The sequence below is a fragment of the Lissotriton helveticus genome, chromosome 1_1 (genome assembly GCF_964261635.1).
Source record: "Lissotriton helveticus chromosome 1_1, aLisHel1.1, whole genome shotgun sequence".
NCBI classification, from domain to species: domain Eukaryota; kingdom Metazoa; phylum Chordata; class Amphibia; order Caudata; family Salamandridae; genus Lissotriton; species Lissotriton helveticus.
Window position 1 is genome coordinate 190,273,160 of NC_136057.1, and position 288,358 is coordinate 190,561,517.

A 288,358-nucleotide genomic window follows, 5' to 3' on the forward strand; every position below is an offset into this window, starting at 1 on the left:
AAATAGTGGCCCAAACGTTTTTGAAACTGCCCCCAGCCGAGCAACGTCTGGTGGGTACGTATATGATCCAGCACCTCATTACATTGTATGAGGATCAGCATTCTGATCCAGGTCCTTTACATGATGTACTGAACGAGTTACTCCTAAACAGATGGAAAGGTCTAGGTACTGATTTAATTAGTGTTATTTTAGAACAGCGCCACAAATACAGAACGTTCCTGAATCCACATTTCGTTCCTGTTTCACCCCCAGTAAGAAAATCATTCTACATAGACAGACAGAATCCGTTGCGAGAAGTACATCCAGTTAGGGGAGAGGGGGGTGATCTAGAACGAGTATTTGTTTACACCCCTATCACGAAAATAGAACTTCTAGAAATGAAAAAGTTAATACCCTGTCACGATAAAGATCCAGCAGGGTTCCACCGTGAATTAAAGGACATGCTCTGTATGGGAGAATACACGTATCCTGATATCATTAAAATGTTAAAGGTCCTGTTGCCTGCGGGCATATATGAAAAACTCAAAGAAAAAGAATGGGAGGTGGGAGAGAAAAAGATAGATTGGACCGCATTAGAGACTGAGGATAACACACGAGTTCCAGGTACCGGTCTTGGGGATAAAGCTAAAGCATTGCCCGAATTGTTAATACAAGTCTTGCCAAGATTACTAGCCACGAAAAAGGAAGACTGGAATGCCATCTCAGCCTGTAAACAGAAACAAGACGAAGACACTAGTGATTTTTATTCTAGATTTGAGAAATGTTTCATTATTAATAGTGGTCTGAAAACAAGTAGTGAATCGTATCCACATCTTTTTGTTACCAAACTAGTTGAGAATTCTTTACCACAAATTAAAAATCGAGTACTGAAAGTCGAAAGTACCTGGCAAGCTAATACTCCGTCACAAATGCTCCAGATGCTCCAGTATCACCAGAACAGAATCAGGGAGGAGCAGGAACATGAAAGGAGACGTATGAAAGACACGAAAATGAAAGTACTGGTTGCACAGTCTGTTCCACAAGACAGTCAGAAGAGGGGTCCGAATCAAGCTAGTCATTCTACAGCTCCCGTTAAAGGGACATGCAATTACTGTAAACAGCCAGGTCATTATATAAACAAATGTGCAGTTCTGAAACACAACATAGCTACGGGTAAAACGAAAGAGAGACCACGTCCTCCTAGACAAGAACAAGTTCCGCAGAATGCCCAGCCGCCGCAGAACGCACAACAGACAGTTACAGTACCGCAGCCCTATAGCTGCCACGCAACACGTTACACAACAGATGTACCAGTATGCACAGTCAGAATATCCAGATTATCAGCAGTATTCATGAAACAGCCTAGAGAGGGAGGTTGGCTTGCCTCTCATCGAGATTCCTGTAGATCAAGAGGGTCCCTATGTACACAGTCAAGTATTAGGGAAAGACAGAAAGTTTCTGATTGATACAGGGGCAAGTAGGACTACCATCAGTCATGACGAGGTTCCAGGGGCTCCACTCTCAGGCTCTAGAAATGTTTCCCTTGGATTTTCAGGAAAGCCTATTGTTAATGAAATATCGAAACCAGTTTCCCTAGAAGTAGGTCCATTATCCCGAACTACAGACTTGTTACTTACGAAATCATGTCCAGAAAATTTACTAGGCATTAGGACCCTGAAAGAATTAGGAGCAGTTATATGCTGTTCCCCAGAAGGAGTGAGATTGTTTTTGCGAGATTTTAAAGGTCATTATGTATTACGTGATTTTGATCCAAGATTATTGAATGTACCACAGCATTTATGGGCGCAAGGTCCAACTGATGTAGGTTGTATGCACATCACACCCCATCGTGTCACTCTGAAGAAAGGTGTTGTATTACCACGAATCCGACAGTACAAATTGCCACCTGAGGCTGTAGCAGCCTTATCAAAAATTATTGACGAACTCATTGCTCAAGGAGTAGTTGTAGAAACTGACTCCAATGTATGTAATTCTCCTATCATTCCAATCCTAAAACGTACTGATCCCAATGCACCCCCAGTTTATCGATTAGTGATTGACCTTCGAGAACTTAATAAATGTATCATACCCCAGTACCCAGTGGTTCCAGATATTTCTTCCCTATTGACTGCCATTGATTCCGAAGCTACGTTCTTTACTGTTATTGATCTCAAGAACGCATTCTTTAGTGTCCCCATTCATCCAGACAGCCAGTTTCTTTTCGGATTCTGTTTAAATGGAAGAAGCTATAAATTCACACGAGCTCCTCAAGGTTTCACAGAAAGTCCTAGTATTTACAGTCAAGCACTTAAAAGACAACTAGACAATATTCACATGCCAACTGACACTGCCCTGCTCCAGTATGTCGATGATCTATTGATCACAGCCCGTTCTGAACGTGACTGCGAACGTGCGTCACTTACAGTTTTGTATTTCCTGGCCGAGATGGGGCACAAGGTGTCCCCTTCGAAACTGCAATTCTGTGTCCAGCAAGTGGTCTACCTTGGACACTTACTGTCCAAGAGGGGTAGGCAGTTGACACCAGACCGTATCCAGTTAATAGCACATCTTCCACAGCCCAAGACACAGAAGGAGGTACGAGCTTTTATAGGCCTCACTTCTTATTGCAGACAATGGATTCCTCAGTACGCATATCTAGCCAAGCCACTGATACAGTTAACGACACAGGAGGCAGCCACATCGACTGTCCTCCCTTGGACCCAGGAACATACACTTGTTTTCAATGAGTTAAAGAAAGCTTTATGCCAAGCACCTGTTTTAACGACACCAAACTACAGTAAGCCTTTTACACTTTTTGTCACTGAACGTGATGGTACAGCATTATCTGTTCTCACACAAGATCAAGCAGGACAATACAAGCCCTGTGCTTATTTTTCTAGCACATTAGATCCGGTGGCCCAGGCTCTGCCTGCGTGCCTCAAGTCAGTTGCAGCCACAGCTCTAGCTATCAGACAAAGTGATTCCATAGTGTTAGGACACTCCCTGACAGTACAAGTTCCACACTCCGTGGAAGTTCTTTTAAACCGAACACAGACTCAGCACTTGACAATTGCACGTTTAACAGGTTATGAACTGACATTGTTTCAGCCACACATAGAAATCAGACGCTGCAACATTTTAAATCCCGCTACACTGTTACCCTCAGTTACTTCAAATCCTGCCACGCATGACTGTGTGGAAGTTGTTAACACCATGACAAAGCCAAGACAAGACTTGACAGACATTGCATTACCTGATCCCGACCTGACACTTTATGTGGATGGTTCATGTATGAGGACAAGTACAGGAGAACTAATAGCTGCGTATGCAGTGACTACTGAAACTGAAGTTATAGAAACACATCGTATTGACACCCTGTCTGCTCAAGCAGCATAGCTCGTCGCTCTGACCCAAGCCTGCATACGAGCCAAGAACCTGAAAGTAAACATATACACAGATTCACGTTATGCATTCGGAGTCGTACACGACTTTGGAGTACTCTGGCAAGAAAGAGGTTTTATGACTTCTCATGGAACCAAGATTCAGCATGGCCCCCTCATTCAAGCTCTGTTAGATGCAATACATTTACCGACAGCTATCGCTATCATGAAGTGCAAGGCACATACGAAAGTCACTGACATCTTTTCCCAGGGTAACGACCTGGCAGATCGAACAGCCAAGCTTACAGCTCAGACTCCAGACCTTCCAGTTAACACGACACAGACAGACATTTCAGTTCAGACTACTTGTATGACAGTTAAGGACCCTACACAAGACGTACTAGATATACAGACACATGCTACCCCAGATGAAATCAAGAAATGGTCCGAACAAGGAGGGGTCCAGACAGATCAGGGATGGTTGACGAAGGGAAAAGCCACATGGTTTCTCCCCGACTCTATGGTTCAAGTCATTATTAACACCGCACATAGTCCAGCACACTTAGGAGAAAAAGCCATGTTAGACAGTATTCAGAACCTTTGGTTTAACAAGCATTTACGAGCAGCAGCCAAGCAGAAAGTGCGTACCTGTATGATATGTTGTCAGTTCAATCCAGGTAAAGGTGTCCCGGTGGAACAAGGTGGATTCCATCCTCCTGACCACCCCTTTGAAGTCCTCCAGATGGATTATATTCAGATGGATCGATGTCGAGGTTTCAAGTATGTCCTCGTAGTTGTATGCGCTTTGTCCAGATGGACAGAAGCCTATCCAGTTCCAGATTACACTGCCGCGACCACTGCCAGGCAGTTGGTTCGTGAGTTTTTCCCCCGCTATGGTTTACCTAGGGTCGTGTATTCAGATAACGGCCAGCCATTCTCATCCGAACTCATGAAACAAGTATCCTTTCTGTTAGGTTACCAGTGGAAGTTCCACTGTGTACGACATCCCGAAGCAGCTGGTCTCGTAGAGAGACATAATCAGACCCTGAAAATCCGCATTGCCAAGGTATGCGCAGAGAAAGGCGTAGATTGGATGGTAGCACTGCCAGTCGCCCTTTTTTACATGAGAATGGTCGCTCACTCCCGTTCAGGTCTCTCACCTTTCGAGGTAGTTTTCGGTCGTCCCCCAAACATGTGGGGTACACCTAGACCACGTACAATTACAGATGTTGACAGTAATATGCTGACAGATTACCTGGCTTCCTTGATGTCTGCACTACTCTCTTGTCGTTCACAGGTCGCCGCTGCTTTTCCAGACAACACCCAAGTGAAACCGCACGAGGTCATACCAGGCGACCTCGTTCTGATTCGAAATTTTGATCGTTCAAGTCCGCTGGAGCCCCGATGGAAAGAACCAAAACTCGTTCTGCTAACAACAAGGACTGCAATCAAGGTCGAAGGTCGTAAGGGGTGGTTGCACTCCAGTCATGTGAAGCGATTTCATGGACTCCGTACAAAAACTTTTTTCAAGGACTGCCCCGTTCTCAAGGACTGCCCAGATACTGACTCTAAACTTCCCCTGTTAGAAAAAACTCCGCAGCAGGAGTATAAAGAAAAATTACGGTCTAGTAAGTCAGCCAGTTTAATTGTCTAAGTCCCTCTCGGGTGAAACGGTTAGACAGGTCCCTGACATGTATGAGATAGACCCACATAGTGAGAGAGTTAGTCGAAACTCTAAGAGAATACGTTATTGTAAGAATCTTCGGAGTCGATGCATTGTTACTCTATTATTTATGTTATTTCTGAGTCTTATGGTTACCTGCATAAGTTATGCTTTACATTTATGTTTTCCTATTAATTCACATGTACATTTGTCTTCTAATGTTACAGTAGAGCACACGTTTAGTGAACTGCCTCCTCACGAGTTATCCTATCGTCTTGCCATGCGCAATAATACCTTTATCCGAATGTTACACTATTCACACCAGACTAGCAATGCCACAAATTGTTGGGTGTGTGGTCGACTCCCCCCTTTTCAGACACCGAAGGGAGTTCTGCCACTCTTTCCCTATCCGTTTTCACACAATGGTTCGTGTGGAGCATGGTCCACGTTAACGTCATCTTCAAATGATATGTCCCTTCTGAATAGAACATGTTTCCCAGACAAGGAAGGTCTTTCCCATAGAACAGGGTTAGATCTAGAAAATGAAGTATATGATCTAGGTAATTATTCCTCAAATTTCATGGTTTTGAATGTTCAGTCCGAGACTACTCCAGATTTGCCTGCTATTTCAGTTCTACCAGTGAAAGGCGAATTATGTGTCAGAAAGAATGGTTCAGTACATGTAGGACATAGTGATTGTACTACTGTGGTCGAGTATAGTGACAGTGGGAAATCTACTTTCAAAGCCTCACGTCATTCGTATTTTGTATGTGGTCAGACCGCATATGTACGTCTGCCCATAGATTGGGATGGAACATGTTACATTGCCTTCCTACTGCCACCAGTTTTTCTAGCCCCATCCGATTATCACAGAAATACACATCTAGTACACGTTAGACATAGAAGGGAGGTCGAGGCCCCAATTGTCGATCAAACTGAAACTGCCTTAGAACAGTATCAAGACTTCAATAAAGGTTTCTTTTTCTTCATAGGTCCTGTCCAGAATAGTAAGTTAATACGTAGGCTAACCAGAACCCTTGAAGCAGTAGTGAATGAGACTACTTCCGCTCTAGGTAACTTAACTGAAGAACAATCTGCTATGAGATTTGTCGTGCTCCAAAATCGTCTCGTCCTTGACGTCATACTGGCCGATAGGGGCGGAGCTTGTAGAGTCATCGGATCTAGTTGCTGCATTTTCATTCCTAATAACGCACCGTCTGTTTATTCAGCTATAACCAGACTTCATAAAATTGCCCATCAGTTACACCAGAATCCAGGCACCTGGACATGGTCCGGTTTGCTCTGGAGTATAATATCTGCCTGGGGATGGAAAGTATTGTCATTCCTGGGTATAGCAGTAATGATCATATTCAGTTGCTGCCTATGTTTACAATGTGGCCCTGCGATTTGCGGCTTGTGCGCTACATCTTGTATTCCTAGTCCTAAGTCCCGTTCCAAGACAATTCGAGACGAGCAAATGATGCTATATGAAATGATAGATGGTATCATGAATATTGATGTTTCCTGATGGAAACGTAGGGCACAAGGAGGGAATGAGGAAAATTGAATTTTGCCTTGTCATGTGTGCCTACGTGTTCCCCATCCTATGTTCTATGTGCATGACCGATATGCATATATCCCCCTATGATCGATTAAAAACGCAATTATAGTTGTGTCCAACGATAGTATGTTAGTTATCCAGTCCCTGTGAAAGCAACGAGTATTAGGCCTATGTTGCCAACGTTTTACATTATGCACGTTAATTTATCGAATTGTCCCCGTTTCTAGGCCTCAAAGGGCCCGAACACCAGATTCAAGCTCCAGTCACCTGAAACCACTCTGAGGAGCGATGCAGCCCCCACCTGCATCCCTGACCCTTCGCTTACTTCCTGCCGCGCAGCGCGGTGCCCGGCCTGGCTCTGCCTGCCTGTCTGCCAAGAATATGTTATGCCTCTAGTTATCAGTTCAGCTCTCCGTCTTCACATTCCTAAGCTAACGAACCGCATAAACATCTCCAGTTATAGTCTAGTCTTTCTGTCTCCATGCAAGAGAATTACTGTATTAATATTCATAGAAGATTCATAGCACACGCAATACATGAAAAATATATGCATGCACCAGTCTTAGTGTCAAGTAGCCTTTGCTCTGATAACTTTTAGATTCTATCAACATGTACTCCAAACACAAGATACCAGATATGCTATAGGTACATGTCGTCCTGACATCGCAGACTTTAGTCTCCTCTTCTAGTGCAGAAGTCAGAGCCCCCAGTTCTCCCAGTTACACGTCATGGCCCGTTTGCGCGCACCACTAGGTTAAAGGTTCCAGCTGCCCAGGTAGCCCCCTCCATGTATCCACCCATTTATGACACTTCTGTGACGTTCTCATCACATGTCTACGTGCACACCCTGTGCACGCCTTCTTTTTACGCCCATGTGTTCTTATCTTACGTTTGTCACTTGTTACGCCTACTGTATGTAATGCAATTGTAATGTTTTACTATATATACCTTGTACTGTCAATGAGACGTTGCAGCTGCCAGTCCATGCCATTCTATTTCAGGCTGTTCCGATCCTGTCCCTTCCCTTGTGCCTGATTAAAGCCTGTTAGACTCAGATTCCACGGATCCTGCCTCTTATTTATTGAGCTATCTGTTTTCATTAATGTATTCAAAAATAGTACCGGTAATTAATTATTTATTTACCACACACTGCTAATCTCATCCCATAATGCTTTGCAGAGCCTTTGGTTGGGATTGTTTTTTTCCCAATAACTGTGCTTGGGGTGGTCCGAAGAGGATGGGACCACCACCGAATCCTTCCATAAGATGTGCCTTTTGTTTTCAAGGCATCTGCTTGGATGTATGACATTACAACGCATGCTTTTACATCGCATGCTTTTACAATGCGGTTTTTACAACGCATACCATTACAACGCATAGTGCTTTTAGGCGCTGGATAGTGAATTGTTTAATTTACTATTCCAACTCCAGTCCCCGTGGATAGTAGGGAAGGTGTTGGATAGTACATTAAACACATTCCCTATCCTAGAGCGCCCCCCAGCGCAATGCGTTGTAATGGTTTGCGTTGTAAAAGTTGCGTCGTAAAGGCACTGCGTGGTAAAAGTTGCGTTGTAAAGGTTGTTTCCCCATCTGCTTGGTACTCTCCCTAGGTTAGGGGGGACCCCAAAATCATCACCACTATCATTGCCTAATGTTTTCACTGAAAAAGTTCACTTTTGTGGATTGGTTATATGCTTTATAGCATGTAAAATTGCTTTATCAAAGCAACTGAGGATGCTAAGTGCAGTTTGCAAAGTGAGAATTAGTACCAACTACATAAGTGTAGTACTACACCCAGGGTTAAATTTAATGATTTTCTCAAGCTCAAAGTCAGTGTTTCTAAGATAACTTTCCCTGACAAAGAGTTCTCCATCATTACAACAATGCTCTCTCTCATTAGGTCAGGCCACCAGTACTCCAAAGTCTTTAACATCCTAAAATCAAAAAACACATCCATCACGGGAGCAGTCTTAAAAAAACTGGGATAGCCATGGGTCCATTCCCACCGACAATTGGTTAAAACAAAGTACTGGCTCTTCCATAGGACATTTTGGACACTGGCTCAACTCTATAAAATGGCTCTTAGAGATGATCCAACTTGTTGAAATTGTCATGCAGCTATCCATGACATTAGCAATCTACTCTTTCTCTGCATGATGATCTCTCTTTTCTGGGACAGCGCTTTTGACTTTATTCACTCTCTATGCGGGATTCGATTTAAAAAATACTTTCCCTAATTCAGGGTTTTCTAGACCCCCAGATCCACAGACAGAACGATGGACTTCTTGTAGACATACTACTGACCTCGGCATGTAAATCGATATTGGCCAACTGGAAGAACATGGCTGCTACCTACTTGGCTGAACTGGATTCGTTTTCTAAGAGGAGAAGATAATATCTCTCTCCAGACCTCTCCCTGGAAACGACAGATTAACAAGGTCTTGCAGTCCCTGCACAGCTATTTCGCCATAACAAAACCCGCCTCTGATCCTGCCAAGACGCCCTTTGGACATGAGTTTGCACTTTATAAATTTAATTTACATTCTTTTCCCTCCTTCCTAAATTGTGTTATGATGCTGAGCTCGCGTTTTTGCTTATCTCATGCTCCTATAAAACCCTTATACCATTACTGGTTCCAAAGTATGTTGCTTACTTACTTATTTCCCATGTAACTGGCTACTCCAGCTTCTCGATGTTGCCTCTGTTTGCTCTTATATTGTTTCTAAAAGTATCTCCCAAAAAATCTTGGAATTTATAAAAATAACTGACATTATAATCTAACCATAAATGTAACCTTTGGTTTTCGGCTCAGTGATCATTCAAGCACTCATACTGCTAGATTCATGAAAGACCCGTTTTGCGAGTCTTTCATAGCGATTCATAAGGAATCGCTATTAAGGACTTGCAAAACGGGATTCATGTAGGAATCGCAAAATAAATTGCGATTCCTACATCTTCCTTATTTGCGATTAGCAAATTGCTAATCGCAAATAAGGAATAACTCCCTAAAGGACCGTAGGAATGAATGGGGAGTTATTCCTTATGTGCGATTAGCAATTTGCTAATCGCAAATAAGGATGCGATTTTAAGGGTGCCAGGGGTGTCCAAAGGAAACCCTATAGCACCCCTGAAATGCAAATTTACACAGGTGTTGCGCACATGTGTGTGTGTGTGTAACATGCAACTGAGAAAAATGCTTTGTTCTACTTTTTTCGCTATTTACCACGAAGTCAGACTTCGTGGTAAATAGCGGTCAGAAATTGCGAATTCGCAATTTAAAATTGGTTAATGAATTGCATTTAAGGAATCTCAAATAGAGATTCCTTAAATGCAATTCCTCGCAAATATGCGATTTCGCTAATAGCGATTTTTGCATTTGGGATGATGAATCCCAAATGCAAAAATTGCGTTCGCAAAGGGCCAGATTCTGAGAATCTGACCCTTTGCGAGCACAATTAGCTTTCATGAATTTATATGATAGTCTACATTAGTTCGAGGTACAGCACTCCAGTCACTGTTAATATTCAAATTCTGCTTATTTACACCTCCACTCTAGCCAACATGTGTTTTTTTGTTTTCTTCATTGGGGCTAGAAAACCATGCAGCATGTACAAAAGTTACTAACAAAATCTACCAACAAATAGCAGGGTAGCCATAACCAAAAATAGTAACTGATACAACCTTGCCAAAAGACCCTCCCAGGGAGTATTTATCAGTTAATTCATGGTAATTAAGTTCCAAAGCAGCTACTAACTGTACCCATGTGTTCATTAGTCAGGTAACAGAAACATAAGTAGAAATTAAAAAGACCAGAAATATGTCGCAACAAACAGGGTATTTCTCATCAAGAACTAAAAAGACCCCCCCAAAAGTGCACAACACTTAGAGCCATGGGCATGGAGAACACTTCAAGACATCCAGCATACCTGTCGAAAACGACCTCCTTATAAAACATCCACGTAGCTCAATCCTAATGCATTATATATATACATATATATATATATATATATATATATATATATATATATATATATATATATATATATATATATATATATAAAAATTTATAATATATACTCTCCTAAAACAAATATTATGTAACCCCATGTTTAAAAATAAAACAGAACAAACCAATCCAATTATAAAAATACATTAACACAACTGAGATTCCTTAAAATGAATAATTCTGTAAATTAAAACAAACTGCATATCCATCGTACTGATGAACCACCCTCCTCGTAATACCTCATTTGTGAGGCGCCCTTGATTGGATATGCCATTTTTAGGGTCAAGCTTTGATCGACTTGTTGTGTCTCTTCTGTGGGGTTTTGCAAACCCACTGATTGCCATTGGGGTTTTGCAAACCCGCCGATTGCCATTCGTTGCTTTGTGTGGCATTCAGAAATGCTGGCTTCTTATTGGTGCATTTTTCGTAAAAGTCCCTCTTTTGTGTATGTAGTTCTCTTTCCTGTGATTTCTCTCAGAGACCATTTTGGTCGGCCATCCCCCAGTACTGTGTGTGATGGCCTCATTTCCCTCCTCCCATCTGGCTATTGCAGGTCAGACACTTTTATATTTTTTCGTAGTTTTATATTGCGCAAACTGGACCTGAATTTCACCAGTTACGTTACACAAGGACACATTCATTATCTGGTAGGCACAGTGAGATTAAGGGGCAGATTCCGATTCGGGAAAAAAAGCATCCATCCAAATCCTATCCGGAGCCCTCTCCGTACGAATCGTACACGTCCGTCCGAATCGCGTAGTGCGATCCGTATTTCCTCAATCCGTCCGAATCGTCGCAAACCATATGAATTGCAAGGCTGAAACCGTACGACACAGACCCTCACAGTGAACCGAACGATTAGTAAACATCCCGTACGACCCGATGAGTACGATCCGGACTGGGGTATGAGGACGCGATTCGTACGGTCCACGTCAGGTAAGGGCGATTCGTACGGACAACCACACAATCACATACACACCGTACGGTGCGTACCCCTGCGATCATGGGCTGTACGCACTGTACCCCATGATCGCAGGGTGTACGCACCGTACACCCTGCGATCATGGGGTACGGTGCGTACACTTCATGTTCGTGGGGTACAGTGCGTACACCCCATGATTGCAGACATGGCGTGTACGCACCGTACCCGTGGGCAGGCCGTTCCGTACCTGTTTCAAGGCGTACTCTGCATCTCCGGATGTTTTGGACTCCCGTAAAAAAAGCGTTGTACGGTGCGTACCCAACACGAATCGTACTTGCTGGGTCAGAAAAAAACTGCTTCGAACCATGCGGATGTCGCGTACAGCGGGTTCCGAGGGTGAATCATACGGAGATTAGAGTCGTACGGTCTTTGTACGATTCGTACGGAGTCCTGCTCCTGGTACGAATCGTACATCATTGTACGTACGGGGGAGGCTGCAGGGTACGATTCGTACTGGGAAAATGCTCCGTACGTCTATTCGGAGTGGTTTTTCCTGAATCGGAATCGGCCCCCAAGTGTTTTGCCCGGAATCACCAGACAATCACTTGTGTTATGGGGCTCGGTCACCGCAGATCTGCAGTGCAGTGCTGCTCCCATGCACAGCTGGTTTCTCATGTTCGTGCCGTGCTAAAAACATTTCTGTATTACGGATGAGACCAAGATATTGCTTTTGATTGTTGCTGTTCGCACAACGGTAGCAACCGTATTCATGTTTGCCCTCTTCAGTAGTGGGTGCACTGTACAACTCAGCACAGTCCACCAGAGCTTTCGTAAAGCCGGTTTGACTTCTGTTCTGGCTGGATACCGTCCTGCGGAATTGGTTTCTCCCAGGACCCTGTCAGTGGCTGTACTCTTTATAGCACACAAACCTACTTTGACACTGGTATGGACGGCTTTTGAGAAAGGGTCCAAGGAGGCTGCACAAGCCAGGCACACTGAGGGGAAGGTCGAGCCCCTCCCCCTACGTATCCCCAACCTGAGAGGCACTGGGACTGTAGAAATGATCAGTGTGCAATAAAATGCAATATTAAACATGCAAATATTCTAGGCTGTTGTCTTTGGGGACTGTTCTTCGGGCTGCAACCAGGAAAAGCTGGATTGCTGGATGGAAAGCAGCAGTCTGAACAGGGAGCTGGTCACAGTTCTGCAGATACCAGAATAATCCTGCGTGTAGGGGGATGCTAGCTCGACGCACGGTCATCACATGCACCTGCTGCTGCTGGCTTTCGTGGTCGTCAGCAATTCAAATGGAATTTCTCAACGTTTATTTAACTTACAATAGTTTTGAGCTCTTTAGCAGTGCCCGATGACACAAAGGCACAGACATGGGAAAAAATGAAAGGAACTTTGTGGATATTTCTGTCACCCTCTCTGCAGCTGGAAGAAAATGATGTCGCACATGTACTGGTGTGGGCGGAAATAAAATGAACTATGTTGATTTTTCTGTCACTCAGTGTAACTCAAACAAAAAGATGAAGCCTTTTGTTCATAAACCGTAATAGTGAAGTAGAAAAGAAGTTAGGCGAAAACTCACTGCAAAATGGTTCTCTCTTCCAACTACAAACTGTTTTACCGGTAATCTAGAGTTACTTTAATTTGGAGGTCGTTGCCTGTTAACTACATGCCCGCTTTCGTTTTCAGAGTTGTGGGTCTCACTATTTTAAATTGGAGGCTTTTAACTACACACCTGTGTACTGCAGCTCTTTCTCACTCTTCCCTCTCCTCCCCTCCCCTGCATGAAGGCACTTGCAATGTCACCATCTCACCACCACTGGATTTAAAGCATAGAGAAAGAAATTTGACTCAATGCTGTCTGTATTCATGCAGCGAGCACTTCATTTTTGTTTATTTACATTATTTACGTTAATGCACAAATCATCACCACAGCCAACTTAGGGCTGGACTGTTCCCATGAGGCACAGGGTCAAAGCTGATTTGCATATGGCCATGTCTGAACTGGGGTGGTGTTGAGTGCAAAAAAACGATGGATTTAGGCCCAGATCTCTGTACTGGGGTGAATGTATGACATTGTTCTGCATTCTGTCCATCTACTGTTGTTTTTGCATTTGTCACCCCGAGTGGGACGGGTATGCTCAGATGTGAGTCCCGTGCTCTCCACACCACTGGAGTCAAGCTATCCTGGCTGAAGACGGCTGATAGCCAGAAACCGGTTCTAGGATGCTTGATTCTGGTCCAGGGAAGACATGGCTTGGCAGTTCGGGCTGGACTGTTGCCATGAGGCACAGGGTCAAGGCTGATTTGCATATGGCCATGTCTGAACTGGGGTGGTGTGGAGTGCAAAAAAACGATGGATTTAGGCCCAGATCTCTGTACTGGGGTGAATGTATGACATTGTTCTGCATTCTGTCCATCAACAGTTGTTTTTGCATTTGTCACCCCGAGTGGGACGGGTATGCTCAGACGTGAGTCCCGTGCTCTCCACGCCACTGGAGTCAAGCTATCCTGGCTGAAGACGGATGATGGCCTGAAACCGGTCCTAGGATGCTTGATTCTGGTCCAGGGAAGACATGGCTTGGCAGTTCGGGCTGAACTGTTCCCATAAGGCACAGGGTCAAGGCTGATTTGCATATGGCCATGTCTGAACTGGGGTGGTGTGGAGTGCAAAAAAACGATGGATTTAGGCCCAGATCTCTGTACTGGGGTGAATGTATGACATTGTTCTGCATTCTGTCCATCAACTGTTGTTTTTGCATTTGCTACACTGTTATGGCACTGGATTTCTACACAGCAGCTATTAATAATATCGTGAGCTTAAAACAGAAATCTTAATGAGGAGCAGCACCATGATGCTACACACCAATAAGTACATATTCCCAGTGACACTGCTCAGGCTCCAATAAATAATTACAATCAGGGCTGGCTTTTTTGATGGGCAAGCTGGGGACGGACCTAGGGTGCCACCCATGAAGGGTGTGCATGCAGCAGTATTCTTCTGACTGGGCTCCAGTTATTCTTTATTAACTGCTTTTCTCTTTTTTTTCATTTTAATGTGCTACAAGCACCATGTTTAGCACCTATTAACTTCTGCAATAACCTATGTAATCGTCCACCCAGTCAACCCTTACCTCCCTCCCAACATGAAGTACTCGAGCCGCTTGTTTGGAGTATTGAGATTAATGAGCTGTAGAGCACAGCACAGAGGTACACCACTTTTATACCCCGATGAACTTTTTTGCAATTTTTATTTAGCACAAACTAGCTTAGATACGTTACGTGATTTGCCCAGATTCAGAAGGCTTTGAGCTGAAGCCGGGCCTTGTTTTTAAATGTCCTGTTAACTAACACTCACCCCACCCTGTTTTCACTGTCTGTGATTGTATGTAACATCCTATGTAGAGGTCTGTGATGCACCCATTGATTTACCACAAACTTTGATGTCTTTAATGGCTAATGTAATAGATAATGTTCTGCATGGCTAAACAATTATAAGGTCCCAAAAGCGAGACCTATTGGCTATGCTAGTGCTTGTTGGAATGTGCGTTTTAAGACCATCCGAGTCTGCGACTAGTGTTCTGTTGCCATCTCAGCTGGTTTTAGATGGAAACCCAATCTGTCAAAACCCAGGCCTTTCCTTCACACAAAATGCTAGTTTGTGTGAAATGTATTCACTCATGGAGACTTGAGGGAGCTGTTCTGTTAGTGGCCAGCAGAGGGCGCTCCTCACCCACTAAGGAAATCCGCTGAGTACATGGTAGGAAATGGAGAAGAGCTTCCTCTTCCTGGTCAGCAGTGGCAGAGACAGCACCAGTGATATTGATGTTGACATCATTTCCGTCCTCTCTTTCTGTGTCCAGCCTGCTACAGAGGAAGAACCCTCTGTCTGTCTGTGCCTTTACCTTCAATTTCAGACCCTCACAGGCGCCCCTGAGGCCCAGATCTTCACCTGCCTCACTCCAGCTCCAGGAGGAGGAGAGAGCCTGGGAATTTCTGCACAGGTTTCTGCTCAGGTAGGACTCGGAGATTGGCAGCACCTTCTGCTGTGTTTGCAGAAATAGACTTTATAATCCTGGAGTAAATTTCTGCCAGGAGCCGGCTGAGCTGGTCTCTTCTATCCGGAGACCTCTGGGGGGCAGTCCAATCGGCCCTGGGGATGTTTGTGTTCATCATTTGTGTTAACAAGTATTGGCATAGCCAATAGGTCTCGCTTTTTGGGCCGAATACGTATTTAGTTATGCAGCAGAATATCCTTGGTGCAACAACACCAACTGTTGCATGGCTAAACACCCTATAAGGTCCCAAATGCGAGACCTATTGGCTATGCCAATGCTTGTTGCTTACTGGGGCCTAGAATTCCTTCCACTTATTGTGGGATTCGGAACTAGACCTACCGAATCTGCAGAAACCTGAAATCGTATTGCTTTCTCTTGTAGTACTGGGCAGAATGCTGCTTATTTACCAAAATAGTTTGGCCACACGTTTTCTTTTGTCAACATAACAACACAGCTATCAAATCACTTGTTTGGAATTATCTGCCTAACCCTCTATAATAATGGGCGGGGAGAGGGGGGTGGCAGAGGCACACAAAACTTCAATTACCAATATCAGAGGGCAGGCCACAAGCACTGGAAGCAGGAGTTTTACTATTTGGTGTGCCACTACAATCAATGGCCTGGTGTTTCATGTACGATGGTGGAAAATTCAATTTAAGCATAACTATTTTCAAAAGAGCATAAATATGATTACGCCTACAGGCTAATGCATAGGGTATTGTTCCCCATAGCCATGAATGCACCTTGCTAATCAATATGAACCAGGCCGGGTAGTATGGCATTTGGAGATTAAATAATACATGGAACACATTTCAACTGCACATTTCACAACAAACATTTATTTCATCATGAAAGTTCTTGGTTGGTTGGCCAGACACTTTAGAGACTTTGGATTGTGAGGGTTGAAGTGTCAGAAACAGTAAAGCCAGATAGTGAAAGGAGAAAGCAGTGTTGCTTGCTATAGTCCTCTTTACCGAGGGGAGGTAGAACATATTGGTACGGATCTTACATTTTAAATCAGGTGGGCCTTGTTACTTAATGTTCAGAACAGACTACCTTAGACAGCAGGTGTGGCTAAAGCTCTGGAACAGGAACACAGCCGTTGGACAGAAAATCTGCTTTTTTGTTTTTTGTTGAAAAGTCCAGTTACTGCTCAACACTTATTGAGGCCGTATGAAGAAGTGGGTAAAACTTGACAATAGTCATTTTTACCATGTGTTCAACAACAATGTGTAGTTACTACTCTTTCCTTACGTAAACAATCGCTGTTTCTCCTAAATTCCGTTTTACCAAGATTTAGTAATACTAAATTGATCCTTTACATTGGATGTTAATGTGCAGAGGTATTTCTCCGGTAGACTATTTAAAGGCATTCAAGGACTGAAGAACATGTTCTCGGGGTGTGTCTAACAGCACCATAACAGTTGAAGCTGTTAGCAAAATGAGGATAAGGAAGGCGTGGGTGAACAGATGCTAGCAGTACAGACAGAACAGACTAATAGAACAGTCTCTAGATCTAGTAAGTAGCAATCCACAGCAAACGGCAATTGTGGGGACAGGGGCTGTGTGGGGTAAGATGGACAGGAATGGATGAAACTTGAGGCGTGGTAACCCTTAAGAGAAAGGACATTTGGGAGGATGGAATTGGTTTAAACGTAGTTAGCTGGGAGATATTATAGAGCTCAGGTCTTTGCAGTTCAAGTCTTGCAATGTCATTGTATTCCACCTCTTCCAGTCCTGCACTGAAAATATGCAACTGAAGTACAACAAAAATCCAACCAGATTGAAACATCTCACAACCGACAGGCGTTTTTTGAGCTCTGGATGCAGTTGTGGCAATGGAGACTGGTATGCTCGTTATCTTGGGGTGAGGACGAATTCCAGGAGGAAGAAATTCGTTTGCAATTAGTGGCCTGTACCAGAGGCACGAGTGGAGTCAGTTAAACAGAGAATTTTACCATAAGGGAAAAAAAAAACTGGAACGGCAATGGGTTACATAACGTAAAAGTGGATTTAATAGTTGCTTAGTTGGATGGCGGGAGGCAGAAATTTGGTAAATGACAGAAGTACCTCTAAAGTGTTTTATTTTTTAAGAAATTCACTTGATAAGCTTACAGGTTTATTAGTGGGGTGCACCGCAGGGGTCCAGCCATGGGCACAATCAGAGCAGAATGTAACCACTGCCGTCTGCTCCACTGGGGAGCAAAGCCATGAAATCACACCAGTTGTCGGGTATACCAGCTTCTATACAAATTGAATCACTCCTCCAGCGATTCCTACCTCCAGTACAAGGACCTGGGAGGGTTGCAACACATCCATCTACACATCAAGTAGTGGGGACTTTGGGATGGCTGCATCAAGGGAAGGACTACTACCAAGCTTTGTCACTTTTACACACAAAGTAAGGGGTTGCAGGACATCCCCTCTGTAACGGTAAACAAGGTATCAGAACGGAACATTAAGCCACAAGGGTGGACTCTACAATGGCCCAGTGTTTACGGGTGTAGCAAAGATCAGATTCTGCCCATGAATATTAGTAGCAAATACTGCAAGGACAAATTAAGGTGGTGTGGCAGCCAGTATTAATGGAGCAGATACCACCGTTTTTAGACACCATTCACCTTGGTTGAGCAGACGCTGCACTTCATTCGTATAAAAATGCGCTAGCCAGCTAGTTGCGAATCATCCCCATGCTTAAATGAGTTAACAGTGACATCTCAAATTCAGGAGGCATTGTAGTCAAAGCAACATTTCATTTGTTTGCACATAGTCAAGATGCATGTCACTTCGCGTCAGTGTAGTCTTTATGATTTTCTTGTTCAAAGACCAAGATAATGGACAAGGCAAGCTTTAGGTACATGACAAGGTACATGACAAGCAGAGCCACATGCATTTTGGCAAGGGAGAGATGGCTGTACCTGCAAGGTATTAAATGGGGGCGGGGACATTATGGCAGGTTTGTTGGCTAAGCCTAACAGTTCCATAATGAATGTTTGCTTCCTTGGTATGGTTATACTTACAGGAGTAGTCAATCAAATCAAACATAGCTTTATTCGGTTTCAAATTAAGAATCCATAAAAGCACAAGAAGATAAAATACGGTTTTCACAAAACATTACATTTCACATATAAACACAATCCACGACAATTTAAAATGAGATATAGGACCGAAGAAAAGATATTTGAAATGTTAAAAATTATTAAAAATCAATCAATTCATTGACAGTCTAAATCTCATCCAAATTTCATCATACCTTTTAAAAACATTGATACGGTATAAAATGTTATCTCGTCCTCTAGCATTTGCACTCTTAATAAGGCCGGTCTACATTGTCTCATTCCCCAGTTCTTAAGTAAGGCAAATAAATACTTTCTCCTAATAGAGGTATAAAATTTACAAAACAAGATACAATGAATCATTGATTGGTGGGATACGTCGTCGCAGGGGCACAAGATCAAAGACTTGGACCAAGTGTTAACTTCAGGGAAGGTCAACAATCTGAAAAAACTCCCTACTCTGAAGGGAGTTAATAACATCCTAGTGTAGCTGTTTTGTGTACACACTAAGGGGCATATTATCAAGGGGGTTTATCTCCGCTTTTTTGGCTTTAAAAGCCAAGAAAGCGGAGATAAAATCATCTCCCTATTACCTAGCTGTCGCTAACACCAGTTAGCGACAGCTAGTAGGAGATAGCGACCATCTTGGGCCCCACTTTGCATGTCAGAGGAATTTATCACTAATGACATGCAAAGTGGGCGTGCCAAGATGTTAGCGACTGGAAACAGTCGCTAACATCGCTATCTCCTATTACCAACTTTTGGAGATATTTGCGCTAAGCGCGAATATCTCCAAAAGCTAACACCTGCCCTGAGCAGTTCTTAGCCATGTTATCCAATGGGAGGTGGATAACATGGCTAAGAGCATTAGCTCGGTAATGCCTGAATATCGCTGACTTTTCAGCGATATTCATGCATTGCGGCCGATTTTTATCGCATTTGCGATAAACCTTGGTAATACCAAGGTTTATCTGCGATAAAAATCGCCGCAGGTCGGCGATACATTTTTGTCTCTAACCAAGCAATAGCGATAATCATCGCTATTGCTTGGTAATATGCCCCTAAGTATTGCTGTAGGCCCTGGCCATGTAACATTAATTGATTTTGCATTACCGAGCTCTTCTTGCCCTCCAACTGCCACCTTTTATTTTCTAAAAAAGATAGGCAGATTTCCTTCAACTTTTTCCTTGTAATTGCTGTTAAAGTAGTTGGGTTTTCAAAGAATTCGGCATGGCCAATATCTTTGAGGAACCGTTTTACATACAGCAACCACTCCATTTTTAGGCTCCCCTGAAGTTTTCAAACAATCCTGAATGATATCCCTGTTCAAATCTGTCTCCTGAGAAACCCAGACCTCAATTGATGTGTACATTGCTGTGCAACTCTTTTGTGACACGCAACGTGCGTGTCACACAAATTCACCAAACCCAGACCTTATGCCATAACAATATTGTGCTCACTTTTATAAGATCAGATACATAAACTAGGCCCAACTCGTTGTGACAAACATAAGTAGAAATTGACTTCGGTGCGGCTAGTAAATAGCGGGCAAAAGCATTTTCAGATCGCTGAATCTCACTTAGGTCCGCAATCCCCCAAATACCTGAGCCATATATCACGGTGGACACACACTTGGATCTGTAGATATCAAGTAAAATATTTACTGGTCGTCCCCGGAGCTTTATCGCAAAATTACGCACAGCGCCAAAGGCGCGGGAGAAGGCTAATTTCCTCATATTAGCAGCTGCAGTCCAAGTTCCACTCCTGTGAAAGTTTATACCTAGATAGGAAAATGTTTTTGTAGTTTCAATCTTTGTGTCTGACAGGTAGATTTTACATTGACCCTTACTCTTTTTGGAACAGCACATGTTAAAAGTTTTACTAATGTTGATTTTTAAGCCTCTTTCATTCATGTAGTTTGCGAACGACATAAGGGATCTCTGGAGACCCACTTGGGTCCTTGCCATAATGACAGTGTCGTCCGCAAACAACAAGATTGGGGCTAAATTTCCTCCAATTTGTGGATAATCTTGTTTGTCTTGCAACAGGTGGGATGCTATACTATTAATATATAAGTTAAATAAAAAAGGCGCCAATATACATCCCTGGCGGACTCCTTTTTTTATGGGAAATTTAGTAGTACACTCTCCTTTGCTGCCATACCAGACTTTGCACCGGCCCCCCTATACAGTTCTTTGATAAAATTAAGAAGCTCGTGTCAATTCCCAGATGTAAAAGTGTGTCCCATAAAATTTCGTGACTTAAGCAGTCAAAGGCTGAACTTAAGTCAACGAATGTTAAGAACAACTTATACTCTTTTGCGACCACATATTTACCAATAATAATAGCTAAATGTAATCCTTGTTCTACTGTGCCCAATCCTGCCTTAAAACCATATTGAAATTTCGATAAAACCCCTGTGTCTTCCGCCCATTGTTGTAATCTGTTTAAAAAGACCCTGCTCGCCACTTTCATGAAAGAATCTAAAAGAGAAATTGGCCTGTAACATTTAGGGTCGTTACGGTCACCCTTCTTGAAAATGGGAACCACAATAGCTTCCTGCCATGTGGAAGGGAACCCAGTTTTATTTGCACAGTTTAGCACATTGGTCAAGAGAGGGTTGATATTGGATTTATAAATATCAACAGGGACCCCGTCTGGCCCTGGGGCCTTGCCCCCAGAGCTCTCAGATATAGATAATTCCACCTCGGATAATTCGAAGTTAATATCCAGTGGGAATAGTCCCACCGGGATATTTTCCCTTTCGCCATGTATTTCAATATCCAAATTCCTGGATAAATTATCCTTCTCATATAATCCGGAAAAATAGGTAACCCAGGTAGCTTCCTCTATTGCTAGTTCTATCTTATCCGATTTTCCGGCAAGAAAAAAAGGGGCATTCACTGCCTTTCAGAATCCTACATTATCCTTTTGGAGGCCAGTTGGATGAAGAGTATCCCATGCCTCCTGCTTTATATCCTTCTTTCTCTTTTTTTATTACGGTGTAATAAGTAGTTCTCGCATTTTTAATCTCCGTGATACATTTGGGGTCTCTTTTGAGCGCCAGTTTTAGAGCTGCATGTGCTTTGCTATATTCTGGGTTAAACCATCCCTCCGCCTTCTCCCTTTGCTCTTACCTCGGTGGCCCCTCCAGGGATTTATTAATTTCCTGTGTGATGTTACAAAACGCCGAGGTAACTGAAGCCCAGTTACTCGTTTCCGAGAGGCAGGCCATGAAATCAGAGAACTTGTTTTTTTATTAAATTCTGAAGGAAAGAGGCGGGCTCTATTTTATTCCATTTTATTGTGTAGCCATTTCTCCTCGCTAAATTTATCCTAAAACAGTACAAATTATTGATTATTCCATGTTTACTGTTATTTTGTGTTTTAATAATTAAGGAGAAGCTATTGGGATAATGATCACTAATTACGGTTTCACCCGTTTTAAAATCAGTTAAATTGAATGAAATACTATTTGAGGCCTGGACGAAATCAATCAGGGAGTTGCATCCCCTTCCATTAAATGTAGGTCTGAAATCGACCTGTGGTGTACATAGGTCATTTGCAAATCCTAGGACAAACAACAAGTTATTTAAAAGGTTCCCAATTGATGTATGGGCAAAATGGGTACAGGGTTCACCTTTAATATTAACTAAACCACGTATGTCGGAATGGCCATTTGGGCATAAAGAACAATTAAAATCACCCACCCACACAACACGATTCCCCGAGAAGGATTCTACATCAGATTTCTGAATCGTATGTAAGAGGCTTTTAAATACATTAACTATTTCACACTTTGGTATATTGTTATAGAAATTTATCAAACTAATGATCTCGTTTCCATCTGCTCTAATCTCTAACATCTGGTAGTAACTTGAGCCAGAAATGAATTTTTCAACCGTAACTTTAGAGGTGTTCGAAATATAAACACCGAGGCCCACTTTGTTCCTGCCCCTTATCGATAACTCAGCAGCAGTATGGAATGTTCGGTACCCATTGATATGAATTTCCTCCCTCTCCCAAGTCTCCTTAAGGCAGATAATGGAGAATTTTGTGACAATCGATAAGAATGCTGGGTCATTTAGTTTGTTAGATAGTCCAGCCACATTCCAAGATAGAAAAGTTATAAGCTCTCCCGGTTCAACTGCCTTGTGAGCTACGCAAACATCCTCCGGCAGTATGTGCTGTGTGTTAGATGAGGTTAATGAATTGTACTCCATAATGTCAATACCACCCGTCCCCGTTTCTGCATCTGGCATATTGCTACCTGTTTGAGTGTCTATGCCTGTAGTTCCCTGGGTGTACATGGTAGGTTGATTTACCTGGTCACTAGTCGTTCCTTTCTCGCCCCTCACCTCCTCCCTGCCTTGTGCATTGTCTGTACTTATTATTAGTCAGTCCACCATTTCTAGGGCACTAAATCTATTTTCTAAGGACAGTTGGTTCAGCGTGTTTAATGGTCCATGTTGATAATTTCCGTCCCTACCCTTAGTTACAAGTGTCCAAACCCCTCCCTCATCTAACTGATTCGGTGGAGGATAGAAAAACGTCAATGGTCGTGACTCTATCGATGACCCAAAGTTGTAATTTTGATCATTCCAGGAACATATGTAATCCACCGTACGGGGGTCCCTGAAGTTAACCAGTACACAATCCCCATTAGTAGTTTTTGGCACAAATCCCAGCCAGGGTATTCTACGCACCATTATAATTTCACTCCTTACGTGGGAGGGTAGCGGTCTATTTGTGTTAAGCCAGTGTGCCACTTTGTTTTTTAAGCAAATAAATGACTCTTGACTATTGTGTTTTAATACTGGCACTGCTGTTAATCCTGGATACTGTTTTATCCTCGTGCACTCAATTTAACCACTGTTTTTATTGAGATTTACAAAAGTCGGGTTGGCGCCACATCTGTCGTATGGAGTCTGGCCGTGCCTTCAATATCAAACATGTGGTGTGGTAGAGGATAACCTCCCCACTGAAGATGCGCGCTCTGTTTCTATTGAAACTCCTGGTTTCTTCACATTCTTAAGTGCATAGATCAAAATAACGTATTTGAACTTCTTTTCACATGAATCAAATGTCCATTTCTTGATCAAATGTCAAATGTACTCATAATTCATTTCTTATGTTGCACATCTTTATATTCCAATCTTTCATAATCACCCAATGCATTTCGGGTCTGTCAAGGGAGACCCTTCGTCAGGGGTCTATATAAATGAAATGATACAGGACCAAAATTAGAAACTCCACATTCTAATATGTTGCACATAATACGGTGAATCCGATAACCTAAGTGGAAAATATTCAAAAACTAATCGTAAAAAGGAGCAAAAGTGAAGTGATAGGTTTAAAGGCGAAAGTGCGATAATAGATTTGAGAACGTGAAACAAGTAAACACCCAAACTCCCACCATGATTAAAGTGGTAAAACTGGTATTGTGACTGTCATCAGGTTAACGATAGCTCGGTGTGCGGCATGAGTGTTCAAAAGTTCGGTCGGTCAGAGTGCCGTGATCAAGTTTACACTGGAGAACGCATTATGTGAGACCATACAAACGAAAAAATAATGATAAATGAAGCCAAACTTACGGAAAGACCGTGCTAGCCGCGTCTCCGCGTTTCAAGTGCTGTTAGGCATCGCGGAAGTAACGTGGTGTTTTTTAACCAATACGATTACACGTGTAGACGTGAGTGTTGCATCATGTGATCTGAGGATGTAGGCTTCCCGGAAATGTTTGCCGAAAAATGCGAGAAACGTGAATAAAGTTAGAATCGTGTAGGAACAGCGATATTGAAAGAAAATAAAAGAAATCATGAACCTAAAGATACCATAAAACAATATAAAGTGGAATGTATATGACGTTTCAAACTGAAAATGTGGTTGTGTTTTCACAATGTTAGTGAGAAAAATTCGACAATATACATGAGTATAACAAGCAAAAGTAAATCAGGGGAGAGAGAAATAACGATCTGCCAATGTTCCAAAATCTTAGTTTACCGAAAACACGAATGTTCAATGCGATCATTCATCCCCACCGGTTGTAGGGAATTTAGTTTCTTAATCCAAAAGAATTCAGGTCTTAGTCTTTGTTTTGACGGGTCCATATCTCGGAGTTGTGGCATCACCTCTAGTATTGTGATTCTTAATTGGGCAATTTGATGTCGAGCTTCTTGCCAGTGTTGGGCGAGGGTAGATTTCATGTTCATTAACCGTATATTGCTTTTGTGTTCCGTTATACGGACTTTGATTTTTCGTTCAGTTTGGCCCACATAAATCTTACCACATGGGCATTTGATGGCATATATACAATTGGTGGTGTCACAAGTACTCGTGTGTTTTAATTCCAAAGTAGTTCCTTTTGTGGGATGAGGAAATTGATTTCCCACTATCACATTGTTGCAATGATTGCAGTTGTGGCATTTAGACATGCCTTTGTAAATGGTTTTGTCAATGATAGATGTTTTCAAAATTTCTTTCAAATTTTTCGATCTTTGGAATGCAAAGGTGATCTTGTCATCCTATAAATCTTTCAGATCTGGTTCCATATGTATCAAGGACCAGTGTCTTTTGAGAATGTTTTTGATGTAAGATGATGAAGTTGAATATTTCAGGACACATACTGTTTTGTTCTTGGGAATTTTCTTCTGTTCCTTCAATAAGTCTTCCCTGGGTGTCGCTACAAATTTTTTGAGAGACTCATTGAGGATAACTTGCGGATATCCTCGTTGACGGTATTTGTTGGTTTGTTCAATGAATGCTTTTTGTAAATCCTCCTCATTCTGGGTGATTCGCTTAAGTCTTATACATTGTCAAGTAGGTAGGTGTTTTTTCAATTGATCAGGATGGAAACTTTGGAACAATAAGCTTGCATTTCTGTCAGTCTTTTTCGTATATACTTTAGTGCTCAGTACATTATTGTCCTGTAACATGACTCTGACATCCCAAAAAACGATGGTTTCTTTGTCAATAACATGAGTAAACTTTATTCTGTTGTTACACACATTGATATTCGCTATGTTCTCTTCCAATTTTGATCTCTCTCCTCTCCATATCACAAATATGTCGTCTATATATCTTTTGAAGGCAATAATGCCCTCTGTCCACATTGGATTGTTCAAAATGTGATCAGTCTCAAATTTTGACATGTATATGTTGGCGTATGAGGGAGCTCCCCCAAAACCCATTGATGTACCATTGCATTGGTTGAAATATTTCCCTTGCCACTCAAAATAGCTGTAGTACAATGCGAAATGCATGAGTTCCATGATAAATATTTTCTTAGACTCTTCCATGTCGTTGTTTAGTAAACTCCATTCAAGCGCTTCAATTTCCTCATTGTGGGGAATAGACGTATACAGTGTGATTAAGTCAATAGTACAAAACCAATATGTTTCATCCGCGCTTAATTTAATAGACTTGAGTAGATTCAAAAAAGCCGTGGTATCTTTGATGTATGTCGTGCTGATTTGTACAATAGGTTAAAGAAACTTGTCCATGAATTTTCCGATCGGTTCAGAGATGGAGCCACAAGCCGATACTATGGGTCTAAATGGTGGTGTGATGGGATCCTTATGGATTTTTGGCAACATGTACAGTTCCATTCGTCTTGGATACTTACGTTCAAAGAAATTCTTAGTTTTCTCATTAATCCAGTTCATTTCGAATGCAAGCTCAACAATCTTTTGTAATATACATTGATATTCAAATGTGGGGTCAGTATCAAGGGGTAAATAGATGCTTTCATCGGAAATATGGTTGTTCACGCTTCTTACATAGAAATCAGTGTCCATTACAATGAGCGCACCTCCTTTATCTGCGTTTTGGCATGTTAAATTGGATTCTGTACTCAGATTTTTTAATGTGTTCCATTCTTTCTTTGATAAATTGTATTTCTTGGGTTTAGAGTAAGTCATACTTTGTACTTCTGATAGAACTGATCTCTCAAAAGCTTCAATCGTTTTATTTGAGAACGGTGCACAGAAATTACTTTTGGGTCTGAAATCTGAATTCCAGGCGTCGGAGTCTTGTGTTGTTTCCATGTCTTTGAAGAAAAATCTTAGTTTGAGATTTCTGAAAAACTTAAACAATGCTATTTCGGTTTCTGCCAAATTCGTCCGATATGTTGGCACGAAAGTGGTACCTTTATTGAGAACATTAATTTGAGATTTAGTGAGCTTTTTCGAAGAGATGTTAATGACTAAGTGGCTTTCAACATTTGGCTCCTTGTCCTTTTTGCTATTTTGTCCTCTGTTTCTTTTACCCCTTCTTGTTCTTCTGTTTGGGGCGGGGCATTTGCCGCTGGACTGGTCTCCAAAAAAGCCGGTTGTTGTGTAGACGGGTTTGGTATTTGTTTTGTGGTGGGTTGTACTGTTGTTTTTTGCACTGTTGTTTTTTGCACTGGTATTCTTGATTGAGCGATTTAGGATTCAGAAACCACACTTTCTTGTGAGGATGTAGTGCTCGATTTTTGAGGTTGCGGTTTCAATTCCCACTTCCTTTGATTGTATATCTCAGCCCAAGTATACACCTCCTCTAATTTATAGTCGAGTGTGTCTCTGCGGTATTTTCGAATTTTTTGTTCGTTGACCTCCTTAGCGTACCGTTCTATTTTGTTGTTAATGTCTTCTAATGTTTGTTGTAAATCCGGGATTTTGTTGATTTGGGCTTGCAAGGTTTGGATTTCTTCTTCCAATTCCAACAACACTTTAGAAAGCTCCTCAACAATTAGTAGAATCAAATCTAATGAACATTTATTTAACACTTGATACCATTTGTCTACAAATTTCTTGTTGTTGCAAAGCATTGGCTTCAGGGCTATTCTTAATCCCCTTGGGATCCTCTGGTTCTTGTGGTAGTGAATCAACGTGGTTGCGTATAACCTTTGATTTATCTCCTTTTTGCTAATATATTCTAATTGTCTCAAAAGCTGTGCAGTCGTGATTTTATGTGGAGAAAATGTTCTGGTCTCCTGTATCATCCCATAAATTTATTGTGCTGCTTCAGGCGTAAATCCTAATGTTTCTGCTTTGTTCGTTGTCAAAAGAGTTATGTCGTCAAGTTGCATTTTGAAGAGGTGGTGCTTACGAGGATGAGGTGGACTAAACACACAAAACTGGATACTGTTTTATCCTCGTGCACTCAATTTAACCACTGTTTTTATTGAGATTTACAAAAGTCGGGTTGGCGCCACATCTGTCGTACGGAGTCTGGCCGTGCCTTCAATATCAAACATGTGGTGTGGTAGAGGATAACCTCCCCACTGAAGATGCGCGCTCTGTTTCTATTGAAGGGAGGTTATCCTCTACCACACCACGTGTTTGACTCCTGTTAATACTACCACGTATGAACTTGATTGTGGTGGTAGGTTGATACTACGGGCCCTCCTCAATGCCTCCTCGGTTGCCTGCCCCTCGCTATCTTTCTGTTTTTGTACGGGTGGTATAGGTCCTTGTCCTAAAGTATTGGGTGATTCTAATGATCTTATTTCTACCTGAGCATTCGTAGGTTTTAAACAAGTTCGCTCGGTAGTGAGTAGAGGTTGATGAGTTACCTGCACCTCTGATACCGGGTTTGGCTGGGTTGTAACCAAACAGCCATTATTTGGGGACCCGTTGACTCTAGTACTTCTCAAAGCTGTTTCCAAGTTAAAAAGCTGTTTTTCAATACTAAGTAGCCTTTTTTTCCAAAGGGAGCTAGGCTGGATCTAAAAAGTGCTTCCAGCTTGTTGCATAAGGAATCTTCATCTGCCTCTGTTCTGTGGAAAGTGTTCGAGGTGTTAACACTGTTACCATCAGCTGATGCCGAGCCTTGGTTCGGGGCAACCAGAGGTGGTGAAGCATGTACACCTGGTAACTTTCGTAGTTCATTTCCCTTTTGTTTAGATGATAAGCCATGAATACTCTGGCCCTTTGGGAGTTTCGATTTTTTACCCCCTATAGCAGCAATCAGTGGCTGCTTTCTCTTGGGTATGGCACCTTCCTGCAGCTCACGTTGCAGTCTGGTATGCGGTCTTTTTGGAGAGATTTCCACTGCAGGTGCCTGTGTTGATTCTATGTCTACTAGGGATTGTGTAATGGGTACTGGTAGAGAGCAAAAAGAGGCCTGAGAGCTTGACGGGCTATGTATTAATGCCTCAGCGTCTATGGAATTTACTCGTCTAATGCATTCGGGTGTGCGAGGATTCGCAAGATGGCCCATGGACGATCGTTTAGCCATGGCCAAATCCTGCGAGACTCGCCGTTCCATTAGGGTGATTCCCTCATCTATGACAGAGTTAGTCCTTATAATGAAACTATCTAATGTTCCAAGTAGTAACGACCCAGCAGCAGCCCTACTTCTGCTTTCCCGCGCAGACATTTAAACGCTTACAATACACTACAAAGTGCAATGACACAGTAATTAAAATATTTGTAAAAACAGTACGCACTGAATACCAGAGTTTTAATCGGTCTTTAACGGGCTACAACGGGCCCGCCGCGCGTACCGCGCAGCGGAAGTGCGAGTCAGTTTTATACAGTCAGGCAAGGGGCGGGGAGAGGACCGCAGCTGGACGGTGTTGCTGGGCTGCTGGTCCTCACAGTCCCAGATCCGTCGATCCACACTGCAAGGCACAAATCCAGGTAGAAGCAGGAGCCCGGTTTAAAAGGTCCGATTTAAGTGTCAGCCAGCAACCTCTGCGAGCGGCTCCCGCGAAAAGTTAAATACTCTCCACAGTAATTAGGCAAGGGGCGGGAAGAGGACCGCAGCTGGACGGTGTTGCTGGGCTGCTGGTCCTCGCAGTCCCAGACCCGTCGATCCACACTGCAAGGCACAAATCCAGGTAGAAGCAGGACCCCGGTTTAAAAGGTCCGATTTAAGTGTCAGCCAGCAACCACTGCAAGCGGCCCCCACGAAGCGGGGGCCACGAGAGGTTAAATACTCTCCACAGTAATTAGGCAAGGGCGGGAAGAGGACCACAGCTGGACGGTGTTGCTGGGCTGCTGGTCCTCGCAGTCCCAGACCCGTCGATCCACACTGCAAGGCACAAATCCAGGTAGAAGCAGGAGCCCGGTTTAAATGGTCCGATTTAAGTGTCAGCCAGCAACCTCTGCGAGCGGCTCACACGAAGCGGGGGCCGCGAGAGGTTAAATACTCTCCACAGTAATTAGGCAAGGGGCGGGAAGAGGACCGCAGCTGGACGGTGTTGCTGGGCTGCTGGTCCTCGCAGTCCCAGACCTGTCGATCCACACTGCAAGGCACAAATCCAGGTAGAAGCAGGAGCCCGGTTTAAAAGGTCCGATCTAAGTGTCAGCCAGCAACCTCTGCGAGCGGCACCCCAGGAGTAGTCTCATGGTGTCGATTATTTAATTGAGCCGAAAATGCTTGCACAAAGTGCCGGTTCTGAGTGCTTATTTGTTGGCCTATAACGGTTACGCCTCAAAGGAAAACGGTTTAGTATGGGAGCAAAGCATGTATATTAAGTACATTACATAACTAGTCTAGCACACGGATATTCATACAATCTTGGGTGGTGCAAGATTTGTTAAAAGCTACACCACCTGTGTGTACACCATAGCCACTGGGTCTGCTCAAACGTAGTTTTCCAAAAAGTGCTTAAACTTCAGCATGTTGATTAGATCTGTAATTAAATAAGTTGTACTAAGATAGGAAAAAGCACACTGACAAACTTCTTTAATTTTTTATTATGACAAAAGACAGATGGTACACTTACATGTGTGTTCAAAGCCCCAACTTACACCACAACGAAGCTTTGATCACTCATGGTTTTAAAAAAAAATGTATTTCAGAATTAGTGTGCTATTCACTTCAGCTGCGGTCGGGAAAGGTTTGGGCAGGTTCCAGTGGGCTAAGAAAACAAGTAAAGGAAAACGGTATGCTGCACTGCTAAAAAAAGAAATTGAATTTTGAAAAATCCCAGTTGGGAGAGCCGCGCGACCGCCATCTTTTAAGATTAGGAGAGGGGTGCTGCGCTACTTAAAATAATCGAATATTAAAAAATGTAGTTTGGCGAGCCACGCAAAAAAAAAAAAGAAAGGTGTGACCTTCATTGTTAAAGATGCTGGGTCGTGTGCAGCATCACCGTGCAGTTAAACTGCAGGGTGGGTTGCAGAAGCGGGATAAGCTCAAATAATTTTTTTTTAAAACAAGCTGCGAGACTCGCTCTGTGGTGAGGGACGGGCATTGAAGCGCCGCGAAAGTGAAAGTGCATCGCAATCGCGATGCACTTAATGACCCGTGACAGGAGGAAAGACAGATGGCGGCTGCGCGTGCACGCAAGCTTGAGGCCACCAAAATGCCTCCAAATCGTAAGTAAGGGATCAAGGAATGGGATGAGGAGGCAACGTTTGGATTACTTGCCGATAATATTTATGAATTCGATCCCTCATTCTTTGTCCCAATGTTTACGGCCCCTTTTGGGAGAAAAGTGTTTCCAAAGCTTATACCAACCTGGTATGTCAAAGATAGCAGGCATCTTTAAAATAGAAATGTACCCTGAGACGCCTTTTGAAAATGTACCTTTACCTCACCATTTTGTAACTGTGCAGTACCGTTAAATAATTTTGGTTGGTCTTCTCTTAGACACGGCAACTCAAGGAATTTTCCAATTATTACTAGATACTGGCGCTGTTTGACCTTTTATTCTGTTTTATATATCGTTTTAAATCGCCACTTTGTCACTAGCACAATTATGTTCTCTGTTGATTATGAACTCTGAGTCACTCATATGCTATATGCCTTTCCACCAACATAGGGTCTCCACCCATTACAAGGTGCGCTTCACTCACCCTGTCACTAAACTTTATATGCAGCACACGATATACACCGCCACCAAGTCACTATCAGTAGTTATAGTTCAGCATAATCTAACTTATGCATACATTGTGTCCTTCCCAGCCCTGAAGAGTAACAACCCCCACACGGTGTGACGAAACACGTGTCGGCTATTTGTTTTCGTATGTACTGATCAATACTGAACCATTAAATATATGTACACTCAACGAGATTGGACTCCGGCCTCATATATAGAACTCTTGCCTAATATTATTGGGCTCTCACTTGAGAACCAAAATTGAATATACACGTGTGCACAGGACATTGTTGTTATTTGTTTGATAGAGAACACGTTCTCTATCTTAGCAGGTGCTGTTTTCTGCTGGGTTTGTTCCCCTGACCTGTTTGCACCGTACCTACTCCATCTACAAAGACCACCCACATATCAGGCACCCGCTGAGCGCCATTTCTTCCTGAGTCTCATCCAAACCCTTTCTTCCCTTTTGTAGCTTTAAAAGAGAAAGGGGGTGCTGCTTATATTAAGCAAATGGATGTGCTTGTAAGGGGTGCCGGGAGTGAAGCAGGGCTTCACAATTGCAAATAGAAAGTAATGGGACGAGGAATGTGAAATCAGAGTAATCATACCAGTAAGTAATCCTATCATTTTCCGATGTGTAGAAATAAATTTTAGGAAGGAATGTGTATTTAGAAGGGTTAAATATACTCTTGATTTCAGTGAAATGGGTTGGCCATATGCATCTATGAGAACTCCAGCACCCACTGCCACCGTTATGATGTAAAGTTAAATTTGCAGTATCTTCTGGCACACGGGCTGCGCGGCATTGATGCTGCTGAACGGCGTGGCACACTACCTCAGCGGAGAAGTAGCGGTTAAATTACCCATAGGCTAACATGAAGCCTCAGTCTGCACAATATCTTTTAGTGCGTGAACATAACGCGGGTTGTTAGTAAATCATAAGGGTTTTATAATCCCTCCTAGTCAACAGGTGACTGCTAGTCAAGAACGGCGCGTATATGAAGGCATGTGCCTTATTTCCCTTGCTTCAGTGCCCTCCTGTGCTCTGCATGCTTGGGGGAAGTAAACTACTGAGAGCTGAAGCAAACACTCCTCCTGTTGAAGAAAGAATGCCAAAAATTCCAAACTATGATTTTGTTTAAAGCAACGCTTTCTTTGTGCATGACAAATAGAAGCCATGGAATATGTTTTCTAGCATTAAAACGTTCCTTGCTTTAACGAAAGTCGATTTAATGACTGCATTTCCATTTGGTATTGTGTATATACTTGTGTAAAGCATAAACTAAGGATGGCCGGGTCCATGCCATATTTTCAGGGTTGCTACTTAGTCTGCATACATGGAATCTAAATAGATCTCGCTGACATATATTAGTGATTATGCTGAATGCCTGGCATGGATCTGGTCCTCTGGTGCCTCTGGTACATAAAGATGTGGAGAAGATGTGGAGAAGCGTGACTCAGTGGTTAGAGGCGGCAGACCCGGAAGCTGAGATCGACAGTGGACCAGGGTTCGATTCCCCGCCTCGGCGGGTCTCGGGCTAAAAAAAAAATTCCACAGACTCGACAATTCTCGCTCCGGTGCATAGTCGACTCACGGGGTCACACTCTGCGACTCTGGGCAATAGCTTGCTTAATCTTCACTACGGCCCCTCGCGGCGGGATGCCTGTCTTTCACCCTGTGGATACCCTGCCGGGGTATCTCACAGGGGAATACCAGGACGGGTTCCCTAAGCAAGCGCTTAGATACCGTGTCGGTGATTTGCGCTATATAAATATAAATACATGTACATACAGATGTCAGCAAGGGAAAATAAATGTGACCGCTTTCTCTGTTAGTTTTTGAGAGCTTGAAATGCAGACAGTACTAATGGACTGCCCAGTGAAACATTTCTGTAAATTCAGTGACTGTGAAAACAAGACGCCCTGCAGCGAGATGCGCTCTGTGGTGAGAGGGGGAGCAGGAGGTGAGCCTGCTAATGCTGCACGTGGCAAAGGAAAGCCAGGGCGCTGAACGCAAGGGCTAGGCCGTGTGGCAGCACTTTTAAAAGCCCTAACTAAAAGTCTCGCAGCCAGCGCATGCGCTGGCTCAGGCGAGACCTAAAAAGGGGATCTATACACACTGCAATGCATCTTTTTGCACTGTGAGTAATATGTGCACATGGCACTGCATCTTACTACACTCTTTCTGATCTGTGCACACAGCACTGTGCGGAATCTATGCATGCTGCTCTGCATATTACTGTACTGTAAAGAATCTGTGCATGCTTCACTGATTTTTACTACACTAGCCACGCTCACTGCTCTGCATCGTACTGCACTATGAGAAATCTGTGCGCACTGCTTTGCTTTTTACCGCACTTTTAGCAATCTGTGCACACTGCATCATATTACAATATGAGGGTTCTGTGCACGCTGCATTGATTTTTACTGAACTATGAGGAATCTGTGCACACTGCACTGCTTCTTACTGCAATATGAGGGGTCTTTGCACTGCTTTGTACTGCACTATGAGGAGTCTGTGGACACTGCACTGCTGTTTACTGCACTGTAAGACATCTGTGCATACTGTACTGCATCATATTACAATATAAGGGACCTTTGTACACTGCACTGAATCTTACTATACAAATAAATCTGTAGTCTCTGCACTGCTTTACACGACACTATGGAAACTCTTTACACACTGCATCTTATTACACTTGGTAATCTGTTCACACTATGCATTGTTTCTGTGTGATGGCAATATATGGGCTGCACTGCTTTTTGCTGCACTGACAAATCTGTGCACACTGCACTGCTGTTTACTGCACTCTGTGTACACACTCCATTACGTTTACTAGACTGTGATAAAGCATTGCATGCTGCTGTTTGGTGCCCTATGAGAAGTATGTGCATACTGCTCTACTGTTTACTACAGATTGAGAAATAAGGGCACGCTGCACTGCATTTTACGACACTAGGAGAAATCAATGTACACTTCAGTGCTGTTTACTGCACTCTGGAATCTATACACACTATGCTGCTGTTTAGTATGAGAAATATGTGCACAGTTGATTGTGCATTCTGAATTGCTGTTTAATATACTGTGTTTTTTCTGCACAATAAGAAATGTATGCATAGCTCATTGCCTTTCTGCTACAGTTCGAACACTATTAGCGCCCTGCACTGCTTTTTACTGTACTACGAGAAATCGACACACACTGTACTTTTAACTATATCATGAGAAATATGTGATCTGTATTGCTTTTTACTGCACTGAGAGGTATTTACAGCTTAACCAGGACATCTGTACACACTGCACTGCTTTTTACCACACTAAGAAATCTGTGCACTCTGTACTGCTTTTTAATACACTACAAGGGACATACACAAAATATACTTTATTGACTGCACTCCTTTTTACCATATTATGATGAATCTGTGCACATTGCACTGCTTTATACTGCACTGTGAGACATCTGTTCATGCTGACTGCTTTAACCTGTACCATGAGGGTATTTACAGTGCCCTTATTTCTTATAATCCAATAAGGGAGGACTTTCAAAAGAAGTAATGTGTGCATGCTGCATTCATTTATACTACACTATTAGAGATGTTTATAGAAAAGGGAATCTGTACACAGTGCACTGCTTTATACTCACTTTATATGTGTACTAGCAGCCCGTCCCGACGTTGTCCGGGTATGAATTGCTGCCGGCCAGTAGTATATTGTTTTGTAGGATATCGTTTTGATAGCATTTCTTATCTGTGACAAGCCTGTGAAACGCTCCGATTCACAGTGCACTGCTGATGCACTTAAGAGTGCGCGTTCAGTAGTGTGTGAACTCGAGTTTCCCTACTTAATTTTTTCTTGCAATATTATATAGCGCGAACTCGACAACATGGCATGAGCACAATTTACATTACAGAAGAACACATTCATTTGTGGTAGGCACGGGGAGACAAAGTGATATGCCTGGAATCACAGGATGTTGAGCTGAAGCCGAGATTTGAACGTAGCTACCCAGCTCTAAAGTTCGCAATTCTAGAACTAGTGGCGGGAGGTGTGTCTAAAAGTGTATGTCGGTGCTGGCCATCAATGAGAGAGACCTGTTCCTTTTTTCAAATGGGTGGTGAAAAAATATGAGTATGTTGCTGGAGATGTGGGCCGCCATGCCACCAATGTATTTACCGGGGGAGGGTAAAAACCCATTACTCCGCAACTTTCTTTCCGCATACCATCACTCCGTATACTTTCATTATGAAAGTACCATGACTCCGCAATGCCGTTTATAACGCATGGCATTACATTTTATATGCTTTTACCACGCATACATTTACAACGAAATTCGTTGTAAATACATGAATGGTAAAAGCCTGTTTTTTTTAATGTTTGGATAAGGTAAGTATGGGTATAGGGTATATGTTTTGGGGTACTGAGGTATATGTTTTGGGGTGTTTGGGTATTTTAAGGGTTCAGATATAGTTTTGGGTTATGGGGTACAGGGGTAGTTTTAGGATTTAGGGATAGGTATGGGTTTTGGGGTACAGGGGTATTTTTAGGGTTCCACGCTAGGTTTGGGTTTTGGGGTATAGGGGTGTTTTTTAGGGTTCAGGGGTAGGTTTGGGTTTTGGGGTACAGGTGTATTTTAATGGTTCAGGGCTAGGTTTGGGTTTGGGGCTACAGGGGTATTTTTAGGGTTCAGTGCTAGGTTTGGGTTTTGGGGTACAGGGGTATTTTAGGGTTCAGGGGTAGGTTTGGGTTTTGGGGTACAGGGTTATTTTTAGAGTTCAGGGCTAGGTTTGGGTTTGGGGTACAGGGTTATTTTAAGGGTTCAGGGCTAGGTTTGGGTTTTGGGGTACAGGGGTATTAGGGTTCAGGAGTAGGTTTGGGTTTTGGGGTACAGGGGTATTTTTAGGGTTTAGGGGTAGGTTTGGGTTTTGGGGTACAGGGTATATTTATAGGGTTAAGATGGGTTAGTGTTTACGGGTGTTGGGGTATTTTAAGGTGTAAGGGTAGGTTATGATTATGGGGTGCAGGGGTATTTAAAGGGAGCAGGGTGGGATTAGCACACGATATGAGACATGTCATGAAGGGCGGAACGTACCACACGCCCCCAGCGTTTGTCACGCCCCCTGCACACGCCCACAGCACAAAGCAGACACGCCCACAAGGGACTACTTTGCTGGCACGGTTCCTTTACCTTTTAAATGTATATGGTGGGCGTCTGCATAGCCTATGTCCTTCTGCTGCAACTGCCCTTTCCAACTCTGTATTGGGTGTTGTGATTGGTGCTGTGGTTCCTGAGATTACCTGCCTCAAAGGTTTGGGCTCTCTCTTTATTATATTAGTATGGATCTTGCAAAAGAGAAAGTAAGTGCTGTAGATTAGTCCAAATGAATCTTAGAACGGCGTGTCATCAGGAGCTCTCGTAACTCCAGCTTGGGCTGGCCTCAGCTGCATCTGTGTTTTAGAAGGTCAAGACGAAAATGTTCAAGAACATCTCAAATGTAGCAATATTTCAGGGTGACATGTTGTTATTTGTTGATACGAAAGACGTGCATGACAAATATGTTGAAAGAGTGTTGTCCACCTTGGAATCCAGTGGAGTTACTATCAGGGAAGACAAATGTATCTTTGGAGTAAATTAAGTTGAGTACCTATGCCATGTGTTGACATCTGATGGGGTTAAACCCAAACTCAGCTTTCTTGATGCCATTGTAAATGCATCACATCTGACTGATAAGGAGCAACCCTGGTCTTTTTAAAAAAAATTGTGAATTCCATGCAAAGTTTATTTTAAAAAAATTGGCGACCTGACTGAATGCTTTAAGGCAACAGTTAAAAACAAATGTAGAAATGTAATGGTCTGCAATATGTCAACAAAGTATTGCCTTCATCAAACAAAGTATTATCTCTGCTCTGCTCACAGTCATGTGTGGAAGGATGCAAAAATGTTGTGACTGTGGATATTTGTGAATATGGCATGGGGCCCTGTTTTGACACATATGAAGAATGACAAGAAAGTTACTATAGGGTTTGCTGCCAGAAGGACGAAAGAATTTGAAACAAGATATTCTGTAATAGAAAAAGAAATGCTGACATGTTTGGGGTGTTGACAAGTTTAAATATGGCTGGGAAGAAAAGTTTGTTTAAGGACAGATCACTGACCACTTTGTCTGGAACAAAATTAAGAACGCCATGGCCAGATTATCTATCAAATTATTGGAGTTATATTTAAGGGTGAAACACGTTGCAGGAAGAAAGGACGTTAGAACAGACTTTCTGTCTCAGTTACCAGTTGATAGAAATTTGTGTGAAGTGGATGTACAGGAAGAACTTGAGGAATGTATCATTGCCAAAGCTGAATATGTGGTCATGTGCTCCGATATGATGGAATTGTGTGATTGGTTGAGGTAAGGTGCTGAATTGATCAAGGTCATGAATTTTGTGGAATTTGGGTGGCCAAGGGAAAAAACTTTGGATACATCTTTGCAATCTTATTGGAAAGTGGCGGATGAGTTATCTTTGGAAGGAGGATTGTTGGTTAGAGGTGATAAATTGATTCTACAAGGAAGTTTCCCCCCAAAGGATTTTGGAGACAGCTCATGTAGGCCAACTGTGTATAAGTGCCACTAAGCATAGGATAAGAAAATATTTCTTGTGGCCTGGAGTGGATGTAGAGGTAGAAGGATTAGAGTGAAATTTTGCACAATGCTATTTGTTTAGAGTTTTTTATAGCGCTACCTAGACCCGAAGGTAACAGAGCGCTTTACAAGTAGTGCGCATAGGATAATTCGAGATGCATTTGAGGTAACGTATAGGTCAAATGCAGTCAACAGGAGGTATATGCAAAACATTGTTAAAATAGTGAGAACCAACAAGTACATAACAATACAGCAAAAAGGTCATAATAAACAATACAGCAAAAAGGTAATGATTTAATACCTAAGTAGAGACTGACTTGGTCAGGAGACTACAAAGAGAGAGTCTATAGAGTTGGGCAACGTCTTTGAGAAATGTAGATTACTGAGCTCCATATCCTGGGGGCACACACCTGGGTGAATTTCTTATTCAGCTTAGGGGGTATGAGTGAGCTGGAACTTCTCAGTGCCTGGGGTCTACCTGCTCTGGAAAGTTTGGTTTCTTTGGTTGAAGAGCTTTGTGGGTGATGCAGGCGGTCTTGAAGATGCATCTTCCTTCATTTGGAAGCTAGTTGAGACTCTTAAGGGCAGGTGAGATATGATCAAACCGCTTTATTCCTCTGAGGAGTCTGGCCGTATCATTGAGAGTGGCTTTCAGGGGTGCAAGGTAGAGTTGTATGTCATCAGCATATAGGTGATATTTTACCTCTGCTTGTTTCAGAAGAATTGTGAGAGATTTACTAGAGCAGGAGAAAGGTTTGAACCTTGAGGAATTCCTTGTGGTGCTAGAACAGGCTTTGAGTGACAACTGTTGATTTGTATTTGTTGAGAACAATGTTGCAGGTAAGATGTGAACCATTTTAACACTGTGCCGTTGATGCCAGTGCAACTCTTGAGGGTCTCGAATAAAGCTGGATGGTTTACTGTATCAAAAGCCGCTGATAGGTCGAGTAGGATAAGGAGGCATGAGTCTCCTTCATCTATGGATTTGTGAATGTCATCAGAAATATTGAGCAAAGCAGTTTCAGGGCTGCAGCCTCGCCTGAAGCACGATTATAATGTGTCGTGAAGGTTGAATTCAGTTGTATCAGGACACATTTCTATTTGTTTTTGCTAGGAAGGGAAGGATAGTAATCAGACTATGGTTATTGAAGTCTGTTTTTTTAAGGATGGATGTGACTTGTCCTATTGGAGGGAATCAGGAACGCTGCCAGAAGAGAGGCATTGATGATTTTGGTCACGAAAGGAGAGAGGATATTGTTGAGGTTCTGTACTTAAGTGGAGGGGAGAGGGTCAGTAGAGTTGGATATGGGCTTCCAGTTTGCGATTATTTTGATCTTCTGTCATCAGTTTGAAATTTCTCCTTTTAGCATTGTTTTTTATTTGGAGGAGATCGATGTAGGAGTAGGATGGGTGATAATCATGAGTCTGGAATAAGCAATCGTTTGACTATTTCTACACAGCGTTGGTTATTGGCTATTGTTTCGTGTACGGGGGTAAGGGTGATTTATTGATTAATTATATTGAAGAGCTCCCTTGGTCTGCTCTCCGCACAGTCATGTTAGTTGCAAAAGAAATTTGGCTTTGTCCTTAAAGATGTGTTTTTTGTAGGAGAGACGCTCAGACCTGAGGATTGTGAGGTGTGCCAGTGAGGGGTTCTGTCTCCATAATCTATCGGTCAGCCTTGGGTGTCTTGGGTGTCTTCTCTCATTGTTAAGGTCTGAGTTTAACCAAGATCTGGATTGGACTATTCTAGACTCTTTAGTTTGAGTTATAGAGGTTGGTGAGGTCATCATCTGAGTGATGGTGAGATTGAGAGTGTAAATGAGCCCTGATCCTGGATTCTAGATCCGTTAGTGGGATTTGCTTTAAGTTCCTTGTCCTGTACATGAGTTTATTGTCTGATGCTCAGCATGGACATGGGTTTGCCTTGAGATAGAACAGTATTAGGTGGTCGATTAGTCGATGGGTATGATATATTGAAGGGAGACAAGATCGAATCCGATAATTATTGCATCTAGTATAGGCCCTTTATTCTGGGTCAGTTTGTTGCAGAGTTGTTTTAGGTCGTTTCATTCAAGAAGGTTTATGAGATTACTGACAGTGATGTCTTCTGTGTCATCCCAGTGCCGAGTGAACTCACCTAGGAGCACATCTTTGATGTCAGTAAGGGAGAACTTTGTAATTATGCCAGTTAGTTCTTTATTGAAGAATAAGCGATCACCATGGGGGTGATAGATAGTGTGAAGTATGATAGGGCGGTGCCTTTTATCGTGAGTTCAACTCCAAGATATTAGAAGTTTGAGTAGTCCATGGAGTCTAGTGTGTTGAGTCTAATCTCATTTTGTTGATGATCGCTGGCCCACCCCCTATTCATTTAGGTCTGTCTCGTCTTATGATGGAATAGCCAGCGAGAATAAGCAAGTCCAGCATGGGGTTGAGTGTTTGTTAAGCCAGGTTTCCGGTAAGAAAGCGTGCCATCGGCGGGATGTTAAAATAAGAAACATACAGGAAATCAAGTTTGGGTTGGTAAGTGTACTGTGTAGTGTGTGAATCGTGGTCTATTGAGCAGGTGTTCTGGGAGGTATATTAACTCGAGGGATTCTATTTGTGCTCATGATTACTGGGATTGAGGATGGAGATTTGTGTTGTATGATTTGCAGTGAGATTCCACTTCAAGTGGGGATAGGGGATTGAGAGTTCGGTAGGGTCTGTGAGACAGGCGGTTCAGGGGCATGGAGGTCATGCAGAAGTGGCGGCTGACATAAGAAGATATTTTAAGTGGAGTTAATTTCTCTATATTCGGATTGGGGTTGCATATTAATTTGGCCTGATTTGCAAGATCGCTTTTTACATGAAAGAGGTCTTTAGCTAGAGAATCACATATTTTTTCAATTTGGTTGACAAATTGGGGAAGTGTGTCGGGAAGGGATTCTGTTCTGTTTGGGGGAGGACAGGCGGTAGGTCTCATGTCTAGAGAGGGCGGGTGGAGTTTACTTGAGAGGAGGGCAGTGTCATTGAAGCTGGAACTGGGGAGGGAAGGTTTGGGTTGGGAGGGTTCCATATTGGGAGTAGAGTTTCTGAGTAAGGTGGGTTCAGTGGTGAGAGAGCTAGGCTTGGGATTGGTGCTATTGTGATCAGTTAGTGTATGGAAGAGCACTGTGTTGTTGTGGCTGTGCTTTAGTGTTGGCATAGCGGTGGGCATACATGTACTGTCTTGCATAGTGAGTGTGACCGGAGGTGCAGTAGAGATGCATGGTGCATCATTGGAGTTCTGGGGGTCAAAACAATTTGGATATAGTGAGGCGAGAAGAGACGCGAAGTGTTGGTCAAAATAGATTGATGATGGTCGGTTGCTTGAAATACAGTGTTAACCGTCCTGAAGATGGATATGTGGATCTCCCCTCTGAAACTCTGGGAAGGAACAGTGGTGAGTTTAGTGCCAAAGGGAATTTTTACTGTTTTTGTAACTTGTAGGTGGAGGAGGAAGATGTATTTCCATTTTGCAGGGGGGGTTGGAGTAGAAAATGAAGTCTGTCTTTTAATGGCCGCTGTTTGTGCCATAGTAGGAATCACCAATTAGTTGTTCTGGATGTTGTTTACGGAGGTTGTGTTTAAACATTTTTCCAGCATTACTTGAGAGATTTATTGGCTCCAGCAGGTGTGGGCCCCATTTCTCAAGTGTGGTGACGTGGGGTCTGGGGATATTCTGTGGAAAAGTCAGAGTGGGCAGCCTAAGCGCAGTCCGATGTTGGTTCACTAGACTGTAGATTCTGACCAGGAATTCGTACGCATTTCCATTAACCTGTCGGATTAAATATGGAAGGGATCAGCAGTGTCTATATGAATGCTTGCCACATAGGTGTAATCCGTTTAGTAAAAGGGGTGAATAGCAGGGTGTAATGAGTTGGATTTATCTTTGGGAATTCCACTGATTGCCCCTTGATTTGCCCTAATTTGGTAATACCCCTCTTCGTGTAGAGGGGCAGCCCTCAGGAGAATGTTGGATGGTTGGAGGGAAGATGCCTTAGGGGCATTGTTGGTTCCCATGACAGGATGTGGCACTTTCCATAATGGAGAGGGGATCCCCGAGTGAGCAGGCATTTTCAAGATTTAGAGCTCTGCTCGCTGGTAGGAGAACGGGTGGTGCAGCCAGTGGAAAATAACTGATTGTGGAAGAGGGGTAGAAGTGTCAAAAGTGTAGTTCAGTACTGAGAACTGTTGCTACGCATGTTCCTGATTGGTACTAGAAGAGTCTGCAATGTTAGTGTAGGCATAATTTGATTTTTGATGGGAATGGATTAGAACGATACCATTCCAAGATTGTCGCTCCTTTGTGGAGTCTTATGGTTAAGGATAGAGTCCTACATTTGTTTTAGATTTGTAAAGCGCATTATACCCAAGGGTGTCAAAGTGCTAGCTGATGAATAGCCACTACTGAAGAGAGGACCATAACTAGCATAACGGAGGGGAGAAAAGGCAGGTCTTTTGTTGCTTGTGGAAGGCGGTGTGGAAGGGAAGACTAGCAATATGGTGGGAAGCTTAGTCCAAAGCTTGGCGGCAGCCTCCCAAAAGGATCGTTCACCCGACTTGGCTTGACAAAATCCAATCTTGTTACAAAAGTCCCACGAATATAAATTTTAATCTTTACCAAATATTCACAAAAATAGAAATCCTCCGCCAGGAAGACCGATAGTCTGTGGTATCGGTTCCATTTTGGAAGCATTATGACAATTCACAGATTGGTTCCAATCACAGATAGTCAATCATTGAGAAACTGACCCGGGCCACAACACTGCCAAAAGACTCCTGGAGAAGGAGCAAAGAACAATGATGGGTGTACAGGTTACAGATGAATATAATGATACCAATTAAACCTGTATTTCTCATGATCTTGTCACACGTAATACACATGAGTGTCTACCAATGTCACAATACTTTTTTATTTTTTAAAGTGTCTTCCATAAAATGAATGAAATGGGGGCTCAAATTAGGCTGGTAGCGCACATATATCGTGTATAATCCCCCGTTTTATCGTAAACGATCTTGCATGCCTCTTGTGACAGATACATTTGAAACTTCTTCCAAAACGTCCTCCCATTACATTATACCAAGTTTAAAACCTACCTTTGAAACGTCTACCTATCCTATGGCGCTAAAAACAGAGAGTTAGGAGTGTCTCCCTAATCTAGTGCATGGTGTAGGGCTCCATATCCCATAATGCTCAGCCATGGCCGATTGACAACACATCTTGATGAAAGTCTGCAAGCCCGTATGTTAAGCGGCGCCGTGACGTGTGCCGCGCCCAAGAGTGCTGGGTACACAGTCATGACACCAACTACAGGATGAAGCATGGCAACATTAACTAATCCCAGCTGTGCTCAATATCTTTAAAATTGGGTCGCCCCCACATAATCTTTCACTGATAATAGCAGTGAGTCATGAATGCAAGTGTATCCACCTGTATAATTTACAAAGTCACGTTACTGGGACATCTCTTCTCTAGTATTTCCCTGAAAAATGCCTAGGACCTATATAGGCCAATAGAGTAAGGCAGACACATGTTGGTGCTTTAACCTTAAGGTCATAGGACCACAAAATCCTGGTTGCCCCTTCCCATAGCTTTTAATCTTCTCCACTCTCCCACTATTAAAGGATACCTTGGGTGACCGTCCTGACTCTGGCAGTAGCGGTCGCTCCCCAGGCTCCCCTGGCCATCTGGTATCGTAGCGCTTAGCTGCTTTGCTTCCATCTGCCATCTTCATCTATCAGCGCTCTGTGCCTCATTGTAAACGTAGCGCCTGTTGCATTTTAAGCGCATTTCCCTCTATCAGCGCTCTGTCCCTCTTTTTAACGCAGCGCCTGTTGCATATGTAGCGCACATTAGAATTCGTGCCTGTATCATTGTTGTTGCTTTGCTGACATATCACTATAGCGCTTGAGCAAAAGTACGCTTTGTTTGCTGTGAATATCCTTGCCTGCTTACACAGACAGACTCGCCCCGCTCCCACGTTTGTTTTTGCGGACATTTTTTTTTTTTTTTAAAAACCTTTATTGAAAGACACGTATAATTACAAGCGCAGGCCTACAACCACGGGGGCCGGCTGCAAAATCAGGAGATTCAAAAAGGAGCAACATCAATGTGTACGATAGAAGGAATACAGGATAGACGTGGAATAAAGTTGTTACACAGTCAGCGCCAGGATAAGAAAGGTTTCATTTTACGTTTTATAGAGGAGGCAGCAACCATATCTACCAGGGCGTCATGCAACATATACAGAAAAAAAGGGGGGGGCGGGAGGGAAACAGCCCCCCACGCAATCAGATAACCACAGTAGGGCGAGGCCCAGAGACATCCCACGCCCATCAAAGGTTCAAAAATAAAGGACAAATCTCAGCAAACAAATAAAGTGGACGCCACATGTACAGCCCTCCCGCCCCGAAAAAGGAGAAAGTGCAGACATTTACGAAACAAAGGAGTTAAAACAAAGGGACATAGCCCACCCCCTAGAAAAAGGCAAAAAGGGACCATAGAATAAAACAAACTAAAATAACAAACACCCCCCCCACCCTACATCACTGTAATGGCTACGGCCTACCCCACTAAACAGCGTGCCTGTCGCCCAGAGTCACCCGAAATATAGAAGAAAGAGAGAGGGAATAATAACGAAGAAAGAGAAAGGAGAAAGGTCGAGGTCGAAAAGGATATTGAGAAAAGCCTACACAAGGATGGAGACAGGAACTGTCCAAAATAACGAGGCCCGGAGATGCCATTTAAAAAAGTCCCACAGGCACCCAGGCACGATCACCCCTGTCCACTTCTATGAAGAGTCGAGCTGCCAGACCCCGCACGGCCAAAAAACAGCATGATACAGTGGGTCCATACCAGTCAGGGCAGGCCAGTGGGATCTCCGCAAAACACCGTCCCGGCCAACAAGAAGCAACCAGGAGAACTCGGCAGCAGTCAGAATGCAAAAGTACCTCAAAGATCCACGTGGCCAAGCACAATATCTGGGCTGTCCAGCACGAAGCAAAGAAATCAGGATGTAGGAAACACTGCAGCATCGGCACCGGGTCCACTTGATCCCATAGAATCGAACACCCAGCCGGAGATCCCAGCACAGCAGCTGGAGAAGTTTCAACCATTACAACTCGGGGAGACGACTCCGCGTCACAAAATGGCGGAGCAACCATGGCGGCGATCCGCAACTCCAAGTCTCGGCATTTCAAGGACAGGTCGATCCGCAGAGCAGCCAGGGCAAACAAGACAGCACTCCGAGTAGGGGCCGCCCGAATCAAACGGGGTTTGGAGCGAGCAGATGCAGCAACTTCCCTGTCTCCAGGAGAAAGACACTCCGAGGGGCCATCCGCCATCTTGAGCACATCGCCCGCCGCCATCGTCGCAGCCGCCTCCAAGTCCACCAGGAGCACCGGCGGCCCCAGGGCACACAGCCGATCCGCGGCGGATGGCGCTCGGCGGAGAAAGGAGAGTCACCAGAATAACGGGCGTGCTCCCCACAACACTCGGGGGGAGCCCAGCACCGGATCCCAGGCGGGACAAGCAACAGGAGTGGGCTTCTCACTTGAGGGGTGCCGGACAGCGCGGCTTCTCTTCTTCGGGCCGGCAGGCAATCGGGCATACGGGGTGGCCCACCATCGGGGGTGGGTCCGCTCCGGGGCTTCCGGCCCGCGGCTCTCAGGCTCCCACCATCGGGTCTCTCCACCGGTTCCGGACCGCCAGCACTCCGAACATCTCCGGGCAGGCCCAGCACTCGAGGCCCCGGCGTCAGGGCCGGGAAGGCCAGCAAGGTGACAAGGGCAGAACGCAGAAATCCCTGCACGCCAGAGCCCCGGAAAAGAATGGTAAGTGAAGGCTCTTCCTTGGTAACCGAATTCGGAACACCCCGAACAGGATTAAATACAGGATAGGTGGCGGGGAGGAAGGGATCTCGGAGTGAGGCGGTTATGCGACTGTTCCGATCGCCATCTTGGCTCCTCCCCTGCGGACATTTTGTTGACTGTGCCTCCAGGCCTGTAGCTCTGCCCCGCTCCCGCCTCCCAGCTGGCCCTCCCTCGCCCCTCCCCTTCCACTATCCACATATGACTGATGCCCATGCGCGCAGCGGTCATGCGCAGCGGTCGCGCCGAAGGTGCGCCAAAGGTAAGCCCATCTACGCCCGTCCGCGCCTGGACCGCGCCCAGTGCCAGACCCCCTAGTTCCCGCAAAGCGCACCCCTCCAGCATAACGTATGACGCCGCCACCCTCCTAGCCCTTAACCCCGGACGCACACCTCAATGCTGCGTAGCTGCCCCAGGTCACACCCATGGTCCCTTCGCCTGCCACTCCTGCAAATTTACCAGCATCAAGACCCATACCACATCCACTAACTCCAAACACAGCTCCGACCCTAACCACCTGAAGTGCATCCTGCTGAACGCCCGCTCAGCCCACAGACACGCCACCGAAATCTGGGATCTACTCGACACTACATCACCGGACGTCGCCTTCCACACTGAAACATGGATGAATGCATCATCATCACCCGACATCGCCATAGCCATCCCGGACAACTACAAGGTTATCCGAAAAGACTGCACCATCCAAACAGGAGGAGGCATCGCCATCGTCCATAAGAACACCATCAAAATCACGACCAGCTCCGACGTTCACCTCACAACCGCCGAACACCTCCATTTCCAGATCCACACCGACCCTAAGACCACACTTAGAGGCACCCTCATCTACAGACCACCAGGAACCCGCACACAATTTAACTAAGACATCACCGACTTCATCAGCCCACATGCCCTCACCTCTGAAAACTATATTCTACTAGGAGACCTCAACTTCCACCTGGAAAAGAAAAACGACTTCAACACCACCACCCTTCTGGACAACCTAGCCAATCTTGGTCTCAAACAACTTGTTGACACCCCCACCCATATAGCCGGACACACGGTCGACCCTATCTTCACCTCCAGTAAGCACATCTCCTTCGATCACACCACAGCTCTCCACTGGACGGACCACAGTTGCGTTCACTTCAGCTACAAAACCAACTCAACCCACAACCCCCCACAACCTATTCCCCGAAGAAAATGGAACAAAATAACCACCGAACAACTCCTCACATCGCTCAACCTTAACCCACCCGCCCCCTCATCGGACCCAAACGAAGCGGCCATAAAATTCAAACAATGGATCACGCACAGCGGTGACGAATTAGCACCCTTGAAAAACCATCACAACGCACAAGGCAGCAAAAAGGCCCCTTGGTTCAACGATGACCTTAAGAAATCCAAGAAGCTATGCCGCACTCTCGAGAAAACATGGAGTAAAAACCCAACCACCGACAATATGACCACCTTCAAGGCAGCCACCCGCAAACACCACCAGCAGATTCGATCCACCAAGAAATCAGCATTCAAGAATCGACTCGACAACAACGCCCACAACAGCAAGGAACTATTCAACATCGTCAAAGAATTCTCCAACCCCACCGCAGCCTCAAACGACATCACTCCCTCCCAAGACCTCTGCAATTCGTTATCCTCCTTCTTCTGTAACAAAATTGCCGACATTCATAACAGCTTCGGAAACAGTCCCAACGAACAATCCTCTCCACCCCCCCTCAGAACCTAAACCGCCCTCCAACAACCTCAACGCCTGGAACGCAATCACCACTGAAGACACCATCCGCCTAATGAACTCCATCCACTCTGGCTCGCCAACCGACCCCTGTCCCCACCACATCTTCATCAAAGCAGACCCCATCATCGCACCCCATCTCCGTGATGTCATCAACTGCTCCTTCAACTCTGCCACCTTCCCAGAAAGCTGGAAACACGCCGAAGTCAGCGCCCTCCTGAAAAAACCCACAGCAGACCCTTCTGAACTTAAAAACTACCGCCCCATATCCCTCCTCCCTTTCCCTGCCAAAGTCATTGAGAAGGCCGTCAATAGCCAGCTCGCCGCCTTCCTTGAATCCAACAACTCCCTCGATCCCTCTCAATCCGGCTTTCGAGCCAAACACAGCACCGAAACAGCCCTCATCGCAGCTACAGACGATATCCGAACACTACTGGACAACGGAGAAACAGTGGCCCTCATCCTACTCGACCTCTCTGCCGCCTTCGACACAGTCTGTCATAGCACCCTCATACAACGCCTCAGCAACATCGGCATACAAGGGAAAGCCTTGGACTGGATCATCTCGTTCCTAACTGGGAGAACTCAGAGAGTCCGACTTCTCCCATTCAAATCAGAGGCCACCGAAGTCATCTGTGGTGTACCACAAGGATCATCACTCAGTCCCACCCTCTTCAACGTTTACATGAGTCCACTCGCATCCATCGCGTGTTAACACAACCTTAACATCATCTCCTACGCTGTCGACACCCAGCTGATCCTTTCCCTCACCAAAGACCCTAACACCGCCAAAACCAATCTTCACGAAGGCATGAAAGAAGTAGCCGAATGGATGAAAAACAGCCGCCTAAAACTTAACTCAGACAAAACCGAGGTGCTCATCCTAGGATCATCCCTCTCTGCCTGGGACGACTCATGGTGGCCTTCGGCTCTGGGCACAGCACCCATACCCACAGACCACGCACGTAACCTTGGCTTCATCCTGGACTCCTCACTCTCGATGACCAGACAACTCAACGCCGTCTCGTCCTCCTGCTTCAACGTACTTGGTATGCTCAAAAAAACATTCCGCTGGATCCCCTCCGAAACAAGAAAGACTGTCACCCACGCACTGGTCACGAGTCGACTAGACTACGGAAACACCCTCTACGCCGGAATCACAGCCAAATTACAGAAAAAACTCCAACGCATCCAAAACGCATCAGCAAGACTCATCTTGGACATCCCTCGCTAAGACCACATTACCGGCCACCTGAAAGACCTCCACTGGCTCCCCGTCAACAAGAGAATAACGTTCCGTCTCCTCACCCACGAACACAAGGCCCTCTACAAACTAGGACCCGAATGCCTCAACACTCGACTGTCCTTCTACACACCTTCCCGCCAACTAAGATCTTCCAATCAAGCCCTCGCCGCAGTGCCGCGTATCCAAAGATCCACCATGGGAGGGAGATCCTTCTCCTACTTGGCGGCCAAGACCTGGAACTCACTTCCCACTCACCTCCGCCTTACACAGAACCATATCTCCTTCAGAAAAGAACTTAAAACCTGGCTATTCGATAAATAATCAACCCCCTCCCCAAGCGCCTTGAGACCCTCTGGGTGAGTAGTGCGCTATAAAAAATTCTTGAACTTGGGTGTGAGTTGGGGATTTTTATTAAATGTAAAACTCCCATACAAAAAAATCAAGACTTGTCTACAGGAACATGGTTGAACCCACTCTGACCTTTAGGAGTCAGGGTGAACTCGATGATGAAGCATGCCACTACTAGAGTGAGTGAGGGTTATATATAAAAATACGTTTTCTCTTCTTCCCACCTCTTAACTGCGGTGCACGGGGGATGTGAGCTATCTAAAGTTTCATCAGTTACAGACTTAAAATCTCCTACAAGTAACACAGGGTAACCGTGTATTCCGGTGAGTAGAGGCGTTGGGGATGATAGGAATGATTGTTTGGTCCGCATTGGGGGCATAAATGTTCACAAAGGCTATATCTTTGCCATCCAATTTGCCAACAGTGACCTTCTTTATCTATGATCTCTATCTGCAAGAGAAACGGGGTCCCATGAAGGACCCAAACCGGCATCCCCTGCCCCTAGCAAATGGTGAGTACGAGGTGATTTTCACCCAGCTTCGCTTCTGCAGCTCTAGACCCTCGTCTTTTGTTAAGTGAATCTCACAAATTCAGTTTTATTTAGGGTATCTGTGAGGGATGATGCAGATATATCATCTGTGGTCCTCGTGGCCCCACCCATAGGTGTTGTTCCAAGAGTACCCAACTGGTGCGGTCCAGATCTGTGGCAAAACAATATAGTTGTTGTGAGAGCTGATGCTCTATATGATAGATTTCCATTTTTGGGAGTCTCAGTTTGCCTGAAGTAGCAGCTTGTAGTTTGGACATGGCCAGGCTGGTGCCTCACCTTGCCAGAAGTATGCTTAAATGGCTGCGTCTATTGGGCATAGTTCTGATGCCAGCCGGGACCAGTATAGCCAGCATGCCGAAAATGTAGTTAAACTGTGGAGTTACCACCATGTTCTTAGTTTGGACCTGTCCCCAAAGCGATAATTGATGCTTGATCCATTTAGTGAACTCCCTGTCCATTTGATCGGTCTGTACAGTCATATTGTCTTTGATCATTGCTGGAAAATCGGTAATAATCAATACTGCTGGTGCAGCTTAGTTATTGGCTCTGAGTACCTCAGGTTCTTGGTGAACCTACAAGTCCTATCTCCACAACCAGAAGAGTGCAACAGATGTAACGGTATATTGCTTTAAAAAATCTGTTGTACTTAGAAGTTACAGGTTGAAACGCACAATGGCTGTTTTTTTTAACTCAATTGCAATGATATTTTATTTGAACTGTTACTTCCTATAGGAACACCTTGAAGGATTCACACAAATGACCTCTTGCTGAATTCAAAATGTTATCTACTTTACAGAAATGTACAGCTTTCTGAAATCCATTAATGGTTTCAAACCCACTTCTACCACTAAGTGGAAGGAGGTTTAAAGCACAAAAATAGGTTATGTCCCACTAAAATGCCAAAACTGTGTACAAAGGTGGGTGGTTCTTCTAAGCTCCCCCCTGTCTGTTTTTAATCGTTGCATTGTATTATTCTGGATACGTGTAGGGGCTGCTACTGGCGGGGGGTAAGGGAGACCGGGGGCCTGTTTGATATTTCCTCCTCCACTCTTTCTTCTTCCTTCTTTTATGTCTAGTTCCGGGGCGACAGGCACACTGCTAGTGGGGATGGGCCGTAGCCATTGTAGGGGTGCAGGGTGGGGGGATTGGGGAGGGGTTTGTTATTTTGCCTTAGTTTAGTTGTATGGTCTTTTTTTCTTTCCCTTTTTCTTTTACGAGAGACGGGTTGTTTATCCTGTATTGATTTTCTTATGTATCGGGGTGTCTGACTTGGTCTTCATTATCCTGAACTATGGGTGGATGAGCCCTTCTGGCTGCTACTTCGCTGTATTGTTGATCGTACTTCTCCTTATTGATGTACCGAACTAGGTTGACATTGCATACTCCTTGGAATTGAATTTCCCGCATTGATTTATTCACTCTCCTATCGCAATATTGTATTCTATGTATGACACCCGATATATGTAAGTCTCTCTTGTTTTCTTCAATAAAACCCTTAAAAAAAAAAAAAAAAAGACTGTGTACAAAATCTTCATTTTCTGACAAAGGCCTGCCTGTTCCAAAAAGCTGGGAAGATGGTGACTTTAGCCCCGCAAGCCCTTATTGATACCATTTGCAGGGAAAAAAACAGACACATTCTTCGTCAGCACTTTTTTCCCATTATTCCCCCAAAAACCCAAATTTGGCTGTATTTTGGCTAATTTCTGGATCCCCTCTAGGGGAATCTCCAAACCATGAGTACCTTTATAATCCCTAGGATGTCGGAAGAAAAGTACGCAAAATTGGCTTGGATGCCTTATGTGGAGAACACTTTATGGGGCCTTAAGCGTGAACTATGCCAAATAGGCAAAAAAGGCTTAGGACAGTGGCCGAAATGGCCTAGCAGCAAAGGAGTTAATCCTTCCATGCATGCAGCACGTCCTCTTCTCTGATAATGTGCATTGAAAACCAAGTACATAGCAGGGATGTGGAATTCCTATAGCCCAACCACCAGGATATATTGCTTGGGGTCAAAGTCAACAAGTTTTCATGTGTATTTTGTCCTTGGGACAAGTAGACCCAACCCTCTACTGCACAAACCCTTTGGCTGCCAGCTTGCAGTACCATATTATGGATCAGGGAAAGGTATTGCCTGCAGTTAAGGTATTATTTGTGTCCATATGTTAATGCTGTTCAAACTTGTATTTATGGTTCATTAATGCAAAGCCTTTATTAATAGTGTCAGTAAATGTTGTAAGCTCAGACTGCACTACTGATATTGGTTCTAGTAGAAAAATGTGTGCACTCGTTTTCAATGTTTAGCAATATAAGCCTATGTATAATGCTCCCAGAATGCTCGCTGATTAGATGCAAATATTTGCAGAAGCTTGAAAGCAAGATTGAATTGATGACTCTTTGCTTTCAAGATAAAATGTTCTAAAAAAATGGTAAAACAATTAGTTGAACTACTGTTAAATTTTATGTACCATTTCTTTGCAGCATCATTTAGTAAAATGTGTTGATGTATGCTAATATTTCCCAAAAATATTCATAATGGAAAATCAGTGTAACCAGTTTTAATAAGATTATGGAAACATAAAAATAAAAAAGCGTTAGTGAAGGCAGTAGGTCTGAAATTGTTGTTCAACCTTTTGGTTTTGTCAGCGCATGACTTGTTTTGGCATGTTTTTGTAAAACCTAATTGTTGTGGGTGCTGCATGGTCCTCAACATTATAACAAACATTGGAAAAAGCAAACATTGTTTCGGTCTCAAAAAGCACACATTGCCACAGTAGTTCAAGTCACAGAACAAAACAACTGTGTGTCGATATGCTCCTGGTGAAAAAACAGAATGCTGTTACTCACAGTAAGGCTAACCGATAGACAGAGAGAGAGAGAGAGAGAGACAGAATTTTAATAAACACAAAAGGTCATGGTTAATGCCAAAGCAAATTAGGGGCCTAAATATTAAATACAGTCTCAAAAGTGCAGCCATGTCCTTCCATTAAGTGCAGATATGCAGCTTTCATGAATTCAAACGACTTTACATAAGTAGGCCAAGAAATAGTACTCCTTTCAAATATCTATGAAACTGCATTGCAGCATGAGCAAATATGCAGGTGTAGATTCGCTCATGCGAAAATCTGAGTGTTTGCAAGTTTGCTTTCCCTCCAACCACTTTTTTCCCAACCTTGGAAGAAGTTTTATGTCATTGTCAGGAGTAAATTAACAACCAATCTAAGTATGGGAAAAGATTAGAGAAGAGTTCGTGAAAACCCTTAAAACATCCAAGTTAGTAGGTTTGCACAGACTCAAAAGGGCATTCCAACCCTGGAATTGTTGCTTACTATTACCTTCAACCCCTGCATGTAGATCTGTGGAAACGTGGCAACATAAGGGAATTGCTAGTATTCAAACCCTACTCTGGAATGAGCTCTGGCATAATCAGAGAGGCTTGTTCTGAGCTCTTATATAATGAGATTGCTGCCATAGTTGGAAATGGGATCCCTGGCTGGCCAGGGCTTTCGCCAAAGTCAGTCAGAGACCACCACCCCCAAGTCAGGGCAAGGGAGTTACACGCCAAGATAACCCCTACTCACCCTCTAGGTAACGTGGCGCGAGCAGCAAGGCTAAACTTGGAGGCGATGTAAGTTAAGTATTTGCGCACGCACCCCAGCAACAACAACCAAAGGCCCACCACAAAGGAAACTCCACACAAGGTTATATAAAAATAGCCTTTGTATTACACCAAAACACATTAGATAAAACACACACTTTACAATGTGCCAGAGGCACGGGCAGAATTTACAAGGGGATATTTACAAGACAGGGCCACCTGGACCACTGTCAGGAATCGGAAGTAACACTTTCAGAAATAATACTTTTGCATGTAAAATCACTGTAGCACAAAATAGCACACAGCCAGTAATCACTGGTAACCAGGATCTCACTAGCACCACCTGTACTAGGGAGAAAACAACCACCTATGTATCACAATACCTGTAGGGGTGTAAGAACATACACATGATGCAATGCATGACATTCATTCAGAGGTGTAAAGGCACATGACGCATAAACAATACATTCAGAGGTGCATAGAAAGTACAATTGCGCCAAACTCACGTAAGTCACCACCTGTGACTGTCCCTAGGCCCTCTGGCCTTGTTGGGGCTAGGACGCCCTGTGTCCAGTGTCAGGGTCCTAAACGTAGCAGTTGCCCACAAAGTGCTGGGCAACTGGTGCAATCGAGGTTTGAGATTCCAGGGCTCAAGAACAACAAGGGGGCCAATGTGGGAACCTCGCTGGGCTCTCAGAACACTGGTGGGGCGAACACGATGTGGGAGCCTCACAGGCTCTGCAGCAACAAAATGTCCCCCTGAGCCTCTCTGGGCTCCTTAACACTGAACCGCCTTGAGCCTCTCAGGGCTCGTGAAATAATTGCCCCCGAGCCTCCCCGGGCTCAAAGCAACAATGGCCCTCCCAGAGCCCCTCAGGGCTCTTGACCACAGAAATGGGGGCACTCAGGGTTAAAGAAATGCCCTGTCGTTGGAGCCTCGCTGGGCTCGGAACACAGGCAGCACTGCCCCCGGATGTAGCCTCTCAGGCTCTGGTGAGATGCCCCTGCGATCTAGGGGCCCCGCTCTGGGGAACACTGTGTTGAGGGGGGGGCCCTTGGGCTTCTAAACACCCTGGACCTCGCACTGGGGGGGGGGATGCGGGCACCGGCAATGTGCCCCGACGCCTCCCCCTCCTCTCGAACCCTCACGCCTCCCACTCACCGGGTGCTGCAGCTCTCGCTCCTCGGCTTCCTCGGGACGGGCGGGGCTCTCCTCTTCTCACGGGAGCCTCGCTCCCTGCAGCACTTCTCCCCGGGGCTCTCCCTTCACATGGGAGCCCCGGCAGGCAGCAGCTTCCGCCTGCCTCTCTGTCCTGCCCCCGGCCTGCCTGACTTCCGGGTCGCGGCTGCGGGGGCGGGACTTCCGTTGGGCCGCGCTCACTGATTGGTCGACCGGCCAACCACTTCTGGGTCGCACTTGGCAGCGGCCCGGCAACGTTTTAAAAACACTCCGGGCTGCGGCGGTGAATCTCAAGGGGCAATGCCGGGTGGGCACCGGCCTTAATTACCATAAAGCGCGGTGGGCACGCGCTCGAAAGGCGGCAATGTCCCCGGCAGAGTGGGCACCTGCCAGGGGGCTTAAGACTCGTCACGCAGCGGGGCCAACGCCGGGTGGGCTCCGGCTTCCAAAAGTAAAGCGCCCCTCAGCGCTAAATGCAAAATAAAGCGCTCTTAGCGCTAGGAGGGAAAAGGAAAGCGCTCCCAGCGCTATCAATCCAATTCAGCACCCCCAGGCGCTATAGGACAACAAAGTCCAGCATAGGTCCTTCAGCAAGGCAGGGGGGGGGGCAAGGCTGGGCCCAAAGCCAGCTCACTGGGTCTCCAGGCAGGGAGACAGTCCAAGTGGCGGTCCTCTGGCCCAGCGACAGCAGCAGCCCCCTCAGGATCCTGGAAGAGAACAACTTCAGTGGGGACACAGCCCCATTTTTATACAGTACATTCCTTTGTCTGAAGGTGCAGAGTGGGGGCGGAACCAGTCGCAGCTGGTTCTTGAGTACTCTGTTTACCTCAACCACCCTCTCTATTCACTGGCAGGGCTTGGGTCATTAGACGCACCACAGGGGGGCGGAGCCAGCATTGTGTGGGGAAAACCCAGCCCATCCAGGACACAGGTACACTCCTCCCACACATCACTCAAGCTAATCTCCCACTCACCACCGGGCAGACCCATCCAGACTTCCTGGAGCCTGGCATGCCAGCCAGCTGCAGCCAATCACACGCCGGCACCCTCACAGCACACGTACAGCCATGTTCAGAAATGGCGCTTCCCTACTAGACACATACATGCTGCATACACCATCTCGCAGCATTCACTCTCACGAGTTCACACATACCAGACTCAAGCCTGTACACCCCACGCATCAGGAACTACCAGGGACACATACATTCCCCATGCATTCCTATGGGCGGGCAGGCACGCACTTTCCACTGGGACACAGTGAAAGTGCGCAGAACCCATAAATCACCATCACCAGGTCACCATTTTAAAGGCAAAAAGTCTAGGGGTGAACCTGCCCTGAGGGCCCACGTCCAACACAACCCCCTTCCAGCCAAAACGCAGGGTAGAACAATCACCACCGTGATGGACTTCCCTGCTTGGGGCGATAGAACACGGACGCGGGCCCGCAACTGCAGGGACACCCTCCTGTTCTACGCCACGGTGAACCCATGGGATTCCTTCTCAACACACTGTCTGGACCAATTGGGCTACCCCACTGGTACTCCCAAGTTGTCCACGGCCAGGACCAGGCCCTGGGCCACCCAGGTGCCACTGGTCCATGCCTATTCGCAGAGTGGGGGGTAGTAACCCCTGGCCCATAGGGGCCATTCTCCACTCTTCCTGTCTGCAAGACAGGACTAGACTGCCACTGGTTCTCCAGCCTAGGGCCTACAACCTCAGGCGGACCAGGAGTCTCAGGGAAGGCTCTCCTCCCCTTACCTCTTCTTCTAGGGTTCCTCCTCCTCCGGCGAGGGGTACACCTAGAACGCCATTCCAACCCAGGGCTTATCCACTCAGGTTGCACCGGGGTCAGAGGTGGGCTCTCCCACCCTCTGCACCCCCTTCCAGAGGTCTGCCCTCTCCCACCTGGAGAAGTTCCTCTGGAAGAAGAACCGGTCAGGACACTGGTTACAGTCATCCTACCCTTCAGGTCAGGCTGATCCTGAACCTGGCCTTCCAACCTCTGGTCTAAAACCTTTGGTGGAACAATTGCCTGGCACTCCAGGACTTCTGGGGATTCACACACAATCCCCCTGAGGCTAACAAATGACACATCTGTTGTGTGACTGTCTGTCTGGCGCAGATCTCCCGCCCTCTGTCCACCTGACAGTGCGTGACGATCCCCCAGACCAGAAGTGGCGCCACCCGGGTCCCTCCAAGAAGATCTAGCCCAACTGGCTAGTCCCTGGTCCACTGGTGCATCCACTGGGGAACTCATCCCCCAATCACTCCTCACGCTGGACTCCTGTACCCTCCCTACCGGAGCGGTACTGCCAGCCTCTAGAACCACAGGAGCTCTGGTTACAGACGCTCCAGGTCCTCTACTCACTAGGAGATCTTCCTCAAGTGGACTAACAGGACAGCCTAGGTCCCCAACCTGGTGTTCCCTACAGAAACCATCCAAGTCCTGAGGCAGGGCTTCGGGCGTCTGGGGAACCTCGGTCTCCCCCTCACTCCTGCTCCACTGAGCCAGGCAGTGAGCCCCTACACCCTCCTCGCTATCCTGGGACCTAGCTGGGCTACACTGAGCCTCTTCCCCCACGCTGGGCTGGAAGATCCCTGAACCACTACTTTCGGAATCCCTCACCAATGATTCTGCAGAACTGAGGTAACGGGTTTTTAGGAACCCGCTGGTGTCAGGGGATAACACCCGAAGACCTCTGAGTTCCCTTGTTCCGGACCACAGAAACACGTAGTCTTCTAGTCGCAGTCAAAGATCAAGTTTTATTGGTAGCTACCAAGTAACACGTGTCCCAGAAGTACACCACACAGAGAGTAGGTTCTTGGGAGACTGTTCGTTTTTACAGAACCAGCCGTCTCCTTATATATCAAATATATGGCTTCAAGCAAGAATTCTTGAGTTTATGGTATGGCAACACACATATTTCTACAACAATACAAAGAGCGAAGTCATGTAAGCAAGCCCATATTTTAGATGTCCAGTTTGCTGATAGATTACCCAGTTGGACCGGGAACTCCCATCAGATATAGATGAACCACTAATAAAGGAAGGTACAACCCAGCCATAAAAAGGGCCATAAACAAGATACGGGGACAGGTGCGTGTTTGAAGGAAACATGGGCTGTATGTAGTGAATGGTTCGTGGAATGTTATGCGTAGATGCTATCGTATTCGGCCACTGGGCGAGGAGCTGCCTAAACAGGTTTGGCCGAAGACAGTGGAGTCAGTTGGGACAGGTCAGGGGAAAGTCACGAAAGGTGGACGTGTCTATTTGGATCAAGCTCGACCTTTAATTGACTTATCATGAGGGCAAGATGCAAGATGGATGCCGTTCACAAAATGGAGTTTAAGGGATGGGACGGAAACTGTGATTTAGGGGTGGTGGCAACCCTCGATTGTAACGCAAATACATAGGAATGATGTCCTAATCATTATCGGTTCGTAGACACCAAAATCGTCTTGGTACGTTGAGATTTTGTGACACGGGTATTGGACCTCGATATCGGGAAAACCACAGGGTCCGGATTTTGGGAACCACAGACCCTCCTTTTGCCCTCATATAAGGCAATAACTCATGCTAATCTGAGTCCAAATCGGTATGAAGAAATTCGTGGAGATGTTGCTGGAGCATCATTCTGTTACTCAGCTCGTCCTGTGACACAGGCTTCCGTACACACGAGGTAGCACAGAGGCCACATAGTGCAGGAGCACACTGTATACACAAGCAAAACATGAACAGAAGTGCCAAGATCATCCCAATGAAAATCAAAGTTTTCCATCCCCAGGCAGTGATCAGTTCCCAGAACCACCCCAGCAGGGACCAATCCCCTTTCTCAATGTGAAGGGAACCAGATATTTTGTGTAGTTTGGAGATGGCCTGGTATACTGTCGGTGCGTTATCAGGGATGAAAATGCAGCAACTGGATTGGATGACTCTACACACACCACCACGATCGGCGAGTATAATGTCTAAGGCAATTCGGTTCTGAAGGGTCATAAGTCGATCCGACTGAAGCTCTGTTGTCAAATTGCCAAGTGCTCCGGCCGTTGTAGTCACGGCGGATTCAACTACCCTCGCTAACTGGCGAATATTCCTGCTGTTCACCATAGGCCCCCAAAATGGCAGAAAACCCTTTGCGAAGTCAGCGAATTCCTGACCCGCGGTGTCGTCTTTACTCACAACACCTCTAGCTATCCTTGTCCGATGGTAATCTGCTCGGGCCGTGTAGGTAGGAGGCAGCAGAAATGAAATAAAACATGAACCTGAGAAATCAGGGGGCAACCACGTGTAGGCTTGGTCGTGGCAAACGAAATACGTGCCTTTAGCTGCCAAGAGTATCGGGGAAGTTCGGGAAGCAAATACGTATGTTTCCGTGCAAATGCTCTTTCCTAACTGTGATGTGGGGTTCCTACCAATACCCTGTAAGCATAAGTGACCTCGGTGGGGAACTATCCAAACTGGGCGAGATTTCTGTGCTGCCTGGCTCTTGACCAGGTAAACCCCATGTTTGGTCACGTTCCAACGGGAGTAGGGACTCAGTTCATCTTTGGGCATTGTCAGATAGGTGTCGATATCCCTACTCATGTTCCTTATCCCTGCGATTAGCGCCTTGTTACTGGAATCGCTCGCAGCGGAACGGGTCGGGTATGGTTCTAGGGCGAATAAGAACAGGGTCTGGAAAGCCCACAGAGAACCATAGTAGCTAAAGGGCAAAATGAAGTATGGGATCCCCTTATCGGTTGTGTGTGGCATAAGTCCGCATATCCAACAGTTTGACGTGTTCCTTATGGACTGGTGTTGGTGTAGAAGCTGGATGAAAGAGTTGTTTACAAATTCGAGTCTTCGGGCAGACTCGTGTTCAGGTAAAGGGTGAAAGTAGTGTGGAGAAATAGTGGGAGGAGGTGGTGTCTGGGTGTCATTCGAAAAGGTAACTTTAAATACGAACAAAGCATAACCAATAAAAAACACAAGTATGCTACATAACATTAAAACACATAATATCAGGAATGTTCTTCTGGACAGTATCGTGCATAACTGTTTTTCAAAGTTCGTGAATCTGACAGGTCTCTCTACCCTTGGAAACTCCATCCTCTAGTTGCTGCCCGCGGTGGTTGATTGATTCTCCCAGGGAGCGCGCTCTGCTCAGTCCGGGGTAACTCCCGTGGACCAATCAGAACCGTGGACCTAGAACTTCCCAGTTGCACTCCCCAAACTTCAACCGCGACCCTAGCAGCAGAACCGGATGGCGGTTCGAAAAATCAAAAATTAGCTAGTTCCCTTGGGACGAGAGAGCTGAAAATTCAAAAATAGTTCTTAGGGGGAAAAGGAAATTACATTAGATCACACTTTTATTAGTTCTTTTGTTTAGACCGCAGGTCGTATCGTCGTTTCCCAGGTACGGTGTGATCTTCAAACAGCGTTTCAGGTTCAGTAGTGTCCAATTGCATAGATGGTGACACAAGTCCTTGCAAAATATGATCACTCTCCTTTTCGGTACTAGTTTCTTTCAAACGGGCATCGCTGAAAGGGATGAAGCGAGGTACGGATTCTGTCTCAGAGTCAGCAAGTCCTTTGTTGACCCACCGGTCGTATGGAAGGGGTAGAGGGACCCGTTTGCAGTGGGTCCCATGTACCCAGTTCTTCTTGCCTTCAACCCGAACAGCAGATCTTGTTGAAAGTAGTACCAGGTGCGGTCCGGTCCACCTCGGTTGTCCGTTGTTGGTGCGCTGAAAATTCCGCAACAAAACCCACAAACCGGGTTCGATGAGGTGACCTGGATCGTCAGAGGCTGGTGGAGAAGAACTGTGAACCTGTTGGTGTAAAACACACAATTTAGTTGTCAATTCGCACAAATAGTCAAGCAGTACGGGGTGCTCTATCTCGCTCAGTTTCTTGGGTCTTGGCACGCCCCAGACGTTGGCTGGGTGGCCAAACACGATTTCATGGGGGCTAAGTCCTAACCTGGAGTGGACAGTCGTCCTGGTTGACAAAAGTGCTAAAGGCAAGGCATCAGGCCATTTAAGACCTGTACTGGCTTGGATTTTGGCTAGTTTGAGTTTTAGAGTGCCATTGTAGCATTCTACTAATCCAGCTGATTGGGGGTGATTTGCAGCGTGGAATTTTTGGTGTATGCCTAGACACTCACACACTTTCTTCATCACGCATCCTACGAATTCACTTCCGTTATCACTCCAGACAATTCTAGGCATACCGAATCTAGGGAAGAACTCTTTGACAAGGGCTTTGGCAGTCGATAAGGCGGTGTTGTCCTTAAGGGGGTACGCTTCCACCCACCTTGAAAAGGCGCAAACAACAACGAGAACGTATTTCAGGTTGTTGCACCTCTCCATGTGGATGAAATCTAGCTGCAAAACCTCGAACGGATACGTTGGAGGCGCAAAATGACCAGCTGGAGTTGGCGTTCCCTTACCGGGATTGTACTTCAAACATACCATACACTTTCTGACCACGTTTTCTGCGTACTTTGGGATATTGCTATTCTGCCATACTGGGGCCAATAGTTTACATATTCCTCTCGAATTGATGTGTGCCATTCCGTGAGCCATCGTTACCACTGCAAGTACGTATGCATTAGGTAGTAACCATCGCTGGTGTTCCGATAGTTCGACCCAACAACCATTCGCATCCAATCTACCTGTGCTTTCTCTCCATTCATTCATCTCGTTCTCAGTGGCCTCGGCTTGTATTGATTTTACGCTTTCAATGGTGTCCTCACACATTCCTACATCAGCAGTCCATCTAGCGGGACCCATGACATACATCCGACTCATTGTGTTCCTTGCAGTTCCTTTCGCAACCTCATCTGCAAATGCATTTCCGCGGCCAACATAATCCTGAATCTTTCTGTGTGCACTACATTTTATAATGGCGACTTGTAGGGGCAAGGTGAGTGACTCAAGGAGCTCATTGACTAGCTGGCCATGTTGTATCTTTGCACCATGGGACGTAAGGAACCCTCGGTCACGCCATAATCTCCCAAAACTGTGAGCTGTGAGCCACACCAAAGTCGTATTGGCTGTCAGTGTTCACATTCACTCGCTTTCCTTTCGCCAGCACACATGCTCTAGTAAGCGCTATCAACTCTGCAGCTTGTGCAGAACTGTGGGGAATGCGTGCAGTCTCTACAATGGTGTGTAACGTCGTTACGGCATATGCTGTAGTCGTATCACCTTTCGGCAACTTGAAACATGAACCATCAACCCATAGAGTATCATTGCATTCGGGAAGGGGAGTGTCCTGTAAGTCTACACTCCCTTTTGTCTCTTCCTCTGTCCTGAAACAGCAGTCATGCTTGTCAATCTTGTCTGTCTCTGTCGGGATGGGTAATAACGTAGCGGGATTGAGTGTATCACACCTCTTTATATGGATGTGACTTGCTAGCAGGGTAAGTTCGTAACTGGATAGTCGAGCGCTAGTAAGGTGTTGTGTCTTTGTCCTATTTAGTAAAATGTCTACTGCATGCGGAACCATAACGATCCAAGTGTTATTCATGACTAATCCAGCAGACTGTCGAATGCAGACAGCTGCTGCGGCTGTTGCTCTTAGACAACTTGGCAGTGCCTTAGCCACTGGATCCAGAGTTGCCGAAAAATACGCGCATGGGCGCTGTTTGTCCCCAAAGAGTTGCATTAAGACTGATAATGCACAACCTTCTTTTTCGTGGACATACAATGTAAAAGGCTTACTGTAGTTGGGGTTTCCCAACACAGGAGCCGAACACAATGCATCGCGCAACTCGCGGAAACTCGTCTGACAATCTTCAGACCAAGGCATAGGTTTAGGCGTGTCTTTGCGGAGTAGTGACAGTAAAGGTTTGGCTAGTAGTGAGAAATTCGGTATCCATTGTCTACAGTATGATGTAATGCCCAAAAAAGCTCGGACACCTCTCTGTGTCCTTGGGGCACTTAGTTTTGAGATCGCCTGTATTCTTTCTGGTGTCAGTCTCCTTCCCTCCTTCGATAAGATGTGACCTAGGTAGGTTACTTCTTGTCGACAAAATTGCAGTTTTGAAAGGGAGACTTTGTGCTTCATGTCACATAGGTGACGTAATAGCGACAACGTAGCTTCCTTGCAAATCTCTTCAGTGTCTGCAGCGATTAGTAGATCGTCTACGTACTGAATCAATGTTGACCCATCTGGCAGTACAATTGTGTCTAGTTGTGTTTTCAGAGCCTGACTGAATATTGATGGACTTTCGCAGTAGCCTTGAGGAGCGCATTTGAAGCGGAAGCTTCGTCCTCCTAAATTGAAGCCGAAAAGGTCTCTACTCTCTTCGGCAATCGGGATGCTGAAGAAAGCGTTCTTCAGGTCAATCACCGAGAACCAAGCTGCTGAAGCTGGAACCATTGTCAATAAAGCAGTAATGTCGGGGACGACTGGAAACTGCGGTATAACTACCTTATTTACTTCTCGGAGGTCAATCACAAACCTATACACAGGGGGCTGTGAAGGATCAGTACGTTTCAAGACCGGTAAAACTGGACTGTTACAAATGTTTCCTGTTGTTTCCTCGATAACATCTTTATCGATCAAATCATAAACGATCGTTAGCAATGCCTGTTCGCAGTCGTTAGAAATTTTGTATTGGGGAATACGTGGCAATCTGACGTTTGCTTTCAAAGTTATGACATACGGTGCTATCTCTAAACGACCTACATCGTTGGAACCATTAGCCCATAGTAAATCTGGAAGTGATGACAATTCGGTTGGGATACCGTCTTTTGACAAGTACATTGCAGAAATGACTTTTCTCCCTAAAGTAAGCTGTACTCCCGAGGGAGAACAGTACAAAGTCGCGTACAACCTCTTTAGCAAATCCAATCCTAACAAATTTTCACCACAACCTGTTGTAAGAATGAGGGGTGCTTCTAATTCACGGGGGCCAACAGAAAGGGAAACTGGACTAGAGATCGGGTTTCTAACAGGGGCGCCAGAGAAGCCTACTGAGACATTCATTTCGCCAGACAAAGGTGCGCCAGGAAGTTTTGAGTGCATAATAGAACTTTTTGTAGCACCAGTATCCAGCAGAAATGGCTCTGACACTCCTGAGGTAATTACCTCGACATAAGGTCCATCCTGATCTACTGGAACTGAAACAACTCCCTCTCTTTGTCCATGGCTGTCCTAGCGATCGTTACCCTCATTGTCGTGTTCGGTGTAATAGTCGTCAGCATAGTACTGAGCTGACTTGGACGATGAATTACCCTGTTGATCAAAGCTATTCATGGATTTCTGAGGTGGAAAAGAAGTTATATTCTGAGTGAAATTTCCACGGCCTCTACCTCTAGAGGCATGCTGAACACCTCTTCCCTTTACACCTTGTGCACCGTTTAAACGTCGTGCAAGAGCCGGACAATTATTCCTAAAATGACCCTCTTCTTTGCAATACGCACATTGATTCGGGCCATACGTAGGACGCTGATGGGAACGCTCGTTTCCTTGCGCGTCTCTAGAGTACTGCTGATTCTGTTGATAATTAGACTGGCTAGCCATACGAGACTGATAGGCCTGTTGGAGAAGAACTTTAGTTTTCAAATCTTTCGTCTTTTTGTCTGCCTTGTCTAACTCGTCTTTACGCCTATTTTCATAGTACTGGGCTGTTGCTAGAATCTGCGCTGACGTAGAGACAGCCCAAGCACTTTCTGAGTCTTTTAGTTTAGCACACAATTCAGGAAGCAAATTGTGTACAAACTTGTCTACAAACAGTCTTTGGCCACCCTCGGTAGCCATATCCTGACCACTATGGTCAGTGAAGGTTTCCTCAAATCTCGTGAAGAAGTCAGACACATTCTCGTCTTTCTTCTGTTTGCACGCGGATAGCTTGTCCCAGTTTACACGTACTTCAGGCATAATTGTCTTCATGTATGCAATAATTCTCCCAGGAAGTTCAGCTATTAACGGCTCAGGCTTGAAACCACCGATTTGTCTAGCATCTGTAGTCGCAATGTTTGCCCATGAGTCACCTAATTCTTGGTCATGATCCGTATGACGTATCTTACTCCATAAAGGATGTGGAACAATGTTCCCAAACAACATGTCTATATCCGCTAAATTCATTATACATGAGCTTGCAGTTTGGGACAACTCCTTATAATACCCAGTCGGGTTTTTACGGGGATCGGGTAGTGTCTGCTTGAGTGCTAGAACTTCTGATCTTTTCCAGGGGACATGTACCCATACACGCTGGAAATGAGGCAGAACCGGTGGAACTGCGTTTGCATCACCTTCCCTCCAAATCGGAGGAACCTCTCTCATAGGGTACTGTCTCGCTCTTTTCCAACTAGATGTACCACTGTCAGAGGATGACCCAGAATTACCACCTGTACTTCGATGTGATAATAATATCTCTACTGCTCTTTCAACGTCGGGACCAACTATCATACCCTCCCCAAATTTAAATCGTAACCTACACAACTCCTGCAGGTTGCTCTTCTGACCATTATCTTCCAAATCCTCACACAGGAAAACACACATCTGCTCAAAGACGTATCTTTGCGTTGGTTCATCCCATTGACGGAAAACGTTCATGACAGACTCTACATCATATCTCGCTGTATCCATAGCCCAATTTCGTGCTAACTTATTCAATGTTTCCCTTTCTTGATAATCAGGCATTTGGCTTCGTAATTGTCTCCGTTCCGTGTTAGGGGTCGTTTTAGGCGACCGAAAAAGTGGTGAAGGAAAGTTAGTAACAATGCTGGCCATTTTATGCCAGACGGAAGGTGAAAGTGGAGTAATAGCTGGCAGTAGAACAGAGTCACGCAAAGCAGAAACAGAAATGTTCGTAGAACGAGTATCAGAGAGACTAGAAGGTGCGCTAGGCGAAATTTTAGAAGGAACGGTAGGAGAAATAGATGTGATCGGTGAGCCTTGAGGAGGCTGTGCCAAAGAAACAGGAGCCAGCTGAAGAGTAGCCGGTGAGTGCGGTAAAGGAGCCTGTATTACAGCTACCAAAGGTGCAACGAAAGGTTGCGGAGGTGCTGTGGCATTTTGTGCATAGGGTGGCGGAGAATTTAATAGGTGGGACATTAATGGATCTTTCTCGGATCCTTCCTTTTGACCTTGTCCCTTATTTGGCAACATCGGGTAACATTTATCTATCGCTAGTTTCTTGCTCCTAAGCATCTGTTCGCTCTCCTGCTCTTCCTCGTTATCTCTGTATGCAACGGCAGCTTGCACCATTGACATACCTCTTTTATTCTTTTTTGCTAATCTTATTTCTTTCTGTTTGGCTTCCTTGCGCCATAAGCGGAAAGAGTCAAACATCGCCGGCCGGGCTTTCTTCTTGAACAATTTGACCTCTAAGTTATCTAATATTTCTTGGTCGAAACTACCATATTGGGGCCATTTTAAAACACCATCCTTGCGGGTGTATTTTATCCATACTTCGGTATATGTGATAGGACCTACGCCGTGCTTCACATAGAGTTCATACGTTGGAGTTCCAATTGGAGGAACCGGACAAGAATCTTCCAATTGGGAGTCCTTACTACAACCAAGACAAAACAAGTTTCCAAGTTTGCTAAAACTAGGCATCTTCGCTCACTAGTCTAGCTTCAAACTTCAAAGGATTATCTGTTACGATATTTCTAGTGAATACACGAGTCCTTCGGCTTTGGGGCTTGCAAGTTCCAAATCAAGTCGTATCTCAAGGATACCAAAAACTAAGAACAAACTAAGGACTAGGAGACGCTCCACTTATACTTAACTGAAGTATTTGAAGATCAATGACGTCGCTAGAAGACTCGTCTATCGTTTCGCTCTACCAAGGATCACTGGGTCCAAAACAAGGCGATAGTCAGGGCAGCAGTCCTTCGTAGCCGTCGGGACGCGGGGAACCTCGCAGCAAAGACCTTCGGAACCACGTCGACATACAGGGGTCGCTGAAGTGGCTGGCCGTCCTCCGGAATTTTCACACGAAGCTCCTCACGAACATCTGGCTTGGACCGTCACCGCTTGATATCGCCCCGAGTTGGGCGCCAACTGAGGTAACGGGTTTTTAGGAACCCGCTGGTGTCAGGGGATAACACCCAAAGACCTCTGAGTTCCCTTGTTCCGGACCACAGAAACACGTAGTCTTCTAGTCGCAGTCAAAGATCAAGTTTTATTGGTAGCTACCAAGTAACACGTGTCCCAGAAGTACACCACACAGAGAGTAGGTTCTTGGGAGACTGTTCGTTTTTACAGAACCAGCCGTCTCCTTATATATCAAATATATGGCTTCAAGCAAGAATTCTTGAGTTTATGGTATGGCAACACACATATTTCTACAACAATACAAAGAGCGAAGTCATGTAAGCAAGCCCATATTTTAGATGTCCAGTTTGCTGATAGATTACCCAGTTGGACCGGGAACTCCCATCAGATATAGATGAACCACTAATAATGGAAGGTACAACCCAGCCATAAAAAGGGCCATAAACAAGATACGGGGACAGGTGCGTGTTTGAAGGAAACATGGGCTGTATGTAGTGAATGGTTCGTGGAATGTTATGCGTAGATGCTATCGTATTCGGCCACTGGGCGAGGAGCTGCCTAAACAGGTTTGGCCGAAGACAGTGGAGTCAGTTGGGACAGGTCAGGGGAAAGTCATGAAAGGTGGACGTGTCTATTTGGATCAAGCTCGACCTTTAATTGACTTATCATGAGGGCAAGATGGATGCCGTTCACAAAATGGAGTTTAAGGGATGGGACGGAAACTGTGATTTAGGGGTGTTGGCAACCCTCGATTGTAACGCAAATACATAGGAATGATGTCCTAATCATTATCGGTTCGTAGACACCAAAATCGTCTTGGTACGTTGAGATTTTGTGACACGGGTATTGGACCTCGATATCGGGAAAACCACAGGGTCCGGATTTTGGGAACCACAGAACCTCTGGCCCTTTCCCAGCGGTCTGCTTCCTCCGCCAGCTCATCAGGATCAGCGCATTCCAAACTCAACAGGTGCCGGCGCAACTCTAGACAACAAACACCAAGGAACTGCTCTCTGAGAACCATGTCGAACAATATGTCCCAATCACATTTCGTGGGCTCCCGTACCCAATCACACAGGGCTACACAACAGTCATCCACAAAATCTTCCCAAGACTGATGAGACGGTTTCCTAAGGTTCCTAAACCTCAACCTATTCTCCTCCTCTGGGGAAACAGGAACCATACTCTGGGAACTGGGACTTTCTACACTGTGATTTAAATAGCTGCCATCACTGGACCCAACCCTCCCTGGGGGATCCAGACACTCAACACTGCGCGCAGGGGATAGTCTACCCTCCAGAGCTACTTTGCCTCTGGTGGCGGCCCTCTCAGCCTCCTTTATCCTTCCCTGCGCTAAGACCCTCTCGGTCTCTAGCTGTTGCTTCTTAACCTCCAGCTGTTGCTTTCTAACGCCCAACTGTGCCATAGCCTGGGCATGCTCCAACCTGAGCTTTTCTAAAGCCAGCTGGCGCTCCCTTTCTCTCCTCCTATCTTCCAGCTCCTCTGGGGACAGGTAAAGGGATGAGGCGCTGCCTCCTACGCTGGACCCAGCAAGGGACTCCCTATCTATGGGGTCCTCACTATCTGCTGGCGTCCCTGTGCTGTCATCTTCTTCCTCCTCTTCTGAATCTTCAGGGTTCCCCACAGACCCACCACCCTCATGGCGTGAAGCCCGGGCCCTTTCCTCACTGCGCTTAAAATCCCACTGACCCTTTTGCCACAGGATCAGGCTGCTCCTAAGTTCGGACTGAGTGTCTAACTCATCCACCCCTATGTCTCTCTCTTCACAGAACCTTACCAACTCTTCCATTCTGTATCTAAACAGATCACAGACATCAAAAGCAGGCTCCATTCTGGCGGACGTTCTAGTGAAAAGATCACACAGGGAACCTAGGGGTCTGAGCTAACACAGGAGTACACAATTCACAAGGTATTCAGCAAGCTCTCTACCCCAGGGAACTCACACTCACTTGCCTAGTGCCACACACCATTCATCCACACACAACCCCCCCCTCGGACTAGTAAGGCAGTTTCTACCACCCCTGACTTCTCAACCTGACCACAAGTGACACAGGTACCAGACTCTGGGCGCGGGGCGGGGGAACAAATGTACTGACACAATTGCACAATGATACCTTCAGGAGAAGAAAATATGAAACTTCCAAAAAAAACAATCCCCTAAAATGTGGTCATCTAAAATGCAGAGTTTTGTGGTGCAGCCAGCCGCTACTAAGGTACAAGGCAAACACAAATCCTTATCCCACCGCTGCCACCAATGTTGGAAATGGGATCCCTGGCTGGCCAGGGCTTTCGCCAAAGTCAGTCAGAGACCACCACCCCCAAGTCAGGGCAAGGGAGTTACACGCCAAGATAACCCCTACTCACCCTCTAGGTAACGTGGCGCGAGCAGCAAGGCTAAACTTGGAGGCGATGTAAGTTAAGTATTTGCGCACGCACCCCAGCAACAACAACCAAAGGCCCACCACAAAGGAAACTCCACACAAGGTTATATAAAAATAGCCTTTGTATTACACCAAAACACATTAGATAAAACACACACTTTACAATGTGCCAGAGGCACGGGCAGAATTTACAAGGGGATATTTACAAGACAGGGCCACCTGGACCACTGTCAGGAATCAGAAGTAACACTTTCAGAAATAATACTTTTGCATGTAAAATCACTGTAGCACAAAATAGCACACAACCAGTAATCACTGGTAACCAGGATCTCACTAGCACCACCTGTACTAGGGAGAAAACAACCACCTATGTATCACAATACCTGTAGGGGTGTAAGAACATACACATGATGCAATGCATGACATTCATTCAGAGGTGTAAAGGCACATGACGCATAAACAATACATTAAGAGGTGCATAGAAAGTACAATTGCGCCAAACTCACGTAAGTCACCACCTGTGACTGTCCCTAGGCCCTCTGGCCTTGTTGGGGCTAGGACGCCCTGTGTCCAGTGTCAGGGTCCTAAACGTAGCAGTTGCCCACAAAGTGCTGGGCAACTGGTGCAATCGAGGTTTGAGCCTTCCAGGGCTCAAGAACAACAAGGGGGCCAATGTGGGAACCACGCTGGGCTCTCAGAACACTGGTGGGGCGAACACGATGTGGGAGCCTCACAGGCTCTGCAGCAACAAAATGTCCCCCTGAGCCTCTCTGGGCTCCTTAACACTGGGGCGCCTTGAGCCTCTCAGGGCTCGTGAAATAATTGCCCCCGAGCCTCCCCGGGCTCAAAGCAACAATGGCCCTCCCAGAGCCCCTCAGGGCTCTTGACCACAGAAATGGGGGCACTCAGGGTTAAAGAAATGCCCTGTCGTTGGAGCCTCGCTGGGCTCGGAACACAGGCAGCACTGCCCCCGGATGGAGCCTCTCAGGCTCTGGTGAGATGCCCCTGCGATCTAGGGGCCCCGCTCTGGGGAACACTGTGTTGAGGGGGGGGCCCTTGGGCTTCTAAACACCCTGGACCTCGCACTGGGGGGGGGGATGCGGGCACCGGCAATGTGCCCCGACGCCTCCCCCTCCTCTCGAACCCTCACGCCTCCCACTCACCGGGTGCTGCAGCTCTCGCTCCTCGGCTTCCTCGGGACGGGCGGGGCTCTCCTCTTCTCACGGGAGCCTCGCTCCCTGCAGCACTTCTCCCCGGGGCTCTCCCTTCACATGGGAGCCCCGTCAGGCAGCAGCTTCCGCCTGCCTCTCTGTCCTGCCCCCGGCCAACCACTTCCGGGTCGCACTTGGCAGCGGCCCGGCAACGTTTTAAAAACACTCCGGGCTGCGGCTGTGAATCTCGAGGGGCAATGCCGGGTGGGCACCGGCCTTAATTACCATAAAGCGCGGTGGGCACGCGCTCGAAAGGCGGCAATGTCCCCGGCAGAGTGGGCACCTGCCAGGGGGCTTAAGACTCGTCACGCAGCGGGGCCAACGCCGGGTGGGCTCCGGCTTCCAAAAGTAAAGCGCCCCTCAGCGCTAAATGCAAAATAAAGCGCTCTTAGCGCTAGGAGGGAAAAGGAAAGCGCTCTCAGCGCTATCAATCCAATTCAGCACCCCCAGGCGCTATAGGACAACAAAGTCCAGCAAAGGTCCTTCAGCAAGGCAGGGGGGGGGGCAAGGCTGGGCCCAGAGCCAGCTCACTGGCTCTCCAGACAGGGAGACAGTCCAAGTGGCGGTCCTCTGGCCCAGCGACAGCAGCAGCCCCCTCAGGATCCTGGAAGAGAACAACTTCAGTGGGGACACAGCCCCATTTTTATACAGTACATTCCTTTGTCTGAAGGTGCAGAGTGGGGGCGGAACCAGTCGCAGCTGGTTCTTGAGTACTCTGTTTACCTCAACCACCCTCTCTATTCACTGGCAGGGCTTGGGTCATTAGACGCACCACAGGGGGGCGGAGCCAGCATTGTGTGGGGAAAACCCAGCCCATCCAGGACACAGGTACACTCCTCCCACACATCACTCATGCTAATCTCCCACTCACCACCGGGCAGACCCATCCAGACTTCCTGGAGCCTGGCATGCCAGCCAGCTCCAGCCAATCACACGCCGGCACCCTCACAGCACACGTACAGCCATGTCCAGAAATGGCGCTTCCCTACTAGACACATACATGCTGCATACACCATCTTGCAGCATTCACTCTCACGAGTTCACACATACCAGACTCAAGCCTGTACACCCCACGCATCAGGAACTACCAGGGACACATACATTCCCCATGCATTCCTATGGGCGGGCAGGCCTAGCTCAGCACATGCACTCACAGTGCGCACGCACTTTCCACTGGGACACAGTGAAAGTGCGCAGAACCCATAAATCACCATCACCAGGTCACCATTTTAAAGGCAAAAAGTCTAGGGGTGAACCTGCCCTAAGGGCCCAAGTCCAACAATGACTCTTTGCTTTCAAGATAAAATGTTCTAAAAAAATGGTAAAACAATTAGTTGAACTACTGTTAAATTTGATGTACCATTTCTTTGCAGCATCATTTAGTAAAATGTGTTGATGTATGCTAATATTTCCCAAAAATATTCATAATGGAAAATCAGTGTAACCAGTTTTAATAAGATTATGGAAACATAAAAATAAAAAAGCATTAGTGAAGGCAGTAGGTCTGAAATTGTTGTTCAACCTTTTGGTTTTGTCAGCGCATGACTTCTTTTGGCATGTTTTTGTAAAACCTAATTGGTGTGGGTGCTGCATGGTCCTCAACATTATAACAAACATTGGAAAAAGCAAACATTGTTTCGGTCTCAAAAAGCACACATTGCCACAGTAGTTCAAGTCACAGTACAAAACAACTAACCGATAGACAGAGAGAGAGAGAGTGATAGAATTTTAATAAACACAAAAGGTCATGGTTAACGCCAAAGCAAATTAGGGGCCTAATTATTAAATACAGTCTCAAAAGTGCAGCCATGTCCTTCCATTAAGTGCAGATATGCAGCTTTCATGAATTCAAACGACTTTACATAAGTAGGCCAAGAAATAGTACTCCTTTCAAATATCTATGAAACTGCATTGCAGCATGAGCAAATATGCAGGTGTAGATTCGCTCATGCGAAAATCTGAGTGTTTGCAAGTTTGCTTTCCCTCCAACCACTTTTTTCCCAACCTTGGAAGAAGTTTTATGTCATTGTCAGGAGTAAATTAACAACCAATCTAAGTATGGGAAAAGATTAGAGAAGAGTTCATGAAAACCCTTAAAACATCCAAGTTAGTAGGTTTGCACAGACTCAAAAGGGCATTCCAACCCTGGAATTGTTGCTTACTATTACCTTCAACCCCTGCATGTAGATCTGTGGAAACGTGGCAACATAAGGGAATTGCTAGTATTCAAACCCTACTCTGGAATGAGCTCTGGCATCATCAGAGAGGCTTGTTCTGAGCTCTTATATAATGAGATTGCTGCCATAATTTGTTGCTGCATTACTTGGCACAAAAGGATCAAGTGGCTATTGTTACAGGGCAAGTAGATTTACAAACCAACTTGCCCCATGGACAAGTAGGTATTTTATTAAAATCCACACCCCTGACATAAGCTTTTCTGTTTTCAGTTTCTATGAGTTCTAAATTGTTTTTTTTCTTTCAGTGTGATACAAAAAAATGTAAAAACATTTAAACATTTTTTACTTTGTTTTATCTCTGTAAACATTCATGAGGCTTGTGTTTATCTAAAGAATGTTTTGTTTGTTTCCTTCTCTTGTTTGTCCCCATTTCCAGTTCTAATATCCATTTATCTTCTCCTAACTTTCTTTTTGAATTTGTTCTTTCAGGCAACGTTTCATTGTTTTGCTCACCTGTCTCATTGCCCATCAATCTCTTTGCAACAGTCACATGCAGAATGGAGGTAAGTTTGCATCTCATTATTTAAGGGTGAAGGGTTAATGTTTGGCTTTTAACACCCCTTCCTGTTCCTCTATTATTCAGACAAACAGTAAAGATTGGCTGAAATGGGGTGCTCAGTGTGTGTTGCAGGAAGTTAGCTTCATATTACCCAGTTCTTTATCTAACTGTACTGCTGGACTGTAGATGTATTATTCCTGCCTGATCTTGGCTTGCACCAGCACCACCTGGTCATAGAAGAGAAGCTGCTAAGGAATTAACACACATACTGTTATTTACAGACTCTTTAGTCACAATACACTAACAAACCTTTATCCTGATGCATCGCCTATCTCTCGTTGACTCTGTGCCTGCCTTTGGCTTGATAGAGAGCAGCACTGTTTTTCTGGCTAGGTTTGTGATATTTATATACCACATGCATAGCACCTTTTTAAAGGAAGAACCCTTTAGTGGAAGCAAACGGTGTTGCTGTATGGAGCAGTTGAGATAGCAAAGAACCTTGGTGGCCTGCAGCAAGCTTTGGATCATTTTCCGGTGCTTTTCACACTGTGAATTAATTTTATTTAACATTGTTGAGCTGTGCCTATGGAATTTTTTTGTGTTTTTAAAAAGCAGTGATAATCATGTTGGCCTTTGTTTATTTGAAAGCTGTGTAGGGACTGTGTACTTGCCTAATGTGTGAGAGTCGCAGAAGGCACTTTATCTCTGTATTATGTGCAGGGAGCACTGTTCTGGTGCATTTTCCATCTTGCGGAAAGAATGAGCACACCTCTGTATGTTTCCCTTAAATGTGGCCACAGTGGTTTGTAAAGGTGATATTGCAAAGCGTGAGAAGGAGAAGAGTCCTATGAAAGTCATGGGAATTACGTGTTTGGGAAATCTTACTCACAGGCTTGGGCTGGAAAAAGAATGTTGACAGCGGGACATTTCGAGTGAGGTGCAGGTGAATTAATATAAGAACCAGTCCTACCTTGATGGTTGAAAGCGTGGAGAGCAGTCAAGGTGTAGGAAATATGCACAGAGCCATTTAACTTAAGAGATGATTTTAAGAGAGTGTTTCAGGTGCTGAGCATGGTTCAGGATTGAAAGGGTCCTAACAGGCTTGGGTTTGGTGCACCATTGGTGCACTCACTAATCAGATGCACCACAGCTTACAACTATTAGGCCACAAGGCTAGTGTGCTATCTCAACAAGCACTAAAGTTAGAGGTGGGACAACTAAACAATACTTTAACCCAACTCAGACTCTTGATCCAGCCGGGGAGCTCCCATCCTGGTGGATAATACTGTCAAACTAAAAATAGCGAAAACATATTTGACAAAAGTAAAACGATAAAGAAGGTATAATCAATAAAGCTCTACAGAATATTGTGGGAGTAGTCAACGAAGCCAGGTATCTCGGTGAATAATAATAGTTAATGCATGGCACAACATTCTAATGTGCACCCTGTTGTCTTAAGTCATCATGATTCATCTCTTTCTCCAAGATCAATTGTTGGTTTAACAAAATATGGACCACATGCATCTGCCTACATCTGTAACTAGTATATGAGTGGTATGTGAGCGCCCATTTTTAGGTCGAGCCTAGCACAGATCGCATGCGCTGCTCTAGGAGATGACATTTTGGAACCGGTCTGCACTTTTCTAACACTCGTGCGTGTGGCGGCATCCACTTTGCGGGAGCGAGCAGCGTTGCGCAGGGGTCATCTGTTTCCAATTAGCGTGTCCGCGTGTGCTTGTTTACCTTTGCCTGTCTTGCGGTCGCTTTCACTTTCTTGCCTGTCTTGCGGTTGCTTTCACTTTCGTGCCATGCCCTCCCTTTGCACTGCGTTTAATCAATGGAGTGTAGTCTCACAGAGAAACTGGACAGGACCTAGGTCATAGGTCTTGATTTTTATACAATGAGTAGTAATATTCATAAAAGGCATGGTTTACGTCTATCTGGGATGGGAGGATTACTCGTGCAATCTCCCAAATGTAAGTAAATCGTGGGCATGTGTTCTCGGCTCTAAGCAGTCTAGCAAGCAGTCTGCTGGGTGTATGCGCTTCAGCTTGTGTGTAATGCATATTTAGTGTAATCTGGGCAACGTAAACTCTTCTGCAATATTGTCTTTTCTATATTGTGTCAAGTTGTGCAATTTATTATGAGAAGTGTCTGCAAATCTCAGATTCTGCTAAAAGAAACAGCAGCAGCAATAACTCATAATTCCAGTGACCCTGAATATAAGTCAAACTACCACCCACAGCCAATCATCCACGCTTCAGAAAGGGCACCCACAATCCTGTTCGAATCGCTTCCCAGCCTCCTGGGGGTTATGAAGCACTGCATACATTTTACAATACATTTCAATATAATACAAAGAATCACAGGCCGTACATAACATGAGAAAAATCAAAATACAAATGCTATCATACTTAAAGGCTTAAAGGCCTTTTCTTGGAAAATGGGACCTGTTGAAGGCACTCTTGTGTACTAGAACTACCTGTCAGCGAACATATTTCAGTGGCTATATTTTCATCTTTTTGCACTTTTGGGTCTTTCTCATCACCTAACTGGATTTGGCTTTGGAGTGACTCAGTGTGACCAGCCCTACCACAAAGCATGCAACAAGGCAGTGCTAAATGCTGAGAGAGTAGGGGAAAGTTCAACTTTTGAGGGGTGCGTTGATCGCATGTAAGAGCCAATAGGTCTCACCTTTGGGTCCTTATAAGTGTTTAGCCATGCAACAGTTGATGAAATGAAAAGAAAATTTGTAAAGCGCTAACTGCCACTACTAACAGAGTCTCCTGGCGCTATCAGACCACAAGTCGGGAGGGAGGCAAGAGTCTAAGGGCCAGATGTAGGTAGGCATTTACCGGTCGGTAACGGCCGAATTCGGCCGTTACCGACCGGTAAATGCAATTTGAGATGTAGGGCCCTGTATTTTACAGACTCGGTAAATTTACCGATAGGTAAATTTACCGATTATGTAAAATACCGAGTCGGTATTTTTAAGGAATAGGGAAAATTGATATGTAGGTGGGACTCTTCTGAGTCCCACAAGCATTAAAAAATCAGTATTTTACCATCAAATACTATTTGATGGTAAAATACCGATTCTGGTGTGCATGCACATGTGTGCATGCACACCTATGCCATATGACAGGCAGACCTGCCCTTAGGGCAGGTATGCCTGCCACATGGCACCCGAGCCTCTTTTGGGGGTGCCAGAGGGTGTCAAAGTGACACCCCCTGCACCCTTGTGTCAATCTGTATTTACCGCATCGGTAAATACCGACCGGTAAATGCCCAATCATTCCTATGGGCTTCAAAGCCCATAGGAATGCATGGGCATTTACCGGTCGGTATTTACCGCATCGGTAAATACCGATTGTTTCCGAATCGGTAAATGCACATCTGCATTTACCTACATCTCGGTACTTTTATTTTACCACTTCTTAAATACCGAGTCGGTATGATGCGGTATTTAAGAGGTGGTAAAATAAAATTTACCTACATCTGGCCCTAAATGAGGTTTAGGCAACAGGCCAGTGGCAGATCGAAGATCCACGTCTTTAGCTGTTATGTTGTTGCACCAAGGATATTGTGCTGGATAACTAAACACTTATAAGGTCCCAAAGGCGAGACCTATTAGCTATGCCAATGCTTGTTTTACTAAATTGCTGTATGAACACTAGTAAATTACCACCCTTGCTCAAATGAATAAGATATGACATGTTCAACAGAACTATTATTTAAATATTTGTGTATGGATGCATGAACAAGAAATGGATTTCTTCAGACGCACCTCTAGCAAGAGAAAAACATGATAAACCTCATAATCTCTACGCTGTACAAACAACCTTGATTATTGTTTGTAGCCTCTACTTCGCATACAATATAGAAGTATACCTTACAATTGTTGTTTATATCCTGATTGAAATTCACCATACATAGAAACTATTCCATTCAAGGTGGTAACCAACACCCCTTTAAGTTCGATACCAATGTCCATGTATGTGGTTTACTCATTACTTTAGTACCACTGTACTCCCTGCTCTATTTTTTGATAATCAAATTTGTTGAGTTTATACGAATATAAAGAACAAACAGCACAGCATGATTCTCGGTTCCATACAAATGGCCACATAGCAGCATAAACCTTCACAAGACAATTAACGGTTAGTGGTGCCCAATGCAGCTCGTGAGCATCTTAGGTGCGGGGAACAGAAGCGATCAGTCCAGTATACCCAGCCATTTACCCCATATCTGCCGGTGTTTAGCCGGACAGCCTCGGGCTTAATATAATCGAAGTTCTTGTGCCGCGCACCAGTCCACCCCCTGCGCCATGCAGCAATTTTAGGTGGAGCAGGATTTTTCCAGACCATCGCTATATCACGCTTGTCTACTACTAGGGCAGTACCTACGAAATCCACCCTTGATCCTTCTAGACCGTCTGTGACACTCAGAAGTATATGTAGTGGGTTGTGTGGAACCACCCATCGCAGCACCTCCGTGAGCTCCGCCTCCAGTGCCGTCCAGTAAGAGGTTATGTGCGGACAGGACCATACCATGTGAAAGAAATCTGTGCTGTTGTGCCCGCATCGCGCACAGGAGGGATACTCTGTAAGACCTGCTCTGTGGAAACGGACAGGAGTAATGTAGGAAGCGTGAAGGTAGGATAGTTGAATCAGGCAGAGCCTGACGGAGATCGTAATGCTTCTGGGAGCCATTAGGGCGTCACGCTAGTACTCATTGTCTATTGGTGCCAAACCACGCCACCCATCTGGCCCTCAGGGAGTCAAGGGATGCTGGACTATTATTCGTTAGTGAACGGTAAATCCTTGATATCCCCCCCCGCCCCCCACAGGATTATTTATTTATTTTATTTAATCATGGTGATTTGGGCCTCGAGGGGATAGTGTTCTGGGAGGGAGGTGCCTGAAGATAGGTGCGCATCTAGGGCATGGCAGAGCTGCAAATACCTATAAAATTGGGATTGGTGGAGCGTGTGCCGCTGTTGCAGATCTGCAACTGACCCAGACGTCTCCCTGCAGGTTGATACCTATGTGGTCCCAATTGTGAAAGCCTGTCAGGCCACCCACATCTGGCAACCATGTGCCATGCCATAGGGGTGTTTGTTGCGTCAGTTTGCCCTTCCAATTGGTGAGCCGTAGTGCGGCGTGCCATGCCAGTAGGACTGTACGGGTGACTGTGGGGAGGCCCTGGGTGACGAGCGAGCCCTACATCATGGCTTGAATTCGTGGGAAGTCCAATGCGTAGAGTTCCGTCCTATAAGCATGATCAGACCACCCCCGTTAAACCAGTCATTCAAGACCAACAGGCAGGTAGCAAGATAATATAGATGCAGGTTGGTGAGCCCCAATCTGCCATCATAGGGCGGGATCTGACAGCGGGAAAATGCCATACGCGGTTGACGGCCATTCCAAAGGAATCCTGCATTAATGCTATCCAAGCCTCGAAACCAACTGCGCAGAAACTGGAGTGGTGTGTTTTGGATTACGTAAAGGAACCAGGGGAGGATCATCATTTTAGAAAGCGCTATCCTCCCTAGGGGGGCAATGTTAAGTGCCCAGGCCAATTCCGGGAGGAGGGCTATCCATATTCCTAAGTAGTTAAAGGATTGCCGTCTAATAGGAATGGCGAATTGCCAGTCGAAGCACTCCCGCGAGAGATGTAATGGGATTAGAGTCGATTAGGCTGGGTTGAGATATAACCCTGAAGCCTGTTGAAAGGACTAAAGGATCGGCAAACATCGGGGACCAGACCGGGCAGGGTCTGCAAGATATAGCAGTACATCCGCATAAAGTGCGATTTTGTCCTCGTGTGATCCCGCCCAGTTCCAGCCCAAGACCCGTGGTTCTTAGCAGATGAGGTGTGTAAGGGGCTCCATCGCCAACGAAAGAGGAGGGGGGAGAGTAGGAAACCCTGACGCGTCCCCCGTCCGATTGGAAAGGAATTTGAAAGGGTTTCATTGACCAGCATTCGAGCCCTTGCTGGAGTTGAGAATACGAATCATGTGATGAAATTTAAGGCCCAAGCCCATGGCCAATAAAACATCCTCCAGGTAGCCCTAGTCCATAGAATCAAAAGCTTTTTGGAAATCCATCAGGAGGAGCGCTAGGTATGGGGTTATCCGTCGGAGGTCGGCGAGTGCCAAGTGCAAACGTCTCAGGCAGTGTCTGGTGCCACGCATTGGCATAAAACCGCACTGGTCGGGTGGACCAGTTTCTCGAGGTGTGGCTTCAGACGCTGTGCTAGGATTGTGGCGTATATCTTGACCTCTATATTGATGAGGGAGATGGGTCGGTAGTCCGAGCAGGAAGATGATGGTGGTTGTGTTTTGGGGATTAGAACAATTGTGGCCATGTCGGTTTCGGGGGAAGGAGCCCTTCTCCAGAGCTTCATCGTCGAGGGCAACAAGATGAGGGACCAGCGTATCACAGGAGACTGAGTAATATTCCAGTGGAAAACCATCAGGTCCGGGAGTTTTCCCGGCCGCCACTAGTGATAGGGCACTGTGTACCACTCCTCGCGCGTGATCGGTGTCTCCAGACCATCACAGGTAGCCATATTGAGCCGAGGTAGTTGGATGCGTCCCAGGGCAATCCGCTCCCTCAACTGAAGAGACTGGTTTCTGGGTGGCATACAGTGTGGAATAGTATTCTGCGAATGTTAGACCCAGCGCTTGAGGAGAGCAATGAATGGTGCCATCCGGAATGATGCGGTTTGCTAGAAGGAATGACACCAGGTGGTGTAACATTTTCCCATTTTTGTCTCACCAACCGTACACCCGGGCAACTGAAGAGCGCCACAGTAGCTTCGCTAAGTCCAAGGACCGCTGTTTCAGCTCATCTCTGATCAAGGACAATTGACGCTGTTGAGCGGCATCTGCCAAATCCGCCATTGCCCTTTCAAGCTGGCAGGCTTGCGCTTCAAGGAAAGTGATTCTGTTTTCCCGTGCCTCTGTTTGATGTTTGAGACGGCCCTTAGCAAGACCTCGAATCATGGCCTTGCCGGCTTCCCATAGGGTGCCGGGGAGGAGACTGAGCCATGGTTTGTGAGGAAGTATTGTTTAACATCTTCATGGAGTGCTTCGCAGAAGTCTTGGTCTTGAAGGAACCAAGCATTCATCCGCCACATTGGGCACATGGCCATTGCAGGGTCACCGAGGGTTTAGAAGACCGATGAATGGTCTGAGATGCCTTGGGGAAGGATTTGTATGTCTTTAACTCGATGGTAGTCTGGCGCAGGCATAAAAATCATATCGATACGAGAGTGGGTAGGTGCCATGTGCAGCTGAGGTATGTGTGTATTGGGATGCCCATGGATTCCAAACGCGCCACCCGTCACAGACCCCTATGGTTTCAGACCAAGTCGCCAGTCTTTTGGTGTGCGCCGTGCGTGTTGCTGATGGGGCTCCGGAGACATCTTGTGCGGAGTGCAGGACGGCTTTGAAGTCGGCGCCCACCACTGTCATACCATGGGGCTGGCAGGAGAGCATGGAGGGTTTGTGTGTGGGTGGCAGCAGGGATGTAAACGAAGAGAGCGTTGAGGAATTTGTCTCCCAGTGTGCCCGAAAGAGCTACAAAGAGGCCATTGGGTCGTGAATTACCTGGACTGGTACAAAGGGCAAGGTGCGATTCTGGAGAATGGCAACTCCACTTGCTCCCCTTGAGAAGCCAGAGTGCTAGACTCTATCATAGCCATACCGGGCCATGAAGCGGCACTTGTTACCCATCAGATGGGTCTCTTGGAGCATCAAAATGTCTGGGCTAGTCTTTGGGCCTGTTTCAAGACTGCGGACTGCTTAATCTTGTCCAGCAGGCCATTTACATTCCATGATAGGACACTGAGTGAATTCCTGTGGGGTATCATCGTGTCAGAAGAGATAGAGTGAGCAAAGCGTGGGTCGTGTAGCTGCCGCTCAGTGGAACACCAGGAGGTGGCAGTGCTTGAGGTGCGGGTCTTGTCTGGCGAACTGTTTGTCATGGGCGATATGATGGCATGTAGGATCAGAGGTGCTGCGAATCTAAGTGTGAAGAACGTGTAAAAACCTGGGGTAATGGCCCGAACCTTCTCCCCCCCACCCTATACTTCAGGAAAGGAAGCATCTGTCGTCTCGAACCTATAAATGGAAAAAAAGAGAAAAGTGAAACGTGGTTGACCCCTCTGTTTGGATAACCAAGACTAACATCAGCAGGAATCTGAATAAAGTACATGCCGCCGTGCACAAGTGACCTTGCAGTGCTGCGGCTGTATGCTGCCGCCACGTCTCGCGCCTTAGATGGGAATGATCAGGCTCTTGGAAAGGTCAGAGTCGGCGGAGTGCACAGTCAGGATCTTGGCGGAGGAACTCCCTGTAGGCGACTGGTCTCGGGATATGGCTTCCACCGAATGGTGGGATTGTGATGGCGGAGACTGAAATTTGGATTTCGAGGACCTTATTTCTGGGGAGGCCGATCTGACCCTGTTCGTCCCGCGACCCCTGCGGGACTGAGCAAGTTGGTTCCTCGGGGCAGAGTTGTAAGTGGCACTGGCTGGGTCCCTGTGGTCATGGATGTGGTGTTGTGGGGGCGCTCCTCTGTCAACCAGGTCCAGGCAGCTTCGGGGTTGTCGAAAAAGAACATTTTGCCGTTGAAGATTACACGTACACGTTCAGGGAAGAGGAGCCTGTATTGCAAATTGAGGGAGCGGAGCTTCTGTTTACCTCCGCATATGAGCGCCTTTGGGATTGGACTACTCTGGTGTAGTCTGGAAAGATCATGACCGGATGGTTTTGGCATGATACTGACTTCCGGATCCGAGCTTGTTGCATGATTGAGTGCCTTTCCCTGAAGTTCAGGATCCTCACGATAATGTGCCGGTGTGGGGCACCCAGTGTGGGCCTCGGAGCCAGGGAGCGATGTGCCTGCTCAACAGCTAACCCCGTAGAGAGTGTGCCAGCGGTATCCAGGAGTTGATCCATTCTTCGATAAAGGATTCCATTGGGCCGTGTTCAATTCCTTCTGGGAAGCTCACCAGGCGCAGATTATTGCGTCTGGAATGATTTTGGGCATCTTCTGCCCTCTGTGCAGTTATTTAGTGTGGGCTTGTAGACGGACCATCTGGTCTTTGAGGATATGCACGTCGTCCTCAACTGAGGAGATACAGGACTCCGCCTCGGTGAGACTGGACGTTGCGTTGCGGAGGTCTTGCTGGATCAGGGCCATTTCCACACGGACCTGATCTTGTGCTCAACAGAGGCTTGCGAAGTAGAGATGGCCTGCAGGATTTTTCTGGGGTCCCCAGTTGCCGGGGGTTGACCCTCCGTGCCCTCGGAGCGGGACCCCTGCTTGGTGCCCCTATATTGGTCCATAGTGGGCTGATTAGCTGGCGTCCGCGGTCTCTCACCATGGTTGATGGGATGTGGACAGATGGGCAAACAGCTCAAGCACGAACAGGCAACCTCTGCGAGGTGAGCGCACTAAACGGCATATGGGGGCGCTATGAAAGTTGTGAACTGCGAGTATATGGCCGCCCCACGTGTGCACCGATGAGGCTGTAGTGATGGGGATGAATTGGCAGTTCCATTGACCTGGGGTCCCTGCGACGTCCAGGGCAATGGGGATAGATTGCGACAAAGGCGCGATAGTCCAACTGTGGATACCCAGTGCGAGTTCCTTAAAGATGTCAATGGTACCCGTGGCGGCTCAGACTGCACCCATGGTCATCATTTACTCAGGCAGCTGCTCCAAAATGCTGAGCCACACCCCGCTCGGGGCCCGCACCATCCCCCTCCCGGGGCCAGAGGCAAACTACCCAGCCAGTTGGTTACGGGTCATGTTACGGTCGGGCCTGCGTGACGCCACGCCCACAGCCTCGTGGACGGAACTCCAGCCGAGATGGGCCAGGAAAATCCACGGGCCGAATGGACCAGAGCCAAGGATGTTTGGGGTCCCCCAACCCAGTGCCACGTCACAGCAGGGGCAACTCAGAACCAGTAAGGGTCATGGGTGCTGTGCCAAGTCATGCAGGGGGAGACTCCAGGCCGGATGAAGCTGGGTCACGGGGCTCCGGGCATACAGGGATGCGGCCTGCAGGTCCGCGTCAATGTCACCCCAGCCTCCAGGGCATGCAAAGAACAGCAGCTTGGCCCAGGGACCAAAGTGAAAATATGGCCACCACAGCAGAGCACAAGGAATGCGAGATGGTAGCGGTGATCCAGGCCCGGTCCAGCTCAGCCCCCGCAACGAGGCAGGCAGCGCCGCAAGGCAGGCCCGCCTGTAGAGTCTTGGGAGGAATGCAAGGCCTCCTACTCGGCGCCCCCGCCGCACAAACCTGCAGCCGTTTCACCCCCGGCTGGCTTAAAGATATGCTGGTATCCATGGTGGAGCGTTCAATGCCTCACTAGCCCTGAGGCCCCCCGGCGTGACGAATCCGGTACCCCAGATGCCGCCGGGTGGGGGCTGGTCACTGTTAGACCTGGCACCATTGGCGTGGGTCTCCCTTCCTTGTTTCGCTGTTGCCTCCTCTGTTTTTGCTGGTATTAGATGCTCTGGGCGCTGTGCCACTGCCATTCAGTGCCACAGCGCGAATGCTCCCTGTGTAAATGTAACTGTGAATTGGTATATCCCTGATTGGCTTATTTGGGTTATCTGTTAGTCCCTAGTAGTGTGGCCTGTGTGTGCCCAGGGCTGGTAACCCAAATGCTGCTGGTGGGCCTGCAGCGCTGGTTTGCGCCACCCACAGAAGCAGCTTGTAAATGGTACCTCAGACCTGCCACTGCAGTGTCTGTTTGCAGTCCAGAACTGCCATCTTGGCTGTGAAGTTCCCACACTTCCCAGCCCCTGAACCTTCCATTGGCATCATGTCAGTCACCCCTAGGGTAGGTGCATTGTGTGTGTAAGGCAGGACATGGCTTGATATATGTAGCATGTCCTGGTATTAAATTACCCTCCACTTTGTTTTTCACTGCTACAAGGCTACCTGTTCTCCATAGGTTAGAATGGGCAGTCTGGCTATTACATCTTATAATCCTAACTGACTGAGGGAACATGGTAGAAATTCATGTTTAGTATGCCTGAGCTCAGAACAATAAAATACATCTTTTAGCAAAGTTGGTTTTAATATTCTGTGTTTGAAAATATCACTTTTAGAAAGTAGGTCTTTTCTTGCCTAAGCCTTCCAGTGTGCTCTGCTGTTATGTGTATTGACTGTCTGGGTTTAGAGGGGCAAGGCAGGCTGAGTCAGACCTTAGTTGAATAGAGAGATCTGCATTGATTACTGGGGAGGGGTAGCTCCTTTTTTTTTTTGAAACCATAAAGACAAAAATTAAGCAATAACCTAAGAAGAACAGAAAAACAATACACTAAAGGACAAATCATATCAAAAAGTTTGCGAGAGTCATAGAGCGACTCGATCTGCACAGTAACAGGTACAGGCTCAGAATGCCGTATCAAGGAGTACGACGACCCCACAGCGTGCCACAGGTCAATGTGTACAGATCACCATTCAAGAGGAGCGGAGCTCCACAGTGGACAAGCATCACGCTCAGGAGCACACCGGATCACCACGCCAACGCTCAACACTCCGAACCACAGCAGGTCGTTGGGCAGGGCTTGCGTGAGATGCGCTATTAGCAAGGTGAAGTCGGCCACGCAGCCAGCGCTGTGCCCGCCCTAACCCACCCCCGTTGGTACAATGGAATGAAGTGATTGGGATTGAGTCTTCTGGGTAAGCTTCGCAACATAGCTCCGATATGGCCCCCAAATGTCTGTCGGGCGGGAGGCAGTCGGAAGCAGTTCCGAATATTCCACACTATTTGCATTGCTGTAGGCCACACTCCTAAGCCATGTGCCGCCGGTCGGAACGCGTCGTGCGCACCAGAGCAGCGCTATTTCCCTTTTAGCCAAAAGGAAGAAAATGGACGCCAGTCTACGGAGAGGGCGTGGGAAATTTACAACGTAGCCAAGCAACGCAATTTCGGGGGTGGGATATAGCGTCATGCCCAGTATGTCACCCAGAACCCGGTGAACCTCCAGCCAATATGTATGCAGCCGCGGGCACGTCCAGGACAAATGGGAGAGGTCACCATATGGGGCGACGCATTTGGGGCAGCAGTGCGGCCTTCTAATGTCAATTTTGTGAGCAAGTGCAGGAGTGTGATACATCCTCCTTAGGAACTTGAAATGTATAAGTTTGTGCCTGCTGTTCATGGACACGTCTCTTGTGATAGCGCAACACGCCTCCCACTGATCGTCTGTAATCTGAATGCCCAAGTCGCCCTCCCATGCGGTGCGCACCGCAGTGTCCGAGGAAGGAATTGTAGAGCTTCGATACCACGTGAGTACCCGCTTGGTTCTTTATTATAAATGTGAGTGCGGGGTTGTCGTCAGGAGGTAATGGAAATGTGGGGAATTCAGCACGAAGCATGGAACGGATTCTAGTCAGAGTGAAAGCGCCCATGAATGTACGGTCAGTGAACCGGGTGTCCTCCGTCAGGGAGAAAGTATGTCCGTCCGGAAAAAGATCACCAATTGTGTGTAGTTGGTATTTGGACAATGTGTGGCAAACCACCGACTCACTCATCATCCTTAAGCTACTCTCTAAAAGGCTTCCATCTTGTCTAACAATAATTTATTCTTACAAGTTAACATTGTAGAGGTATTCTTGGCTTCAACACACTGTTTCTCTAATTTCTCACACTCACTTTGCAGCTGCACATACTACTGATGCATAATTCTATAAGCATTTAAGAGAATCCAACCCCTCCTTCCTAATGTAGAGAGTTCTTCTCCTTTCTTCACAGGCACTTTTTGCAAACACTCGACCACTTGGGCTGGTTCAGCGTCAGCCAAACAGGCACTCCAATTCTCACTCAATCCAGCACAATTAGCCCACTTGTAGGCAAGCACCCCATATGGGGCTATTTCCCATCTGGGAATCTCAATTGGTATCTGGGAGTCCGCCTTTGATTTTCGATAAAACATATTCCTTCCCCTTAAATCCAACCTTTCGATTCCTGTGAGCACTGACACCAAAATGTTGTGAATCTGATTTTCACAAAAAGGACAGATCCTAACCACATCCCTCCCCTGGACCAAGGCAAAACACAGCACTTCCCCAAGGCGAGGTAATAATACCAATCCAAACGTATGGAATATAACACATATACATTTATTAATACACTACTTCGACAACGGCAGGCCGAATGCAATAGTCATGGGAGACTACCAAGTAACAAATGGATAATTGGAATAAACGATCAAAAATAGGATGCAATATATATGTGCAGCAATGCTCCCTGTGTAAATGTAACTGTGAATTGGTATATCCCTGATTGGCTTATTTGGGTTACCTGTTAGTCCCTAGTAGTGTGGCCGGTGTGTGCCCAGGGCTGGAAACCCAAATGCTGCTGGTGGGCCTGCAGCGCTGGTTTGCGCCACCCACAGAAGCAGCTTGTAAATGGTACCTCAGACCTGCCACTGCAGTGTCTGTTTGCAGGCCACACAGGCCACACTACTAGGGACTAACAGGTTACTTGGTAGTCTCCCATGACTAATGCATTCGGCCTGCCGTTGTCGCAGCGATATGTGCAGCAATAAATGGAAAAGGAATAAGAAATGAGTGGCAAGAATAGAAAGAAATAAGAAAAGGTTTGGCTTACCAACTGTTTCAGCACTATCCTGCCAGCCCAAGCTGAGGGGAGTCTGGTTCTGCAGCCTCGACAGAGGTTCAGTGGGGACACAAATTCCTTCGCCGTCCACAGCAATGCGTCTACTCTGTGGTGAACTTCCGTCTTGCCCACGGAGGCCCCTCGCTTTAATACCATTTCTAATGTGAAACGAAGCTTCTAGAAACCTACGCCCCCTTCTCATTGGAAAGCCGGGCTGGCTCGTACCAGCACGCGTCAAGGTTAAGACAGTGACTGGCCAAGCCTCTGTATTTTGGCTTCAAGGCAGAGTTTGTACATTCCATAGATAATATCCAGTTCGCTCTGGTCAGCGAGGTGCGAAAAACAAGTGAGGAGCAAAACATGCCCTCCCCACCTTGTGAAGCACAGAAAATGGCGACAGTCGAGAAAATAGAGTCAGTTCTGCAAGCGCTGTCATGCACAAAAAGAAGCTTAAAGCAGAGCAAAATTAGTAAGCAAGGAGACATAAGATTATGTCAAAGCCAATAGCAAGCACTGCCGTGAAGCAAGACAAAGTTAAAGAACAAGATTGACATGAGATCATGTCAAAGTCAGCGGTAAGAGCTTATATCAAAAGGTACTATTCTACATAGTTGCTCTCACTAGGTATATATATATATATATATATATATATATATATATGTAGAAACGCTCCAAAGAGTGCCACAAACTGCAGCACCCTCGCAGAGAAAAACGGACTCAAACTCAGGTAGCAAGTGCAGTGTCTTTTATTTTATTGTAATTCTTTCATGTGCAGCGGGAGTGCCCTGGACCGGACGCGTTTCGGCGACCCTGTCGCCTTGTTCACCGGAATACAAAGTGTTTGCCATTGCACACTAAACTTTTTTATTCTCCTTCCTCCTCCTTTCAAAAGCCGGGACCTTCTTGCCGAGGTGCAACCACGGGTCAGAGGTTGCCCATTGTTTTACTGCGTCCTCGTACACAACGTACCAGGCACTCCACGCAGCGAAATTCCGCAAAGAAGTCCTGGAGTCTGATTTCGTAAATAAAGGATTTATTTACATATTGGAAGTCATAACAAACACCCTACGCCTTTCGGCGTTGCCGCCTTGTTCAAGGGTAAGTTACTACTTTCAACCAGTTACATTTAAAGTGACTACGTGCACGTGATCACAATCCAACAATCAAAGATGGACTACAAACTAAAGATCCACAAAGTGCAGCGATGGCGGCCATCTTAAACTCTCTACATTCACATTAAATCAATACAGAGTCAAGTAGCCCATATGAGTTTGTTATGCTATATGCATTTGTCAAACAACGTGATCAGACAAAATATTCATTCTAAAGTGGACACAGTACATAAAAGAAAATAATGAAATTAATTCAATCATCACTAAATAACGGGATGATTCAAACATAAGCTTTTCTATCTGTAATGAGTATGTTTTTTTTTAACATTTCTCCTTTTGTTGGACCTTGGCCGAGGAAACACATATGCAGCGTACACGCAGGGATGAGAGGCTACAGGAGGACTTGCTTGCTTGGTGTATGATGTGCGCTGTGAGGTCACTCTGCAGTGACTCGGATGCAACCAGTGCTGAATTGTTCACCCCCGGGGAGTCGGGGTCTGAGGGGGAGGAGGCTGGGGGCGGGGAGGGAGGGATGGGGTTGGTGTAATGCCCTGCTGGCTACGCACGATGTTCCATACTATACGTATTTGGGATTTGCTCTGCATCCCGATGTTGATTCTTGTGATTATTATGATGTCTGCACCTGCTGGGGCCGTACTGGGGCAACGAACTGTGTACCCATGTATTTCCTCTCTACCTATGCCATTTTTGGGGGGAACTGTGTTATTATTCTTTGTTGAAAAATAAAGGTTTTTAAAAAAACATTTCTCCTTTTGTAGAGACTCATCTTTAAGGTTTATAAAATTTGTAAAGGAGAAAAATTTCTCGCTTATACATAGTATTCAGTAGCGTATTGGTCGTGTTTCAATAAAGTTGTAAATAATTGAAACCACACATACTCGTTATCACAGAAACAGCTTGTCCGCCCAAGCAAAAGATAAAGTTCAACCCCAAGTGGGTATATAAAAAAATAAACACACAGCAGTTTCAAAACTCAATTCGAGTGCATGATAATTCCATAGCAAGTGCTCCATGAGTCAACAAAAATGGTCCAAGTCAAAATTCATATTGTTACAGGCAGATCCAAATTCATTCGTTCAATACCATTAAAGGGTTGTGTTACGCAGTACTATCCAAGTGGGTATGTAAGATCTACATCCTTTTCTTCATATTCCATGGTGTATTGGAGCACAATTTTCATATCTGCATAAAGGGCAAAAAAAACTTTGTCAGAATTCTCATCATAGTAGCCTGCCAGCACTGATTATTTATGTACAATAAAATAAAAGTGACTGTGACATTAAAAGTAAGATACTGACTCAGGAAGAAGTTCTTAAAAGAAAGTTCCAACTTATATTGCCAACTGCCTCCATGTTACACACTACCATCCTCACGAGTTGCCAACCCTTAATATACAATTTCTTTTAACAATCCAGAATAGGAACGCTACAGTTATCCCAAATACCATGCCATTTCTTCTTCTGAATTTAAACCCCCAGGGATTTTGGTATCTAGATCAAGAATACATTGGGATTCAAGCTGTCTAAGTTTGCCTATCCTATTACCTCCTCTTATACAGGGCGGTATTCTGTCAATGACAAAAAAGCGTAGAACATCCCGATTGCTTTTGTGAAGCTCCTCGAAATGTCTATCTATAGGTGACAATTTGTCTTTCTTCTGGATTGCCCTCATGTGCTCAAGAACACGTTTCTTGGCAGCATGCATAGTCCTGCCCACATATTTTTTTGCACATGGACAAACCAGAATGTACACACAATGATCGGACAGACATGTAAGATGTTTGTCTATGGGTTTCTCAACATTTTCCACTGGATAATACACTTTTTTCGCATTGCAGCTGTACTTGCATGCCTTGCAAGACATGCAAGTGAAAAAACCTTTAATTTCACGGGCTGTATCTTTTCTTCTGACCACATTGTATACATATAGCATAAAAAACTCATATGGGCTACTTGACTCTGTATTGATTTAATGTGAATGTAGAGAGTTTAAGATGGCCGCCATCGCTGCACTTTGTTGATCTTTAGTTTGTAGTCCATCTTTGATTGTGAGATTGTAATCATGTGCACGTAGTCACTTTAAATGTAACTGGTTGAAAGTGGTAACTTACCCGTGAGCAAGACGGCAACGACTAAACGCGTAGGGTTTTTGTTATGACTTCGAATATGTAAATAAATCCTTTATTTACGAAATCAGACTCCAGGACTTCTTTGCGGAATTTCGCTGCGTGGAGTGCATGGTACGTTGTGTATGAGGGATTATATATATATATATATACTAGCAGCCCGTCCCGACGTTGTCCGGGTATGAATTGCTGCCGGCCAGTAGTATATTGTTTCGTAGGATTTCGTTTTAGTAGCATTTCTTATCTGTGACAGGCCTGTGAAACGCTCTGAATCACAGTGCACTGCTGATGCACTTAAGAGTGCGCGTTTAGTAGTGTGTGATCTCGAGTTTCCCTACTTTATTTTCCTTGCAATATTATATAGCGCGAACTCGACAACATGGCATGAGCACAATTTACATTACAGAAGAACACATTCATTTGAGGTAGGCATGGGGAGACAAAGCGATTTGCCTCGAATCACAGGATGTTGAGCTGATGCCGAGATTCGAACGTAGCTCCCCATCTCTAAAGTTAGCAATTCTAGAACTTGTGGTGGGAGGTGTGTCTAAAAGTGTATGTCGGTGCTGGGCATCAATGAGAGAGACCTGTGCATTTTTCCAATCGGTGGTGAAAAAATATGAGTATGTTGCTGGAGATGTGGGCCGCCGTGCCACCAATGTACTTACGGGGGTGGGTAAACACCCATTATTCCGCAACTTTCTTTCCGCATACCATCACTCCGCATACTTTCATTACGAAAGTACCATGACTCCGCAATGCCATTATAACGCATGGCAATACATTTTATATGCTTTTACCACGCATACATTTATAACGAAATTCGTTGTAAATGCATGAATGGTAAAAGCATGTTTTGTTTTTTAATGTTTGGATAAGGCAATTATGGGTATAGGGGTATGTGTTTTGGGGTACTGAGGTATATGTTTTGGGGTGTTTGGGTATTTTAAGGGTTCAGATATAGTTTTGGGTTATGGGTACAGGGGTATTTTTAGGGTTCAGGTCTAGGTTTGGGTTTTGGGGTATAGGGATATTTTTAGGGGTCAGGGGTAGGTTTGGGTTTTGGGGTACAGGGGTATTTTTAGGGTTCAGGGCTAGGTTTGGGTTTTGGGATACCGGGTATTTTAGGGTTCTGGGCTAGGTTTGGGTTTTGTGGTACAGGGGTATTTTTAGGGTTCAGGGGTAGATTTGGGTTTTGGGGTACAGGGGTATTTTAAGGGTTATGGGCTAGGTTTGGGTTTTGGGGTACAGGGGTATTTTAGGGTTATGGGGTAGGTTTGGGTTTTGGGGTACTGGGGTATTTTTAGGGTTCAGGGGTAGGTTTGGGTTTTGAGGTACAGGGTATATTATATGGGTTAAGATGGGTTAGTGTTTAAGGGTGTTGGGGTATTTTATAGAGTAAGGGTGGGTTATGATTATGGGGTGCAGGGGTATTTAATGTAGGGGTGGGCGGAATTGGCGCGAACTTAGTACAATAAATCGGCAATATTTCGTTTCGTCAGATTTCCAATTATTAAAACAGAAACCTCATATATTCAAGGTAAAATAACAAGTATTTCTACATGCTAAAATGCATATAGTCATTTCACAAAAGTGAAATTAGCTTCCAGCAAGCAGTGAGAGAGGTGATGATTTTGAGATCAAGCCCCTGCAAAGCATTATGGGATGAGATTAGCAGTGGGAAGTGAATATTATAGTATCCAAATAATTCTACAAAGAGCTGCAGTTCACCTCGTCGTCCCCAGTTGTCCCCGATGAGGCAAATGCAATAGCATTTAAAATATTATACATCAAGCTGCAGTTCACCTTGTCGTCCCTAGATGTCCCTGATGAGGCAAATGCAATAGCATTTAAAATATTATACATCAAGCTGCAGTTCACCTCGTCGTCCCAAGATGTCCCTGATGAGTAAAATTCAAAAACATTGAAACCCTTTAATGAATGCTAAAAATTATGCTAATCTTATCCCATATTGCTTTGCAGGGCCTTTTAGTTGTATTTTTGCCCATAACTGTGCTTGGGGTGGTTCTAAGAGAATGGGACCTCCACTGAATTACTATTTAAAGGGATCAGGAATGTATAGAACCTGGGAAGAAAAAACAACACTCGTGACGGAATGCCCCCAGCGATTGTCACGCCCCCAGCAAACACCCACAGCACAATGCAGACATGCCCACAAGGGACTACTTTGCTGGCACGGTTCTTTTACCTTTTAAATGTATATGGTGGGCGTCTACATAGCCTATGTCCTTCTGCTGCAACTGCCCTTTCCAAGGCTGTATTGGGTGTTGTGATTGGTGCTGTGGTTCCTGAGAATACCCTCCTCAAAGGTATGGGCTCTCTCTTTATTATATGAGTATATATATATATATATATATATATATATATATATATATATATATATATATATATATATATATATATATATATATATATATATATATATATATATATATATATATATTCACTGAAAAAACCATAGGTTATAGACCATATATAGTTAGGAATTAGCATTTACAAAACCTTGAAAATTCACTGAAAAAACCATAGGTTATACACCATATATAGTTAGGAATTAGCATTTAAAAAACCTTATTTTACTCACACAAAACCAATGAAATTCCATATATAGTTAGTTGTACTAACTATATATCACGCACCCGCAATCCACTGCTGATCATGTCACATATTACATCATTCATGACATGGTCAGTGACATCACTGATGACATCTCAAATGACATCACTGATGACATCACTGATGACATCTCAAATGACATCACTGATGACATCACTGATGACAACATCCAGTGACTGTATGTTTCTGTAAAGTTAAAATATGTCTTACATATTGAAGAATGAGTGGATGTAGAAGTGTCTGAACAAAGGATTTAGTAGGTGCATGACTGACTGTATGAGTGAGTGATTAAATGTGTCTCACTGAGTGCATGGGTTAGTGACTAAACTGTCTTAATTTGTGCATCATTATGTCTGTTGTTATGTAAACTGCTGCATGTGTTGATCAGTAGCTATATGATTAACTATATGGGTTATTGATTGGTTGCCCAAGTATTTGTATGGGAGACTGAGAGTGTGTATGGGTGGCTGGGAGGTGTATGACTCTCTGCATAGATGTATGGGTTCAAAAGTGCATGTGGAAACAGCTGTATGGGCGGTTGACTGTGTGCATGACTGTATTGGTGAGTGAATAGATATCTCAGTGCTACATGTCAAAGTAAGTACATATGTAAAATACAGTACATGTGAGAGTTGACATATATAAATAACTGTGCATAAGAGCCAGTGAATGTGTGAGTGGCTGTATGGATCATTGTGAACTTGTATCCAGGATTGTATAAGTGAGTAAATATGTTTTAGTATATGTTTGAATAAGTAAGGTGTGTTTAACTGTATAGTTAAGGAAATGGAGGTGTGATTGATTGTTTGCATGACTGACTAGGTGTGTGTGTAACTTCATGGATGAGTGACAATCTGTGAGTCTGTGTTTACACTGAGTGTATCTAAGGTTATATTAGAGTCTGAAGAGGTTCATCGTATTATCACATGAATGATGTCATCAGTGATGTGATCAGTAATGTCAAATGAGATGTCATCAGTGATGTCATCAGTGATGTCATTTGAGATGTCATCAGTGATGTCATCAGTGATGTCATTTGAGATGTCATCAGTGATGTCATCAGTGATGTCACTGACCATGTCATGAATGATGTAATATGTGACATGATCAGCAGTGGATTGCGGGTGCGTGATATATAGTTAGTACAACTAACTATATATGGAATTTCATTGGTTTTGTGTGAGTAAAATAAGGTTTTTTAAATGCTAATTCCTAACTATATATGGTGTATAACCTATGGTTTTTTCAGTGAATTTTCAAGGTTTTGTAAATGCTAATTCCTAACTATATATGGTCTATAACCTATGGTTTTTTCAGTGAATTTCATTGGTTTTTTAAAAGCTAATATCTATAGCTGTAAAATTTATTCTTCTTTAAATCCAAAAATATATTTTATATGTTTATTAATAATTTTTTGTAAATATTTTTTTTGTTTCGCTCCCGGTCCGCGAACCGGGAAGCTTCCCGTTAGCTCAATTTGATTCCGCGATCCGGTCCGCGAACCGGTAAGAAATCAACATAGTGACGGTATCGCGTTGCCGCGTAATGCGTCTTATGACGTACTGCGTTAGCGCACCCGGAAGTGCCCCGGGGCGCGGACCGAGGCGCGAAACGCAGCTCCCCGGAAGCGATCCGCGGCGCGAAAGCGCGACGTATCGCGTTGCCGCGAAATGCGTCTTGTGACGTATCGCGTTAGCGCACCCGGAAGTGTCCCGGGGCGCGGACCGAGGCGCGAAGCGGAGCGACCCGGAAGCTAACCGGGGAGCGTTCCGCAGCGCGTAACATGAGCGTGAGAGGTCATGTGACTTGTTAATAAAACTTTTCATTGGTTCATTTCACTTTTAGTTTCATAATTATGGAAGGCTAGGTCAGGTGACCTAAAAATAACACTTTTCATTGGTTGAGAAGTATTGTTTTTTCCAAATGATGAAAACCCCTCCTTCTTTCCTCACTCTGACTTTCATCATTGTGAGAGGAAGACCTATTTTGCTTGTTGGAAGACCTATTTTGCTTGTGTGAAAATGGCTTCATTGGTTGCTTCAGCTGGTGCACCCCCACCACCACCACCACCTCCTCATGGGAAGAGAGGACCACCTCCCCAGGTCCTTACCAACACTGAGGAGGAAGAGGAAGAAATGGATGAGGAGGGAGAAGAACCACAATTTTTAGAAGAGTTGCCCCGGGTTTCCAGAAAGAAAGCCAGTTTCATCTGGCAGTTTTTTTCAATGCCTCGTGGGCAAAAAAAAGTCAACGCAAGGTATGTCACCTGCCTGATATGCAAGGAACAATTGTCCAGAGGGACGGACAAAAAATATAGCTTTGGAAATCACACAATGCACAGGCACATGACAAGGAAACATCCCCTAAATTACAGCCGGGCGGAATTAAGGGATATGCACGACAATCCAAGACCAACTCCTGTGGCCAGACCAACAATACCGGTTTCTCTAACACCAGAAGAGGCATGGGAAACTGTGCCAATATTCAAGAACATTTTGGGCACATGATTCACTTATGTATGCACTGTCGTGCATTATTAGCTTGTGGCAACATGAGCATCAATGCACTCAATGCATTAAAAAAAAAATATATATATAAAACAACAAAAATATTTAAAAAAAAGTTCTTTTCAGAACTACCTTCCCTTTCCAAAAAAATTGCTAGAATGTTTAGCACTCTGGCAAGCTCTATTTCTTTTGGTTCGCTTCCGGGTTAGCTTCCCGGTACGCGGACCGGGAGCTAACCAAAAAAAAAAAAAAAAAAAAAAAGTGTAAGTATAAGGAAAGGAAACAGAGAGTGATGTTAAAAGAAAGACAGCTATAGGGAGTAAAGAAGAGATACTGTTTAATAGATCTATTTACCGAAGAAAAGACAGAAGAGGGTATAATTGTGAAAAACAAAATACATAACGAAGTGAAAGAAAAAAAAAGAGAGTATAACATTAACAAAGAAGAGTTTCTTGGAGAATGTGAGTGAATGTTCAAAATAAGATTAAAACATGAGGAATAACAGAGAGAAAAAATAGAAAACAGAAAACAAAAAATAACAGAAAAAGATTAATTGAAACAGCAAAGAAATGTAATTAACATAGAGCCATATCATCAACATAGGCAATAAAAGTTTTGCAGCTTTTATTGGCAAAAATGTGTCGCTAAAGCTGCTTTTGTGGCAGAAAACTGCCACTAAAACCACTTTTGCACCAGTTTTCTGCCAATAAAAAGAGCAATAATTTTATTGGCTGTGTTCATAATATTCCCCTTAGTGTGCTTCAACTACACAGAGAAAGCATTATGAACAAGTAGTGATAGACTGATCAGTCAAAGACACTAAGAGTAATAGAGACGCAGTGAGTGAACAAGAGTGAGGAACTATGAGAAGAGAGGGACTGAGAAAAAGAGTGGAAGGAGTTGAGTAAGTAGGTAATAGAGAAAGGAATGAGGGAAGTAGCAAAGGCAGGAAACTGAGGGTTAAAGAAATGAAGCAGTGGAACTAATAGTAGTTAAATGTGATATAAATGTAACGAAAACAGTACAAAATATTTACCTTATAATTGTCGTTAAATTACTCACTTTTTGTTTTTATACTTTCAATCTGTGAAAGAGAGAACAAACATTTGAAAAATATTAAAACATGTATTTAAAAATTAGAAAAGACAAGGGAAAAGAATGAAGGACAAACAGTTTTTCAAAAACTTTGACACTTACAGAAGCTTCTGCTTCTCCAGGCCCCCTACACAGTCCTAAAGATATACATTTTAAACTAACAGTATCTTGATGCAGATGAAGTGAGGCCTATCTTAAAACATGGTGCATCTTTTGCATTGCTGTTGTTTCAGAAAAGTGTCGCAAGACACTAACATTTTAAATAATTGCTTCAGGATGCCAATAAGATGTCTACTATCCAGAGGTTTGTTTCAGGTGAGGCCTACTCAGGGTTGCAGATGAAATTTCGAGTTGTTGAAGAGAATAGAGGACATAATACATGTGAAGGTCTACCAATGAAGTGAGTCATGTCCACTGCACTCTTCAACAAAGTCCAAACCTCCTATGTTTCCCTGGATAGACCTAAACTTGATCTGCACAATCTGATTCGTAATGATAGGAAACACAGGTGATGTAATTGAAATACATGCAATTTATTTTGCTCATTTCACAATCACATCACTTGTGTTTCCTTTGCTTAGGTATCTCATTGTGCAGATGTAGTCTAGCATATGAAAGAATACGCAGAAGTGCAGCACTGCATGCAACAACTTTGACACTTACAGAAGCCTCACCTTCTCCATGCCTCCTACACAGTTCTACATATACATCATAAATGCAAACAGTACAGAATTAATTATACATATTAAATGGTTTATTTTTGCTGTTCTCAGAATGTATCAAAATTCACTAAAAACAGTGACTTGAAGGTATTCATCATGTAACAGCGGGGAAAAAAACCCACAATCAAAATGATTGTGTTTAAAAAACCCATACAACATCAGAAATCAAAATTCAGAACTCCTTAAAGTTAACTCACTTTCCATGACGTCCAAGGATGTCCTATGAACAGCTTACACTCTTTTGTGCTGTTATTACTTTCAGCCCGCCACTTTCTGAAAGAAAATCTCCATCGTTTTTAAAAACACGTTACATGCAATAAATGACTTCTTGCTCTCTACCACAATTTTCCACAAGGCCAAATCTGGTCAGAGCCATTTATAACTCTTGGATTTCTTGTAAGCCAATCCCGTCATTTGGCATTTCCGCAACTTTCAGAATTAAAATGTTGAAGATCATTTTCACAATCCTGGAATAGTAATATCTTCCCCTTCTTGCTCAGTCATGTTCTACATTTCCTATGACACTGATACTGCTTACTATGAAGCAGACTTACACTACCTCTATGACTACTACAATTATTTAATTCTCTACATCACTTTTAATCACAAAGCAATGTAAAACAGTAGACAGCATTGCAGACTTACATTCCCTCTACTCCATGTTTTGATTGGCTGCTTCAATTAGCTTATAAAAAGAAACAGTTTTTCTGAACTCATTCAAAGTGCACGTATTTCTCCATGATGTCCAGTCCTATGGTTAGAAGTTATGTCTCTGAACTACACTTATCCTCAAGGCCAAATTGTGTAGGAGCCATTAGAACTTCTTGAAATTCCACAGAGCACATCCCGAGATTATTTCCCTAAAATTTTGGTTTTAAAAACACCAGGTAAGAGTTTTTAAGGTCATACGGCAATTTTTTTTTGAAAATTAAAACAGAATCATTGCAGAATGACCAGCCATTTCTAGACTTTAAATAAGCTGTGTAATGTCCTGATGTTATTGAAGGGCCGTCATGATATATAATTGCTGCAGTTACAAAAGTCCTTCCTGATATTGACAACTGCGAAGCTACAAAATTTTTAATTAAAGTTGTCAATTTTGTTCCATCAGGCCTACATCGTTGGAACATTAAAATGACATACTGGCCATATGTTCGTATAAATAATGTGGACATCATTTCAGATTTACATTGGCTACACTCCATGTTGTGATCAGCTGCTTTTACTAGCTTATTAAAGGAGACTGATTTACTGTCTGGCAAAGTTAAATATATAAATCTTTCTGAGTCTACACTAGTAGTACTTGATACCATACAGTTCTCGCAGTCATGCTGCCATTGATAAGAAAGCCCAAACAGCTGATCTACATCTACACCTTCAGCATGTAATACATCAAGCATATACATTAAAAACTCCTGACAATCTTGCTGAATATTTTGAGAGAATTGTGTTTGGCCTGAACATCTGTCTAACAGATTTCGAATTTCAGACACACTTTCTATGTTAATTCTATCAGTGCTACATTTCTCTAACACAGAATTTAACAAACTGCAAAATCTTTGATCAGAATTGACCACAATCTCTTCTTTTACATTTTTTAGAGAAAACAAAACATTAACCACTACATTAGCATAGCAGTTGACACCAGAACTGTTTTCAAACTGAAAACCAACAACATCTTCAACAGAATCCTTTTTGTTTCTGCTTGTAATATTAGGTTCATTGACTTTTTGTCTTTTTGCTACAACCTCCCCAGTATTGTTCTCATTCCTTCGTTTCCGGCCTACCACACGTTTCTCAAACAAAGGATACTGAGGCAAATGTGGCGCATACTCTCTTCTTAACCTATTGTATTCCTTAACACAATCTAGATCCGCACAAATGTTTGTGACATCACACTCAATCAAGTACAATCCCGATAAAGTTCTAACTCGTGACAATGCCACATATGCCATACCCTCCTTGAACACAGAACTGCCAATATTCACCAATGCACTGTCTACACTTAAACCTTGCGATTTATGGATTGTCACCGCATATGCCAAGCAAACAGGAAACTGCTTACGGCGAACATATAAGTCTTTTACAAGCAAAAATCTAGCAGAACAACGAGCAATTAGCTGTACTTCCTCAATGCCATCAAATTTAATTTTTAAAAATTCAATTCCATCTCTATTTCTGTATTTCACAAAATCAACAACATTACCCATTGATCCATTTACCAGACCTCTTTCAACATGTAAATTCCTTCTTAAAATTATACGGCAGTTCAAGCACACATTCAGAGTCTTTTCAAAACCTGCAGTTTTAGATATACTCTTCTCTAATGAATCCAATTTTGTTTTCAGATTCTCAGACAAAATAATTGTTGATCCCATATGCTCTACTCTATCAATAGCTTCCAGTTTCACAATCTCTTGCTTTTCTAAATGCAACATTTTGTTGTTAAATTTGGCACATTCTGCAAGAGTTGGCATCAAACATATTCCAGATTTCTTCTCAGTAATTTTCTGAAAAATATTCTCAGGCACAACATCTTGTTCTGGATATAAATTTGACAGTAATCGTGCATGTAAAGCTTCTTTCCCATGCTCGGTCACTTTTCCAATTCTAACATCTTGTAGAATAGTCTTGTAAACTTCATCCTTCGCCTGACGCATATTTTCATGCAGTTCAGCATAATTGAAGTTTAACCATATATTGACGTTGCCAATGCTGCCTAGGCACTTCCTGGTATCTTCATGCGTGAGCATTTTGAACACAGGTTGCCCTTTCACTGGTGTCAGCTGCAGAAGATCTCCGAAAACAATGATGTGTTTGCCACCAAATAACACATCATACTCTGTTTTGAGAACTTCTTGCATCCTCAAATGCACAAAGGCAAGCATGACATTGGAAACCATGCTTACTTCGTCAATGATAAGAAGTTTCATTTTCCTCAAGATTCTTGAAACTTCAAAACAAGCATCTCCAGATAGCTTGTGATATTGTAATTTGTTGTCATGCTCCACTGGCAGCATCAGTAAATGATGTAAAGTAATCCCTTTAATATTATGTGCTGCCAGTCCAGTTGGAGCAGTGACAACACAAGACAGCGATGACTCTGTCCTTTCCTGCAAATAGCATGAAATTGCTTTAATGAGGAAACTTTTTCCAGTTCCCGCTTCTCCACTCACGTACAGTCGGACAGGCTTCAACGACGTACATGAGCACTCTTTCTTATCATGACTTAATCCATGATCAATTTGCATGGTAACTTCGTCATATATTTTCCTCTGCTCAACGTTGAGTTGTCTTTCCAACTCTTCTAAGTTAACCGCATCCTCTTGAGCATGTGCCATGGCTCTTTCCACTTCATTCATAGCAGTGGCAGCTTCATTTTCGATAACAGGTCCTCCTAGTGGATCCTGACTCAATGAAGCAGAACTCTGACTGTCCTGAGAACTGTCTCTGGCAATCTCGGCTGCAATCGTTGCTTCCTGCTCAATTTCCGCATTCAACATTTCTACATATTTGGGAAAAGCAGGACATTCTATGGTCTCCTTGGCGGCATTGAAAGAGTCTTCGTAACAGAGGAAATCTCCAAGCAGTTCCTCTTCTGCACGCCAAGGCTTGAAAAGTTGCAAAAGTGCTAAATAGAAAAACTCCTTTTTTTCAGGAGATTCGCCACTCAATTTTCGATGGTTTACCAAGTGGCATTTTCTTTGCTTGACCAGACATCCCTCACTTCCTATTACAGCATACACTCCTTTCTCAGTATCTTCTTTGATGTTCCTCTTGAATATGTAATTTTGCAGAACCTCATACAGACAAACATTCTCGAGGTGACTGCTTCGATTTGGATAATATGTATCCAACATGTTTGTCTTCAAAATGTCGGTACTGTTTGGCTCCTTTTCCGCCAAATACTCAATTTCCCGCACAGGTTTGAGAACTCGATTACGCGTTGCTGCAAGACCAAGACTCGCCCAAACGATACTCCTGGACTTGGCATAGAGACTTGCTGAAGACAACCGGTCAGAACATTCGTACGCTCCGATTTCTCGATGCGACAACATCTTCAGACTGAAACTGTACAACTTCTTGCTGAGGCTCTTTTCATGGGAAATGTCCTCCCACATATCCTTCAATTCTGTCTTCTCTTTTTTGGTGATGTAAGACGTCACATACCGAGCCACAGCCATACAGTTATCAGCCACAAACTGTATATCCATGTTAGCATTCCACATGGACAAAATCACCGGGTTGTAGTCGTTGATGTACTTGGACTCTTCGTTCCTCTTCAAATTGTATGTGTTTTTAGGTGATTTCTTCATGACATTGTGTCGCAGCGAAGACATCAAACTGTTTACTCTTCCTTTAGAAATCACCGGTCGTGGAAAGCCAAAACGACATTTAGTGTAGAACTTGTCCTTGTTTCGGAATTTACGACGGCAGTACTTTCCACATCGATGGCTTTGGAAACGCAGAACTTTTTCTCTTAGGCTTTTCTTCTCCTTTGCGTTTGGAACAGCACACGTAGAATACTGTTGGATGAAACTCATCACTGAGTCTTCTGGATCCGTTCCAAATTTAGGTGCATCCTTGATCCACAGCAACATATGTATATGAGGAGCACCTCTTGCTTGGTACTCCTTTCTCCAGAAGAAATCCAACACCTCTCCAAGAGGTGGATTCTTCTTATTCATGATGAAAGACATCATAGCTTCAAATCTATGATTGAAGTACCTACATACATTGACTGGATCCAAAGAGCACAGTTCTCCGGGTGTCTTGAATTCGATGTTATCTACGTTAGCATTTGCCTCTCGTAGAAATTCAAGTAAGTCTTCCCAGCCATACTCGGCACAGCTCAGAGTGAGGAACCATGTGGGAGTACCTAAGTTCCTCAGCATACATTTTAAATCACCATGACGACGGTACCAGTACTCATTAGTACCACGCTGACACGCCATGAGATTAATTAGGTGAGAATCCAAAATACTGTCTTGGACATTGACTTTATCCATAAAGTCACTTGCCGAGATGTTTTGCATGTGTATACCACTTTTCAAGATGTGGTTCACTGCATATGACAGTCCAGACAGATCGCTTTCAAACAGGAGATGAAACAAATAAGGAATGCATTGTCGAAACCTAGCATCTCCTGCATACAATCGCAAAGTCCGGTATTCAGAAGCAGGAATTTGATGAGGTCGCTCATCATATCTTCCTCCCTGACCTGTTGGAAAAAGCTGTGGGAAACACCGAGCTTCCAAACTTTCCTCCCAAACACTAATGGGACTCCCTTTGGCTTGTTTCATTTGAAACAACTCAATAGCATTCCCCATGACTTCCTTGGAATGCAAAGGATGAACACTATAATGTTCATATATTTCTTCACTAGTAGAGGGTTCTACTTTCTCAATTTGACCAGCACACAAATCGCTATCCTCTTCCTCACTTACTTCCTCTTCTGCAACATATACATTCTTATAGTATTTATTATTTTTTTTCAAATACAATGTTGCCTTTTTAACTTTCCTAACATCTACTAAATCTTGCCATATTTTCTTATTCTTTGTCGGAACCCCATTAACTAAGATAACCAGAGGTTCCTCTTCCACTTTTTCTACTCCAATTGTGTTAATGTTTTTCTTCAAATCTAGAGGCAAATAAACAACTCTTCCCTTTAATCCTCTCTGTAAATCTGATGGAGGCAATTTCCCTGTCTTTGGCTCCATTCTTACAATAGCCTGAAAGGGATGGATACTTTGAATCAAAATAGATTCATAAGTATTTAAATCCTTCAATTCAGAAGGAATCTCAACCAATTCCAGATTATTATGAACTGCTCTAGCAGGCATCTGGTTTTGATTTAATTTGCAACAACAATAAGTACACACACGTTGATCCAATCCCAAATCAAAACAATTTTCTACCATCAAGTATGTTGCAAAATCCTTCCATTCACTATTATTTTCCCTTTCACTTTTTGCATATAAATCCACTAACTTAGTCTGATTCTTATAATAAGTGCGTCGACAACACACACAAGTGAAATTAGGCCTCTCACTTGATTTCACCTCAAATGTCGCAATTTCCCTCTGGAAATTATCTGTACTGGAAACCTGTACACTATCTTCCACATGACCCTCTTCTTCTTGCTCAATTTCAACATTCTCCTCTTTACTTCCAAAGTAACAAAACTCAATTTCTTCACATATATTCTTCACATCTATTTCAGAACCATGCAAAAGAGCAGCGCATAATTGTTTAAGCATAATTGCTGGACTCTTAGCATAATACAACATTCTAACTAATTTCCTCACTTTGTTATGATGCACTGCTAGCATCCTGAAATGATGAAAAACACTCTGGCATACTCTCCTGGAAAGACAAGCCAGTGAATGACCATGCAAACCTGTCACTTCTCTTACTCTGCAAGGATCTAATTCTTGCAACAACCTTATTTTCTGCTTCAAACTTTTCTTATTAAATGACCGTACAAAATCACAAAGCAAATTGATGGAATCCTGTCGCACACTGCAAATACTACTACACTTCCAGGTGTACACAGGACCCTTAGCACGTCTTCCTAAAACCTCATTACCTAACACCTCTTCTGCCTCTGTTGTCACAAGTTTTTCTTTTTCAACTGGACAACCATCTTTCACTTCATAAGCACGACCACTGGTGTCAACTGCATGCACCAAATCATTATCCTGGAAATAACTCTCCTCATTAAAAAATGCCTCACAGCTTGAACTATGCATCCATTCTCCAGAAAAAACTTCACAAAAATTACTACGATTAACTATTCTCTTCCATCTACTATTTCTTTTGAAATCATAAATTGCCTTGTTTAGCTTCCTAATTCTATTGATTATCAAAATAAATAACTTACGTTTAATTTCAAATGCCTGATCAATAACTTTCTCAACTTTTTTTTTCTCTTATAAAAAACCAGTTTCTGTTGACGTTTCTTAATATTTTTTAACAAATTGCCAATTATCCTGTTGCGGAACATTCGTTTACGAATCTCCCTAAACTGTTGTTTCCTTCTACTATCATGCACAGAGTTATCTCTTGCTCTAACAGTAACATTTTTCATTGGCCTTTCCTTTCCATTTGATTTCCTTCTCGTTTTATGGACTGAAACATTTTCTGTAGTAATATTTTTTTTACTACACATATTTCTTATGAATTGTTTTGTGCTCTTACCCGGTGCTTTCTTCGTGACTTGACAAATCTTTTTGTTAGAGGACTGCTGCTTATTTTTTTTCACCTGCTGTCTTTGACGTTTTGCAGCCTTTCTCTGTCTTTCTATTGTAGGCATGGTGAAATCTTGAAATGATCTGCAGTTGAATCTGTGGTAAAATATAAAAAAAAATGTTATTAACCATTATTACCAAACAGTAAAACAATAACAGTGATCAAAAACTTAACACACTACTTGACATTTTAAATAGAAGATTTTTTAGTCCTTGCAAATTTACAATACAGAAATACCAGAAAAGAAATGACATTTATATTTATGTTACCTATGCTATTTTATATGTGAATCTGATCTAATTTTATGAGCATATTTTAATATTTTATTGAAGACACTACACATAACCTGCTTTTGCAGGTGTCTTTATTTTTAAATTAAACGGTTTACCTTTTTACTTTTTATTAATTATAAATTTTAAAAATAAATGTTTATATTTCCATAGGCTCAAGCAGGTCAGCTTCCCATCCTATGTCATATAATTCGGACAAATCTGCATCCTCATCACGCTCTTCTTCATCCTCAGGATTTAAATCATCCAAGGGATCAACATCCACTGATGTTTCAATTACAAGTTCAATGATGAGGTAAAAATCAACTGATTGCAGATTGTCGCTCATGTTGAGGTTGTCTTTATCTTTAAAGAAAGATAACAACAATGAGATGTTGCAGAGTAAGAGACAAATCTCAGAGATTATAATAGTAAAATTGTTTAACAAGAGTAAAATTTTGCAGCTATTATTTAGCCATGTCCAGCGATGCTGAGCAGGTGAAGCCTATGTCTAATTTTTCACTGAACAGGACTCATCTCTTCTTAACCTTGGATAAGCCTCACCGACTCTGTGTCCCCAGCACATACTTAAATGTAAAGGGGCAGATTTATGTTAAATGGCACATCCCCAGGCATGCACCAGTTAACGTGCACCACTGCTCTGCCACCCATGGTGTGCCGCATTTACAATCAGATAGGAGAAACCTGCGTCAAAACCCTGCGCCTGCTTGAAGCAGGCATAGGTCTTGACGCAACATTGTGGAGATGGTGCACCCTTGAGCGTTGCTGGAGCTGCATCGCACTTGCGATACAACTCCAGCAATGCGCCACCTTAACGGCACAGATGCGTCACGCATCTGTGCCGTTTTTGCCCCATGCTGCGCCACATTGTAAATGCAGCACACCATGGGTGGCGGAACAGCGGCGCAGGATGACTGGCACATCCCTGGTGATGCGCCAGTCATCATAAATCTATCCCTAAGCTTCTTATCTTGTTAGAGATGAACTGCCATATGTATCATCAAAATATTTTGCATTTCCTAAATAGCGAATTTTAAGGAATAAATAGCGATTCTTTACCATTCCTAATTTGCGATGAGCAAATTGCTAATTGCAAGTTACCCATTCATTTCCATGGGCTAGGAGGCTCATAGGAATGAAGGTTTAATTTGCGATTAGCAATTTGCTCATCACAAATTAGGAATTTTTCCAAGGGTGCAGGGGTGTCTCAAGAACACCCTGCTGCACCCCTGAAAAAGAAATTTGGGGGCATATGGCACACATACATGCCCTAAGGGCATGTGTTGGCGTCATATGGGACCTTTTGTTTTTTTTTAAAAAAGCTTTTTGAAAAGAATTCACAAATTACCACCAATTTACCACAATAGTTTACAAATCCTTAATGTCATTTTTTACATATTTTTTGTTTGATACATTGCATTTAAGTAGTCTCAAAAAAATGTGCAAATCCTTCAGTGCAATTGCAAAATAAGGAATAGCAAATTTTGCTACTCCTTATTTTGCATCAAACTTGTTTGATACATACCATTTGTCTAATTAACATTCGCAAAGGCCGAAATTCGTAGAATTTTGATCTTTGCGAATGCTAATTAGCTTGATACATATGGCCCCAAGTGAGGCCTGTCTTGCGACATGGTGCATCTTTTGCATCACTGCTGCATCGGTTTCATGTGGTACGTTTTTTTTACACCATGACATATCTGCCTAAATGCATCAATTTGTAATGTTGTCGCCTCATAGCAAATCTTTTGCACCGCCACTGCATCATAAAAGTGACGCACAGTGGCACAAAAGAGGCATATACCTATCATAAATCTGTCCCTAGCATTTTAAATGATTAATCCAGGATGACGATAAAGTGTGGCCTATCCAGAGGTTTGTTTAAGGTGAGGCCTACTCAGGATTGCAGATGAAAGTTACGCTTGATGAAGAATACAGAGGAGATAATACATGTAAAGCTCTACCAATGAAGTAAGTGATGTCAACTTCATTGCGCCAGTCATCATAAATGTATCCTAAGCTTCTTATCTTCTTAGACATCAACCGCCATATGTATCATATAACTATTTTGCATTTCCAGTCAATTGCCTTATAAAGAAGCATACACCATTATGTCCTTGTCATAAATTTAAAAACAATTCCTTTTCCCCAAAAACGATTTTCAAATCATAATTTCAAAACACTGCACATGGGAAAATGACTTAAAATGTCCTTAAGACACATAAAAGTGTTTTTTGATTGCCTTTCCAGCATGGTTGGGTCACTTTTAACATGGCTATGTAACACAAACATTTAAAATCTAAATTTACCATGCACAGGTGGGAGCATATTTACAAGCAATTTGCGCCACAGAGAAAAGTCTTACATTAAAATGGGAAAAATAACATCAGGGACAGTCAATTGCGTTATAAAGAAGCATACACCATTATGTCCTTGTCATAAATTTAAACACAATTCCTTTACCTCAAAAACGATTTTCAAATCATAATTTCAAAACACTGCACATGGGAAAATTACTTAAAATGTCCTTAAGACACATAAAAGCGTTTTTTGATTGCCTTTCCTGCATGGTTGGGTCACTTTTAACATGGCTATGTAACACAGACATTCAAAATCTAAATTTTCCATGCACAGGTGGGAGCATCTTTACAAGCAATTTGCGCCACATAATTCATAATTTTCTCCTTAAAGCACACTATTCTCTATCTAAATTAAAGAAATATTTTCTCACCTTAGCAAATACTTTGAGTTTGAAAACAGTCTCAGAAACACACCAATTTGTCTTCAGCAGAGCAAAAGGTATGCACTCCAGAGTCTGCAGCTATCAAAAGCACAGAAATGCTGTAATTCTTCACACATATCTCTCATGTCACCCAATCAAAAGTCTTCCCTCACTTTTTTTCAAATGAAAACCCATCCCCCCTCTGCCCTTTCTGCCTTATCTGCATGGCAACCACCTCTTGGAAGACCTCTGTTGTTTGCAAGTTCACACAACAATGTTGCAATTGAACTCTGAACTCTCAGTGCACCTGCATATCCAGTGCATTCTTTCATTTAATGATTTTTTATTGACCACTCAAAATACATCTTTCAAAGAACACATCCGTGCACCCTAACTTTCTGTTTTCAGCAATCAAAATCCACTAATCACTGTTACTGCTTCATAAACACAGAAACTCCACAGTTTTTTTTCATTTTACACTCTCATTTTTTCAACTGCCATTTCATTGCCACACTTCATCTGACTGCAGGAGAACCTTCTCTCACCATGTTTTCTGTCTGGATTGTTGGACATAGTTATATTCACTGGGCTCAAAGGTACGTTGAAAACAGGAATTTACCTAACCTCAATTTACAAGATGTGGAAATTAAGTGGTTTGGCCACAGAGGATTAAAATGTCACCAATTGATACCATTGGTGAAAACCTTTATGCATTTGCCCAAACCTGACCTGTTAATTGTGCACTGTGGAGGTAATGACTTGGGCACTTTGACTGGTGTAGGTCTGGAAATGCTTTTAAAAGACACCTTTGAGCAATTAATGGCACTTTTTCCTCAGACTGCCTTGGTATATTCAAATATATGCCAAAGACAGAAATGGAGGTGGTCAAACCAATTTTGTCCACAAATTGAGAAGTCGAGGAAGCATGTAAACAAATCTGTTTCAGCTTACATGAGAGACCATGGAATGGGCTCCCTGTACAACAATAACTTGCGATACTACATGCAAGATATCTACAGAGGAGATGGAGTTCACTTCTCAGATGAGGGCAACAGAATTTTCACTCTGAATTTAAGAATGTGCATTGGTACCTACTTATAAGTACCTAAATGTACCATAAATCCAAAAGCTCTTCTCAGAGCTACCCTACATCTAATCACTCACAATTATTATTTTACTCTAACATTTTTCACTAATTTTCAACAAAGTACGCTCCCTGGGGCGCTACCCGGTACGCGAACCGGGAGCTAACCTTGCGAAATTTTTAAAAAAAATGTTTTTTTTTCGCACATATAAGCCTCCTCAGCCACCCTCACAAAACCTAGGGGGTCAAGATAACTCTACCGTGCCCCCTTCTACCCATTCTGAACATTATTTGCCCTCCATCTTGTATCTTAATTCGACCGAAACACAAAATGGTGGACTCCCGGAACGCTTAAGGTCCGCGAACCGAGGCGCTCAACGGTTCGCGTACCGGGTCGCTCCCTGGGAAGCGCACCATCAAAAAAGGTGGGAAAGTAGTTCTTAGAAAAGCCACTGGAGACAATTTCACCAAATATAGATTAGCTCATACTATATACCAATCCCTACCATTTTCACAAATTTGATTGGAATTCCATTTAGCCATTTACCCTGTAGACCTCTCTAAATACCCTGAGGTAAATTACTTCTCAAAACACATCTGAAGTGTTGGAATTGACAACCAATTAAAATGTTACTTTCATTTTCTACTTTTTTTACCTGACATTTGATTGGTTATGTACCTGAATATATATAAAGAAAGAGAGAGAAACACAGCCATTTTGACTACTACTTCCTGAATTACATTGCAAGATCATTTTCACTCACAACTTAAACTTGTTTTTAGAAGGTGAGATATTATTTTATAAATTTGAAAACATTTTCAGATATTTATATACTATCCCTCTGTAAGAGTTAGACATTGAGAAAGGCTTCTTTATTATAATTATGGATTGATTTAGGTTTCTGTGGTATAATTATGAATTTACTTAGGCTTCTTCACAGGCACTTTTTAATAGTACTACTTCACGCCTGAAACCATACAGTGCCCATAGATTACTTCTCTGTTATAAACTCACAAGTACCTGTCTGAACTTAAACCCAACAGTGCCCTATCACTACTGATATATTTATTTTTTATGCAAATTACAGCAATAAAATGGAAGGTGAGCAGAATGTTTCCTTCGAAATTGTTCTGGACAGCAACAATGAGCAAGTTATGGAACCCATTGATGACTTAGAATTCATGGATGAGTCACGGGATTATGAATTACTTCAATGTGTAGAATCTGTCGATCATTTACTCCATTATGATGACGGTCAAATGTGGGAACTTATGTTCACTCAACAAGAGGACATATCGGACAGTCAAATGCTAGACGTTCTATTAAATTTTGAAAAACAATCTGAAAAATAAAATTATATGTAATATTAAAAAATTGTTTGAGTCTTTAATCATTTTTATTTGTAATTCATAAACTAGTTAAATGTTAGAAATGTTATTAAATTTTGAAACACAATCACAATAATAAATAATTGCTTAAAAAATAAAAAAAATTAAAAATAATCAACAAAACCAACAATCAATTAACATACAGTATTTGAAAAGTCTATCATTCATTTTTCATTATAGTACGCTGCCCAGAACGCTTCCCGGTTCGCGGACCGGGCGCTACCCACGCAAAAAAACAAAAAAAAAAATTTTTTTTTTTTGCCCCACGGGGCCCTTTTAAAGCCTCCACATTAAACCTAGGGGGTCAGGGAGGATCTACTATGCCCCCTTATGGTTATTTCCCCCTTTGTTTTGGCCTCCTCTTGTCTCTCGATCCTACCGAGAGACAAGATGGCGGCCGCTCCGGACTGTTTAGAATGTTGACAGACGCCGGAGAGCCAATCAGCTTCGCTACGCGAAGTTCTGGTACGCGTCCCGGTCCGCGAACCGGGGAGCTGCCCGGTCCGCTGTTACAGATATATATCTTTTTTTAAACGTTAAATTCTCAAAATCCACTGGAGCACATATATTGAGACCTACAAAAGGCACATCGGGCTACCAGTCCCTACAATTTTGCCAATTTTCGTGCAAATCCATTCAGCCGTTCGGGCTAAAAGTGAGGCCAACCGCCCTATGGAAAACTCAATGTTAAAAACACGTTTTGGGACCCCCCTTTTTTCTCGGCCCCCCCTGGACGAACACCCCCCAAATTTTCAGGGGCTGCTCAGAAACAAAATGTTCAATGTTCCAGAAAATTTCATCCAATTCCGTCCACAAACGCCAAAGTTATTAGACATAGAATTTTCAAAAATCCCATAGGGAAAAAATCCTAACTATATATACCTACTGGCGCCCGCCAGTAGGTAATATATATATATATATATATAAAACGAAGGATCCCTCTGGCAGCGGTTTAAGCAGGCGCAGACCTCCTCTCCAGATGTTTAGATGTTAAATCACCAGACAAGCCATCACACTAATCAAAGTGCCAGCAGTGCATATTTATTTTGCAAAAAGTGTCAGAGCAAGTCCCTCCCTATAGATATATATATATATACCAACAATCACCATCTTAAACTGACTTTAGTGTGTTATTTTATTCTAGCCTTAATGTAGAACGATGTATATATTATATATACATATATATATATATAGCCGCTCCACTCGCACCAGCCTGTCGCACTCAAAGGCGGGTGCCTGCCAGTCGGGGGTGCACCCGACTCAAATATCCGCTCCAGCAATCCCTCCCCGCAATCCACGGGAACCAGGAGGCAGCACTCCAAAGGCAGGTTACACAAATAAGTTTATTTCTCTCACAAAGCGCTTTCGGCACTCGGCCTTCGTCAGTGATGAGACGCAGACCATCTACATCAGCGTGTACTTAAACACCCGCGTTGCTCGGGTAATCAACATAGAGATAGGACTATCATACCAAATCAAAAAAGTGGCGGTCGCCATCTTAGAATGGTATATATCGCAATGTGTAAACAATACCACAGTGTATCTCAAATTAAACAAAGTACACAATGCGAGAAATGCAAATCATGAAATCACGCCCTGTATGGGCTAGTGCATCACCTGTCAATCGATAGTGGGTGCAATGTATAATGTTAATAAAAACGGGAAATCAAAATTAGACCCCAAACGCCATAAGGTTGCAATATTAACCCAGACTATAGTCCCATATTCTTCTCTTTGTTATAAAGCCCTGGATGAGCATCAGTTTATCATCATATTTACAACATAACGCTTTTTTCTTGTTCTTGAACATGCCTTCCTCGGCCTTGCGTCTCTCAGTTTCACAAAACATCTGTGAAATAAAGGGAGTCGCCCGCAGCAAGCACAAACTTCCTCGATGTCCCATGAAGAAGAGGAAACTCGAAACGTGTCGGAAACAGGGGGAAGCTGCATTACTACCTGCTTGTGCTGCATGCCCATACCTGAAATAAAGGCTGGTAACCTCGCGAAGGCTCGTGTGCGTTTCTGAGTGAGCTACCATGTGGATTACAATATTGCGGCGGACGCTCATCCGCCAGAAGCTGCACTATCCCAGAATCACAAGGGAGCCACAGGCACGCATACATCGTACCGAATGTGGAGCCAACATGCAGGATTGAGGACATGTTATCGAGCAGGGGTCCACCCAGGACTCAAACCGCAGGAATACATGTGCAATTTTCGCTTTGCGGACATTTCGGCACTACAACTCCCACAAGCCCCAGTATTGCCTCATTTAGGGCGGGACTCTGTGAAATAAAGGGAGTCGCCCGCAGCAAGCACAAACTTCCTCGATGTCCCATGAAGAAGAGGAAACTCGAAACGCGTCGGAAACAGGGGGAAGCTGCATTACTACCTGCTTGTGCTACATGCCCATACCTGAAATAAAGGCTGGTAACCTCGTGAAGGCTTGTGTGCGTTTCTGAGTGAGCTACCATGTGGATTACAATATTGCGGCGGACGCTCATCCGCCAGAAGCTGCACCATCCCAGAATCACAAGGGAGCCACAGGTACGCATACATCGTACCGAATGTGGAGCCAACATGCAGGATTGAGGACATGTTATCGAGCAGGGGTCCACCCAGGACTCAAACCGCAGGAATACATGTGCAATTTTTGCTTTGCGGACATTTCGGCACTACAACTCCCACAAGCCCCAGTATTGCCTCATTTAGGGTGGGACTCTGTGAAATAAAGGGAGTCGCCCCGCAGCAAGCACAAACTTCCTCGATGTCCCATGAAGAAGAGGAAACTCGAAACGCGTCGGAAACAGGGGGAAGCTGCATTACTACCTGCTTGTGCTACATGCCCATACCTGAAATAAAGGCTGGTAACCTTGTGGAGGCTCCTGCGCATTTCTGAGTGAGTTACCATGTGGATTACAATATATATATATATATATATATATATATATATATATTACCTACTGGCGGTCGCCAGTAGGTATATATAGTTAGGATTTTTTCTCTATGGGATTTTTGAAAATTCTATGTCTAATAACTTTGGCGTTTGTGGACGGAATTGGCTGAAATTTTCAGGAAAATTGAACATTTTGTTTCTGAGCAGCCCCTGAAAATTTGGGGGGGGTTCGTCAAGGGGGGCCGAGAAAAAAGGGGGGTCCCAAAACGTGTTTTTAACATTGAGTTTTCCATAGGGCGGTTGGCCTCACTTTTAGCCCGAACGGCTGAATGGATTTGCACGAAACTTGGCAAAATTGTAGGGACTGGTAGCCCGATGTGCCTTTGCTAGGTCTCAATATATGTGCTCCAGTGGATTTTGAGAAATTAACGTTCAAAAAAAGATACATATCTGTAACAGCGGACCGGGCAGCGCTCCAGTTCGCGTACTTTTCGCGTTACGGAGCTTTGTGAAGCGAAGCTGATTGGTTCTCCGGCGTCTGTAAACATTCCAAACAGTCCGTAGCGGCCGCCATCTTGTCTCTCGGTAGGATCGAGAGACAAGAGGAGGCCAAAGCGAAGGGGCAAATGACCATAAGGGGGCATAGTAGATCCTCCCTGACCCCCTAGGTTTGATGTGGAGGTTTTAAAAGGGCCCCGCGGGGCAAATAAAAATAATAATAATCGAACGGCTGAATGGATTTGCACGAAACTTGGCAAAATATTAGGGACTGGTAGCCCGATGTGCCTTTGCTAGGTCTCAATATATGTGCTCCAGTGGATTTTGAGAAATTAACGTTCAAAAAAAGATATATATCTGTAACAGCGCTCCGCTTCGTGTACTTTTCGCGTTACGGAGCTTTGCGAAGCTGATTGGTTCTCCGGCGTCTGTAAACATTCCAAACAGTCCGTAGCGGCCGCCATCTTGTCTCTCGGTAGGATCGAGAGACAAGAGGAGGCCAAAGCGAAGGGGCAAATGACCATAAGGGGGCATAGTAGATCCTTCTTGACCTCTTAGGTTTGATGTGGGGGTTTTAAAAGGGCCCCGCGGGGCCAAAAAAAAAATATAATAATAATCGAACGGCTGAATGGATTTGCACGAAACTTGGCAAAATTGTAGGGACTAGTAGCCCGATGTGCCTTTGCTAGGTCTCAATATATGTGCTTCAGTGGATTTTGAGAAATTAACGTTCAAAAAAAGATATATATCTGTAACAGCGCTCCGCTTCGCGGAGATAAAATTATCTCTGTATTACCTAGCTGTTGCTAACACCAGTTAGCGACCGCTAGTAGGAGATAGCGACCATCTTGGGCTCCACTTTGCATGTCAGTGATATTTATCACTAATGACATGCATAGTGGGCATGCCAAGATGTTAGCGACTGGAAACAGTCGCTAACATCGCTATCTCCTATTACCAACTTTTGGAGATATTCGCGCTAAGCGCGAATATCTCCAAAAAGTAACACCTGCCCTGAGCAGTTCTTAGCCATGTTATCCAATGGGAGGTGGATAACATGGCTAAGAGCATTAGCTCGGTAATGCATGAATATCGCTGACTTTTCAGCGATATTAATGCATTGCGGTCGTTTTTTATCGCATTTGCGATAAATCTTGATAATAGCAAGGTTTATCTGCGATAATTTTTGACGATGCTTAGCGGTAAAAAATTCGTTGCTAAGCATCGTTAGGGATAAATATCGCTTAACTTTGGTAATATGCCCCAACGTATGTTAACGTTCGATTCGAAGGAAATCAGGAAGTGTTGAAAAACATTGTCTGCGCCATCTTGCCTTTTTTCAAATGCCACACTTTTGTCGTGCACGGCAGTCATTTTAGATGCCTTGACCAGACCCACTCTCTGCACGCTGTCGATCCTTAGCATGGCTCCCCACCCTCGCAAGCATCTCCCCCAGGCACTGGTCACCCCCGCTCTCTGTCTTATGCATGGGTAATAAACCTCCCCCCATCTGCGCTGCTCTTCCCTGAGAATCACACCCTGTGCCCGCCCGACACCTCCCTTTCGCCCTATTCACTACCGCACCCTCTGACACTCCTTTTCCTCTGTGTCCGATTGTCCAGGCCGGTCCTAGGCTATCAGCTAGCCCTGCAGATGTAGTTTATGGCCCCAGCTGTAAAGAATCACCCCTCTTCAAAGGAGTTATAGTAGATCAAGGCCCACACTCGATGAGATCCGTCACAGCACACGCGTTCCTACTATCTGAAAACCATCCTGTATTGTGATTGGGGAGGGGACCGAGCCTGAAGCGGAAGATTCCAGGGATGACTCTTTGTACATCAAAGTTTTTACAATTATGTGTCACATTAAAAATATATAGCACTCCAACAAAGTAGTAGGATTATAAAACTTTAATAACTTATAAATATATACAACAAAACAAAAACAGTAAAAACATTTAAACATTTTTAGGGAAAAAGAAGGAAGTAGCGGTCTGTTGTGCGAATAGTTCCAAGGCAGCAGAACGATGGCACCAAGGTGATGTCCAGTAAGTTGCCGCCCTCCGAATAACGGCGTGGGGCGCCCGGGGGGGGGGGGAGGCGGCGTGAATGGGCCTCTCCAGGTGGAGTCTCGTCTGCTGTAGTGGGGCGCCCCTTTACCGTTTCAGTTGCCATTCCGTCCGCTTTTGGTACACTGTGTCAAAAGCCGCAATTCAGTTGAGTTGCGCCCACTCTTGCGGTGCAGCGATAGGCGGCTGTCACAGGACTCTCAAAATGGCGGCAGGCTCTTTCCTTTTTGGGCCTGGTCCACTGAAATGGCCCTGGGACACCTTGGAAATCGGACGCTTGTCTGCTTGGTCTTGGACCCCATTCTCGAAAGCGTCCCCTCCGCCTTGAGGATTCAACAAAAGTTTTGGGGGCCCCCGACTCCTGCAGGCTCCTGGTGGGGAGCGGCTGCCATGATTGCTCGCGGAATGACCACGACGGAGCCACGAGATGGTGGTGCTTTCATGCTGACGCCAGCTTCAGTCTGAAACATCCAGAAACAAGGTGGGGCTTTCATCGTTTGGGAAAAAGTTTTCATCCAATGAAAAGTGTTATTTTTAGGTCATATGATCAAGCCTTCCATCATTAGGAAACCAAAAGTAAAATGAACCAATGAAAAGTTTTATAAACAAGTCACATGACCTGTTATGCGGCATAGGGTATAATATGCGGAGAAAATACGTTGGCACGTGAGGCGGCGTCAGTAGCGGGCCGATGTGCGAATAGGCCGAAGGCAACACAACGCGCCAAGATCCGGATGGCACCGAGGTGGTGTCCAGCAAGTTGCAGCACTGGTGTGGCCATCCTACAATGCTGAAAGTCGGCGTGGGGCGCCCCGTTGGCCTGTGAGTTCGCGTCAGTAGCGGACCGATGTGCGAATAGGCCGAAGGCAGCACAACGCGCCAAGATCCGGATGGCACCGAGGTGGTGTCTAGTAAGTTGCCGCACTGGTGTGGCCATCCTACAATGTTGAAAGTCGGCGTGGGGCGCCCCGTTGGCCTGTGAGATGGCGTCAGTAGCGGACCGATGTGCGAATGGGACCAAAGGCAGCGCAACAATATTTTCCGAATAGAAGACACCACTGGGCGCTGAGATGCCAAGATCCGGATGGCACCGAGGTGGTGTCTAGCAAGTTGCCGCACTGGTGTGGCCATCCTACAATGTTGAAAGTCGGCGTGGGGCGCCCCGTTGGCCTGTGAGATGGCGTCAGTAGCGGACCGATGTGCGAATGGGGCCAAAGGCAGCGCAACAATATTTTCCGAATAGAAGACACCACTGGGCGCTGAGATGCCAAGATCCGGATGGCACCGAGGTGGTGTCTAGCAAGTTGCCTCACTGGTGTGGCCATCCTACAATGGTAAAAGTCGGCGTGGGGCGCCCCGTTGGCCTGTGAGATGGTGTCAGTAGCGGACCGATGTGCGAATGGGGCCAAAGGCAGCGCAACAATATTTTCTGAATAGAAGACACCACTAGGCGCTGAGATGCCAAGATCCGGATGGCACCGAGGTGGTGTCTAGCAAGTTGCTGTACTGGTGTGGCCATCCTACAATGTTGAAAGTCGGCGTGGGGTGCCCCGTTAGCCTGTGAGATGGCGTCAGTAGCGGACAGATGTGCGAATGGGGCCAAAGGCAGCGCAACAATATTTTCTGAATAGAAGACACCACAAGGCGCTGAGATGCCAAGATCCGGATGGCACCGAGGTGGTGTCTAGCAAGTTGCCGTACTGGTGTGGCCATCCTACAATGCTGAAAGTAGGCGTGGGGCGCCCCGTTGGCCTGTGAGGTGGCGTCAGTAGCGGACCGATGTGCGAATGGGGCCAAAGGCAGCGCAACAATATTTTCTGAATAGAAGACACCACAAGGCGCTGAGATTCGGTTACCACCGAGGTGATGTCTAGCAAGTTGCCGCACTGGTGTGGCCATCCTACAATACTGCTCCGAATAACGGCGTGGGGTGCCTGAAGGGGGGGGAGGCGGCGTGAACCTAGGTGGAGGCTCGTCTGCTGTAGTGGGTCGCCCCTTTACCGTTTCAGTTGCCATTTAGCTGAGTTTCGGCCGCTCTTGATGCTACAGCGACAGGCGGCTGCAACAGGACTCTCAAAATGGCGGCCTGTTCTTTGGATTTGGGCCTGGTCCACTAAAATGGCCCTGGGACACCTTAGAACTCGGACGCTCGAATTTTTTTTCCTTTCCTCTACATACAAAAAAAGGTAAATGCCCGGTACGTTACACGCTTCATCTGCCACGATGTACTCTCCAGCGGAACCGAAAAAAAATATAGTTATGGTAACTATACCATGCATCGTCATATGGAGAGGTGGCACCAATTAATTATAGTGCTGCATAAAAGAGAGATTTGGAGGAGAACCGCCGACCTGCCAGTACATTCATCAAAGAAGTGGCACTGACAGCATCAGAGGCAAGGGAAACGGTCCCAAATATTTAGAAGAACTTTGGAAAGATTAAAATGACATGTTTAGATTGTGGCAAATTAATGTCATGTGGAGAGATGAGTGTTACTCTAATAAATACGGCATATGAACATCATCATAGTCGATGGTTGGTAGAGACATTTTGACTATATCCTGGACCTGCCCGTCCTCGCCCAAAATGGCGCCGGAATAAATGGGACTCGTAACTCCTTGTTGTGTACTGGTTGCACAACCTTGATATCACGAGATACGTATGCAGTTTTGAAGCACATGGCGGGCGGGGACGAGAATAGATTGAATATTTCGACATCTCTATTGATATTAAGTTCTGATGTGTTATTGATTACTGTACTATTGAAAGTTCGAATTAACGTCACCCATGGTACTTGCCCGCAAATGTATATCTAGATAATTTTATTGTAACTGGCCCTGTCGTATTTTAATTATAAAATGTACGTCCACCGATTCCACAACTGTTAGACACCTTAGTTCTTGCAACCTAATGGCCCGCCCGTTACGTTCCTCTACAGTGTAAATGTGTACTCATGATATACGATTACAGTTTGCTCCGTGGCCGGCCCACGTGGTTATAGGCTCGTATTTGTATAATGAAATTTTCACAATAAAGGTTTATAAAAGAAAACATGGTAGTAGTATATACATTGGTAAAGTTTTTAATAATAGTCACTGTTTTAGAATCAGTAAAAGGCAAGTGAAATAAAGCAGACCAATTACATGAAGGGTAAAAGGTATAATACGCAGGAACGCAGTAAAGATAAATGGTCAAGGGCTGTTGTGTTTTCTACTCCTGCAACATAAAGTGATCAATAAGAATCTCATATTCAGGCGTATCGGCGACTAAGACAGCAGGCCGACCCTCTTTTGCTCAACGGCTCCGTCATGGGACGAAGAAACGCCCTTTTTCTCGAAAAAAGAATATATTTTACTTGCAGGACAGTTGTAAATTTTCCAGGAAAGTACATTAGCCTGGAACATTATAACATATATTTAAGAAAAAATAATGTTCGGAAGTAATAAAAAGCGTAATTTTTAGGTCATATGACCAAGCCTTTCATCATTAGAATAAGAAAAGTAAAATGAACCAATGAAAAGTTTTATTAACAAGTCACATGACCTGTTATGCTTAGGTTACGCGCTGCGCGTCGCGCCCCGGATGACTTCCGGATGCGCTAACGCGGCGCGTCATATGACGCATTACGCGACAACGCAGGTCCAGAATATAGTCAAAATGTCTCCACCAACCAGCGGTCGGAACACAACCCCTTTCAGCAGGCTAAATAGTTCTGTTAAATGACAACAGAAGGGACAGGCAACAAGAACCATCAGTCAAAGAGGGGAGGGCTAGTTCTTCTCTACCGGGTTACGTTGGGGCGCTACCGGAACTGATCGAATTGGTAGTCTACAGTGTTTCTGGATGTTTCAGACTGAAGCTGGGGTTAGCATGAGAGCACCACCATTTCGTAGCTCCGTCGTGGCCATTCCGCGAGCAATCATGGCAGCCGCTCTTTATCGTTATTTTGGGCGGGGTGGGTGGCGGAGCCGAGCTGTATTGCAGCCATCATGGTGTGGAGTTCAGTTCATCTCACTAGTTTCGTATTTGTCATGAGGGGTTGTTCCTAATGTTTCTATTTTAGCGAGGTCAAAAAGAGATCCCATTAGTGGCCTACTGATTTTGCTCGATTCCTTTAGTTTTTTTACATGATTTTTCGTTATCTGCAAAGACTAAACAGAGTATTGCGACTCTGTGTTTGTTTGTAAATAGAGAATGAACCAAAGAGAACCAATTCTAAAACAGTAAATGCTTGGATAACAATCAATCAAATGGAGAGAGAAGCAGGCACGACGTATTACAACGGGGGCAAAGGTCTGCGTTAACTACCTTTCACTATCTGCAAAGAGAGAGTACTCCTAATAGAAATGAGGGGGGGGGCAGCATTCAAAGCAGATCAGTGTGCATAAACACGAAAATGTTTTACTTACCACGCACTTGACATTCGACAGCTTATGATATTTGCTATTAAAAAACCATTGAAATTCACTGAAAAAACCATAGGTTATAGACCATATATAGTTAGGAATTAGCATTTACAAAACCTTGAAAGTTCACTGAAAAAACCATAGGTTATAGACCATATATAGTTAGGAATTAGCATTTACAAAACCTTGAAAATTCACTGAAAAAACCATAGGTTATAGACCATATATCGTTAGGAATTAGCATTTAAAAAACCTTATTTTACTCACACAAAACCATTGAAATTCCATATATAGTTAGTTGCACTAACTATATATCGCGCACCCGCAATCCACTGCTGATGATGTCACATATTACATCATTCATGACATGGTCAGTGACATCACTGATGACATCACTGATGACATCTCAAATGACATCACTGATGACATCACTGATGACATCTCATTTGACATCAATGACCACATCACTGATGATATCATTCATGTGACAATACAATGCATCTCCTCACATTTTAATATAACCTCTGTTTCACCCAGTGTTAAGTACAGAGTATAATTTTTGAAACCATTGACACACCAATACTAGTTACTACATACGCACTCACTGATTCCTACGTCTACACACACCTTCACTCATTCACCCATACAATCATTCATACATACAATCACTCATCTTTACAACACTATCATATGCACTCATACACCTATACAGACACTCACAGTCTGCCACTCATCCATGGAGTTACTCACACACCTAGTCAGTCCTGTAAAGAATCAATGACACTTCCATTTTCTTGTCTATACAGTTAAACATAGAGCACCTTACATTTTCAAACATATACTAACACATACTTACCTTCTTATACAATCATTGATACAAGTACACATTGATCTGCACAGAGTCACACACCTCCCAGCCAGCCACACACACACTCAGTCTCCCATACAAATACTTGGACAATCAATCAGTAACCCATATAGTTAATCATATAGCTACTGATCAACACATGCAGCAGTTTACAGAACAACAGACATAATGATGCACAAATTAAGACAGTTTAGTCACTAACCCATGCACTCAGTGAGACATATTTAATCACTCACTCATACATTCAGTCATGCACCTACTAAATCCTTTGTCCAGACACTTATACTTCCACTCATTCTTCAATATGTAAGACACATTTTAACTTTACAGAAACATACAGTCACTGGATGTTGTCATCAGTGATGTCATCAGTGATGTCATTTGAGATGTAATCAGTGATGTCATCAGTGATGTCACTGACCATGTCATGAATGATGTAATATGTGACATCATCAGCAGTGGATTGCGGGTGCGCGATATATAGTTATTGCAACTAACTATATATGGAATTTCAATGGTTTTCTGTGAGTAAAATAAGGTTTTTTAAATGCTAATTCCTAACGATATATGGTCTATAACCTATGGTTTTTTCAGTGAATTTTCAAGGTTTTGTAAATGCTAATTCCTAACTATATATGGTCTATAACCTATGGTTTTTTCAGTGAATAAATATATATATATATATATATATATATATATATATATATATATATATATATATATATATATATATATATATATATATATATATATATATATATATATATATATATATATATATATATATTCACTGAAAAAAACATAGGTTTTACACCAGTTATAGTTATCTGGAAATTTTACTCGCATAAAACCATTGAAATTCCCACGTTATAGTGAGTTGGACTCACTATAACTTGCGCGTGCAATGCACTGCTGATGACGTCACATATTACATCACTCATGACATGGTCAGTGACATCACTCATGACATCACTGATGACACCATCCTTGTGACAGAGTGACAGACCTCCTTTCACTGTAATGTAACCCTTGAAACACATATTCAAAAATAGAGACTAAAATTTTCAAAAAAATGGAGATACCCATACCAGTTACAACAACCAATTCAATAATTCCACCATCTATATATACATCCACTCATTCACCAACAGTTCTATATAGTCACTCATACATATACTCACTCATCATATGTAGTGATACACCTATACATCCTGTTACACACTGACAGGCATCCAAAAGTTACTCACACACATACTCACACATGCAAATAAACTATTAAACATCCATTCATTAGCATATACAGCTATACACACACTACCACTTTACTTCTAAGGAAACTTACACATACTTACTCTCTTAAACAATCACTTATAGAAACACATACTAATTTAAACAGAAACTTTTAGAATCCCTCACTCTCACATATACTCACTTATATACATCAATATTCACATATACTAGATTAAAACATATGTAGTTACTGATGAAGACACTAGTGAGACAGTCATTCACTCACTAACACACACATATACAGACTCATCCACCCATACAGTCCTGCACATATGCTGTCTTCAAAACACATACAAACAGAGAGTCAGTGATTCATGCATCTATGTGCTAAGTAATACCCCCACCAAACCATACAGACACTCATACTGATACTAAAAAAAATCTAATAACCCATATACCTACACATGTAGCCACTCACCAACCCATGCAGCCACTTATACACAAAGTGTTACATTAATACTTATATTTAAATATTTAAACATTACTCACTATTATTTATTTTTCAGAAAGACATACATTCACTGGATGGTGTCATCAGTGATGTCATGAGTGATGTCACTGACCATGTCATGAGTGATGTAATATGTGACGTCATCAGCAGTGCATTGCACGCGCAAGTTATAGTGAGTCCAACTAACTATAACGTAGGAATTTCAATGGTTTTATGCGAGTAAAATTTCCAGCTAACTATAACTGGTGTAAAACCTATGGTTTTTTCAGTGAATTTAATAGGTTTTTTAAAGGCTAATTCCTAACTATAACTGGTGTGAAACCTATGTTTTTTTCAGTGAATTTCATAGGTTATTTAATAGCAAATATCTATAGGTAAGAAAGTAATAATTTTTATAATACATTTTAAATAGTGTAAATATATATATATTTTTTATTGTTTGCCCTGGTACGCGCCCCGGAGCGCTCCTGGGGCACGTACCGGTGAACGCCCGGGTAAGCGCAATGTTACGGCGCGCCCCAGGGCGCGTATCGGGGAGCGTCCCGAGAGCGTTATTCCCGCGAACGAAAACAACATCATGACGTTTTGCGTAGTCACGTGATGCGTCATATGACGCACTGCGTAAGCGCACCCGGAACCACGCGATCGCATACGATCGCGCAACGTCATGACGCGCTTACGCGACGCGCCGTACCGGTGAACGCCCGGGTAAGCGCAATGATACGGCGCGCCCCGGGGCGCGTATCGGGGAGCGTCCCGAGAGCGTTATTCCCGCGAACGAAAACAACATCATGACGTTTCGCGTAGTCGCGTGATGCGTCATATGACGCACTGCGTAAGCGCACCCGGAACCACGCGATCGCATACGATCGCGCAACGTCATGACGCGCTTACGCGACGCGCCCCGGGGCGCGCCCCGGGGCGCGTAGCGTAAGCGCGTCCGGTCATGTGATCTGAAAATAACACTTTTCATTGGTGCAGATCAGTTTTGGTTTCCAAATGATGAAAGCATGGATCATGTGACTTGAAAATAACACTTTTCATTGGTCCAGAACACTTTTGTTTTCAAATGATGAAAGCCCCCACCTTTTTCCTCACTCTGACTTTTTACTTTGAGAGAGAAAGACCTGTATCTGATTCTGGCAATGGCATCATTAGTAGCTGCAGCTGGTGGACCCCCTCCACCACCACAACCACCTAGAAAGGAAGGACCACCATCCCAGTTCCTTGTCCCTGAACAAGAAGAGGATGAGGAGGAAGAACAGGAGGAGGAGGAACAACCCAGGCAATTTTTGCCTGAAGAGCCAAGACAGAGTCACATAAAAGTGCATTTTATTTGGGACTTCTTCTCCCACCCTCCTGGGCAGAAGAAAGTGAATTCCCCTAAGGTTAAGTGCCTTATTTGCGGAGAAATTCTTTCCAGGGGCAATCCCAAGAAGAAATATTCCTTTGGCAGTTATACTATGTTGCGCCACATGCAAAGGTTGCATCCTAATAATCTTGCTCAAGCAGAGGTTCGTGCCGTGGCGCAAAATCAGAAGAATCCACAGCCCAGCACCTCCTCTGCCAAAGTATCACATGCAGCACCTGAAGGACGGCAAATGGTGCCCAATGTTCAAAAAAATGTTGGCAGTCTCAAATTTGTATGTGTCTTCTGTGGCAAGACACTGTGCTATGGGGAACTAAGCGTGATCTTAATAAGCAATGCGGTGGAAAACCATCAATGTAACCAAAAGAAGAAGCAATAAATCTTTTTTTTTTTTTTGCTCCTGTTGAGCCATTTGTAATTCCTTTTTTTGTTGTTCCCCCCAAAAAACACCAAAAAAATTATAAAAGTGTTAAAAAAAAAAAAAGTTCAGAAAAATAATAAAAAAAATATAAAACAACAAAAATATTTTAAAAAAGTTCTTTTCAGAACTACCTTCCCATTTTTAAAAAATTACTAAAATTTTTAGCACTCTTGACTTCATTTTTCCCATGGGTTCGCTTCCCGGTGCGCGCACCGGTGAGCGCCCCGTTAGCGCAATCAAAAAAAACAAGAGAAGGAGAGCATAAGAGAAAGAGAAAGAGAGAGTAATGTTAAGAGACAGACAGCAAGAGGGAGACACACAGAGGTACTGTGTAATACATAGTAAAACAGTGCAAAAGATATAAGAAAGTGTAAGAGGGAAAATGAAAAAAATATAAGGCTGTGAAACAAAGAAAGAGAGAAGAAGAATACTAAAACAGAGGCACATGAAGAATGTGAGTGGCTGTAAAGAGTAAAAGGAAAGAGAAAAAATGATGTACAAATAAAAGGTAATAACGGAACCAGATTTAAATAACACTGGTGAGGGAGAGAGAGAAAAAAGTAGTGTGCATAACTAAAGAGGGAGAAATATTGAATTAGGATAACACATGGGGAGTGACAAAGAGAGAGGACAAAGAGAGTAAAGGAAACAGTACCTGAATGGGCTTGAGTAAAACAGCAAAAAAAAGATAAGTAATGCAGTGGGTGTAGGTCGGAGTGTGGGTGTGTAAGGTGTGTCTGTGGGTGTGGTTGTGTGGTTGTGTGGAGTGTTTTGGTGAGGGTAGAGATGAGGGTGTGTGAAATATGTGTGAGAAGTGTATGAGTGTGGGGTGTATATGTGTTCGATGTATGTGTGTGTATGGAATGTGTGTGTGTGTTTGAGGAGTGTGTGTGGGAGGATTTTTGTGTGTATGAGGTGTGTGTGTGGTGTGTATGTGGGGTGTATGTTACAGGTGTGTGTATGTGTTGGGAGGGGGATGAGGTATATGTGTAGGAGTAAGGTAAATAATTAAGAAAAAGAGAATGAGTGAAGAAGCAAAGGAAGGGAACAGAGGGTAAGTGAAGTAAATAATAGGGATCAAAAGAAGTTGAATATGAGAGGGTAAATAGGGAAAGGGGAGTAAACATGGAGAATAAGAATAAGTGAGAGAAGCAGAGTAAAAACACAGGAGTGAGGTAGATTGAGAAAATGTTAGTGACCTTAAAGCAAAGGGTGATAACAAACTACATTTTTTTTGTCATACTTACCATATAATAAATATAACTTTAATTTTTTTTACTACAGTTGGTATCTGTGAAAGAGAGAAGAAAAAATAAGTTATAATTAGTAAAATATGTATTTTAAATTAAAAGATACAAATGAAGAGGTTAAAAATCATAACACTCTATTTAGAAATAAAGTTAGAGAGAAGAACACAGAAAGGGAAATAAACTAAGGTAGAAGGACAAAAAGATGGAAAAAGAAATAGAAGGAGAGCAAATTACAAAGAGTAAGGCATATAGATTCACTGAGAAAAAGAGACAGAAGAACAGAGAAATGAACTGAAGGTAAGAAAGATATTAAAACAATGTGAGGTAGCAAAACTAAATCAGGAAACAGAAGTAAGTAAAAAGATAATGACTGAGACAGAAAACAGTCTAATTAAGGATGCATTTAGAAGAATGAGGAATAGAAGATAACTGAGAGTAAGCGAAGAACAGTCATAGAGTGAAAGGATGAAGGGAGAGAGGATAATATACAACGATTGAAGGAAATGGACTGAGGAAGTTATAAGGTAGACACACTAAGAGAAAAACTGAGTGAGGTGGAGTGCAATGAGTGAGAAAAGGAAATGAGTAAGTGAGGAAAAAGAAGGAAAGAGAGGAGAAGACAACTAAAACAGTGGTACTGAGAAAAAATAATTTGGTGATGAAAGTAAAGAGAAGGACATTGAAAGAAAGGAAATGAAGGATAGTAATGGAACCAGAGTAAAAGAAATGGGATGAAGAACGATGATAAAGGAGCAGTGAAGTTGTTGTAAAAGAAGTGATAGAAGGTAGATAAACACAAGTGAACATAACACAAGTAGAGTGAGGCACTGAGGACATAGAAGTAGTGAACGAAAAACAGAGAGAAGAGGTCAAAAGTAAGGAGCAAACAAAGATAAGCTAAGGAGAGTGGGTGATTTATAGTGATAGAGTGCAATAATACTGCTGAGTGAGTAAACAGGAATTACTAAAAGAGCAAAGGAGGAAAATACGGAAAAGAAAAGAAAAGCAGAAAGACTGAAAGCTGAAAAGTTATGCAAGGGAGAGACGGGATACACACAGTTGAAATGAAAATGAGGGATTGTCAAAGAAGTGGAGTAAGGGAACGGGGGTTACAGAGAGTGAGAGAAAGACATTATAAGTGAGTAAAAAGAGGTGAAAGAAGATGGAAAAAGGAAAGTAAATATCAGAGAATGGAATACAATTTAATTTACACAATCCAAAGTATAAAATAACTTGTACAACATGTTACAAAGTTTATTTTTGCTGTTCTCAGAATATATTGAATTTCACTTAAAAGAGTGAGTTCAAATTACTCATCATATGACAGCGGGAAAAAAAAAACACAATCTAAAAGATTGTGTTTTAAGAAAACCCTTAGATACTGAGAAAACACAAATCTACGCTAATCTTAGATTAACTTACTTTTCCTTGAGGCCAAATACTGTATCATGGTGGTCCTTTTCGCATTGGAAAGTACTTGGCTGTTCACTTAAAAATCCATTTCATCGACTTTCTAGAAGAAAAGCTTCAAGAACATCTGACATATTTTCAATATTTTCATATACTCCTTTTTTCAGTCATGACTCTTTACTCATTCCTGAACCTTTCCATTTGGCCAAATAGTGTCAGATGTATGAGTATTTGTTCAAATTAATTCTAAGGCACTCTGAAATTATCTTTTTCCCGACGTTCTGAAAGAAAGGCTCTACAACATTTTCACAACATTTAAATATTTGTAAAACCATCTCTGACTCACTTATGTTCATCATTTTGTATAATACTAACCTCACTTATTATGAGATCCAATTACAGTACCTATATGACAAGTCAATTTTTTATATTGCCTGGAACACTTTTACTGAGAATATATTTTTAAACAGCAAAATAACCTTTATAAACTACTCCCGTCTTCATATGCCAATTACTTTTACCTAAATTTTGGCTGTAAAAACACTAGGTATGAATTTATAAAGCCAAAAGGCAAACGTTGTTTGAAAGTCAAATGAGTGTCGTTACATTGGGTCCAACCTTTAGAAGTTTTTAAATAGCATGTGTAATGCCCTGATGTTGTAGAAGGTCCATCATGAAAAATAATAGCTACAGTTGCAAAGGTTCTTCCTCATGTCGATAACTGAGAAGCCACAAAATTTTTAATAGAAGTTGTCAATTTAGTTCCATCAGGTCTACATCGTTGGAACATTAAAATGACATAGTGCCCATAATTTTGTAGAAATAATGTGGACAGCATTGTAGACTTACATTGGGTACACACCATATTGTGATCAGCTGCTTTAACTAGATTATTAAAAGGCACTGATTTGCAGTCTGGTAAAGTCAAATATATAAATCTTTCACTGTCTATTCTAGTAGTACTTGATAAAGCACAGTTATCACAGTCATGTTGCCATTGATAAGAAAGATTAAAAAGATTTTTTATATCTACTCCTTCATCTTCCAATACATCAAACATATACATTAAAAATTCCTAACAATCCTGCTGAATTATCTGTGAAAATTGATTTTGACCTGAACATATGTCTACAAGATTCCTAATTTCTGAAACACTTTCTATTTTTCCTCTATCACTACTACGTTTCTCTAACACAGAATTCAATAAACAGCACAATGTTTGTTCCCGATTTTCGACAATCTGTTTTTGTAAATTTTGAAGAAAAAAAACAACATTAACTACTACATTAGCATAGCAGTTGACACCAGAACTGTTTTCAAACTGAAATCCAACAACATCTTCAACAGAATCATTTTTTTTTCTGCTTACAATTACAGTTTCATCTATTTTTTGTCTTTTTGCTACTACCTTACTGCAATTACTCTCATTTCTTCTTTTTCGGCCTACCACACGTTTTTCAATCAGAGGATATTGAGGCAAATGTGGAGCATACTCTCTTCTTAACCTATTGTATTCTTTAACACAATCTAGATCAGCACAAATCTTTGTTTCATCACACAAATGGAGGACTGCCGTAGCGGGTGAGGTGTGTGTGTGTGTCTGGGTGTGTGGGATGTGTGGTTGTGGGTGTGGATGTGTAAGGTGTCGGTGTGGGAGTGTGGGGTGTGTGGGTGTGGGTGGAGGTGTTCATGTGTGAGGTGTGTGTGGGGAGTGTGTGGGTGTGGGGGTGTGGGGTTGTGTGCGTGTGGGTGTGTGTGGGACGTACTTGTAGGTACCTAAAACAGCCACAGAACCCAAAAGCTCTTTTGAGAGCTACCCTACCTGTAATCACTCAAAATGATTATTTTACACTATTATTTTCACTATTTTTCACCAAAGTACGCTCCCCGGTACGCTCCCCGGTGCGCGTACCGGGCGCTCCCCGGTGAAAATCGAAAAAAAATGTAATTTTCTTTTTTACCCGAGGGACCCTTTTATGGCCCCCACATCAAACCTAGGGGGTCGGGGGGGTGTACCCTACCCCCTTTTGGTCATTTCCCCCTTTATTTTTTGCCACCTCTTGTGTCTCGATCCTACCGAGACACAAGATGGCGGCCGCTGCGAACTGTTTCGAATGTTTACAGACACCCGAGAGCCAATCAGCTTCCCGTGCGCAGGTCGCGTGGCGCGCCCGGGGCGCTCCCCGGTGCGCGTACCGGGGCGCGGCTATAGATATATAAATTTTTTTGAACCTAAATTACTCAAAATCCTCTGGAGCACATATCTTGAGACATAGCAAAGGCACATCGGGCTACCAGTCCCTACAATTTTGCCAAGTTTGGTGAAAATCCATTCAGCCGTTCGAGCTAAAAGTGCGACAGACCACCCTTTGGAAATTAACATGGGGAAACACGTTTTGGGACCCCCCTTTTATCTCGGCCCCCGCTTGACGAATCCCCCCCAAACTTTCAGGGAAGGAGAGGAGAGCCGCGAGGCAAAGTTGCTGAAAAATTCAGGCTGATTCCTCAACCGGCGCCAAAGTTATTCCAAATAGAATGTTGCGATTTCCCTATGGAAATCGATCCTAACTATAACTACCTACTGGCGACTGCCAGTAGGTAATATATATATATATATATATATATATTTTTTTTTTTTACAGCTCCCGTGTTCCTGAACACACCACACTCGCGGGGGTTTCTCGAACAGGCGTTTATTGGCAGTAGCGTGCTAAATAGCTCCCAGGTCCATGTGAAAGCCTCTGGAAGATTCAAGAGGCCGAGGGTTCGTCATTATGTTATCCGACGCGTTTCAAAGGTCCATGCCTTCTTCCTCAGGGATAGACGAACTTGACGTATGGTCACAGGTATGAATCCACTTTTAACAAGATGACACGCCCCCCAATGGGCGGTGCTGATGCTGCAGTGTCTTGTGGAACTCGTATGCTGTCTTTATTGAATTGCATGATGCATTCCTCGTTCAAGGTCCTGTGCCGCTGTTGGTAAACACCCTCTGAGCACCCCCTCGCCTGCCACTGAGCATCCAGGTTTGCGAAGACAGGAGCGGTATATATCCGGCATCCAGTGAATCAGAATGATTCCCTATCACGGCTTCAAACTCCGGGTGCTGCAGTGGCGGTGCTGAGCGTATGCAGTTTTGCTGCGAGGCTCCTGTGTCCACCAAAGCGCTCCTAGCACTCTTCGTGGCGGGTGCGGAAAGAACGGTGGTGGGTCCGTTCATAACATTACAGCTCCCGTGTTCCTATATCTATATATATATATATATATATCCACTTCCCTTACAAAGAAATGGAAAGTTTGCATCTCTGCATCCTCTCTTATTTTTCACCTTATTCATCTTCCGCTCAATCAACACTTCATCCACAAATACACACACCTACTTGAAGCCTTTCTTGGCTGGGCTTATCAATTATTCTTCTTTAATTCAAATTCAAAGTGCAGGCCCTTTATTCAGCCTTCTTGGTAACTACTACCCGTGAATAGCATTGGGTAATTTGCACACTTCCGTCCTTTCTTGCGTCCTTTCTACCGCACACTGTGTGTACTTTTTGCACTAGCTTGCTTCATTAGATGTGCTATTCGTTTCTCTTGCTCCCACTGCGGAATCTGTGTAATGAGCTGGAAATCCAAAGATCCACTTCACTGACAAGGAAGTGGTTAGTTTGCGTGTCTCAGGCCTTTCTTATTTTTCACCTTTTTCATCTTCCACTCAATCAACACATCATCCACACAGCTACTTGCTGCATTCCTTAGCTGTGATTATCAACTAGTCTTCTATTTCATATTCCTATTCAAAATTGTATCAACTACCCCGGCCGAAGGCACTGTAAATTTGCACACTTGCTCCCTTCCTTGGCTGGGGTTATCAATTATTCTTCAATTTCATATTCTGATTCAAACTCAAGGCCCTTTATCGAGCCTTTTTGTTGTAATTACTGTTGCAGGAATTTTGCTCCTACACAGAACTGTGCATAAAGACTTAGGACCTCAGTGAATTACGGTGTACCAAACCCACCTTAGTACCCAAACCCCCTACCAGACTAGCAATCAGTGACTCATTGGTTCTTCGTCCTATAGCAAAAACACCAATGACTAGTCAACCCAGAACATGCAACTTCGATTACCTCAAGTAAGGTGGATAAAAAGAGCACTCTTTTGTTATAGTCTTACACCAGTCCAAAACAAGGAGTAAATAAAGACACGTGCAAGTTTGAAATGTTTATTTCTAACGCCGTAATCTCATGCGCAGTACCTTAGATAATACAACCAAACATATTATCAGAAACAAGGTTGTCAGCATTGTTACTATTCCATAAAATACAAGGGGAGAAATCCTCCTATAATGATAAAGGGAAACAGATTTAAAACATACCAACATTTCACCCTCCCTACCTACCAGGTTAGTTTATAACTACAGAAGGTCTCATTGGATTACATGGCAGACCCATACCTCTGGTACTCAGCAGTAGTGGATCACATTGAGTTCTGCACAAACTGTTCTCCAACTGTGTGTAATTATGGCTCCACAATGCATTATTAAACGCGCCAGTATCAGAGGTGGCCACAGCTGCATATGTGTTAGGGGTCGAACGTGCGAGGATCATTCCGAATAACAGACACAGTATCCAAGATAACCTTGATGTTCCATGCTCTCACTATACACACTAAACTAGCGAGGCAGTCTAGAAATGTAGCATAACAAATTATTCTCATGTGAAGCAAAATACTCAGCCTTCTCTGAACAATATCACAAGTGCGTGTCGTGTGCAAAGCAGAGCAGGAAAGCAAAAATGGCGTTTAAGCTTCTAATAAACCCATGCTAATTTAACACAGTGTGAGTGCAAGGTTCAGCCCACGACACCCTCCCTCGATCGAAGCACGTGATGTAAACGTGGGCGAATTAGGAACTCAGAGTCCAAGCCTGAAAAGCAGAGTCAACTTGAAATTGGCAAAGAAAAGTTATTCGCTGTTTGATAGAAAACGCTAACTAAATAATAAAGAATAGGTAGAAAAATCAAAGAGTCTTAATCCAACAGCGTATAAGCACAGTATGTAGCAACAGCCTCCAAGAGGAAGTCATTGTTCCCATCTGAAAACATTTCAGCCATCCAATTCAATAGTGAGAATGAACATACATGTTCCTCAATGACCGGAGCCACTATCACCATCGGAGGAAAACTCGGGTCATCTTCAATGTAACGGCGTGCCAAGAAGTCATGCGCCGCTGCAAAAACATTCCAACGTCCCAATATTCCACGTATCGCTGCTAAGGCCATAATCCCACCTCCAGAACAGAGCAAGTCATGAACCACTAAGGGGCTCATCAGCTGGTCATAATCCGCGTTGGGAGACACCGTACAGCAGAGACACAAATCCAGGGCCCAGTCGAAATTGCAGCTCAGGCAATGGAAGACAGGTTGAACGCATGTGAAAAAGGAGAATCTAAACGATAATCCACAAGCTGCACTCAATGTAGCCAGAGGCAGTGCTCCGTAATAACTAAGCATTTGGTTGCGGACCAGCAACAGCCGGGACATATTCTTGTGTGCTGCAGGATGTGCATCCATATTTAAGTAAACAAATTAATAGAAGCACACCGGCAACTAATGCGAGTATTAAGGGGAAGCCACCAAAGATGCTGAAAAAAATCGAATGGAAAAATGCTGAGAAGAGTTTGAAAAGAAGTCACAAGGCCACTGCTTCTAACTTTAAAAAGTAAGGTAGCCCAGTAGTCAAGGACGCATTAAAGATACTCTGAATTAACTCCCCAAAATGCAGGGGCACGTCTGTATTTAATAAATCATGCATTTCTGTGCGGGTGTTTGCTACATATAGGACATATGTTTCTCTAGCAGATGTAAGAGCGACCTCTTTTTGAGACAATAGCTCTCTTATCCGGCTCATTTGGTTGAATCGACGGCCAGATGGAAACATCCAGCTTCTCATGCAGAGGAGTAAACACAACTTTTTTATAGCAAACCACACGCTCAGTTACTGTAATCCTGTAAGCGATGCCTGTTAACATTGCACACAATCTGCATTATTTCAAATTCAATAACTGACGTTTCCAGTAAACTGAACGTTGATATGATAGCAGGTGTCGGAGTGCTTTTCAAAACTCAGGCCGAATTAGGCGCTGCTTGTTTACAAGAGCCAGGGTTGGATTAGGACTAAAAATCGTCCCGGGCACGCTAAAAAAAAGTGGCCCACATTTGCATATCGCCTTTCCGCAAAACACTGATTGGCGAAATTGTAATAAAAAAGGGGGGGGTGTTAAAAAAAAAATGCACAGATCAGTTTACACTAGTGAAATACACATGAAAAGAAGTGTGTCCACTTTTGCCCAGGCCCCCTGCCCCCACTCAAAATGCATATATTAACGGGCCGGCCCAGCGAGAGAAAGGGAGTGACACCACTCACTGCCTGTTGATAAGAGGGAGGTAATTGAAGCATTTACCTCCAGAAAGTCCACTCAGGCACCCACTGGGCCTCTTTCGGCATGAACAATACAGACACTTCTCAAATCGGCCCCCCAGGCTGCCCAAAAAAGCAGCCCACGGCTGGAATTCGGATACCGGCCCCTCGGCCATTGCCCCCGTTACCAATCCGAGGCTGACAAGAGCCATGCAATTGTATGTGTCTACAAATTAGGAGTGATCTGGTGCTATTCTGCAATCCTCGCTATTCCCTCCCTCAGGCACCTATATGTAAATGATAATAACCAAGCTTCATGGAGATAAGCGCTGCCTAAAGATCCATATCTGCCTATAGCATATTATTTCATGCAAACCTCAAACTTAAACAGGCTAAAAAGTAACGTTATGATACCGTGGATAAGCCACACAGCTGAATCGGATCTCCAATGAGTGACCACTTCTAACCATTCTGATAGCGCGCCCTGTGCTCTGATTTGACAGTGAGAGAGTGATCGCACCATAGTTTGTGCTGCTACTCATTCTCAGCATACGCCACGAATACGATTTCACGTTACACGTCGCATCAAAGCTTCCGTGTGACGTCATGTACGGCGCCCGTACGCAAAGACGCAAATGTTTTAATTGTTTAAAAACCTATATTTATGTATTTAATGAACATAGTAACAGAAGACTTTATCCAGGATAAATATGAAAAAAAATTATTTTAAGTTCCAGTAATCCTATATTACTTTTAATAGCAATTACACAAATCACGGTGGAACGTCATGCGTACTCTCATCCTAAGAGCACCGTAAGCACAGCGTAAGCGTACGCAAAGCCATGTGACTTTAAAAGAAGAGATTTGATTGGTTCATAACACTTCCTATTACAACTGTTGAAACTTCCGTCCCATTTTAATGATTCTACTTTGACTTTCTAAGAAGAAACATCTCTTCTGAGAATCTTTTTTTTATTTCAGTAATTTTTGTAATTGAATTTATATATACAGGGTGCATTGCACTTACATGGGTAGTAATGGGACGAGACAAAAAGAAGAAGACACAAGAGGCGAAAAAGACGCCCCGGGGGGCGGGAGTGGGGACAAGGGAGAAATACAGAAGTAACAACGGCATTTGGCATTTCTGATTGGCTGCGTAGTTCTGGCGTTGCATACTGTTCGTGTTGTCTTGTGGGTCATCTCTCGGCCTCCGGCCGTCCCTCCCGCCCTCCCCCGCTTTAGCGGTTGGTCTTGTATAAGTTCGTGTGGCCGGTGAAATTGTCTCTTTTGCGGCCATTGATTGTCTACCCCCTCAATGGCAGGAGAGGAGAAAGAGAAAGAGAGAAAGTGGGAGGAATAGGGAGAGTTTAGTATGGTTGTGGTGTTTGAAGGAGTGCATTACTAGTCTAGGACAGGTTTGTGACTCCTTCAGGAGCGTTTGCTCACTGCGGCGGCTTGTGTGAGGACAAGTAGTTGTCCAGAGAGAGCCACATTTCGCACTTTGTATGTGTCCTTGGTGTGTGGTTGGCCGTTATGGTGTCCGCCCCCTTAGGAAGGTGACCCAGTTGAACCAGGTTTTGAAGGAAGTCTTCCCTGTGTCTTTCCAGTTGTTCAGGACTGTCTTGACCGCCGCCGTTAGTAGGAGGTCAATCAAGTCTCTGTCCTCTCTGGATTTGATTGTGGGTCCATAAAGCCTGTGGCTAAGCTGTGAAACTCGAGCTGGAGTGGGGAGTCTGTTACGTCGTTTATAAGTTTGCCTATCTTGCGCCAGAATTTTTTTACTTTGGGGCAGTGGAAGAGCAGGTGAGCTAGATCGCCTTTCTGTTTGTTGCAGTTCCAGCATGTGTCTTTTTCGCGGATACCTTGGGAGGCTAGTCGGGCGGGGGTCCAGTACGCTTTGTGTATCAGCCAGTATTTGGTCTGGTCTAGGATGGTTGTTACTTTCTTTCCCGAGGTGGATGTCCAGAGGTCGGACTTTTCCTTCTCACTAAGTCCCCTGCCCATTAGTGATTTCCAGTAGGCTGTGGCCTTGTTGTTAAGCTTGGTGGATCCTGGGCACATGGCTTTGTAGAGGTGTGCTACCTGGTGTCCCGTCCTGTTTAGATTGGTGGCGTATTGCAGGATTGAAGGTGTTTGTTTATTGAGTTCTGCCTTGCTAATTGCCACTTTGATCTTAAGGTAGTTGTATAGCTCGATGATATCTAGTTTGTGTTCGTTCTTGAGCGAGTCAAAGGTGGTGTGTGTGCCTTGGGTATGGAGTTGACTGGCCGTGGAGATGCCGTGCCTGTACCTGGAGTGCATGTCTAGTGTTCTATCCCTGTATTTGATCCTGGGGTTGTGCCATATGTACTCCCACTGAGCGTTCCTCACGCTTGTGTCCAACATCCTACCTATCTTGAGGAGGGCCGTCTTGGTGTTCCTCAGTATGGGGTTGTGCGTGATTGCGGGGTGTTTGGTTGCCGTGAGAAGGGCGATCAGTTCCATTCCTTCTAGTAGTCGCCTCTTTAGTGAGAGCCACGCCGGGTAATCTTGTTTGGGTGTGAGCCAGTACAGCCCTTGTTTCGCTATGCATGCAGTTTGGAAGGTTTTGAAGTTTGTTATGTTTAGGCCTCCCAGGTCTTTGGCTAGTCTGAGTTTTTGCAGGCTAATTCGCGGTTTTTGATCTTTCCACAAGAAGTTGTTGATTAGTTTATCCAGTTTTTTGTGGAAATCCACTGTGTTAATCAGCTGGAGCATGTTGAGCATATAGTTCACTATGGCGTGAGCATCATTTTGACTGTCTCTACTCTCCCCCACCATGTGGTGAATTTGGGTGACCATCCTTCTACTCTCTCCTTCAGTTTGCGCAGTATCGCCTGTTCATTCTGGTCTAGTGTGGTCTTAAGGTCTCTTTCAAAGAGCAGGCCCAGGTATTTTATGGATTTTTTCTACCATGTTAGCCCTGAGTCCCCACTACCGTCTTTGTGGTGTGTACGTTCAGAGGTTTGCATTCTGACTTTTCTCTGTTAAGTTTGTATCCTGACACGTGTGCGTACCGTTCTATGGTGTCCATGAGAGCCGTTATCGACTGCTCTGGGTTCTCAGCAGTGATCAGGATGTCGTCAGCGTAGGCTGCTAGCTTAACCGTTTCCTCCCCTATAGGAATTCCTATTATGTCTTTGTTCGTTCTTATCATATTGAGCAATGGTTCTATCGCCAGTAGGAAGAGGGCCGGCGATAACGGGCATCCCTGTCTGGTGCCACGTTCTAAGATGAGTAGTTCTGATGTCCCACCGTTTACTACAACGCGCGCCTTGGGCGCGTTGTAGAGTGCTAGTACCATCTTCCTATAGTTAGGTCCCAGGCCAAATTTTTGCATGCATTGGTCCAGGAATGGCCAGGATACTCTGTTGAATGCTTTCTCTGCGTCTAAGGCTATCATGACTGCAGCGTTGTCGCTTTTAGAGGCATGGTTGATTATGTGGCAGAGCAGTCTAGTGTTGTCGTGGGAAATTCTGTTTTTGAGGTAGCCTACCTGTGAGCGGTGTATGAGTTTGGGTAGGTGTGCGTTGAGTCTGGTTGCTAGGATTTTCGCATAGATTTTGCAGTCTACATTTATGAGGGAGATTGGTCTGTAGTTCTTAGGGTATTGCGTGTCTTTCCCTTCTTTGGGTATTACTATAATGTTGGCTTCTGCCATTGTCGGTGTCATGCAGCCTTTTTGGACGCAGCTTGAGAACACATCCATCATCGTGGGCCTGAGTAGGGGTAGGAATTGCTTGTAGAATCTCGCTGTGAAACCATCTGGGCCTGGGGCCTTGTTGTCTTTGAAACTGCCTACTGCCTTCTCAATTTCGTTACCTGTGATGTCTGATTCTAATGTTTCTCGCTGGGCTTCAGTGAATGCGGGCGTTGTGATATGCTCTAGGAGTGCCTTCCCTCCGTCACTGTTTGTAGAGCTGCTCATAGAAGTCTTTAAATACATTGAGTAGTTCCTTGTTTGCAGTCTGGGATTTGTTTTTTTTTATCTGTGACTGCTGCTACTGAGTGTTGCATCTGCTTGCTTTTGAGGTAGGAAGCTAGTGCCTTCCCTGCTTTGTTGGCGGTGCACAGGTTAATAGCTTTATACTTGTTTAGCCAAGTTCCTGCTCTTTCACTAAGAATTCTGTTTAGCTCGTACTTCCTTTTCGTTAGTGTTGTGAGGGTATTTCTGTCTTTTAGGTTGGCTATCTGTCCCGCCTCCAGGTTTTTGATTTCCTTTTCCAGGACAGCAATCTTGTTATTCCTCTCTCTATTTAGTCGGCCTTTGATGGAGAGTATTTTGCCCCTGATCGTGGCTTTTAGGGCATCCCATAGGGTGCTTCTATCTATATCGGGGTTGTCGTTAAGTACAAGGTATTCTTTTATTGCCTCCTCTATCTCTGCCCTGGCTGTTGTGTTCTTGAGTAGGTCATCGTCAAACCTCCACCTGCTTGTTGGTCTTTCGTTGTGTTTGCCCGTCAGCGTCAGGCTGATGTGCGAGTGATCTGAGATGGTTCTTGGGCCTATCTCGGTTTGGTCGATAAGGTGAGTGTGTGAGTCTGATATTAGAATGTAGTCGATTCTGCTGTAGGAGTTTGTGGATGTGAGTAGAAAGTGTACTCTCTGCCATCCGGGTTCTGAAGTCTCCAGGGGTCCTTGAGTCTGAGTTTCATGCATAGGTTCCCCAGAATGTTCCCTCTGTGTGAGTTTTGGCTGGGTCTTTGCGGATGTCTGTCTATGGCTGGGTCTAGCACCTGGTTCATGTCGCCTGCCGCTATTAGGAGGTCTTCTTGTGGTAAGGTGTTCAATTGTTCTCCAACCCTCTCCCAGAAGAGTCTGTCCTCCGAGTTGGGCCCGTAGATGTTGGCTACGTGTATTGTTTCTTCCCCCCTTGCTAGACTGGTCACCAGGGTTCTACCCTCTTCGTCAGCCTGTGAGTCTTTTAGTACTAGCTTTGACTTCTTGCTGATTAGTGTAATAACCCCGTTCTTTTTATTTTGTGCGGGTGAGCCTATGACTTCGCTTATCCAACTTGCATTGAGGCGGCCTATGTCTTCCGCCGCCAGTTTTGTCTCCTGTAGGACATATATGTCGCTTTTGAGTTTTGCCAGGTGTTCGAGGACTTTCCTTCTTTTGACTGGGTGGTTGAGACCCTTCACGTTAAGAGACACTACTTTGATGTTGGCGGAGAGGTGGCTGTGTTGGTTGGGTGTCATTTTATGTACTGTGTATCTCGCAATTTGCCTGGCATACTCTTGGAGCTGTTGGTGGGTCGTCTTATGTTTCGTGCAGTGCGTGCTCTGATGTCTCGGTGTCTGTGGTGGTGTTGCCTGTCCATGCATGTTGGTAGCTGCCTGTGCCTCCTCCTTGTCTGAAGGTACAAGTGGAGAGGTGGAGAAAAGAGATAGAGAGAGAGAAGGAGAAGAAAAAAGACCCCATGTGTTTGCACCCATAACCCCCCTCTAAGCCCCAACCCCATTCCCGCCCGCCCTCCTCCCCCCCTTACTTGCTGTGTGGATGTGGGACGGCAAAGTTCCCTTGCTCCGCAATAGTCCCCGAGGCAAGGTGCTTAGTCCTTCCCATTTGCATGCCTGAGTGACTTGCTGCTGCCGTTGTGTGAAGAAGACTTAAAGGATATGGTTGGTGCTTAGTCTGTTCTCAGTCGTTGGTAGCCTTTAGCTTCCTCTATTGATAATGGCACTCTGGTGTCCTTGAGGTAGGTCGTTGTGGAATGCCCGAGTCTCCTATGTGCATAGATCAATGTTCCTTGGAAAGGGAGACTGCGGGCGAGCGTTAGAGGTAGATCGTAGTGAGGTAGTTGCTTTGCATCTGTCCGTGCATCAGCGTTTAGTCAGATTTTTCCGCATCGTCCGATTAAGCGCTTATCTTTTCAGCTCCGGGGCTTTTAGTTTCCATTTCCTCTGCTGGTGCTCCTTGTATGTATCTTCTCAGGTCTTCCGGGTCATCAAAAAACATTGTTTTCCAGTTGTCCGTGACTTTGAATCGTGCAGGGCCAGCGAAACTGAAGTTGAGACTCTTTCTGCGCAGGGCATCTCTCAGTGATAAAAACCTCAATAAGTTGAGAATGAATACGAGAACAACAGAATACTGGGATACTTATTTTTCTGCACCCACATCTGAGACTGACTAGTCAACATATGGAAATCTGTCAACTCATACAGGATCTCATCAGTACTATCTCAAATGAAATTCTGGCTAATTCACAAAGTTTTTGGGACACCTTCTCACCTGCATAGACTAAACCTTTTGAGAACCCTGTCTTTTGGAACTGCAATGATGAAAACAGAGATCTTGCTCACCTCATTTTCAGCTGCAAATCATTAGGCCCCTTTTGGGATGAGGATTTCTCCTTTATCTCAAACCTATTTAATATAGCTCCTAAGAAAGAAAATTCATATCTCATTAAAGGCTTCCTCGACCCGAACATCAGATGCCCTGCCGACCGCGTTCTACTTGATCTTCTACTGACATCGGCAGTTAAGACGATCACCTCTAACTGGAAAACTACACACAAGGCTTCCTTTCAAGCCAGGCCTAGTTGAGTACGCTCCCCGTGGAAACAACAACACAGAGCTATATGGGAATCCTTTGATAACTACTTAACCACCAACAAACCCCCATAAACTGAAAGCCCTATTTCTATACCTTTCATTTGCTACTTCAATCTATACCCATCAATCTAGACAAATGATGTGGGCTGATGTTGTGTCTCAATGACAAGATATTGCCGTTGTCATATGTTATTTGGAACACTTAAATATGATACATTATGCATTTCAGTCTATGACATTATCAACATGTAAGATGTAAGTGTGTAATGTTATGACATTTTCAATGATAGCTGTGATGTGTTTATTAAATGACGTTGTGAATTAGCCATGATCCTTATACCTTATTAGTTCCTTTCCACCCATTTATTTCCTCCGCCTACTCAGTTTGATTCTGCATTTGTTGTGTGTTAAATTAAATTAAATAATTTTTAATTAAAACAAAATTGTGTATGCACATTCCATGTTTCCATGTAAGTAATTTTAAATCTCTTTACATCCGACAGAACACAATCCTTGAATGTACAAAATGTTTAAGAATAATGAAGATAATCCTGTAATTCTGCAAAAACACAGTGCGAAATATTGAGCTCCACTATTCAGGAAAATCTAAGCGCAGACGGAGACAGACAAACCAGAACATAAATGGACAGATCCTGTAAGAAGCATCAAGGGCAATTCAATGATTCTACGAGTCTGAGCTCTGCACCTCCACACCACAAAACTAAGAAATGACCTTTAAAAAACGACAACACTGATAATCCACTTCCTGGGTAAACATGTCCAATAACTGCTTTATTCGCGCAATTGGTATAATGTGATTACATCACTGCTTTCCTTTCAATAGTGATATCAGACCACCATTCAGTGCTAGATGTGTATTGTAAACTCTTTCAGGCCATTCCACAGCAACCAGAGAAAAGCGCAATGTAGTGAAGCCAAACAACTGAAGGGTAAAGGAAAGAGGCATTCTGCTATCTAAAATACAGAGTACTGTCCCAATTTGCACCGACCATATCTTTATCCAGTTTAAAGACATATTCATCCACAAAGAAGCCTTACACACATTATGAGTGTGGCAAGTATTTAGTGACCTTTTCACTTTATTGTTAAATCGGAAAGCAAAGACGCAAAATGCCACACACATACAGGGAATGTAAGAATAATCAAAGTGCTTTATCAGTGATTTTGGCTGATCAAGGAACACAGTCATGGGATGTAGACAAATACATACCCGACTCAGAGACACTAATCAAGAAAGAAGAATCAGACACATGCAGCAAGACCTTTATTTTGTCATCAATATTAAAACGCCATCAGCAGACACACAGAGGAGAAAAACTGTTCAAATGCACTGAAGGGGAAAAGAGCTTTAGTCAATCTGCACTACTTAAAGAGTATCAGCGAAAACACACAGGGGAAAAGCCATTCAAATGCAGTGAACCTGTGAAGAGCTTTAGTCAGTTTTCAGACATAAAACCCCATCAGAGAACACATACAGGGGAAAAACCATATAATTGTAGTGAATGTGTGAAGAGCTTTACTCGATCATCAGACCTACTAAAACATCAGCGAACACACACAGGGGAAGACCTATATCATTGCAGTGAATGTGAGAAGAGCTTTAGTAGATCATTTGCCCTACAAAGACATCAGCGAATACACACAGGGGAAAGGCCATATCATTGCAGTGAATGTGTGAAGAGGTTTAGTAATTTATCACACCTAAAAGACCATCAAAGAACACACACAGGGGAAAAGCCACATCACTGCAGTGAATGTGTGAAGACCTTTCGTCGATTATCAGATCTACGAAGACATGAGAGAACACACACAGGGGAAAAGCCATATGACTGCAGTGAATGTGTGAAGAGCTTTAGTCAATTATCAAACCTACGAACACATCAGCTAACACACACAGGCAAAAACCCATATCACTGCAGTGAATGTGTGAAGAGATTCAGTCAATTTTCATACCTTCAAAGACATCAGCGAACGCACAGGGGAAAACTATATAATTATAGTAAATCTGTGAAGAGCTTCAGTCGATCATCAGACCTACAAAGACATCAACGAACACACACAGGGGAAAGGCCATATCATTGCAGTGAATGTGTGAAGAAGTTTAGTCATTTATCACACCTAAAAGACCATCAATGTACACACACAGGGGAAAAGCCATATCACTGCAGTGAATGTGTGAAGAGCTTTCGTCGTTTATCCAGCCTAAAACTGCATCAGGGAACACACACAGGGGAAAAGCCATATCACTGCAGTGAATGTGTGATGAGGTTTAGTCAATCATCCAGCCTAAAACAGCATCAGCGAACACACACAGGGGAAAAGCCATATCACTGCTGTGACTCAGAGACCCTCATCAAGAAAGAAGAATCAGACACATGCAGCAAGACCTTTATTTTGTCATCAATATTAAAACGCCATCAGCAGATACAAAGAGGAGAAAAACTGTTCAAATGCACTGAATGGGAAAAGAGCTTTAGTCAGTCTGCACTCCTTAAAGAGCATCAGCGAAAACACACAGAGGAAAAGCCATTCAAATGCATTGAACCTGTGAAGACCTTTAGTCAGTTATCAGGAATAAAACACCATCTGAGAACACATTCAGGGGAAAAACCATATAATTGTAGTGAATGTGTAAAGAGCTTTACTCGATCATCAGACCTACTAAGACATCAGCTAACACACACAGGGGAAGACCTGTATCATTGCAGTGAATGTGTGAAGAGCTTTACTAGATCATTTGCCCTACAAAGACATCAGCGAATACACACAGGGGAAAGGCCATATCATTGCAGTGAATGTGTGAAGAGGTTTAGTAATTTATCACACCTAAAAGACCATCAAAGAACACACACAGGGGAAAAGCCACATCACTGCAGTGAATGTGTGAAGAGCTTTAGTCGATCAGGAGACCTACAAAGACATCAGCGAACACACACAGGGGAAAAGCCTTATCATTGCAGTGAATGTGTGAAGAGCTTTAGTCAATTATCAAACCTACGAACACATCAGCGAACACACACAGGAGAAAAGCTATAGCACTGCAGTGAATGTGTGAAGAGCTTTAGTCAATCATCAGACCTACAAACACATGAGCAAACACACACAAGAGAAAACCTATATCACTGCAGTGAGTGTGTGAAGAGATTTAGTAAATTTTCAAACCTACAAAGACATCAGCAAACACACAGGGGAAAACTATATAATTATAGTGAATGTGTGAAGAGGTTTAGTAGATTATCAGACCGAAAACTACGAAGGAGAGAACACACTGGTGAAAAACCATTCAAGTGCAGTGAGAAGATCTTTATACATTAATCAAGCCTAAAACACCATCAGAGAACGCACACCGGGGGAAACACCCTATCATTGCAGTGAACGTATGAAGAGCTTTAGTCAATCATCAGACCTACAAAAACATCATCGACACACACAGCGGAAAAGCCTTATTATTGCAGTGAATGTGTGAAGAGCTATGGTCCATCATCAGACCCACAAAGACATCAGAGAACACACACAGGAGAAAACCTACATCATTGCAGTCAATGTGTGAAAAGCTTTAGTCGATCATCATACCTACAAAGACATCAGCAAACACACACAGGGGAAAGGCCATATCATTGCAGTGAATGTGTTCAGAGCTTTAGTTAATCATCAGACCTACAAAGACATCTGTGAACACACACAGGGGAAAAGCCATATCATTGCAGTGAATGTGTGAAGAGCTTATGTCAATTTTTAACCCTACAAAGACATCAGCAAACACACATCATCACTGACCACACATAGAAATAAACATGCAGTAGATCTGGTAAGAATTTAAGTACATCAACAATAATACTGACCCATCTGTGTACATACACCCAAGCAAAAAAGTGCAATTATTGTTGGATGAAGGAATTCTAAAAAATGATAAAATTGAAATTATGTGGGGCATTCGAATAGCAGCTGTTAGAAAGCGGATGGTAAAAGACTGCACTGATAGGAGGGAATTATAAAAGTGTCTATTCCCTGCTGTTGATAGTTTCCCTACATCTAGGAAAAAATATGAAATACCAGGAAACTTGTGGGAGACTAGCACAATGTTTTTTATTCAGTGAGAGAGTTCTAATGACGAAAATCCAAGGACACCTGCTCATGCTACCTGGAAAAGCAACACTATTGACAATGCTTGGACTAACACTGGAATTTTCAGCTAATTTGTGAGATTAGTGAAAAAGCAACAGATTGAAACCGATTGAACAAGCTCTCACTGGAGAATATTCATAGCTGGTTGTGGTGTTTGGTCATTTTATGCAAGCTTGATGATTCTGTCAGTGGTCTAAAGATGTCATACATTGATTAAAACAGGCTGCTGTCTCATCTGGATTCCACTCGACCGCTCGCATAGTCGAGCTTAATTTAACAAGGTCGAGCTGTTTTTAGGTCCTACTCGCCCTTTCTGGCGAGTAGGAAAACAAACCAACTTTTGCCCTCTGTCTGTGAAAATGGAGCAAATGTGACAAGATTACAAGATTTAAAGGCATTTTTATTGCTCACAAAGTTAATGAGCAATAAAGATGCCTTTAAATCTTGTTATCTTGTCACATTTGCTCCGCTTTCACAGACGGAGGTTAAGTAGGTTGCAGTTTGGTCGAGGGCATTTTTTAAGGTACTAGTCCTGCAGGAGTAGTACCATTTTTTTTATTTTTCCAGCCCTGCCCTAACGAAAAACCAAACTGCCTGATGACATATGCTAAAGGGGTAACATATAAGTTGAACAGCATACGGCTCAAAGATGAGCCCTGTGGAACCCCACATGGAAGTGAAAATTGCTTCTAACTTTGGTCGTCAATCTGAACAAACTGACACCTATTATTAAGGTAAGATTTAAGCAGACTTAACGCCAGACCTGAAACTCCCAGCCTATGTTGCTTCAAGGTGAGAATGTCATTGTTCACGGTGTCGAAGGTCGCCGAAAGATCCAAAAGGATGAAAGCGGCCTTCGCACCTGAGTCCAGCGATGATCGAAGCTCCTCTGTTGCCCCTCCCGAAAGCCATATTGCGTGGGATCCAGCAGGTTCTGTGAGGCAACAAAGGATGTGAGTTGTTGGCGGTTCATGATCTTCTCCAACACCTTAGCTGGGAACGGGATCCTCGCTATAGGTCGATAATTACTATGAACACCAGGATCCAAACCAGGTTTTTTCAACAGGAGAAGAATAAAGCTCCTCTTCCATGTCTCAGGGAAAATGCCAGAATGAAAAATCTCTTTAAAAAGCAAACAAAGTTGTTCGCTGATCTCCTGGGCGGCATAATGAAATAGTTTTGGGGGGCAAGGATCAAAGGGAGCTCCTGATTTCACCTGTTTGACTATTTGCAAGATCTGTTCTACATTTGGGGAGGATAAAGGCAGCCAAATCATGATGATACTGTTTCGGAGAAGGAAAAGGTTCGCTCACTTGAATCTTACTATTATTTTCACAGTATGTCTCATAAATAGAGAGCACCTTATCCCTAAAGAAATCAGCCAGTTGATTGCAAAGTGCGGCATTACTCTTCAATAATGCTGCATTCATTTGTACTACACTATGAGAGATGTTTACAGAAAAGGTAATCTGTACACAGTGCACTGTTTTCTGCTCACTTTATATGTGTATCTTGTAAAAGAGGAAGTATGTGCTGTAGGCCGGTCCAACTGAATCTTAGAGCGGCGTGTCATCAAGTGCCCTCGTCACTCTAGTTTGGGCTGGCCTCAGCTGCATCTGTGTTTTAGAAGGTCATGACAAAAATGTTCAAGAATATCTCAAATGCAGCAATATTTCTGGATAAAATGTTGATATTTGTGATATGGAAGACGTGCATGACAAATAGGCTGAAAGAGTGCTGTCCACCTTGGAATCCAGTGAGTTTACTATCAGAGAAGACAAATGTATCTATGGAGTATATTAAGTTGAGTACCTAGGCCATGTGTTGACATCTGATGGGGTTAAATCCAAACTAAGCTTTCTTGATGCCATTGTAAATGCACCACATTTGACTGATAAGGAGCAACTCTGGCCTTTCTTCGAATCTTTGTGATTTCTATGCAAAGTTTATTAAAAAAAATTGGCGACATGACTGAATGCTTTAAGGCGACAGTTAAAAACAAATGTAGAAATTTAATGGTCAGCAATATGTCAACAAAGTATTGCTCTCATCAAACAAAGTATTCTCTCTCCTCCCGCACTATGGGCGTATGTGGAAGGATGCAAAAATATTGTGACTGTGGATGTTAGTGCATAAAGCATTGAGCCCTGTTTTGCCACAAATGAAGGATGACAAGAAAGTCACTATAGGGTTTGCTGCCAGGATGACGAAAGAATTTGAAACAAGATATTCTGTAATAGAAAAAGAAATGTTGACATGTTTGGGGTGTTGACACGTTTAAATATGGCTGGGAAGAAAATTTTGTTTAAGTACAGATCACAGACTACTTTGTCTGGAACAAAATTAAGAACGCCATGGCCAGATTATCTATCAAACTATTGGAGTTATGTTTAAGGGTGATACACGTTGCAGGAAGGTAGGACGTTAGAACAGACTATCTGTCTCGGTTACCAGTTGATAGAGATTTGTGTGAAGTTGATGTACAGGACAAATTGAGGAATGTATCATTGCCAAAGTTGAAAATGTGGTCATTTGCTCCGATATGATGGATTGTGTGATTGGGTGAGGTAAGGTGCTGAATTGATCAAGATCATGAATTTTGTGAAATTTGGGTGGTCAAGGGAAAAAACTTTGAATACATCTTTGCATTCTTATTGGAAAGTGGTGGAAGGAGGATTGTTGGTAAGAGGCAATCAATTGATTCCACAAGGAAGTTTCCCCAAAGGATTTTGGAGACAGCTCATGTAGGCCATCTGTGTATAAGTGCCACTAAGCCTAGGATAAGAAATGATTTCTGGTGGCCTGGAGTGGATGTAGAGGTAGAAGGGATAGAGGGAAATTTTGCATAATGCTATTTGTTTATTTATTTCGAGTTTTATATAGCCCTACCTAGACCCGAAGGTAACAGACCGCTTTACAAGTAGTGCACATAGGATAATTCGAGATACATTTGAGGTTACGTCAAATGCAGTCAACGGGAGGTATATACGAAACATTGTTAAAATAGTGAGAACTCACCAGTACATAACAATACAGCAAAAAGGTCATAATGAACAATACAGCAAAAAGGAAATGATTTCAATTCCAAAGTAGGGACTGACTGGGTCCGGGGACTACAAAGAGAGAGTCGATAGAGTTGGGCAAGTTCATTGAGAAATGTAGATTACTTGTATGCGAGTTGAAACAGTTGTTAAGTAGCAAAGATTTAAGGTCTCATTTAAAGCAAGAAAAGGAAGGTTGCATCAGAGATCTTTGAGGACTGAGTTCCATACCCTGGGGGCACGCACCTGGGTGGATTTCTTTTTCAGTTTAAGAGGTATGAGAAGAAGTCAGTTGGAACTTTTCAGTGCCTGTCGTCTACCTGCTCTGGAAACTTTGGTTACTTTGGTTGAAGAGCTTTGTGAGCTATGCAGGCAGTCTTGAACATGCATCTTCCTTCAATGGGAAGCTAGTTGAGACTCTTAAGGGCAGGTGAGATATGATCAAACCGCTTTATTCCTCTGAGGAGTCTGGCCGCCTCATTGAGAGTGGCTTTTTGGGGTGCAAGGTAGAGTTGTATGTCATCAGCATATATGTGATATTTGACCACTGCTTGTTTCAGAAGAATTGTGAGGGGTTCCATGAAGAGATTAAATAGAGCAGGAGAAAGGTTTGAACCCTTGTGGTGCTGGAACAGGCTTCGAGTGACAAGTATTGATTTTTATTTGTTGAGGACTATGTTGCAGGTAGGATGTGAACCATTTCTACACTGTGGCGTTGATACCAGTGCAATTCTTGAGGATCTCGATTAAAGCTGGATAGTTTTACTGTATCAAAATCCACTGATAGGTCGAGTAGGATAAGGAGGCATAAGTCACCTTCAGCTAAGGATTTGTGAATGTCATCAGAAATATTGAACATAGCAGTTTCAGTGCTGCAGCCTCTCCTGAAGCATTATTAGAATGTGTCATGAATGTTGAATTTATCTATATGCTGGGTGAGTTGTATCAGGACACATTTATGTTCGTTTTAGCTAGGAAGGGAAGGTTGGTGATCGGACTACTTATTGAAGTCATTAGGGTCAGAACCTGTTTGTTTAAGGATGATTTTGGTCAAAAAAGGAGACATAATATTGTTGAGGTCTGTACTAAGGTGGAGGGGAGAGGGTCAGTAGAGTGGGAAATGGGCTTCTTTTTGCTATTATTTAGATATTCTGTCATCCGTTTGATATCTGTCCTTTTAGCATTGTTTTTTAGTTGGAGGAGATCGATGTAGCATGGGTGATAGTTTTGAGTCTGGGATAAGCGATCGTTTGATTTTCGCAACTTTGTCAGTGATGAAGATGGCTATTTCTACACAGCTTTTGTTATTGGCTATTGTTTTGTGTTGAGGGTGGTAAAGGTGATTTGTTGTTTAATTATATTGAAGCGCTCCCTTGGTCTGTTCTGCGCACAGTCATGTTGGTTGCAAAAGAAAGTGGCTTTTTCCTTAAAGATGTGTTTTTTGCAGGAGAGACGTTCAGACCTGAGGAGTGTGAGGTGAGCCAGTGAGGGGTACTGTCTCCATACCCTTTCTTTCAGTCTTGGTTGTCTTCTTTCATTGTTAAGGTCTGAGTTAAACCAGGATCTGGATTGGACTTTTCTAGGACTCTTTAGTTTGAGAGGGGTCCCTTGGTCAAGAACATCAGTCGTCACTGAGCTATAGAGGGTGGTGAGGTCATTATCTTGAGTGATGGTAAGGTTGAGAGTGTAGATGAGCCCTGATCCTGGATTCTAGATCCGTTAGTGGGATTTGCTTGAAGTTCCTTGTTCAGTGCATGAGTTTATTGGCTGATGCTCAGCGTGGATATGGGTTTGCCTTGAGATAGAACAGTATTAGGTGGTCGTTTAACCAGTCGATGGGTATGATATGTTGAAGGGAGACAAGATCGTATCCGGTAATTATTGCATCTAGCATAGGCCCTTTATTGTGGGTCTGTTCGTTGCAGAGTTGTTTCATGTCGTTTCATTCAAGAAGGTTTATGAGATTGCCGACAGTGGTGTCTTCTGTGTCATCCAAGTGCCGATTGAACTCACCTAGGAGCACATCTTTGATGTCAGTAAGAGAGGACTTTGTAATTAGGCCAGTTAGTTCTTCAGTGAAGAATAAGCGATCACCTTGGGGGTGATAGATAGTGTGAAGGGGTGGTGCCTTTTATCGTGAGTACAACTCCAAGATATTAGATGGTTGAGTAGTTCATGGAGTCTAGTGTGTTGAGTCTAATTTTGTGGATAATAGCTATTCATTTAGGTATGTCTCGCCTAATGATAGAATAGCCAGCGAAAGTAAGCAAGTTCAGCATGGTGTTGAGTGTTCGTTAAGCCAGGTTTCCGGTAAGAAAGCGTGCCATTGGCGGGAATAGTTTCAGATATTTCTGTAGCATGTTTAACTGCTAATCTACAGTTAAGAAGCATGCAGGTAAGCAAGTTTGGGTTGTTAAGTGTAGTGTGTAGTGTCTGAATCGTGGTGTATGGAGTAGGTGGTCTGGGTGGTATATTAACTCGAGGGACTCTTTTTGTGCTCATGATTACTGGGATCGAGGATGGAGATTTGTGGTCCCCTTGTTGAGTGTTTGTGTTGTATGATTTGCTGAGAGATTCCACTTCAAGTGGGGATAGGGGATTTAGAGTTCAGGGTGATTCAGGGGCAAGGAGGTCATGCAGAAGTGGCGGCTGACATAGGAAGATATTTGAAGGGCAGTTCATTTCTCTATCTTCGGAGTGGGGTTGCATATTAATTAGGCCTGGTTCGCTAGATTGCTCTTTACCTGAGACAGGTCTTTAGCTAGAAAATATATTTGTTTCTATTCGGTTGAGAAATTGGGTATGTATGTCGGGCAGGGATCCTGTTCTGTATGGGGGAGGATTTGCGGTAGGTCTCATGTCTAGAGATGGCGGTTGAGTTTAGTTGATAGGAGGGCAGTGTCATTGAAGCTGGAACTGGGGAGAGAAGGTTTGGGTTTGTAGGGTTCCATATTGGGAGTAGGGGTTCTGAGTAAGGTGGGTTCAGTGGTGAGAGAGCTAGGCTTGGGATTGGTGCTATTGTGACCAGTTAGTTAATCGAAGACCTCTGTGTTGTTGTGGCTGTGCCCTAGTGTTGGCATGGTGGTGGGCATACTGGTGCTCTCTTGCATAGGAAGGGTGACCGGAGGTGCAGTAGAGGTGCATCATTGGAGTTCTGGGGGTCAAAACAATTTTGATATAGTGAGGCGAGAAGAGACGGGAAGTGTTGGTCTAAATAGATATATGATGGTCGGTTGCTTGAAATAAACTGTTAACTGTCCTGAAGATGGATATGTGGATCTCCCCTCTGAAACTCTGGGAAGGAGCAGTGGTGAGTTTAGTGCCATAGGGAATTGTGTCTGTTTTTATAACTTGTAGGTGGTGGAGAAAGATTTTTTTCCTTTTTGCAGTGGGGTATGAGTCTGTCTTCTTATGGCCGTTGTTTGTGCTATAGTAGGTATCACCAATTAGTTGTTCTGGATGTTGTTTAAGGAGGTTGTGTTTAAACATTTTTCTAGCCTTACTTGAGAGATGTATTGTATATATTATGCTCCCGGGGGTTGGGCCGTATCTCTGAAGTGTGGTGATGTGGGGTCTAGGGTGTGGGTCAGTCATCACTTCTGTAACCAAACCTCTGGGGAGATGCCGTGGAAAAGTCTGAGAGGGCAGCATAAGAGCAGTCAGAGGTTGGTTCACTAGACTGTAGATTCTGACCATGAATTTGCATGTGTGTCCATTAACCTGTCAGATTAAATATGGAAGGGATCAGCAGTGTCTATATGAATGCTTACCACATAGGTGTAATCAGTTTAGTGAAAGGGGTGAATAGCAGGGTGTAATGAGTTAGATATTATCTTTGGGAATTACACTGATTGCCTCTTTATTTGCCCTAATTTGATAATACCCCTCTTCGTGTAGAGGCAGCCATCAGGAGAATGTTGGATGTTTGGAGGGAAGATGGCTTAGGGACATTGTTGGTTCCCATGACAGGATGTGGCACTTTCCATGATGGAGAGGGGATCCCCGAGACAGCAGGCATTTTCAAGATTTAGAGCTATGCTCGCTGGTAGGAGAGCGGGTGGTGCAGCTTCGGTGGACTCCAAAATCAATCATGTGTCAGCATGCAGATAATGGAAAATAACTTATTGTGAAAGAGGGGTAGAAGTGTCAAAAGTGTGGTTCAGTACCGAGAACTGATGCGAGGCACATTCCTGAGTGGTAGTAGAAGAGGCTGCAATGTTAGTGTAGGCATAATTAGATTTGTTTAGAGAATGGATTAGAGCGATACCATTCCAAGATTGCTGCTCCTTTGTGAAGTCTGATGGTTTATTTATTTATTTATTTATTTATAGAGCGCTAACAATCATCCCGAAGGATATCACGGCGCTGGGTAGCAGGAATGGTTGAGTATAGAGTCCTACTTTTGTTTTAGATTTGTAAAGCGTATTATACCCAAGGGTGTCAAAGCGCAAGCTGATGAAAAGCCACTGCCGGAGAGTTGACCATAACTAGCATAACGGAAGGGTAGACACACGAGTGTCTACCAATGTCACAATACTTGTTTAAATAAAAAGTATCCCCCATAAAACGGATGAAATGGGGGCTAAAATTAAGCTGGTAGCCCACATATATCGTGTATAATCCCTCGCTTTGTCCTAAACGATCTAGCATGCCTCTTGTGACAAATAAATTTGAAACTACTTACACAACGTCCTCCCATTACATTACCCCAAGTTTAAAACCTACCTCTTAAACGTCTACCTATCATATGGCGCTAAAAACAAACTTAAGACAAAATCCTAACTTCTGTGAATACCAAAAGTAGTAAGTTTAGGATTTTGTCTTAAGTTAGTTCTGTGAATCGGGCCCAGAGTTAGGAGTGTCTCTCTAATCTAGTGCATGGTATAGGACTCCATTTCCTATAAGGCTTGGCCATGGCTGATTGACAACACATCTTGTTGAAAGTCTGCAAGGCAGGAAGTCAAGCGACGCCATGAGGTGTGCCACGCCCAAGAGTGCTGGGTGCACAGTCATGACACTAACTACAGGGTGAAGCACGGCAACATTAACTAATCCCAGCTAGGCTCAATATCCTTAAAATTGGGTCGCCCCAACATACTCTTTCATTGATAAGAGCAGTGAATATTATAGTATCCGATATCAAAACATTCCTCAAGGGCAGCTTCTGGTTCAGCTGAGAGCTAGTACTATAATATTCACTGCACTCTAGAATCTCGCCCCATAATGCTTTGCTGGGCTTTTAGTTGGCATTGTATTTTTGCCCATAACTTTGCTTGGGTTGGTCCTAAAATGATGGGCCCACCACCGAATCGTTCAGCATGATATGCTCTTTGTGCTCAAGGCACCTGCTTGGTACTCCCCTAGGTTAGGGGTGACCCCCAAAATCATCACGTCTCTCATTGCCTGATATTTTTCAAAATTCACTTTTGTGAATTTGTTACATGCTTTTTATCATGTAAAGATAAAGTTGTGGAGTTAATGGCCCACGGTTACTTTTTACATTTTGATCAAAGCACATCTCCAGTTAGTGCAGCAAACTTTCTATGATATCTTTAAAGGACATTTTGGGCATGCAGCAACAGTTTGCATTCGAAACACATCACAACAGGGGGTTTATGCATTCTGAAATGAATTTTTAAGGTTTCATTCAATAACCCCCTTTTATAAATCAAGCCCCTTTAAAAGATATGACTTTTCTTGATATTTAGCTTATCAAGTTTAATTACTGGGTATCATTTTCCCCAGAATTGCCATCACATACATCCACTTCACTCCAAAATACATAAGTTAAAAACATTTACATTATAACACCAATAGTTCTAACTCTAAAGAAAATGTGAGACCCTATTGCATTGCAGATGTTTGTTGGAAGATGAAGGTGATCGGTCAAGGCTGTGATGTCTCTACAGCAATTAATGATGCCAAGAAATTAATTGACAAAGTGTTGCTCGTGTCAGAGGGGCATGTGGTGTGAGGACAAATATGAGTGGGAGGTCAAATTCGAGGTGAGTGATTTGGTGTGTGTCAAAGATGCCATTTTGTTAAGAAATAGATCTTCGAAATTTAGAGAGCCTGTTAGAGTCATCGAACTTAGAGGCAATGCTGTTCGTGTTTCGAATGAGCAATGGTGGAATATGGCTAGAATTGGAAAATGTGATAATGAGTGAAAACAAAAATGTCTGTAAGTGACAAGCAAGTCTCGGTGGCAGGGAATGGTCATAGTTCTGGGTTAAAGAATACTCGTGCTATCAAGTACCTAAAAGATACACTCCTCTTGCATGTTGAGTAGCATCCAGTTAGTTTTTCATATATTCTTTCAGTATTGTTCTTCTCTTTTTAGGTGTTGATCTCTTGTCCTGTTTTGTGCTCATTTGCTTGAATGTGGTAGTGTCTGTGTGGGTGTGTGTGGCGTTTAAAAAAAAAGGGTGAAGATGTGTGGCATCAGCAGAAAGAATGTCTTTACTGTTATATGATGTAATAAGGCAATGTACAGCCATTGATTCAATTCAATTTCCTTTATTCGGTTTTCATGAAGATACAAAAACCATAAAAGTGCACTTTTAATAAAATTGTTTAAAAATTGATCGTCTACAAATAATTAATAGTTTAAAAAGAGAATTTACAGAATCAATCATTGAAGATACATATCAGCAGTATAAAGACACAGAATACCAGCTCAATATTGTAGGGCATCAAATACATAATTAGGGTGTGAAAAAAATGACAAGAAATATGTCCTTACACAGAATATACAGCACCAGTCCTATTCTAAGTTAATTCTGTGTCGAATTCTTTGTAACATCTTGCTTGTCCATCTATATCGAGGAGAACCATCTTTTGGCCTCCCATCAGGCGGGCTTCCGCCCGGGTCACTCCACGGAGTCAGTGGTTCTCGCTGTGCTTGACGAGTTGAAGGGGAAAGCCGACTCCAATCTTCCTCAGGCCCTGGTCCTGTGGTTCTGAAAAATATGGGTCCGTAATAGTACCGGACTCGAGAATAAAAACTTCGTCGAAATAGGACGAATTTGGTATCAAAAGACCGGAAATGACGAGTACATCAAGTACATGTATTTTCGACATATTCGAGTGACAATTTCACCTCGAAATCGTCATTTACCTTCTGAACCCTTAGTTGCATGTTGCCCTCTACATAGGCCTTAATCCAGTCGAATTTGATTCCACAAGGACACGTACTCCTTAATCGACTTCTTCCTGACCCCAGTACAAGTTAGAACCATTGCCCCAGGCCGAGCTCGTTAGGTCAGTTCCCTCCCAGTGGCCGAGCAAGATAGTATCTAGGCCCAACCGGCCATAAAGCCATTTCAGCACGCACACCTGCCATATCTCGCTCACATCTTTCTCCACTCCTTTTCCTCACTTATTTTATGGTGGGGAGGTGACCATTTTTATTAGGGGTCCAGCGATATCTGATGAAATGTTGGGCCTTGCCGGATGATTTGTTATGGCCAGCACAACGTGAAATATGTACATGTCATCATGACTCTGCTTTCTTTTTGTAATCAGTAACCATAAATGAAATACCACGCACCCAAGGAATGTTTCGCCAAAGGGTAAATATTGTGTATAAGAAGAGAAGCCTAACTTTGTGAAAGTGTGCAGTCTCCTGAATATACTGGTATTGTACTTCTAGGACCCTGTCACCTTGGTTGCAGCCAATAAACGAATCTTTGACTTCATCTAGAAGACTCTGAAGTTTCTGTGGGTCTGACTCAGGAGAACCCGAGGTCTCTGGTGTGTTGATCCCCTGGCACCGCTGGGTTACCGGTTCGGTACCGGTTCTTAAAAACCCAGTACCTCAGTCCTCCTCGATTTGTCCGCTGCGTTTGACACGGTCGACCACTCCATCCTCCTCGACCGTGTTGGCACAGCGGGCATCCGGGGTTCTGCCCTGTCCTGGCTTACGTCCTTTCTTAAGGGATGGTCTCAAGCAGTTCACCTTTCTGGTTTCTCTGCCCCTCCTCGCCCGGTTTCTTGTGGGGTTCCCCAAGGCTCTTCTCTTTCCCCCATTCTCTTTAATCTCTATATCTACCGTCTCATCTTATCCCTTCTCGATATGGGGGTCTCTGTGTATAACTACGCAGACGACCTCCAGCTCGTTTTCGATCTTTCTTCTCCCTCTGACTCCCTTCCTAAACTTCGCTCTACTTTGGTTTTTATATCTGAGTGGATGAGTTTCAATCATTTGAAACTCAACCCGGACAAGACGGAGATGGTTTTGACGGGCGGCTCTTCTAACCCCTGGTCTTCCTCTTTTTGGCCCCTCACTTTTGGTCCTCCCCCTGTACCTGTTGCTTCTGTTCGCACCTTGGGTATTAGGGTCAGTCAGGATCTTTCTATGCACGCCCAAATCAGTTCTGTTGTCTCTTCTTGTTTCTTGTCTCTTCGTCTTATTCGTAAAATTTCCCGTTTCTTTTCTCCTGATGCCCTCAAAATTATTATTATGGCTTTTATCACATCCCGGCTTGATTATGGAAATGGCCTGTACGTGGGCATTCCTGCCTACGAAACTCGTCGCCTACAGGCAATTCAAAATCAGGCTGCCCGGCTCATCCTCCATCTTCCCAAAACCTCTCACATCACTCCGGCACTTAAGTCCCTTCACTGGCTCCCTATCCTCCAGAGATCCCTCTTTAAATTGGGCTGCCTAGTTTTCCGAGCCCAGGCCCGCTCTGCTCCTCTGTTTATTAGTTCCCTCATCTCTTCTCACGCCCCCACCCGTACTCTTCGCTCTTCCACTCTCTCCCTTCTTCATCTCCCCCGCTTCCGCAAGACCAGAACGGGTGGCACCAGGTTTTTTGTTCTGGCCCCCCGTTTCTGGAACTGCCTCCCCCTGTCCATACGTTCTATTCCCATTTATTTCCACTTCCGTAAAGCTTTAAAAACCTTCCTATTTTCCCAGGTGTTCTCCTGTTAAATCTCAGTGGCCCCTTCTGTGATTTGTGGCTTAGTCCCCAGCGCCAGGAAGCCGCTTGGCCACAGTGCGCTTTATTAAATATTTTTTTCATTAATTTTTTCATTCATTAACGCAGAGCTTCAAAAATTGGGCTATATTTTTTACAAAGCACTCTGCCTCCAAAAACTGTAGTGCAAGGAATGCTGGACGGCATTGTCGCAAACCCAAGATTTTTAGTATGGGTAATACCCATTATTTTCTAGGTTCCTAAAATTTACAAAATAAAACCACGTGCATGCCATTGGCTATGTTAATGTTCTGTTATGAAATTTCTTATGTGCTGGTTTAAATAGTGTTAAAGTTGCAAGAATCTGCTGGCCCCACCTTGTGAACTGCCATGATTTTCACATGGTTTCTAGGCCTCTATGTTCCGGCAGTTCTTGTTTGTCCTCGTGTGTGCCCGCCAAGTGGTGGGAGGGTAGAGTATATTTGTTTATTAGATCCATTAAGTCCCTTAGTTTTCCACCTGCATTACAGTTCCCTAGCACTTTCATACCCCTTCTTTCACATAACCCAGACCAATATTTCTCATGCTGAAGTTGTAATATTGCCGACAGGAGGACGTCCTCCGCATACAGAACCCTCATGTGTATTCTCTGCACGACCTAGGCTCATATTCAGCAGGAGACCAGAATATTCAATGCCTGTTTGAGCATTCGGGCTAGTCAGTGTGGCTAATAGCATGGTACTGGCGATTATCAACCGCACGCCAGTCGCTGTTCCTTCCCACACCCCCTACCCCCTTCTTGACAATGTCTCCAGTAAGCTGCCCTTTCCAGTTGTGCTGCCAGGTAATAAAGCTACAGTTCGGGGCCACCAACCCACCTTCATCAGTGGGGAGCTGCAGTTTGGTTAAAGCCGGTCTACGACATCCCTTTCCTTATATGAGGTATATCAATTGCTTTTCATTTCCCGACAGATGGATTTTTGGAGCCAAATTGGGTGAGCTGCAAATTAATAAAAGAGACTGGGAAGGAAAACCATCTTCGACACTATGACCCTGCCCATGACTGATAGAGGTAGTGTTGGCTGGAAATTTGTCAAAGTCCGCAGGGACGTCAGTGCCAGTTGAAGAGGGCCCTGAAGTAGATCGGCCAAGTTGTGGTAAATACGAATGCCCAGGTAGCAAAATGTGCCTGATACCCAGCGCAGATCCTGCCCCATTTCTGGCAAAATAGAGCCCATTGTTGGAGCATGTATCGTGAATGCATTTGATTTATCCCAATTCATATGGATTCCAACATCTGGCTCAAATCATCCAAAGTGCTAATTGCGCCCTCCACATCTGAGCGTTCCCTCTGTGGTACACTTATAGATCATCCACATATGAGGAGATATAGATCGGGTGTTCATCAATCACTATTCCCTGATAATGATAGGCGGTGCAGAGCATTATTTCCCATGGTTTAACAGCCTTGGCAAATAACACCGGCGACAGCGGGTAACCCTGTTGGGTGCCAGTCTCTAGCCTCCAGGGTGCTGACACCCCGGTTCAGACCGGAGACATCAGGGCTGAATATAACAGTCGTGTCCAGGTGAGGATGCCATTCCCTAGTCCCATGCTGGCCAGTTCTGTGTAAAGACGTCCCAGCGCAGAGAGTCAAAAGCTTTAGTGTTGATTGCTAGTGCTTTAGGATAGTCCATTAATGGAGCATTTGGCGAATGTTAGGGATCATACTCCGTTTAGGTATAGAACCTGTAAGATGAGTGTGAATAAGATCACCAAGATGGGGGCCCAGTAACCAAAATAATACTAAGTATTTTAAAATCCACATTTAATATGGAGGGTGGTCTATAGGATTTTACCATATCACTCTACCCTTTTTGTGGATGGGAACAAACAAGTACTCTCCCATCATTGGTGGGAGTTCTTCCACTGTACTTCCACTGTACTTGCTGCATTATACAATGTAGTCAAGATTGGCAGAAGCGTGTCTACATAAGATGCATACAATTCTAGGGGCAAGCCATTTAAGCCTGGTACCTTGCCCAAGGTTTTAATCTCCCCTCACTTTCTGGATAGTGACATCACCTCCTAGGGATGCAGACACTGCCAATGGCATTTGCTTCATACTTGCTGACAGAACATAATCCTGCCTGGGCTAGATGGGGACCACATCAGAGCACCAATAGATGTCAGAATAATAGACAGCAAAGACTGTATTAATTTCGGCCTACCTGTAAACCTGGTCACCCTCCCCTTTTGAACATCTGCAGTGTTTGGAAACCTTGACTATCAGGATTGGCCAGCCCCACTAGTAATTTGCTGGTTTAGCACAATCTGTGTGTGTTTCAATAATGTATGCTCGATAATCGTAATCCTGGAGTCGCTCCACTAGTTTGAGGAGGTTTCCCTTTCTACTCTCTGTCATGAGGTCCCTGTTCACCCTCTGTCGGTAGTTCCAGTTTCATTAAGAGGTACTCCTAGTGGTTGATCCCAGGATGAAGCTGGGCCCAGGTCCCTACTACTGCTCAGATACTATGACCGTGTACCACTAGTTTGAATGACTCCCACTCCACTAGTAGGGAGGAAGTCGTACTTATATTCTCCATGAAGTAATTACTGGTCGTGTTTCCTAGGGTAGATCTGAAGACTGTATAATACAACATCGAAGTATTGAGCTTCCGTGTCGGAATGCAGAGTCTGGACAGCGTCCAGTCCAGAATCGGTAATAACAGCTTTTATTTGAGTATTATTTTCGCCAGGTATTTGACGTTTCTAATTCTCACATGTACGCTAGCCGAGCATAAGAAAGTATGTAAGTGAACTAATGGCTTGTACATACCTGAGTAATACGAATAGAAGCCGCCCTCCAGAGTTAACTTTCTCCTGGTATTGACAAATCATCAATCGTTAATCCAATATCAAAACGCTTGGGCAGATTTATGTAGCAGGGATGTGCACAGGGGATGTGCGCTATCTAAAGTTACATCAGCCACACATTTAAAATCTCCTACAAGTAACACAGGGTAACGATGTATTCCGGTGAGGAGAGGCGTCTGGGATGATAGGAATGAACGTTTGGTCCACATTGGGGCATACATTTTCACAAAGGCTGTATATTTTCCATTCAATTTGCCTGCTAATATCACAGTGACGTTTTTGACCTATGATCACTATCTGCAAGAGAGACGGGGTCCCAGGAAGAATCCAAACAAGCACCCTCCGCCCCTAGCAAATGGTGAGTATGAGGTGATTTTTTTCACCCTGCGTCACTTCTGCAACGCTATACCCTCGTCTTTTGTTAAGTGAAAAACTGTTTTATTTCTATGATCTGCAGCCATATGCCCCCTGATCACTTTGCCACTAGATCCATGCTAGCCTGGCTGATGAGGGGTGTTACTCCGAAACTGGTTCAGGGATGATTGTTTCCAGTTCAGGGAAGACCTGGCTTGGCAGATGAGGCACAGGGTCAAGACAGATTTGCATATAGCTGGGCCTGAACTGAGGTGGCGAAGTGAGCTAAAGAAAAATGATGGATTTGATCCAGTGCCCCTATAGAAAATATGTCATAGCAACGCTACCCAACTTTACCCAACTCCACAATACTCACCATTAATCAGAAAACACTCACAAGGCCCATAAACTAACGGGACATATTTTTGGGCAACTGAATCATGTGACCTAATTAATAAACCTATTCACAAAATATATATACACATTTATATACAACTGCAGTATAACATGTTTACCATGATTTTTGTGAAGCTCATCATTTAATTAAGTCACTTAGGCAAATGGATCTGCTAATGGTAACAAGACCATGAATAAACAAGATCAGCTTGTCTTTTCAAAATCTTATTTATTAATTATTTATTCAAAGAAAGTGCATTTTATTAGATTCTCTTTATTTGCATCAGCTTTATTTGAGGATTAGCAAATTAGACTGTCAAATTCAAGCAAAATCAATTAGCATGATTAAAGAAGAATAAACAATTTTCATCACCTAAGCCCTATTTTTCCTGTCTAAAACTCACTTCACCTAATGAAATAAAAGAAAAGTCATTTAACCCTATTATCCTTATGTGCTCCAAAGAGTCCGTCAGCACGTCACGCCTAACAGGATTCGGAAAGCGAGAAACGCCCTCCCTCCAAGGGGGACAGTTTTTATACCTTTTTCCCTAACTAATCTCACTATAATGTATTCTTTCTTTCCTGCCATCCAAAGTTCTCATTGGTTGACAGACGTCAACCCACATGGTGTCATCATCTTTTCGAAGCCTGGTTCAGACTTTCTCTTAGAGTCTATTGTCTCTTATTCACAAGTCACGCAGCTTCCTCCAAAATGAAGCATTTGTAAATGACAGTCTGTGACTTCCTTAGCTTGGCTATCTCTGTCGGTTTCCGTCCTTGGTTTAGTCCTTCCAAGAGCACGTATAAAACAATTTTGAATAGAACTTGCATTTTTTAAACGTGATAAAACTTTCCACGCAGGGCTCTTGCTCTTTTCTGGACAGGACTCGACAACACCATCTTTAAAACGCTAGGCCTCAGGCCTCTTTCTTGATGACTATTATTCAAACAAACACAAAAGAATAATTAATGAAAGAATTAAAATTCGTTCTGTTACCCACCCACCTTTGCTAATTATTAACCCATTAATAAATGTTACCTAGCCAAAGCATTTTAGCAACAAACAGGATTGTGCCACACAAATACGAAAAGACAAAACATAAGCACACACAAATAAGCACATGCCATTAATAAAAACAGCCGCATTTAATATTGACAAAGGCAATAGACAAAATTAGTTTATTATTTTTCACGTACATGCATTTGCAACATAGAGCACATATATGAACACATGTATTAGTCCCTTATGTCATGTTTTGCAATTTAATCTAGGTTGATTAGTAATATTCACTCCATGCCTATTAATACAATTACTTTTATTATGGAAGTTTAACTTTGCGAGTCAAAATAAATATATTTTCTGAAACTCGCTCCATCAGATTCAACCCAGATCTGTGACTGGGGTGAGTGTTCGGTAGTTTCAGCGCTCCCTTCATCATCTCCTTGTGTGCGACAGGCCTTTGTAGCTTCCGCTTCGGGGATCCAGCCCATCCTGGGTGTGGAGGCATGACATCTCTGCTCAGAGTGGGCCTTGTTTCTGGAACCTGTGAGCGGAGGCCCTCTGCCCAGGGGTCCAGAAAAGTTTGAGGTTTGCAAGCGATTCTGGGTAACAGAACCTGGTGAGAGCCACACAAATAACCCCATCCTCGATTCACCTGGGTGTTTAGTTTCCAAACATTTACAGGTTTGCTAGGTTTTCCTAGGTGCCGACTGAGCTAGGGCCCAAAATCCACAGCTAGACACATTGCAAAAAAAAGGTTTCGTTTTATGTGGAAACTGTGATGTGTACACTTTGTGGCTTGGGCCATTCCTTGTCGGTGAAACTAGGCCTACGCACACAAGGGAGGTACCATTTTTATCAGGAGACTTGGGGGAATGCTATATAAATGGAGGTTTGGGACTCCCCACAGATTCCAGAACTTTCCATCGCAGAAATGTGAAAGGTGTTTTTATGACAATGTTTCAGGTTTGCAAGGGATTCTGGGTAATAGAACCTGGTGAGAGCCACGCAAGTCACCCCATCCTGAATTCCCCTGGTTGTTAAATTTCTAAAAATGTACAGGTTTGCTAGGTTTCTCTAGGTGCCGGCTGAGCTAGGGCCCACAATCGACAGCTAGGCACATTGCATAAAAATGGTCTGTTTTCAGGTAAAAGATGTGATTTGTCCACATTTCATTTTGGGTCATTTCCTGTCGCAGGTACTTGGCCTACCCACACAAGTGAGGTACCATTTGTATTGTGAGACGTAGGGGAACACAGAATAAAAAAACAAGTGTTAATATCAATTGACTTTCTATGCATTTGAACCTTTGAAATGTAAGACAGTGTGTAAAAGAGACATCATTTTGAAAGATGCCCTCTAATTCACATGCTAGTATGGGTACCCACAAATTCAGAGATGTGCAAATAACCACTGCTTCTAAACTCCATATGTTCTTTCTATTTCAGATTTACATAGGTTTCCTTGGTACCTATTTTTCACTCTTTATATTTTACCAAATGAATTGCTGTATAACCGATACGGAATGGAAAACCATTGCAAGGTGCAGCTTAGTTATTGGTTCTGAGTACCTCAGGTTCTTGGTGAACCTAAAAATCCTATACCCACAACCAGAAGAGTGCAATGGATGTAACGGTATATTGCTTTAAAAAATCTGCAGTACTTAGAAGAAGTTACATGTGGAAACGCACAAATGGCTGTTTTTTTTCAACTCAAGTTCAATAATATTTTATTTGAACTGTTACTTTCAGTAGGAAAACCTCGAAGGATCTAGACAAATGACAACTTGCTGAATTCAAAAAATGTCTACTTTACAGAAATGTATAGCTTTCTGAAATCCATTACTGGTTTCACACCCACTTTTTTCCCATTATTCCCCCCAAAACCCAAATGTTGCTGTATTTTTGCAAATTTCTTAATCCCCTCTTGGGGAATCCACAAACCATGGGTACCTTTACAATACCTAGGATGTTGGAAGAAAAGGACGCAAATTGGGCATGGACGCCTTACGTGGAGAAAACTTTATGGGGGCTTAAGCGCAACTACGCTAAATGGACAAAAAAGGCTTAGCACAGGGGCGGAAAAGGCCTAGTAGCAAAGGAGTTAATCCTTCCATGCATGCAGCACATCCTCTTCTCTGATAATTCACAATCAAAGAACATAGCAGGCATGTGGAATTCCTATAGCCCGACCCCCAGGATATATTGTTTGGGGCCCCGGGCAACAAAGTTTCATGTGTATTTTGTCCTTGGGACAAGAATGCCCGACCCTCTACATCACAAACCCTTTGGATGCCAGTTTGCAGTACCATATTAATGACCAGGGAAGGGCATTGCCTGCAGTTAAGTAATATTCATGTCCATGTGTTAATCCTGTTCAAACTTGTATTTATGGTTCATTAACGCAAAGCCTTTATTATTAGTGTGAGCAAATGTTGTAAGCTCAGACTGCACTACTGACAGTGGTTCCAGTATAAAATGTGTGCACACGTTTTCAATGTTTAGCAATATGAGGCTATGTATAATGCTCTCAGAATGCTCGCTGATTAGATGCAAATATTTGCAGAAGCTTGAAAGCAAGATTGATGATTCTTTGCATTCAAGATAAAATGTTCTCCAAAAAATGCTAGAAACAATTAGTTGAACTACTGTAAAATGTTAGGTAAAATTTTTTTGCAGCATCATTTAGTAAAATGTGTTGATGTATGCTAGTATTTCCCAAAAATATTCATAATAGAAAATCAGTGTAACCAGTTTTAATAAGATTGAGAAACATAAAAATAAACAAGCATTGGTAAAGCCAGTAGGTCTCAAATTGTTGGTCAACCTTTTGGTTTTGTCAACGCATGACTTATATTGGCATGCTTTTTGTAAAACCTAATTGGTGTGGGTAATGCATGGCCCTCAACATTACATTAGCAGAAGCAAACATTGTTTCGGTCTCAAAAAGCACATATTGCCACAGTAGTTCATGTCACTGAACAAAACAACTGACTGAGTGTCGATATGCTCCTTGTGAAAGAACAGAATGCTGTTACTCACAGTGAAGCTAGCCGATAGAGAGAGAGAGAGAGAGAGAGAGAGAGAGAGACAGAATTGTAATAAACACAAAAGGTCATGTTAATGCCAGACCTAATTAGTGGCCCAATTATTCAATAAAGTCTCAAAAGTGCAGCCCTGTCCTTCCACTAAGTGCAGATATACGGCTTTCGTGAATTCACAAGGCTTTACAGAAGTAGGCCAAGAAATAGTACTCCTTTCAAGCATTTGTGAACTGCATTTCATCATGAGCAAATATGCAGGTGTAGATTCGCTAATGCGAAAATCTGAGTGTTTGCAAGTTTGCTTTCCCTCCAACCACTTTTTTCCCAATCCTGGAAGAAGTTTTATATCTGCCATTGTCGGGAGTATATTTCCAACCTTTCTCTGTATGGGAAAAGATTAGAGAAGAGTTGGTGAAAACCCTTAAAACATGCAAGTTAGTAGACTCAAAAAGGGCATTCCAACCCTGGAATTGTTGCTTACTATTACTTCAGCCCCAGCAAGTAGATCTGCCAAAACGTGGCAACATAAGGGAATTGCTAGTATTGAAACTCTACTCTGGAATGAGCTCTGACCTAATCAGAGAGGCTATTTCCGAGCTCTTATATAATGAGATTGCTGCCATATTTTGTCATTGCATTACAAACGGGACAAGTGGCTATTGTTACAGGACAATTAGATTTATAAACCAACCTGCCCCATGGACAAGTAGATACATTATTAAATTCCACACCCCTGACATAGGCTTTTCTTTTTTCAGTTTCTATGGGTTCTAAATTGTTTTTTTTCTTTCAGTGTGTTACAAAAAAAATTCAAAAATGTTTGACTTTTTTAATCTCTGTAAACATTAATGAGGCTGGTGTTCATCTAAAGGATGTTTTGTTTATTTCATTCTCTTGTTTGTCCCCTTTACCATTTCTAATATCCATTTACCTTCTCCTAACTCTCTTTTTGAATTTGTTCTTTCAGGACCGTTTCATTGTTTTGCTCACCTGTCTCATTGCCCATCGATCTCTTTGCAACAGTCACGTGCAGAATGGAGGTATGTTTGCATCTCATTTATATTTAATTGCAGAAGGCAAAAGGTTAATGGTTGGCATTTAACACCCCATTCTGTTAGTCTATTCTTCAGACAAACAGTAAAGATTGGCTGAAATGGGCGCTCAGTGTGTGTTATTGTAAGTTTGCTTCATATTACCCAGTTCTTGATCTCAAAATACTGCTGGGCTGTAAATGAATTATTCCAGTCTGATCTTGGCTTGCACCAGCTCCACCTGGTCATAGAAGAGAAGCTGCTAAGAAATTAACACACATGCTGTTAGTTACAGGCTCTTCAGTCACAATGCAGTAACAAACCTTTATCCTGCTGCCCCACCTATCTCTTGTTGACTCTAAGCTTGCCTTTACCTGATAGGGAGCTGAACTGCTTTTTTTGGTAGGTTTGTGCTATTCAAATGCCACATGCATAGCACCTTTTAAAGAAAGAACACTTTGGTGGCAGCAAACAGTGTTGCTGTATGAAGCAGTTGAGATAGTAAGGAACCTTGGTGGCCTGCAGCAAGCTTTGGATCATTTGCCGTTGCGTTTGACTCTGTGAATTCATTTTATTTAACATTGTTGAGCTGTGCCTTTGCAATTTTTTTGAGTATTTAAAAAGCATTGCTAAGCATGTGGGCCTTTGTTTATTCAAAAACTGTGTAGGGACTGTGTTCTTTCCTGACGTGTGAGAGTCGCAGAAGGCACTTTATCTTTGTGTTATGTGCAGGGTGCACTGTTCTGGTTCACGTTCCATCTTGTGGAAAGAATGAGCATACCTCAGTATGTTTCCATTAAATGTAGCCACAGTGGTTTGTACAGGTGATATTGCAAAGCGTTAGAAGGAGAAGAGTCCTATGAAAGTCATGGGAATTACGTGTTTGGGAAATCTTGTTCACAGGCTTGGGCTGGAAAGGAAATGTTGACAACATGACTATTCAGGTGAGGTGCAGGTGAATAATTGTAAGAACCGGTCCTACCTTGATGGTTGAAAGCGTGGAGGGCAGCCATGGTGTAGGAGATATGGACAGAGCCATTTGATCTAAGAGACGTTTTTAAGAGAGTGTTTCAGATGCTAACAGGCTTGGCTTTGGGTACCGTCAGTGCACTCGCTACACAGATGCACCACAGCTTTCAACTAGTAGGCCATGAGGCTAGTGTGCTATCTCAACAAGCACTAAAGTTAGAGGTGTGACAAGAAACAACAGACTGTAGCCCAACTCAGGGCCCGATTCACAGAACTAACTTAAGACAAAATCCTAAACTTACTACTTTTGGTATTCACAGAAGGTAGGATTTTGTCTTAAGTTTGTCTTAAGACAGACTTAGACAGACTTAAGACAAAATCCTAACTTAAGTCTGTCTTAAGTCTGTCTGAAGACAAACCTAAGACAAAATCCTAACTTCTGTGAATACCAAAAGTAGTAAGTTTAGGATTTTGTCTTAAGTTAGTTCTGTGAATCGGGCCCTCAGACTCTTGGTCCAGCCGGGGAGTGCCTACCCTGGTGGAAAATACTGTCAAACTAAAAATATCTAATAAATATTTGAGAAAAGTAAAACCTCATAGTAAATATAATCAATAAACCTCTGCTCTACAGATTATAGTGGGAGTAGTGAATGAAGCCAGGTACCTCAGTGAGCAATGATATTTGATGTATGGCGCTAATGTGCACCTTGTTGTCTTGAGTCATCATGATTCATCTCTTTCTCCAAGAGCAAATCTTGTTTTAACAAAATCTTGACCATATGCATCCACCTAAACCTGTAACTAGTATATAAGTGGTATGTGCCTACCCAGTTTTTACTAAATTGCTCTATGAACACCCGTACATTTTCCACCTTTTGCTGAAATAAATAGGCTATGACATGTTCAACAGAACCTTTATTTAAAAATATGTGTATGGATGTATGAACAAGAAATTGATTTCTCCGGACCCACCTATTACAAGAGAAAAACATAATAAACCTCATAATCTCTACGCTGTACAACTGACCTTGATTGTTGTTTCTAGTCTCTACTTCGCATTTTAGAAAGGAGCTGAAAACCTGGCTCTTCTCAGTATGATCTCTCCTGCCGGCCTTCGCGAGCAGTTGTGTTGTGTTCTCCGCTGCAGATTCTCTTTGCCAAAGCGCTGGGACACCCTTCTGGGTAGCCGTGCATTATAGAAGAGACCTAAACATAACATAACATAAGTGTACCTTACATTTGTTGTTTATATCCTGATTGAGACCCTCCATGCATAGAAGCTTTTCAGTTCAAGCTAGTAACCAACACCCCGTTAAGTATGATACTAATGTCCATGTACATGGTTTACTCATTACTTTACTACCACTGTACTCACTGCTCTGTTATCACTGTAACAATATCATTGAGACACCTTGACTTACTTTCTTTTACTATTATGAATCAAAATGCGAGAACCTTTACCTTCACAAAACTGACTTCAATTGGCACCTGCTGAAGTATAACTTGAAAGGACACATTAATAAAGCGCCTCATTCAAGCTGTAATTCGATCCTCTAAGACACTCAGTCAGTAAAACAAGTACTTTCTAATGTACTGGGAAACACAGTTATCCACGCTCAATCTCACATCCTGTTCAATCTGGCTAGAGGGCGGCACTTAATAATGTCTTTAGATATATGAATACTATTATGATGCCACCCATCTAACTACATCTCTAGTTAAAACTTTAGATATATAAATATGTCTGTAGCTAGCCTTATTTCACAGTTAGCCATATTATTCTATCCGCAAACGGTTTTATCAAGCAAATCAAAGGTTTTTCATATTATCTTTATAATGAATTTAACGTTGATAAAGTTGCTATCTATGTTATATTATTTGCACTGCACTGGAGGATGAGCTCTCTACTTCGTCACCTCCTCTGCATTCGATGGTTATGGGGAGGAGGAAGGGACAGCTGATTGGGGAGGGGGGGCTTTTGATTATTAATTTTCTTTATATTGCTTTCATCAACATGTTTTTCCTTTTAATTTCGCATTTTATTCTTTCACAACACATCATGTACACAACATCAGTAAATAACTCCATTTACGCGTTCACACTCACATGGGTGTACCATAGCCCTTTAGCTTGTCTCCTACCCTTAGATATTGTACATCGCAGACACTACCTCTTCCAGGAATACTACAAACTGCTATTTCAACAACAAGGTTAAGGAATCTCTCTTCTCATTTTATATTACGACTTATTGATACACCTAGGGAGTCAGAACTAAATGATACTGTTAAAAGATGAACAATAATGAACTATCAGTATAAAACCAAAGGAGATATTATTCTCCTTCAGGAGACGAAAATCACTGACAAACAAGCCATCACTCTTAAAAATATTTGGATTTCTGAAGTCTATTGTTCCCCTGCAATACAAAAGAAAACCAGAGTAATTGCTACAGATGATCCCGAACAATGATGATACCTCACTCTGGAACAAAATATCAGACAAGATTAGTCATATACCCTCCAATGAACTCCTCATTGTAGGTGGCAACTTCAATCTCCCACTAGACACTACCGTTATCCGCCAATCTACCTATAATTACCATCCATCTAAATGCCACATAATCCTCTAAATATAATCCTAAAGACACCTCGCGGTTACAACAGCCTGACCCCATAGATGACACTTTCTTTTCTGCTCCGCACAACTCTTACACTAGAATTGAATACATCCTCATTTATGGGTTGCTCACACATCAAAAAGACCAAACAAATATATCGCCAAGACTAATCTCTGACAATTCATGCATTAATACAATTTTACCTGGAACAAACCCTAAAATCCCAACTAGGATTGGTGTTTCACTAACGATATTATAGCAAATACACACAACATTAGGAACATTGAAGAAACTGTATCAAATTTCAGTGTTGATAACACCTCAACATAAATAAACATAACACTCTATGGAATGCTCTCAAAGGTATACAAAGAGGAACCCTCATCTATTAAATTAACACACATTAAACATCTAAAACTGCTCTCTCCCAAGTCACACAGAAAAAATACAATTCCAACAAAATTCTTAGTGAAAACGCTGGAGTATGGATTAATACATTAATTGTCCTCAAACTTTACGAAGTCAATAAAGCAAGCAAGTTATTTTCTGAAGAACAAGTGACTCCACCGGAGCAATGTAGGAACTACCTAAACAATCAGCATTATACCTTGTGTATCAGAAGAACATAAAATTTCCCTATCCAGACCAATCTCTCTGACTGAGATCGCTGAAGTAATTGGTACACTCAAAGAAAATAAGGCTCCTGGCCTGGACGGCTTTACAGCCAAATATTGCAAAACATTGACCCAGTCACTTCAAACAACTATAATAAATCTATTTAACCACTTTACAACATCTGGAACTTTCACAGGTACCAATGCGGAAGCCAACGTAGTAGTGATGCCCAAAGAAGGGAAGGACCTTACATTCCTAATACATTACAGACCCCTTTCCCTGATAAACCTAGATTGCAAAATATATTCACAAATAGTAGCCAAGCACCTAAACCTTTATCTACTGCAATTAATAAGTAACACCCAAGTCCAACGATAACACCCGCGTCCTATGCAAAGTTCTAGAAAAGGCAAAATCATACACATCGCCCTCTATAGCGATCGCACTTCAAGCTGAAAAAGCATTTGCTGGAGTATCATGGACCTTTCTCGAACAACCCTTAAACCTTCAACTTAGGAGAGGAATTTATAACAATGATTATGGCTTCATATAGCAACTAACATGCCCGTACCTGCACTAACAGTTCCCTGTCACAGCTACTTAAATTAGAATATGTACCAGACAAGGCTTCCCGCTTTCCCCTTCTCTCTTTCTGTTGGTGCCTGAGCAACTCCTTCAAAACATACAATGCAACCCCAATATAATTGGAAAGTTGTGAAACTGGCTGCTTATGCAGACAGCATATTAATAGTCACGGACAACCCAAGCTTTTCTACCCAAGCTCTCATGGAAACCATTGAACATTACTCCAAAGTCTTTGGATATAAATTAAATAGAGACAAATCAGAAGTTAAATCCCTCATCCCTTATGGCACAAAGGAACTATTAGGAGATTCAGGATTGACCTGGCACCCCAACTACATCAGATACTTAGGTATTGAATTAGGCTCTAACTTGATAGACACCATAAAACATAATGAAATAAAAAAAGAACCAAGCAAGACGTGGCACAGGTAAGTAAAATATACTCTCAAATGCAAGACTTTATAAGGAAATGCAGTTGTGGTTGAATATGCAATCGCTACAGGTTGGTATTGGTTCAAAAAGCTGTTTAAATTACAGAGTAATTACTTTTGGATTACTTTTAGATTACATCGGCTACTCAGGGTGGTATGCCTAGATACCTCGCCGGGATCTCACAATACAGGGCAATTAAGACTTTTCAAGGTTTGCAGTTTAGTTACTTTTCTTTTCTTACAAAGTTCTGCTGGACATAGCATCTAAATCAACAATATTCTCAGATGCTTTGAAAAAGCAATTTTACATGCTTAACAGCATATAACCAATTCACAAAAATGAACTTTTACAATGAAAACATTAGGCAATGAGAGAACTGATGATTTTGCCCCCCCCCCCCCCCCTAACCTAGGGGGATCACCAAGCAGATGCCTTGAACACAAAGAGCATAAACAAAAAGCACATTTTGGTGAACTTCAGTGGTGGTCCCATCATTTTAGGACCACCCCAAGTACAGTTATTGGCAAAAAAACAATCCCAACCAAAGGCCCTGCAAAGCATTATGGGACGAGATTAGCAGTGGGCAGTGAATATTATAGTATCCAATATCAAAATAATTCTACAAAGAGCTGCAGTTCACCTATTTGTTACTAGATGTCCCTCACAAGTCAAATGCAAAGCATTGAAATTATTCTTACATCAAGCTGCAGTTCCACAAGTCGTTACTAGATGTCCCTCACGAGTCAAATGCAAAACCATTGAAACCCTTTCATCAAGCACTTGCATTTGACTCGTGAGGGACATCTAGTAACCACCAGTTGAACTGCAGCTCTTTGTAGAATTCTTTTGATATTGTATACTATATAATATGCACTGCCCACTGCTAATCTCATCCCATAATGCTTTGCAGGGCCTTTGGTTGGGAATGTTTTTTTGCCAATAACTGGGTTTGGGTTTGTCCTAAGAGGATGGGACCACAACTAAATCGTTCAATAAGATGTGCTTTTTTATTTTCAAGGCATCAGTTTGGCACTCTTCTTAGGTTAGGGAGGATCCCAAAATCATCACATCTCCCACTGCTTGCTAATTTTTCAGTTTCACCATTGTGAAAGTACTATATGCACTTTGGCATATAAAGATAGAAATACTTATTTTATCATTTCTGGTCATGTACAGGAAGCTTTTTGCAATTATTTTGCAAATTTTGCACAGTACAGACAAGTACACAGTGTCATCAGCGTATACTATGGGAAGCCGCGCCAACTACGCCCAGGCACTGCCTGCGGCACTGGGGTGCAGAGTGCATGAGACCAATGTTAGACAATTGGGCTAAGGGGGCCTTCGTTCAGGGGCTGCTTACAAGAAGGCCACTCAGGTGTTGGAGCAAAGCTCTTTCGGTTAATATCAGCACTGTAGGGGTCAACAAAAGCTGCACCACCAGCGACACAGTGGCCGCCGGGTGCAGAGTGCGAAGGTGACGTCGGGGGCCCAGTGGCATTCCGGGAACTGAAACCAGCCTTGGCAAACTGCTCGGCCAGCCCCGGGGAGAGGGAAGTGGGGGTGCAGCCGAGCTGTTTTCTAGGGCCGGTTTTGACAATTTTGTTACCGGGGGCCTAAAGTGCTGGCCCCGGTAACAAAAACGGCCACCAGGGGCCCAAAACTGACCCTCACCCTAGCAGCCCACCGTTGAAACGCCCGGTGCCCGCCACGGTCAGTCTGACCCTGTTGTGTGCTGATTTAGATGCTATATATAGGTTTCCCCGATGTATGCCCTTATATAGGTACATTTTACATTGCCCTTATTTAGGCATAGAAATCCAGCCCTTATTTAGGCATCGTCAGTACAAACCAAATACAGGCATGGTCACCTACATCCGTCCATCCACGTCAAAACAAATTCTTGGAAAACCAGACCCTTAACCCCTTGGCTGCGGCGGTAATTCTGCTGCGGCACAAGGGGGTGTGGGGGACGCGTGGCGCCACCATGCTCGTGACGGAACCACTCCGTCACGAGCCTCGGGCGCGCTGTGCTTGTGGCGGAGTGGTACTGTCATGACCCCGCCCGCTCAGTAGAGCGCGCCGCGCAGGCACGAAATCCGCACCACGCAGGCGCGGCAGTGGGGCCGTGACGGAACCACTCCGTCACCAGCACAGCGCGTCTGTGGCTGGTTCCGTCACAAGCATCGATGAGGTTAAGCCTTTAGGAATTTCTCTCAGCTTAAATATTGATTTCTCCAAGAACTCATTTAGTATGCATGAACATCTATTCCTTAGGGGTTCATTCATGACGTTCCTCTGCCCGACTTTTACGTCAATGCTGGCATTCCTAGACACCTTCAAGGTATAAATATACCTGCACTTGCCCTGGAAAATTGCAGTTCCCGGATGATTCGATCCTACCAGGCTACGCGGTTTGCCACGGCAAGTTCGGGAGGAGATCGAGTTCCAACCTGATGCACTGACCAGACGCTGTCATCCTCCTTGCAGAGAATCCAGCTCCAGTGCTCTCTGACTTCCCTTGCGGGGGTATTAGACTATCGAGTCCAGAAAAGAGATTCCAACCTCTCTCATTCTAAGGTATAGAGCTGATTAGAACTTAGAGAAACTTTTGGCAACTCTTGGCTAGCTAGCTATACTTTAGATAACGGCACATACTTCAGACCTCGTACTACACTTAGGTTATGTACACTGGAGTAGAACAATTTAGAAGCATCAGATGAGTATCACATTTTAGCTTGAGGTATTTATGTATGTATTTTGATTAAAATATGTCATAGCTATAAACCATGCTATTACAGTATTATTTTATCTATTTCTAACCTCGTACATGTTGTACTTCGCAGCCTGTCTTACAATTGAACAGTTCATATCTCTTGCATAAGAAAGAAGACTGTTCAATAAACCCTTTTATTAAAACTCCCGTCTCTATATTTCTGTGCAACTCTGTAGAAACTAAGCATGAACGATTGACTAAGTGAAACTGTTATCTATTGTTTCCACGATTCTGAGATTGTTCCGACTCTAAGGGAAACAAAGTTGTCATGTTTATGCAGTTGTCAGAGACTAATCCCTTCTTGTATATTCGAGAAGTTTCTAGTGACCTCTGAGTTAGCTGGCACACACAAGTAATTAAGTTTAATGTACTCGATAGAGGCATACTGACCTTAGTCCTATGTCAAATCTATAGTGTATGTTATTCCAATGCGCAGAGCCTATCAGGGATATAGGAACTACGCTACATGGCGCCCAACAGTTTGATAAGGCACTAATTTAACGCTAGATACTGAAGTAACTCAGTTATGCTTTTCTCAGAGACCCCTCTACTCATAAAACTCCATATGACGTCTGGAGTGAGTTGGGATAATATCCAAAAAATTTGTGTGCGCATGGAACATGCGGGTACATCCCAGGGAGGCACACCGGGGTGGTTCAAAGAAATGATTCCAATGTTTTAAACTTGATTATTTATTTTCATTGTGTTAAAGTTCTTTTCATGATATTGTCATCATATCAATAATGTTTCATGGCATGTGATCCATGGTGAATATATTCAACAAAAGCTCCGATGCATTTCGGGCGGGTTGCCCTTTGTCAAGGAGCACTGAAAGAAGAAGAAATAGGTCTAAGGAAAAGGAAAACGAGGAAACGTATGAAACGTACGTGCGGTGAGGTGGTAGTGTGGATTGCTCACTAAAGTGGTCGTGAACTGTATAGGGAGTGAGTGAAGGGTCGGGTGACATACTAGCTGGGATACGTGCACAAATTCAATGCCATCGGTGACTACAGGTGGGTGAGTAGGACCGTGCCGGGTTTGAGTTACCAAAGTGATTTACAAGCGAGAGTCAAAGAGTGAACATTAAACGGGCTGGTGATTTGTTATTCGAAGGTGCAGCAGTAGTCGCATGCTACGCGATAAAATGTTTCAGCGCCCAAAGGCGTGAGTTAAAGGATAAGGCATGCGGGGTTTTACATGGGCTAACGAAAAAGAAAGGTGTAGCGATAGGTACTTACTTCGTGATAGAGAACGTCAGTCGTCTCGGGTATGGTGCGCTCAGAGGTCATGTGGTTAGTGAGCTGACCCGATGATATTCAAATAAAGTGAGTGAAACTAATGGGAGGGTTTGTAAGAAAAATATGGCAGCCATCTTGAAGTGGTGAAATTCAAGGAAAGAGATAAGAAAGGTAAAAAATGTAGAACAATGCGAGATATCAACCAATACAGTACATAAACATTATACATCTATAGATAGCAGCTGTATTCAATACGATCATTTAGTCCGTGTGGCTTAAGGGTATGCAGACGATAGATCCATTCAAGTTCTCTTTTAAGGAGGAATTTACGATTGTCTATTCCTTCTTTTTTGGTGATGGTTTCTAACACGATGAACTGTAGTTGAGTGATGAGATGCGTTGAAGTGTACAGCTACATTCGATTTCTCATTTTTTGTGCGAATATTAGATTTATGTTCGTTCATGCGTATCTTCACTTTCCTCTCTGTCTTGCCAACGTATAGTTGGCCGCAGGGGCATTTGATGGCATAAATCAAATTCATAGAATCACAAGTGGCATTGACATTGAGTTTGATTGGGTAGCCTTTCATGGGGTGTCTTAAGGTGTTTCCTTTGATGACACAATTACAGTTACTACAGTTTTTGCACGGCAACGTTCCTTGGTAATCTGTGTGGATGAGGGGTTTCTTCGAGAGAATTTCCTTCATATTACTGCTGCGGGTGTAGGCGAACAGTGGTGGAGTTTGAAAGCAATCCCTGAAATCAGGTTCCATTTGCAGAACTGGCCAATGCTTGAGGATGATTCTCTTAAAGGTGGCGCTGGTAGTTGAGTATTTGGATACTAATACCATACGTTGATAAGTAGTTTTGTTTTTTTTAGAAAGGCTTTCTTGTCTGCTGATGGTTGCAACTCGGGTATGAGCTTCATTGAGGATAGATTGAGGGTAACCTCTATCAATGAATCGATCGTGCATTTCTTTGAGTCTAATGTCACATGTGTTTTTGTCGGAGACGATACGCTTTACGCGTAGCATTTGAGAGAATGGTAGATGCCTTTTGAGGGATCCTTGGTGGAAGCTCGTGTAGTGCAACGTATTGTTGCGGTCAGTGGCTTTACGATGTAGGTCTGTGATGATCCCTTTGTTGGTGATTTTGACGGTAACGTCCAGAAAGGATATTTCTGTATCGCTTATCTGCCAAGTCAGTTTGATGCGCTCATCATTGGTGTTTTATTCGCTTAGGGCGTTATTGAGGGAATCCTTAGTGTCTGTCCACATAAAGAAAAGGTCATCGATGTATCTGACATACATTTTAATTTTGTCATTGAAGTTTTGCATGTACATATTCGCGTACGTGGGAGCCGCGCAGTTTCCCATGGCCATTCCCGGTAGCTGAAGGTACCACTTATCATCTTGTTGAAAGTAGCTGTGGTATAAGGTGTATACCATGAGTTCCATTAGGAAAGTTTGCATGGGCATGTCAATGTTACTGTATAATAAGGCCTGTTCAATGGCCTCAATGCCCCCTTGGTGGGGTATGGAAGTGTACAAGGCACTAACGTCGGCTGTGAAAAGTATGATGGATTCATTGGTGTTCATATCCATTTGCGCCAGTTTCAGTAGAAATTCGGTTGTATCTTTAATGTAGCTTGTCATATTAGTGACCAAGGGCTGCAGGTATTTGTCAATAAATTTGCCAACGGGCTCATGTATGGATCCTTTGGTGGAGACTATTGGTCTAAATGGTGGGTCCAGTAGATTTTTATGAATCTTGGGCGACATGTGTATGACAGGGCTTTTAGGATGGTCACGGAGCAAGTAGTTCTTGGTGCGAACTTCTATTATGCCAGTTTCGTGTGCTTTAACTACCAAGTTCTGTAAAGTAGTTTGAAACTCCCGGGTAGGGTTGTGATCAAGTTGTATGTAGGTAACTTTTTCCTGCACATTCTACTACACTCGCTGTGCACCCTCCCCTCCTACTTGGGATAATATCCGCCATAGCTGAGTAGGACGATAGGTCCTATGCATTAGCTTTTTGGTTTGTTCAACGTTGAAGGATAAAGTGTTCCAAAATATTGTGCAACTTATCTTTGTTTCCTTGAAACAAGCTCTGCAATTCATTAAACAATGGACGAGCACGGTGTTCCTATCGTCAACAACGGTCAAGCAGTGGCTGACCTTACAGGTCTTGAGGAAGAGGAGGTGGGTGTTATACCCCTCCCAAAAAATGTAAGGAGAGCCAACACTCTAAAACTTTAAATCATAATCTAACACCTAGAGGTGGTAGAGCAGTTTTTATGATAGAGGCACATGAATATCACCAGACAGAGTTATTCTATTCCTGGGTTATATTCCCAGTAGTGAATCCAGTAACACAAATGTTCCACTTCTACAAAAAAGATGATCCACCAGAGGAATACATTCCTTTCGAGGATGTTGAAATTCCACTCACATACCAGGAGCGCCCTAAAACAAAATCATATTACTGGGCTTGGTCCACTACGTAGACCAGGAGCTACATGGCCGATTTTAGCTGGCTACACACTACATCCTGACATTATGCCAGATGCAGAATTACTTGCTCAACTCAAGGAGTTAATTAAAATTTACAGATAATTGGTTCTATATGTCATGCGGACTTTTACAGTGCAACCACCATTACTTATTCCACAACTTAATACACACGAGGGGAATACACAAAAAATCACTCCACAGACTTTACACTCCGTCATAAGTAAATTACTCGCAAAACGCAAACAAATTCCATTCTGGTTAGCTCAAAAAATTACTCAAATCGTAGTAGTATTTCCCAATACTACACCTTTTGAAAAACACAGAATTTTAACAATCTGTTTACCAATGGGGATCACACCACATCTGGAAGACTGCACCTCTTGGAGCACAGTCTTTGCTGCTATCTACACAAAAACACATGGTGTTCCGTCGATGGCGGTAATACCGGATGTCCTGAAACAGATACGGGGCTCTGAATTTAAGTTCGAAGTCATTTAAAAATTTCGACCAGGTCTCAGCAATAATATTATCTAATATTAAAGGAGAAGCCGCATCAGTGGCGATCTGCCAGAAACGAAGGGAATTTGATGTAGCAGAACAACCACAAGAATTAGCCAGAATAATTGAAAAATCCTCTGAAGAATTAGGAAAAGACAGTTTGGGAGGGAAACCAGTAAAACCACAACTGTCTGAAAGTCCTGATAAGGTATTTTCTAAAAATACTCCAACCACTTCTAAAAAGAAGTGGGAAAATAGCAAACAGCAGTCCAAAGAGAAGCGTTCTCATTCCCGAGGCAGGTCTCCAGAGGAGCCCTCTGAAAGGAGTTACAACCTCAGGAATAGGATAATTTGAAAAAACCTGATAGATATCAAGATAATGATACACGTTCCTCTCGTACCTTTCAGATATCGTCAAAGACATCCGAAAGAAGAGGACGGTCAGAAAACAAGGAAGAACGCGTGAAGTCCAAAGACGATCAACACGTTCATAAAAATAAAGCAAACCCTCAATTCTCCAAAAAGAAGGTAGCAAGTCTGAAGATCAGACATGCCGAGGATACTGAGAAAACAATTCAAGAACGGAGAATGGGTCCAGACCATGCTGGACAGTGCAGCAGAAGTTAAAATAGCTTGCCAGAACCTGAAGGGACTTCAGGAGACAGTAGACTTGAATGAGGACATGTAAGTTGAAACTGTAGACACCAGGGTTAGTTCTCCACATAGGTTATATAAAATAACACTCCAGATGGAGGGAGACATACCATGAAAAGTAAAGGCACTCTTTTAGGAGCAACTTTCAAAGGGTTATGATATACTTCTAGCAGAACAGGACTGGCCACCAGAATTTGTCAGGGAGTGCCCACATGGCGAGGACATCATTATGCCGGCCTTCTCCAACCATGTTCAAATAACTTAAAATATACATTAGCCAGGAAATGGGCAGTGGCCTAAGCCCCAGCACTGTATAAAAATCATATAGGATGGGATGAAGCCTCACCTCACCATAGAATCCAGTTAAAAAGTCAACCAACTGCACAAAGGCAGTACCCAGTTAAGCAAGAAGCAAAAAAACAGGTCAGGGAGATTTTAGATCAACTTGAATACCAAGGGGTGATTGAAACATGCACCTCTTCAATGAACAATCCTTTGTTTCCTGTCTCTAAACCAGACAATACATATCGTCTAGTCTTGGATTACAGACATCTAAATTCTTGTTGGAAAACATTTGCAGTGCAAAATGCACACAGTACAGCATTAATGAATAACATTGTGCGTAAAAATTATAAAACTGCATTAGACATTTCAAATGGTTTCTTTTCTCAAAATATTGCACCAGAAAGCAGATATTTGACTACTTTCTCAATAATGGGGAACAATCGCCAATTTTGTCGACTGCCCCAGGGGTTCAAAAACAGCCCGGTGTTATTCTCAGCAGGAGTTAAAGAGTTACTACAAACTTATGATGATGAGGCATTGTCATATGTCGATGATATCTACCTGACAGACGATGACCTGGATAAGGACTTGAACAGGGTGAGCACCATTATATTGGGCTTTGCCTCTGAGAGGTTACAAATTCAACTTTAAGAAGTCACGAATTGCCCACCTCAACATCCTTTTTCTAGGATATGAACTATCCAGTGAAGGCAGAAGCCTGGCAGCCAACTTTTTAGAAAAATGTGCGTTGCTCCAAACTCCAAAAACGCAAACATTTTTACAGTCGATTCTAGGTTTCCTGAATTTTGGAAGAACTTGCATCCTAAATTACACAGAAAGGGTTAAACCTCTCTACGAACTAATTAAACCTGATTTTAAAATCACAAATTGGACACAAAAACACACAGACATTTTGCGTTCACTTCAAACAGACATGTTAGCAACAAAACATTTGCAAACACGCGTAAACGTATGCAATCTAGTGATCCGAATAATTCCGGGTCAATGCGGATTCACCTACTTAACTTTTAACGAAGGTGAAAAGGTACCAATTGCATGCAAATCACACTTGTATACACAAGCAGAAATGAAATTCACTTCTACAGAGAAAAGTCTGACAGGAGTTTAAACCGCTGTAGCAAAAGAAAGAGCCCTAGCACAGGGGAAGCACATTATGGTCGTAACTCCTGTACCAGCCTTAGAGGCAGTGACCAAAGCGAGCATTCCAAATGCTAAAGCTTTACATCCGAGATAGATTCAATGAGTTAATTCTCTTGCTGCAACTGATGTTAAATATATTTTTGATCCATAATTGAAAACACAAGCAATCCTGCAATATGAACATGAATGTCCTCTGCCTACTGAAATTCTCCCTCTTGATCAGTGCGAATTTATAATTTATACTGACGGAGCTGCACAACCCACTACGGGGAGTATATTAGCTTACAGTTCAGCGTGTGCTATCTTTAAAGGTTGCATGCGAGATGGTAAATTCAGACCAATGGTCACAAAAGCACAATCTCTCGGAGATTGTACAGCTCAGCGAGCTGAACTGCAAGCATTCAAAATGGCACTTGAAAATACGGATCGCGAATTCCCCACACGCATAGTGAGCAATTGTTTTTATTGTGTTCAATCTTACTATGAATATTTACGGAACTGGCTTCAAAATGGTTTCAAAGATGCAAAAGGTGGCTCAATCAAGCACAAAATGCTTTGGGAACAAGTAGTTCAGTTGCGAAACGGACTGCAAAACATTCACGTGATACACACACTGAGTCATCAACGTGAGCGGCACCCTGATTTGGAGGGTAATGCTGTTTGTCCAGCACTCATGATAACAATTGCGTGCCCAGAGTAAATGTGCACTTTGTTTTAATGAAATCAAACCATTTGTTTTTAAAATTGTTTTTCTAATTTGCGCCGCAAACTCACCATTTTAAAATGTATCACCAATATTGAAGTACACTCTACTGCATTAGGATTGTGCCTTTCCCTTTTTGACTGCCTAAGATCCTGGTCCGTCACGGCTTGTGCCGTTTCAACAGAGGATCATCGCAGGCATAACCCACTTCCGGTGGGACACTCGGCAGAAATTGTAGCGCTCTAGCTTTCCGGCCCCCAACACCTACATAACTGGGAGGAAGGCGCGGACGCGCGCAGCGGCACCCTGATTTGGAGGGTAATGCTGTTTGTCCAGCACTCGTGATAACAATTGCGTGCCCAGAGTAAATGTGCACTTTGTTTTAATGAAATCAAACCATTTGTTTTTAAAATAGTTTTTCTAATTTGCGCCGCAAACTCACCATTTTAAAATGTATCACCAATATTGAAGTACACTCTCCTGCATTAGGATTGTGCCTTTCCCTTTTTGACTGCCTAAGATCCCGATCCGTCACGGCTTGTGCCGTTTGAACGGAGGATCATCGCAGGCATAACCCACTTCCGGTGGGGCACTCGGCAGAAATTGTAGCGCTCTAGCTTTCCGGCCCCCTACACCTACATAACTGGGAGGAAGGCGCGGACGCGCGCAGCGGCACCCTGATTTGGAGGGTAATGCTGTTTGTCCAGCACTCGTGATAACAATTGCGTGCCCAGAGTAAATGTGCACTTTGTTTTAATGAAATCAAACCATTTGTTTTTAAAATAGTTTTTCTAATTTGCGCCGCAAACTCACCATTTTAAAATGTATCACCAATATTGAAGTACACTCTCCTGCATTAGGATTGTGCCTTTCCCTTTTTGACTGCCTAAGATCCCGATCCGTCACCGCTTGTGCCGTTTGAATGGAGGATCATCGCAGGCATAACCCACTTCTGGTGGGGCACTCGGCAGAAATTGTAGCACTCTAGCTTTCCGGCCCCCTACACCTACATAACTGGGAGGAAGGCGCGGACGCACGCAGCGGCGCGCCAAAGGCAAGCCTGTCTGCGCCCGTCCGCGCCAGAACGCCGGCAGCCGCCATACCACTATCATTTTGGTGATTGTGTTTGTCTCTGCGTACTCTGCTTAAGGAAAATGGCTTCTTCCAACATACCACTTCTCAGGTACTCTAGGAAAGAACTGTTGGAGTTGAATACTTCTTGTGCCCCGGTGCCTGAGGCACTATTAGCTACTTTACAAACGACTTCCTGCTCTCGCAGTGCAAATTTACTTTTTGATAGGCCAGCTATTGGGGCCGACTCCAACTTAATCACCATAGTCCCGAGGAAATTGACAGCGGTTTATTTCAACGCTAGATCAATTCACAGGCACGCACTCGAGATATGGAGTCTCCTTGATGCTGAAACTCCAGACCTATGTTTCGTGTCAGAGACATGGCTGCATGAGCATGCCGCGCCAGACCTCCATGTAGCTTTTCCTCAACTGTATAAAATTGTCAGGTTAGATAGGATGGCCGCTAAAGGGGGGGGATATTGATTGCTGCTAAAGAGATTGTTAATATCTGTGTGTTAGAAAGCGAAGTTATTGACCAAACAGAAATTATTGTCTTTAAAATGAGTGGCCCTTTTAAGGAAGTCTGGAAAGGAGCTTTGCTCTATCGACCTCCTGGGATAAAAGGAGAGTTTCCAAATACTCTGTTAGAAGTCATTGCCCCCCATGCCCTGAAGGCGGACAAGTTCCTGTTATTGGGTGATTTTAATTACCATGCAGATGATCCGTCAGATGCTGAAACAGAAAAACTAATTTCCACCATGAGCACCCTTGATCTTAGTCAAAGGATCACAGTGCCGGACATACATTGGACCTTCTATTCACCAATTCTCCCAATGTATGGGTAGACCCCCCTACCCCACTATTGTGGACGGACCATTACTTAGTGAAATTCACTATAAATGGATGTGTGTCGGGCTCGTCCAGTAAAAATAATCTAAAAACATGCAGAACCTTGAAAAAGATCACGCTTGTTTCTTTTTCGAAGAAATTTCAGGAAAACCCCATAGACCTGACGGGAAATGTTAATTTAGCAGCAATACACCCTGAGACAGCGATTGGTAGGGCCCTGTATGATATTGCCCCCCTTCGTATGGTTAGGTGTAGGGAGAAACCATCGCCCTGGTTCACGGAACAGCTAAAAGTAACCAAGGCCATTGTAAGAACCGCTGAAAAAAAATGACGAAGAAGTAAGGATGCCACTGATCGAAGGTCCTATCAAACTTTACATACCAACTATATGAGGGAAATAAGATCAGCCAAGAGGGTGTACTTAGCAGATCGTATAATCAAAGCTGAAAATTCATCAAAAGAGCTCCATCATATTCTAAAAGAATTTACTTCTTCAAAAAATCCATCATTGACTACCGACACCGTAGAGTGGATTGAAGCTCTCTCCAAATTTTTGGAGGATAAAATTACAGCTATATGTGAATCTTTCAGCTTAGATTCTCAGATTACACGGAGTCTTGATTACGATTCCATCACTGATAAGTCTCCCTCTAGATGGACAACCTTCGAAATGTTTAATGAAGATAAGACCTTTATAGTAGGTCAAAAGATTAAATCAGGCTCCCCGAATGACCAACTACCTCCAAAACTATTTACCTTACTCGCTCCAGCGTTGGTGGATCGCCTTACTTGTCTACTAAATAAATCACTATTGGAGGCAGATGTCCCAGAAATCTGGAAGGCGGCGAGAGTAAGGCCGATATTGAAAAAACCTGAAGCGGATGCCAACAATTATGTAAATTACCGACCTATCTCCCTGCTCCCGTATTTTGGGAAAATACTGGAAGCTTCGGTCAATGAACAGATGGTGAAATATCTTGAATCTAACGACCTACTTGACAGCTCACAGTCTGGTTTCCGTGCTGCCCACAGTACGGAGACAGCACTGGTTGAGGTCATAGATAATATAAGAACTGCCCTGGACAAACGTCAATCATCCATCCTGGTCCTTTTGGATTTGTCTGCGGCCTTTGATACCATCTCCCATTGTATTATGATTCAGAGGCTTTGGGAGATTGGTGTCAGAGGGCAGGTACTGGAGTGGTTCAGTAGTTATTTGACTAACCGAACGACCACGGTACAAATAGGCCAAATCCAGTCTAGTACTCGTCCTGTCAAAAGGGGGGTGCCGCAGGGCTCTATTTTGAGCCCCACGCTCTTTAATATTTATATGGCACCCATGGCCAAAGTAATCAGAGCGTTCGGCTTTGATGTTTTATCCTACGCCGACGATACTCAAATTTTGGCCACCCTCAGCCTTGACGTTAACGAGACAAAAAGCCGCTTTAAGAACTGCTTGAGGGAGGTAAAAAACTGGATGGATCAAAATCATCTGCAATTAAACGGCAGCAAGTCAGAGGTCATGCTGGTCATGCTGTTTGACAAAGCCAGGGAACTTTGGAGTCAGGACTGGTGGCCTACTCAATTGGGTGACTGCCCGTCCCCTAAGGAATCTGTCCGTAAATTGGGCTTACATATGGACAATAAACTTTCCATGAAAGTGCAAGTGGACCATGTTGTTGGCACCTGTTTTGGCATCATGCGCGGTTTGCGTAGGGTTTTCAAATGGATACCGATGGAAGCTCGTAAACCTTTGGTACAGGGCCTCATCATAAACAGGCTTGATTATGGCAATTCGTTACTACTTGCTATAAATGAATGCCATCTGAGGAAACTGCAGGTCTTGCAAAATACTGCAGCTCGCCTTGTTCTCGACCTACCCCGAAGATCCCCCTCTATGCCGTGTTTAAAAACTTTACACTGGCTCTCTGTAAAAAAACGCATTATGTTTAAAACACTATGTATGGTTCATAAACAGATGTATGGAAGGGGCCCAAAATACTGGACCCAGAAACTCACATGGAATACGCCAGGGAGACTGTTGAGATCTAGCACTGAGTCACTACTCACCCCATTAAGAATTCAAACTGCTCGGAATGGAGGTCGTGCTTTTTCTTTCCTGGCACCATCTCTCTGGAATGAAATGCCTCTTGGTCTGCGCACAACCTTTGAACACACCAGTTTCCGAAAGAAGCTAAAGACCTGGCTCTTTTGTTAACTTCAGCTACTCTCCTCCTTGTCAGAACTGTCTGCATGCGCCATGAGACTCTTTAGAAGTGATATGTGCGCAATACAAATATCCTGACTTGACTTGACTTGACTTGATGGCGTTCACGTTGAAGGGAATTAATTGGCCGATGAAGCAGCGAAAGGGGCTGTGCAAATGGCTTCCGTAGCTGCAATCACTCTTTCAAAAATGAAAATAGACAGCAAAATAATGCTGGCTGTCAATGCATTAAGCAAAGGCAGCGGTGCAGCGTTACCTAAACAATTTCCACTCATATATACTTGATGCAAACAATGTTCCGTTTGTTCGAATCCCTTGAGTGGGGGATAGAGTAATTCCAAACATGGAACACAGATTAGGGCTAATCTTAGCAGCCCATAAAGGGCTCGCCTCTGCTCATGCAGATGTTTCCGCCACAGTATCTTTATTAAAACAAAGATACTGGTGGCCCGGCGTTAGGAAACAAACTAGAAACTATGTTTTGGACTGTGAACTATCACAAAAGATGAAAGTCTCTACTGTGAAACGCCCTGTGCAGAAGCCCCTGTTTATTTCAGATAAACCATTGGCTTGTGATTACCTGGACCACTGCGGTGACTTCCAGAGGGATGGCAACATAAATATATCATGGTCTCAGTGGATTCGTGTTCTAGGTTTCTATGGATGTGGCCTCAGTGCTCGGCTGGCGCTCGAACTGTTATAAAAGATTTGCGAGTCTTTATCAGCACATACGCAATAGGCACACTACATTCTGACCAGGCTCCTGCGTTTAGCTCTAGGGCTTACAAAGAAGCCATGGCCAGTTTGGGCGTAGCATTGCGGTATTATTCTGCATTCCATCCTGAGGGAAATTCTGAAGTGGAAAGAAAAAAACAGGACATAAAGCAGTCTATAGCAGCTAGGGTATTAGGTTCTGGTGATGGGTGGGTCAAACATCTTCATGGGGAACAGTGCGCTATAAACAACTTGCCAAGAAGTTCTCTAGGGGGTGTTACTCCATATGAAGTCCTATTTGGGACTACAATAATGGTTCCGGACCTTGATATGAAAGGGACAGTGATGGATAACAAAGTATTTAAAATCAAAGATCGTTTGGCTGTTTTGCAGGACTTAAATGAACTAAGAACGAAACAAAGCAACGTGATCCTAAAGCCAACCACCACTAAGAACAGTCCGGCCGTCCCAGCAAGGCCTGTCTGGATCCCAAAGCTTGGTGATCTAGTCGGAGAAAAAATCACGGACAAGAAGGAATTTGGGCCTTCTTACAGACAACCAGTACCTGTCCTAGCAATCCATGGATCAAGAACAGTACTCTTGCCGCACCTTGCTGGTAAAAAGAATAGATTTGTGTCCATCGACTTGATCAAACCACACTGTGTGGCCGATACTGAACTGTAGGCCAAGTGGACTCTGCCAATGTAGAAGATGCACTCCTGCAGCTACAATCCAAGAGGTTCAAACTGAAAGACTCATCACCTTTGACGACTCTACAGTGAGAAACAGAGGCCTATGCAATAATGCCATGGAACTTATACCTCTTGCAATTTCATCAAATCCAGATGCAATTCCAACCATTGACAGAACTGCTGTTGGCTATTTCATTAACTTTGAAACATTTTCAGAGGATCCCACCGAACCTGAAACTATGCCAGTACAAAGAAATTTCAAAGAACAAGCCACAGACTTTTTTCAACTCTTGAAAAAGACTTATCTAGTTTCACCATGGATTGAACTATGGATTGTTTTGGGAATATTCTTCTTTCTACTTTGGTTAGCGCTGGTAATAACTTTGGGTATGCTGATTAATGGAAGATATATTCAAATAGACACAGCAAGTAAACAAGTGAACTTTCTTCTCCAGCCACACAAATCATCCCATCGTGAAGCAAGAGACTTGTCAGCAGTGAACAAAACTGTAATTCCTATACCGGATAGAATAGTTTGGGACAAAACAGAATATGACATTTTTGGCCCGTCAGAGCTTTTGAAGATTCTACACTTATTTAAAATTTCATAAAGTGACTTTATTACCTCTAGTACCTTTTCTGATGATTGGGACTTCGAGTCTGTTAATAATATGATGTCTGATCTATAGATGATAACTGCATTTACTAATAATGAATATTTACAAGGTTCATCAGACTATGAACAACTGTATGGTTATAACCATTATGGTCATCATTTCCTGCATAAATCTGCAACACCTGGAAATGTATTTATGTGTAACCAATGGGAATATTGTCCTACACCACCAAAGGGTACCTCAAAAATACTTGCAATGAAATTTCCATAGTTTTTAGGGTTCAATGTATCAAATGCCGAAACATTTTACTTTATAAATGTCAACAAGACAGGGATCAACAATATGTTAACAAATACAAAACAGATTTACTCTACAGCCTTTATTGCCCAACTGTCTAGACAGGGTTACGACTTTTGGAAAGACAACATTGAGACAAAAACTGTCTTGGGTACTAAAGATTGGCAAGTACAGGGAATATACGCTTTGTTTAGAGCCTGTATCATCCCTGAGCAAATTACGTTTTTGAACGATACCGTCCCAAAAAATTCATGCCTTGGATTAGGCAAGATAAAAGACATGAACACTCCGTCTATACCTGCACCTGCAAGTAATAGCACAACAGATCAGAACCTGAATGGAAAAAATGGTTGCTCTGGTCCTTAGACACAAACCACTGTCAAGATCGTTTTCTGAACAAAATACAAGGTTTCACCTTTAACAGGCCACGCTATATTCAAAGACAGCAGCCAGGGGTAATTACAACATACAGTGTAGGGCAGGGGTCTTCAAACTGTGGGGCGCGACCCTCAGGGGGGGCGTGGAGCGATGTAAAGGGGGTCGCGCCTTCACAGTGTCACTTCTGCCCTGGCCTCCAGGGCTTCAGCCCCCCTCCTCCCCCATCCTGTGTCTCAGCTGCTGCAGTGCAGCTCGCGCTCCTGGGGCCTCGGCTGGGCAGTGTCTGGAGTCTTATCTCTGGCCCGAGTTTTTCACAGGTCTTTAAAGACCATTAGCATATTTACATGCCTGTGTTAACAAAGCTTAGTTTTTTTTTAGTTCCAGTACCCTCTGGGCCCCCACTCTGCCTATTCCTTACATTTGTATTTTTACACTTACTGCTGTAGTGTGAGAATGCATTTAATGAAAAGAAATATAAAGTTGGGTTGCCAAAAGAAACATGCCTGCTATGTGTTGTTTAAAGATCCTGCAGAGACCTGCTCTTGACACTAAATTGAGTTATGAATAAAAAAGTATGTATTAATTAGTTATGTGACTTTTCTGTCTTTATTCTCTTTAATTATTAGTCATGGATCATTGAGGCATCCCTAGAACACAATTAAAAGTGCTTTCTATTTATATTTGCTGTTCTAAGTATTCACAGATAAGTGCAAAAAATACAGCTGTACGTGACTGCTTATTTCTGGGCCACCCAAATAATGAGCTGGTAACCCTAATCATTAGACTGGAAGTTTGTTGCAGGATCAGCACATTATTTATTTCCTCCACCCTTGAACCCGGATTAATGCCATTATAGCAATAGTTTAACTTATATCTGAAACCCTACGCTTCAAGTTTCTGGGAATGCACCCTGCTTTCAGACTACTCACTTCTCATTCTCGCCTTCACTTTCACGTTCACCCTGCACTCCCAGCGATCACAATGCACTCACACTGATCACCATGCACTCATAGCGATCACCATGCACTCATAGCGATCACAAGGCACTCACACTGATCACCATGTACTCACACTGATCACCATGCACTTACATTGATCACCATGCACTCACAGCAATCACAATGCACTCACACTGATCACCATGCTCTCCCACTATTCACCCGCTCACCCTGCACTCACACTGATCACCATGCACTCACACTGATCACCATGCACTCACACTGATCACCATGCACTCACACTGATCACCATGCACTCACACTGATCACCATGCACTCACACTGATCACCATGCACTCACACTGATTACCATGCACTCACACTGATTACCATGCATTCACACTGATTACCATGCACTCACACTGATTACCATGCACTCACACTGATCACCATGCACTCACACCAATCTCCATGCACTCACACCATTCACCCGCTCACCCTGCACTCAGTGATCACAATACACTCACACTGATCACAGTGCACTCACACTGATCGCCATGCACTCACACTGATTACCATGCACTCACACTGATTACCATGCACTCACACCGATCACCATGCACTCACACCAATCACCATGCACTCACACCATTCACCCACCCACCCTGCACTCACAGTGATCACAATGCACTCACACTGATCACAATGCACTCACATTCACCCGCTCACCCTGCACTCACACCAATCACCATGCACTCACACCATTCACCCGCTCACCCTGCACTCAGTGATCATAATGCACTCACTCTGATCACAATGCACTCACACTGATCACAATGCACTCATACTGATTACCATGCACTCACACCATTCACCTGCTCACCCTGCACTCAGTGATCATAATGCACTCACTCTGATCACAATGCACTCACACAGATCACAAAGCACTCACACTGATCACAATGCACTCACACTTATTACCATGCACTCACAACATTCATCCGCTCACCCTGCACTCACAGTGATCATAATGTACTCACAGTGATCACAATGCACTCACACTGATCACCATGCACTCCCAACATTCACCCGCTCACCCTGCTCTCACAGTGATCCCTCTGCACAAACAATTCGCTTGCATTGTTTACTCTGTACCTCACCCTGTAGTCACACGAGCACACTTCTCACCCTGCACTCATGTGACACTTCACTCACATGTCCCCCCTTACTGCTCAATCTGTAGCTCACTCAAACAAGGCCATCACTAACCATGCACTAATTCGTCCCACTCTGCACTTACATCTGAACCCAAATTCACCCTGCAGTCACTCCTTTTACCCTACTCTCACACTGTTGCATTGCTCGCCGTGCAGTCACATGGGCACTCTTGTCATCCACACAGTGCAGAAAGTTAAAGTGCCTGGTACAAAGAAGATGTACCATGCACATCACAGAACTGAGTGTGAGTAAACTATGAGTAGCGCTATAAAAAAATGAAATGTTTGTCAGACAGGTGCTATAGAGAGATGAGGTGTATTGTTGGTGAGTGGTAGTGAGGGATTTCATGGAGAAGGTGGACAGACTGTTGCACCGTGTGCGACCAGTGCTTGGACAAGCCCTGGCTGGGAGTGTTAACACCCCCCCCCCCAAAGTTCGGGTCTAGTGGATCCCCTGCTTCTGCCTATTATTTACATTTGTAGTGCGCTACTGTTACCAAAAGGTGTCCTGGGGCTAATAACCATCTGCCTGCAAGGTGAGAGAGGGATCCGGGTTTGGGAGAGGAGAGAAGAGAGGGATGAAAGGAAGGGGGTGAGAGGAAAGGGGCATGGGTAAACTGCTTAACTCTGCACAAGACCGCCACGGTTTGAATGCACCCTTGCTGCTCCCGGCCGTGGCCAGGTGAGCTTCTAATATGGCAGTGCGTATTCCTGCGGATTGGGAGGCCCTTCACAGAGGTTGATTAGACATCTTTCTGATGTTAACTGCTGTATTTTGGTTATAAACTGGTACTGATGGGGTGAAATCTTACCTCAGTATTACTGTGTTTAAAAAAATTCTAAATAATAAAGCAATGCTACCCCAAAATACGCAGCATCACAGAACATTATTTTCATTTTCTACTCACACAATTTAGTCAAGCCTGTCGTATAATTTGGTCCTCACCTTCCTCATAACCTAGAGGTTTAGAATTTTTTGTCAGGAGGGGTTCTTGCGCTTGAAAATGTTGACAGGGGGTCTCGGCATCCAAAAGTTTGAAGACCTCTGGTGTAGGGAAACTTTGTCTTGATCAATCAATCAATCAATCATGCCCTTTGTATAGCGCACTACTCACCTGGGAGGGTCTCAAGGCGCTTGGGGGGAGGGGTATGCTACTGCTCGAACAGCCAGGTCTTGAGTTGTTTCCTGAAGGCGAGATGGTCCTGGGTCAGCCGAAGGTGGATGGGGAGGGAGTTCCAAGTCTTGGCAGCCAGGTAAGAGAAGGATCTTCCTCCGGCGGTGGCTCTTCGGATGCGTGGTACGGCTGCGAGGGCGAGGCTGGTGGACCGTAGCTGGCGGGTGGGCGTGTAGAAGGTCAGGCGGTCGTTGAGGTACTTGGGGCCCAGGTCGTGGAGAGACTTGTGTGCGTGGGTGAGGAGCCGGAACGTGATCCTCTTGTCGACGGGGAGCCAGTGCAGGTTCCTCAGGTGGCTGGAGATGTGGCTGCGTCGGGGGACATCCAGGATGAGTCGGGCGGAGGCGTTCTGGATGCGCTGGAGTCTTTTCTGTAGCTTGGCTGTGGTTCCGGCGTAGAGGGCGTTTCCGTAGTCCAGTCGGCTGGTGACGAGTGCCTGGGTGACAGTCTTCCTGGTCTCGGTGATTGGCTACAGAAAGCTACACTAGAGGATGTAAAAAGATCATTTAACTTTACTTCAAGAAGGCGCAGACCTTAGGGGATTCTTGTTAGGACCAAGAAAACCGCATCAAAAACGTTTCATATATGCCGGTATTTACGCTGCTTATAATGCGTTATGGAAGGTCACACAAGCAGAAACTGTAGAACGAATAGAAAAATCTCTCTCTGTGGTAGACAATGGGTTAACGACTCTGTCGCCCAGGATATATTCTTTGGTCAGCATTGTATCCTCTGTCATAGACATCATGGAACAAGATTTGGTCATGTTGTAACATGGTCAGTCTAAATTACATTCTATCATGCTATTAGGCTGGGCGCTACAAAACTTGCATTCTGGCTTTGTGCCTTGGCGTTTAATCAATACTACATCACTGTTTGCAGAATTCAATCTAACTGATAAACAGATTAAACTGGCACAAAGGGGAGCAGCCTATACGGTGCTGAGCATTGAAAAACTGGAAAAATTACCATTCACAGTCGCAGAAAAACCAGCTACTGAATAGCTAATACATGGAAGAATTACTATGCCTGTTACGACTTTCCATTTTCAGTATTGCCTAAACCATATACCAGCAGGCAAATATGAAAGGTTGGGTAAAGAATACATCAAGACATTCTGGGATTTACCTTACACACACACAGATGTTGGAGTGGGGCACTTGAAGTGTTTCTTAGCAGTGAAAACTGTGAACACGCACATTTATTGTAATTAGAGGATGATCTTTTTATAATTTTTTATCAATGTTTTTATAAAAAGCTGTACTTTTATGGTTTTTGTAATGTCATGAAAACCGAATAAAGGAATTGAACTGAACTGAACTGAACTGAACACACACTAAGGGGTTCTCTCCTTTGTCAGGGTATTAACATACGCGGGCCTGTGAAGGTTTCACTGCATACTTACTCTGCCACATGCACGGTTCACCGGCAGCAGTGATTATTCCAATATTTGGTCAACTTTCGAATGGGAGTTAAATTATGTCGAATGATCACAGCTTCTGTGGCATGCTGCCAGGTATCACATATCTAGTAACGGTTACATCCAGGGTCACTTGCTGTGTGCAAGTCTTGTTTCCCCAAATAGACTTAGGGAGTTCCCGTTATGTCCTTCACTGAATATCTCTTCTATACAAGTTGATAGTCTAAGCAGAATGAAAGCCATTCTTTTACAAAAAACTGTGCCTTTGACCTCTGCCAAAGAAAACTATGATATGCAAGTCGCAAGGACTTCTGCGGAGATACATGCCCTTTTGAATACAAACTGCCCCGTGCATTTCTTAGAAATGTTAGGTCGTATCGTAAACATGTTTGATACAAGCGGTATTGTACATGACTTTAACAACGTGTGTGCAGGACTGTTAACACCTTTTCAAGCAGTCCTCGGAATTTTTCCAAACTTCGTGCACTTTGTGTTTGGCGTACTGCCGCTCCTTTTAGCACTCGTTGCAGGGATACTATTTTTGCTCCTACTGCTACGATATGGTAAGCCAAATCACCAGCGACACCTAGCTCACCATGGAGAAAATTCTATTAGGGATGAAGTGTCGTGGGCGCATCGTCCACATTTTGCGATCACCTCGTCTACGAGAATTAAACACCACTTAGTTTCTGTCAGTCAGACCAATCTGTTCTACGCTGCCTGCTATGCGGTGAAAAATGCTTTCTGGACACTTGTCTAACACTCACATCAGTCATGCCTACGGATATCGATACTCTGCTGGACCTGGTAACAGCCCATACTATGTGTATGTGTACTATGTGTACCAATCCTGATGGCGGCATTCATTGAGATCTCACAGATGCAAAATGCTACTGCTGATGTATGAGAGGAAGGAACAGGCACGCAGGTAACATCCAATTCGAACATTGCTGATGCTTCCCATGCTGAAGGCGATGTTTCACATCTATGTGCTGTTAATCTTCTACATAATGTAGTCCAACTTTCACCTACAACGGTAGACGACTTTTTGTTTTCAGGATTAGAAGAGTTCATGTTTTCTCCAGGCCCACAAACTTTTGATTCAGGCACACAGTGTTCCGTAGAGACTCTGAATTTGGCCTTCATTCTTTTAAAAACAAGGGACTGATTTTAGAACTTTTTTCTATGATTAATTTTTTTCCCCAAATTTTTATTTTTTCATTTTTTGGGCACAGTAATCTGCTTATAGTAGAACTATTCATAGAGAAAATAATTCTTTGATAACACTTCCAGGGACAGTATGCCACCTTGTCACGTCAACAATTGATTGTATAACCTGGACTCATGTGAGCCATTGGCACCAGTGAAAACGGTGCGGAATTTGGGGTCAGCCTCAACGACAAACTGAGTCTTGAGTCCAACGTCAACAGACAGGTGAGCAGCTGCTTTGCTCTAATGCGGGGCCTTCGAAAACTGCTGCCCTTACTTCCGGCATACACCAGAGCAACCGTGGTCAGAAGTACCATCCTCAGCCGCCTGGATTACTGCAATGCTCTGTTACTGGAATCTCCTGCTTATCTGATTTCCAGACTCCAGAGCATCCAGGCAGCAGCTGCAAAGATGGTGCTTTCTCGAGGACGTCGGTCTTCTACCGCCCTTGCTCTGGCTGAGTTGCATTGGCTGCCCGTTCATCAGAGGATCCGGTTCAAATCCCTGTGTACCGTTTTTAAGGCAGCACATGGTTTAGGTCCTAAACCCCTTCAGGCCAAATTCAAGTGGTATGAACCTACACGGACCCTCCGCTCCTCATCCACTAATCTCCTTAGTATACCTAGGATTAGGAAAGCTACTCATGGTGGCAGAGCTTTTAGCATAGCGGCAGCCCACCTCTGGAAAGCCTTCCTTTGGCAATTAGGAAAACCAACAAACTGATGCTCTTCCGCAAAAGGATAAAGACTTGGCTTTTCCCTAACATCACACCTCCCTAGAGCTTTTCCACTCACTTGCCCTTTACTGTTCAGCTCTTTAGTTGCACTTTCCAGCGCCAGGATGCCCGTAGGGTTGCAGCGCGCTTTAGAAATGATATAAATAAATAAATAAATAAAACCTGATATGAAGTGGTTTCGGCCTTTTTCCTTCTGTATTAATGAGCCATTTCATCATGTGTATTTATTCATGGTTCATTCATTTAGCATTCAAATGTGATCCTATGCTTAGAATGAAACATTGCTTTTAATATGTACAGCACCTTATGCATAGCAATGGTTTTGTAATGCATTTTTAGAACATATATTTTTTGATAATTTTAGCAACTCATGCGATACTCTGTTTTAGATATGTTTAAAACATTTAGGATTTAGTAACGTCGTTCATACGAAACTGGAGTGGGTGTTGTGTGCTGATTTGGATACCGTATATAGGTTTCCCCGATTTATGCCCTTATATTGGTACATTTTACATTGCCCTTCTTTAGGCATAGAAATCCAGCCCTTATTTAGGCATGTCTGTACAAACCAAATACAGGCATGGTCACCTAATTCTGTCCATCCGCGTCACAACGAATTTTTGGAAAACCATACCCTTAAGCCTTTAGGAATTTCCCTCAGCTTTAATATTCATTTCTCCAACAACTCATTTAGTATGCATGAACATCTATTTCTTAGGGGTTCATTCATGAAGTTCTCCTGCCCAACTTTTACGTCAATGCTGGCATTCCTAGACACCTTCAAGGTATAAATATACCTGCACTTGCCCTGACAAATTGCGGTTCCCGGATGATTCGATCCTACCAAGACTACGCGGTTCGCCACAGCAAGTTCGGAAGGAGTTCGAGTTCCAGCCTGATTCACTGACCAGACGCTGTCATCCTCCTTGCAGAGAATCCAACTCCAGTGCTCTCTGACTTCCCCTGCGGGGTGTTAGATTATCGAGTCCAGAAAAGAGATTCCAACCTCTCTCATTCTAAGGTATGGACGGATTAGAACTTAGAGAAACTTTTGGCAACTCTAGATTTAAATCTGAAATATAGCTAGCTATACTTTAGTTAACGGCACCAACTTCAAACCTCGTACTACACTTAGGTTAGGTACACTGGGGTTGAACAATTTAGAAGCGTCAGATGAGTTTCACATTTTAGCTTGTGTTATTTATGTATGTATTTTGATTAATATATGTCATAGCTACAAACCATGCTATTGCAGTTTTCTTTTATCTTACTGCTAACCTTTTACATATTGTACTTTGCAGCCTGTTTTACGATTGTAGCAGTTCATATCTCTTGCATGAGAAATAAGACTTTTCAATAAACCCCTTTATTGAAACGCCCATCTCTATATTTCTGTGCAGCTCTGTAGAAACAAAGCATGCACGATTGACTGAGTGAAACTGTTATCTATTGTTTCCACGATTCTGAGATTGTTCCGACTCTAAGGGAAACAAAGTTATCATGTTTATGCTGTTGTCAGAGACTAATCCCTTCTTGTATATTCGAGAAGTTTCTAGTGACCTCTGAATTAGTTGGCACACACACGTAATTAAGTTTAATATACTCGATAGAGACATACTGACCTTTGTCCTATGTCAAATCTATAGTGTATGTTATTCCAGTGCACAGAGCCTATCAAGGATATAGGAACTACACTACAGCCCTGCCCAGTAGATATGAAAGGAGATCTTCGGTTCGGCAAAGACACTGCAGGCTCTGGCAGATAAACCTCCTGGAGGGGACCACCAGCTTGAGAGGTAAGTTGGCATCTTGGGGGATGCCTGGACACAGTTGCTTGGGCCACCCAAGGGCGTGGGGCGTCAGGTGTATGGGCATAGTGTTCTTCTTAAAAGCTCAGGTCGTGGTTGGGGGTACCCTTCAGGTTGAGGCTGCAGGTTTCGTTTTGGAGCTTGTGGAAGGTTGGGGATTCACCGGATACCAGGTCAGGATTGCTGGGGAGACCTCCTCGTGGTGTTGGGCCGCTCGAACTCGGGCCGTGGGCATCAGGTGCAGAGTGTTGCAGAACCGCAGAGCCACCTGGTTCCGGGTTCTGGTCTTGGGAGTCTTTGTTGATTCAATCCGGTGCTCATGGGAGACTGTAAGGTGAGTGCAGGGCAGGTCCACCAGGCTCCAGGGGAGAAGCAGGCTGCTGGTACACCGGTTTCCTCACTATAGGCAAGTCAAATTTGGGACGGCTGATGGGGCAAGGGCCAAAGCAGTAAGTGTCCTCTTCTTCCTGGGTCAGCACTGCTCTTCGGACCTTCATTTTCTTCCTCGAATTTGAGGAGGCAAAGTTCGGGGTTGCCCCTAAATACAAAATTTAGGGTCATTACTGGGGTGTAAGGTTGAGATTAATGGGTCCCTTCCTTGGGTTGAGGACACCCCCTATTATGCCACCCTCTAGTGGGAGAGTTGGAGGGGGGTATGAACGTCTCCCTAATTGGTTGGGTCCCCTCATCTCCAAGGTGGAGAGGACTGTTGTGTGTGTTTCACTTCGCCTCCCCGACCTAAGGGGTGGAGTTGGCAAAGGTTGGCACACCTCTCCTCCTAGTTCGGTTTTCCCACCGATTCTCCTGCCCAAAGTGGGGGTGAGAACCGGAGGAGCCAGTTGCTGTGGGCAGCAAAAGGCAGGCACAGTGTACAAAGGCGGCAAGCTTTTGAAGCTTCCCCCTTCGTGGACCAAGCCCATCCGGGGGAGGAGGTGTGACACCTCTGCCCAGGATGGCTGTGTTTCTGGACCTAGAGAGCAGAGACTCTCTGCCCACGGGTCCAGAAACCTGTCTGGGGTGGCAGTTGACCAACAGGTATTCAGAAACCACTCCAGTAGTGGTAATTTTCAGAGGACATCTCTAAGATGCCGTCTGCGTGCATTTTACATTAAATCCCACACTGGCATCAAAGTGGGTTTAATGTGTGAGAAATCTGCTACCAAACACCCCAGGTTTCAGTGAAGCCACTGTGGAGTTCGTAGTAACCAACTCCCAGACAATATACTATGTATGGCTTCACTGCACTTACAATGTCTAAGAATGGACTTAGACACTGTAGGGGTACAGGGCTCATATGACTCTACCCTCCCTGTGGTCTAGTATGCCTGCTAGAGGGGTGGCTTATGTAGGCCACAGACATTGGATTGTAGGCATAGTACACAGGTATGTGTGCTATGTCGACTCTTCACTTTTCTCTGTTCAAAAACACGCAGCCTTCAAAGGCAGTGTGTGGGTGTTAAGGTACAGGGCCTCTAAGAGTGACACAATAGGTGCTGCAACCTATAGAGGCCTTGTCTGCTCACAGTGACCTTGGTTCACCTGGTACCTTTTACAAGGAGCTTACTTGTGGCCAGAGATGCGATTTTGGGGGTACGAAGGTACAGCTTTGGGAAAGACACAGGCCCTGGGAACTTGATTGGCAGAGACCCAGGGCATACCAAGTCAAAGTGCATCATGTGGCAGGCAAAAGTGGGGGGTAACCATGCAAAAAGGGGCACTTTCCTACAGCAAGGTAAAAAAACTAGAATATCCATAAAAAAACTCCACCTGCCCAATATTCTAGGTGGCGTCAGTTTAGCCAACTTTAGAGATTACCAGACAGCTGTCTTATTTAAACAAGGTATCTACTGGTTCCAACAACCTGATAACTACACCCCCATGTGGCTAGAGGTCGAAAACCAGACCCTGTTACTCAACTTAAAACCAACTGCAAGCATATCACCACTTCTAAAAATACTTGCAATGCTCTATTAACCTTTGATAAAACAGTGACCATCCCAGATGAAATTCTCCTCTTTAACCTCTCTCTGGCAAAACCCAAACATCACATTTGATTGCCGGACCCTGCACTTGGAATCATGGATCACCAGAGGCATCTTCTTTTCTCAGTAACTCGGATAAAGAAACACTTCTCGAACTTACAAACACAATACCAGTTAGATCAAGAATTCTATAATTTTCTGAAATTAAAGATGGCTATTTCCAAATCTAAATACAATTATAGAGAACGGTCCCTACCAACACTCCTTCATAAATTTAACATACTAGGCAATCATGTGCTCAAATGATATCACTTATTGCAACCCAAGACCACAAGAATGAATAAATGAACAACTGAATACTGGGATACTCATTCTCCTACATGCACATCTGAGACCGACTGGAACAACACATGGAAATCTGTCACCTCACATAGGATCTCATCAGTACTGTCTCAAACGAAATTCTGGCAAATATACAATGTTTTTTGGACACCTTTTTGCCTGCAAACACAAAAACTTTTAGAGGACCCTGTCTGTTGGAACTGCAATGAAAAGAACAGAGACCTTGCTCACCTCATTTTCAACTGCAAATCAGTAGGCCCCTTTCGGGATAAGGTTTTCTCCTTTGTAGCAAACATATTTAATATAGGTCCTAAGAAAGAATTCTCATATCTCATTGAAGGCTTCATTGACCCGAACATCAGAAGCTCTGTAGACCGCAGTCAACTTGATCTTTTACTGATATTGGCTGTTAAGACTACACAAGGCTTCCTTTCAAGCCTGGCTTAGTTGGGTATCACATATCGGGATCTGATAACATTCCTTTGCAACACTCCCTATGGAAACCACAACGAAGATAATCCTAGATAACTACTTCACCACCAACAAACCCCCATAAATTGAAGGCCCTATTTCTACACCTTTTCATTTGCTACTTCAATCCATACTCATCAATCTAGAAACATTATTTAGGTTGATGTTGTTTACCAATGACAGATACGGTATTATTGTTTTCGTATGTTATTTGTAACTCTTAAATGTGATAAATTATGCTTATAAGGCTACAACATTATCAACATGTAACATGTAAGGAAGCTAAGTCTTTTCTTATGAGCAAACCCCTCCAATAACTAACAGCGGACAATACTAGGGCTCTTTCTGAGAACAACAGACAATCCTTCGGTCTTCTACATTCAGCTGTTCCAGTAGGCTACAGTAAGCAGGATTATTGTCCTGCTAATCTCAGAACAATGAAACTAGGGATAGCGCAAGCTAGTTTGCTTTCAACGATTTAGCTCTATCGCCTATAATCAACTCTGTTTGCTACATTAAGTCCATGTTCTAGATGACGGGGATTTTGTCTAATTACAGTTACCTTTATCAAGCCACATGTTTATTTGACTGGACATGTAACACTGTAACCAGTGTGGATTCCACGTAATCTTCAGTAGTTGTATTATTTTTAAGTTTAAGTATGACATGCCGTACTACTGTAACACCCGTTGATTCATAGTAAACTTCAATATGTATACTATTAGTAAGTTTAAGCATGTTCCACTTTTTAGATGGATACATATACCTCGTAGTGTGCTTTAAGGACTTGTATATCTTCGGATTTTGAATGCTGTTGAACTGACACCTAATCTTGGGTCTTGTTTGCGCTATAGAAAAGACTGAATAAATAAATAAATAAAATGTAAGATGTAAGTGTATTATGTTCTGACATTATCATTGACAGCTGGGATGTTTACATTAAGTGACGTTGTGAATTAGCCATGATGCTTATACCTTATTAGTTCCTTTTCACCTATTTGTTTCCTCCGTCTACTCAGTTTGATTCTGATTTTGTTGTGTATTAAAATTCATTAAAAATGATTTTGAATTAAAAAGAAAATGTGTATGCACATTCCATGTTTCCATGTAAGTAATTTTAAATCTCTCTACATCCAACAGAAAACAATCCTTGAATATACAAAATGTTTAAGGATAATGAAGATAATCCTGTAAATCTGCGAAAACACAGTCCGAAATATTGAGCTCCTATATTCTGAAAAACATAAGTGCAGTCAGAGACAGACAAACCCGAACATAAACTGAAAGATCCTGTAAGAAGCATCGAGGCCAATTCCATGATTCTACATGATTCTACAAGCACCTCCATGCCACAAAACTAAGAAATGACCTTTAAAAAAAGACAACTACACTAATAATCCACTTCTTGGGTAAACATGTCCAACACCAGCTTTCATTGTGCGATTGGTATGATGTGATTACAACACTGCTTTCTTTGCTAAAGTGATATCAGACCACCATTCAGTGCTAGATGTGTATTGTAAACTCTTCCAGGCCATTCCAGAGCAACCAGAGAAAAGCACAATGGAGTGGAGCCAGACAACTGGAAGGTAAAGGAAAGGCGTACTGCTATCTAAAATACAGAGCACTGTCCCAATTTGCACCGACCAGAAGGAGGATGGATCATTACCCGCGAGTTTGCAGAACCATTATCCAGTTTGAAGACACAATCACCCACAAAGAAGCCAGAAAAATATTATAAGTGTGGCAGGTATTATTGTTAAATCGGAAAGCAAACATGCAAAATGCCACACACATACAAGGAATGTGAGAATAATCCAAGTGCTTTATCAGTGATTTTGCTTCATCAAGAAACACAGTCATGGGATATAGACAAATATATACCCGACTCAGAGACACTAATTAAGAAAGAAGTATCAGATACATGCAGCGAGAGCTTTAGTTTGTCATCAATATTAAAACGCCATCAGCAAACACACAGAGGAGAAAAACTGTTCAAATGCACTCAATGTGAAAAGAGCTTTAGTCAATCTGCACTCCTTAAAGAGCATCAGCAAACACACAAAGGGGAAAAGCCATTCAAATGCAGTGAATGTGTGAAGAGCTTTAGTCAGTTATCAGACCTAAAACACTATCAGCGAACTCACACAGGGGAAAAACCATATCATTGCAGTGAATGTGTGAAGAGGTTTAGTCGATTATCAGACCTTCAAAGACATCAGCGAACACACACAGGGGAAAAGCCATATCATTGCAGTGAATGTATCAAGAGGTTTAGTCGATTATCAGACCTAAAACAGCATCAGCGAACACACACAGGGGAAAACCTTTATCATTGCAGTGAATGTGTGAAGAGCTTTAGTCGGTTATCAGACCTACAAAGACATCAGCAAACACACACAGGGGAAAAGCCATATCATTGTAGTGAATGTGTGAAGAGCTTTTCTCAATTTTCAAACCTACAAAGACATCAGCAAACACACAAGGGAAAACCATATAATTGCAGTGAATGTGTGAAGAGGTTTAGTCGATTATCAGACCTAACACTGCATCGGCGAACACACACAGGGGAAAAACCATTCAAGTGCAGTGAATGTGAGAAGATCTTTAAACATTTATCAAGCCTAAAACACCATCAGAGAACACACACTGGGGATACACCATATCATTGCAGTGAATGTGTGAAGAGGTTTTGTCGATTATCTGACCTACAAAGACATCAGCCAACACACACAGGGGAAAACGTATATCATTGCAGTGAATGTGTGAAGAGCTTTAGTCGATCATCAGACCTACTAAGACATCAGCGAACACACACAGGGGAAAAGCCATATCATTGCAGTGAATGTGTGAAGAGGTTTAGTCGTTTATCACACCTTAAAGAACATGAGAGTACACACACAGGGGAAAAGCCATATCATTGCAGTGAATGTGTGAAGAGGTTTAGTCGATTATCAAACCTACAAACACATCAGCGAACACACACAGGGGAAAAGCCATTTCATCGCAGTGAATGTGTGAAGAGCTTTTGTCAATTTTCACACCTACAAAAACATCAGCGAACACACAGGGAAAAACCATATAACTGCGGTGAATGTGTAAAGAGGTTTAGTCGATTATCAGACCTAAAACTGCATCGGAGAATACACAGGAGAAAAACCATTAAAGTGCAGTGAATGTGAGAAGATATTTTTTTAATTTCTCAAACCTAAAACACCATCAGAGAATACACACTGGGCAAAAACCGTATCATTGCAGTGAATGCGTGAAGAGGTTTAGTCGATTATCGGACCTACAGAGACATCAACGAACACACACATGGGAAAACCTATTTAAATGGTGGAGAAATGTGGCTCACTGGTTAGAGCAGGCAGATCCTGAAGCAGAGAACGGCCCGGGACCAGGGTTCAATTCCCGACGCGGCAGGGTCGTGGACCAGGGTCAGCGGACTCGATAATTCTCGCTTCGGTACCTACTCGAATCACGGGTTCACACTCTGCAACTCTGGGCATTAAGCTTGCTTAATCTCCACAATGCCCCCCCCCACGCGGCGGGATGCCTGGCTTTCAACTTGGGGATACCCAGTACGGGTTATCTCACTGGGAAAAAAGCCAGGACGGGTTCCCAAGGCAAACGCCGAGATGCCTCATGGTGATTCGAGCGCTATATAAGTAGCCTAAAAAAAAAATGCAGTGAATGTGTGAAGAGCTTTAGTCGGTTTTCAGACCTACAAAGACATCAGTGAAAACACACAGAGGAAAAACCATGTCATTGTACTGAATGTGTGAAGAGGTATAGTCGATTATCAGACCTAAAACTGCATCAGCGAACACACACAGGGGAAAACCTATATAATTGCGGTGAATTTGTGAAGAGCTTTTGTCAAGTTTCAAACCTACAAAGACATCAGTCAATTTTTTAAGAATTTTAATTACATGAACAATAATACTGACCCATCCGTGGACATGCACCAAAGCAAAAAAGTGCAGTTAACGTGGGATGAAGGAATTACAGAAAATGATAACATTGCAATTATGTGGGACATATGCGTGCCAGCTGTTACAAAGCAAATGATAAAACACTGCACTAATAGGAAAGAATCATAAAAGTGTCTATTTCATGCTGTTGATCATGTCCCTACATCTAGGAAAAAACATGAAATACCAGTAAACTTGTTTGGAGACTAGCCCAATGTGGACTATAAGGAAAGAAATGCTGTTGATTTGTATTCGGTGAAAGAGTAATAATAAAAAAAATCCAGGGACACCAGATCATGCTACCTGTAAAAGCAACACTACGAACAATGCTTGGACTAATGGGTATTTTCAGGCTAATCTTAGAGTTGAGTGATAAAACATATAAACTCAACGATTTACCAAGCTCTCACTGGAGAATATTCACAGCTGGTTGTGGTGTTTGGTGATTTTTTTTTGCATTCTTGATGATTCTGTGACAGCAGTCAGAGAAAAATAAAAAAATGCAGAAGTGATAGTAGGAAAATGTGGGCTGTAGCCATCATCGTTAATCCTACAACATTTGCCTATGGAGCCTTGATGTGGAAGAAATTATGCTCATTGCTATCATCATTAAATCAAATCCTAGGAGACACAGGAGTTGAAACAACTAGTGACATATGTACGTATTCTAGGGTTTGCGATTACCTAATAGCGATTTCTAGCGATTCTATGTTAGGTAATTGCAAACAGCGACGTACAAATGTGATTTCAACACATTTAGCGATTCCTAGTGGGTCGTGAATAAAGTCCACATTTGTAAAGCGCACAATCACCCGTAAGGGTCTCTAGGCGCTGGGGGCCGTCGGGAAGATTAAGCGAGCTATTGCCCAGAGTCACATGGTGCTGGGCTAACCTGCCGCCGGAGCCGGGGATCGAACCGTGGTCCCCAGATTCCAGTGTCAGTCGCCCTGGCCGCGGCGCCACACCTCTTCCACAAGACAAACCTCATAAATATTCATGAGGTAAGTGTCAGTTTGCGATCCATTGGGATTCGAAAACATCATAGGAATGGTGGTCTGTTGGGGTTAGTCCACTACCAGGTGTGTGATTGCTTTTAAATTAAGCAATTTGTTTTCAAAATGCAGCCCATATTCCTGAAAGGAAAACGGGATGTGCTACCAAATGTAAAATGAACAGTTTTCTTTTCATTTTTTAAGAGTTCCACAGACCACTGCCTGCTCTTAAAAGATGTTTTCCCCTACATTCACAAAGGGGAAAGGGTCCATTGGGGCCCGTTTGGATCATGCAAACTCGTAGTTGGCGGCACAATGCAAATGTTACCACTTTTCCGTTGCACAACATTCACACATACCACCTCGAGTTGCTTTTAGGGAGGGATGCCCTAAACACACCCTTTTCTTATACCGAATCCCAAACCCAATTTGCGATAGATTACCGAATTACAAATTCAGCATTTGTACATACAAAAGAGACCTTGAGCCAACCATGTTATCGGTACCACTGCTGTATGCCTCTACTTTACAGCACTCTACTCCATTCTACGCTACACCTTCTATGTCACTGCGCGCTGCAACACTCACTGATGCTCTATGCCACAACACTCTACTCTGATAATTTACTCCACTCTCGCTGCTTATCTCCATTTCTTTCCACTCTGAAACTCTACTCCACCCATGACACTCCACAACACTGCACGATACTCCTTGACTTTCCACTCCTCTCCACCCCTCTCAACACTACTGTACACCACTTCACGTCCCTCCATTAAACTCCACTCTGTGCCACTTTATGACACTCCACTTCATGCCACTCTCCTTTACCCTACTAACTTTTAGCCATACTGAACAGCAGCCTCTCTAGTGTACAAATTGCTAAAACATATTAGCAAAGCCAAAAGTTCCTGCACAGATGAGACCTATTGGCTTTGCCAATGTTGGCTTAAGATTCCTATTTAGTGCTACTGTTTTTAATTGGTGTTAGATCGTGTTTTATCCTGAAAAACGGTGTCTGTTATGGATGTGGAACGAAGGAGCCGAGTACAATGAGTTTCTCAGAAAGCTACAGACACCATGCAAGGGTGAACAGTTATAAAGCTAAGGTTATTTAAGGACTGGATTTTAGTCAAAGTGTTCATGGAACGATCATATCTAGACCCTTGACCTTTTACAGGGAGGTCACTCCCCCACGCCGCAACAGCACAACCTGTCCGCATGTGTCTCCCAACCCGCTGCTGCTGCACCGACGCGAGTTCGAGGATGGCCTCCACCTGCAGGCCACCACCTGCGCCTCATCCCTGGTGGCCAGTGGTAGGCCTTAGGTTGCGTTTGTAATTGTTTTACTCCTTGTTGTACTATTATTTGTTCTCTTTTGCATTCCCCCTGTTCCCTCTTGCACTATTTCCCTGTCATGTGCCCTTCTGCCTGCCCAACGTTCCTCCTGTGGTTTTTCTGCCGCTGCGTCTCCTGAGGCCCCGCTCGCTACACTTCACCTAGTGTAAATGTTTTTGCATTTCGTTGTTTTTGTTTATATGTTTTCGCTTTTCATTGCTCTTCTTTCCCTCTTTTGCCACTTCTGTGCACTCTGCACGTCTGATCCTCAACATCCCTCACCGCAGCCACACCTGAGAGACCTGCACTGGATCCCCGTCAACGAGAGGATCACCTTCAAACTCCTCACCCATGCACACAAGGCACTCGCACACACCGGACCAGCATATCTTAACAACTCAGCTTCTACTCCCCCAACCACCAGCTCCGCTCACCACGCCCTCGCCACAGTCCCCCACATCCGAAGAGCAACCTCCAGCGGCACATCGCTCTCCCACCTCGCCGCCAAGACCTGGAACACCCTCCCCATCCTCCTACGGCAGACCTAGGACCTGCTAACCTTCAGATAACTTCTCAAGACCTGGCTATTCGAGCAGTAGCAGCATCCCCCCCCCAGCGCCTTGAGACCCTCACAGGTAAGTAGTGCACAGTAGAAATGTTCTGATTGATTGATTTATTGAATGTCGGTGTACCCATATCTAGGTCTAACTGAGTTTTTAAGCTTTTTTTCATAGTATGGAAGGCTGTTTCTCAAAGCCCCGGAAGAATATACAGTGCTAAAATTTGAGCAATGGCAATCTATGGAGCCACTCCACTGGTGTACTGAGTAGACCCTGTTTGAGCTGTTGTCGTACATAACTTGTAAAAGAGAATTCTTTGGGGGATAATAATTCTGTAGTGCTAAGGGACCTTAACTTTAAATGTATAATTGACTGTAATGGAACTAAAAGCCCTCCTGTACTAGGCCAAGACATGGGTAAGCAAGTAGTCTGTACTGATGTATTTGTTTGTTGCATCACAAGCTTTGCTGAGATTCTGAAGAGAATATTCCCTGAATTATTTTGAGAGTCTTTGTTGTCATTGAGTGTATGATTGGCACAAGATTGTGATGCTCCCTCAGTTTACTCTGCTCAAATATGTGTATGTAATTGTGTTCAGATTTCCTCATTTTGGTTGCATTTTCATTCCAATACTTTTACACTTGGGGCACCATATATAAAAACAAGCATTGGCATAGCCAATTGTTCTATGCAACGTGAGAGCTATTGTCTTTGTCAATGTTAATGTTGTTTACTCGTCTGTGAGATTAAGGCAGAGGGGTGGCATCGCCTGCAGCATTAGGGCAAGTTGTGATGTAGCAGGGATAGATGGAACTGGGAGCATGAATCGCAGCCGTCGAGGTGGGAGGTAAAGTGATTGGAAGAAGGAAAAGAGAAGCGGATAGGAGAGCAACATAGAAGGAAGGACATGAGTAGACAGAAGGGGAGTGAAGAAAACAAGAACCATGAAAAATCAAGTGGTGCGGACAGGGAAGGGAACAAGGTAGTAAGAAGTTCTGGAATAAGAGCTGAGGCAAGAGGTGAAACATCCGGCCCATGTGGAAGATTAGGATGATGAAGTGCACAAGGTTGGGAAGGAGGAGAGACAATACAAGGTTTGAATGGGTTCAGGAGCAGACAGAGGTAGGCTGAGGGAGATGGCAAAACAGAGCAGAAGGACGAAGAGAGGACAGAAGGGAAGATGACATGTGGAAGGGGTCGGGTATGAAACAGACTGGAGGAAGGCAAGAGAGAGAGGCAACAGTGCAGAAGGGGGATGAGAAAAGATCTCTCATTGAAAGGAACCATCAGACCCCTTAGAAGCAGTAACAGCATTAAAAGCAGCAGCAAAACTCAGAAACCACAGACTGTAACATTAAACCCAGAAACCACGGTCGAATAAACCACGGTCGAATAATCCACAGGAGTAAGATTTGAGGAAGTTAATCTGGAAGTCAATGTTTTGTCAAATAACGTAGCGATTTGTTGATGTTAGACTAAACCAAAGTTAATGTTGTCACAGACCAGTCAACTAGAAACCACTTCACACAGATATTAATTCAACAAAATTCAGAAGCAGCCGAGGTGACGTCACATACTCCAGTCCGCGTGGCATATGAACCATGGTCACACCGTTACCCCAACACAACCTAGTTGCAGCAGAAGGGTGAAGGCAAATGAATGTAGTGGAAAGTACAAAATTAAACAGATTCTAGTGCTGTGTTGCCTTCTGAATACCTGAAGCTAGGGGTTGCAAGGGCACTGTCAGTGGTACTAAAGATGAAACCATAGGTAACAGCTGCTTCCTTGGTTCCACATAACCAACATCCAGCATGAAAGCCCGGGTGAGACCACAGCCATTAAGATCTGATGTGCCCGAGGTAAGGAAAGCATGTATCTGAGAGCTCAAACAATTTTATCACAATTCAGAGGAACTGGCAACGGAAACAGACCACACAGTTTTCTGGGTTGCCAATCTCTATTCCATCTGTAGCCTCCATGGACCCGGGGCAATGTCTGGATTCATTCTGCCTGCCATCACTGTTCTTTCTAAGTTGTTGCCGTCAGTGTTCAGTGGCTTTGGAATGCACCCCTTTTCCATGAGGTGCTTTAACTCACATTAATTACTCGGTTCGGCCTACTGTGTCTTTCTGAAGAACTGGCTGCTTGCGGCAGCTGTAACATAAGTGACTGCACGGCTAAGCAGGAGAAAAATACACACTGTTTAGTGTAACACGCATCAAAAAACCTCACATATTACTCATGGTAACATGCATTATGTTTCAATTGCAATACAATGCGCCTGCTAAAGAACCTACATGGGAAGTTCCCCGCAAAAATAGAAAAAAACCTGTGGCTTCTGCCTTGTAAACAGAAAACATCTGTCCTATGCCAAATGAGCGAGGGTTACCCATTTGTGGTAGGATCGCCCAGCCTTTCTTCACATTTTTCTCGGGCAGCAGCGTGAACTTCTCTTCTGCTCCAAGAAGCGCTGTGTAGGGCCCAGGGCTGTGCCGGACATGCGAGGGCCGGCCAAGGCAGCCACGGCATCCTTGGTGTGTCCTGGAGCAAGTGGCCACAAACATCTCAAACTGGAAGGGGAAGTGGCAGCTCCTGCCAGGCTCCCAGCAGTTCATCTTTTCCTGACATGCACTCTAATGGTTTACCATGTGGCAGGACCAGTCACCTATTTTAAAAAATGAGAACGAAGTCCCAAAACAATGGATTAAAATAGCTGCTGCATATGTTTAGAAACTGTTGGTCTTTGCTTTCGGGGAGGGCAATATACTAGAAGAGGTTTGACTCGTGCATGTCATGGACAAATGGGGAGAACGTATAATGGAGCAACGATGGAGCCAGGAAATGGGAAGCATGTGGGCCGGCTGAAAGCCCATAAAGTAGATACAGCATGTCTCTTTTCGAAACAGTGCATACATGCCGTCTAGTGCCAAGACCTAATTAATACAATCGAAAAACAATTACTAGAGTGAGACTCACTCATTTGATAATTTTAGAGAATCAAAACATCTGACACAAAGAATTGACATATAGTAATGATTGAATTTGTTTTTTGTGTGGGTAAACCTTTTTATCCCCCTTGTTCTCCTTAAGATGCTTGTCAAAAAATGGAGCTGGTGTGAGATTAAGGCTACTAAGCTAGGTGTACATTTGGTAAACTGGGACAAGGTCACTGTAGGAACTTGGAAATTAAACCTTAGTGGCTGTTAAATGCTAGAAAGACCATAGCACATCTATGAAGCCAGAGTTCGGTCCATCCTGCCACGTTTGCTGTGGACGTTTTTATTTATTTATTTTTTAATTATAAAGTTTTCTATAGGGCGAACTTGACCCGAGAGGGTATCATCGCGCTTTACATTTAGGATTGTTGCGTTACAAATTACATCAGATACAAGAGTATAGTAAGGTACAGTACACAAAAACAATGGTTCAATAAATCGTAGGAGGGAGGGGAGGAAGGAGTAATAGCAGGGAGACGAGGAGGAACTATGCCCAAAGTCCGGCTGGTTAGGTGATAGTCAATGGGGGCAACCAGGGCTAATCTCCTCATTAGCTGTCAAGCAGCTCCACCGGTCATCAGCCATGTTGCTCAGGTCTCAGCGTTCAGGAAAAAACAGTTTTTAGTTTATTTGATTTCCGACGGTTATATAGCGCTATCTACACCCAGAGGTATCAGAGCACTTAACCAGGGGAACGTTGCATTAAAGGTACATCAAAAAGATTAAAAAGCGCTGGCTAGACCCGTAGGTATCAGAGCGCTATAATAGAGGAACAATGCGTTACAAATTGCATCAGTTGCAAAAGCGTAATAATGTACAGTAAATAAACAACGAGGTTGAGAGGATGTATAGGAAGGGTGGGGAGGAATGAGCTGTAGCAGGGAGATGAGGAAGAACTGTGTCCAATGTCCGACTGGGTAGGTGACGGTTGAGGGGGAAACCAGGGCCAATCTCCTCAATAGTTGTCTAGCAACTCCATCGGGCATCAGCCATGTTGCGCAGGTCTCAACATTCGGGAAAAACAGTTTAGAATGGATATATAGGCAACGAGGATAGAAGTAAAAGAAGAAGGTGGGGGGGCATAGAAACAAGCCAGAGAGGGAGTTGAGATACACCGGGGAGACAAGGTGAACTATGCCTAATGTCTGGCTGGGTAGGTGATGGTCAAATGTAAATGTGTGGGACTTGTAAAGCGCACAGCTGCCCGTAAGCGTCCCGGCGCTGAAGACCGCTGGGGAACCCGTCCTGGCTTTCCCTGTGAGATGGTCCCTTCTGGGTATCTCCAAGGTGAAACCAGGCATCCCCGGCGTCTGTGGGGGGCCGTTGTAGAGATGAGGCAAGCTTAATGCCCAGAGTTGCCGAGTGTGATCCCTGGTTAGAGTAGGCCCCGAGGCGAGAATTATCGAGTCCGCTGACCCTGGTCCACGACCCTGCTGCGTCTGGAATTGAACCCTGGTCCCGGGCTGTTCTCTGCTTCCGGGTCTGCCTCCTCTAACCAGTGAGCCATACCACTCCACTAGGGGGTGAAACAGGGCCAAGCTCCTCTACAGCTATCTAACAGCTCCACCGGGCATCAGCCATGTTGCTCAGGTCTCCGCGGTTCCGCGACCTGCCCTGCCCCCAGGTGACATTGGCCACTCGTGGCGGGTGGACGGCGACGGCTCGAGGTGACCACGGACAGCTGGCCGCCTTTACCAAGATGGCGGCCGGCGGACTGTGAGACAGCGAACGGCGAGACCCCACGGCTGCCCCACCCAGACCTCGGCGGACCTGGTAACCGCCTACGCGACACAACGCAGGTGCAGTGAGGGCAGTGGAGCGGGGGGCCGACCGCACGACACCTGCGAAGCAGCGGCGACCTGTGGCATCAGACGACACCAACATGGCGCCGGAGAGAACCGAGGGCCCCGGGAGCTAGACACTGGGGCATTGTAGCGGAGGAGGTATCCTGTGGCCCGCGAGGGCTGACCCTGCGGGGGCGAGAGCTTCTGCTAGACCTGCCGCCCGGAGTGTGAGGTGCGGAGCTTCAGGGCGGGGCAGAGCCCTTCGCGGCTGACCGGCGAGTCTACGGGAGACACCATCTGAGGTGGAGGGGGCCCCTGAGCAACTGCGGGGGAGACCCGTAAGACTGTGACACCGGAGGCCGCTATTAATATATAACCCCCGCAGTGGCCCGCCTACATCTGCGACGACAGGGACCTACACGAATACTCCCGGGCTTACAGACGGTGTGACAATGGGGAAGACAGACCGGACGCCCAAGGTCACGCGACAGGGCCCCATGGATAACTTCGCAGCACCACGGACGATGGCGGACCCCCAGTCCATACAGCCTGGCGCACGCAACGACACGGCCATGCTAATGGAGGCCATCCAGGCGTCCAGGACGGACATTCAGGCATCGCGCTCTGCCCTAGAGACCAAGATCGGAGAGGTGGGGTCTCAGGTGACCCTGCTGCGCCAGGATTTTCGAAACCTGGCTGAAAGGGTGACGGCGACGGAAGCACAATTGAAGGACGGCGAGGAGTCGATCATTACACTCAAGAAGGACATGGCGGACTTACAGGCCTCCCACCGTCAACTGGAGTGGAAAGTGGATGATGCGGAGAATAGGGCAAGGCGCAACAACCTCCGCTTTGTAGGATTTAGAGAAGGGATTGAGGGCAAGGACATGGCCGCCTTCCTACTAGCCTGGCTGAAAACTACTTTCCCGACTGCGCAGTTCTCCCCATGCTTCATAATTGAGAGGGCGCAGACCACGACCAGTCATAGCACGATTCCTGAACTTTGCGGACCGCGACATGATCCTACGGGAAGCCAGAGCCTTGGGAGAGATCCGCTTCGAGAACAATACTATAATGATCTTTCCTGATTACAGCCAGGAAGTCTCAAAGCAACGCCGCTCGTTTGACTCGGTAAAGGCGAAGTTGCGATCGCTCAACATCAAATATATGCTCCTGTTTCCCGCCAAACTCAAGGTGATATACAAGGATACATCCACCTTTTTTGCTCACCCGGACGACGCGTGGCAATGGCTCGAGGAACGTCCCATCTTGAATAGTAGGGAAGCGGCTGGCCGGGAGGCACTGGACAGGTCGGTGAGGGAAAGGTCGGGATGGGAGCTACCGAAACCGCAGCGACGGAGACCACGGAGGACGCAACAGAAGTCAACGGCAACACCATACAGAACCCGAGGCACGGCGGGCAAGAGAAATGGCAGATCAGAGTCCCCAGGAAATGTCTCCGTTGCGGGCTCGAGGTTCAGTTGCCTGAGGAAGGGAATCCGCTCCGAAGGCGACGACATGGAGGAGTCGGAGGGTCCCGCATCCGGAGGGGAGGAGGAAGAACTTTTGGGCGACTCGCTGCACCCGCTGGTCAAAGAAATACAACAGCTGGAACAGGACTCTTCGGGTCAGGGCCCGACCATGGACACACAGGACTCACATTCGTGATTATGGGTACACGAAGCTCGGAGACGATAGCGGCTCGGCGCACCGGAGCAAGCAAGTTGACACACCCCCTACTGTTCCTTTTTTCTTGAGTTCCTTGGAACTAGTTATTGTTTAGTGTGGGGAGGGATGTGTGGGAGGGTGACTGACCTACTCCTGTGGATAGTTTGGTCCCAGGTTGGGACACAGCTGGAAGGGGAGGGAGGTGGGGAGGGGGGTGGGGGGGGAGTTTGGCACTGGAATTACCTCACGTTGGGGTTACGGGGGTATAGAGGGGGGAGGGGAGTTAATTGAAAAGCAGCAGAGACATGCCATCCCATACTTGGATATGCCCCGTCCCCGGGGTCCCGCACAAGGTAGACACTGGGTCATGCAATGGCAGATACACTAGATAATCCACACATGGGTGGCGCTGGGGTCACTGTGTTAACGTGGAACGTAAATGGCCTGGGATCGAAAATCAAGAGAAGCTTGGTCAACGCTTATCTCAAACGCTTGGCGCCTGACATCATTCTCCTCCAAGAAACCCACCTTAGGGGCAACCACTGCCCGTTCATAGCACGTGGACGATATGTGGTCTTAGCACACGCGGGTTACACGATGGGCTCCAGAGGAGCCGCAGGTCTCATCAAAAACACAGCACCATTCACGGTTACACACACTTGGTTAGACCCACAGGGGACATATGCGGGGGTCCAGGGGCTGTGGCGGAGACGTAAATTCACGATAATCTCTGTATATGCCCCACCTAAGCTTCAGCCACGCACACTGAAGGCAGTCATGAATATCCTGCTGGACACGGCCGACACGACACAAATTGTAGGGGGAGACTTTAACGATGTAATGTGCACATCTCAGGATAGATCGGGGTCACCCCACACTATAGGAACTACAACCGCCCTAGCGCGCCAAATGACCACTATCGGCCTCACCGATGTATGGAGATGGCTCCATCCAACACAAGAAACATATTCATTCTACTCAGGGGCTCACAAAGTCTTTTCCAGATTAGATTATATCTTTACATCCAGGCAGGAGATCTCGGCGGGAGATCTAGCGGAATATAAGGCAAGAGGGATTTCCGATCACTCCCCGCTATTTATACGCCTAGGGCGCGAGAGAAGGGACAGTCAGGCGTAGTGGCGACTAGCGCCATGGGACATTCAAACGCCAGAAATTCTATGTGGCTTACGTGCGGACATACGGGTCTACGTAGCAGAGAATGAGGGATCGGTTCAGTCGGGGGCGACCCTATGGGAAGCCATGAAACCGGTGTTAAGGGACCGCATTCAGAGCAGGTTGAGGGAGGTCAGGCGGAAACGCCATGAGGCGATATCGAACGTGGAGGTGACCATCCTGACTCTAGAAGCAGAATACCAACAACAGAAGGGGGAGGCACGCCTTAGGAAGCTACTAGACACTCAGAGACACTACAGGGAGCTGGCCACGGACGAGGCGCGCACTCAGGCACTGGCAACACTCCACCGACTGTATGATGTAGGTGACAAATCCGGGAAACTTTTAGCCTGGTTGAGCAGGAGGGAACGGGCGACCCGATGGGTGGACCAGATCCAGGTGCCTGGGAACAGGCGGGTGTCCTCAGATGTGGCCATAGCGGACGCTTTTGCGACCTACTATGAGGACTTCTATGGGGCCAGAGATTTAGGGGACTGTGAGGACGCACAGCGATACTTATGCGATATGGAGATGCCTACCTTGTCCGAGGAGGCCAACGCGGCCCTTGAGGCAGACTTGACACTAGAAGAAATAGCGGAAGCCGTAGCAGCACTGAGACCGGGGAAAACTCCGGGACCCAACGGTTTCCCGGCGGAGTTTTTCAAACGGACAACGGATCTGTTACAACGGCATTTGAAGGCCCTCTTCATAGGCTCGTACCAGGCTGGGAGCCTCCCCCCCGATTTAGCCTTAGGCACTATTGTCCCGATATACAAAGAGGGTAAGCCGAGGGATGACTGCTCCTCTTACCGCCCAATCTCCCTCCTGAACATAGAAACAAAAATTCTGGCCACCATCCTAGCGAGGCGACTGAGGCAGGTCATCACAGACCTGGTACATATGGACCAGTCCGGCTTTCTGCCGGACAGGGCAACCAAACTCAATCTCCGCCGCACTCACAATTGGCTACAGGAGGTCCGTGGGAGGAGTGAACCCCACTGGTTCCTCTCCTTGGACGCGGAGAAAGCGTTTGACGCAGTCCACTGGCCTTTCCTACTGGAGACTCTCCGACGGTTTGGATTTGGACCCAAATACCTGCAATGGGTGCGACTCCTATACTCGGACCCGAGGGCTCGAGTACGGATCAATGGGCGACTGTCCCGCGAGTTTCCGATTGAGAGGGGGACCCGTCAGGGATGCCCATTGTCCCCCCTTTTATTTACACTAACAATTGAAATTCTAGCGCTACGAATCCGGCATAATCAAGACATTAAAGGCTTTACTTGCGACACAGGAGAAAATATCCCTGTATGCTGATGACGTACTACTGTACGTGACTGATCCAGATAGGACAATCCCGGCGCTGTTCGGAGAGCTGAGCGACTTCGGGGCGATGGCAGGACACGTAATCAATTGGCACAAATCGGTCCTTTATGATCCACAAGGCAAGAAGAGGGGGGAGTGTCTGCCAGAGTTACTTATACATACTACGGAAGGCTTCCAGTACTTGGGGGTTTTCATAACCTTAGATAGGGACCGCTCCTTCACTGACAATATACACCGAATAATGGTGGGTGCGAAGGCAGAGATGGACATATGGAGACAGCTCCCGCTCACTATACTGGGCCGTGCCGCCCTCTATAAAATGGTCCTATTGCCCAAGTTTCTTTATGCGCTCCAAAATGAGTACTATCCCTTACCGAGTACGACCATGAACAAAATACATGCAGATCTCCGCACCTTCCTGTGGCTGGGGAAACAGCCAAGAGTGGCTCTCGCCACATTGCAACGACACCAATATGGTGGGGGGATCTCGCTTCCTAACATAGAGGCCTACAACTGGGCAGAACACCTCGCTCCCATCAATGAGTGGCTGCACGCTGCAGCCGACCACCCTACGTATGCACTGGAGAGATCTAAGTGGTCGCAAAGGACTATGCTCCACTTCCTCTATGGAGGGAAGGGGGGTCAACAGCTCCTCCCTGCCACCAGAATTACGCTGTCGGCGTGGCGTAGAGCGACAACAAGAATGGGGTGGGACAAGAGGCCCACCCGCCAGACGCCGCTATGGTGCTGTCGGTGGCTGGGGGAGCTCAACAAGTTGAAAGGCTTCGGCAGATGGGATGACATTGGCATCTCCACTGTGGGAGACGTGATAGCAAGGGGGGAACTGAAACCTTTCCAGGCGCTCAAAGACGAATTTGGCCTACACAACACCCAATACTACAAATACGTTCAACTGCAACATGCATGGAGGGCACAACACATTACACTTACTGACATCCCAGAATATGCACCACTGGAGGGCAGATTGCTACAGGAGCAGATGCAGGGAGGGGCGGTATCACTGACGTATAGGACCTTGACGAATAATATGCTAGGTGACCTACAGGCCCTAAGGGATAAGTGGGAGACCGACGTGGGTGCCTTGGAGGATCTGGACTGGGAGCTTGCTCTCATGCATCCTCGTGAGGTGGCGATAAAGTCGAGACTCCGTCTCATACAATGTAAGGTGCTCCACCGAGTTTACTTTGACAGGGTGAGGCTCTTTAAACTCGGTAAGATTGCCGACACAGCATGCCTTCGATGCCGCCAACACACAGGCGATTTCTTTCATACAATCTGGGGATGTGCAGTTATTCAAGAATACTGGGAAACTGTGTTCATGGAACTAGGCGAGGTGCTGGGGGTGGCCATCCAGCGGGATCCTAGATTGGCGCTCCTGGGCATGACCACAGAAGTTGATCTCACCCGCCCTCTGCTTATCTTTTTGTTGCTGGCTCTGGTGGTGGCAAAAAGGGACATAGCACGACTCTTGGGGGTGCCTGGAAAGCCAGACCTGGAGGGCTGGAGGAGAGGGCTAGATTTGTACATGGCAGCGGAGAAAGTGACTTATAAAGCCAGAGGTTGCTCCAAAAAATTCCGGAAAATATGGACTAAATGGAGACACTACCATGATCTAGAATGAGTCAATACGACCAGAATGTATAAGGTCAATGGGACCCTGGAAGAGATACCATGTAAGGTGGAACTCACTGAAAAATGTATATATACTGTAGATGCCCTGCTCAAGACTCTGGATTATCCGGGTGTAAATACAGCAGATGAACGGGGGGACGGGAGCGGGGGAGGAGGGTGAGTCGGGGGTGGTGAACTGCTGCTTGGGGGGGTTCTTTTGGTTTTGCAGTTTGTATGTTTTTTTCTGTTGCGGGTGCAAGAGTCTTTAAGTTCACTATAAGGGTACGTTATTCTATAACAACAGAAAAGTTGCATGACAGGCGGCGGGAGTGGAATGTTGACGCTCTACCGTCCGGCCTCATTTCTATATATGATCCTTCTGATGCAACAATAAAAGAATAAAAAAAAAAAAAAAAAAAAAAAAAGATTGTGGCCTGACAACACACAAGCTAGATTAGACTATAGGAGTGCTATAAAAGAAAGAGAAAACAAATCCTTCGTAATGAGGCATGGGACCCCTTACATAATGGGGCAGAGCAGAAAGACAGTACTGCCTTATGGAAGGTTCTGAGAACCCCTTTCTTAGCCTCAAGCACATGTCCCACAGTGGAGATAGCCATCATGGAAAAAGCATGGATTACCCATTTCTCCAAACTATACAATGATCAGGGGTAGGTCGTTACCCAGAAGTTTGGACTTTAAATAATTGGGAACATATTGACCTAGAAATTATCTTGGAGAGGTGACCAGGGCTCTGGCACAAAGTGCAGGCGGTAAAGCACCAGGGCCCGATGGGGCACCAGTTGACCTGTATAAACATAATGTCACCCTGTTTGGGCCCATATTGACACAGGTCTTTAAAGCCAGCATAAGGTCTACCCTTCCCTCCACATGGGCAAAATCAATAATTATACACATTTTTAAAAAGGGTAATCGCGAAGACCCAGGATGCTATAGACCAATTTCCCTCCTAGATTCTATGGTTAAGGTACTAGGGAGGGTCATATTGGAACGCTTAGCAGATTGGGGCGAGGAAAAAAAGATCCTATCAGCTCTACAGTATGGGTTCCGCGATGGCCTTGGTACTATTGAGCAGTCCTTAAACCTCACATTATTGATAGGCAAGTATACAAGCGCAAAAAAATGCAGCCTCTACCTGGCCTTTGTCGACCTCACCGCGGCCTTTGACTCAGTAAAGCATAATAGGCTGTGGGAGGTCCTTGAAAGGGTGGGGGTTGATTCACAAATTACCACGCTCCTACGCCAATTGTACACTGACGTGTCAGCAAGCGTCTGTTTCGGCCAGAAGGGAGAATGCACTAAAGCCTTCTCAATCAGGAGAGGGGTCAGACAAGGTTGTGTGCTGGACCCCTTCTTTTTTAACCTTTACATAAATGGACTTGAAGATGCACTGCTTTCCCAGGTCAAAGACTTTCCTCAAGCTGGCGACCGATCGATCCCTGCACTTCTTTATGCGGACGATGCCGTATTGATGGCTCGCACTCAAAACGGCCTCCAGAGAGCCCTGGACATTTTCAGTATATTCATGGGCGATCTTGGTCTTCAAACTAAAATAACCAAGACGTATGTTATGAGGTGTAAGCAAGGGACGCAGAAGAATCGTAAAATGTTCATTGCTAGCATCCACAAAAAACTTTTCTTACCTAGGTGTATTTTTTAACTATCATGATTGCTGGGCCCTCCGCCATATCTGATAAAAAAACAGCCTTTGCTAGATCAACTGCGGCACTATCAAACTTTGTAAAGAAGTTCGGTAGGAAACCGCCTACAGAGCTCCTACATAAAAGCAAAGTGCGTCTCCATGGCAACCTATGGAGCCGGGGTGTGGGGCTTTGCCGACATTAATCCCTTGCAAAAGATCGAAAACGTCTTAATAAGGTACATCCTTTCTGACCCGCCTAGTACCTCTATTTTTATCTGCTACGAGGAGTTGGCTCTCCACCATATAGCAGATCGGGTAAAACTAGAGCCAATCCTCTTGTGGCATAGAGTCTGGTGAAAGGATCAGACGGAGTTGAACAGAGAGATCTTAAAGGATATTCTAAAGTTAGATGGGGCTCATAGAATCCCCTGGATTAAATTTGTACATGACTTTATGAATGAACTGGGTTACCCCGAGCATTGTACTACCCCATCTTCAATTATGGTTATCACAAGAAAGACATTAAAGAAAGAGGGCATCCAGCTCTTAGAAGCCAAAAGACTACACAGATAATCTGCAACTAAAATAACCGTGAGAAGTCGTCAGTTGTTACATACTACCCTAGGGATGGAGCCCTATTTATCTTTTGTACCTGGAACTTTTGATAGATTCTTTCCCACTAGGTTAAGATCGGGTATTATTTATAGATTGATGACATTCCCAAAAATGAACGATTGTTCTTGTACCCTTTCACTGTGCCCTTGCGATAACATCTCTACCCAATCCACTATGCACTTAGTCCTATTTTGTAAATTTTATCATGAGCATAGGAAAGTTTGGATCATACCTTTTCTAAGAAAACTTGGGCTTAGGCAGTGCCTTGAAGCAATGCTCCAGCTTCAATTATTAGAGAACGAGCATACAGCATGGAGAGTAGCCCAGTTCTTAAAAGCTGCATTTTATATAATGAAAAGTATTTATTTAATGGTATAGTATTGTAAAAATTAATTGTATTGTGTTTTTACTTGTAAATAATATGCTGCGTTTTAAAGTTTTGTGCTTTTATGACTGTTTTATGTAGCAGCAGAATAAAGCTTTCTTGACTCACTCTCTCTCACTGACTGACTCTTTCTCACTGACTGACTCACTCTCTCTCACTGACTCTCTCTCTCTCACGGACTCTCTTTCACAAACTCTCTCTCACGGACTCTCTCACTGGCTCTCTCTCACTGACTGACTCTCTCTCACTGACTGACTCTCTCTCACTGACTGACTCTCACTGACTGACTCTTTTCACTGACTGACACTCTCTCACTGATTGACTCTCGCTAAAACACTGACTTGCTTAAAGATTGACTCTCGCTTAAAGACTGACTCACTCTCACTGACTGACTATCTCACTGACTCACTCTCTTTCACTCACTGACTGACTCACTCTCTCACTCTCATTCACTCTCACTGGCTGACTCTCACTCTCACTGACTGACTCTCTCACTGACTGACTCTCTCACTCTCTCACTGACTCTCACTGACTAACACTCTCACTACTGACTCTCTCACTCACTCTCACTGACTGACTGACCTTCACCCGCCTGTTATTTATGCCCCGATAACAACAAAAAAACACAACAAGCAACCATTGGGACAGGCAGATACAAGTTGCCAGCGTTGAAAGGACAAAAAACAACCTCAGACATTATTTGTAATACTTTTTTAATATGTTCGTTTAGTTTTACATAATGCTTTGTTGGTCATTTCGAAGGTAACAAAAATGCTTCTGACACTTTTCTATTAGAACTTTTCAGCATGCTGCAAACTTCTGTACAGCACAGCTTAAAGACATAGGTAAAGCCAATGTGCCCAATTCACAGAATGAACTTAAGACTCAATCCTAAACGTACTACTATTTTGGCATTCACAGAATTAACTTACTACTTTTGGTATTCACAGAAGTTAGGATTTTGTCTTAAGACAGACTTAAGACAGACTTAAGACAAAATCCTAACTTAATTGTGTCTTAAGTCTGTCTTAAGACAAACCTAATACAAAATCCTAACTTCTGTGAATACCAAAAGTTGAAAGTTTACAAAGGCGCGACCTATTGGCTATGCCAATGCTTGTTTTAAAATGTTATTTATATTTTTGCTAGGAAATGAATGAAAAGATGATAACAAATGAGAATGGGGGTCATGGCCTGGGAGGGAAAGCGAGTAGGACGTGCTTTGCCTGCTCTCCCCAAGGCCCATCGAAGCGCCATGGACTGCACCGGGGAAATCGAGCGGACATCCTGCGGCTCCTGGGACAACTGCCACTCCCCCGCTTTTGCTATGGCGGGGTCTCTTGCACTCCTGTCTGGGTCCTGGATCAAATACAGAAGCTATTCGAACCAGACGACCGCATGAGAGACGAACCGCGAACCTTTGCGGATACACATTTCCTGCACCCTGTGAATTAAAGCTGATATTATACAGCAATTGGAATATATAGGCAAATTCCAAATTTACTGGGTTCTATTCAATAAGAACAATTCGATGAATCAGGACCACTAAAAATATTTGTTAAGCCCTGAAGAAGTCCGATAGCGGGCGAAATGGGTTGGCTATTCCATTTACAAGAACTTGAATAAAGAATACATTTCAAACTTCAATAGTTTTTGATTGACTTCATTTGGGAAAACAACTGTGCAGTTTGAAACAATTTATAATGTGGACCTGGCTAAATGAGATGTATAAAAACTAATATTTGATAAAAACTATTTGAACCTTTTGAAGGGTGCGGAGCTATTCTGTGCGCATTAAATACAGAAGTTGGCTGGTGCCGAGACAGGCCTTCGACGCTATCTTGCCCCGGGTTCTGCCGCATCACCTTCCCTTGCGGCAGCCGCAGTGGACGGCATAGCTGACTGATCTTCATCCCCTTGCTCGAACCAATACCAACGAGGCGGCGGGGGCTCTGTCCGCCACGCTTACTCATGCCCTAGACTCGCTAGCACCTCTAAAAAATATTACTCAGCCAGAAAGAGCCCCTCATCACCTTGGTTCTCGGAACAACTCAGATCTCTGCGACAGAAATGCAGACAAAAAGAAAGAGCCTGGTATGCCCATCAGGACCCACTGAGGATAAAACCTACTTAAGGCCGCTCTGAAAGAATATAAAAAAGCTATTGACGAAGGAAAAAAGAGTTACTTTAACAAAATCACCACCTCTTTGAAATCTTCCAGGGAACTCTTCAAAATTATTGATACCTTAGCCACCCCTAAAACTATAGAATCAGTGAATGATTCCCAAAAACTCTGCGACAATATTGCAGGATTTTTCCGCTCTAAAATCGAGGACATTTATAGCTCCCTCAAATCCTGCAATTCTGCATTAGACGCCAACACTACTATCCCCCCTCTCCCCTCCTCTACTGTGCACTCGGAGACCACTGATTCTTCTGATTCTCAGCCTAATTTCTTCAGTTTCCCTCACATATCCCTTGATGAACTTAATCACCTTCTTGATGACACGAAATCCTGCTCCCCTCTTGATCCCTGCCCCCTAAAAATCTTGAAGGCCTGTAAAGAGTCTGTCCTTCCCCCTCTCTTACAAATTATGAATATGGCCATTGACGAGGGATCGTTCCCAATTCCTTGGAAAGAGGGAGTTGTAAAGCCCCTCGCTCAATCCGGAAGTCCTAAAAAACTTCCGACCAATATCTTTGCTTCCTGCTCCCACGAAGATGCTTGAGGCCCACCTCAACTTTCATCTCACCTCATATCTTGAAAATTCGGGTCTGCTTGACATCTCCCAGCACGGGTTCCGTGCTGCTCACAGCACCGAGTCCGCCCTTACGGTCGTGGCTAACAACATTCGCACCGAGGTGGACAAAGGCCGGACAACTATGCTGGTGCTCCTCGATCTCTCGGCAGCTTTTGATACCCTATCCCCCCCATCCTGGTCGACCGGCTTAAGGGGATAGGGGTGAGGGGAAGTGCCCTTAACCTTCTGTCTTCTTTCCTCTCGCAGAGACAGCAAAGGGTCCAGCTTGGTAGCTTTCTATCCTCCCTCCAAGAGGTGCAATGTGGGGTTCCTCAGGGTTCAGCCCTGAGTCCTCTGCTATTCAACATCTACGTAACCCCACTTGCCGAGGTAATAAGATCTTTTGGGTATCAAATACTATCTTATGCTGATGATACCCAAATTATTATCTCCTCCATCTCACCAACCACTGAGGCCGCCCGCAAATTTCGAACTTGTATGGAAGCGGTCTCCGAGTGGATGGAGCGTAATTACCTGAAGCTCAACGGTGAGAAGACGGAGGTCCTAGTCTTTGGAAGGAACCCTGACATCTGGTCCAAGGAATGGTGGCCTCCCTCTCTAGGAGACTGTCCCCACCCTACCAACTCAGCCAGGAACCTCGGTGTTCTTTGTGATTCGGCCCTTTCCTTTGAACTCCATGTAAACAGAACTGTATCCACCTGCTGTAATACCATCTGCATACTTAAAAAGATCGCCCCCTATCTGTCACCTGACGCACACAAGCAGGCAACCGTTGCCCTGGTATCTTCCAGGCTCGATTACTGCAACGCATTGTATGGGGGCATTAATAAGAAAGCCCTCCATCGGCTTCAGATGATTCAAAATTCTGCTGCTAGGATGGTCCTAAACCTTCCAAAGCTATCGTCTGCTACCCAGGCCAGAAAGGACCTCCACTGGCTGCCCATTCATCATAGGATCTCCTTCAAAATTATATGCCTGGCACACAGAGCCGCGTTCGGCTCTGGCTCCGAAGGCATAAAGGCTCTAGTCAGCCCCTACTCCCCCAAAAGAACCCTCCGTTCATCTTCTAGAAATCTTCTGGTGGTCCCTAGAGTCAAAAAAGCGAAATGGGGCGGAAGAGCTTTTTCCACTCTGGCTCCTAAATTGTGGAACAACCTCCCCCCCGAGCTGTCCAACCAACCCTCTCTAATCACTTTTCGGAAACTCTTGAAGACGTGGCTCTTCTCTCAGGCCTATGACTGAATTGTATTTGCTGTGTGTTCTCTGTATCTGTAATCTGTCTAGTCATATTTTATGTTTTAGTCTGCGCCTTGATGCCCTTGGGCTAAGTCAGCGCATTATAAATATCCATTCATTCATTCATTCATTCATAGCGGCCTCTCCCCATCCCGAGACTGGTGGTGGGGGCTGCCCACACGGTGTATGTGCAAGAGACCACCATGTAGATGGTCTACACGGAGCCCCACTGGAAACATTAGAAGTGTGTGGGTGTCCGAGTCCTGGTGTGCCCACAAGCTTACAGACTTCCCCTTCGCCTGGGGCTGACCTCTGCTGCTCGAGCACTGAGTACCCTGCTGGATGGAGTACCCCGACTAACCTGCTGCCCTTGGCCTGCGAGGTAGCCGTCAGCAAGGATTCCGAGGTGATGTGTTGTTATGTTTCACAGGTACCCCGAAATAGGGTCAGGTAGTAATCAAAACTTTCACCTATATACCCCCTGCCATTACACTACATAATGGTTCTTGTTACTGAACATTTACCTAGTTACGGTACTGCTTAAAGGATGTGGGGTTTTCCCCGAAAACTAGCTTCATCCATTATGCATGAGGATTCTTGGAATCTCATCTCCTGCATAATAACTATATCCTAGAGTACATTTCTTAACAGAGAAAAATGCGATATTGCGTATTGCGAGCATCTAGAGACAATACTGAACTCACGTTTCGAGGATATGTTGTACAACTTTACCAGGATCTAGCCCCTATAACCTTGAGAAAGCGGTGTGATTTCAAGCCTGTCACTGACAAGCTACGTGCCCTGTGGATCCCCTATCAATGAGGCCACCCCTTTGCCCTTCTGTTCCAATGTAAAGGTAAACGTCGCTAACTAAGATCCCTAACGGAGACAAAGAAATTGCTGGGACTGACTGATGACTCTCAGAAAGATGATGTCTCCTGAACCTGGGATCCCCCTGGGAGGGATCACAAACCCAAATGGACCACTGTGAAATCACAACGGCCCAACAAACGACTGCAGAGGCATCCTCACAAGAGGCTGAGCTTGATAATATCCATCATTTCTGCAGAATTGGTGGGGGTGTCTCCCCTGCTCGCTTAACCACAGGCTTCCTTTGGGAGCAGGGGCCGCCTTGCACTATCCTGCACCAGCATGCTTGAGTTGACTTTACTTGGCCCTTTCTTCTTTCTACCTGGGCCTATGAAGGCCCCTCTGTCCCCTAAACTTCTACGCCTCGATGCCTCATCTGATGGCCGCCCCGTACACTTTCTCTTCTGTAGGGTGACTCCTCTAGCAGGTTTGGAGGATTTTAGTGCAGACCTTCACAAGATGAAGAAGTCACTGTTTGACCCCTTGGTCTGTTGATACCATTTGTTATGACATGTCTCTGGTCCCAGGGGTGGCCGGTGGGGCACTGGTGTCTGTCAGATAGCCCATTAGGGGTTGTGAAGGGACTGGCTATCAGCGCAAGGGGCTCACTAGCTTTTTTCTATTGTCGCCTCCTCAGGGGAGAGGCAAGATGTAGATGAATCGCTCCCTGGTTTGTGGGATGCACCCCCATGTAACTCTGCCTCCTCATATATAGGACACTTTTCGCACACTCCCTGGCCGCATATCTATTCTGGTAGGCTTTAAGTTGATATCTCTGAATGTGTGGGGTCTGAACTCCCCAAACAAACGTAAACAAATCTGGCGTAATGCACTACAACACGACCCAGATGTCATCCTGCTACAGAAGACCCACCTGACGGGGCTGACCGTATGGCACACCCGAAAAACCCTTGGCGTCACTGGGCCTACACGAATAACAAAATGCTTGGGGTGGGTATCCTTTGCAAGGCGAGTTTCTGCACATCTATTACTAGGGAGGTCCGAGACAAAGAGGGTCGTTTTTTTAGCGCTACACCTTCTTCGGGGGCAGCATAAACTCATGAACTCATGATATCCTGCAGGAACAATTAGAGGGGGTAGGCAGTGACATCATAGTATGCGGGGAGGCCATGTCCTCATGTTTAACCCCTCCCACGCTTATGACGGAACCGCCCATGGACCTCGGGTTGGCTGTGCTGGTGACGGAGCGGTTCCGTCATGGCTCGCTCGCTGCGCCTGCGCGGCGCTGATTTCGCGCCTGCGCTGACGTTCTAAAGAACGTGCCGGGCCATGACGGAACCGCTCCATCACAAGCACAGCCCACCCGAGGGCCATGACGGAGCGGTTCCGTCATAAGCGTCGGAGCGCCGCGCGGCCGCCCCACCCCCTTAGCGCTGCGGCGGAATTGCCGCCGCAGCGAAAGGGTTAAAGTAGGATATAGTGGACCGGGGCCTCATAGACGCGTGGCGCTATAAACATCTGTAAACACAGGATTAATCTTTTTAGTCACACGTACATACCTCCTACTCCTGCATACACTATGCTGTCATCACTCCTTCCCTCCTCCGTCACTTAGACACAGTGGAGCTCTCTGACATTTCTATTTCAGACCATGCACATCTGGAGCTGTCATGGGTGGGTGGTACGACCCACCCTGGAGAACCACATCGCTGTCGCCTACCCCCACACCTCCTTTGCGACCCAGTATATTTGCCTGAAATATGTAGAGGTATTACTGACTACTTTACATTCAATGCACTACCTGAGACACCCCTCTACACTCTCTCGGATGGGTTTAAGGCCATTAGGGGCACGATTACGTCCAGAGCCATTACGCAGGGACGGGAGGTGAGACTGGTGGAATCCAACTTGTCAGCGGAAATTAAGCAGTTCAAGCACTTGGACAAAACCGCATCCCCTCGCCCAACCAAGCGGCAGCTGAGCGTGCTACTTTGCCAAGTGCGAACACACCAGACGGGTATGGTGGAATGGGTGCTCCTGGCTCTGCAACAGCGATACTACGAGGGGGAACACAAGGTGGGTAGGCTCCTGGCCCGCAGGTTGAGTCATGCATGTGCCAAGATGCACATTGTTAAGTTACAGATGGCAACGCAGGATAGGTGAGGGCGGAAAGGGACAAACTTGAGGCTTTTCAAGCTTACTACCAAATGTTGTATTTCCGAGATGATCCACTCTCCGTGATGCTTCACTCCTACTTAGCTGATTCTGAATGGGAACCACTGCACCTGCACCACGCTGCTCTTCTGGATGAGGTGATCACCGCTGAAGAACTGAGTACTGTAGTCTTGGCCCTACCTCTTCTATTGGCTCTTTTTACCCCACTTTCAGGACCAATTATTGTGACTTTTTAAATCCCTCACGCAGGAAACGGGCCTTATGCCCACGATGGCAGCTGCCAAGATTTCTCTCATACTCAAAGCGAGTAAAGACCCAGCCTCATGCTTTTCCTATCACCCTGTAGCCCTACTATGGATGCTAAGCTTTTCACCAAAATATTAGCCACACGACTGGAATCATACCTACCGGGCCTCATCAGGTGGGCTCCATAGGCAGGGTGCAGACAATGTCTGCCGCATAGCACACTTGGTAGAAAAGTCACATTGTTTTGACATTCCAGCGTGGCTACTCTCGTTCGATGCAGAGAAGGCCTTTGATAGAGTGAATTGTGAATTGGTCTTACCTCCACGCGGTGCTGATTAAAATAGGGCTGGGCCGGGTTTAATCTCTAAAATGATCGCCTCGTACATGGCACCCGTGGCTAATGTCCATGTTAATTGACAAACCACGAGGCCTGTATCTATCCGTTGGGGCACACGGCAGGGATGCCCGCTAACGCCATTACTTTTTGCCCTGGCTGTTGAACCCCTCGCTATTGCAATCCGCAGTACGGATACAGTGAAAGGCATACCCTTTGATAGCCAGACACACACGATAAGCCTGTTCGCAGATGATCTCCTCCTCACACTCTCTTAACCTGAGGTGTCTCTACCAAGCGTCGTGGCATGCTTGCAGGCCTATGAGGCTGTTTCTGGCTTTAGGGTCAATATGGCTAAGTCAACGGTGCTTAATCTAACCAGCCCTGCCCACGACATACCACCCCTGCAGCGCCTAGTACCTTTTCAATGGTCCCCGGACGCCATCAAATACTTGGGCCTCAATATCACTCCCATGCTTACTTCCTGGCTCCTCTAAGAGCTGCAATCAAAACAGCTGCTAGACTAGTCACTGGCAAAACAAGAAGCTGCCACATTTCACCTGACCTGTAGGCCCTGAATTGGTTACCTTTTGAGGCCAGAATCCACCTAAAAATCGCCTGTATGACTCATAAGGCATTGCATCACAAACCCCCAAGGTGCCTTGCGGAGAAACTAATACTATCGGGTGGTAACAGATCTACCAGGAGTTCGGATAATCTTCTACTTAAACCACAGCATTTTTACAAGAAGAAAACATATAATCGTACCTTCTCAGGAATGGCTCCCAGGATCTGGAACGCCTTACCCCCAGAAACGAGACTAATTCTGTCCGCGGTGAGATACTCATTTCTAAATTCACTTGAACTGTTACTTTTACATTTTTGTAGATATATGCAAATTTTTTATAGTTATCAGTACTGTACTCTCATAATTCTGTGTTTTATACGTATTTGTCATCCTATATTTGCCCTGTAAAGCGCTCTGATACCCGCAAAGTTCTTGTTTGCGCTATACAACAACGTCAAAATGAATGAATAAAGCCAACTGGCCTCCTCTTCGTCGCTTAATCTTGGCTGATTTTTAGAGGTGGAAACCCATTCATATCTCCTGGTTGGGGCTTGTAAACATCATAAACCTCAATGGACTACCGAGGGTGGTCTACCTGTTTCAGATGCTGCCTACGTTGATCCTGTGAGACTTCAACGTGATATTCAAACCTTTATGTGAAATAGGAGACAACCCCGAGTAGCCCATTCCTTGCAGAAGTTGCTGCGAGATAGGGGAGGCCTAGCGTATCCTAATCTCTTGGAGTACTACTGGGCAGCTCATCTGTGTTATGTTTCTGAGTGGGCGGTTCAGGAAAGCAAGGAGCACTTGTTCCATATGGACCGTGCTGTGGCATTTAGGCCCCTGTGGGGCCTCGTCTGGCTGTCCAAGCATGCTTGGCCGCTCAGTGCACATGTTGCCACCCCTACAAGGATGGTGTTAGAGATCTAGGACAAGGTAGTCATTAAGAGAGGACTAACTACCTTCCCTTCTCCCCACACACCTATCGCACCCCAGACTTTTTCCCGGGGCTTGTGCCCCTTGCCTTGCGCCGTTGGAGCGGGGGGACTGTCAGACACCTCAAGAACTCTTTACGGGCGATGCCATGAAGACTTTTGACGACTGTAGGGTGCAATTCCAACTCCCAGACACCACACAACTCTAATACTATCAGCTACGACAGTGGTTACTGCATCCCTCGGTGTATCCGGCGATTATCCGTCCCCAAACCCTATTTGAAAAGCCAGTGCGGGCCTATGATGGTTCACGAGGATTAATATCTAACATGTATCATGTGCTGCAACCCTATATGCCAGCACGCACTCTTACATATCAATCCACATGGCATAACACCACCCAGGAAGAAATAACACCTAAACACTGGGAGACACTGTGGCGGGATAAACCCATAACCTACCACAGTCTTTCCCTTCGAGAGACCGCATATTAATTGATGTGCCAATTGTACTATATACCCGCCCGCCTTTCCACCATTTATTCGGATGTTTCCCCCCTTTTCTGGCATTGTGGGAGGTGGAGGGGGAGTTTTGCCATATCTGGTGGTACTGTAAAGCAATGTTCCCTCTAATTTAATTTCTCTGTGTGCAGCAAGAAACCATCTATGTGCACACTTCACCTGCCTTGTGCAGAACTACTTCTGGGTAAGCCAGCTGTAAGGTTGAGAGTAAGCGAAGAGTTGTCCTTTTTTATTATTCGTGCAAAACAGTACCATTACAGTGTACTTTTAGCAAGTGCTTGCCAAAACAGATTAGTGTACACAAATATCATGACACATGATAAAAAAAGCAAACTTCCTTCCAAATTGCAAACTTTTTTTGAGCTTCCTACCCAATAAACATTTACCACATATCTCTGTTACCAAAACAGATCAATTTCCAGTATGTCTTGCTCCACATGACAGAAGTACAATGAATGCTGAAAATAAAAACAAACACAACAAAACTGGCAAAACATTTTATATAGCCTACACATTGAACTGGATTCCAGGCTGTTTTGCTCAAGGGCTCATAATAGTGATGGATTTAAGGGTTTTTAGCATTATGCCCATTCTTGAAGTCCCTGGAGATTAATCTCAGCCAAGTCGAGGTTGAGGATTTAGGCATACACCTGTACATTAATGTTAATTTTTTGACACAGCAATCTAAAGCCAAACTGTTGGCAATACAGATCTAAGCATATCTCTTTTACAATATCTAGACAGAACAGAAGAAGGTATTGCCCTGTGGACGAGGGAGTAGGAAGGAGTTTAAGAAATTTGCAAATGAGCGCTAAAATCTCAAGTCTGTTTGACAACAACAGTTTCCCTTGTTATTAAAAAATGTAATTTACTTCCAGATGAACAATGTTGGTAAATCTACTATAAATAACTACAACTTAAATACCAGAAAAATCTAAACATTATCATCAGTCTGTCAGAAATGGCTATAATTTCTGGGATCCTAAAAATGGATTATATTAGCACTTAAAATGAGTGAAAGTAAAGAATATACTCTTGTTGAATAAATGATAAGGAATCTCAAAATTTGTATCTGCCAGTGTCAACATCCAGTTTGGTGGTCTGTAAGTGCTATCTTACTACAACACATCTATCAAATGAGTAGGACCGTGAAGAGACCTGCTCAAGAGTTTGCAGGGTAACCACTTGCAACACGTGACACTGCTCGCAGAAACTGGCCCTACAATACCCCCATAAAAATGAATAATTAGTTTTCATGGACGATGCAACTGTATTCATAATTTTGCGGAATTCAGATCCATTCTAACAGCTGTTCATTAAGGGTTGCCTATTATTTTAGAAAGTAATACTTTAATTGGTGAATACAGATACCACCGGGGGCATAATTTCCTCCCTAATACTGAGGGGCATATTACCAACAACTAGCGATAATTTTTGTCTCTAACTTGTTTAGAGACAAAAATTATCGCCGCACATCGGCGATTTAGCAAGGTTTATCGCAAATGCGATAAAAAACGGCCGCAATGCATGAATATCGCTGAAAAGTCAGCGATATTCATGCATTATCGAGCAAATGCTCTTAGCCATGTTATCCACCTCCCATTGGATAACATGGTGAAGAACTGCTCAGGGCAGGTGTTAGCTTTTGGAGATATTCGCGCTTAGCGCGAATATCTCCAAAAGTTGGTAATAGGAGATAGCGATGTTAGCGACTGTTTCCAGTCGCTAACATCTTGGCACACCCACTTTGCATGTCATTAGTGATAAATATCACTGACATGCAAAGCGGGGCCCAAGATGGTCGCTATCACCTATTAGCTGTCACTAACTGGTGTTAGCGACAGCTTGGTAATAGGGAGATAATTTTATCTCCGCTTTCTTGGCTTTTAAAGCCAAAAAAGCGGAGATAAACCCCCTTGATAATATGCCCCTGAGTTTGGCACTGCAGAACTGGGGATACTACTAAAATATTCCATGTTTCCCTATTTATAAAATGCAAAACCAGGAATGTGCAGTATTTTCCTTCCACAAAATATGTCCCTTTTCAAAATTTGCAAAGGAAATACACCAAATGAATTCAACTTTTGTAATCCCGATCTGGGCACTAACTCCTTTTTACTCACAAATCTGGAATAATTGTTTTGAGGGCCAGGAATCTGGGTTACAATAGACAGCAAATGTTTCCATGTTGGGAAATGTAAATCTTACATTTTCCATTTGTTCCCAAAGGCACAGCAACATTTAGATTCTGAGTTAGGTGAACTGTGATGAATTATCAGTCCTAAACTTGCCAGCAACCTACGTTCATATGTCTTTACACAACTTTTACAATGTACCCCAGCCACAATGCTCAATACAGGCAGCATTCACACTGCTCCACTGATGTCTAATTGCTTGTCTCAACTTGCATCCTCACCCCTATGACAAGGATCTCAGTCACAGGGCTGACTTCAGTTTGCAATCACAAAGCTCCACTGATGTATAATTGTCTGGGGGCTGCCTTTATTCACAATTTAAAAACATTTGATATTACACTGCTACAGTAACACAGTGTTAACAGTGCACTGCTTTCACAGAGTTGCCAGTCCATGTGCACACAACTTTTTCTTAACAGACTTTATTGGTGACCGCAATACAACATTTGTATAAAGTAAGATGGATTCTCTCGATACAGTCTTTTTTTTGTTCTTTTTCCCTAGTACATCAATTACAATATATATGCCACACAGAAGTTCTGTTCTCATTGCTCTATGTGGTACAAAAAACAAGGGTTGTATTCTGTAATAATAATGGTACTAAGCGAACAGTGGATACGTTATATCATTAGCATCATTACAAAGTTGTGTATATTTACATTCAACTGGTAAGAACTTATGCAACCCCATTCTCCCCCCACCCTAACCCTCTCTACCCCTCTCCTGGTCAGTCTTACTTCAGCTTACACGGTAATCGAAGGAGGTCTATGTACATATATTCTTCCAGGGAATATAATTTCCGTGGCAAGATCACAGTTTCTCGGGTCTGAAGGCCTGATGCCAAGAAGTCACAAGGCGCCCTTGTATGTTACTGGGTCGGGGTAGCTTGTGTAAGAGACAAATCAAGTGTTTCCAGTTCAATTATCATAGCCTCCCACTCCAGTGAGATGGGTTGCTTCCTCATCCCTCTCTCTTCCTCTCTGCGAAGAGCTGCCCCCTCCGCCCTTCCCCATTGAAGCATGTCAGTTTGCCAAACGGTGACCGCCGGGCATTTGGGGGACTTCCACCTCATAGTGAGAACTCTGATCGCCAAGATGAGTGTTAGGTCCAAGAACTTTAATCGCACCTTCTGCACCCCTGAATGCCTACGAAGGCCTACAAGGCAGCTCAGGGCCTCAACCGGAAGTTGCATCACTACATTCAGTAGGTGGCGGACTCCCCCCAGTAACCCCGTATGCAGGGGCAAGACCACAGCATATGGATAAAGTCCCCCTTGTCTCCCCTACTGTGGGGGCTAACAGTGGGGGGAGTCCGTAAACATGCGATTTATCTTTTTCGGGGAGAAGTATGACCTATGAAGGATCATTGTCTGAATAAATTTGAGTTTGCCATTACGTGATACTTTTTTGGGGTGTTCCAGCATACTCTTCCATGCTTTGTCTATGATCTCAGCTCTAGAGTCCTCCACCCAGTGTGCCCTAAGTGAGGTAAGTGCAATTGCAGCATGTGCCCGGACTCCAGTGTATAGCAAGCGTACTAAATGCCCCCAGGACCCATATAGTATAAGAGGTGTACCAACTTATGTTGTGGGGGTTCATTCCTCTATGGGGCCCATATGGTTCTAATGTAAAATGTCACAGTAGCATGTAAGAGCTATAGGCGCAGTGGTGCTCCCGTAGCCTGCAAAAAGGAGTCATGTTCCAGCATGGTGCCATCCCCAAAGAACGATCCCATTTCTTCAACCCCATTGTCTGTCCAGTCCCGTATTCTGGTCTTCCTGAGTCTCCCCTGTAGCGTAGGGATACCTAGGATGGGAATGTTCGTGGCGTATGGGATCACTGTAGATGTGTATGATAGGGCCTTCCTCCAACAGAGTAGGGCAGTCTTCAGTAGGGGAGGGCAATCTGGGGGAAGTCTAGCCCTCGACAGTAGCAGAGAGTGCAGCTCGCCTTGATGTAACCTCTGCAGCGTGAACCCAATCTCCTGCAAATTCCTTCCTGTGGTCCAGTATGAGAGCCACTGGAGCTGGCTTGCATAGTAGTAGCCTCGGAAGTCAGGGACTCCCAGGCCTCCATTTTGTGTCTCCAGTTGGAGCTTTCGAAGACTTATTCGTCTGCGGCCGGCACCCCAGATGAGACTCACCAGTATAGTGTTCAATGTGTTAAAATGGACTGTGGGAGGACCACGGGCAGATTCAAAAAGTAGTATAATAGGCGAGGCAGCATCACCATTTATAGGTCTCGCCTAAGCCATCCCGTAGGGATAGTGGGCGAGATTATAGTAAGGCTTTCCAAAAGTCTACCCAAACTGCGGATCGCATACAGTGCATGTGAGCCAGGCGCATGCAAATGGCACACGACACAAGCCTCGGCATCAGACTTCAAAGGAATCCGCTCCCCCGCCCCCGCATCAGACTTCAAAGGAATGCACTCCCCCGCCCCCGCCACAGCAATGCCGAGAGCTTGTTTCAGTAAGCGGCACCTTTGGCGGTTGGCTGTTCGGTGGTCTGAATTCCTAAAGTAAGAATGCACGCCAATATACTCAGGTTAGGGAACCCAATTGAGTGAATTATAATCCATTTTAGCGCCTATCATCCCAAACATAATCCCTCTCTGTCCTTCTCGTCCCTTCATCACAACAACCCCTCACTCTGTCGGCCTTCCTCGACGATCTCTTTACGTGACCCATATGCTATCTCCTTTCCACTCTCGGTTCATCTTTCTCTCGCTCCTTCTCGCATTCACCTTTCATCTCACGTGTTCGATATCTCCCTCCACCACTGCCTCTTGCCTCCCCCAAGCATTTCTCACCCTCTCTATCTGTGTGTGTTGCACAAGGACACATTCATTTTTGGTAGGCAGCACTGGGAGATTAAGTGATTTGCCCAGAATCACTCAATGTTGATCCAACGCCGATGCTCAAGCCTGGTTTCCCAAAGTCAGCAGCTCTGGCCATTACGCCGTCATTAAAAATGGCCCTCGACCTCGCCCTCCCAAGCTCAGAGCACGCATCGCTTGTTTACCTTCTCTTCAACCGCCCAATCTGTGTTGTGTAACTTTATACCCCCGCCTCCTTTGTGTTGCTTGTTTATTTGTATTTTTTGCAGTTTGATATAGCACAAAATATAGCGCTTTACAAGAGCATCCGTTCATAGATTGTTCGCGGACACGGTGCTGAAACCTCCAAACAAAGCCGCGTCACCACAGCGCTGGCCATCTTACCGCACTGCTGCCCACCCCGCCTCTTTTGTGTTGCTTGTTTATTTGTAAATTTTGCAGTTTGATATCGCACGAAATATAGCGTTTTACATGAGCATCCGTTCATAGATTGTTTGAGGACACGGGGCTGAAACCTCCAACCAAAGCCGCGTCACCACAGCGCTGGCCATCTTACCGCACTGCTGCCCCCTGTCTCGCATATCTTGCAATCCAAAGATGGCTTTAAGGCATGCAGGATCAGAATGACCTAGGCGCTGGAGCCTCCATGCAGCCACCATTGCAAAGACACCGCTTCTGAAAACCTTATCAGGCCACGGGGAAGGAGAGAGCCGCCAGCCCTGACCTTCTGTCCCCGTGTCACACAAGCTGCTCTTTCTCTCTTCTCTAAAATCCTTTGGCAGCTCTGGCCATTACGCCGTCATTAAAACCTTTCTTGAATCAGACTGTCTCATACTAGTTAAGGACGACATGGCATTGTTCCGATGACTGTATGAGAACGCAAACTGCACCCTTTTTCTCAAATAATCTATAAATTCGCATATCTTTCTATTTGTGATTTTGTCAATATGTCTATTTGTCGCACACCGTCTACTGGTAAAACTGCATGTAAACGTAATGTTGGCTACAAACGCAGGACACGTTGAGGATGCCACACATGACGTGAATCATCTTAGCAGCTGTGCATCTCAGAACACCATTAAAATGCAGTCACAAATTGCATGAACACTTTAAAACCTAAAGAAAGTTCAACTTAAATCGTACAGTAGATGCTACTGCAGGTTCAATATAACAAACGTATTCTCCATCCCCTTGCATGGCTTGAATGTGAGACTCACAACAAGCGACAACACCCCATTTTTCATTGATAGTAATGGGGTGTCTAAGTTGAATTGTAGTTCCACATCACTTTAGAAGGGCCTACTACTGTGAAGCTGTTCCTAATCTCCTGAGGATCACGTTGCTACACACCAAGGGCCAGATGTAGGTGGCCAATTACTGGTCGGTAACGGCCGAATTCGGCCGTTACCGACCGGTAATTGGATTTTGAGATGTAGGGGGAAAAAACAGGCATTTTCGGTAATTTTACCGAATCGGTAAATATACCGGTCGGTAAAATTACCGAAAATGCATTTTCAGTATGTAGGTGCCAAGTTGCACATTGACACAGGGCTTTGAAAATCGGTATTTTACCATGCAATACAATTGCATGGTAAAATACCGATGCAGGTGTACATGCACATCTGTGCATGTACACCTGTGCCATGTGACACACATACATGCCCTAAGGGCATGTATGTGTGCCACATGGCACACAAGCCTAAAACAGGGGTGCCAGAGGGTGTCAAAGTGACACCCCCTGCACCCTTGCTAAAATCGGTATTTACCGATTCTGTAATTACAGAATCGGTATTGCCCATTGATTCCTATGGGCTTCACAGCCCTTAGGAATCAATAGGAAATACCGATTCGGTATTTCCAGATTCGGTAAATACCGAATCTTAACGATTCGGTATTTCCACATCTGGAAATACCTACATCTCCCCCCTTCATATTTACCACTTCTTAAATACCGAATCGGTAAAATTCGGTATTTAAGAGGTGGTAAATATGAATTACCTACATCTGGCCCCAAGTCTTTAATGTAAAGTTGGTTGGCTGTGGGTGAAAGGAGTCACTAGTGCTGTGGAATGAGCTCTCACTTCATCACCCCTCTAACATTTCAGAGAGTGATTAAGAGTGAAAATGCGCGCACTTATTGTTGGTTCTCTACAGTGCCATCTCGCGCACTCCCTGGCTGTAACATCAACTGGACCTGCCTCTTTTCCATTTATTTAACTTGTGTACCTTTATAATGTCTTATTCACTCCTCTTCAACACCTTCAAGCATATCAATGGAGACTCGCTTCTCGTCGGGCCCTTGTGCACCTCACTTGAAGCATTTAACATCACTACACCGCACTTTTCAGCACACTACCTCACTGTGGGGTATATTATCAAGGGGTTTATCTCCGCTTTTTTGGCTTTAAAAGCCAAGAAAGCGGAGATAAAATTATCTCCCTATTACCAAGCTGTCGCTAACACCAGTTAGTGACAGCTAATAGGAGATAGCGACCATCTTGGGCCCCGCTTTGCATGTCAGTGATATTTATCACTAATGACATGCAAAGTGGGCGTGCCAAGATGTTAGCGACTGGAAACAGTCGCTAACATCGCTATCTCCTATTACCAACTTTTGGAGATATTCGCGCTAAGCGCGAATATCTCCAAAAGCTAACACCTGCCCTGAGCAGTTCTTCACCATGTTATCCAATGGGAGGTGGATAACATGGCTAAGAGCATTTGCTCGATAATGCATGAATATCGCTGACTTTTCAGCGATATTCATGCATTGCGGCCGTTTTTTATCGCATTTGCGATAAACCTTGCTAATAGCAAGGTTTATCTGCGATACAAATCGCCGATGTGCGGCGATAATTTTTGTCTCTAAACAAGTTAGAGACAAAAATTATCGCTAGTTGTTGGTAATATACCCCTAAATTTTAGACTCCCTTTCAATTCAGCCTGCCCTTTCTGCAACAACCGCAGCGCGGGTTTCCTCTCTAACCGGTGCTTTTCATTCTCCTCTTCCTCCACCGCACGGGGTCTTCTCCTGGCCTTCTTTGTTGTCAGCTTGCCCTAATCTTAAAAGCTTGTGCCTACCGCTTTCTCGCTCCCCTCTACACCATGGACCCCTTTCTATACCCCCTTCTTTCCTTAGCATGCACTCCCTGTCTCCACGCCATGAGACACCCTCTGTTCCTCTTTCCCCTCAACCTGTCCCTTTCTTTCAAAACAGTTCCTCTCCGGTCCTCCTCTCCCCTCTGCCTCTCATTTCTCCCGCCAACCCGTTTATTACAACTCCTTTCACTGTTTCTGTGTGTACTACGCAAAGCTGTTGGGGCCCGCTCAAACCCAGGGGCATAGTGTAGGCTCCTGCAGGGGGCTTAATATAAGCCGGTGTCTCCCAGGACGCACACAGGCAAATTCTAATTAAACCTGATCGTTTGCGGAAATTATATATAAGTGCAATATTAAAAGAACACGGAGCATCCTGGCTGTAATTTCTGACAAGGCACAACTTGTTTGAAGTGCCGCAGAACCGGTTTCTAAACCCAAACAATCCTTGACAACAACTGATGGAGCAACCGGCAGCTCTGTTGTGTAAACACAACTATAGTTGTGTGAAGGGGCCAGTTCCCTCTGAACATTGGGCACCACAGCATCCACCACCATGTCCACTACCACCACCAAGTCAACCACCACATTCACCACCACCACAGCACCCACCACACCCACCACCACCACACCCACCACCACCTCCACCACCACCACCACCACATCCACCACAACCACGTCCACCACCACCATGTCCACAACCACCATGTCCACCACGTCCATCACCACCATGTCCACCACTTCCACCACCACCACACCCACCACCACCACCATTACGTCCACCACTACATCCACCACCACATTCTCCACCACCACATCCACCACCACTATATCCACCACCACCACGTCCTCCTCCACCACCACGTCCTCCACCACCACCACGTCCACCACCACATTCACCACACCCACCACTACCACCATCACGTCCACCATCACCACACCCACCACTACGTCCACCACCACCACATCCACCACCACCACCATGTCCACCACATCCACCACTACGTCCACCACCACATGTCCACCACCACGGCCACCACCACATCCACCACGAGGCCACCTCACTCTATCTATCTATCACCCTCACTCTATCTATCTGTCGCCCTCACTCTATCTATCTGTCGCCCTCACTCTATCTGTTGCCCTCACTCTATCTGTTGCCCTCACTCTATCTATCTGTCGCCCTCATTCTATCGCCCTCACTCTATCTATCGCCCATACTCTATCTATTTATTGCCCTTACCCTATCTATTTATCGCCCTCACTCTATCCATCTATCGCCCTCACTCTATCTATCGCCCTCACTCTATCTATCGCCCTCACTCTATGGGCCCGATTCACAGAACTAACTTAAGACAAAATCCTAAACTTACTACTTTTGGTATTCACAGAAGTTAGGATTTTGTCTTAAGACAGACTTAAGACAGACTTAAGTTAGGATTTTGTCTTAAGTCTGTCTTAAGTCTGTCTTAAGTCTGTCTTAAGTCTGTCTTAAGACAAACTTAAGACAAAATCTTAACTTCTGTGAATACCAAAAGTAGTAAGTTTAGGATTTAGTCTTAAGTTAGTTCTGTGAATCGGGCCCTATCTATCTATCTATCTATCTATCTATCTATCTATCTATCTATCTATCTATCTATCTATCTATCTATCTATCTATCTATCTATCTATCTATCTATCTATCTATCTATCTATCTATCTATCTATCTATCTATCTATCTATTTCTCTATCTACATATCGCCCTCACTCTATCTATCTATCTATCACCCTCACTCACTCTATCTATCGCCCTCACTCTATCTATCGCCCTCACTCTATCTATCGCCCTCACTCTATCTATCTATCGCCCTCACTCTATCTATTGCCCTCACTCTATCTCTTTATCTATCGCCATCACTCTATCTATCTGTCTAGCTAGCGCCCTCACTCTATCTATCTATCTATCTATCTATCTATCTATCTATCTATCTATCTATCTATCTATCTATCTATCTATCTATCTATCTATCTATCTATCTATCTACATATCTATCTATCGCCCTCCCGCTATCTATCTCCCTCCCTCTAACTACCTATGGCCCTCCCTCTATCTATTGCCCCCCCTCTATCTATTTATCGCCCTCCCTCCCTCTATCTATCTATCGCCCTCACTCTATGGCATCACCACAGCATCACTCAGCACCACCACAGCATCACTCAGGGGCCCCACAACATCACAATTTATTTATATTTATTTATTTTTTGCATTTGTAATGCGCGCAGATACCCACAAAGGGTTTCCCGGCGCCATGGCTAAGAGAACAAGACACAGAAAGCAACTGATGACAACAGATCGACAACTATTTATTTAAACAGTTATTTATTAAACAGCCAGGTTTTAACTTGTTTCTTAAAGCTGACAAAGTTCTCCTCTTTGCGCAAGGCTAAAGGAAGGGAGTTCCAAAGAACTGGTCCCAGGTGGGAAAAAGATTTACCTCCCAATGCGCTACCACAGCATCACTGAATGCCACAACATCACTCAGCGCCACCACAGCATCAATCTGTGCAACCATTCAACAACAACTGTTTCAAATATGTTCTCTCAATGTTTCAAGCTTTATTACAAATGTCACAAAAATATGTTAATATTTCACTTCTGTTCTTAGATTTTCGTCCCAATAAAATACACTGAATGTAAATGTAAATGTGCTGGACTTGTAAAGCGCACAGCTGCCCATAAGCGTCCCGGCGCTTGCTTAGGGAACCCGTCCTGGTATCCCCCTGTGAGAAACCCCGGCAGGGTGTCCACAAGGTGAAAGCCAGGCATCCCGCCGCGAGGGGCCGTAGTGGAGATTAAGCAAGCTTTTGCCCAGAGTCGCAGAGTGTGACCCCATGAGTTGAGTAGGCACCAGAGCGAGAATTGTCGAGTCCATGGAATTTTGAGCCCGAGACCCGCCGAGGCGGGGAATCGAACCCTGGTCCACGGTCGATCTCAGCTTCCGGGTCTGCCGCCTCTAACCACTGAGCCACGCTTCTCCCACTGAACATAATCTTCACACAAGTTATTTACAAAAGTTTAAGGTATTGCCATTATAATTTACAATAGCTTTTTTTTAAGTATTAATTATTAAAAAAAAATAAAAGCCATTGTTATTTGTAATATCAATACATCTAAGTCACGTAAATACAACACATATTGCATTACAAATGCTATAGGTGTCACATTTGCGAAAGTTAAAACTATTGGCATTGTAAATGATAAAGCTATTAATTTCGCTATTTTCAAAACCAACACATAAATAAAAAAATTGTCATTTACAATACCAATAGTTCAAACTTTCCTAATGCGAGACCTATTGCATTGCAAATGCTTGTTGAGATAGCGATCCGTCCCATCACTGATAAAGGTAGAGAGGACCAGAATCCTACACTAGCACAGAGCCCCGTTATTGCCCGCACTATATTGCCCTCAATTTGATCCTCCTGTGTTCTGTAAACTGATGCCTAGGTACTTAAAAGTGGTAGGAGTTACCATTAGGGTGTAAGTGCCGAACTGCAGGTGGGTTAGGCGTGGTGCCTTTTGGAAGAAATAGCTTGTCGATTTCTCAGGGTTAATGGCCAGCCCCGACAGTCACTCAAAGGTGGCAAATATATTAGGGAGAGGGGCATTGTCAATAGTCAGGCCCCGTAAGTATAGGAGTATGTGATCTGCATAGATGGATATTAGATGGTATACTCCATCGATAGAAATGCCAAGCCGGTCCGCGGAAACCTGAAGGGCTAGAGCCAAGGGCTCTAATGCAAGTACAAACAACAGGGGAGATAGAGGGCACCCCATCCTTGTGCCTCTGTGGATATTATATTGGTCTGAAATGTAGCGACCCGTGCGAGCCCTGGCCGTAGGGGATGTATATAATAAGCGGACCCATTTAAGGTATGTTTCCGGGAATCCAAACCGTCTCAAAGTTGCGAACAAGAAGTCCCAAGAGAGGGAGTTGAATGCCTGTTTAAGACCCAGTGCCATACATCATGCGTATTGGTAAGCTTGTGGGGTGGCCTTTATTACATAATGTAGCCGTCTGGTGTTCAGAGAGTTGCTCCGGTTTGGTAGGAAACCGCATTGGTCATAAGCGATTAGCAAGGTCCTAAACCATCTCGCCCTGGTTTGGGTATGGACGTGACTAATGCTTACATGGTGGAATCTGGCATGCGGCCATTCTCAAAAGCAGTCTTGTATACGGTCTCCAGCGCGGGTACTAAAGACTCAGAATAGGTATGGTAAAATTCTACGGGAAGTCCATCCATCCCAGGCGTCTTATTATGGTTTAGCCCCTTAATGGCAGCGAGTAATTTTCGTGTTGATTTATAGGGCCATCTATATCTTTCTGCACATCATCAGATAGCACCAGGAAGGGGAGATCTTGTGAGAACTCAGTGATTGAGGAGCTTTCTACCAGAGATGGGGTGAATAGAGTGCTTCAAGGTGATCATGTAAGGCTGCATTTATTTCTTCTTGTGTGTGGACTATGGGGCATATTACCAAGCAATAGCGATAATTATCGCTATTGCTTGGTTAGAGACAAAAATTTACCGCTGAGCTGCGGCGATTTTTATCGCAGATAAACCTGGGTATTACCAAGGTTTATCGCAAATGCGATAAAAAACGGCCGCAATGCATGGATATCGCTGAAAAGTCCGCGATATTCATGCATTACCGAGCTAATGCTCTTAGCCATGTTATCCACCTCCCATTGGATAACATGGCTAAGAACTGCTCAGGGCAGGTGTTAGCTTTTGGAGATATTCGCGCTTAGCGCGAATATCTCCAAAAGTTGGTAATAGGAGATAGCGATGTTAGCGACTGTTTCCAGTCGCTAACATCTTGACACGCCCACTTTGCATGTCATTATTGATAAATATCACTGACATGCAAAGTGGGGCCCAAGATGGTCGCTATCTCCTACTAGCTGTCGCTAACTGGTGTTAGCGACAGCTAGGTAATAGGGAGATAATTTTATCTCCGCTTTCTTGGCTTTTAAAGCTAAAAAAGCAGAGATAAACCCCCTAGATAATATGCCCCTATATGTCCTGCCAGGGTGTGGATTCAAGTTATGATTGGCGGGTCTGGTCTGTCTCTGACAATGCGGGCAAGTAGTGCACCGGATCTATTCGCTTCAGTGTGTTTTCGTTGGAGAAATGCCATGTAGTCTATTGTCCGCAGTGTCTTTAGCATTTTGTGGTAAATAAATAATTAATTACCGGTACTATTTTTGAATATATTAACAATAACAGATAGCTCAATAAATAAGAGGCAGGATCCGATGTGTCCGAGTTGAACAGGCTTTATTCAGGCAAAAGGGAAGGGACTGGAACGGGACAGCCTGAAATAAAATAGGAAGGAAGGCAGCTGCCCCATTTCATCGACAGTGCAGCATATATATAGTAAAACATTACATTACATTACATACAGTAGGCGTAACTTGTGACAAGCGTAAGATAAGAACACATGGGCGGAAGAAGAAGGCGTGCACAGGGCGTGCACGTAGACATGTGATGTGGAACGTCATAGAAGTGTCATGAATGGGCGGAAACATGGAGGGGGCTACCTGAGAGCAGCTGGGACCTTTAACCTAGTGGTGCGCGCAAACGGGCAATGACGTGTTACCAGGGAGAACTGGGGCTATGACTTCTGCACTAGAAGAGGAGACTAAAGTCTGCGATGTCAGGACGACATGTACCTATAGCATATCTGGTATCTGGTGTTTGGAGTACATGTTGATAGAATCTAAAAGTTATCAGGGCAAAGGCTACTTGACACTAAGGCTGGTGCATGCATATATTCTACATGTATTGCGTGTGCTATGAATCTTCTATGAATATTAATACAGTATTTCTCTTGCATGGAGACAGAAAGACTAGACTATAGCTGAAACTGTTTATGCGGTTCAGTAGCTTAGGAATGCGGAGAAGGAAAGCTGGACTGATAACTAGAAGCATAACATATTCTTGGCAGACAGGCAGGCAGAGCCAGGCCGGGCACCGCGCTGCGAGGCAGGAAGTAAGTGAAGGGTCAGGGATGCAGGTGGGGGCTGTATCGCTCCTCGGAGCGGGTTCAGGAGACTGGAGCTTGAATCTGGTGTCCGGGCCCTTTGAGGCCTAGAAAACGGGGACAATGCGGTGAATTAACGTGCACACTGTAGAACGTGGCAACATAGGCCCAATACTCGTTGTTTTCACGAGAACTGGAAACTGGCATACTAGAGTCGGACACAACTATAATTGCGTCTTTAATCGATCATAGAGGGATATATGCATATCGATCATGCACATATAACATAGGATGGGGAACACGTAGGCACACATGGCAAGGCAAAATATAATTTTCCTCATTCCCTCCTTGTGCCCTACGTTTCCATCAGGAAACATCAATATTCATGATACCATCTATCTGTTCATATAGCATCATTTGCTCGTCTCGAATTGTCTTAGAACGGGACTTAGGACTAGGAATACAAGAGGTAGCACACATGCCGCAAATCGCAGGGCCACATTGTAAACAGAGGCAGCAACTGAATATGATCATTACTGCTATACCTAGGAATGACAATACTTTCCATCCCCAGGCAGATATGATACTCCAGAGCCAACCGGACCATGTCCAGGTGCCTGGATTCTGGTGTAACTGATGGGCAATTTTATGAAGTCTGGTTATAGCTGAATAAACAGACGGCGCGTTATTAGGAATGAAAATGCAGCAACTAGATCCGATGACTCTACATGCTCCTTCTCTATCGGCCAGTATGACGTCAAGAACGAGACGATTTTGGAGCACAACAAAACGCATAGCAGATTGTTCTTCAGTTAAGTTACCTAGAGCGGAAGTAGTCTCATTCACTACTGCTTCAAGGGTTCTGGTTAACCTATGTATTAACTTACTATTCTGGACAGGACCTATAAAGAAAAAGAAACCTTTATTGAAGTCTTGATACTGTTCTAGAGCAGTTTCAGTTTGATCGAAAATTGGGGACTCAGTCTCCCTTCTATGTCTAATGTGTACAAGATGTGTGTTTCTGTGATAGTCGGATGGGGCTAGAAAAACTGGTGGCAGTAGGAAGGCAATGTAACATGTTCCATCCCAATCGAGGGGCAGACGAACATATGCGGTCTGACCACACACAAAATAAGAATGACGTGAGGCTTTGAAAATAGATTTCCCACTGTCACTATACTCGACCACAGTAGTACAATCACTATGTCCTACATGTGCGGAACCATTCTTTCTGACACATAATTCGCCTTTAACTGGTAGTACTGAAATAGCAGGCAAATCTGGTGTAGTATCGGACTGAACATTCAAAACCATGAAATTCGAGGAATAATTACCTAAATCATATACTTCATTTTCTAGATCTAACCCTGTTCTATGGGAAAGACCTTGCTTGTCTGGGAAACATGTTCTATTCAGAAGGGACATATCAGTTGAGGATGACGTTAACGTGGACCATGCTCCACACGAACCATTATGTGAAAAAGGATAAGGAAAGAGTGGCAGAACTCCCTTCGGTGTCTGGAAAGGGGGGAGTCGACCACACACCCAACAATTAGTGGCATTGCTGGTCTGGTGTGAATAATGCAGCATTCGGATAAAAGTATTATTACGCATAGCAAGGCGATAGGATAACTCGTGAGGAGGCAGATCACTAAATGTGTGCTCTACTGTAACATTAGAAAACATATGTACATGTGAAATAGGAAAACATAAATGCAACGCATAACTTATGCATGTAACCATAAGGCTCAAAAACAATAGAAAGAACAGAGTGACTATGCATCTACTGCAAAGATTCTTTCGATAGCGTATTCTCTTAGAGTTTTGACTAACTCTCTCACTGTGTGGGTCTATCTTATACATGTCAGGAACCTGTTTAACCGTTTCACCCGAGAGGGACTTAGACAATTAAACTGGCTGACTTACTAGACCTCAACTTGGATTTATACTCCTGCTGCGGAGTTTTCTCTATCAGGGGAAGTTTAAATTCAGTTTCTGGGCAGTCCTTGAGAACGGGGCAGTCCTTGAGAAAAGTTTTTGCTTTGAGTCCATGAAATTTCTTGACGTGGCTCGCATGTAGCCACCCTTTTCGGTTTTCAATTTTAACTGCAGTCCGGGTGGTGAGAAGAACAAGACGGGGCTCCTTCCAGCGTGGCTCCAGCGGACTTGAACGATCAAAATTCCTTATAAGCACCAAATCACCCGGAACGACTTCATGCGGTTTCACTTCAGTGTTGTCTGGGAATGCAGCGGCAACCTGTGAACGACAAGATTGTAGTGCAGACATCAAGGAGGCAAGGTAATCTGTCAGCATATTACTGTCAACATCAGTTATGGTACGGGGTCTAGGTGTACCCCACATATTGGGGGGACGACCAAACACTATCTCATAGGGGGATAGACCTGAACGGGAGTGAGCGACCATTCTCATATAAAAAAGGGCAACTGGCAGTGCTACTATCCAATCTACACCTTTCTCTGCACACACTTTAGCAATGCGGATTTTCAGAGTCTGGTTATGTCTCTCTACGAGACCGGCTGCTTCAGGATGGCGTACACAATGGAACTTCCACTGGTACCCTAACAGAAGGGAAACTTGTTTCATGAGCTCGGATGAGAATGGCTGGCCGTTATCTGAATACACGACCCTAGGTAATCCATAGCGGGGAAAGAACTCACGAACCAACTGCCTGGCAGTGGTCGCAGCTGTGTAATCTGGAACTGGATATGCTTCTGTCCATCTGGACAAAGCGCATACAACTACGAGGACATACTTGAAACCTCGACATCGCTCCATCTGAATATAATCCATTTGGAGGACTTCAAAAGGGTGGTCAGGAGGATGGAATCCACCTTGTTCCACCGGGACACCTTTACCTGGATTGAACTGACAACAGATCATGCAGGTACGTACTTTCTGTTTGGCTGCTGCTCGTAAATGCTTGTTGAACCAGATGTTCTGGATACTGTCTAACATGGCTTTTTCTCCTAAGTGTGCTGGACTATGTGCGGTGTTAATAATGACTTGAACCATAGAGTCGGGGAGAAACCATGTGGCTTTTCCCTTCGTCAGCCATCCTTGATCTGTCTGGACCCCTCCTTGTTCGTACCATTTCTTTATTTCCTCGGGAGTAGCATGTAACTGTATAGCTATGACATCTTGTGTAGGATCCTTAACTGTCATACAAGTAGCCTGATCTGGAATGAGTGTCGCGTTAACTGGAATGTCTGGAGTCTGAGCTGTGAGCTTGGCTGTTCGATCTGCTAGATCGTTACCCTGGGAAATGATATCAGTGACTTTCGTATGTGCTTTGCACTTCATGATGGCGATAGCTGTCGGTAAATGTATTGCATCTAACAGAGCTTGAATGAGGGGGCCATGCTGAATCTTGCCTCCATGAGAGGTCATGAAACCTCTTTCTTGCCAGAGTACTCCAAAGTCGTGAACGACTCCGAATGCATAACGCGAATCTGTGTATATGTTTACTTTCAGGTTCTTGGCACGTATGCAGGCTTGGGTCAGAGCGGCAAGCTCTGCTGCTTGAGCAGACAGGGTGTCTATACGATGTGTTTCTATAACTTTGGTTTCAGTAGTCACTGCATACGCGGCTACTAGTTCTCCTGTACTTGTTCTCATACATGAACCATCCACATAAAGTGTCAGGTCGGGATCAGGTAATGCAATGTCTGTCAAGTCTTGTCTTGGCTTTGTCATGGTGTTAACAACTTCCACACAGTCATGTGTGGCAGGATTTGAGGTAACTGACGGTAACAGTGTAGCTGGATTTAAAATGTTGCAGCGTCTGATTTCTATGTGTGGCTGAAACAATGTCAGTTCATAACCTGTTAAACGTGCAATTGTCAAGTGCTGAGTCTGGGTTCGGTTTAAAAGAACTTCCACGGAATGTGGAACCTGTACTGTCAGGGAGTGTCCTAACACTATGGAATCACTTTGTCTGATAGCTAGAGCTGTGGCTGCAACTGACTTGAGGCACGCAGGCAGAGCCTGGGCCACTGGATCTAATGTGCTAGAAAAATAAGCACAGGGCTTGTATTGTCCTGCTTGATCTTGTGTGAGAACAGATAATGCAGTACCATCACGTTCAGTAACAAAAAGTGTAAAAGGCTTACTGTAGTTCGGTGTTGCTAGAACAGGTGCATTACATAAAGCTTTCTTTAACTCATCGAAAACAAGTGTATGTTCCTGGGTCCAAGGGAGGACAGTCGATACGGCTGCCTCCTGTGTCGTTAACTGTATCAGTGGCTTGGCTAGAAATGCATACTGGGGAATCCATTGTCTGCAGTAAGAAGTGAGGCCGATAAAAGCTCGTACCTCCTTCTGTGTCTTGGGCTGTGGAAGGTGTGCTATTAACTGGATACGGTCAGGTGTCAACTGCCTACCCCTCTTGGACAGTAAGTGTCCTAAGTATACCACTTGCTGGACACAGAATTGCAATTTGGAAGGGGACACCTTGTGCCCCATCTCGGCCAGAAAATACAGGACTGTAAGTGACGCACGTTCGCAGTCACGTTCAGAACGGGCTGTGATCAGTAGATCATCGACATACTGGAGCAGGGCAGTGTCAGTTGGCATGTGAATATTGTCTAGTTGTTTAAGTGCTTGACTGTAAATACTAGGACTTTCTGTGAAACCTTGAGGAGCTCGTGTAAATTTATAGCCTCTTCCATTTAAACAGAATCCGAAAAGGAACTGGCTGTCTGGATGAATGGGGACACTGAAAAATGCGTTCTTGAGATCGATAACTGTAAAGAATGTGGCTTCAGAATCAATGGCTGTCAATAGGGAAGAAATATCTGGGACCACTGGGTACTGTGGTATGATACATTTATTAAGTTCTCGAAGGTCAATCACTAATCGATAAACTGGAGGTGCATTAGGATCAGTACGTTTCAGGACTGGAATGATAGGAGAATTACATACATTGGAGTCAGTTTCTACAACCACTCCTTGAACAATAAGCTCGTCAATAATTTTGGATAAGGCTGCTACAGCCTCAGGTGGCAATCTGTACTGTCGGATTCGTGGTAAAACAACACCTTGCTTCAGAGTAACACGATGGGGTGTGATATGCATACAACCTACATCAGTTGGACCTTGCGCCCATAAATGCTGTGGTACATTCAATAATCTTGGATCAAAATCACGTAATACATAATGACCTTTGAAATCACGCAGGAACAAACGGACCCCTTCTGGGGAGCAGCATATGACTGCTCCTAATTCCTTAAGAGTTTTGATGCCTAACAGATTCTCTGGGCAAGATTTCGTGAGTAACAAGTCTGTAGTTCGGGACAATGGACCAACTTCTAGAGTAACTGTTTTCGATATTTCATTAACAATAGGCTTTCCTGAAAATCCAAGGGAAACATTTCTAGAGCCTGAGAGCGGAGCCCCTGGAACCTCGTCATGACTGATGGTAGTCCTACTTGCCCCTGTATCAATCAGAAACTTTCTGTCTTTCCCTAATACTTGACTATGTACATAGGGACCCTCTTGATCTACAGGAATCTCGATGAGAGGCAAGCCTACCTCCCTCTCTAGGCTGTTTCATGAATATGGCTGATAATCTGGATACTCTGACTGTGCGTACTGGTATATCTGCTGTGTAACATGTTGTGTGGCAGCTATAGGCTGCGGTGCTGTAACTGACTGTTGTGCATTCTGTGGCGGCTGGGAAGTCTGTAAGACTTGCTCTTGTCTAGGCGGACGTGGTCTTTCTTTAGTTTTACCTGTAGCTATGTTGTGTTTCAGAACTGCACATTCATTTATAAAATGACCTGGCTGTTTACAATAATTGCATGTCCCTTTAACGGGAGCTGCAGAATGACTGGCTTGATTCGGACCCCTCTTCTGACTGTCTTGTGGAACAGATTGTGCAACTAATACTTTCATTTTCGTGTCTTTCATACGTCTCCTTTCGTGTTCCTGTTCTTCCCTGATTCTGTTCTGGTGATACTGGAGCATCTGGAGCATCTGTGACGGAGAATTTGCTTGCCAGGTACTTTCGACTTTCAGGACTCGATTTTTAACTTGTGGACTTGAATTCTCGACTAGTTTGGTAACAAAAAGATGAGGGTACGATTCACTACTTGTTTTCAGACCACTATTAATAATAAAACATTTCTCAAATCTAGAATAAAAATCACTAGTATCTTCGTCTTGTTTCTGTTTACAGGCTGAGATGGCATCCCAATCTTCCTTTTTCGTGGCTAGTAATCTTGGCAAAACCTGTATTAACAATTCGGGCAAAGCTTTAGCTTTATCCCCAAGACCGGTACCTGGTACTCGTGTATTATCTTCAGTTTCTAATGCTGTCCAATCTATCTTTTTCTCTCCCACCTCCCATTCTTTTTCTTTGAGTTTTTCATATATGCCCGCAGGCAACAGGACTTTTAACATTTTAATGATATCAGGATACGTGTATTCCCCCATACGGAGCATGTCCTTTAATTCACGGTGAAACCCTGCTGGATCTTTATCATGACAGGGAATTAACTTTTTCATTTCCAAGAGTTCTATTTTCGTGATAGGGGTGTAAACAAATACTCGTTCTAGACCACCACCCTCTTTCTTGACTGGATGTACTTCTCGTAACGGATTCTGACCGTCTATGTAGAATGATTTTCCTTCTGGGGGTGAGACGTGAACAAAATGTGGATTCAGAAACGTTCGGTATTTGTGGCGCTGTTCTAGAATGACACTAATTAAATCGGTACCTAGACCTTTCCATCTGTACTGGAGTAACTCGTTCAATACATCATGTAACGGACCTGGATCAGAATGTTGTTCCTCATACAGTGTAATGAGGTGCTGGATCATATATGTGCCCACCAGACGTTGCTCGGCTGGGGGCAGTTTCAGAAAAGTTTGAGCCACTATTTCATCTGGAAACGTGGTGGAATCAGTAGTCCATCGGACTGCTGATCGGGCTAGTTCTTGTTCATGCATGGTACTAAGCTCGCTATAACCTATTTGTGATTTCAGAATGTGATCGGTAGCTTGGAATACTTGCTCAAGAGAACACTGTTCTGGTGCTGGAGGAGGAAAAGTTTTCTTGTAATCTAGGCGTGAATGTCGGTCGGAAAGTCTAGTTCTACCTACATACGCTATTCTGTCGGGATTCTCGCTGTCTACCTCTTCAGTAGAAGAGTCATACTCTTTCTCGGTTGCTTGTTTTGCTTCTCGTTTCTCGTGTATAGTTATGATTTCCCTACGAATTTTCTTGTACATACTCTCTATACAACCTTGTGTCTTGTGTTTTCCATCGGCTATATTGTCACTCCACCTAGTCAGGACTTTCAGTTCTTCTTGATCTTTATCTGGACAATCTTGCTCTCTTATTAAACAGTTAATCAAAAACTTTAAAATCATGAGCTGAGTCTCGACTTTTCTTTGAACCATGGCTTCGTGAATACTTCCTGGATTCTCTCCTGTACGGATAAAACGATATATTCTGTCTAGATGTTCTCCCATATCGGGCAGGGTGTCCAAATAGCCGGCAACCCGTCTTAAACGTAATGAATATATGACCATGTGATCCTCGCCTGGAACTGGATCATAACGACATTCAGTAAGACCTCGCATGATATCTACATATGTAGACACTTTTGGCGTACGCTGTAACGCTAGTTCATGTAGCGTCAGACGTCTTGGTTGAGGCGGGGTACGAGGAGAACCTCCCCCCGCGGCACCTAAACTAGAATCGTCGGTGAATACTGTACGGGCTGGTAGAGTGACTGGCATAACGGGTACATGTACTGTAGGCTGGTCCGGGGGTGCCGTAACAGGTACTGTAACATTAACTGGACCCATGGGACCAGCGACTGGAGGAACGGGAATTACATTATTAACGGGAGCAGGCGGGACAGGATTTGCATAGGCTGGGACTGTGTCGTCCAAATAGGACGAAAGAAATATGTCAGCTGCGGTCGGTTTATGACGTAGCTTAGTCGGGACCAATGGCGGCGGTAAATTACAGGGTGCTTCCGGGGTTGCTTTTGGCAAGCCCTCGGCAAGAAGAGGATACATACCTTTAATAAGGGCATTCCTCTGTCTGTCTGACTGTTCTGCTCTAACTCGTTCACCTTCTTCGATTAATTCCCTTTCTTGGGCTCTTTCTGAGGATTCCCTACTTAATTCTGTTTTTCTGAATTCTTTTTCGGTTCTTTTATGAGATTCTTTGCGCCATAACTCGATGGCATCTTTCTGGGACTGTCTGGCTTTCTTTTTCCATAATGCTTCTTCTACTTGCATGATGCACTCGGCATCCAATGTACCTGATACGGGCCATCTATATTTCTCTTCTAGTTCCTTAGTATAGTCCGCCCATAAGTCTAGATATATTATGGCATCTAAGCCATGCTTGTGATACATAAAATGTCCTGGACTGTCCCTAGGAGGGACAGGAACTGCTTCTTCGAGTAACCCTTTTCTGGTCTTTAACTGACGTAATTTCGAGAACAGAGGCATTTCGGTAATACACTTGGAACACAATACACAATAATCACAGTAACTAAATAGCGAACAAAGCACTCATACCACGACATAAAAATACATCAATAACAGTTCGAACAGAATACTACCTGATACACTGAAAACAGAACACATGAATTTCTCGAGAACGAAACTTACTAGAATTACTGGATGCACTGCTAAAACAGTACAGAACATACCGGTCCCATAAAGAGACACGTCTTGACCCGTATCCACCTAGGTGAATACTTCGGACTGGATCTGTGTACCCAAACCCAACGGACCAGGAACAAACTAATGATCCTGTCTAGATACTTCCCCCGCGACGGTACTCACCGGGAAGCAGAAACTGGAAGGCCTCGGACTGGACGGGACTGCTACGACGTCGGACTACGAACTTCGGAAACTTCGGTTACAGGTGGGCCTCCAGATACTTCGGACCTTGCTCTCTCGGCTTGGGCTCTGGTCGGGACGAACCGCATTCCACACCGCTTCGTCTGGGTGTCGGACCGCAGTCTCCGTCTCCTCCGTGGGCTTGAGGGAGACTTGAAGCAGAAATATCTGCCGGTGCGCAGTAGAGTTCCGTCACGGCTGCAGAGGGTCAGGGGGCCTGCGTAGCATCGCCAGCGCGTGAGGAAGGGGCTCGTCCCTATTCGGGCGCCATTATGTGGTAAATAAATAATTAATTACCGGTACTATTTTTGAATATATTAACAATAACAGATAGCTCAATAAATAAGAGGCAGGATCCGATGTGTCCGAGTTGAACAGGCTTTATTCAGGCAAAAGGGAAGGGACTGGAACGGGACAGCCTGAAATAAAATAGGAAGGAAGGCAGCTGCCCCATTTCATCGACAGTGCAGCATATATATAGTAAAACATTACATTACATTACATACAGTAGGCGTAACTTGTGACAAGCGTAAGATAAGAACACATGGGCGGAAGAAGAAGGCGTGCACAGGGCGTGCACGTAGACATGTGATGTGGAACGTCATAGAAGTGTCATGAATGGGCGGAAACATGGAGGGGGCTACCTGAGAGCAGCTGGGACCTTTAACCTAGTGGTGCGCGCAAACGGGCAATGACGTGTTACCAGGGAGAACTGGGGCTATGACTTCTGCACTAGAAGAGGAGACTAAAGTCTGCGATGTCAGGACGACATGTACCTATAGCATATCTGGTATCTGGTGTTTGGAGTACATGTTGATAGAATCTAAAAGTTATCAGGGCAAAGGCTACTTGACACTAAGGCTGGTGCATGCATATATTCTACATGTATTGCGTGTGCTATGAATCTTCTATGAATATTAATACAGTATTTCTCTTGCATGGAGACAGAAAGACTAGACTATAGCTGAAACTGTTTATGCGGTTCAGTAGCTTAGGAATGCGGAGAAGGAAAGCTGGACTGATAACTAGAAGCATAACATATTCTTGGCAGACAGGCAGGCAGAGCCAGGCCGGGCACCGCGCTGCGAGGCAGGAAGTAAGTGAAGGGTCAGGGATGCAGGTGGGGGCTGTATCGCTCCTCGGAGCGGGTTCAGGAGACTGGAGCTTGAATCTGGTGTCCGGGCCCTTTGAGGCCTAGAAAACGGGGACAATGCGGTGAATTAACGTGCACACTGTAGAACGTGGCAACATAGGCCCAATACTCGTTGTTTTCACGAGAACTGGAAACTGGCATACTAGAGTCGGACACAACTATAATTGCGTCTTTAATCGATTATAGAGGGATATATGCATATCGATCATGCACATATAACATAGGATGGGGAACACGTAGGCACACATGGCAAGGCAAAATATAATTTTCCTCAATTTCCGCATGATCTATGTGGGCGGATTGCAGTGCCTATCGTTTGTCAGGGTCTGACACTGCTTCCCTCTCCAGTGCATGTAACCTGTGTTCAATGTAACCTTTGGTGTGTCTCTTGTCCAGCCCCCACTAACTGTCCGATCGTCGCCCCCTTACCACCACTTTCAGAGCATCCCACTCAATAAAATTAGAGGAGGTTGTGTTCCAGTTTTCAGCCAAGTAATTAGTAATAGTGTTAGACAGGGTCGTGGGGAATGGGGTGTCTTCAAGTAGGTGTGGGTGCAATTTCCAAGGGCGGACTGGGGTAGGCACCATGCCCCAGCGGAGTGTCAGCTCTAGGGGGCTATGATCGTAGAAGGTCTTTGCTAGGTATGTGGAGTGGTATGCCTTCGCGATGAAGGATCTCGAACAAAGGAACCTGCAATTACTGGTAAGGAGGCTGTGTACCGGATAATAAAAGGAATATTCCTTGTGGGTTGGATAAAGGCATTGCCACGCGTCAGAAAGTGTCCACCCGCTTGCCCATGTTGTGAATTGATCCTCTAGTTTGCTAGCGTTTGTGCCATGTAGGGGTGCGTGTGACCTGTCCAGCTCAGTGTCCAGTACCGCATTCCAATTCCCACCCACCACCCAGGGGATCCCGTCCCAGTCTGCTCCCAGCTTACTCAAGAATTGGTCCTGGTCAAAGTTAGGGGCATAAACGCATCCGAGAACCACCAGAGAGCCATCAAGGGTGCCTTTCACCAGGATGTATCAGCCCTGGTCATCTACCCGGCGCTCCAGTTCAAGAAAGGGGACCCGTGGCGTATCCAAATAGTCGCTCCCCTAGCGAAGGCAGAATAATTGGTGGAGTAAATATGCCCCCTCCATTTTTTCTGCATCTTTTGTGTTTCAGATTCGGTTAGATGGGACTCCTGTGTCTTGCATCTAAGGAGAAATGCATGAAAACAGTGCCTTTTCTGGTTCGCTCCTAATCCCCGTACATTCCATGTTATTAAGTTATATGACCCTATTGTGTTAGTATTCCCTGTCATGTCAATGTGGAGCCCCCATCTCTGTGGAGCCAGTAGAGCAGACCTGACCAGGAGACCCTTTTCCCCATAACCTTAACAAAACTTGGCTCAGCGCCTAAACTGCACAGTGGTGTTCAAATAGTACGTAACAAATAACGATGCATACGCTAGCAGGGAGGTAGCATACCTTATACCTGATCATGGCGTAAGAGGGTCCGCGACCCAGCGGCTCTACGGTACCCTACCCCGGGGGGGGGTGCAGATGTGGTGGGGTCAGTGTTATTAGCATAAGCAATAATAACGAGTAGTGCTGCGGGGCCCCTCCTCAGATAGCGCATATCCCAGATGTATCAGAGTGCAACATTTACATCAATAGGACATAAGGCTATAGCCCCACCAACCCCCACACTAAACTTAGGAGTTTATCAGCATACATATAAAACATTACAAGCGAAAGGATACGATAGTCTCTCAGGAGCAGAGCTCACGCCAGTTGCAAGGGCAAGTACCGCAGCATCCAACTCAGGTATCGTTGACTCGTCCTCTGTATTCAGTTGTCGATCATATCATCGGGTGCCCTAGATGTGATCATGGGGAAGAGAATGGCACTGTGCTCGGAATCCGAATGAATAGTACTGTCCTCTGAGTCAGTAGCAATTTTGTTCGATTCTTCACGGAAGGCACCAGCAACCTCAATCCCTCCCTCCTGGTCTCGTCGTTGTTGTTCTCGCGATGGGCCAGCTCCTCCTTTACTCCGGTTGGGGTTCTGAGTTCGGCGAGAGGTCCTTTTCGGGAATGCGTCTGAGTCCTGTGAGGAGATATCCGGGTGGCTGATTTGGCTAGAACCAATGCACATTACTTCCATCCATTCCTCAACGCCTGATGGACTTTCAAAAAAGTGGGTCTTCTTATCATGTATAACCTTGACCCGGGCAGGATATAAGAGTGCGTATTTGAGTTGTGCTTTCTGTAATTTTTTCTTTACAGCCTGGTAGGATGATCTCTGTCTCTGTACCAACACGGTGTACTCGGGGTACAAGGATATACAGTGGTTTTGTACTGGATTAGTGCCTTTTCTCTAGCTTTCTGGAGTAGGACTTTACAATCTCTATAATTGAGGATTTTCACGATCAGGGGGCGGGGCGGGGCGGCACGCCAGGCCTGGGCTGTCCTGTCGGGATTCCACGGGCTCGTTCCACAAAAAAGTATGGGGAAAGCCCTTCAGATGCCACATGATCTCTATACCATGTCTCCATGAAGTCTGCCACCCTACTCCCTTCACAGCGTTCCGGCAGTCCAATGACGCAGACATTATTGCGTCTGTTTCTGACCTCCGCATCATCCACCCGGTCCATGAGAGTAGTCACCTGCTTTTGGAGTTGTTGCAATGTGGATGAGTGTTCCACTACTCTGTGGGTGAGGTCAGTGATAGATTGGCCGTGGTCCTTGACCGTATACGCCAGTTTATTATGGTCTGCCTTCAGCAGCGTTAGTTCCGTGGTGAGCGTACCCATCTGTAGTTCCAGTGCTGTTCTAGAGTCTCGGATCTCCTTGAGAATGAGGTCCAGTTTATCCAGTGGCTCCTCTGTATGTCCAGTCGATGTTGCCCCAGGCGAGGAGGGCCGACTAGTGTGGCCCGTCATGGTAGGAGAGGGGTCTTGTCCTTGTTTTCCTTCCAGCGTCTTCGCCCGATTCCAATTGGACAGTGGTGCCTCTGGACCGTGCCCACCGGTGTGGTCTCACCGGTATGTTGGGTATGGGATATGACACCGCAGGGTCCCTCTGTATGTTCTTCGCTAGGTGTGGCATCTTAACACGTGCAGAGTAGCCTCGGTCTGCCCTAGGGAAACGCGTCCTGCACTGCTGTACCCCGGTAAAGGATGTTGGTAGAAGTGCACAGGGTCCCTCGTCAGCTAGCTCTATACTGCGGGTGAAACTAGGAGGAGAGGTATCGGCATCCATTCCGCAATCCACCTCGGGACCCCATATCAATCCGGTATCCCTCTAGGCCCAGGCAGCCTACAGACAGTAAAGGGGGGGGGGGGGGTACAGTCTGGCACACCTCACTCCCCACGAGGCTCAAGGGCAGTCTGCAGGGTCTATGCGGGACCGTGGCACTGTACCTTGCACTGTGCTAATCCTTGGCAGGTTCTTCTGTCACTTCTCTGTTCCTTTCCAGTTCAATCAATCAATCAATCATAACATTTGTATAGCGCGCTACTCACCCGGGAGGGTCTCAAGGCGCTTGGGGGAAAGGGTCCGCTACTTCTCGAACAGCCAGGTCTTGAGTTGTCCCCTGAAGGCGAGATGGTCCTGGGTCAGTCGAAGGTGGATGGGGAGGGAGTTCCATGTTTTGGCCGCCAGGTAGGAGAAGGATCTGCCTCTGGCAGTGGCTCTTCGGATGCGTGGAACGGCGGCGAGGGCGTGGTTGGTCGATCGTAGCTGGCGGGTAGGAGTGTAGAAGGTCAGGCGGTCGTTGAGGTACTTGGGGCCCAGGTCGTGGAGAGACTTGTGTGCATGGGTGAGGAGCCTGAACTGATCCTCTTGCTGACGGGGAGCCAGTGCAGGTCCCTCAAGTGGCCAGAGATGTGGCAGCGACGGGGGATGTCCAGGATGAGTCGGGCGGCGGCGTTCTGGATGCGTTGGAGTCTTCTCTGTAGCTTGGCTGTGGTTCCGGCGTAGAGGGTGTTTCCGTAGTCCAGTCGGCTGGTGACGAGTGCCTGGGTGACCGTCTTCCTGGTTTCGGTCGGGATCCATCGGAAGATCTTGCGGAGCATGCGTAGGGTGTGAAAGCAGGATGAGGAGACGGCGTTGACTTGTCTGGTCATCGAGAGGGAGGAGTCCAGGATGAAGCCCAGATTGCGTGTGTGGTCTGTTGGCTTGGGAGCGGTGCCCAGGGCGGGGGGCCACCAGGAGTCATCTCAGGCGGAGGGCGATGGTCCCAGGATGAGGACTTCCGTCTTGTCTGAGTTCAGTTTTAGGCGGCTGGTCTTCATCCACTCAGCGACGTCTTTCATCCCTTCGTGTAGGCTGGTTCTGGCGGTGTCGGGGTCCCTGGTGAGGGAGAGGATCAGCTGGGTGTCGTCGGCGTAGGAGATGATGTTGAGGTTGTGTTGGCGTGCGATGGCTGCAAGAGGTCTCATGTAGACGTTGAAGAGGGTGAGGCTGAGTGATGATCCTTGTGGTACGCCGCAGATGACTTCGGTGGCCTCGGATCTAAACGGGGGGAGGCGAACTCTCCGTGTTCTTCCGGCGAGGAACGAGATGATCCACTCCAGTGCCTTCTCTTGGATGCCAATGTTGCTGAGGCGTTGAACTAGGGTACAGTGGCAGACAGTGTCGAACGCTCCAGAGAGGTCCAGGAGGATGAGTGCCGCTGTTTCCCCGTTGTCGAGCAGGGCTCGGATGTCGTCGGTGGCTGCGATGAGGGTGGTCTCGGTGCTGTGGTTGGCTCTGAAACCGGACTGCGAGGGGTCGAGGGATCCGTTCGTCTCGAGGAAGGCGGCCAGCTGTCTGTTGACGATCTTCTCGATGACTTTAGCAGGAAAAGGGAGGAGCGAGATGGGGCGGAAGTTCTTGAGGTCGGTGGGGTCCACTGTTGGTTTCTTCAGTAGGGCGCTGAGCTCGGCATGCTTCCAGCTCTCCGGGAAGGTGACGGTGTTGAAGGGGATCACTGACATAATATCGACGACACAAATATCGAGATACACAAATATCGAGTCAAAAATATCGATTGACAAAATATCGACTCCCTATCTTCAAACAGGTAAGTACCAAAATATCGACTCCAAAATATCGACTTACAAAAATATAGACTGTCAAAATATCGATTTTTTTAAATGTCTTAAAATTAAGTTAAAACTAATATAGTAATAAATATATTTAATATAAACTTAGAAATAATTAATAATTTTTTTTAATTTTAATAAATAATTTATATAATTAAAAAAATTATATCACCAAAAATTACACACACACACATATATATATATATATATATATATATATATATATATACATATATATATATAAACATATTATTAAATAAACATATATAAAATTTCAGAAAATGTTTAAAATTTATTGTTACAACTATAGTGAGTTCAACATTAGCAAAAGTGTTGGATAGCGTAGAGGTAAAATTTACTACTCCCACTCCAGTGGGTGCAACAGTAGGGAAAGCGCTGGATAGCGTAGAGGTTAAAATTACTATTCCCACTCCAGGGATGTATGACGTTACAACGCATACTTTTACAACGCCTACCATTACAACAAAACTTTTACAACGCAAAAACTTTTACAACGCATACATTTACAACGCAAGATTTTACAACGCATATACCTTTACAACGCATACCATTACAACGTAAGTATTGGTAAGTATATAATAATTTTTTGAATATAAATTATTAAAAAATATTATAATATAATTTAATATAATTTAATTTTATTAAATAAATTTAATTTAAATGTAATTTTACTTTATTTTTACAAAGTACCCCTGTACCCCAAAAACCCAAAACTGACCCTGAACCCTAAAAATACCCCTTTACCCATAAACTGAAAACTGACCCTGAACCCTAAAAATACCCCTTTACCCGAAAACTGACCCTGAACCCTAAAAATACCCCTTTACCCCAAAAACTGAAAACTGACCCTGAACCCTAAAAATGCCCCTTTACCCAAAAACTGAAAACTGACCCTGAACCCTAAAAATACCCCTTTACCCCAAAAACTGAAAACTGACCCTGAACCCTAAAAATACCCCTTTACCCCAAAAACTGAAAACTGACCCTGAACCCTAAAAATACCCCTTTACCTCAAAAACTGAAAACTGACCCTGAACCCTAAAAATACCCCTTTACCCAAAAACTGAAAACTGACCCTGAACCCTAAAAATACCCCTTTACCCCAAAAACTGAAAACTGACCCTGAACCCTAAAAATACCCCTTTACCCAAAAACTGAAAACTGACCCTGAACCCTAAAAATACCCCTTTACCCAAAAACTGAAAACTGACCCTGAACCCTAAAAATACCCCTTTACCCAAAAGCTGAATACTGACCCTGAACCCTAAAAATACCCCTTTACCTAAAAACTGAAAACTGACCCTGATCCCTAAAAATACCCCTTTACCCCAAAAACTGAAAACTGACCCTGAACCCTAAAAATACCCCTTTACCCCAAAAACTGAAAACTGACCCTGAACCCTAAAAATACCCCTTTACCCAAAAACTGAAAACTGACCCTGAACCCTAAAAATACCCCTTTACCCAAAAACTGAAAACTGACCCTGAACCCTAAAATTAAAATATTTATCAATTAATCAATTTTAATTAATTTCCAATTATATTTTAATTAATTACCAATTAATAATTAATTAACAATTAATTCTAAATAAATATCAATAAATAAATTAACATATTTAATTAATTATAATTAAATTACTTCCCACCCTATTCCCCTATAAACCCACAACCCGCTACAGAAAATAAATTACTAAAATTAAAATATTTATCAATTAATCAATTATAATTAATTACCAATTATATTTTAATTAATTACCAATTAATAATTAATTAACAATTAATTCTAAATAAATATCAATAAATAAATTAACATATTTAATTAATTATAATTAAATTACTTCCCACCCTATTCCCCTATAAACCCACAACCCGCTACAGAAAATAAATTACTAAAATTAAAATATTTATCAATTAATCAATTATAATTAATTACCAATTATATTTTAATTAATTACCAATTAATAATTAATTAACAATTAATTCTAAATATATATCAATAAATAAATTAACATATTTAATTAATTAGAATTAAATTACTTCCCACCCTTTTCCCCTATAAACCCACAACCCGCTACAGACTTATATTACACAAAAAATAAAAATTATTATTAACTTACCTTAAGTTCGATATTTTTGTTGTCTATATTATGTCTAGTCGATATTATGTCCATTCTATATTTTTGATTCGATATTATGTCCATTCTATTCGATATTAATTTTCTCTAGTCGATATTTTTGTTGTCTATATTATGTCTAGTCCTGCTTTGGAGCTGAATTGCCGAGAGTGCTGTTCCCTTCAACTGTTCTCCTTCCTGTTTTCCAAGCAACGCCTCGCGGCCCCCGCTCCGCGGGGGCCGCTCGCAGGCTAAGGACTCTGCTTGCCATCTGTCCCTGGACCTTCCAAAGTGCATAGGAGCACCAACGCGACCTCTGCCAGCTGTCTTCCGGACCCTAAGGTTTGAGGCGGGACTGCGAGGACCAGCGTGCAGCGCGGCGCTGATCAGCCGCAGCTGGTCCTCTTCCCGCCCCTCCACCCGTCAAAAACATCGCGGTGTGTGAGCAGCCTGGGTACCTGCTTTGGAGCTGAATTGCCGAGAGTGCTGTTCCCTTCAACTGTTCTCCTTCCTGTTTTCCAAGCAACGCCTCGCGGCCCCCGCTCCGCGGGTGCCGCTCCCAGGCTAAGGACTCTGCTTGCCATCTGTCCCTGGACCTTTCAAAGTGCATAGGAGCACCAACGCGACCTCTGCCAGTTGTCTTCCGGACCCTAAGGTTTGAGGCAGGACTGCGAGGACCAGCGTGCAGCGCGGCGCTGATCGGCCGCAGCTGGTCCTCTTCCCGCCCCTCCACCCGTCAAAAACATCGCGGTGTGTGAGCAGCCTGGGTACCTGCTTTGGAGCTGAATTGCCGAGAGTGCTGTTCCCTTCAACTGTTCTCCTTCCTGTTTTCCAAGCAACGCCTCGCGGCCCCCGCTCCGCGGGTGCCGCTCGCAGGCTAAGGACTCTGCTTGCCATCTGTCCCTGGACCTTCCAAAGTGCATAGGAGCACCAACGCGACCTCTGCCAGTTGTCTTCCGGACCCTAAGGTTTGAGGCGGGACTGCGAGGACCAGCGTGCAGCGCGGCGCTGATCGGCCGCAGCTGGTCCTCTTCCCGCCCCTCCACCTGACCTTCCCATATAATCTGTGGCAGTAACGCGCACGCGGGACGCGCACGGGGCTAAGGCCGGGGCGAAGACCGGGCAAAGAGCGGGCCGTTTGAGGCCGTTCGAGAACGTGAGAGTCCGGTCCGGCCCACCCCCCTAAGTTCAACTTTGTGGTCGCTCCCAATACAGGTATTACCTACGTTTAATGAACATCCCTATTACCTGAAAGCTAACATAAAAAGAGCCATCAACGCATAACTATTGGAAAATGACCACGAAAATGAATACAAGATCTACCAAGCTGAAAAAACCAAACAAGAATGGTATAGGAGAAATACTATTGGGCCCAATGGACGACTTTTTAGCCAAAGCAAACACATTTATCGACCAAAGCATAAGCTTAATTGAGAGAAGGGTCTCAACTGAACTTGAAATCGCTCGTCGATCTTCATTGGGACTACTGGCAACTGCAAAAACCCCAGAAATACAGTCAGCACCTATTCAAACTGTGGTGAACGCAAATAGGCTTAGTCTTCCAAATAATGTAGACCTCTCAGTGTCACAAATTTCAGTAGAAAGTGATCTGGAAAAAAACCCTGACATCTTCCCTGAACCAACGCCTGAAAAAACAAGGCAAATGAGAGGGAGGCGGGAGGGAGCTGTAAAGAAAAGAAACGTAAGGAAGACTACTGAGTCCATCGAAAATACCAAAGTAATCGATCATCCAATTCTGGTCGATGACTCAAACCTCCCAACCCTATCCCACCATCCTACTCCCTCAATAAACAATGCAGTAATAGTACATCACTTACCTCAAGATCTACAAGATTCTTTAATTCCAGAATCCCCAAGCCCACAGCAATCAGGCAGAGAGCGAGAACTAGCGAGGCTAATGAAGGAGATAGCCTCTCTCCTGAATTCTTACATTCGCCCGCTAGAATCCAGACTCACTAATATGGAGAGCCAATTAACAAAAATCTTAGGCTCTCTTAAACCTATCCCCCTACAATCGCACCAAAAACCACCCGAAAGTTCCATGACTACTCTTTCTGCAGCTAAGAAATCTGTCACTTTACCTCCTGTACAGACCAAAACACAATTTACACCAACTCTTCTAACAGTAGTCAATCCCCCGGCTGCACAAAAACCAGTTCCCAAGCCCTTGACTATCTCCTTACAAACCAGCTCCCAACTAACTCCAACAGCAATTACCCCAACTATAAATACACCGGCCCCTAGTACTCCCGCAGCAATAAACACAAACCCTCCAAAAAATGCCCCAGGAAGGCCGACTGATCAAAGACCCACTTTAAATATGCCACCTGAGGCATCTCCATATGTGATAGTTATGACAGGGGTACCAGAACTTACAGGCGAGGGAATAGAGCCCAATTGGTCTCTACAGAATAAGGTCCAGCACTGGTTGAATACAAATCGCCCTGTCCCGCTCCACTGGAATAGTAAAATAGCGTCAGTATGTCGGACCCCGTGGGTAGGTTACAGGAAAAAAGCCCTCCGGGGTGATTGCATTGTAATCACGTTCGAGGAACCCAGTATAGCTGAGTACATCTGCTCCCGGGAATTTAACATCACCTCGGGGGGGATTGCAACAAGATCTCTGTCCTACTTTTACCCAAAAAGGTATAACACCCACAACCATACTCGCCACACTGATAACATCTGGCGGAAACCAATTCCGCAGCCGTGGGAGCTAGAGGCCGTTGAGCCAAGACTACCACCGCATTACAGCAACCACGATGACTCTTGGTGGCTAATAAATCGAAATCCCCAGCAGAGAGAAGCACCCTGGCAGATTGTGGGCCCACAAAACAGACCTAGAACTTGGGAGCAATGGGAGAGACCACACCCTCAATCATTTGGGTCCAACTATAGAGATAACAATAATGGACAAAATTGGCGAGGTATTTCGACCATGAACAGGTTCAGTGGCCTGGAAATGGTCGATTGACCAAAAACCAAAAGTCCGGAGGCCTCTCGAATAACTCCGGATCTGCGTACCTCCCCTCCTACCCCTCCACAAATGAAAAATATAGCCTTAGACAATACATCCACCCAGCTCTCGATAGTCTTCTGGAATGTGGCGGGACTCAGAAAGAAAATTGAGGATGGTTCTGTTGCCGGCTTCTTGAAGCACACACAAATTATCTGCCTACAAGAGACCTGGGCAACGACCCCCCTCCATCTCGTGGGGTACAGGACATTTACATCTCCTGCCCTTCCCAGCACTTCAGGTAGACCCAAAGGGGGATTGGTAACCTACCTGGCAAATACAATTGCTGATACAAAGATCCACAAGGTTGATCTACTATCGAACTTCCAGATTCTTACCCTCATAACTGGCAAAAATCCTCCCATCACAATAGTCAATATATATAACAACCTAGTGGAAGATAAATTTGTAGCCGTTCTTTTACGAATTGAGGAAAAAATAGCTGAACATTGCCACCCTAAACAGAAGAAAGAAAATTCCCACGTAATCTGGGGAGGAGATTTTAACCTTCATTCCTGCTCCAACAATGTCAATTGTGGTTTGGTAGACGAACATGATAATCCCCTTGTCCACTTCATTCATTCAGGAGTGGGGCTCACCATGAATAGAATACTCTTTGATCTGGACTTGCAAATCATAAACCCCACTCAAGAGTTTAATAACAGGCTGGAACCCACTTACAGAGGAAGGGGCCACGAAACCACTGTGGACTATGTAATAGTGACAGAAGGATTGAAAGATCAAATTAACAGCATGTTAATCCTCGAAAACAACCTTAGTGATCATTCTGCATTAAGCTTAAAAGTTCAAATAACTCGACAAAGGTCATCGATGGCAACTATAGCAAATATGCTAAATCAGAACAGGCTCGAGCTGGGTAAAACTAACGGATTCACGATAAAATGGGAAAAAGTGGACCCCAACATTCTTACAAAGCGGCTAGTAACAACCACTTATAACAACATCTTGATCTGTCTTGACCCACATGCAGAGCCTAACCAAATTTTGGAAAACTTCAACCAAATAATAGAACAAGTCAAAAAGCTGCTAACCAATGCACCTATACAAAATAAGAAAACCTCTACAGGTTGGTTCAACCGTGACTGTACCAAAGCGCAGACCAACTTGAGGAAAGCACTCGGAAATCCAATCAGAGATAAAACCACCATCCAAGCTCTTCGACGGGAGTATAACACTGCTAGAAGCACAAGAAAAAAAGAGTTAAAACAATCCTTGTGGAAAGCCCTGCATAAGAGTGCGCTCCAGAAAGACAGTCAGGCATTCTGGAAAATAGTCAAATCCCCTCTGCTAACCGACTCCAACGCACCAAAAATCGATGTAGCTATTGATGAGGATACGTGGGTGAACCACTTCTCAAAAATCTTCAAACAGCAAACTAACACCGAAGATTATGAGCCCTATTCCAAACCAGTAACCTATCCCATACAACTGGAGGTAGATCTGCACGACTTTGAAATGGCGCTTTCTTCAAGTAAATCCGGAAAAGCCCCTGGCCCTGACGGGGTCCCAGCTGATTTATTTAAGTATCTTCCCGATCTCTGGGTACCAATAATTACAAGAGTCTGCATAGCAACATCGAAACTCGGCCTGCTAGATTCATGGTCTTCTTCCATCATGGTCCCAATCTATAAGAAGGGAGACCGACAAGACCCTAAGTGCTATCGCCCAATCTCCCTTCTTGACTCTTTGGGCAAACTAGTCGGCAGAGTCCTCCTCGGAAAGCTACAACAATGGGTAGAAGATAAAAACATCCTCTCGCACCTACAGTTTGGCTTTAGGGAGGGCTTTGGAACAATTGAACAGGTCCTAAACTTAAGCCTGCTTACATCTAAGTACACCCATGGTAAACCTGGTGCCATCTACATGGTATATGTGGACTTGTCTTCCGCCTTCGATTGCGTCTCACATGCAAAGCTTTGGTCACTGTTGGGCACCATGGGGGTTGATCCCCCCCTCTTGGATTTTTTAAGGGAGCTCTACAGTAAAGCTACCGCGAGAGTGAGATATGGGACAAGAGGAGAATTGACGGCGCAATTCAGCGTAGAGCGAGGTGTGAGGCAAGGCTGTGTCCTGGTCCCCTTCCTCTTCTCACTCTATACCAACGGACTAGAAGAGGCCATGCTGAGAGGGGGGAAGGACCTTCCAAGAGCAAAAGATCGCTTGGTCCCTGCACTACTCTACGCTGACGATGCAGTCATCCTAGCACGAACTCCCATCGAATTGCAGAAATCTCTATCAAAATATGCAGATTTCATGGGTGCCTTGGATTTGCACATTAACATCAAAAAAACCTTTGTTATGGTGGTTGGCGGACCAAGAAAAGTATCCAAGTCCACTTTTCTGAACAATCAAAAAATTGAAAAAACCTCACAATACCCTTATCTAGGGGTAATGATAGATGACGCCCTGAACTGGAAAGCGGCTGTTGAGGCCAGGAGACATCTATTTAAACGTGCAATTATGGCGCTGATTAAATTCTCAAACAAGCTTGGAAAAAGACCACCAGCAGAGCTATTACAGATATATGCTGCAAAATGTCAATCTATAGCACTATATGGTGCAGGGATCTGGGGTCATACATCCATCTGCTCCATACAAAAAGAAGAAAATATTTTCTTAAGATTCCTTTTATCAACTCCACGAGGCACTTCCACCTATGCCTCACATATCGAACTGGGAATCTCATATATCGAAGATCTAATTAAAATCCAACCACTTATGCTTTGGAGGCGAGTATGGCTGTCGGAAAAAAATAATTTGACCAAAAGCATCTTACAGGATACCATGGGTTTGGATCACGCCAATAAAATAGCTTGGCTCTCCTATGTAAGACATTTTTTTACCGACTTAGGGTTACCACAATACTACCACGAACCAGAAAACCTAAAAAACATATCCAAAAAAGATCTGAAGCGAACTGCGTTGAGCCACCTGGAATCCCTGAGATTGTCTTCATCGATTGCAAAAAAATCTGTCATGCATGCAATTATGACGCAGCAGTCCCTGAAAATGCAGCTATATTTGACTATAGAGATCTCGACATACGAAAAGATGCTCCTCACCAGGTTCAGAATGAACCTTTTTTTCAGACTAGTGACATTTCCGGAAAAAAACAACTGGAACACTCAGATGGATCCATGTCCATGTGACGGTCTTTCCATACAGTCCACCATCCACACAATACTGTTCTGCAAGTTTTTCCATCCCCATCGAAAAATATGGCTTATTCCCCTACTAAAAAAATGGGGTCACAGACAATGCCGCCCTGCTATGTTGGCCCTACAATATTTGGACTCTGAATCCACCGTGTACCACGTACTAAACTTTCTTAAATGCATTATAAGACACAGAAATAACCTTTAAAAAATGTAGCGCCTACCCAAAATTTTAAGTAAATTGTTGATATCTTTTATTTTTCATTTTTAAATTGTACAACTGATTGCATTTTTCTTTCTCGTGATTGTTTGTATTTCTATGATATCTTTTATGGTTTTTGCAAATGCTAAAAAACCGAATAAAGATTATATTATTATTATTATTATTATGTCTAGTCGATATTATGTCCATTCTATATTTTTTACTCGATATTCTGTCCAGTCGAAATAAAAGACTCGATATTATGACTGTACACCGTTGAAGGAGGAGTTGATGATGTTCCGGAGTTAAGGTGCGATGGTGGAGTCGGCCTTGTTGAAGACGTGGTGGGGGCACGGGTCGGTCGGAGATCCCAAGTGGATGGTGTTCATCGTGCGGGCGGTGTCTTTGGTGGTCACTGTGGTCCAGGTGCGGAGGGCGGTGGTGGGGGGCGTTGGTTCGACGGTTGGGTGCGTGGGTGGTGCGCCGAAGCTGTTGTGGATGTCGGCGATCTTGCGGTGGAAGAACGAGGCGAGAGAGTCGCAGAGATCTTGTGAAGGAGTGATGTCGTTGTTGCCGGTGCTGGGGTTGGAGAACTCCTTGACAATGCTGAAGAGTTCCTTGCTGTCGTGGGCATTGCTGTCCAGTCGGTTCTTTAGTGATTTCTTCTTGGTGGTGCGGATAAGCTGGTGGTGCTTTCGGGTGGCTTGTTTGAGGGCGGTCATGTTGTCTGTGGTCTTCTCGAGGAGCCAGGCTTTCTCGAGGGTGCGGCAGTTCTTCTTGGAGTCCTTGGGCCTGATTCACAGAATGAACTTAAGACTCAATCCTAAACTTACTACTATTTTGGTACTCACAGAATGCACTTACTACTTTTGGCATTCACAGAATGAACTTACTACTTTTGGTATTCACAGAAGTTAGGATTTTGTCTTAAGTTTGTCTTAAGACAAACTTAAGACAGACTTAAGACAGACTTAAGACAGACTTAAAACAAAATCCTAACTTCTGTGAATACCAAAAGTAGTAGGTTCATTCTGTGAATGCCAAAAGTAGTAAGTGCATTCTGTGAATACCAAAACAGTAGTAAGTTTAGGATTGAGTCTTAAGTTCATTCTGTGAATCGGCCCCTTTGAGTTCGTCGGTGAACCAGGAGGCCTTCTTGCTTCTGGACCTGCTGGGAGGGTTCTTCAGTGGAGCGAGGTCGTCGGCGCAGGCAGTCAACCAATATGTGAAGTTGCGGGCTGCTTCGTTGGGGTCCGTTGTGTTGGCAGGTGGGCTCTGGCTGAGGGAGGTGGTGAGCTGGTCGGCGGTGATCTTGCTCCAACCCCTGTTAGGTACCTGTTGCGGGTGGTGGTGGGTCGTGGTTCTTTTGAAGATGAAGTGGAAGCAGTTGTGGTCGGTCCAGTGGAGTCCGGTGGCGTGGCTGAAGGTGATGTACTTCCTGGAAGAGAAGACGGGATCAAGCGTGTGGCCGGCGTAGTGGGTGGGGGAGTTGACCAGTTGCTTGAGTCCGAGGTTGGCGAGGTTTTCCAGCAGAGCGGCGGTGTTGCGGTCCTTGTTTTTCTCCAGGTGGAAGTTGAGGTCCCCTAGGAGGATGTAGTCAGCGGAGGGGAGGGCGTGTGGGCTGATGAAGTCGGCGATGTCTTCGCTGAATTGTGTGCGTGGTCCCGGGGGTCTGTAGACGAGGGTGCTTCTGAGGGTCGTCTTAGGGTCGATGTGTATCTGGAAGTGGAGGTGTTCCGCGGTGGCGAGGGTGTCGTTGGCGTCGGTCGTGATGCGGATGGTGTTCTTGTGGACGATGACGATGCCTCCTCCGGTCTGGTTGATGCGGTCCCTCCTGATGATCTTGTACCCGTCCGGGATGGCGATGGCGATGGCGGGGGCTGAGGAGACGTTCATCCAGGTTTCCGTGAGGAAGGCGATGTCTGATGATGTTGTGTCGAGGAGGTTCCAGAGTTCCACGGCGTGTCTGTGGACGGAGCGGGTGTTGAGCAGGATGCACTTCAGGTGGTTGCTGCTGGTGTTTGGCTTGGCGGGAGCGGTGCCGGTTCGGAGACAGGTGAACTTGCAGCTTTTGCAGGTGAAGGGTCCGTGGGTGCGTTTCGGGGTCACTCGGCAGCAGGCGGGATTCCGTCCGGCATTGAGTGCGTTGAGGGCGGCGGCGTCGTAGGTCTGTCGGGTCATCTTGCAACGGCGAGGGCCAGGGGTCCTGGCGCTGGGCGCGGGCCAGGCGCAGACGGGCACAGACTGGCTTGCCTTTGGCGCGCCTTCGGCGCGCCCGCTGCGCGTCAACGCTGCGCGTATGCATGGGCATCATAAGACGGGGCCGGGAGGGAGGAGCAGCTGGGTGGCGGGAGCGGGGCGGAGAATGGGCAGGGGAGGGCGGGGCCGCAGGGAGGCAGCGGCGGGAAAGGAGGGCAGAGGGCGGCTCAGCGGCGGCTGGGTCGCCCCGTGAAAGAAAACGCAAAGAGAATAAAAAAACGAGTGAAATAAAACGAAGGCAGCAGAGGGCAAAGAGAATGAAAAAACGAGTAAACAAAAGCGAAGGCAGCAAAGGGCAGAGAGAAGAAAAAACGAGCAAGATAAAAACGAAGGCAGCAAAGGGCACCAAGGGCACAGCTGATGGAGGCAGTAGGAGGGGTGTGTGGGGGCGACCTCGCCAGGTTACAGGCTCAGCGGTCGCTCCCTGCACCTCTGCGCTGTCCCCTTAAGAAGGAGCCGGGAGGGAGGAGCAGCTGGGTGGCGGGAGCGGGGCGGGGAATGGGCAGGGGGGGCGGGACCGCCGGGAGGCAGCGGCGGCACAGGAGGGCAGAGGGCGGCTCAGCGGCGGCTGGGTCGCCCCATGGAGGAAAACGCAAAGAGAATAAAAAAACGAGTGAAATAAAACGAAGGCAGCAGAGGGCAAAGAGAATGAAAAAACGAGTAAACAAAAGCGAAGGCAGCAAAGAGCAGAGAGAACAAAAAACGACCGAGATAAAAATGAAGGTAGCAAATTGCACCAAGGGCACAGCTGATGGAGGCAGTAGCAGGTGTGTAAGGGGGCGACCTCGCCTGGTTACAGGCTCAGCGGTCGCTCCCTGCACCTCTGCGCTGTCCCCTGAAGAAGGAGCCGGGAGGGAGGAGCAGCTGGGTGGCGGGAGCGGGGCGGCGAATGGGCAGGGCCGCAGGGAGGCAAGGCGGGAAAGGAGGGCAGAGGGCGGCTCAGCGGCGGCTGGGTCGCCCCGTGGAAGAAAACGCAAAGAGAATAAAAAAACGAGTGAAATAAAACGAAGGCAGCAGAGGGCAAAGAGAATGAAAAAACGAGTAAACAAAAGCGAAGGCAGCAAAGGCCAGAGAGAAGAAAAAACGAGCGAGATAAAAACGAAGGCAGCAAAGGGCACCTAGGGCACAGCTGATGGAGGCAGTAGCAGGGGTGTGTGGGGGCGACCTCACCTGGTTACAGGCTCAGCGGTCGCTCCCTGCACCTCTGCGCTGTCCCCTTAAGAAGGAGCCGGGTGGGAGGAGCAGCTGGGTGGCGGGAGCGGGGCGGCGAATGGGCAGGGGGGGCGGGGCCGCAGGGAGGCAGCGGCGGGAAAGGAGGGCAGAGGGCGGCTCAGCGGCGGCTGGGTCGCCCGTGGAAGAAAACGCAAAGAGAATAAAAAAACGAGTGAAATAAAATGAAGGCAGCAGAGGGCAAAGAGAATGAGTAAACAAAAGCGAAGGCAGCAAAGGGCAGAGAGAAAAAAAAATGAGCGAGATAAAAACGAAGGCAGCAAAGGGCACCAAGGGCACAGCTGATGGAGGCAGTAGCAGGGGTGTGTGGGGGCGACCTCGCCTGGTTACAGGCTCAGCGGTAGCTCCCTGCACCTCTGCGCTGTCCCCTAAGAAGGAGCCGGGAGGGAGGAGCAGCTGGGTGGCGGGAGCGGGGCGGCGAATGGGCGGGGGGGGGCGGGCCGCAGGGAGGCAGCGGCGGGAAAGGAGGGCCAAGGGCGGCTCAGCGGCGGCTGGGTCGCCCCGTGGAAGAAAACGCAAAGAGAATAAAAAAATGAGTGAAATAAAACGAAGGCAGCAGAGGGCAAAGAGAATGAAAAAACGAGTAAACAAAAGCGAAGGCAGCAAAGGGCAGAGAGAACACAAAATGACCGAGATAAAAACGAAGGCAGCAAATGGCACCAAGGGCACAGCTGACGGAGGCAGTAGCAGGGGTGTGTGGGGGCGCCCTCGCCTGGTTACAGGCTCAGCGGTCGCTCCCTGCACCTCTGCGCTGTCCCCTTAAGAAGGAGCCGGGAGGGAGGAGCAGCTGGGTGGCAGGAGCGTGGCGGCGAATGGGCAGGGGGGGCGGGGCCGCAGGGAGGCAGCGGCGGGAAAGGAGGGCAGAGGGCGGCTCACCGGCGGCTGGGTCGCCCCGTGGAAGAAAACGCAAAGAGAATAAAAAAACGAGTGAAATAAAACGAAGGCAGCAGAGGGCAAAGAGAATGAAAAAACGAGTAAACAAAAGCGAAGGCAGCAAAGGGCAGAGAGAACAAAAAACGAGCGAGATAAAAACGAAGGCAGCAAAGGGCACCTAGGGCACAGCTGATGGAGGCAGTAGCAGGGGTGTGTGGGGGCAACCTTGCCTGGTTACAGGGTCAGCGCTCGCTCCCTGCACCTCTGCGCTGTCCCCTTAAGAAGGAGCCGGGAGGGAGGAGCAGCTGGGTGGCGGGAGCGGGGCGGTGAATGGGCAGGGGGGGGGCAGATCCGCAGGGAGGCAGCGGCGGGAAAGGAGGGCAGAGGGCGGCTCAGCGGCGGCTGGGTCGCCCCGTGGAAGAAAACGCAAAGAGAATAAAAGAAGAGTGAAATAAAACGAAGGCAGCAGAGGGCAAAGAGAATGAAAAAACGAGTAAACAAAAGCGAAGGCAGCAAAGGGCAGAGAGAACAAAAAACGAGCGAGATAAAAACGAAGGCAGCAAAGGGGTTGCGCCCCCCCGGGCCGGTCTGGTCCGTGGGCTGCATGCCCCTTCACTATGGGCCTCCAGCAGTCCTCAGCTGTGCGTGGGAGCCAGGCCAACAGACACAACCACCGCCTCCTCCAATTCAGGCCCAAATCGCAGCGCTTGTGTCCCGCTGCAGGTGCAGCCCCGAGTAGGCCCGCATCACCTTCAGCTGTGCATGATTAATGGTTCTCGGGTCTCAGCAGGCCACAGATCTGGGGCCAGAGCGCGTGAGTCAGTGCAGGAGCCTCCGGCACCCACACTCACCGCACCACATCTTGTCAGGCCTGTTCTTGGACGACGATGTTCTCTGCTCGGTGTCGAGCTCCAGGCAGTTCCTCCACCAGGCCGTCCGCCTCACGGCCACTGTCCGGTAGGGGGATCAAACCCTGTGCTCTTCCCTCGGGGCGGGTGTGGGTCAGTCAGTGCACCGCCGAATGGGCTATGAAGGAATTCCGAACCCCACACCAAGTGCAGGTCCCAGACGGTAGCACGCCCAAGTGTTCGTTCCGTGTGCGGGCGCCCTCTTCACTCCAGGCCCCGGCCTCTGCTCTAGTCTGGCGGTCGACAGACCCTGGTCAGGATCTGCAGTGGAGTGCTGTTATCCAGGCAGCTAGGCGTACTCCTCCGTGCTGAGGGCTGCGGCGCTCTCATATGCGTGTCCCCAGGTCATCTAAGTCCGTGGGACGGCGTAGGAGGAATTGATTCCCCCCGAAGGGTCCGGAGCTCTACTGAGTTGCAACCGCCATGTTAGACGGCTATCCACGCCCCCCATGTGCATACAACTTTGACAGTGCATCTTAGTTATAAAACCACCTTCATTAAGAATTCATACAGCTCTAATGACCTGTTGCAAGACATGTTGCAGACTATCATATATTTCGGTGAATCAACTGTGGATGTAAGTTACGAGACTCTCTGTCAGCGAATCTCGGCCTCTCTGGACTCCTTGGCCCCGCTGCGAAAAATTTAAGATAGGACTAATCTTGCTATGCCATGGTACTCGGAAGAACTTCGGCAGCTCAAGATTCAATGTAAACAGGCTGAGTGGACCTGGAGGAAACAGTACCTGGAATCACATAGAGTCCTCTTCAAACAAGTACTGGCGTCCTATAAAATCCAGATCAAGCTTGCCAAAGCTAGATTCTTAGAAGAATCCTTGATGGCAGCTGTAAATAAATCTCAGGCCTTATGCAAGATCGTAAAGGACCTGGCCCATCCTGGCTGTACCAAAAATGTCATCCCGGCCTCTCAAGCTCTCTGCGATTCGCTAGCACAGGCCTTTGAGGATAAGATTGCTAACATCTTAAACAACCTTCCCTCGTCAACTGGCCGTGCGATGCACGATTCCATCTCGTTTGAGAATAGGAAGGAGGTTACTAAATTAGGTGAGCTGACCAACTTTCCTCTACCATCTTTTGAGGATTTCCGCTCTTTGGCTGACGGGGTGTCCTCTGGCTCACCTTCTGATCCTCTTCCACCCAAATTCTGGAAACTTTTTCGTGAAGAGCTGTTTCCCCCACTTTTTTCCATCTGTCGCCAGTCTCTCACTTCAGCACGGGTTCCAGATTGCTGGAAATTGGATCACTGAAAGAATATCGACGGACAGAATATCGATCATCAAAAATATCGTTGAGAAAATATCGACAGTCAAAATATCGAGTTTCTATCTACAAACAGGTAAGTACAAAAATATCGAGTTAAAAATATCGTTTACAAAAATATAGTTGTAAAAAATATTGTATTTACTAAAAACAGTGTTAAATTAAATTAATATTAATAATTAATTACTAAAATATACTTAAAATTACTTAAATTAACTTATAATAATTAAATAATTAATGAAAGTTAAATAAATATTTTTTTATTTCATATTTATTAAACATATATATATAGTAATAAAATATAATAAAATAATACCCAAAAACTGAAAACTGACCCTGAACCCTAAAAATACCCCTTTACCCAAAAACTGAAAACTGACCCTGAACCCTAAAAATACCCCTTTACCCAAAAACTGAAAACTGACCCTGAACCCTAAAAATACCCCTTTACCCAAAAACTGAAAACTGACCCTGAACCCTAAAAATACCCCTTTGCCCAAAAACTGAAAACTGACCCTGAACCCTAAAAATACCCCTTTGCCCAAAAACTGAAAACTGACCCTGAACCCTAAAAATACCCCTTTGCCCAAAAACTGAAAACTGACCCTGAACCCTAAAAATACCCCTTTACCCAAAAACCCAAAACTGACCCTGAACCCTAAAAATACCCCTTTACCCAAAAACCCAAAACTGACCCTGAACCCTAAAAATAAAAACGATATTACTTCACTTACCCTAAAAACGATATTACTTCACTTACCTTAAAAACGATATTTTGGCTGTCTATATTCTGTCCTGTCGATATTTTCTCCAAACGATATTTTGGAGTCGATATTATGTTCAAACGATATTTTGGAGTCGATATTATGTCTGTGCACCCTGGAAATTGGCGGTGGTCTCCCCACTGCTTAAAAAGGAGAATCTGGACCCCACATGCCCAGCCAACTTTAGGCCCATTTCCCTCTTGCCATTCCCTATTAAAATTCTTGAAAAGCTGGCCACAAAACATCTCTCCAACTTTCTTGAGACTACTGATTGTTTGGATGTGGCTCAGTTCGGGTTTAGACCGGCACATGGGACAGAGTCGGCATTGGTGACTGTTCTCGATGACCTTTGAACGCGTGCCGACCAGGGTTGAGCAGCCTTTTTAGTGCTGCTCGACATGTCGGCCGCGTTCGATACGGTCAGCCATGCAATCCTGATCAGGAGATTGACGGAGGCTGGGGTGTCGGGCTTGGCCCTTGAATGGCTGGTGTCATATCTCGATCAAAGGCACCAGGTAGCTGCCCTGCCACCCTTTAAATCCAACATCAGGAGGGTTGGTCAGGGAGTACCCCAGGGCTCGGCCATCAGCCCCATTCTTTTCAATCTTTACCTCCGTACCCTGATTATGCTGATCAAATCTTTTGGCATGACAGTCACCAACTACGCCGATGACACCCAACTTATCTTCTCGTTTGAGGGTAAGGACGGGGTGTCACAGGAGGTCTTCCATCGATGCATGAGCACCACGGCAGAATGGCTGGGTAACAACTCCCTACAATTTAACAGCTCGAAAACCGAGGTGCTACATTGCTCTATGGATCGGCCCCCCAGACCTCTACCACAGGGTTTTTGGCCTCCTGAGTTCCAAGGTACTAGTCTGCCTGCCGAATCGGTTCGGAATTTGGGGGTAATGTTTAGTTCCGATTTACAGCTAGACACACCAGTGAACAAAACGGTCGCCACTTGTATGGCATTACTTGGATCACTGCGAAAGATTCTACCCTTGCTCCCGGTACAGGTCAGACCAGAGGTAGTGCGGAGCATAATTTTAAGTCGTCTCGACTACTGCAACGCACTACTGCTGGGGGCACCAGCTACTCTGCTAGGAAAACTCCAACGAGTACAGAATTTTGCGGCCAAACTGGCACTTTCGCGACGTCGCCTGGACTCTTCTGCCAGGGCATTTAGGGACCTCCATTGGTTGCCAATCTCTCAACGGGTGAACTTCAAAGCTATGTGTTTGGTTTTTAGAGCTCTACACGGACAAGGCCCGTCTCCTCTGCAGGACCTTTTCTCATGGTACATCCCTCCAAGACCACTCTGGTCAGCCTCGGCTTACTTGGTGGTAGTACCCAAGTTTCTGAGGTCCCGGATGGGCGGTCGGTCCTTCAGGTTTACCGCAGCGCGGCTGTGGAATTCTCTACCGTTGGGCCTGAGGGGCCTGGAAGATTTATCTTCCTTTAAAAAAGCATTAAAGACCCATCTGTTCTCTAGAACAATGTAAATAGATTGGAAGCTGGAAACATCATGTATTGTGTCATAACAGTCTAAGCGCCAGGATGCCCGTTGGGTGACAGTTACAGCGCTATAAAAGAACGCCTATACATACATACATACATACATTCCCACATATACCAAGTTGACTAAGAAAGGCGAGTTCATTACCTATTTTTCTTGATCAACCTGCTTGCGGCCCTCATAAAAAGCCCCTGATAGGAACTTCCAAATACAACAGACCCACCATTAAGTGGGTTCTTTTCAATACCAGGTCCCTGATCAAACCCAGCACAGAATGTGCACTACTTCTAGAAGAACACAACATTAAAATAGCATTTATCACGTAATCCTGGACAGATCAAGCCTCCAGCCCAGAGTTAGCGAAGGCTACTCCCCCAGGTTTTTCCTGTTATACTTTGGATATACCTCTGTGGAAAGGCCGGGGTTTAGCGGTTATTTATCATAACTCACTAAACCCCATCTTCCACGCCGCCTCCAGCTCTTTCTGCGAGGCACCCTCCATTAACCTCAACACCGAGCATCATAATATCTTCAAAGGGATACTACTCTACCACCCCCCCAGGTCCTAGACATGGGTTTTTAGAGACTATAGGCACCCTACTTGAAGATGGAATGTGTTTAGACTCATTCACGGTACTAGGGGATTTTAACTTTTATCTTGAGGACACTAATGACCCAGATACCACTAGCCTGGATAGAATAATGGAAGCAGGGGAACTTAAGCAGTTGGTAGTAGGTCCTACGCATCTTAAAGGGCACACTTTAGATGGGATATACTCTAATAACTCTGACTTGTCTTGCTTAGAGGTACTTCCCCTGTCCTGGTCAGACCATAGTGCCATTTTATTCAGGCTGAATGAGTCATCAGCTCTGCAATCCAAAACGATGCCATTAAAGTTGCTGGAAAAAAGAACATGGAAAGACTTAGACAGGCTACAACTAAAGGAGGAACTGAAGAGTAACCTACTCCCACCTCCTCCTGAGATCGACAAAGTCGCTAAGGCCTACACAGACTGGATAGACAAAACCTGCAAAAAATTGGCTCAAATAAAAAAGTGGACCCCCAAGCGAGCCAAACGCTCGCCCCTTGGTATTCAGACAAGCTAAAACTTCAGAAAACCGCCTGAAAAAGACTTGAACGGGCATTGAGGAGAGGGTATAATAGCAACTGCAAAGATATCTATAAGCACAGCCTTAAACTTTATAAAGAACTATAGCTGGAAACAAAAAAGAAATTCTTTTCAAATGAAATCCTCCAAGCTAGGTACAACCCCCAAAGAACTTTTTAAACACCCCTAAGAGTGCAAGTAGCCCAGAATGGTGTGAAAATCTGGCTACCTTCTTCCAACAAAAGTGGAAGGCATCTTCTCCACATTTACTCCCGAGCAGAAAGGAGAAGGATTACATCCACGGAAAACAGTCCAGTTAGAACTCAATCCTGGACCAGACTTTGATCATTTTACACTCCTAGGAATGGCAGAAACCACTACACTCTTCAGCTCCATACGTTAGGGATCCCCTACAGACCCTTGCCCGGCCCAGATTTTGAAATCCATTCCGGAAGTCATAGGTTCTGCTCTAAACCCTCTGATCAATAACATATTTGCCTCCGGGATCTTTCCAAAAGATTGGAAGAAGGCTTCGATTCTCCCTCTACTAAAAAACCTACATTGGACTCCACAGGCCCTGGCAGCTTCCACTGCCTGCAAAAATTATAGAAAAGGCGAACATCCAGCTTACCTCTTTCTTCCAAATCAATAATTTATTTGATCCAACTCAATATGGTTTTAGAGCGGAAAACAGCATAGAATTGGCCCTAATCAAATCTCTAGAAGAGGTAAGGGAGGAATTGGAATGAGGAGGGAAGACTATACTGATAATGTTAGATTTGTCAGCAGCCTTTGACACGGTCCATCACAAGGTTTTAATGGACCGTCTGTCCGGTGTAGGGGTGCGAGGAGTTGCCTGGAAACTCCTGCAATCCTTTCTACCCGAAAGAACACAAACAGTAGAACTGGGCAATAACAAATCCCAGCCATTCAGCCTTCCGTGTGGGGTCCCTCAGGGGTCATCATTGAGCCCTACACTTTTTAACATTTACGTGATATCTCTGGCGGCCTTGATCAGATCCTTCGGTTTCCAGTTGACCTCGTACGCTGATGACACACAAATAGTGCTATCCCTCAAAGATGGAAATGAAAAAGAAACAGGAGCACGCTTTCATAACTGCATGAAGGCCATAGCAGGATGAATGTAGACATATTCCTTAAAATTAAATTCCGGCAAAACCGAGGTTATTGTATTTGGAAACAATCGTCATGTATGGACACCGGACTGATGGCCAGCAGACCTGGAGAACTATCCAACCCCTACTCTGAAAGCAAAAAGTTTAGGGCTAACAGTAGACAACAGACTGACTTTTAGTGATCACATACGTGCAGTGGTGTCTACATGCTTCCTGACACTGCGAATCCTAAGGAAAATAAAACCTTATCTTTCAGAAGGAAACTTTGGGACGGTGGTCACAGTCCTTGTAATAACACAACTGGACTACTGCAATAGCATTTATCTGAATGCCTAAAAACAGCATATCAATAGGCTTCAGATAGCCCAGAACGCAGCAGCCAGGCTGTTGTCAGGTACACCCACATTTGTCTATGTAAAAAAGAATTAACTCGTTTGCACTGGCTTCCTGTGAAACAAAGGGTGTGCGCTTTAAGGCCCTCTGCATAGCCTTTAAGGCCCTCAAGGGAATAGGCCCAGACCATTTGAGGCAAAGGTTCAAATGATATGCTCTCGCTAGGAACCATCGGTCCACAGGAGCCAAAAATGTCCCCACCTTTTAAAAAAAACAGCTGGGGAGGCAGGAGCTTTATTACCTGCACATCCAAGGCCTGGAACGACCTGCCGTTCCACCTGAGGTATGCTGCAGGTCTCCTTTCCTTTAGGAAAGGACTGAAGACCTGGCTGTTCACTCATTGACCCTCCCCGCCTAATGTATAGGTGGTGCACAGCGCCAGGACACACTAGGGTAATCGCCGCGCTTTTACAAATTCAACTAAAGTAACATAACATAACTAATGGTGTTTTACATAGCATTTCATACCACTACTTAATGTATAGGTATTACTATTTACCATTTTATAGTTCTCAGTTTAGTGACCTCAGAAAGATGAAATGCTGAGTGTGCCTTGCAGGTTTGAAAACCACGATCGCCAGAACTCTGCATATGTCTGGAACAATTGTTTAGCTCACTGAGTCATCCTTCTGGCTACTAGATTCAAGAGTACTGGAAGCTCCTAAATGTGCAATAGCATTCCGGAAAGCATATGCCCCATGCAGCAGGAGTGATGATAGGGACAATCACTGGATTTGTGAATCTCCCATGCAGATCTCAAATTGCAGATGAAGCTTAGCACTGCATTTGGGTGCTTAATAAAAGCAGGACTGAATTATGGATGTGACCTTTGCTCCAGAAACTTAGGGGCATATTATCAAGTAAGGGCGTTACATTATCGGCGCTTTTATCGGCAGGAAACTGCCGATAAAGCGGCGATAATGGGCTTGATAATATGCTCTATGAATTCCAATCGAAGCCCATGTTAGATGTCTTCACATCTAACATGGGCTTCGATTGGAATCCATAGAGCATATTATCAAGCCCATTATCGCCGCTTTATCGGCAGTTTCCTGCCGATAAAAGCGGCGATAATGTAACGCCCTTACTTGATAATATGCCCCTATGTACCTATTTGAAGGATATATTGTGTGATCTTAAAAGGAAAGTTTGACTAACTGCTTTAGTTAGTCATTGTCTCTTTCCTTCCTAAACCTTACCATGAATATCACCTGTTTCTGAAGGGAGCAATGATGGCCCTCTGCATTCTTTGGTTTGCTTTTGCTTCTAGGTATTTTCAAGGCTAGTGTTGAAATCCCTCTTTTTTTAGCCTCTCAAAGCTGAAAACGACTTTCTAAAGCTGCCATTAAGCTAGGCAACTTTTGTGCTGTAACACCCTCTCATAGTGCACCTTGTAAACAATGGTGCCTGCTCGGAGGCCTTTCTGCACAGATCAACTTCAGACTGTGAAAGGTGAAGAAAAGGACATCCCACCAGGCCACTCAATTAGCCCTATTCGGTCCCTCTATTCAACACCATTGTTAAAGCGTTGCCGCCGACCTCTCGCACCCTTCACAAGTCAGATGAGACAGGGAAGAAAAGAGCTCCCTTTCAGACAGCGCCAGGGCTAGGATGTAAAGCACAGACAGTGCATGTGTTTCATTTGCCTTTCACTGCGGACTGATAGTATTTTATGAGGGTGGGCACTCCTCACAATGAAGTGCGCGGGAGTGAAAGAGTAGCTGTGCGGTCGTACAGGCACGCAACTTAAAGGTAACATAGCGGTACTGGAAGGAGATACTGGACCATCATAAAGACATTGTAGGACATTTATATGGAGCCCCTGGCGCGTATTGTTGAATCTCATGGGGTGGAGATAGTGTCATACGCTGATGATACACAATTGGTGCTCACCCTTTCCCAAGACAAGACAGAGACTGCTGCCAACTTCTCCTCCTGTCTCTCGGCACTAGCTAAATGGATAAATGACAATTGCCTGCGTCTTAATGGGAATAAAATGGAGCTATTAGTGATCGGAAGAGCACCTTCGATCTGGTCGCCAGCATGGTGGCCCCCCGAGCTTGGCTGGATAGCTACTCCCTCAACCTTTGTGAAGAACTTGGGTGTCCTATTAGACTCCAATCTCTTTTTTGAGCAGCACATTGGCAGATTGGCAGGTAAATGTTATGGCATCCTGAAAACCATACGGAAAGTTTTGGATCTTCTTCCTATCAATACAAGGAAAATGCTGGTGCACGCCCTAGTCACTCCCCACTTGGACTATGGGAATTCCTTGCTCGTGGGTTTGAATGTGAAACTGGTCCAACAGCTTCAGCGTGTCCAAAATGCAGCTGCACGACTTGTCCTGAATATACCGAGAAGGACAGCAGGAAGGCGCGCCTTGACAACTCTTCATTGGCTCCCTATACGTGAGCGCATTCTATTTAAGGTGCTGTGCATGGCTCATCGTATTGCACAAGGTAAAGGCCCTGCTTACCTTCAAAAGCTCCTGGCAATTCATCGCCCTAAGCGTAACCTGAGATCGCTTGGTAGTATGCAGTTTGTGGTACCTCGCATCTATAAAGCACGCATGGGAGGACGCTCCTTCAGATACCTAGCCTGTAAACGTTGGAATGTACTCCCAGTGGAACTCTGTATGGAGCCGTCTGAAGCAAGGTTCCGCCTAACTTTTAAAACGCACCTCTTTCCGAAGGATTAATTACCTTGGATTGTTGCTTTTATTCTCCCTTCATTAGTTCTTCACCTCTTCATTTGCTTACTCCTGTGATCTGCATTCACAGCGCGGGGACACACTGTTATAGTGTAGCCATGAGCTTTATAAATGTTTTTATTATTATTATTATTATTATTAGGTTATCCACCTCCATTCTCCTATCCTATAATTGTCCTAGGCATTCGACCACCCCCCACTCTGGCCGCAATGACCCATGCGGACTGGACCCTCATCAGCTACTTACTTTTAGCTGTGCGACGACTCATAACAATCATGTGAAAGCAAGTAGTTCCACCCTCCATCGCCCAATGGTACACCCGCGTGTGGCATCTTCTGGCAATGGAATGGATATCCCGTAATCTAGCACAGAGACCAAATTCCAGCATCTGTGGAAGCCCCAATCTATTACCTTATGCATATAGAGTTCACCTGTTTTAGCCCCACGAAAGTCCAGACACTTCTTTGAATGAAGCTGCCTTCAATGCCCTCACTTAATGTAGGGAAACCTGTTAGGTCAACAGGACCCCTACACTCTTTCCTGCTAAGAGATTTTACCACTGCTACCCAGACCTGCTCTTCAACAGATTAAGACCTGTACTTGTTATGTTTGTTTTATTCCCTACATTTCTAAACAACTGTTTTTCTTTGAATCTGTGTACCACACCATGAGACGTCATCAGGCAATAAGATTCATATGTATTAGCCATAGCTATGTTCTTGTATTACTCTGATTCTGAATGCTTACATCGTCACTCTTATGTCCTGTCAGAACCGCCGCTTGTCTCCATGCTGACATTATCATGTACATGTTTTGTCATTTTGATGAACAATAAAAATTTTAGTAATAAAAAAAAGAGAAAATATATGAAACTGTAACCTAAAATGCTAAAAACCAGTGATGTAACAATTCCGCACATGGCAAGTGTTCCAAAGGACGATTCAATGATTTAGCGCTCTCCCTCTCTCTCTCTCTCGCTCTCTCTCTCTCTCTCTCTCTCTCTCTCTCTATTTCTCTCTTTCTCTCTCTCAATATATATATATATCTATATATATATATATTCACTGAAAAAACCATAGGTTTCAGGGGTGTTATAGTTAGCTGGACATTTCACTCATACAAAACCATTGAAACTCCTCTGTTATAGTTAGTTGTACTAACTGTAACTTTCGCACCCACAATCCACTGGTGATGATATCACATATTACATCATTCATGACATGGTCAGAGACATCACTGATGACATCTCAAATGACATCACTGATGACATCATCCAGTGAATGTGGTTTGGTTTGTTATTTAAATATATATTATATATGTAGCAGTCTGCATTAAAGAATCAGTGGATATATACCTAAATTGATGGAGGATTTAGTAGCAGTGTGATTGACTGTTTACTTGACTAATTTATAGTGTCTCACTAAATTGGATAGTGACCAAACTGTGTGAATATCTGTATTACTTTGTCAGTTGTTGTGTAAACTGCTGTACCAGTTGGTTACTAGCTACGTGAACGTCTATATTAGGTATTGATTAGTTAACAGACTATACGGTAAGACTACATGCTATGGAGTTTTATGGGATTGAGGCAAGATGGCGGTCTGCTGAGACCGGAGTGCACACAATGCTCTTACCAAGCTCCGAGAATCTAATCTAAGAAATGCCGACATCTGCTGACAAACCCTCAATGTAATTATTCTAGTAATAATGAGCTCTTATGCTGATCACCTGATTTCCCCAACCACCCCGATTACCCCGATCACCCTGAGGAGGTCGTTACCGTCCATCACAGAGGCGAGAATCACAGAAGATATAACCCAGGAATTGAAAGGACCACTGGGTAAAAAGCTGTCAGTGCTCACCTCTATCATCGGCCTGGAGGTGCTGCGATTTATCTATCAGGCTACTCCGAAAGCAGCAGTAGAGAAAGCAGGAAGGACCTACCGGACGGAGCGCAGTATCCTCAACGAGATGGCGCCAAAGTTAGCCGCAACACCTGCCCCTTTGACAGTGGCGGCTCGAGCTCATGCGGCCAGACAGGCACAAGCACAGGCCCTTCGTAAGACCCAGGACAGAGCCGGCAAGTTGGACGGAGCGGACACAGTTGCAACTCCAAAGCGGGGAGGGGCAGCGGCAGTAACAGTGGCTGATCTCCTACGCCGAGCCCCTGGATTGCTTCCGGACCTAGGCGGGAAGCCAGCGCCAGCAGCCTCCGGGTCTGACAACCACCAGCAGCAGCCCGTGATATTGGAGAAAGCAGTTCCAGACGCAGGGGGAGTGCAGATTAAGCCACAAGAACGAAAGGAGCATCTAGCCCCCAGCCCTGTGGGGAATATGCTACTGGAAATGAACAGCACAGAAAATAAAGGTATGCAATCCCCTCTAAATGCAATAGTGGATGATGATACTGTCCTGGGGGGTGACGAGGAGTCAGGAACGCACGATGCTAACACTCTAGAAATACAAACATTGCCCCAGGAGATTGGTATTAATGTTATTAATGGCTTGAAGGGGTCCCAATCCTCCCAGCTCTCCCACCCTATGACAGTTTGTACTAGTGCTAATGCTAGTGATGTGATAAATACAACGGATGGTGCTGATCTTGTGGGGAGCGTGACAATTACTCAGGGGGCTGGGAATATCAATAACACAATTGACAATGACACTGAAAAAGATCCTAGAGATTTTTATTCCTTCTCCGAGGGTGCAGAATGGTCTGACGACATTACTTCAGAAGTCTCAGATGAGAGTGAAAGCAGAGGTAAAACAGATGTGAAAGCCCCGAACTCCAAGACTAAAACAACTGTCAGGCGGAAAAAGATGCGCGCTGGAGGGGCTGAATTAGACTGGGAGTATACACCAACCAATTTACTCTTGAGTCCTACATCTGTACCTACCCCCGCAAGGCAAACAAGTCAAACAATTCAATCTACCCAGGCTGACCCACCAGCCACAACCCTTGACACAGTCTTACAAGCTATTGCCTCACACCGCGAGGAAACCTCGCAAGACAGATGCAGTTCTCAGGCAGCATTGCGCAAAGTTCAAAGGGTGGTGCTGAGGAAAATTGAATTTTGCCCTGCTATGTGTCCCTACGTGTTCCCCAACATGTAATATATATGTGCATGATCGCTATGCATTTCCCCTCTATGGCCGATAATAAAGACGCATTTACAGTTGCGTCCAACGTTAGTATGTCAGTTATCCAGTCCTTCGTGAAAGCAACGTGAATTAGGCTTTTAGGCCTATGTTGCCAACGTATTTACATGGTGCACGTTAAATCATCGAGATGCACCCGTTTCTAGGCCCTACAGGGCCCGGACACCAGATCCAGGCCTCATGTCTCCTGAACCGCTCCTAGAGATGCAGCCCCGCCCGCATCCCTGACCCTTCACTTACTTCCTGCCCTGCAACGCGGTGCCCGGCTCGGCCTGGCCTGCCTGCCAAGAATATGTTATGCCTACAGTTATCTGTTCAGCTCCCCGGCTTCACATTCCTAGCTAACGAACAGCATAAACATATCCATCTACAGTCAGGTCTTTCTGTCTCCATGCAAGTGAATTACTGAATTAGTATCCATAGAAGATCCATAGCTCACGCAATACATAAAGACATATATGCATGCACTAGCTTTTAGTGACAAGTAGCCTTTGCCCTGATGACTTTTAGAATCAAGCAACATGTACTCTAAACACAAGATATCAGATACGCTATAGGTACAGGTCGTTCTGACATCCCAGACTTCAGTCTCCTCTACTAGTGCTAGGAGTCAGCGCCCCCAGCTCTCCCCAGTTACACGTCATGACTCGTTTTGCGCGCACCAGTAGGTTAAAGGTTCCAGCTGCCCATGTAGCCCCTTCCATGTGTCCACCCACTTATGACACTTCTGTGACGTCTACATCACACACCTCCGTGCACACCCTGTGCACGCCTTCTTTTCACGCCCATATGTTCTTATCTTTCGTTTGTCACTTGTTACGCCTACTGTATTCAATGCAACTGTATGGTTCTACTATATATATTGTATGATGTCAAAGAAATGTTGAATGTCCCTTCCTGAACCTTAGTAGGTGATGGAACCCGATATCCATTGGCTCGAGCCACTTAATTAAAGCCCGTATGACTCAGATACCACGGACTCTGCCTCTTAATTATTGAGCTATCCTTTTCATTTCATGCATAGAAAAATAGTACCGGTAATTTATTTATTTACCACATAATGGCGCCCGAATAGGTACGAGCCCCTTCCCCACGCGCCGGCGATGTAACGCAGGCCCCCTGACCCCTTCTACAGCCGTGACGGACCCCTACTGTGCACCTGCAGGTTTTCCTGCTTAAACTCCCTCAGGCCCACGGAGGAGACGGAGACTGCGGTCCGGCATCCAGACGAGGCGGTGAGGAAGGCGGCGAGTCCCGACCAGAGCCCAAGCCGAGAGAGCAAGGTCCGAGGTATCCTGAGGCCCACCTGTTTCCGAAGCCCGAAGCGCATGCGTAGTGCGTAGCAGTAACCAGACGTCGTAGCAGTCCAGTCCAGTCCGAGGCCTTCAGTATTGCTTCCCGGTGAGTACCATTGCTGGGAACGCATCTAGACGGGTTCATTAATTTGTGCCCGGTCCAGACGGGTTTGGGTACGCAGATCCGGTCCGACGTGTTCACCTAGGTGGATACGGTATGACGTGTCTCTTTATGAGACCGGTATGTTCTGTACTGTTTTAGCAGTGCATCCAGTAATTCTGTTTTCTAGTATAGTCTCTCGAGATTTCCAGTATTATGTTTTCGATGTATTATGTTTTCGATGTACTAGGTAGTACCTATTCGAACTGTTTTTAATGTGTTTTGATGTCGTGATATGAATGATTTGTTTGCTATTTCATTACTGTGTTTATTGTGTTCGAGTTCAAGTACGTTCAAATATGCCTCTGTTTTCAAAGTTACGTCAGATAAGAACCAGAAAAGGGATACTCGAAGAATCAGTTCCTGTCCCACCTAGGGACAGTCCTGGACATTTCATGTATCATAAACATGGCTTAGATGCCATACTGTACTTAGACTTATGGGTAGACTATACCAAACATCTGGAAGAGAAATATAGATGGCCTGTTTCAGGAACCTGGGATGCCGAGTGCATCATGAGAGTAGAGGAAGCATTATGGAAAAAGAAAGCCAGACAATCCCAGAAAGATGACATAGAATTGTGGCGTAAAGAATCGCATAAAAGAACAGAAAAAGAATTCAGAAAAGCAGAACTAAGTAGGGAATCATCAGAAAAATCCCAAGAAAGAGAACTACTAGAAGAAGGTGAACGAGTTAGAGCAGAACAGTCAGACAGACAAAGAAATGCCCTTATTAAAGGCATGTATCCCCTTCTCGCCGAGGGCCTGCCTAAGGCGACCCCGGAAGCACCCTGTAATTTACCACCACCATTGGTCCCGACTAAGCTACGTCATAAACCGACCGCAGCTGAAATTTTCCTTTCTTCCTATTTAGACGACACTGTCCCAGAATATGCAAATCCGAATCCTACCCCGCCAGTTCAACCTCTCAACCCTGTTAATAACGCAATTACTGTTCCACCAGCCACTGGTCCCGGGAATCCTTTTAATCCGCCAGTTACCCAGGACCAACCCACATTACATATGCCTACTTTACCAGTCACATTACCAGCAACGTCGCACCCAGTATTAGTTGACGATTCTAGTTCAGGAGGAGCAGGGGGAGGTATCCCTATCACCCCGCCTCAAGTAAAACGAACGACGCTGAGAGACGCAGCATTACAACGTACGCCAAATATGGCTACATACGCAGCCCTCAAACAATACCTTACTGATTGTAGATATGACCCAGTGCCAGGCGAAGATCACATGATATTATATTCCGTACGTCTACGACGAGTTGCAAGTTATTTGGCTATCATGCCAGAAATGAGGGAACATTTAGACAGAATATATCATTTCATCAGAACAGGAGAAAGACCAGAAAGTATTCACGAGGCTATGGCACACAGGAAGGTCGAGACTCAAAATATGATCTTGCAGTTTTTGATAAACTGTTTAATAAGAGAACAAGACCAGCCTGGTAAAAATAAAGACGAGATGAAGGCCCTGATAAAATGGAGTGACAATATAGCAGACGGAAAACACAGTAAACAAGGTAGTATAGAAACCATGTATAGAAATATTCGTAAAGAAATTCTAGGCATACACGAAAGGGAGAGAGCAGCGAGAGGAACCGAGAAAGAGAACGATACTTCAGACGAAGTTGTAGACATAGAGAACCCAGACAGAATAGCGTATGTAGGTAGGACGAGACCTTTTGACAGACACACACGCATAGAATGTAAGAAAACCTTCCTTCCTCCCGTACCAGAACAGTGTTCTCTTGAGCATTTATTCCAAGCTACTGATAGAGTTCTGAAACTACGAATAGGTTACAGTGAGCTTAGTACCATGCATGAACAGGAACTAGCCCGATCAGCAGTTCAATGGACTAGTAATTCTAGCACATTTTCAGACGAAGTAGTGGCCCAAACATTTCTGAAACTATCCCCAGACGAACAGCGACTGGTGGGTATGTACATGATCCAGCACCTCATTACACTGTAAGAAAGTCAGCATTCTGATCCAGGTCCCCTATATAATGTATTGGACGAATTACTCCTAAACAGATGGAAAGGCCGAGGTACCGATTTGATTAATGTCATTTTAGAACAACGCCACAAATACAGAACGTTCCTGATTCCACATTTTGTTCCTGTTCCACCCCCAGTAAGGAAGACATTTTACATAGACAGACAGAATCCCTTGCGAGAAGTCCATCCTGTTATGGGCACGGGAGGTACGCTCAAACGAGTATTTGTGTACACCCCTTTAACGAAAATAGAACTACTGGAAATGAAAAAGTTAGTGCCCTGTCACGATAAAGATCCAGCAGGGTTCCACCGGGAATTAAAAGACATGCTCTGCATGGGAGAATACACGTATCCCGATATCATTAAAATGTTAAAGGTCCTGTTGCCTGCGGGCATATATGAAAAACTTAAAGAAAAAGAATGAGAGGTGGGAGAGAAAAAGATTGACTGGGCAGAATTAGAGAACGAAGATAACACACGAGTTCCTGGTACTGGTCTCGGGGAAAAAGCCAAAGCATTGCCCAAGTTGTTAATACAAGTCTTGCCAAGATTACTAGCCACGAAAAAGGAAGACTGGGATGCCATCTCAGCCTGTAAACAGAAACAAGACGAAGACACTAGTGATTTTTATTCCAGATTTGAGAAATGTTTCATTATTAATAGCGGCTTGAAAACAAGTAGTGAGTCGTATCCACATCTTTTTGTTACCAAATTAGTAGAGAATTCTTTACCACAAGTTAAAAATCGAGTACTAAAAGTCGAGAGTACCTGGCAAGCTAATACTCCGTCCCAAATGTTACAAATGTTACAGTACCATCAGAACCGAATCAGAGAAGAGCAAGAACACGAAAGGAGACGTATGAAAGACACGAAAATGAAAGTCCTAGTGGCACAGTCTGTTCCGGTGGATAGTCAGAAGAGGGGTACGACTCAGACCAGTCATTCTGCAGCTCCCGTTAAAGGGACATGCAATTACTGTAAACAGCCAGGTCACTATATAAACGAATGTGCCGTTCTGAAACACAACATTGCTACTGGTAAAACGAAGGAGAGACCGCGTCCTCCTAGACAGGAACATGTTCCACAAAACACGCAACCGCCGCAGAACGCACAACAGACAGTAACAGTACCGCAGCCTATAGCTGCCACACAACACGTTACACAGCAGATGTACCAGTACGCACAGTCAGATTACCCAGAATATCAGCAGTATTCATGAAACAGCCTAGAGAGAGAGGTTGGCTTGCCTCTCATCGAGGTTCCTGTAGATCAAGAAGGTCCCTATGTACACAGCCAAGTATTAGGGAAAGACAGAAAATTTCTGATTGATACAGGGGCAAGTAGGACTACCATCAGTCATGACGAGGTTCCAGGGGCTCCTCTCTCAGGCTCAAGAAATGTTTCCCTGGGATTTTCAGGAAAGCCTATTGTTAATGAAATATCGAAACCAGTTTCCCTAGAAGTTGGTCCATTGTCCCGAACTACAGACTTGTTACTTACGAAGTCATGTCCAGAAAACCTACTTGGTATTAAAACATTGAAAGAACTAGGTGCAGTGATTTGTTGTTCTCCGGAAGGAGTGAGATTGTTTTTACGTGATTTTAAAGGACATTATGTATTACGTGATTTTGATCCAAGATTACTGAATGTACCACAGCATTTATGGGCGCAAGGTCCAACTGATGTAGGTTGTATGCACATTACGCCATACCGTGTCACTCTGAAACAAGGAGTTGTACTACCACGAATCCGACAATACAAGTTGCCACCTGAGGCTGTTGCAGCCTTATCGAAAATCATTGACGAGCTCATTGCTCAAGGAGTGGTTGTAGAAACTGACTCCAATGTATGTAATTCTCCTATCATTCCGATTCTTAAACACACTGACCCAAATGCACCTCCAGTTTATCGACTAGTGATTGACCTTCGAGAACGTAATAAATGTATTATACCCCAGTACCCAGTGGTTCCAGATATCTCTTCCCTATTGACTGCCATTGATTCCGAAGCAGCGTTCTTTACTGTTATCGATCTCAAGAACGCCTTCTTTAGTGTACCCATCCATCCAGACAGCCAGTTCCTTTTCGGATTCTGTTTAAATGGAAGAAGCTATAAATTTACACGTGCACCTCAAGGGTTCACAGAAAGTCCTACTATTTACAGTCAAGCACTTAAACGACAACTAGATAGTATTCACATGCCAACTGACACTGCCCTGCTCCAGTATGTTGATGATCTTTTAATTACAGCCCGTACAGAACGTGACTGCGAACGTGCATCACTGACAGTCTTGTATTTTCTGGCTGAAATGGGGCACAAGGTGTCCCCTTCGAAACTGCAATTCTGTGTCCAGCAAGTGGTATACCTTGGACACTTGCTGTCCAAGAGGGGTAGACAGTTGACACCTGACCGTATCCAGTTAATTGCACATCTTCCACAGCCTAAGACACAGAAGGAGGTACGAGCTTTTATCGGCCTCACTTCTTACTGCAGACAA

General features: G+C 44.6%; 1 protein-coding gene across 4 annotated transcripts; it reads left to right on the plus strand.

Annotated features, from left to right (window-relative positions):
• Positions 1 to 15,391: 15,391 nt before the first annotated feature.
• LOC144784038 (uncharacterized) lies at positions 15,392 to 208,908 on the plus strand. 4 transcript variants are annotated; one of them, XM_078662828.1, is made up of 5 exons: positions 15,392 to 15,539; positions 72,921 to 72,994; positions 140,022 to 140,288; positions 164,264 to 164,336; positions 198,656 to 208,908. In XM_078662828.1, the coding sequence occupies exon 5, from the start codon at positions 199,300 to 199,302 to the stop codon at positions 200,689 to 200,691; it is 1,392 nt and encodes a 463-aa protein (XP_078518954.1). In that variant the 5' UTR covers positions 15,392 to 15,539; positions 72,921 to 72,994; positions 140,022 to 140,288; positions 164,264 to 164,336; positions 198,656 to 199,299; the 3' UTR covers positions 200,692 to 208,908. The 4 variants fall into 4 exon arrangements, with proteins under 4 accessions (XP_078518954.1, XP_078518981.1, XP_078518882.1 ...); XM_078662855.1 differs by lacking the exon at positions 140,022 to 140,288; XM_078662756.1 differs by lacking the exons at positions 164,264 to 164,336; positions 198,656 to 208,908 and having other exon boundaries at positions 140,022 to 144,024.
• The last annotated feature ends 79,450 nt before the right edge of the window (positions 208,909 to 288,358 follow it).

Bases quoted from the DNA above. Each gene is read 5' to 3' on its own strand.
- LOC144784038 (XM_078662756.1), top strand. From the start codon at position 140,650: ATGCCACACACATACAGGGAATGTAAGAATAATCAAAGTGCTTTATCA.